This window comes from Balaenoptera physalus (genome assembly GCF_965194825.1).
Source record: "Balaenoptera physalus genome assembly, chromosome: 3".
Classification (NCBI taxonomy): Eukaryota; Metazoa; Chordata; class Mammalia; order Artiodactyla; family Balaenopteridae; genus Balaenoptera; species Balaenoptera physalus.
In genome coordinates, this window is record NC_138890.1 from 141,436,329 (window position 1) to 141,724,686 (window position 288,358).

General features: G+C 42.3%; 5 protein-coding genes, 1 long non-coding RNA gene and 4 pseudogenes across 25 annotated transcripts; 6 read left to right on the top strand and 4 right to left on the bottom strand.

Annotated features, from left to right (window-relative positions):
* The first annotated feature begins 19,153 nt into the window (after window positions 1-19,153).
* On the top strand, window positions 19,154-38,729 carry HMGCS1 (3-hydroxy-3-methylglutaryl-CoA synthase 1). 4 transcript variants are annotated; one of them, XM_082455902.1, is made up of 12 exons: window positions 19,171-19,305; window positions 22,165-22,235; window positions 24,256-24,316; window positions 29,073-29,530; window positions 29,855-29,980; window positions 30,505-30,669; window positions 32,196-32,361; window positions 33,178-33,348; window positions 34,196-34,302; window positions 35,157-35,282; window positions 35,825-35,988; window positions 36,958-38,729. In XM_082455902.1, exons 4-12 carry the CDS (start codon window positions 29,083-29,085, stop codon window positions 37,045-37,047), a joined length of 1,563 nt encoding a protein of 520 aa, XP_082312028.1. In that variant the 5' UTR covers window positions 19,171-19,305; window positions 22,165-22,235; window positions 24,256-24,316; window positions 29,073-29,082; the 3' UTR covers window positions 37,048-38,729. The 4 variants fall into 4 exon arrangements, with proteins under 4 accessions (XP_082312029.1, XP_082312028.1, XP_082312027.1 ...); XM_082455900.1 differs by lacking the exon at window positions 22,165-22,235 and adding an exon at window positions 20,061-20,261 and having other exon boundaries at window positions 19,182-19,305; XM_082455901.1 differs by lacking the exon at window positions 22,165-22,235.
* A 5,680-nt stretch (window positions 38,730-44,409) lies between these two features.
* NIM1K (NIM1 serine/threonine protein kinase) lies at window positions 44,410-113,821 on the bottom strand. 6 transcript variants are annotated; one of them, XM_082455918.1, is made up of 7 exons: window positions 113,157-113,338; window positions 87,444-87,565; window positions 69,684-69,730; window positions 67,307-69,327; window positions 64,677-65,674; window positions 47,323-47,591; window positions 44,410-45,273 (listed from the first exon to the last, which is right to left on the bottom strand). In XM_082455918.1, exons 5-7 carry the CDS (start codon window positions 64,966-64,968, stop codon window positions 44,524-44,526), a joined length of 1,311 nt encoding a protein of 436 aa, XP_082312044.1. In that variant the 5' UTR covers window positions 64,969-65,674; window positions 67,307-69,327; window positions 69,684-69,730; window positions 87,444-87,565; window positions 113,157-113,338; the 3' UTR covers window positions 44,410-44,523. The 6 variants fall into 6 exon arrangements, with proteins under 6 accessions (XP_082312044.1, XP_082312043.1, XP_082312042.1 ...); XM_082455917.1 differs by lacking the exon at window positions 67,307-69,327; XM_082455916.1 differs by lacking the exons at window positions 67,307-69,327; window positions 69,684-69,730.
* On the bottom strand, window positions 103,918-107,834 carry LOC309657597. Its single transcript, XR_014261862.1, has 2 exons — window positions 104,376-107,834; window positions 103,918-104,302 (listed from the first exon to the last, which is right to left on the bottom strand). It is a non-coding gene; the product is annotated as an uncharacterized lncRNA (long non-coding RNA).
* An 8,786-nt stretch (window positions 113,822-122,607) lies between the features above and the next one.
* ZNF131 (zinc finger protein 131) lies at window positions 122,608-155,275 on the bottom strand. Of its 8 annotated transcripts, XM_082455893.1 has the most exons (8): window positions 154,236-154,471; window positions 153,880-154,018; window positions 152,795-152,896; window positions 145,437-145,581; window positions 134,104-134,464; window positions 133,779-134,001; window positions 125,120-125,250; window positions 122,608-124,474 (listed from the first exon to the last, which is right to left on the bottom strand). In XM_082455893.1, exons 2-8 carry the CDS (start codon window positions 154,001-154,003, stop codon window positions 123,788-123,790), a joined length of 1,773 nt encoding a protein of 590 aa, XP_082312019.1. In that variant the 5' UTR covers window positions 154,004-154,018; window positions 154,236-154,471; the 3' UTR covers window positions 122,608-123,787. The 8 variants fall into 8 exon arrangements, with proteins under 8 accessions (XP_082312019.1, XP_082312015.1, XP_082312016.1 ...); XM_082455889.1 differs by lacking the exon at window positions 154,236-154,471 and adding an exon at window positions 154,914-155,275 and having other exon boundaries at window positions 133,779-134,464; XM_082455890.1 differs by lacking the exon at window positions 154,236-154,471 and adding an exon at window positions 154,960-155,210 and having other exon boundaries at window positions 133,779-134,464.
* LOC309657905 (actin-related protein 2/3 complex subunit 1A pseudogene) lies at window positions 127,098-133,503 on the top strand (annotated as a pseudogene). The gene has a single exon. The product of its transcript is annotated as an actin-related protein 2/3 complex subunit 1A pseudogene (transcript).
* Window positions 155,276-156,270: 995 nt separating the features above from the next.
* On the top strand, window positions 156,271-184,887 carry LOC309657947 (uncharacterized protein). Its single transcript, XM_082455971.1, has 2 exons — window positions 156,271-156,736; window positions 183,164-184,887. Exons 1-2 carry the CDS (start codon window positions 156,723-156,725, stop codon window positions 183,792-183,794), a joined length of 645 nt encoding a protein of 214 aa, XP_082312097.1. The 5' UTR covers window positions 156,271-156,722; the 3' UTR covers window positions 183,795-184,887.
* Window positions 184,888-185,193: 306 nt separating this feature from the next.
* On the top strand, window positions 185,194-187,617 carry LOC309657501 (arrestin domain-containing protein 4 pseudogene; annotated as a pseudogene). Its single transcript, XR_014268332.1, has 2 exons — window positions 185,194-187,475; window positions 187,519-187,617. The product of XR_014268332.1 is annotated as an arrestin domain-containing protein 4 pseudogene (transcript).
* An 8,610-nt stretch (window positions 187,618-196,227) lies between these two features.
* Window positions 196,228-196,785, top strand: ANXA2R (annexin A2 receptor; the record flags this gene model as incomplete). The annotated part of the gene is made up of 1 exon (XM_082455537.1): window positions 196,228-196,785. The coding sequence occupies one exon, from the start codon at window positions 196,228-196,230 to the stop codon at window positions 196,783-196,785; it is 558 nt and encodes a 185-aa protein (XP_082311663.1).
* Window positions 196,786-203,959: 7,174 nt separating this feature from the next.
* Window positions 203,960-210,065, top strand: LOC309657586 (histone H3.3C pseudogene; annotated as a pseudogene). Its single transcript has one exon. The product of its transcript is annotated as a histone H3.3C pseudogene (transcript).
* Window positions 210,066-218,377: 8,312 nt separating this feature from the next.
* LOC309657303 (alpha/beta hydrolase domain-containing protein 17C pseudogene) lies at window positions 218,378-229,929 on the bottom strand (annotated as a pseudogene). Its single transcript has one exon. The product of its transcript is annotated as an alpha/beta hydrolase domain-containing protein 17C pseudogene (transcript).
* Between the last annotated feature and the right edge of the window lie 58,429 nt (window positions 229,930-288,358).

The following is a 288,358-nucleotide window of genomic DNA, read 5'->3' on the forward strand; positions in this document are numbered from 1 at the left end:
TGTCCAGTGCAGCGACTGGTACATAGCAGATGCTCAGAGAATATCTGAGCATAAAATATCCTAATAAAGGATCCAGGATCCAGAATTCAGTAACAACACCCTATGGTAGCAACCACGCCAACTGTAGACTCCAATCTCTCTACCTGGTGTTTGGAAAGCAGGCGTGCCTTGCTTTGGACTGAATTCTTAGACTATTCAGGTAGAGGAGATAGAGTGTCCTTGAGAAGGCAATACTCTAGTTCTTGTGAATAAAGGTAAATTGATTTGCCATCAATTGATTGGAAGAATAAAAGAAATGTGACTCTATTTATACATCCCAAGCCAGTGGAGCAAGTCTTATGGGTTGCATAAGATATTATTTCAAATATCTAAATCTTGTAGAACACGGGTGCCAATTGCAAGGTTCTGATTCCCCGAAAGGACAGGCCTGAACAAGGTTTATTTCAACTGGGTGTAACCCTTAATATAAATGAGACAGGAAGGGGGCAGGGCACAACATTTAAAAGAATGACAGCCGTTGAGGACACGACATAAACTGGTTAGAACCAACTAGGTCCAAGATGGTGCACAAGTCAACTTCCACTAGACCTTGAGCCTCAGTATAGCTCATTATAATTCCTCAGCATGCTAAATGACACACTCACAAGTGCCATGACAGTTCCAAGGCTGACCATAAAAGGCCAAAAAGTGGGGGGGGGGGCCCCAATTCCTGGAAATCCCCACCCCTTCCCCAAAATAGTTGGAATAATCCTCCCACTCACTAGCCTATGAAATTACCCAGCCCTATAAAGACTGACAACCCCATATCATGGGGCCTCTTGTCTCTCTCACCTTCCAAGATGGCCCACACTCTGTCTATGGAGTGTGTATCTCCCTGAATAAACCTTCTTTCTCTTTACTATGGCTCGCTCTTGAATTCTTTCCTGCGCGAAGCCAAGAACCCACACTTGGCGGCCGTCCCAGATACGCCTGAGACCTGGGACGTGACCATCCTCTACGGCCCCACTCTCTTTCCTGCAACATGAACACATCAATTTTTTGTTAGAAATAGCTCCTTGATCCAAAATGGGCTCAAGTTACTTTCCAGCGGTAAAAGGAGAAACTTGACATTTCTAGCTCCCCCAACCAAACCTCATAATCAGGCCAATTTCCTCATATTTCAGACAGAGAAATCAGAGGCAGTGAAGATGGAGCAGATATTTTATATTATTTGGAGCTAATATACTCATAATGATAGCTATGTAAATAATTCAAATAAAATATTAGTTTTAATAATCCTACTTGAGTTTTGTGGTGTTAGCAATTGCTATTTTAAAAACACACACACAGGGCTTCCCTGGTGGCGCAGTGGTTGAGAATCTGCCTGCCAATGCAGGGGACAAGGGCTCGAGCCCTGGTCTGGGAAGATCCCACATGCCACAGAGCAACTGGGCCCGTGAGCCACAATTACTGAGCCTGCGCATCTGGAGCCTGTGCTCCGCAACAAGAGAGGCCGCGATAGTGAGAGGCCCGCGCACCGCGATGAAGAGTGGCCCCCGCTTGCCACAACTAGAGAAAGCCCTCGCACAGAAACGAAGACCCAACACAGCCATAAAATAAAAAATATATAAATTAATTTAAAAAAAAAAATTAAAAAAAAAAATTTCAAAAAAAAAAAAAAAACACACACACAAAACTTAGAAACTATATGTGAATTTTTTTTTATAAATCAAAAATTCTCCAAAACTATGTCATTATTCAATTCATTTTTGTAAATTGAACTGTATTTTAAGTGAAGTAGAACAGTTTTTTACCTAAAGAAATTTCTCCAAAAATACTTGGATAAAATGAATATAATTTTTTAAAAGCTAATGTCGACATTTGATTTTTTTTGTTTGTTTGTGTAGCATTATGTGGTAGAAAAAGCATTGGGTTGTTTTGGTCAGACAGGCCTTGATTGGAATCCTTACATAGAATGTTGGTTTGTTTATTTACAAATGGAGATAATAAAACCAGCCTCTAAAGATTGTTGTGTAGTCAGAGAAGGCGATGTGATAACAGAAGAATAATCTGTCTCTAAGAAGAATTGTATGTTGTGAGAAATTCTAAGCCACCATGGCTGCCTTAGAAGATGGAGGGAGAGGACCACAGTCCATGAATGTGAGCAGCCTCTAGAAGCTGGAAAGGCAAGGAAGGAAATGAATGTTCTCCTAGAGCCTCCAGAAAGAATGCGGCCCTGCAGACACCTTGAATTTTGCCCAGTGAGACTGACTTCAGACTTCGGACCTCCAGAACTTTAAGACAATAAATTTCTGTTGATTTAAGGCATTTAAAAAAATAGGTGTGGGGATTTAATGTAAAGCATAGTGCTGGCTACATAAGAGGTACTTAGGAGCTATTTGTTCTTTTTTTTTTTTTTATTTGTTCTTTTTTGAGGAAGACTGCATTCTGGTTTGTTTAAGTGAGAAAAACCTTTGAAAGTGAAGGTATTCTCTCCAACCTGACTTTCATTTTCTGATTCCTAGTACTTGAGCACCTGTTAGACATTATAACCTGACCTCAGTCATGCCATGGAGAATTGGGGAAAGATCTGCTTTGTGCTTCAGAAAGAATAACTAAGGTGAAAGCAGTGTCCTCACAAGCCCAGAGTGGTGACATGGGAGCTGTTACTAACAGAACAGATGACGTCTGTGCCCCTAAGAGCAGCAACCTCACATGGGTCATTGGAAGCTGAGGCAGCAACAGGGCAGCAGAAGCAAGGCCGGAGCAAAAGCACACAAATCATCTGTCGCTGAGCACAGGAGGGACAATAGCCTTTGGGCCCTGGGGGTCACACGGAAGAAAGGCAAAATCTGACCATTTCGTTGGAGGGATTACAAAATATCCTAATTGGGCATCAAAATAACATGTCCTGATCTTTTAGTCATATGTGTTATTTGTTTCACAACATGGAAATAGCTTCTGTTTCATTGATTTGGATTGGATTGGGGAGAAATCTGAGAAAATATCATAGCCTACCCTCCCTTGGCCCTTTCTTTATCTGGAACCTCTGAGACCTGGATGGGAGGGAGTTGGAGAACACAAGAGAAAAGGATAAAGTACAGCTGTCTCCTGGTATCCTCGGCGAGGGGTGGGATTGGGTCCAGGACTCCCATGATACCAAAATTCATGGATGCTCAAGTCCTTTATATAAAATGGCGCAGTATTTGCAATATGACCTACACACATCCTCCCATATACTTAAAATAATCCCTAGATCACTTATAATACAATGTAAATGCTATGTAAATAGTTGCCAGTGTGTGGCGAATTCAAGTTTTGCTCCTTAAACTTTCTGGAATTTTCTTTTTCCGAATGTTTTTGAACATCAAAATACTGGTTGAATCTTCAGATGCGGAAACTGTGGATACAGAGGGCCAACTATAGCTATAGCTCTTTGAGATAAGGGCAAGATGTGGGGAGATTCATAGTGTTCTTGTTTTTGTTTTTCCTCTGTTTCTACCTGCCACCAAGACTACTTCCCCAATGCCATGGCTGAAGATCAATGACAGTAACTCTTTTTTTTTTTTTTTTAATAAATTTATTTATTTATTTATTTTTGGCTGTGTTGGGTCTTCATTTCTGTGTGAGGGCTTTCTGCAGTTGCGGCAAGCGGGGGCCACTCTTCATCGCGGTGCGCGGGCCTCTCACTGTCGCGGCCTCTCCCTTTGCGGAGCACAGGCTCCAGACGCGCAGGCTCAGTAGTTGTGGCTCACGGGCCTAGCCGCTCTGCGGCATGTAGGATCTTCCTGGACCGGGGCACGAACCCGTGTGCCCTGCATTGGCAGGTGGATTCTTAACCACTGCGCCACCAGGGAAGCCCAATGACAGTAACTCTTAACCCCTTTCCTGTGTCCATATCAGGAGTGGTGTCAAAGAAGTGGTTCTTTCCTGTGCTGAAACTGGTGTCTACTATGATCATCCATGGTATATTGAATTACTGGCCCCAATTCTTATCCTTCCCTGTGGCCACACCCTTTGCCATGTGACTTTGCAGCTCTTCCAACAAAAGCAGAGTATATTCCCCTCCCCTTGACCTTGGACTTGACCCCATGATCTACCTTGGCAGGTTAGTAAGTGTGATACAACAGGAGCTTAAAAAGTGCTTTTGGGGTAGGGCTGGCCCTCTTGCATTCTATCATTGAAGAAGAATCCTCCACTTTGGGTAGTTGTTCCCTCCATTCTGGGTCCCAGGATAAAAACACACAGAGGAGAGATATGAGCTGGCCAGACCCAGAGCTTGAACAGAGCTCTTTCTGCTGAACCCAGCCTGAATCAGCTGATCCTTGGCTAACACTCAGACATGTGAGCAAATAAATGATTGCTGTTTTAAATCACTGAGTTTTGGGGTGATTTGTTATCAGTACTAGTTGACTAATGCACCATATTTCTGTGGAAAGGAGGTAGAGAGAAAGGAATATTCTTTTCGTGGGGATTCATAGGGATCTGTCACGGGGAAATTCTGCTACATCAAGGAGTGGAGGAGAAGAAAAGAGGTGATGGGGCCAGAGTGACAATGAGGCTATGAGAAAAACAAGATAAATCTGATGGATAAGAGAAAATAAAATCAGAAGAGCTTTATTATAGAACCAAACTTGGATCTGCTAACCTGCAGAACAGCAAAGCCAATTTACTGACACCAAGTTGTGGTGAAGGACAGCGTTTATTGCAGGTGCCCTGCAATGAGAAAGGGCAGCTCATTCTCAAAAGACCCAAACTCCCTGATGGTTTTCAGGGAAGAGTTTTTTTTTTTTAAGTTTTTTTTTTTTTTTTTTTTTTTAATATTTGTCTCACAAATTACTTTTATTTATTTATTTATTGGCTGTGTTGGGTCTTTGTTTCCGTGCGAGGGCCTCTCTAGTTGCGGCGAGCGGGGGCCACTCCTCATCGCGGTGTGCGGGCCTCTCACTGTCGCAGCCTCTCTCGCTGCGGAGCACAGGCTCAGAGAAGAGTTTTTAAAGGTAACATTTGGGTGGTGTTTCAGGAATCTTCATAACCAACTTTCTGGATCCAACCAGTCTGGGGTCTTTGTTCTTGTGGTTAACATGTAGTCACCATCCTCCAACTGGGTAGGGGTCTTAGTTCCTGCAGAACAACTCAAGGATATGTGTCAGATTGTTATGTATATCCCTTGAGGAGGAACTAGGACTCTGTTTTATCGCTGCACTATTCTTTCTTGACTGCTTTTCCTTTGTTTCTGCATTCCCTCACTTCCCTAGTTAGTAACTACCTCTGTCTGCTCTTTGGAACTCAGGGAAGGCCTAGGAGACTAAAGCCTTTTCCCACAAACAAGAAACGTGGGACACAGAGGGGCTTTTGTACCTGGGAGGGCCCCGCAGGGTCTGGCTTGGTTTCAGTATCACCCCTTAAGAAGGGGCTGCACAAAGAAACTTCTTCCAAAAGGTATAGTATGGAGGGGAGGAAAAGAGTAGCTTCACTGTGGAGAACGCTGACAAACACTACCTGAGCTAGGTGATCAAGGTCAACATCAACAGTGATAAGTCACCTTGATAGGAAGTAACCTTGATATGATCTGATGAGAATAGCACTTTGACCTCTGATCATCTTCCAAGAAACACATAACCCCAGAATAACCATGAGAAAAAACATCAGACAAACCCCAAATGAGGAACATTCTACCAAATGGTTGACCAACATTTCTCAAAACTGTCAAAAACAGGGAAAGTCTGAGGAGTAGAGGAACTGAATGAAGGTGCTCAAAAGGTACAAACTCCCAGTTTTACGATAAATAGGTACTGAGGATGTAATGTACAACATGATGACTCTAGTTAACACTGCCGTATTATATATTAGAAAGTTGCTAGGAGGGTAAATTCTAAAAGTTCTCATCACAACGAAAAGAACATTTATCTTTTTTTGGCATCTGTATGAGATGGTGGATGTTAACTAACTTGTTGTGGTGATCATTTCACAATATATGTAAATCAAGTCATTATGCTGTACACCTTAAACTTATACAGTGCTGTATCTCAATAAAACTGAAAGAAAAATAACTAAAAGCCGAACAACAGGGCTTCCCTGGTGGTGCAGTGGTTAAGAATCTGACTGCCAATGCAGGGGACATGGGCTCGAGCCCTGGTCTGGGAAGATCCCACATGCCGCAGAGCAGCTAAGCCCGTGTGCCACAACTACTGAGCCTGTGCTCTAGAGCCCGTGAGCCACAACTACTGAGCCAGGGCTCTAGAGCCCGTGCTCTGCAACAAGAGAAGCCACCGTAATGAGAAGCCAGCACACTGCAACGAAGAGTAGCCCCCGCTCGCCGCAACTAGAGAAAGTCCGCGCGCAGCAACAAAGACCCAACGCAGCCAAAAATAAATAAAATAAATAAATTTTTTTAAAAAAGCAAAACAACAGCAACAACAACAAAACTACAGCAGGGAAGTCTGAGAAACTGTCACAGCCCAAGGTGACATAACAACTTAATATAATGTGGTATCCTGGATGGGATCACAAACAAGAAAAGAACATTAGGTAAAGGCTGAGAATCTAAATTAGTTAATGATAATGTGTCAATATTGGTCCATTAGTTGTGACAAAGGTATCATATGTAGGAATTAACAATAGAGGAATCTGGTTGTGGTGTATAGGGGAGCTCTTTTGTACGAAATTTGCAGCTTTTCTATAAATGTAAAATTAATCTAAAATAAAAGTGTATTTTAAAAATTAGAAGAGTCGATTTTCTTAACTAAATCCTCAGTTTTCCCAAAAGGCTCTTTAGCTTGGTTTCACTCATTCATATCTCTTCCCTCTCATTCCTCAAGCCCTAGTTCACCCACCTGTCTTTGAGATAGTGCCCTCAGTTTCTCTGATTACCCTTCATTTGTTCCCATGTTGCCTGCTGTCATGCTAGTACATCGGACCAGGTTTCCAGCTCCCGGATTGGTGGGTGAGGATAGGATGATGTCCCAGGCTGGATAAGACAGGGCAGGTCAGGACTGCTGACTTACTGTCATGTCAACAACTCAAACTTTGTCACCTTAAATAGCATATTTTTCTCCTCAGAGCAAAGGCTATTTCTTTGAGGAACTGTGAAAACAAGCCAGCATTCTCCTTTTAGGCATTTAAAAAATCTTAGAATTGAAGAACACGGCAGGGACTCTGAAAATCATCTGGCCGAAACCTCTCATTTTAAAGATGACGAGAATGAGGGCCAGAAAAGATAAGGTTGACAAGGGTAAGCACAAAGCTGGGTTCCCAGATTCAGAGATCGTATGTGCAGTTCACCACACGAAACTTTTAGGGACATAATGACCCAGATCAACTGTATTCATATCAGAAAATAGTTATTAAGGATCTACTTTTGGCAAAGCATTGTGCTTGATGTTAGAGGCAATAGAAACGTGAGCTAGAACAGTATTTGTCCTCAAGGAGCTTCCAATCTAGGGATGGATGGGAAACAACAGCAGCATGCGGAATAACTGTAATGTAAGCAAGGGTATATGTGTGCCGTAAGAGGGATAAGGTAGTAAGGAGGCCTGACATCCAGTTAAGGATATCAAGAAAGGATTCATGGAGGGGGTATCATTCCTGGTGGACTTTGGAGGATGGGTGAGATTTTGATGGGTAGACATGGTGGTGGGGGAGAAATTCTGGGCAGAAGAAGAGCACCAGCCGAGTCAGAAATGTGGGAAAGTACAGACTGCACTGGAGGAAGAGCCAATTACCTGGTTTGGGGAGAAAGTTCCGCAATAGGCCAGTATAATATTACAGAGGGCTTTGAATGATTGTGGCTTGGTATCTAATTCTGTACGTAATGAGGAGTGCCTGACTGGTGCCGCTGGTAGGGAAGATGGGGCATCTTACCTGGCTTGGCTTGGTGTTTTCACTGCAGAGTGGTAAGAAGGCCAGAGGCACGCTTATCCCCAGTGTGGAAGCAGAGCATAAGATGGACTGGGGGAAGGCATCCCCCTTGAATGAGGCGGGAACAGCCCGGGGAACCAGAGTGTCCTATGAGGATATGGGGCTTAAGTAGGGCAACTCAAGCATAACCAGGAAAATGTGTGAGCCAGGGGGAATGGGACATGCATCAGAGTGAGGACAGATAAAACTTGCGGCCAGTTTAAGAACCAGGGAGACCAAGAGATGTCCTGAGTAGTGAGCTTTGGAATAAGATGAAGGTGAGGCTAGGAGGTTCAGGAAACTACAAATAAGAGGCTCATCAGTCTGGACTATTCTCTTATGCTGGGCATCAAGGGGGTACATAAGGAAATTAAATTGATGTAATAGAAAATTCCAAAGTGAGTGCTAGAATAAGATGCAGCTTTTCAAAGGAAATACTAAAGCACTAGTTTAACAATTATAAAGACATTCGACCATAATAAGGGTGTGATGGCCAGTTTTATGTGTCAACTTAGATAGGCCACAGCCCCCAGTTATTCAATCAAACACTAATTAGGTGTTCCTGAGCAGGTACTTTGTAGATGCAATTAAAATCCAAAGTCAGTTGACTTTAAGGGAGATTATCTTAATAATCTGGGTGGGCCTAATTCAATTAGCTGAAAGGCTTTAAGAGCACAGCTGAGGCTTCACTGAAGAAAAACCATCCACCTGTAGATGCAGCTTCAACTCTTGCCGGGGAGTTCCAGCCTGCCCTCTGGGAAGGCCTGCCCTGTGGATTTGCTTCCACAATCACATAAGTTAATTCCTTGCAATAAATCTCTTAATGTGAATCTCCTATTAGTTCTGTATCTCTGGTTGAACGCTGACTGATACAAAGGGTATTGATGAGTTGACAGAGGACAGCTTAAGAGACAATACAGTGAGGAGAGTTTCTTTGGAGGGAGGTGTGCTTTGATTTCCTCCTCAAGTTAGGTGGGGCTTCCATGGGACCACTGAGAGTTTGACATGTGTTCCCTGAAGCGTGGGACAGCACAGGCTGGTAACAACTGCTGAGGATGAGAGTTGGTGGGCTCAGTCCTTCAGCCAAGGAGCTACTAAAACCAGGACGGAGACTTCCAAGTGAAGACTTGAATTAAACACACATTGACATTAGCTTCCAGTGAAAACTGACTAAAGTGATCATGCACGGATTTACTATAAAGCCATAAATCTATAAAGGTAGGAAGCTTAGAAAAAGAAGCAACAGGAACAAACTTTAGTTGGGAAGGAAGTAAAGCAGTGGTTACAACAAACAAACAAAAAACAGCAAAAGCTATCAGTATCATCTGAACACATAACCAGCTATTTGAAGAGAAGAAAAATTCTCAGTATTCCTTTACAGGGAACAACAGAGAATGCAAATGCTTAACTCCAAATTCTCAGATGCATTTGGATAAACACAGATATTTACTACTTTGGTATTGGGTTACCCCGAGTTTTAAAAAGCAGTTAAGAATGTCAGAAAATACAATTGACTTGATGTCACTACGAAATACAATCAAATCCATTTCTAGGTGTACTGGTTATGGATTTGCTGCTTCTTAGCTCCAAATTCACCATTTTTGCCTGCTCTGTGAAAACAGTTCTGGTACCTTTAAATATCTTTCCTTTGCCGGCTGGCATGGTGTTGAGCTTTGTTGGTAGAGGGGCTGCTACAAAGACACTGTAGGAGGAAAAGGGCTCCTGCAGGACACGCTGCCTGCGGGGGTAGGGGTGGGTGGCACCCAGAGGCCAGCAGCTGTCCCCCTCCCCTATAGTTGCTCCCTGGTCCTCCGCAGGTTTGTAGCCCGGTGCCTCTGGTGAGCCCCAGCTACTTCCCCAGCGCCCCAGAGGGCAAATTTCCAGCAAATTATAAAGTGACTTCTCTGCCATTCCACGAGCCACAGCTAAGCTCTCACCAACAACAAAGTATGGATCTCAGCCTGGTGGAGCGGGGCTTCCCTTCCAGGCTCTCTCTCAGCCCTGCGGATGGTGGCGGTTCCTCCTCTCTGCTATTGCTGTACGCTTTAGAGTTCCCTTTACTTCTGGACTAGCCGATCCCTCTTAGACCAATCATATCATTCAGTAATAATTCTTCCTATTAAAATTTTCCTGTTTAAACTATTGTGCATTTTCTCTTTCCTGACTGGATCCAGACTGATGTCAGAGGGAAAAATAGCGAAATATTAAACTTTTAGAAGTTTACTCAGGGACTTCCCTGGCTGTCCAGTGGTTAAGACTCTGTGCTTCCAATGCAGGGGGCACGCGTTCGATCCCCGGTCAGGAAACTAGGATCCCCCATGCTGAGTGGTAAGGCCAAAAAAAAAAAAAAAAATGTTTACTCTGAAAGTACACATGGAACAATATGTATAGACCTCTTAAAATCTCAGGGGGCTTAAATAAAAGCAGTCCTCTTCTGGACTCTCAGAACTGTCAAGTTCTGAAACAACTGTGGTTGAGATTTAAGTATTGCCTTTATTCCTGATGAAAGCCAAGGTAAGGGACGTGGTCTAGGTGTGTGGTGTCTATGGGTTTCCCAATACTGTGCCCCAGAATCATAGACTCACCCCCCAGGCATAGGCAGTGGTGGATGAGGGCAGGCCTCCTTCAGAAGGGCCAGGCTGATACAGCAAGGTAGACAGCAACTGAGAGCATCCCCTCTCTGCAGGCCAACCAACCACTCTCAACACCTGGTGTGTTCTTCCAAAGCCTCTAATTAGGTAAATTGCTCCTTCTTCCCAGGGGAGGGGGGAGTCAGTGGTATGCAGAGGCCAGTAGGATTATACAGTCATACCCTCCACATGCCTCCCCCTCACCACCCCAACAAGGTCTATGCCATTTTTATGTTACTTTTCTGGGTTTCACAAGGACCAATTTAAGAAAGACACAGGCACGGTTGGATTATAACACATATCAGTTAAAATCCCATGTTCATAATCTCCCAATACCAATATGGAGAATGAAGTAAATTCAGGGTTTTTTTTTTAAATCATAAAATTCAGTATAATAACTTCAGCACGGTGCAAACATAGAAAGTTAGCCATTGTATCAGACAACAATTCTGGCTGATTTAAACAGAAAAGGGATTTACTGAAATGGTATTGGGCATCTTGGGGAATTTCAGAGAAATTCCTTAAAATTAGGATTGGAAGATGGGCAAAAACGAAGGGAGGCCAGCCAGTCAGCACAGCAGCCGGAGTCATGCCAGTTAGGAAGTGATTGTGAACGCACTTTTGGACTTTGCCCTTGGAAAATGGATGGTGCAGCCACTATCAAAGTGAATTCTCCACTTCCTTGCTTCTTTGCCACACTAGCTTCAAAGTCCCAGGTGGATGCATCTGACAGATTGCTTTCTCCTTAGCTCTTAGGTGTTCTGGGAAAGTGATTATCTGCTGTTCTCATCTTTAGGAAGACATAAAGAGACATTCATGGGGAATTTCCCAAATATAGGAAAAAGGTCCACATGCTAAGAAGTCAAGAGAAAAGAATGACAAATGGGCATTGCCATTTTTGGCATTAGTGCAAATAACCAAACGTTTGCGTGAATTAAAATAGGACATGCTTAAACCCACAATTTTGTATTCTGTAGTACCTTTATGATCACCAGAGAGATGAAATACAAAGTGTGACTTTAAAAAAAAAATACGCAGTGAATTTTATTTTATTTTATGTATTTATTTATTTATTTATTTATTTTATTTATGTTTGGCCTGAGGCTTGCAGGATCTCAGTTCCCCAACCAAGGACTGAACCCAGGGCCACAGCAGTGAACGCGCCGAGTCCTAACCACTGGACTGCCAGGGAACTCCCACAAAGTGTGACTTTTAAAGAATTAAAGTCCATAAGACAAAAAATTAATACAGCAATAAATGTTTATCTTCATTCCAACTAGGAATCAAGAAAATATGTAAACCAAGAAATAGTAATAGTTCTATGTTTATTATATTATACGTTTTTATTAGTTTTTAAACTGGAAGTATTCAGTATGTGGGGACAGTGCTTTAACATCCTTTTCTCATTTCAGAAAGTGAGCCTCAAGCCAGTATTCAACAATGGCAACCAAACTCTCATTTTTTTTCCTTCCTGTCTTTTTCTTAAGTATTCAGATTTGGTAATTATGTTGATAACTGTTCTGGGCATATTGTTCCTTAATTATCCCAATTATCCTAATAGTTGCTACAATTTGGGACTCTCATTTTCAGAGTAAGGTTATAAGGGAGTATAAACAGTATTTGAAAATAACTTTTGCAGAGTAACATTTCGTTTGCTAGGTTGGAAGCCATGAGAGTTTAGAGCTCCCTGCACTTTTCCCACAGAAAGGAAACACATCCATCCTGGACAGGACATACCTGCATGCATCAAAGATACTCTCAAAAAAGCGTTTTTTTAAACATTTGTTAACTGACATTTCATATTCTTTATTACATATTTTGTCTGTGCTTTTCCAAGCAACCATCTCTGAAACTGGCATTCTAATTATAATACACACCATAAATTTGGTTGATATGAGTTTACTTCTGTGCCCTTTACTAAAAGCTGGCTTCTGAGCCCACAGGGCCAAGTGCCAAATCCTTGAGCATGTTCAGTCCCTCAAAGAAATGAGAACTGGTCTGTGTGGCCTATCTGGAGAAGTGACCCACCTTCCTTCTTTCCAGTGTCTACCACCTCTCTCTGTCCTTGGACACAACTGTGATTTTGAGGGGTACACAGAATAGTGGAAAGAACATGAGTTTTGGCACAGAAGACATGGATTTGAATCCCAACTTTGTCATTTACTGTGGGCCAACTACTTAAACGGTCTGCAGCTCAATTCTTCATTTGTAAATTGGGAATAATATCTACTTATAGCTTGGTGGGTAGGATAATGTACCTAAGCTGACTATTACAATGCCTAGAAAATAGTAGATGCTCAATAAATGGTAGCTAGTGTTAAAACATTTTCAAGTGATTAGCAGGTAACTCCTAGAATCACAGTGAGGAAGGAGTATGCCACTGAACTCACTCTTTTTGCCCAGACTGGAACAGAGGAAAAACCCAGCTCACGCGAGGATTTTTATGCTACTGACTATAACTTCCACATTTCCCCCTATTCTCATGGTCCATTGTTACTTTTTTTTAAAAAAATTAATTTATTTATTTTTAAAATTTATTTTTATGGCTGTGTTGGGTCTTCGTTTCTGTGCGAGGGCTTTCTCTAGTTGTGGCAAGCGGGGGCCACTCTTCATCGCGGTGCGCGGGCCTCTCACTATCGCGGCCTCTCTTGTTGCCGGAGCACAGGCTCCAGACGCGCAGGCTCAGTAGTTGTGGCTCACGGGCCTAGTTGCTCCGCGGCATGTGGGATCTTCCCAGACCAGGGCTCGAACCTGTGTCCCTTGCATTAGCAGGCAGATTCTCAACCACTGCACCACCAGGGAAGCCCATAATGCTTGATTCTTATCAACAACCCCAAACCTGGATTTACCCTGGGGGAGGGGAATAGAGGAAGAACTACCCTCCCTTCCTCCACAGGGCAGGAAGAAATTACCTTCTCCCCAAAATACTGGACTCCTCCCAGGGCTGATGACTCTTGACCTCCCTCTCTTCCTACCCTCACCATCCCACCTTCTTTTAGGTTGTGAAGGTAGAGCAAGTGGTGGTTGATTTTAGAAAGATTTTTCTTTCACCAATTCAAAAGCTCTTAGTAGGACTACTGAAGCCCACATGCCTGGAGCCTGTGCTCCACAACAAGAGAAGCCACCGCAGTGAGAAGCCCACGCACGGCAATGAAGACTAGCCCCCGCTTGCCGCAACTAGAGAAAGCCCGTGAGCAGCAATGAAGACCCAATCCAGCCAAAAATAAATAAATAAATAAATTTATTAAAAAACAAAAGCCCTTTGTAGGAATGTATCTGGCCCCAGCACTGCTCTTTTCAGAGTGTAAGGTATTTAATACCTCATATCTTGTATCTCGGCTTTGGGCCTCTATGTTCATGCTTGCCTGTGTGCTCCAGTCTAGGGTGACTCACTTGTAACCACATTGCATAATTCAGGCTGTTTGTGGGCTGGATGCTGTCTTAATACATTTCTTCCGTACACTACTGTGAGGGAGAGAGAGGGCAGTATGGGCTCTCAGCAGGTGGAGTCCACTGTGCGGTGCCCCCTAAGGAAATGGAAACAAAATCATCTGCTGAGGAATAAGCCTTAAGAACTTGACACATACTGGAGCAGAGATAGAAAAAGTTACCTGAAAGAAACCAAATGTCACGCAGGCAATCAAGACTAGACATTAACCTGACTGATAATACTGACTTGTTTAGAGAATTGAGCCCTGGAAGTGGAGATGGTGAGCCACGGACTCATGAAAAGGGGATTCATAGATACAAATGCAAACAGTGTCCAATTAAGCACGGTCCACAGAAGAAGAGAGCTTAGGAGAAAATTTCAAGTATCCTAGTCTCATTAGCAAAGCCGGTCTTAAAGGGGCCTGGATGAAGGCAATCGATGGCTTATGGCCTTTGGCATATCTCCACTCCTATTGGGAAGACCATCCTATTGAGAAATGGATACATCATGGTATCTTAATGCAATAGCATGAAAGAGCTGTCTTTCCAATGTCTTCCCAATTCCATGTTTACCAATCAATGTTCTGAGGATGACTTGATTTCCTGTGTAGTTAATCTAGAGGTTGAGTCATGTAGACTTTGAGGGTTGTGGTCCCTTTTGTATTATAAATAGTAGGCTGGCATTCTGATTTTATGCATCATGAACTTGATTAATGTATTGCACCCCTCAGAGATGGACTTGCTACTAGCAAGCTGATAAAAGAGGTCTGCTGAGCCCATGAGCCAAGCACCAAACCTGTTCTACAGTAAGATTCCCCAAGGGTAATAAGTGCTATCCTCTGAGGCTTCTTGGGAGAAGCTACCTACCTTCCCTTATTTGACATCTACCACCTCACCCCAGTCCACCCTATCTTTGAGCACAATTATGTTTCTCTATATAGAATAGTGGAAGGAATATGAGTTTTGACATCGGTAGACCTGAGTTTTAATCCCAGCTTTGCTACTTTGTAATTAACTTGGAACAAGTTACCTAACCTCTCAGTGCCTCAGTTTCCAAATTTGTAAATTGGGGTTTATCCAGTGGGGTTAACTGGAGGGATAATGTGTATAAGACACTTATTAGAATTCCTGAAAATATTGATAGTAGATGCTCAGTAAACTCTCTTTACAAATGTTGACAAGTGAGACATAGATTGCTCTCTGGATCACATTTTGGGAAGGACATTCCATTGAACCCATTCCTTTCCCCCTCAATAATACAGAGAAAATCCTGCACCCTGCTCCATTAACATTCCTTTTACCTGAAAAACCTAGCACAAAGGAGATTTCACTGTTACCGTAATCTCAACTTATTTTATCATTCTTGATTAAAGCTGCAGTTCTCACATATACAGTTGATGGATCCCTTTTCCTGAAATGACTCCCCGTCCCCCTCCTCTTCTTCCTGCCCTCTGGTCCACAACCCAGAAAGCCTGCCTTAACCACCGGGATGGACTAGATACTCCTCCTTTGAACTTCCATTGTCTTTTGGGCATGCTTCGTTATGTAGTCCTTGAACTGTATTGTAATCGTTAATTGTGCTATTTTTAAAAATACCTTTCGTGTATCCTCGAATGGTAGTAACCCTTTCAGGGGTGAGAAGGGTAAGAGGTAAAACCCTAGAGGGAAGTAGTGTTGGAAACAATGGTGGCTTGTTGGGGTGGGAGTACTAAATCAGTAGGGTTTTCAATCAAGTACTCATTAGGGGTGGTAAAGTGGTTCTGGAGAGAGGAGAATCTCTCCCTGGGAACCACAGACCTACTTTAGAGTGTAGCAGTAGAGTTGTACTAGCATCAGTCTGCAGTCAGGTAGGGACTGGGCCCTGAGCCTCCCTCAAGTTCCTTTTTTTTTTTTTTTAGATTCTATGTAGAGAATTTATGTATTTATTTATTTATTTATATTTTTATTTTTTTGGCTGTGTTCGGTCTTCGTTGCTGTGCGTGGGCTTTCTCTAGTTGTGGCGAGCGGGGGCTACAGTGCACGGGCTTCTCAGTGCAGTGACTTCTCTTGTTGCAAAGCACAGGCTCTAAGCGCACGGGCTTCAGTAGTTGCAGCACATGGGCTCAGTAGTTGTGGCGCACGGGCTTAGTTGCTCCGCGGACGTGGGATCTTCCCGGACCAGGGATCGAACACGTGTCGCCTGCACTGGCAGGCGGATTCTTAACCACTGCACCACCAGGGAAGTCCTACAGGAGTTCCTTATGTCATGCAGAGGAAGGAAGACAGCTGAAACTCTGGCTGGCAGCATGGAAGGGTTTTGCTGCAAAAGGGGCTGAGTGAGCCTAATAGTGGGCTGCTGTTGGGCTGCTGAGTGCGGACTACTGGGTAGGACATCAAATGAAAGTGAGCTTTGGGATTCTGCAGCACAAGAGAGCACCAAGGCCAAGGCCAAATCCTAGTCAGCAAAGGGAGGCCAGTACAAGACCCCACAACTAGGGCTGAGGCCCCTCTTTGGATGTAACAACAACCCAGTATGCTCTGCCCATTGCCATCTTGCCAAGAAAAAGGGCTTCGGGAGAAATAGCTCTGATACGGAACTAAACTTTGAACGGACAGAATATTTAAGCAAAATAAAGCTGTTTAAACCTGAAGAGATAGAAATACCTTTAACTGACAAATTTGAAGGTTCCTCCTACCTCACCCTCTCCTACCCTTTGTCTAGTGAGATAGTGGCTGGAAAGCCAGCCCTTTGCTATATTCATTTTTCTCTCCTCCATTCTTTAGACTATGAACTCTTTAAGGACAGAGTCTGTCTTTCAACTGTGTCTTCCTACTGTCTAGCTCAAATGAGAGCCACAAATGGGAGCTGCAGATGTAGTTGTACATTTTCTAGCAGCCACACTAAGAACTAAAAAGAAACAGGTGAAGTTAATTTAATAATATATTTTATTTAACCCAATATAACTAAAATATTATTGTTACAACAAGTAATCAATATAAAAATTATTAAGGAGATAGTTCCTTTTTTGTACTGTCTTTAAAATTTGGTGTGTATTTTACACTTACAGTATAGCTCACTTTGGACTAGCCACCCTTCAAGTGCTCAAGAGCCATTTACAGCTAGCACTTGCCTTATTGGACAGCATAGGTCTAGCACAATCCCTGTCACAGAGTAAAAAGAAGACAGTTGTTCAATGGATGAATTTATAATACTAAATGTTATCATTACATCTTCCTGCTTCTTAGGAAACTTTTGCTCCTTTCCAAGTAGGGCACAACAATAAATTATACTTTCCCTTTGATGTATAGCATCTACAGTGCTTTACTAATACTGCTTGGAATTGAATTTAGAAACAATGTAATAAAACATATATATTAACATGTCTTAAAAATGCACATTCAAGTACGACATGCTTATGTCAGATTGTAGCTCAAAAATGCTTGCAGCCTCTACTAAAATAAATATATGTATTTTGTCCTCAATTGCATAGAGAGCTAATATATGTGTAGCTTGGTATAATCTACCATTATATTTCACAGAATCACAGAGGCTTGTTTTTTAAAATTCTGTTGAGATGTTCTATATTTAATTACTAACCCACTTCATTGTCTGTTGCTTGACTTTCCAATAACCATGCTCACTTTGCTTAACTGGAGATTAATTTGATCAAAAAGACAGTCTGCATCTTGTGGGAATTTCCTGTTGTGCAAAATGATCTTCCTCAAGACTATCTAGCTAATTATTTCCTATTGTGTACTCCTGGAGTTGGAACTATTTGCTATCTTTTTCTAAGGACAAAGCTACATCTTCTTTCTTGTGTTTATCTTTACTGCCTTTCAATGCAATCTAATATGCCAAGAATGTTTAAATCTCCCCTCAAAATTGCTGTTGGTCACAATCAAGCAGTGTCTTTCTCTTTGTCACCTACTTTATGAAGGTATAAATGACATTGATTCTGGAACAGAATGAATGTCATCAGCTACATTGTGGAGTATAACCATTATTGAGTAGTCCTCTCTCCCAAGTAACTTATGCCACCGCTTCACAGTGGTTCCATTGCCAATATGTTTGGCCACTTCCCAGCTGAGAATGTCTCTAACTAGGTTAGTATCTATAGTGGATAATGAATTTCACATAAAAGTAGTTCTGTGATGCATAGAATCATCAGTGACCCCTTATCAACAGCATTCCTGGGTCATAATGAAACTGAGGGGGAGAGAGATACAAACAACTCTGAATCTCTCATTATCTCCCACCAAAGCTAAGTGCTACAGTTTCTCTGTTTGAGAAGATGAGGCAGAGTCTAATTTAAGGCCATAATTATCCTCCTTTGGATTCTCCCAAACAGTGTTTCAGTGATTTCCTCCAGCTAGAATTGCTCCTATCTTCTGGGGGAACTAGCCAGTGCTTATTCTGTGGATTTGCTATACTGAGAATTATGGGACCCCTTCCTTCTTTCAACAACCTTTTATTAGGCAACTACCGCGTATTAAGCTCAGAAAATACAGTGGGGAATGCGCCACATGGAGCCCCTTCCTTCAGAATATATGGGCTAGCAAAAATCCTAGAATCAGGACCAACTCCCTGCTTAGGCAAGGCCCCTTACCCTCCTCACTGGTGTCTAATCCCAAACCATCCTGTTTTAGGTTTAGTTAGTTTGTATAGAGGTGACAACAATGAGTATCTGCAAATCTGGTATTTAGAATATTTACAAAATTACAAATTCTTGGTGACGTATTCTGCTCCAATTTGTCATGCAGGCACACTTGGATGCTCTGGGAAACTAGAAAAGGTTAAGATTGAATTCAAATCAAGTATTTCAGAAATCTTACAGGTGAAGCCTAGCTCTGGTTGCTAGGCAACCTGACAGACTCTCCAGCAGGGACCAACTTGCCTTCCACACTTGACCATCTCTCCCCAGTGGTGGGACGTGGAGGCCTCATTGGCTCACATCTCCTCTCACTGGGTTCCAATTGACCGGAGAACCTCTCACTCCGCTCCCGTTGGCTCTCGCCGTCTCTCGCTGCTCTGTCATTGGTAGGCCGGCTCTCGGGCCACCACACGTCACTCTCTCACCCCACTTCCTCGGCCCTCCGGCTTTGACCCCGCCCCTTCCCCCGCCCTTCCAGCCACGAGGGAAAACCCCAGCGAGTGCCCGCCTCCACTTTCCTTCGGATTGGTTGAAACCGGACTGGGGGGCGGGCGCTACCGGCCTACTCTGCCGGCCACGATTGGCTACTGGGGCCACGGTCCCGCCTCCCACCGACTCCGGGCCGTGCCGGAGTCTGGTGGGTCCGCGGCTATAAAGCTGGTGGCGGAGGGGAGGCGCCGCGGACTGCATCTTCGTTGGTCGTTGCTTTTCTACGGCCACCGCCCGCTCACATTTCGGTGAGTGTCCCGAGTAGAGGAAGAAACCTGGGCTGCTGAGGCCCTGCCAGCAGGGTGAGGGCCCAGCGGATCCGTGTCCTTGACTAGGCCCGAAGGAGCTCCGGGTCCGTCAGGGTCTGGGCTGAGGCGTGGACCTAGCCCGGGAGGATGGGGCACCGTGATCGGGGGCCGTGCAGGGCCTCCCCTGTCAGGGACCTGGGGCCGACCGCGGTGGGTCCTAGGAGGGGCCGGGGCCACTGATGTGGGCAGGCGAGTCGCAGAGGGGAGAAGGAGAGAGGGCATTGAGGGCTAGGCTTTTGATGACATAGGAGCTGGAGGTGCTAGGGAAGTGGCTGTGACCGCCTTGAGGGGATGGGGGTGCCCACATGAGGGAGACGAGAAAGGAGTTGGACTGTCAGGGTGTTCCCGGAGCCTTGGCTTAGGGGTGGACGCCGAAGGATGGGAAAGATCACGCTTAGATGGAGGCTTGTAGGTTGGCAGGGGGGTGTGTCCTCCTGCCAGAGATAGAGAGTTGCTGGGAGGAAGGGAGGTGGGCAGCATTACTCTTCGTCCCTAGCTCAGGTGCGAGAAAGCATCACAACTGTGGTTTAACCTGGCTGAGTACTTTGAACTCTTGACTGCCTCGGTCTGTGCTTGCTTCAGATATCACAGATTCCTGCTTCCCACCTTCCCGCCTCCATAATTTTAATGCCCATTAAGATATATATATATAGGTTTCCTCGGTGTTTTGAAATTCCGTATCTCCCTCCTGCTAGTAGCCTCAGGACCAGCCGGACTTGCTATGATGATGTAATGGGCAGGCAAGCACAGGGTCTTCACCCACAGTAGGTTTGGGTTGAACCAAGGACATTTCAAAGCTTGGTATATGGAGTCTTTGAAAAACGTGTGTCCTGCCGTGACCAGTGGTAGAGAAAGAATTACTCTGACCCACCCTGGAGGAGAGATTTGGACAACAGGTAAAGTGAGGCTGGCCCTGCCGGTCATGCTTGCCCTGCGGCCTTGGTTTAGCGCATCACAGGCTTCTTTGCTCACCTCTGCTGCAACTCTTCCCTCCTGCGGATGCTCTTGCCAAACTGCTGCAGTGGATGATGTGTTCTGGCTGCTGCTCAGTAACATTTGCTCTATTTCAGGGATGAGTCATGAAAAACAATGGCAAGGTAAATGACAAGATTGAGACAAATGGAAGTGCCCGTATAGTTAGCAGATTTTTCCTTCTGAGGTGGAGTTCGGACTTTTATTGCACAGATTTGTTAGAAGGCTAATTGAAAGTCCTTAACCTGTATCTGTGCCAAATGGTTCTTTGCAGCTTGAGACATCTAAGCAGTTTGTGTCCTTTATTTTTAAAATTTCAGTTATTTTTCTGTGGATACGGAGGGCAAGGATAGCATATCTTATGGGAAAGGAGACTTTCTTTTCTGTGTGTCTAAACTTTGTAGGTCTCTCTCCTAAGTTTGTAAGTTTGTCCGTAAATCAGTTACAGTTTAGTTCAGTTCAATTCTAGTTTAGTCAGTAACCCTAGTTCTCAGAAGGTGTTTCCGATGGGGAGAGTTAAATGGTATTATGTTTGGGGCCATAGACCACGTCATCTGTTAGACTAATCCTGGGCCTTGTTTTTCATTTTGTTTTTTTCCTTAAATATTCCTCCAGGGTGCTTTTACATCTTGTTTCTCTTAACTGTGGGATTGATTTTGAGATTTTTTTTGATTGAGATTTTAGATAGCTTTTCTCACAGGAAATGCAAAACCCTGATATTGGTGTAATGTGTGTTTCCTGGGTACCCTAGCATCATTTAAAACAGTAGTAAGTCAGTGGAACTGAATGCGGGGAGATGCATTGGGGTTGTGGATGGAGGAGCTTGATGGGCTATATATCAGAATCTCTATTTAGTTTCATTTGGAAAGGAATATAGAGTCATAATTTTATGCTGGGTTATTAAAAAAACCAAATATCAGAGAAGGGTGCGATATTTTTGTTTCTCAAGACATACAGATAAAAAAATGTTAGATTAAAAACATGTTACCCAATCTAATGGGAGGGTGGTAGGACTCAATTCTGAATAATTTAGTCACCCTAATGCTTAGCTTGTGGTGATGTCCACTTGCTGTTAACTGAGTGTAGTAAGAGCAGTAGAGGAGAAGCTAATCTTCCAAAGCTCACAGGCTTCATCTTTGCAGGGTTCGTGGTTGGGGGTGTGTGCATTTGGGAATGATTGTAAGACCGACAAATGTTCTCTTCTGATTCCATTTGAACTCCTTACATTTTTCAAGGAATAATTGAAACCTACCATTTGCTTTGAACAGCAGCAGTAGAAAGCCAATTTTCTTAAACTTCTGGACAGTTTGGTGCTGCAGCTCATCTTAAAAGTGACAGTGAAAAGAACTCACTAATGAGGGCTGCTGCTATTGAGTACTTGAATCTAAAAGATTTTTCATCTAATTATAACTCCAAATTCAGCCGCTCAAAAAATAGCAATTCTGTGTGCCCTTTACTCGTCTCAAAGGGATTTCAAAAGAATCAAAATACAGCCCTTCTCCCAATAGGAGTCTAAGTATCCAGTATTCTTAAGAAGACTGCCAGTAACTAGTTTTCCATTGAGAGTAGAATATGAAGGCTTCAGTGTGGGTGTGAATGACATACCTGCTGTAGGAGTGCAGGGTCCTGATTAGAAAGCTCTAGGAAACCTTCCTGGAAGAGGGGCTTAGAACAGGACCTTGAAATATGAGTAGAATCTCTGATAAGCGGACCAGTCCCTCTGGGGGGAGGCAGGGTGTCTGTGATTTTTACTTAGGGAACTAGGCCAGAGATGTACAGGCGTGGGCAAGGCTTTCCTAACAGTAGTTTTGCTTGTTTGCTCCTAAGGAGGAAAGGCTCATTCTCAGCTAAAAAGGATTCCTGGATTTCTCTCCTGTAATAGTGAAAAAGATCAGCAGGTAACTGCTTGTGGTTTCTCATGTACCAAAATGTGTACTGGGTGAACTTCTCCGACCATTTGTTTGAATCAAGGCTAACGAGGGAGCCAGAAGGAGGAATTCAGAGCACTGAATAAACCCCAGGAGAAAGTTGGTTGGCCCTAGGCAGTCTTATCATTCTTCAGTTTTAATTTTTGCCAAACTCGAAACGCCTATATTTCAGCTCAGGAGTCTCCTCCAAACATGCTTTGTGATAACCTGCCCAGCCGCTTGTGATTCATAAACTGCTTTCTGAGCCACGCTGCTTCCCTCTATCACTTGCTCTGAAAAGACCTTCTGTTAAAAATAAGCTGATGACCTGCTTGAGACTTCGGCACTGCTGTTTTAGTCAGGATAGAGAACACTCCTAGCAATTGCAGAAGAGAATGGAAAGCCTAATCCCTTTCTGATTGACTCTTCCCCAAAGTGGCATTTATTGCTCCATTTCCTTTCCTGGACTCCAGGCCTCTCTTTCTCCTGAGAGCTTAAGTAGCATGGCAGTCCTCTGAATCTTCTTTTTTCTTCTTTCTTTGCTTTCTTTTGTGCGCTGGCGTTCTCCTTCTCCCTTCTCCCTCCTGCTCTCTCTGCCTTCCCACCTAACCTCCCTCCCCAATTTAAATAATAAAAATTGAAAAGGGAATATTGGCAGTTCAGGAGAAATGTCCTTGATGAAAATAGTGTCAAATGCATATGCAAATGTGGTTTCAAGAAGAAATATTATTAAGTTATTTAAATAGTCTCAACACTTAAGAAGGAATCATGTCCCCGCCCCCCTCCACCAGTGAGAACTAGTCCCCATGGAATGCTTAATTTGCAGATTACAAAAGAATAATTTGAGAGAATAAGGAACAAAAAAGTTATTTTCTCAAAATGTATATATCATCCTGGAATCAGAGGTTTTTCGGAATATAGAAGTCTTATCTTTTCCCACAAACCTCAGGATCGATTTATGGGATGGGGGGGTAAACTTAATGAAGGGAAAGGAGCTAAGTCTCTAAGCTCTTAAATGATCTAATCGTGTAAAAGAAGTAAAGCTTTACTAAACAGCAGCTGAGGGTAGTCTCCAGTTAATCAGGCAAGGGCGGATGCTATATTCACCAACAATTAAATGGAGAGCAAAGGTAATTAATTGTTTGTGTTAAACAGGAACTGTTGTCTCAAGTAACAACCCTTCAAAACAGGTGGACTGAGGAAAATGCTCCAAAGCATTTTGTTTCCATGTAATTTTGTTTCCACATTTAAATGATGATAAAGCTTAATGCTCCTTGGTCTTGATATCAAATACCTACCTTTTTAACCCAAGCACTGAGGGGAAAATCACTTTCTAAAAGGTTGGGGCAGGTGAAAGTGACCATGTTGAAAACTAGGAGCGTAAGATTAAATAATGAAGATAATTAGGTCTTGCTAGAAAGATACATATTTTGTTTGAAAAATACTAAGAACTAGGATAATAGTAAATGCTTTATATTATTCACATATTTTATCTTCTCAACCATCCTTCACAATGAACTGGGAGGGCAGGTATTAGCTCCATTTTATGGATGAGGAAATTGAAGCTCAAAGAGGCACAAATTGTTCAAGTCACAAACTCCCAAGTGCACAGCAAGCTCTTCAATGTGTAAGCCTCTTTACTCCAGAAATTTATTAGCCTAGTGCAACTCATTTATATTCCTTTCCCCCAATTCTTGAAAACCCTAATTTAGTAAAGAAGACTACAACTCTCCCAGCATCATATTTGGTTTAAAGCCTGAATCAGTGATATGAACTACTTATGTCAGTTCATTACCAGGACTGAACCTACCACTGTAAGAGCTAATAAGATAAGGAGGAAAAAGTTTTATAAGCTTTAAGTACCATTTTTTCTAAGCAAAGTCAAACTCTGTTCTACATAATGTAATTGGACAAGGAAATGTTTATTTTAACTCACTTTGAATTGGAGTCATTATTTGAATTTGTGTGGTGATTTATGACTTTAAAAGAGGTTCTTATTTGAAATTCCTAGTGCCTGAAGGAGGAAACAGAGTGACAGACCTGGAGACTGCCGTTCTTTATCCCTCACACAGGTATGGCATCCTGTCATGCTGCTAAAGGAAAGTGTTCCTTTCTAATGGAAGGGGGAAATTTAATTTTTATCCTAAGACAAATAACCATTTGTGTGCACCACACATTCTTAAACCCCATTATAGGATTATACCTTGTCTTTAAATATTAGTTAATGCCATAATGCTTCAGGAGACTGTCTGATTTTGTGTTTATTAGACTAATGTTTAAAATCTAGAAACTAGGGGCTTCCCTGGTGGCGCAGTGGTTGAGAATCTGCCTGCCAATGCAGGGGACACGGGTTCGAGCCCTGGTCTGGGAAGATCCCACATGCCGCGGAGCAACTGGGCCCGTGAGCCACAACTACTGAGCCTGAGCGTCTGGAGCCTCTGCTCCGCAACAAGAGAGGCCGCGATAGTGACAGGCCCGCACACCGCGATGAAGAGTGGCCCCCACTCGCCGCAACTAGAGAAAGCCCTCACACAGAAACGAAGACCCAGCACAGCCAAAAATAAACATAATAAATAAATAATAAATAAAAATTAAAAAAAAAATCTAGAAACTAATTTTAAAAATTAGCATTCACTCATAAGAGAAAAAAATCTAGATAATAAAATGTAACCGTATAAACTGCTTAGTCAGAAACAATCACAGGTAAGCATGTGTGCCAGTAGTGCTTTCTGAATTACAGCCTCGAAAGATATCCATCAGGGCAGTAGATTGAATGTTTATGTAAGATTGGACAGTGGTTACAAATGTGTTTGAACCAATAATCTAATTATTTGCAGCTATTGCTTTCTTGTATTACCATGGAGCGCCTCTCTTATGAGTCTGCTTTTTTCCTGCTTCAGTTTTATGATTTCCTATGGTTGTTAGTAATTTTAGATTAGAAGGCTAGTAGGGTCTCATTTATTCAACATCCATCTTCCATCATATGCCAAGCATTGGGCTGGGTACTAGGGGCACAAAGACGAACGGGTACATTTCTTGCTTTCTAGAAGCTCCTTTCTAGTGCGAGGAGGCTGACTTTAAATAATAGAGGATAAACTTGGAATAGTTTTAAATAGCATCTTATCAAAGCTCGGATGTGCATTTTAGAAAGGTTAGCGTAGGACAGGGGAGAGATGGAGGCAGAGAGCTCAGTTAGGAGGCTCTGGGGACTGATGCCGAAGTCCCTCCCTGACGAGCCCTGAGGAGCTAGGTAAGGGCTGCCCTTGCATCAGCATCCTCAGCTGATTTCTCTGCTTTTTTGCCTTTTTTTTTCTCTTTATCCTTTTCCTTCTCCAGCTGTCTTTCATTCACAGATTTAAAAGATTCTCAGGGGATCATATCGGCCCCTTTTGTGTCCTCCTATGCAGGAAGCATTCAGAAATTGTTAACAAGGCAAGGCTTCTATATTATCTTGCTTTGCCAACTCTGGAAGTAGGACCTGGAGCTCCTTTTGTCCACCAGTGGGGGTGAGCCTTAACTTTAGGAGAACAGAGTTGGGAGTCTTCTGTTGGTACTTGTTGGAAGATAGCTTTGGAAGGTTTACAGAGTTCTGTGGTAAAAGTGTACCTTTCTCCTCCTTTTTTTTTTTTTTAAATTAATTAATTAATTAATTTATTTTTGGCTGTGTTGGGTCTTCGTTTCTGTGCAAGGGCTTTCTCTAGTTGCGGCAAGTGGGGGCCACTCTTCATCGCGGTGCGCGGGCCTCTCACCATCGCGGCCTCTCTTGTTGCGGAGCACAGGCTCCAGACGCGCAGGCTCAGTAGTTGTGGCTCACGGGCCCAGTCACTCCGCGGCATGTGGGATCTTCCCAGACCAGGGCTCGAACCCGTATCCCCTGCATTAGCAGGCAGACTCTCAACCACTGCGCCACCAGGGAAGCCCTCTCCTCCTTTTTAAAGATGAAATTTAAAAAGAATTATTTACATCTTTTTATTGGAAATACAGAATCCCCATTATCCTGCTTAGATTTTTTTTTTAATTGTGAACACAATGCTCTGAAAAATCATGAAGTACCTTTCTTATCAGCAAAAGATTAAGAATACATGCAGGTAATTTTTAAAACTGTCAGATGTTTAAACTGTAATCTATTTAGAAAATTTTTGTGATATTTAGAATAGTGAATTAACCAGAATATCCCATTCTTCGACTAAAGTTAATGCTATAATGTGAACATACCAGATCTTTAGCTGGCCTTTTTTTCTTTTTTTTCTCTCTTTTTCTAATTTTTCTGGCCTACTTCAGAGAGCATTTGAGAGCACAACATAAGAGCACACAACAGGATAGTTAAAAGTAAAGATTATAGACCCTAAACTATATCAATCATTTTGTTGTTCAAAATGCCATGAACCAATTACTCCCTGTATTAATTTCCCTCTTTTTTTTCTACTTTTCTCACTCTCCCTCAATTTCAACCAAAAGGTAAATATTTCAAATTAGATGGTGTTTTACCAAGAATGTAATGAAAACACCTTGGCTGTCAAAAATCCTCAGAGAACGAGCAATATTGACTGAGTTAGACAACGTAAAAATTTTTTCCACATCAAGATCAGAGTCATGATTCACTTTCATGAGTCGCTTTGATGGGTATGGGTTATTTTAGTTTAGCTACCTTTTTTTCCCCCCAAATGAAACAAGTCACTTATTTAACTCTAGGAGGCTTAAAAATAGAGTTACACCTAATTTAGTAAGTACCGTATAGCAGTGACTGATCAGAGCTATTTAGATTATGGTAAATATAGAGTAATTCTGGAATTAAAGCCTTCTTTCTGGCTTTTCATAAACTGGTTTATATCTTCAGAAGATTATATATATATTTGTCCATTTTATTTCCAACAGCACTGCAAGCTGTTGGGCCAGGCAGGGAAAATTATACTGTCCTCAGCATGTTGAGAGCGGTTTGAAGAGTTGAAAAGAATCTAAAGGTTAACCCAGTGGGAAAGGCTGGGAAGGTAGTTAATCCTACTGCCTCTGCTTTGGTGACTTAAAGGGTAACATATAGGAGGGGTTCTTCTTATAAGTATATGGACTGTGTTTTTGTTTTTAACACTAGTTGAGTTTTTTTCTGTGGACTGTGCAGAGGACTTTATTTTACTGTAAACTTAGAATCTGCCTCATGACATATTAGATAGTCCCTTTATGTCTTCATTTCAACTTCAGTGTAGCAAAGTTTAGATTATCATAAAATTGATATCATACCTTGATAACCTATGGGCTAAGGGTAGATCTCATGATTTCAGGACAGCTTCTCTGCTTTAGATATTATCTCAAGATTTCAGTGATTAGCAACGCACTATGGCAATAGTCTGTAATTTCATTATCCCTAATGATACACCTGAGTTGGCAGAGTGGCGGAGGACAAATGACATAGATACCGGATTTGCCTTTTGTCAGTGGCAGCAGCAGCAAGAGTGTGGGGCTTTGGCTCTAACTCAGCAGCAGAGGTGCTGGGACCAGGAGCTCTGGCAGCCTCAGTAGGAATGTGAGCTCATGGGGTCTGAATAGTAACCACCTTCCTCCCCTTTGCTCCTCTAGCCCAGCCAACAAGTTGGTAGCCATTTCCCTGTATTAAATCCTCCTCTGTTAGAAATACCTAGAATAATTTCTCTTTTTCTGATTGATACAACCTCTAAAGAAATTGAAACTCTGATAGGTTATATGACTTACCCATAGGCCATAGCAACACTCTTGAGAGGCTAGCACATTTTTTTTTACTGTTGGTAAATAAATCTAGACACTAGTTTACAGTGTGGCAACAGTCCAACTTTTTAAGGCCCTTTTTAAAACAGAAGGGATTGTTTTAAGAGATGTTATCTAAGATGCCACACAAATAATATGTGGATTATCAGTTTTCAAATTTGAATCTGTTTTGGGTTTTTTTTGCCTGATTTAGAAGCTAAGTGATACCTTGTGATTTTATGATCATTTATTGCCTATACACCAGCTGTAGAAAGTATAGAATATTGACTTTTGACCTGTTAGGGGTCCAGGAACTTGTCTTTGCTTTAAATTTTAATCATTTGGGTTCTGGGTAGAGGCTTCTTTGGAAAGCTGGGATTATAATAGTAGCGGCCTTGAGTAGATTGCTATGGTAGACTTTACAGTGTGGCTTTTCTACTTACTGGTATTGTTTAGATCAATAAAAACTGCAATATTGTTTGATCTAACAGTTTTAAAGTCCCATAAAGTCAATAGCTATGAATAATCAATATAACTGTGATAAATGAATGAATGACTTTTTTTAAACTTTTTGAGCGGCCAGGAATAGATCAGATACTTGACTTCTGATTTGTGGGCCATATTACTAAATTGTCATTGTATTTTATCTTATAGTTCTTTACAACATAGAAGAATCTTATTTGAGTTTTCTTTACCTCTAATAATCATATTTTAAATCTAAATATATCCAGCTCTGAATAAAGTACAAGCCTTTCTAAAAGATGATAATTTTTTTGTTTTGTTTGGCCTTGCCCTGCGGCATGCAGGATCTTAGTTCCCCAACCAGGGATTGAACCTATACCCCCTGCGGTGGAAGCATGGAGTCTTAACCACTGGACCACCAGGGAAGTCCCTAAAAGATGATAATTTTAAATAATAATGGAGTTAATAATAACTCCATTCATACTATAATTACTACTTCCACATATTAAAATTGACTCCCTAAGTAAACTAAACTTAGAAATTAATATTTTAGATGATAATGAAAGTCTCAATGTTGATTTCTCAAGTTTGAACTTGACAATCTGCAACCTATAATCTACAACAATGTTTTTTCTGTTTTTCTTTCTAAAGTTCTTTCACCATGCCTGGGTCACTTCCTTTGAACGCAGAAGCCTGCTGGCCAAAAGATGTGGGGATTGTTGCCCTTGAGATCTATTTTCCTTCTCAATATGTTGATCAAGCAGAGTTGGAAAAATATGATGGTGTAGATGCTGGAAAGTATACTATTGGCCTGGGCCAGGCCAAGATGGGCTTCTGCACAGATAGAGAAGATATCAACTCTCTTTGTATGACTGTGGTCCAGAATCTTATGGAGAGAAATAGCCTTTCTTATGATTGCATTGGGCGGCTAGAAGTTGGAACAGAGACAATCATCGACAAATCAAAGTCAGTGAAGACGAATTTGATGCAGCTCTTTGAAGAGTCTGGGAATACAGATATAGAAGGAATAGACACAACTAATGCGTGCTATGGAGGCACAGCTGCTGTCTTCAATGCTGTTAACTGGATTGAGTCCAGCTCTTGGGATGGTATGTTACATATTATTCCAAAGAAACTCCTTGAGGATGAAAACATCCAAATGACCTTTAATTAATGCCATATGTAAACTTACCAGTTATGCTTGTTTGAACATGTTCAGAAAGATAGCTATGACTTTCAGCTTATCTGAATTATGAATTGGTTATCTTTATCATGTAGGACAAAATTATCTATCAAAATTTAGTCAGAATATTTTTTGTCTTTACCAAAGATGGGGAAAGGATATTCTGGGAAAATATAACAGATTCAGTTTATATGTATGATATTTAGAGTGTTGATCACATTCTTGTATACTAATACAAAATATTTTTCAGGACGGTATGCCATGGTAGTTGCAGGGGATATTGCTGTATATGCCACAGGAAATGCTAGACCTACAGGTGGAGTTGGAGCCGTTGCTATGCTAATTGGGCCTAATGCTCCTTTAATTTTTGAACGAGGTGAGTGTCTGGGAAAGCATTTTTTTTATTTGTACAATATGCTGAGAAATTTGAAAATAAAAATAGAAGCTAGTACTTGGTGTTCATTAAATGCAGTCACTACCTGCTAAGTGCTTTATGTGTGTTATCATATTTAGTCTTCATAGCAATTGTACGAGGTAAGTGATGTCATCCCCACTTTACAGAGGAGTAAAATGGGTTTAAGTAGGGTTCAAGTAATAACTGGGAGATGTAACTTACCCGTAGTCATACAATAATTTGTTTTCAGTTCAGTAGAGCAGTTATGATCTCCTGGTTATGTATATGAAACTTGCATAAAATGTTGTGTATGAAAAGAGTCTTAGGCCTGTCCGTGGATATTGTTACGTTTCATTTGAATTACATATTGGTTTCACCTTGTGACTTCTATTCTGTGAGTAGTGAGTTGACTAGATTAAAGGGAAGTTCCCAGATGATGCAATATGGTTACTAACATATATCAAAAAGCAGAGATACATGGACCTCTTTCTTTTTTGTTCTAATAGGACTTCGTGGGACACATATGCAACATGCCTATGACTTTTACAAGCCTGATATGCTTTCTGAATATCCTATAGTAGATGGAAAACTATCCATTCAGTGCTACCTCAGTGCGTTAGACCGCTGCTATTCTGTCTACCGCAAGAAGATCTATGCCCAGTGGCAGAAAGGTGGGCTTTATCTGTTTTCCTTGGTTTTGGTATCTGTTGAGGGCAGTATAATGTGCTGCCTGTCTTTAGTGAGAAACTACTTCTTGGGCATCCTTCATTAGTGTCTCCTTAAACCATTTCTTTCTCACCCACCAAATAGCATAGTTTTCCCATAGTTTCTGGGAATGTGTAATTTAAGAGAACAGGTAAACTTTCCAAATGGAGTGTATTTCTGTAAAAATACTTAGGATGACTTACCCCCTGTAAGAAAATCAAAAGTAGGGTAAAAGAAAGTAACTTGAATTTTGTACATATTCTGAGAGAGGTATTCTCATGAGGTTTTAGTTTGCAACTGTGATCCCAAGAAAACTCTGATGAAAATAAATTATACCGAAGTGATCCCCCTGCCCACATAAGTCTTTTTGCACTTGACCTGTGAATTCATACTTGCTTTTTTACTGTCATCATCAGTCTCCATCTTTAACCCTGAGAAAGTTCTTGAGATACTGAGAAGGACAGTATTCAAATTAATGCTATTAAAACACACAATATCATATAAAGTATGCTTTTTCCATAGTCCAACTTTGCTTCATAGGGTTTGTGAGCGAGGGGTAAAAATAATAATCAATAACAGATATGAGGTAACACATAGTGGCTCTGGATAAGAAGTTTTTTTTTGTTTTTTTTTAAAGATTTAACTTTTTTTTTTTAAAAGATTTTATTGATTGATTGATTGATTGATTGACTGATTGCTATGTTGGGTCTTCGTGTCTGTGCGAGGGCTTTCTCTAGTTGTGGCAAGCGGGGGCCACTCTTCATCGCGGTGCACGGGCCTCTCACTATCGCGGCCTCTCTTGTTGCGGAGCACAGGCTCCAGACGCACAGGCTCAGTAGTTGTGGCTCACGGGCTTAGTTGCTCCGCGGCATGTGGGATCCTCCCAGACCAGGGCACGAACCCGTGTCCCCTGCATTGGCAGGCAGGCTCCCAACCACTGCGCCACCAGGGAAGCCCAAGAAGTGTTCTTGAAGTATGTAAAATATCATACTGTTTGCCAGTATTTAACAGTACAGTGATTTTCTAACTTTTTATTAGGACCCACAGTAAAAAGTATACTTTACATTGTATGTGCAGTTAAATGGAAACTAGAGTGTCATGAAATTTCCTGCCCATGCTGCGGGTTATACAGTTTGCTATTTTCTACTCTAGTCTGTTTCATTAAAAACAAAACAAAAACAAACAAACAAACAAAAACCTCTTAATTATTAAGGTTAAAAAAATAATACTGGCCCTGACCCACTAAATTGATTACACAGCCCACTAATGCGTTGTGTAGTTCAGTTTGAAAACCAGTAATATAGTAGTGTATGTTGTTCTATTTCTAGATGTCTTTTTGATAAACATTTTAAACTATAGAGATATTTCATTATACAGTGTATTTTTGGTTGCTGCTTAAAGATTTAAAAACATCCCAGCCCTGTTCTAAAATCAAACTTCAAAAGTTAGTGGCTTAAATGAATTTCATAATTTCTTTGGATTTCTCTTTCAGAGGGAAATGATAGAGATTTCACCTTGAATGATTTTGGTTTCATGATCTTCCACTCACCCTATTGTAAACTGGTTCAGAAATCTGTAGCTCGGATGTTGCTGAATGACTTCCTTAATGACCAGAACAGAGATAAAAATAGTATCTATAGTGGCCTGGAAGCCTTTGGGTAAGAGGAATTATGATTTTTTCCCTTCTATGTGAGAGTATTTTTTATATCTGTTAAAGCAATATTCGTACAGACATGAAAATTTTAGTCAAAAGAAGTCATCTTGTCTAACCTATTTATGTAATCAATGAAGAAGCTGAGTCCCAGAGAGGTGGTCGCTTACCTACATGAATTCTTTAGTCATTTCTACTCAGATTTTCTGATTTCCTCCTTTTAGATCTGTTGCCATTGTCACCATGATAATATAGCCCCACAAGTGCCTGTATTTATACAGCAGCCTCTTAACTCTTCTCCCTGCCTCTCCCGAGCCCCTGTGCCCATATCCATCCTGCACATAGCCACTACTGACGTCTGCTTTCATACTCCTTCCACGTTTTCCCAACTTCTAGGGCCTCCTAGTATGCTATACCTGTTAAACTCATTCTGTTTCTCCTTTCCTGTGTCTCTTCTCCCTCTGATAAAATTCTATTCAACTTTTTAAGACTTGGCTCCTATAATGTGACTTTTCTAACTAAATGGACATTATTATGGACTTGAAATAGTAGTATATTCTGTTTGGTGATGACAGCTTTAGTGGGTTATTAACCCATTAGAATTATGTTGTTTTAATTTGATCAAAAAAAAAAAAAAACCTTTCAGAAAAAAGACCATATATGTACAACTGTTATATCTTACCTAGCAATTAGCATACTGCTACTTGGTTTTTAATAAATGGGAAATCAGAATCATACACACTTATAGTTAGGTCCACTAAGTAATATAATAAAAACACAGTCTCTGAATACTGTAAGATTTTCTTTTTTCTAAATCTTTCAGGGATGTTAAGTTAGAAGATACCTACTTCGATAGAGATGTGGAAAAGGCATTTATGAAGGCTAGTTCAGAACTCTTCAATCAGAAAACAAAGGCATCTTTGCTTGTGTCAAATCAAAATGGAAATATGTACACATCTTCAGTGTATGGCTCCCTCGCTTCTGTTCTTGCACAGTAAGTATAAATTTCCGCTGATTCACTCCCCTCGTTTGGAGATGTTAGATTTCTAAGACCAGATCTGGTGTCAGGCATGTTGGTGGCAGGTCGCAGAATGGTATTTTATTTCCAGGGTCTCTAGCCTATTGTCTATTGACTTGAAGGAGATATGGGATGAGGCTACAATTATTCCAGAGTATTTAATTTCATACTTGCTTTCCTGGCTATTGTTCTCATGGCCTTATTATTCTTTTTTTTTTTTTTTTAATAAATTTATTTATTTATTCTTTTTTTTTGGCTGCGTTGGGTCTTTGTTGCTGCATGCGGGCTTTCTCTAGTTGCGGCGAGCGGGGGCTACTCTTTGTTGCAGTGCGCAGGCTCTTCATTGCAGTGGCTTCTCTTGTTGCGGAGCACGGGCTCTAGGCGCACGGGCTTTAGTAGTTGTGGCACGTGGGCTCAGTAGTTGTGGCTCGCGGGCTCTAGAGCACAGTCTCAGTAGTTGTGGCGCATGAGCTTAGTTGCTCTGCAGCATGTGGGATCTTCCCAGACCAGGGCTTGAACCCATGTCCCCTGCATTGGCAGGTGAATTCTTAACCACTGCGCCACCAGGGAAGTCCCGGTTTTATTATTCTTGACCTACAGTTGAACCCCAGTTGGCAAATAACTTATATTAGGACATGATAACTTTCAAAAACCCCATCATTCCCAGAGAGATGAGAATTCTTGTTTTCAGTCTGCTTACTGTAATAGTAAAGCTTTAGGTTAGATCCCTAGGCTTAGGATGAATTTTATTCCAACTCGTGGTTTTCCACCCGTTGTAGTTGGATCAGTTAAACTTTTTAATGGTTTTTTCCCTCCTACACAGGTACTCACCTCAGCAGCTGGCAGGAAAGAGGATTGGTGTATTCTCTTATGGTTCTGGTTTAGCTGCCACTCTGTACTCCCTCAAAGTTACACAAGATGCCACACCAGGTAAATGCTGAGTCTTTCAACAAGAATGTCTTGAGAACCTACTGTGGTAAGGTTGACTTAGCAGGCTTCTTAAGTGAGTGCTTGAATCTGTCCCGTAGATCATTATGACATTTTAATCTTCATTACTTCTTTCAACATACTCTCCAAAAATCTGCCTTAACTGGGTAAAGGGCAGGATTATGTCTGAGTCAGAATATCTTTCCTTCCTTCCGAGTCAGAAAAAAATGTATAATCAGCTGAAACTTTTTTTTTTTAATGGCATAGTGTGACTTTTTCTTCTTTGGCAAGTAACTTTATTTTCTCTTTTATCTCATTTTTAAAGCATATGTAGCCAGGGGACGTAGGCAGAGAAAGGGAAGCGTACCTATTTAAGGCAGGTGGCTTTTGAGTCTTCACACCAATGATTGAGTCTGATCATATGAGTGAATAATACCAGGTCATTTCTTGTTGGTTGGTTTACTGAGTTGTCTAATGTTTATAAGGGTATGGTCTTAGCTGTATTTAAGGACACTTTTGTGCCTTCCCTGAGCAGGGAAGAGCAAAAATATGGAGAAAAACTGATGGAAGACTTGGCATTACTCTAAAACTGTACTGTAGGTTGACTGTAGACAAGTTATTTATAGTTTCAAATCCCACCTATTTCCTAGCTTGTCTACTGGCTGATACAGAACAAACGTTTAGTCAGAGGTCAACGGAAGCTGTGCCAAATAAATAACAGCTTATCTTTTAACTAAACAATAGCCAGTAGTTCTGAAAGAAATGCAAAGTTGTTTTTTTCGTTTGGCAACATTTTGTTCAGGCTTTGGGGCATGCTATTTTTAGTCTTCTAATGTTGGAATTATTTGCTATTTTAGGGTCTGCTCTTGATAAAATAATAGCAAGCTTATGTGATCTTAAATCAAGGCTTGACTCAAGAACTTGTGTGGCACCAGATGTCTTTGCTGAAAACATGAAGCTCCGAGAGGACACTCATCACTTGGGTAAAAATATTAAATTGTTAATACATACCCAGAAGGCTATTGGAGGGCTCTAATAACATTAAACATGTTACGTATCAGATTAGGATGTCCAGATATCTAGGCGGTATTCAGTACATGCCTGATGTTGGTGAAAATTATGGGGAAATAGCATCTTTTTTTTTTTTTTATTTTATTTATTTTATTTACTTATTTATAGCTGCATTGGGTCTTCATTGCCGCGCACGGGTTTTCTCTAGTTGCGGCGAGTGGGGGCTACTCTTCATTGCGGTGCGCAGGCTTCTCATTGCGGTGGCTTCTCTTGTTGCGGAGCATGGGCTCTAGGCACGTGGACTCAGTAGTTGTGGCTCACGGGCTTAGTTGCTCCGCGGCACGTGGGATCTTCCTGGACCAGGGCTCGAACTCGCGTCCCCTGCATTGGCAGGCCGATTCTTAACCACTGCACCACCAGGGAAGTTCCGAAATAGCAACTTTTATCTTTAGTTTTATTACCAGATGAGCTGTATGTCATAACTAATTTTTCACATTCTCCGCCTTTCCTTTAGTCAGCTATATTCCCCAGAGTTCAATAGACTCACTCTTTGAAGGAACATGGTACCTAGTTCGAGTAGATGAGAAGCACAGAAGAACTTATGCTCGGCGCCCCTCTCCAAATGATGACACTTTGGATGAAGGCGTAGGGCTTGTGCATTCAAGCACAGCAACTGAGGTAAAGAAAGCTCATTGTGTTTGGTCTTGGGCTTTGACAGGGTAAGAAATTTCCATCCCCAGATCTCAGGGCTTAGAGGATCTAACTGAGATTTAGCAACTTAAAGGAATGTCAATAAAGCAGAGTGATTCAGAGCCAGGGCTCTGGTATTGGATTCTAGCTATGCCATTTTCCAGTTGTATAAAGTGCTTTGCAGTTAAATTATTAGCATTTTTAAGTGCACAGTAAATACGAGGTTTTGTTAACAAGACCAGAATTTAAAGGAAAACTGATCTGGAGAGAAGGCCCACTTGTGGTACGTGTCTTGGTGAGAGAGGAAGTAGGGGCAGGGTGTTGAGCTCCTCACATCCCTTCTCTCAGCCCATTGTCTAATCTGTCTCCAGTTGTCACGAAGGAACAGGAATAGCTATGATTTGAATTCCTATCACATGCTAGCCACTTTTTTCATTTTCTAATTAATTTAATTTAATTTTTAAATTTAATCCTTATAAGAACCCCCTTGACTTAAATGATACTGTGCCCATTTTAGAGATGAGGCTGAAAAAAGTTAAATGACTTAACCAGGATCAGAGCCAGGCTTCAAACTGAGGACTTTAAAAACTTTGAAGTTATTAATCTTATCCACTCATCACAAATTTGCTAAAGGCATAGTGTTGCTCCTTGAGGTTGCAAGTCAAGCCACAAGTGTTTGAGTTGCAAAGGCAAGATGTGACAAGTGAAATACTGGGTATGGTGGATCTCCGTGGCCTTCCTGTCTCTTGCTACACGGATAATTGTATAATAAATTCACTATAAGGTAAAGAATGGATATTTAGCTCCCTCCATGAAAAGTTATATAGAATATATATTGAGCATAAGCCTCTCCAAAGTTGCCCTCCATCAGTTTTCCTATTAGAACTTTAATTAGCAACTTGACTCTTCCTTAAAAAAAATGCTAAGAGGCAACAACTTCTTTCTTTTGATTTTTAGCATATTCCAAGCCCTGCTAAGAAAGTGCCAAGACTCCCTGCAACAGCAGCAGAACCTGAAGCAGCTGTCATCAGTAATGGGGAGCATTAAGATACTTCTGTGAGGTGGAGGACTTCAGGGTGGGGTGGGGGGTATGTATGGGAACGGTTGGGGGAATGGGTTGTCTGGGGACAATTTTAAAGGATTACATGTTGCTTAAATTTTTATGTGACTGACATGGAGCCTGGAAAATTATCGTGTTCTTGGGAAAGTCTCTTTGCTCAGTTTCCTAACATGCTTCCTGTTGTGGTCGAGCCAATGCTTAATGTACTCGAATGATGTTAAGGGCTCTGTAAAACTTCATACCCCTCTGGCCATTTGTATGCATGAAGCTTAGTTTTTAAATGTAGTGTTATGAATCGTGCACTTCTGGTGAAGAAAGCAGCGGTACTAGTCTCCAATTTTAATTTTTTTAAACATGTAAGAATTTTATACTTTGAACAAACAAGATGACTGAAAGTTCCTGTGGTTTTTGAAAAAAGTTTCTGGTTTAGGGAATGTGGTCTTAATGAGATATGCACAAACCCTGTTTGAAAATGGCAAGACAGACATACTCTTTTTTCTAGAATTTATGAATCCTAAAGAAGGAGAAGAGTTGGGACAGTTACACTAGTTCTAAAAACCGTTGCTTTAAATCCAGGCCAAGGCCAGCAGTGACGTGTTACTGTAATGACCTCTGTGAACAGAGAGATGCTGGCATTGAGGAGACGTCTGGTATAGAAAACACGGATGTAGCTCTAGGTCTGCTCCTGACTCAGTTCAAGGTGTATTTTGCGGAACAACATTGAGATGTTATTGGAGTGTATGAGGAAGTTGGTGGTTGCAATCCTTCTTTGCACCTTATTTTGAAGAATAAATAAAACATTTTTATGGCTGCCTTTTAAAAATTTAAAACAAAAAGGAAGGATAGGGGCAGGGCATTATTATTAGGTTATTTCTGATGCTTCAGTGTTATAAATTCAACTTAAAGACTGACAACCTAAACTCATGTTGTAAGTATCCTTTTTGGTTTTTGTATCTGTTCAATGAAAATTAAAAGGTACAACCGAATTTTTACATAGTATGACCAGCCAAAAAGTATCCCACTTCTCAAGGTCTGGAAGTAGGATATATAAACCATTTTCTCAGACTTTCACCTTAAAAAAAAAAACAAAAACAACAAAAACCATCATATGGAATAAATAAGAAGACTGGTTAGACAGTTTTGTAGATCTTTTTGGTGCTGAACTATGACATGAGCCTTATAGATTGTAAAATAGGATAGTTGGAACTAATGTACAGAACTAAATTTTTTAAACTTTGCCATTGAATTCTGTGATGTTTCAGTTATCTAAAATAAACTTACACAAATATGAAATGTAAGTTTCAGATTGCAAGGTAATATGTAATGTAGTGTTTGTAAAATACTCTTTGTCTAATATTAACTAGCAGTGTTTTGATTTGTACAGTCATAATTTGTTAAAATGACTTCATTTTAACATCCACGGATATAGATTAATAACGTAAGTTCAGATTTAAAGATTGATGGGAAAATGGTGCATGTAATACTTCTGCAAGTATTCGGAGTTCGGTATGTTTTGAAAAGAGTAATTTAATTTTGGGGTGTCAGGAAATGGGTTTTCTCAAAGTCCATTGCCGGCAATGGGCAGGTCTACTAATACTGGCACAGAGCATAAACTGTACACCTTATTAACAGTGAGGTGAGTAACTTTGAATAAAGTTTTAGAGAAATATTTCAGATATTTGAGTATTCTTTTTTCCCTCCTGAACTAACAGTTTAGACAAGAAATCAGCTAATATGCTATTTTAAAATACAGTCATTCATTTCATTTCCGTCCATTAATTCACTAACTCATTCATTCATTATTCAAAAAATGTGCAGACCTGATATAAGCAAGGTACTCTGCTTCCATCAGAAATAAAGATTTACAAGATATATGGTCTTGCCTTCAAGGAGCTATTTGTCTAGTATGGGGGAATTTATACTGATGGTTTATCATTCTTATACTTCAAACAAAGAAATTAACTCCCAAATTGGGTGCTAAGCATGTGTAAATTTCACTATAAATATTTATGAAGAGACTTACTGTGTTTTCCTAAAAACAACGTAAGATTAAGGGTTGGCAATTAAACACTAAAAGCACATTTTACAGCCAATATAGAACTGCCATCTGGAGCCTCCAGCCTGAGGGTCTCAGGTTGCTGGTGCTCCCAGAGGTTTTACAGAGAGAATTTCTGCATTGGCAGTAATATTGGACCAGATAACCTCAATCCCTGTGAACTCTTAGGACTGTATGAATTGGGAATTAAACCTGATTATTTTCTAGTACTGATCAGCTGTTTTATAATGCTGTCATGTCTAGATTCAGTACTTAGTAATAATTTTTTTATTTTCTGGGCCGGTCTCCAATATCTCTGGGTCATTTAGAAGGTGAGGCCAATGCTCTCTAATTCTACAAATTCTAGGATCCTGATTCATATGGCTTTAAGGCTTCTCCCCTTCCCCTCCTCCTTTTGGGAATTTGTGCACTTTTTTTTTTCCACCTTCTGGGTTTTGTTTATTTCATAAACAGTGATGAGTTTGTTTAAGATTAATGCTAGACAACTCAAACAGATGCAACAGCTCCTTTTGATCTCACTCCTGTGACTTAGTTGAAACACTTTATCTCTTGTCTGCTGTTTAAAATGTCCTGGCACACTAAAGTGGAAGTGAAGAGAGCAAGGAATGTAACAGGATCTTTAAACAATTTACAGCTGTGTAATCTTGACATAAAAGTGAACACTTTCTTTAAAATTTCTAGCAACTTCTCTTCCTATTTTTTTCCTAATTGGTGGTGGAAGGAAATAGTTGACCTGTGATTTTTTTTTTTTTTTTTTTTTTTTTCTCTCCTCAAACTGTTACAAGCGTGGTACTGTGGAGATGAAGATTATGAATACCAATCCTCAGGAAGTTTATATATCGGGGTTCTAGCTTATAATTATAAAAAATGCATTTTCATTTTAAATGTTTAGAAGTGAAAAACAAGGAATTCACCTTTTACTTTTTTTGTCTTATTTCATCATTGTGCAGGCATCTACAGTAAAAATAATGAAAGTTTTGATCTAATTTTGCAAAAGCTTCCCTTTGCCTCCAGGTTTTTTTACATGCTATTAAACTAGCACCTCCAACCCATCTTAGCAAAACCTTGTTGATCTTTGGGGTCTCAGCTCAAGATCTGCTTCCTCTCTGAAGGCTGCCTGGACTACCTTAGTAGTAAGCACTTCTCACCCTATGTATCAAATTCCTTATTCGAGCTTGCAAAGTCCTGAGGGATCTGGCCCCTGCCTACTTCAACTCAGTACCACACCCACCAAGGCCTACTATGTTTTCATCCACCCTGCCTTCTCCGTTCCTCAAACATGCCAAGTTTATTCCAGCCTTAGAGCCTTTGATCTATGCATCAGAAACCTTGGGCCCACTTGAGGCCTTCTTTGCCCTGCCTTCTACTCCAGCCACATTTGTGGCAATTGCTTCCATGCAGTCTTTGACCAGGATCTCAGAGAATATGATAGTACCTCCCTCTGGATTCCTGCTACACACCCCTCATTTCGGTCTGTGTGTTGCGGGGTGCCCATAGAAGTCATTCGGAACTCATAATATCATGGCCCAGAAGGGCAGAGAAGTTAAGTTCCCATGGGGCCACCCTTAACAATAGTGGACACTTACTTGCTGGTAGATAAATGCTTCCTCCTTTCATTCCCCTGGGCAGACAGTTCTGAGAAGCATTCCAGAAGGTGCCTCAGAAGATCCTGCTGAATCAACTACCAGTTGCCTACAGCCAATTTGGCAACACATCCTTATATTGGCTTGCCTCTTATTTTTCACTCCTGCATCGTGGGATCATTTCCTAAATAAATGACTTACGTGCAAACTTGTCTCAGGCTCTGTTCTTTTGGAGAATCCAGGCTAATACAATTGGTACCCAGAACAGCCCTATAAAGCAGACCCTCAGGCTAGGTGGTTGGAGCAGGTTTACTGACCAGTCATGGCAAAAACCCCATTGCTGTTTGTAGTAGGCAGAATGATTCCCACCTCTGATCTCCACCTCTGGGACCTGTGAATATGTTGTGTTACATGGCAAAAACAGATGTGATTAAGCTTGAGGACCTTGAGATGGGGAGATTGGATAGGCCCAACCTAATCACAGGAGCCCTTAAAAGAAGAGAGCCTTCCTGGGCTGTGATCTGTGGGAGATGTCACTATACAAGGGTGAGCGAAGAGATGGCCCATTGCTGGCTTTGAAGATGGAGGAAGGGGACCACAAGCCAAGGAATACGGGCCACCTCTAGAAGCAGGTACAGGCAAGGAAATGGGTTCTCCCCTAGTCTCAGAAAGGAACCCAGCCCTGAGGCCACCTTGCTTTTGGCCCAATGAGACCCACGATGGACTTCTGTCTCACAGAACTGTCAGATAATAAATTTGTGTTGTTTTAAGGCACTGCATTTGAGGTAATTTGTTAAGACATCAATAGAACACTAATGTGCTGTTGGTAAGAGGGTGCGGACAAGCCCTGGCTTGCAGGAGCAGCACAATTACTACCGAGGCTGTCATCTAGAGGTAGAGGGGGGAGATGGAATACTGGACCATGCGGCACCTGAACGGGTTGGGGCGATGATAAAGCCTCTGGATTTGGCTAGCTTTTGTTAACTGTTTTGGAAGCCTGAGGGGAAAAAATGACAGGTTTAAGTCAGCCAACTATCAGCTCAAGGCACACTGAAAGCCCAAGGGCCTTCAGGCAAGCTGGTGAGCAGAAGTCTGGTGTAGCCTGTCACAGTGAGAAAATTATGGTTCCAGATCTGAGTTACTTTACAGATCCAGTGCACAGTGAGGGGGAAGCCAGGACTTCTTGAAGGAAGGCCCTACTGCCACAAGTATATATGATATGCATACCCAGAAAGTTTAAGGACTTTTGGATAAAAAGTGTAAAGTGAAATGGACACCAGAGAACCCTGAGTACCATTACGGCCCTATGTGTAGATGGGAGGGGTGGCCTATGGAAACCAGCTGATGGATGGAGTTCTGGCCAAAGTCTGTCTCACAATGGGGATGTCACCTTGGGGTCCTTTCCCTCGTCTCCAAGTACCTATTTGGGATAAATACATTTAGACCCCTAATGTGTGGAGTAAGAGCCGCTTTGGGAGGAGGAGGCACATGGAAACCTCTGAAAGTGTACCCTCTCCCCAGCCATGTTAATAAATCATAAGCAGTCACATGAGGAAATGCAGCTATCAGTGGGACACAGAGGTAATGGGCTCCATCATAACCTCATTTAATTTACTTAGTTTACCCATGAGCCTCCTTAAAAGAGCAGATGGTGAACGGAAGATGTTGGTGGACCAGTGTTTGTCTCAGTCAGTTTTAGCTGCCATGCTGGATGTGGATCTTTACGCAGAGACTCTGGCATTGATATGCAGCTATTTTGGGGGGAAAATTCATTCTCATTTTCCACCAGAAAGGAGGATTAAAAGCAGTTCGCGGTTTTTTGGGGATAGACAGAGATTCTCATTTACTCTATTGCCCCTAGGCGATGATGTTAAGCCTCCTGCTCTATGTCACAAGATAGTCTAAAAGGACCTTCCTCATCTTGACATTCTGCAGAACATATGCTGGTCCATGTGACAGCATGCTAGGTGGATGTGGCATCAGGAAGTGGCGAGTCCTCCAGATGCCCTACTAAGACTTATGTGTGCCAGAGTGTGGGTGATAAGCTCCATGAAGATTCAGGGGTCTGGCCACACTGATGAAGTGTTTAGAGGACCAATGACCTGAGGCACGCCTACATATGTTGCACCTTGTACCCCTTAGAGCTGAGATAGAGGCACAGGGTTTAGTAGGCCTATCTGGGTTTTGGAAGCACATGGCATATTCCTCTAACCCATTTGTCGGGACTGCTGGTTTCAAGTGGATGCTACAGAAAAAAAATCTACAGCAGTTTCAGGCTTCAGTGCAAACTGCATTGCTACTCTGACTGTCTACATGGTGCTTAAGAATACGGTGTGGAGTCTTTCTTTGGCAACCGCTGTAGAAGGTTACAGCACAGCCCTGCAGGGTCCTGGAGTGAGGCCATGCTTTCTGCAGCAGAGAACTACTCAGGCTCTTGGTGTGTTTCTAGGCTCTAGGAGAGACTGAGCACCTGATTATGGGTCACTGAGGGACCAAGCAAATGGAGCTGTCTCCTCATGAGCTGGGCATTATCAGATCCACAGAGTCATAAATTCAGACGAACACAGCAGTGATTCATCCTTATGGAATTGACATCTACTCACGATATAGGTTCACCTTTCCTGCCTTCAGTGAATCCTCCAATACAATCATGCTAGGTCCTAGAGAATACCTGGTCCATTATCATGTATATTACATAACATTGCCTCAAGGACCACAGTTTTGGTAAAAGCCGTGTGGGCAACGGGCACATGACCATGGGATGTACCCCTCTTACTATATACCTCAACACCAGAAGCAGCCAGCATAGATGGATGGAGTGGCTCAGCTAAGGCACCGGTTATAGGGCAGCACCCTGCAGGGCTGGGGTGCTATCCCCCAGGATTCAGTATACATGATTTAACAATGACTCATAGATACGTGTCCCCTGCTGTTAAAATACACAGGTCTGGGAACCACTGGGTAGAAGCATGATTGACTTTTCTTACCATCACAATCAGGGACCCACTTGAAGAATTTGTACTTCTCTTTGCTACAGTCTCGGCTTGGCTAGATTAGAGGTTTTCAATCCTGGGGGCAGGGGGATGCTTCTACCGGGAGACCCAGTAGGGGTCCAGTGAATTGAGATCTATGGCTACCACATGGTCATTTTGGGATCCCCATGCCAGGTGACAAGCAGGCAAAGAAAGGAGCTATTATAGTGGTGGGAATTACTGACCCTGATTTTCGTAAGGAGCTAAAGAGGAGTTATGTCTGAACCCAAGAGCGTTACTTTAGAGCCTCATAATGATGGTGAAGAGGCAATTGCAGCAACCCTGAGCCAACAAGAGCAAGGCACCTAAGGGTTCAGATCCTTTGATGCTAAAGGTCTGGGTCATACCACCCAATCTAGACCAGCCGAAATGCTGGCCAAAGGCGAGGGAAATTTACAATGGTTGATGGAGGAAGGAAGGTATGAGTCCAGTTACAGCCTCAGGACAAATTGCAGTAATGACTAGACTATCCTGCACAGGAGAGGAAGAACCTGGCCTATTTTTTATTTTGCAGCACCTTAAACAGTGCCTGGCACATGGTAGGCACTGCATAAGCATTTCTCGATTAACTGAGTGAATGTTAGAGTTTGAAAACAAGATGAGGTTACAAACCAAGCCAGAATCTGAGCTAATAGACTTTTTTTTGGGGGGGGGGGCGGGGCGGCGGAGGGGAAATGCATATCTTAAATTTAAATTTATTTAAAAATTACAAAAATGTCTCCACTCAAGTTGGTGAAAAAATTTAAAAGCAGCAACAATGATCTTGGTTAATCACCAGCAGTCTAATGCAATTTATAAAATTGAACAAAATTTGGATGTGTGTCTTATGCCTCTGTAGACACGGGACCCTTTCTTTAGGTCCCTCTCTTTAGGGTCTGGTAGTATCATTATTGGGACACTTTCCGAAGCCTTTTTCTTTTGGACTCTATGCAAAATGATTCTATAGACGCCTGTGATGGAGCTTCGGGCATCTCTCCCTTGGTTATTCCGAATATGCTCTTCCGTAATGCCCAAGTGTTCTAAAGTGCTTTTAACCTCATTTTCTTCTTCTTTGAGGGTGCTGGTTTCTGACAAATGTTTCGGATCCAGCTGGAAAGGCTCCAAAGGGGTGGGGTACGGCACTCCTTGCATCCACTCGTTGTTCATGATGGAGTCGATTCCGTACCTCTCGGCGGGTACCTGCTGGAGGACGCCGCGGATGAGCCGGAGGCAGGGCTCTGACACGTGCGGAGGCTCACTGTACGTGCCCTCCAGGATGCTCTTCTTCAGTTTGGCCACGGTGTCTGCCCGAAATGGCATGGTGCCCGTCACCATGAAGTACAGAAGCACCCCCAAGGCCCAGATATCCACATAAACGCCGACGTAGTGCTCGTCTCGAAAAAGTTCGGGCGCCGCGTAGGGAGGAGACCCACAGAAAGTGTTCAGCATTTCACCTTTTTTACTTACTGTGCTGAATCCAAAGTCACCCACCTTCACACAAGTATTACTGGTATAGAACACATTTTCTGCTTTCAGATCTCTGTGAATAATTTGGTTTTCATGCTGTGGAAAGAAGACAAAGGGGGGAAAAAGTCATCGTTTTCAAAGTAAAATACCAACATTAAAGATGCATCAGTTGCTCTGAAACAATGAGGTGATAACGGTGTAACAACAGAAATTCAATGGAGATCAACTTAAGTCATGTCAAACCTCAGATCTTGAGAGCTGCCCTGTCATAACTTTTAGTCCAGTGTAAAGCCCACACCCTCCAAGCAGACCAAAGGTTCTGTTCTGTGGGGTGAGGGTTGGAGTCTGTCCCACACACGTGGACTCAGGAATTAGGGCCAGAAGTAAGACCCAGATCTTGTGAAACACAGTGAAACAGTAATCCTTCGTTTCTGAGACCATGTATGGGTTTTTCTGGCTGAGCAATCTCTTGAGTAGGGCCAACCCCAAGAAGGTGAGGAGCCCGCCCCCAACTCCACACCCCTGCTCCTTTGGGTGGGCTCCTTTATCGCTATAGAATTCAATAGAAGGGAGGATACTATGTTGGGCAAGGTTCTGGCAGCAGATCCATTCCCTACCCTTGAATTCTGGATCCAGACAACCTTGAAGACCCTTGACCAGTTTAATGCCAAGGGCTCTTGGGAAATGGTTTAATGTCACTTTTCCGGCTGGATCTCCTGTGGCAAGAATCCAGGCTTTGGAGCTTGACATCTTGGTTAATTCTAGATTCAACTATACCAGCTGTGTATGTGAGTGTCACCTTCCTTCTTTGTAAAATGGAACACTGAGAACCGCCTCATAAGGCTGTTGTGAGAACTGTATGTGATGCTGTATCTATAGCATTCAGCATGGTCCTGGCACATAGCAAACAAACCCGATAAAATTTGGATCTATGTCTATCGTTCACCCTTCCTCTTTTTGGAGACCAGAGAGCTAGGAGAAAGGTCAGGGTGTAGAGCCTCAGAAGACTCAGTCTGCATCCTCTCCTGCTGGATCCTCTTCTGCTCTCCCACCAGATCTCTTTTCCAAGTAGAATGTGCAAGACTCTGCCCATCTGCTCCATTGCTTGGTATGGGTCTGGCTTATTCCCTGGCCCAGGGAAAGTTCACCCCAGCACAGGGCCACTTAGATGACAACCACAGGTCGGAAACAGCCACTACCATCACACTCAGGTTCTCCCTGCTCACTTCTTTTTCCTCCCCCCTCCCTCCCAGCTGCTATCTTGGGCCCCTTAGGTCACTAGTAACCTGCTAATACTTTGGCCAGGAGCTCATTGATCCCAGTTCTTGTCTCACGACATCTGAACAGAGGAGCAAACTAGAAACAGCCTCTCAACTAATATAGACACCAGACAAGTGTCTCTTCCTGCCAATTGGACTGAGAGCTGGGCAAAGAGGGCAGCCAGGTCTGCAAGTCAGATTCCTCCTGTGTGCCCAGCAGTACAACCAACAATAGGGAGGGCACAGGAGAACCAGTTCATGGAGGAACTGGGGAGTATGCTTACGGAGTCCAGATTTATCGAAAGACATAATCAGAGAACTAAAATAAGAATGACACAAGCAAGTGTTAATGTGTTGAGCACAGAGGCGGCAAGAGCTAGTGGGGTTCACCAAAGGCATGAAGATCAGCGCGGGCTGACCGAAGATTGAAGAAAGTTTCACAGAGAGAGACAGAACTGAGCTGGGTCACGACGTGTGGATGGGATTGGGGATGTGAGATGTGAAAAGAGGTGAGAGCGCATCCTAGACACAGAATTAGGGAGGCAAGGCCAAGAAGCAGTGAGAAGCCAGCTCTCCGAGTAGTGGAAGACGGGGTTGGAGGAATGCGTGTGGCCAAGGAGGGGGTGATGGTCATCGGGCTGCTCAGAGTGACTCCTGCCAACTTCCGCAGAGGCCAGGAGGCTGCCGTGTAACTGGAGATCCCTGGGCATTGCTTCGGAGGCAGGGAGCACAATCCCAGCCAGACATCTGACTCTCATAGAAGGGACTGCTGTCTGCCCTTGTAGGACTAAAGCCTTCAGGGGTGCTTAGATGATGGTAAACTAAAGCCCCACGCTCCCATTGTGGGTAGAATGGGAGCAAGACGCTCCCTCCTCGCCCCGCTCACCATGTGCTTCACGGCAGACACAATCTGGGAGAAGATGAGCTTGCTTTCTGGTTCTGAGAACTTCCCTTCGGTGCTGATTTTCCCAAAGAGCTCCCCACCCCCTGCATACTCCATCACCAAGTGCAGCTTGGATAGAGTCTCCACGACTTCATAAAGGCGAATGATGTTGGGATGGTGCAGTTTTTCCATGCTGGAGATTTCGCGGGATAGGAGCCTTTGGGTTTTCTGGTCTAACTTGGTCTTGTCCAGGATCTTAATGGCCACCTTTTCTGGAAAAAAAAAAAAAAGTCAAAGAATGTGCCTGAGTTCATAGCTATTTAGAACTGGAAGGAACCTAGTCCCTCTATTTCACTAGACACAGAGGTTAAGTGGCTATTTCCAGCTCAGAAAGCTCCTCAGGAGTAGTGACAAACAGCAATTTTTGAGTTCAACATCCATGCCGGTCCCTTAGATCAGTGTGACTCTACCATGTACAGGTTTTAATGCCAACTCCTGCCTCCCAAGGAGGTTTCAGTTTGGTGAGCTTTATCCAGTTTTCTGGATAAAGTTAAAGCACCTTTATTTAGCCAACAGAGCCCCTCTTGATCAGGCCCAAGCTACCTCTTCAGCCTCATGGCCCACCGCTCCTAACCACCTCCCCATGCACCCTGTGGTCTAACCGTTACAGAACGTTTTGCTGTTCACTGAAAAGGTACAGGACATTCATGCCTGGGATCTTTCCTCTACCTGGATCTACCTGGATTATTTCCTCTCTCTGGCTCATCACTCCTTCCTGTTCTTTACTCAGTTAATGCCAGATGAGTCTTCAAGGCCAGCCTCAGAACCAACCTCTTCCAGGAAGCCTTCGATGACACCTGTCCCAGGAAGATGATGACATCCAGTTTCTGTGTATTCTCTGTACTATAATCTCAGCACATTTACCTATAAATATTGACTCCTCATCTGTTTCTTCCTTCTACCCCCTTCCTTGCTTGGGCTGTTTGATCTGATTTGACTTTGTCTGTGCCTGGCACACCATGTACCAGTACAGGAAACACCAGTGCTCGGTGTGTCTGGATTGTAGGAAAGCCATGGAGAGTCGGGCACTGCAAGGTGCTGCTGGTGGGAGGCCTAGCTGGTAAAATGGTTCTGGACTGTAGTTTGGTATTACGTCTTGAGAGTCTTTAAAATGATCACACCCTTTGACCCACCCTTTTCACTTTTGGCAATTAATCTTAAAGAAATAATCTGACACATGTACAAGATTGCTTGTGTAAGAAGACTTCTGTAACACTGGGAACAGCTTAAGCGTCCAGCAAGAGAGATGGTTAAAGTGTGGTTCATCTATCTCTCTAATGGTACACCATGCAGCTATCAAAATAACCACGTTGATCTTTATTTACGAACATGGAAAGTTGCTCAATATAGAACAAGCGAGGAAAAACACAAATATGCATTTGCATGGGAAAAAATCTGGCAAGATATACACCAAAATGTTTAGAATAGTTATTTTATTAATAGGGGGATCATGGATGGTTTTCTTTTTTTAAAACTTTTATTGGAGTAGTATAGTTGATTTACAATGTTGTGTTAGTTTCAGGTGTACAGCAAAGTGAATCAGTTATACATATATATATATCCACTTTTTTTTTTTAAGATTCTTTCCCCATGTAGACCATTACAGAGTACTGAGTAGAGTTCCCTGTGCTATACAGCAGGTTATTATTAATCTATTTTATAGCAATGTATATATGTCAGTCCCAATCTCCCAATTTATCCCCCGCTAATGGATGGTTTTCTTTTAATTTTTCTTTTTTTTTACTTATCTGTGCTTTCTAATTTTCCTACAATTAATTATACAATTAACATAGATTGTGTAATAAAAATGGTTAATGTTTGAAAATGAATGAATCTCTACTCCAAAGTAACACTTCATTCATTTTTTGGCTCAAACTGGACCAGACTTTCTATTAGATAAGAAAGAATTTTCCAGGCAAATAAACGGGGAGAACGGGATGGCAGGGCGCCTGTTTGACCTACTTGCAAAACAACTGGTTTGAGGAACTTTGGCACAGTGGTTATGGGCAGGAAAATAGAAGCTGCTAGTTTAAAATAGGAGTGTTATCGGTTTATTAAAGTAGGTCCATTAGGACTCCTGGAAGACGAAGAGGCAGGGTTCGCTGGTGCCTGAGGTGGCCGCGCTTGCTCGGGTGGGGAAGGAGGAGGGAAGCTAGACGGAGTAGGACCCTCAGGGCTCCCGCGACCTCCGCAGGCAATCCTCCCAGCAGACGGATGGACCGCCACGGCCGGTCCCCGGGGCATTCTCCCCTCGCTGGTCGCGTCCTTTCTACTGTTGAGGCCTTTAGGATTAAGATTCCCCGCCGCTGTTTACCCGAAACAGAAACTCTGGTTTTGTGCAGCCTGGTAGGCGAGCTGTTATTCCAAGGGCTAGAATAATGAATTCCGTCCTTCAGCCGGCAGCCTGCCTGCAGAAGAGGCCGCTGCTCCGGCCGGTCGTCCCCAGCGCGGGCCAGGCTTCTGTTAGCTGCGGGTCCCTCTCTGCCGCCGCCTCGGCCGCCGCAGCTGCACGCGCGCTGCTCACCCTGCGACCGCCCAAGAATCCGGCTGGGGTGCGTCCAGGCCGCTGTCTCAAACCTCCCTTTAGGACAATCCTAGTTTTCGATTTTCAGTTTTATATTTGAGCGGTTCTTAGGAAAGGCTGCCCTCCCACGGCCGGGACCAGAGTGAGGCAGGAGAAGGTTTGTGAGAGGAAATGCGTCCTGAAATTCTACACCCTAGGCGTCCGAAGGCTCACTCTAGCCCCAGCCTGTTCCCTCCACTTTGTGTTAAATCAGATTATAGTCATGCCGCATAACGTAAATGTATAATCATATGAAACGTTTAAAAAAGCCCTGGTGTTCTGAATTGTCACTAAGTGGTAGAAATTGCCGGTTCGTGAAGAACTAGGTCTCTTAAGTCCACCCTTTCAACAAATGTTCAGGCAGTACCTACTCTGCACCAGACTGTGAAAAAGACAGACATGTTCCTACGGTCCAGTGAGACAGAGAGACTTTGAAAAAACCCTTATTACAAGCGTGGCACGTATTAGGAAGGGGCGCAGATAGGAGAACAAAGAGACCCCCTGAGAAATGACACTTGCCTTGTGAACAGGAGGTGAGGAGGGAGGCCCACTACTTGGCCGTGGGAAGGGGACAGTGTGCCAGGTCTGGGCAAGATGTCACGTTTGTGTTTGAGGATCTAAGGGGAGCCCACTACGCTGGGCATGGAGAATTGGGAGGCTGGGGGGAAGGGGGTCCCAAACCAGCCTGCAGTAGCAGGCAGCCATCACATTACCCAAAGACCTGAAAATTATTTCAAGAAATGTAGTCTTAGGGGTGGGAAGATGAAGAAATACACTCTCAGAGAAAAAAAAACTTTGCCGGACTTATCAGTAAACAAAGGATGTTGCAGCCATTAAGCCTTCACATAACAGCCGCTGAAGGTGAGCCCTGAGGGAACTCAGGATGGAAATGGGATGCCAGCCATCAAGCGGTCAGCCCTGCACACCCGACCCCCCCTTCATCCTGAGGAGACTCAGAATGAGAAAGCGCAGGATACTGGCCCCAGGGAGCTGAGGTGCATATCAAAGGAGTGATTTCAATGAGCCCAGACTTCTGCATCTTCCCATACACAGAAAAGTACTGAATTCCTTAACTTGCAATATCTGGTTTTCTTTAATTAACAGTAATCTTTGGAGGTTCTGACTACCTGGTCTTTGTTGCAAAAGCTCCTATATACCCTGGCTCCCTCCTCACCGCTTCAGAGCCATCTGAGAGACTGTGTCCCCAGCTTAAGTCCTCAGTTTTGTCTGCTGAATGAAAGATAATTCTCAACTTTTAGGTTGTGCATTTTTTTTTCGGTTGACATGGTGATGAAGATTGAGGTACAAACTTCCAGTTATAAAATAAGTCACAGGGATGTAATGTATAGTGCAGGGAATATAGTCAGTAATATTGTAATAACTCTGTATGGTGACAGATGGCTTACCATGGCGATCATTTTGTAATGTATAAAAAGATTGGATCACTATGTTGTACACCTGAAAGTAATACAGTATTGTAAGTTAATCATACTTCAATTGTTTTTTTTTAAAGTAGCCTTTATTTTTAGGGCAGTAGGAAGACACTACAAGGTTTTAAGGGATTGTCATAACCAGATATCCACTTCAGAATGGGTACTCTGGCGGCAGTGTGGGAAAGGGATAGGAGCAGAGCACACCTGAGGGCAGGGTGGTGGTTTTGGAGGTGATGATAGCAACGGCAGGGAGAGGACTCTCTCGGTAGTGATGGAGAGGAGAGGAGAGAGAAGTAGAGAAATTCGAGAGGTAAACCTCCCCTTTCTCCAAATTTGGTGAAGAGACTGACACATTTCCTTAAACCAGGACTTGCAAACTCAAATGTCTCTAGAGGCCAGGGCGGAAATAGGGTGGCAAGCTTATTGTAAGGCAATAGGGAGTAGTGGGGACTGTGGAGTCCTGAGGAGTACATGCCCCAGAGTAAAGGGGCAGCTGCTACTCAACCCCAGACAATTGTTACTGTTTGAGATGTAGACTCAGTGTTATCAAATCTAATTTTTTTCAAGAGACATCTGAATTGTAATGCAATCATTCTAATCATTAAGTGTCAGCAACGAATTCAAAATTTCAAACCTAGAGTGGACCAAGCAAAATCTGTCTTTGGGACCAAAGGGACAGGGGGAGGGAGCAGATATTAGAACCTAGAGAGTGTTGTGTAGAGAAAGCTACCTTGAGGGGAGCTGAGACATCCTTCCAGACGTACAGCTGGCCTGAATCAACCTCACAGTCAGGCTGGGGGAACAGATCTCAGGCTCTCGCTCTCCTTCCTTTGATCCAATGCAAGGGCTCCCTACAAGCCAAAGCCAACTGGAACCCATTGGACTAAAGAGACGTGATGTAGTCTGGGACAGAGAGCAAAATAAAGGGTGGAAAATGGATCTGGGGAAGCAGATGGAAGATGTCCGGCACAGTGGGCTAGGAGGGTAAGAGAGCGGGATGCAGCAGAGCAAAAAACAAGGGGATGTTCCCCGAGTCAGAGGGTCAGGGAAGATTTTTAACACTTTCCCTGGAGTCTAAGTGTTAACTAGAGGAAAGTAGGGGAGAAGCAATAAGGAGAGATTCTAATAGTAGGGTTGTATAGGAGAGAAGATCTTGAGGCAGGAAAGACCCTAATACCTTAGGGTAATGGTCTATACACTTTTTTGATTAGCTTCCTTTACTAATAAAACATTTTTGAGCATTGCTGTCTATGTATATTTATTTATAAATTATATGCATGCACTACTAATATACACATTTTAAATGTATGTAATCATGGAAATTAAAAACATGTAATTACAAATAAATATAGAAAAGAAGTTCTAATATTTTCTTCCCTCATCCCAGTGGGCACCTCCATGGGTGGTATGTGCACCCTACTTTGGAGACCACTGCCTTTGAGGAATTGAAAGAAGAGAGTGGAGCTGGCACATGGGGAATGAAGGGAAAGATAAGCCAAGACGAGGCTGGGGAGTCAGCCAGGGCCAAAGTCCGTGAGTCATATTCTGGACCTCAGATTAAGGGCATTGAGAAACCACTGGAGAGTTTCTTTTTTTTTCTTTATTTTATTTTATATTGGGGTATAGTTGATTAACAATGTTGTGTTAGTTTCAGGTGAACAGCAAAGTGATTCAGTTATACATATACATGTATCCATTCTTTTTCAAATTCTTTTCCCATTTAGGTTGTTACATAATACTGAGCGGAGTTCCCTGTGCTATACAGTAGGTCCTTGTTGCTTATCCGTTTTAAATATAGCAGTGTGTATGTATCAATCCCAAACTCCCTAACTATCTCTTGCCTGCACCCTTCCCCTCTGGTAACCGAGAGAAACCACTAGAAAGTTTCAAGCAGAGAGCGAGCTACATGACCAGGCTTGCATTTTCTAAAAGACCGCTTCTGGCTGCAGTGCAGAGGATGAGATAAATATGGATGAGGGAGACAGATTACAGCAATTTAATCCAACTAGGAAAGGGTGAGATATTTAGAAGGGAGCATCAATAGCACTTGGGGTTCAGCCAAGGGTTAGGGTTGAAGAAGAGGTAAAGGTTTCTGGGTTGAGGAATGGGGAGGATTGGTGGCGTGCACTGGAGGGGCATCTTTTTTCTTTTTTTTTAAAAATTAATTAATTTATTTATTTATTTATTTTTGGCTGTGTTTGGTCTTCATTGCTGTGCACAGGCTTTCTCTAGTTGCAGTGAGCAGGGGGCTACTCTTCGTTGCAGTGTGTGGGCTTTTCATTGCAGTGGCTTCTCTTGTTGCAGAGCACGGGCTCTAGGTGCGATAGCTTCAGTAGTTGTGGCACGCGGGCTCAATAGTTGTGGCTCGCGGGCTTTAGAGCGCAGGCTCAGTAGTTGTGGCGCATGGGCTTAGTTGCTCTGAGGCATGTGGGAACTTCCCGGACCAGGGCTCGAACCCTTGCCCCCTGCATTGGCAGGCGGATTCTTAACCACTGCACCACCAGGGAAGTCCTGGAGGAGCATCTTTATTGTTGTTGTCATGGCTCTGTGTACTCCCGCAACGTCTCTGGTCTCTCTCATTGTGTTTACTCAGCTGAACCACACCCTGCTTAAATCCAGCCTCCCACCTACTCTCTACCTACACCCATGCAGTGACCATGATGGCTTGTCTCACTTTGAATTCATGATCTATAACCTCAGGTGCGTCTTTATTGCTCCTGGCAGACACACTACATTTCCCTGGTCCAATAGCGTCCCTACACTTTTAGATGACACTTTCATGGCTTCTCTTCTCCCATCAAATCTCTAATACCTTCTCTCTCTCCTCACTCATAGCTGATGACTTTGATTTCTATTTTATCGAGTAAAGAAAGCCATAGAAGAGAATTTCTTCAAGTTCCTTCTGCCACTTCTTCCCGCCTACCTGAATCTGTGCCCATAAACTCTGTCTTCCTTCCTGTTTCTCTGGATAAATGGTCCCTGCTCCTATCTAAGGCCTAGCTACCCCTCTACATGTTGAATAGATTCCATCTACTCTCCTCTACTCAAGAACAGGCATCCAAAATTTCTTCCTTCTCTCCTGCATCATAAGTTTTAACCTTTCTACTGAATCTTTTCCATCTGCATACATTCATGCTATTTACCCATCTAAAAAAAAAAAAAGTCTTCCCCACAAAAATGCATACATGTTACCAAAAGACTTGTACTGGAATGTTCATAGTAACATTATTCATAATAGCCCCAAATTGGAAACTATCCTCGTGTTCATCAACAGTAGAATGGATAAGTAAATTGTGGTATATTTGTACAATGGGCTGCTATATAGCAATAAGAATGAAGCATCTAAACTACATAAAATAATACGGATGGTTTTCCCCCATTTTTTTTTTTTTTTTTTTGGCCGTGCTTTGCAGCTTGCACCAGGGATTGAACTCGGGGCTTCGGCAGTGAGAGAGCCAAGTCCTAACCACTGGACCACCAGGGAAGTCCCCAGCTTTCACAAGTTTAATATTGAGCAAATGAAATAAGGCAAAAGAACACATATTGTATGATGTCATTTATATAAAGCTTTACAGGCAAACACAATCTGTGATGTTAGAAGTCAGGGTAGTGGTTATACTTGGGGATGTAGTAAATAGAAGGGGGGATAGGGGAGCCTCTGAAGTACTGGGAATGTTCTCTTTTTTGAACTTGGTGGTGGATATATGGGTCTTTTTAGTTTGGAAAATTCATTTAACTGTATATTTGTGATTTTCATACTTCTTTTTGTATTTATGTATGTTAAACATTAAAAAAAGTTTTTGAGAAACCACGAAAAACCTCTCTCGACCCCACTTCCCACTCTAGCATCAGACTTTTTCTCATTCTCTTTCTAGGAAAACTCTCTTAAAGAGCTGGTTCTACATCACTGTCTCCAGTCCTCCCCTCATTATGTCTTGAACCTAAGAGCTATTGCTACTAAAAAAGCTCCTCTCAGGGTCACCGATGACCTCCAGGTTGCTAAAACCAATGGCCAGCGTTCAGGCTTCATCCTTCCTCCTAGAAACACCTTCGTCACTTGGTTTCTAGGAAAACACACGCTCCTGGTTTTTCTCCTACCTCTTGCCACTTCTTCTAAGGCTCCTTTGTTGTGTTCTTTTCATCTGCCCAGCCTCTAAATGTTGGACACCTGAAGACTTAGTCCTTGGACATCTCTACAATTTCCTCAGCAATTCCAGATGCATAAATACACCTGCCTACAAGACCTCTCCACTTGGTTGTCTCAGTTTGGCTTCTTACAGAAGCAGATCATGAGGCAGTGATTCCGGTGCAAATGGTTGATGAAGGAGGTGGTACCCAGGAAACACTGGGAGAAGAATGAGGAAAGGCAGCCAGTTAAGGATGTGTTACTAAGCAAGTTACCAGTTAATCCTGCATGGCTGTTAGCATAACTGGCATCATCTCAGGCTCATACAATTCCTCCTGTCCTTCCACTGACCCTACCCGGGACTGCACTATGTGGCAAATCACTTCTCTGTCAAGGGCTTTGTAGTTAACAGATATTGTTTAATGATCGGTAGGTCCAGGTGGCCTCTATGATCCGTTAGTCCCCAAATAATGATGAAGACCTTCGCTGACATTTTCCTGGTACCCACGAGACTAGTTACCCACTCAATCATCTTGACTTAGGAATGTACTTCCTGTTTTCAAGGGTACTCCCATACCCTAGGTTAGCTACAAAATTGCCCCAGTGGCCCTTCGGGCGGTGCAGAATACAGCTGCGAATGCTTCCAGATCTATGTCGGCCCGATCCTCATCCCACCTTGTCAGGCACCCACAATAAACTGATCCGTTGAGTATATGGAGCTGCCTGCCTCATTTTTCAGTCTCAAGATGACTTCTCAGTTCGATGGGCATCATTTGTTCCCTCCGCCTTCCAAAGATCCTGCTGCGAGTTATCGTTTGAGTTTTATCATGAGAAGAATGAGAGAGCTGGGGTATTTGTACATCAACTACTGCCAGTAACTAGTTGTTGGCTGTTCCTGGCAGACATTAATTCCCCTCTATTTCCCACGCATGCAGGAAGAGCAGCTCCGGCAGCTAGAGAAAGCCCAGAGGCAAAGAGATGGAGAGACTGGCATTTGAAGGTCTGGCCTGCATGCACTGAAATGGAAAGGCCCAAGGAGACACGGGTGAGGCATCAACAGCCTCTGCTATGCATGTGTAACAGGCACACCCAGCATAACACGTCCAATACTGATCTCCCCCACCCCAAACCTGTTCCTTCTACAGTCTGCCCAGTTTCAGTAAATGGAAACTCTATTCTTGCAGTCATCCAGAACAAAAACCTTGACTATTTGACTCTTCTCTTTTACACTCCACTTTCAATCTGTCAGCAAATCCTGTTATCTCTACTTCTAAATACAGCCAGAATCCAGCCACTTCTCAGCCTTTCACTGCTTCCTTCCTGGTCCAAGCCACCATTCTCTCTTGCCTGGATTATTCCGATAGGCTCCTAGCTGATCTCTCCTTTTCTGCCTTTGACCCCTCGCAGCCTATTTTCAACAGAGCAGCCAAGGTGATCCTATTAAGCTAAGCCAGGTCGCGCCTCACTTCTCTGCTCCCTCAAAGGGCTCGGGTTTCCCTCACAGGAAAAGCCAAAGTCCTGACTATGCCATATTGCATATTAACCCTACGTGATCTGGTCCCTGCCACTCTCTGCTGTCACCCGCCTCAGCCGTCCCTAGAGTTTTACAGGCACTCTCCCGCCTTGGCGCTCTTCTTGCTGTCCCCTCTGCCTGACCACGTTCCCCCATGGACTCCATGGCCAGTTTCCTTATTCCCTTCACCTCATTGCTCACCTCCTCAGGGAGGCTGTCCCTGGCCATTTTGTCTAAAACTGCAGCCCCCAATGCTCCCTCCCCTCCCCTCCGCTCTATCTTCCCTCCTGTCACTTATCACTACGTAGCACAATGAATATTTTACTGGCTTACTTTTGTCTGTCTCTCCCGGCTAGAACATAAGCTCCACAGGACAGATTGTTGTCTATTTTGTTCACTTCTGTATCTCCAGTCCCTAGAACAGTGCCTGTTACACGGGAGGTGATCAACAAATATTTGTTGAATAAATGATCTCACTGAACGCTCACAAGAGCCCAGGATAAGTATCCCCATTGCAGTGTAACTCAATTTTGCGCCTTGCTTTTTCATTTATTATCGTGTCCCACGCATCCTCCATGTTACCACAGACTCTCCACAATTGTGATTTTTAATGGCTGTGTGACTTCCATCCAAGTGCATATGCTTTAATATCCGTGAGCATTCCTGTATCATTGGAGCATATAAATTATTTTGAGTCCTTTGCGTTATAAACAGGGAACTTTTTTTGTTATAGTAATACTGAATTTATTTTTAGGATGGATTCACCAAAGCCACTAACTAACCATTCTTAAAGTAAGAAAACATAATTTTATTTATTTTTAATTTACTTTTTTATTGAAGTATAGTTGATTTATAATATTGCATTAATTTCTGCTGTATAGCAAAGTCTTTTTTATTTTCTTTTCCATTATGGTTTATCCCAGGATATTGAATATAGTCTCCTGTGCTATACAGTAGGACCGTGTTTATCCACTCTATACACAATAGTTTGCATTTACTAACACCAAACTCCCAGTCCATTCCTCCCCCATACCCCCTCCCCCTTGGCAACTGCAAGTCTGTTCTCTACGTCTGTGAGTCTGCTTCTATTTCATAGATATGTTCATTTGTGACATATTTTAGATTCCACATCTAAGTGACATCATATGGTATTTGTCTTTCTTCTTCTGCCTTACTTCACTTAGTATGATAATCTCTAGTTGCATCCAGAAAACATAATTTTAAATTGCTGTTTTAATGAATGTACTCAAGAGGAGGGACCCCTTTTTCAAAACCACTGGGCCTTCTCAGTTAAGCTTTACTAGAGCCTGTGTGAGTCCCCCAGCCCTGTCCTTCTAGGAGACTATAGCATGAAGAACCCACCAGAGAGTACTGCCATGCATTGCTCCCTCCCATATCTCTTCCCACCACTACTGGATTTTCCAGGGAAGTTATTATACTAACTTAATTCACCAAGTATTTGTTGACTATTTATTAGTTATAATGAATGTGGGGGACGTCTGAGGATCAATGTGACACAATGTCTGACACCAAGGAGCCTACGACCAGGACATACAAGACTTTCACTATACCCCAGATTTGTTAGGCCCCAAATCTTTATTTCTAATGCATACTTTCTCTTGGGTTCCAAGATGGTCATTGGGCTCCTTTACTTGACCTCCATGTACCTCTAAGTCAGTGCTTCCAGATTTGCACTCTCAAATCCACTTCTTCTCCTGTATTCACTATTCACTGCTAAGTCATTAAGGCTGGAAACCTGGGAGTCATCTTTAATTCTTCCCCTCCCTGTCCTCTCCTGCTTTCCCCCATGCAGTTGACCACAGGTTTTCCAATACTCTAAAATAGTTTTCAAATGCATCCCCTTCTCTCCATCCTCACTGTCACTTCCTTAGTTGAGGTGGACATCATCATTCATCTGGACCATTAGACTAATATTTTATTCTGACATGCCTGACTCTTGTCATGCCCCAACTTCAATTCACTTTCCTCACTGAAATTATTAATAGTTAATCATTTTATTAATTGCTTGTTTAAAGCTCTTCAATGGCTTCCTGATACATGAATGACAAAATCCAAATATGCAAGAAGATTCTCCATGATCTAGTCCCTGCCTACATCACCCACCATATCTCCCACTACTCTGTGGGTGCATCTCGTGCACTAGCCTCATTGAATTACTCTTAAATCTCCAAACACTCCGCACCCTGGCTCATATCTCCAGTCACTTTACATCCTCTCTCTCTGACTGGAATTCCCTTTCCTCTGTGTCCTGCATTATTTCTCTGCAAACCTCAAGACCTAATGCAAGCCTTTCCTGATCAATTGACCCTTTCCTGATTTCAGCCACAGTCGAACACACCCTTTGTAACCTCACCCTGTGACAGCATTTATCAATTGTTTCCTGTCTGTCTCCATTACCTACTGCGAGTTCCTATCAGGCAAGAGCTGTATCTTATTCATCTCTGTAAGGCACAAGAGAGTTTATTATATTTTTTAAAAGAGAATGAATGAACCGATGCATAAATAAATTGAGAGAGAAGAAGAATGGCTTCTAGAAACATGAGACTAGAGTAACAGAGAAGAAGACCAGGGATGAAGGGGTCAGAAAGGATAGCAACAGAGAAGGGGACAGGCACCCATGGCCTCTTTTACTTTTGTTTGAGGCAACAGATGGGACATAAAATATTCAGAAGCCGAGTGCGTCATTTCTTTTGAGAAATTTCTAATCAGCCTAAAAGGGGACTCATGATGGCTTCAGCCTGCCCTATCAGCTTGCAAGGCCCAAGAGAATCTGAGCCATTAGCTATAAAAATAAACTCCAGCCAGCAGGGGCTGATACTGGAGACTTCTCTTTAGGGATCCAGAGCAGCTGGTGTCTTTTTTTAAACTACTGTCTTGGGAGTTGCCCCTGGCACAGAAACCCTCCGCTTCCCTGGGAATCTCCTCCATTATCTTATCCAGGTTGTCCATATTTCCTAGAAAACCTAATGACAATTCTGGGCAAGCTGGCTTTGTATGGGAACCCTATTTATACAAATCGCTATTCAGACTATGTCACCTGACATGGCCTGGTAATGGGACAGGGTATTTGTAATTCCCAGCAAGGCTAAACCACTCCCTGATAAATCTCCTTCCATTGTAGAGGTAAAGATTTTAGAGGAACGTCCCCCTGTCTTTCCATCCCAGTCTGCTCCCGGTAGCCTAACATCCGCCCTCTTTTCATAAGTCACAATCTTCCAGTCTTGCCTCTGTCATCCTCCCAGAGTTCTCACTTCCTAGTACCTACACCGCCCGCCTCTTTCTTCATCCCCACATCGATCCGCATCTGGGTCTCCCCTCCTTTACACTCTCAGCTCCTTTTGTTCTCAACTTTCTACTCTTTCCTGGACTCACTTCTGATAGAACCCAGAAGAGAGATGAGCACGGTACCAGGACGAGGCCATCACGGGATGAGTCTGCAAGTTGGGAGGCGAAGTCTGGGATTCATTTTCCTGTTGCATCAGTACAATGTGCACAATGACCTGCTGTTAACATTTTCTGGCTTGTTTAAACGTGCTTGCTGAACTGATTTTTCCTCTGCCTGTGCTTTTGGCCTTCCTCTCCTTTTGTGCACCCATCCCATCCCATAAGCAGAGGCTGACATCGAGCCTTTGACAATAGGGCTACTCTGTGGCGGGTTAGGAGTGAGGAGAGCATGGTAGTGAGGCCACTGAGGCCCCCATCCACACAGCAGGAAAACGCCGCATTCTCTGAAACTCAAGGGACTAGAATTAAGTTAATTCTGTAATACGACAGGCAAGAAGCCTTTGGCATTCAAGAAGAAAGTCACTATGTAAACACCAGTTGTGGTCCTTCCTCTTTCTTCTGTCCTCCTCACGTAACAGCCTGTCTACGGAATTAGACGCTCTCCTGCTCCTGGCTTGTGGCGGTTTCCTTGCTTAGCTGGTTACTGTCGCGGTGATGATGTGTCCGTCAGTTTACTGTGTTCTCCACTCTCCCGTCTCAGAGACGCTTCTCTGGACCTCGGGCCCTGCTGACAGTGCAGTGGGTCGTGTGACCCGAAAGGCTGCAGCTGACTTGACATAGGCAGGCCCTTGACTCAGCGGTGGCCCATCGCTGGCTGGTCAGTGAGCGATTATATTCTCTTTTCAAAATCTGAGCTGAAATAGAATGAAACTAGTGGGATGGAGATGGGATAAAGCTGAGAGGTTATGTAGATATGGGACTGGAAACAATTATTCTTGGCTATATGCCTTTGGATAATTAAGCAGAGAAGGCCACTCCGCAGAGAGAAGTACGAAGTAGAAATGAGAAGCCGCGCAACCCCAGAGAAAGGGGAGATGGAGAGGGTAACCTCCATCCTTGAAACGTGGCTCTACCTCCCTGCTGAGGGGCCACAAAATTCCCCTGCACACAAGTCACCCTGTCAGCGTGAGCTCCTCTGAGTCGGCTTCTGTCCCATGAAACGAATGACGTGTGACTCACACAGGCCTAAAGGACCTGGACTTTTTTGAAAGCAGACTAATACTGGCACTTAATGAATACTTGCTACATGCTCTGTCTAGGTACATGGTAAATATTCAGTATATTATATCTTTTTAAAATTCGCTTCTCCTAGCAATCCTAGGCAGCTGATATATTTTCTTCATGTATACATAAGGAAATTGTGGCATAGAATGGTAAAATAATTTGTTCGGGGGTCACACAGCTAGAGGAAAAAAGAATTGGAATTCCACGCAGGTCTGGCTGACTCCAAAGCTGATATCTTTCCACAGTATTGCACTACCTTCTGCCACCTTCAGGACAAGGTGCCGCTCTCTCTTACACACTGTTTGAACAGGGAGGGCGGGCAGAAGGTAGGTGCTGCTTCTGAGTCTTGGTTATACACTCTATGACTTGTGCATTGTCCCCTGCTTCCCTGCTGCAGGCATTGGAGGGCAGGATCACTCCTCGGTAGTCCGGCCGCCAGGAAGCAGAATGGCTGGTGAGCAGGCTGGGGTCTGGCGGGGGTCTGGGGCTGAAGAAGGCAGTGGTAGCCCACTCGGTCGGCTTGTCCAGGGCAGTGTGTGAAAGAGCTGCCCCCTCCACCCTGTTCGAGGTAGCCGGCAGCGAAAAGGAAGCTGAGCTCTAACCCTGTCTCTGCCGTGACCTCGGGACAGCCACTTCTGAGCCTCCGTCTCCCCATTTGTAAAATTCAGGAGGGCTAGACGAGGTCAGTGTTTCCCGAAGTGGAACCTTGAACACTCATGGGGCATGAAGTGATTTCAGTGCCTGAAAACAGCCTTAAATAGCACCGAATCACGGCATAAAAATGTTATTTCCGTATCGGTTCTCCCTTCACTCTCCTAAGTAAGGTGAAGGGAAACTCACAGATGGGTTTTTGGCATGTTTTAAATTACTTTCAGTCACTTCGTAAGTTTCCTTTAAAATTTTTTTTTTTTTTTTTTTTGGCCATGCTGTGCGGCGTGCGGGATCTTAATTCCCCCACCAGGGATCAAACCCATGCCCCCTGCCGTGGAAGTGTGGAGTCCTAACCACTGGACTGCCAAGGAAGTCCCCCTTTAAAATTTTTTGCAAGTTGCTAAGAGAATAGATGTTAAAAGTTCTTACCACACACATACGAAATTGTAGCTATATGACGTGGTGAGTGCGTTAGGTAACCTTACTGCAGTAACCATTTCATAATATATACATACATAAAATCAGAACATTATACTCCCTAAACGTACTCGATATTATATGTCAATTACGTCTCAATAAAGCTGGAAAGATAAATAAACAGAACTTTGAAATTTGTTTGCATTGTATTTATTTTTACCACTACCTTCTATTCATGGGTTTTCATGACTTTAATATCAAATTTCCTTCTGAAATAAGTGTAAGTAAAAAACAGACTTGCACAATGATAGCTACCATTTATTGAGCGGCTACTCTGTGCCATGTACTTCATATATATTATTCCTAATTTCCCCAACAATTCTAAGATAAGAATCATTACCTCTATTTTACAGCTGAGGCAACTGAGGACCAAAAAGGCTAAGTAATATGAATGCAGTCAGATACCTAGTAAGTGACTGAACGAGGATTTGAACGGATTTGTCTGATTCTGAAGCACATGTTCTTTCCACTATCCTATCCTCTCCACTAGAACCTAATATCTGAACCTACACTCGGGAAGCAGTTGCAACAGGCTCTGCTCAGGCTTTAGCCCCTCTGCCACCATGGACACTCTCCCCTTTCTGAATTCCTCTCCTGGTTTGCCTTTATGCAACTTCTCCTCTCCTCTTCCTGATCATGTCTTCCTCTCAATTTCTGGCCCCTCATCTCCTTATGTGTTTTATGTTGTCTTTCACTCTTGCTCTAGACCATTGAAAAGCAACATCTTTCCCAATTAGGTGTGAATCCCAGCCCTAGAGCTGCTTTTATGAGTAATGTAATCAATGCTAGTGGCTGCATTTTGTCAGCGAGGAACTTGAGGGCTCACAGGAGCGCTGTAATGTCCCCAGGTAGGTAAGGTGAGTAGGCATGAACCCAGACACTCGGGCTCAGAGCAAGATAGAAGGGGACTTGGAGCTCCAGTGACTTGGGCGTGTGTGCACGCATGTGTGTGCGTGTGTGTGTGGGGGGGGGTAGAGGAGGTTGTGGTACTTTCTCCACAGGGCCAAACAGGGATGAGCGGGAAATGGGATTGGGGGTTGGAGAAGAAAAGAAAACAAAACTCTGACACAAGAAACAGCAGCCCTGGAGACGTGGTGGCAGCCTGAGCGCAAGGAGAATAAATGTCAGTATGGGACTCTCAGGGAGAGGGCAGAGCCCATGGGCTTTAGGAAGTCTGTAGATTATGCCAAGTTGCAGGCATTCTTTCTCTGTCCTGTGACTCCGTTATGACTATCTCCAGGCTTAGTCAGCTAAATTAGAGGTAACTTGGAGAAGTGCCCACTTGGGTTGGGCAGCAAAGGGCTACTGGTCTCTCCACACAGCTCCTCTCTGAGGCCAGAGCGGTGGGCACTGCTGGTCTAGAATCCAGAGTGGCCAGCAACCAAGCCAGCGTGGGTATTTGGTAGCAAGCAAGGAGCTAACAACGATGAGGACTAGTACAGAGCAGACTGAAGCAGAGAAGTTCTTGAGATCAAGTCCCTTGTCCCCAAACCTAACAGAGGCAGCAGCCTCTGGTAAGCAGGAGAGGCTGGACCCCGCTATCCATTGACCATCCAGGAGGTCCCCTGTGCCACTGGTATTGACAACCAAACACAAACAGAAGTTGCAAATAAGGATCCGGAATACAAGTGGGTCCACACTCCACTCCGCTTCTCCAAGGTGTAATTGGAGAGGACAGATTGCCCTCGATGTTTGAGTGAGTTCACCTGCATGCTATAGTGGGAGAGTTTTTGGAGTCAAAATCATCTAAGATTAAACTGCTAAAGCCACATTTGACGTCTTTGGATCTTAGTTTCCTTATGTATAAAGTGAAATAAAAATACTGAGCTCACACCATGGCTGTGAAAATGAACTGCGGCAACAATGGACGGCGGCTGGCATAGGACTTGCACTTAGCAGGGGCTCAGTGATGGCGCCTCACCTGCCTCCTTGGCCCTGGACGCCTAACCCGACCCCCAACCAGGTCCCGACACCCTGGCATCACCCGTGGAGGCTGGATCCTACCTTTGGTTAGGGAGTGAATCCCGAGCTTGACCTGGGAAAAGTTCCCACTTCCGATTTCCCCTCGGATGCGGTAAAAGCCGATCCGTTTCCCCAGAGTGATCTCCCTCACCACCTTCTGGTCTTGGGACATGTCCTGGGTCAGCTTCTCGAAGGGTGTCAGCTGGCGAGGCTGTCCCTCTCCGTCCTCCTTGGTGCACTCCGTCTGACCGCCACTCTCCACGCTCTCTCGCCGGTCCCACCTGGCATAGTGGGTGTTCTCCAGGCCGCCTCCATTCACATACACGGCCGTCATCGTCCACCGCAGGCCCACGTTTCCATCTCAGCAGAGGCACCAATCGGGGGCAGGCTGGGGAGGAGCCGAAGGGGCCCGGCGGGTGGGAGACGGGAGTTGACTGCCAGAGCCCTGTGTCCTCGAGAGCTGGGCAAAGACTCTTGAATGTGCAAACCCCCTTCTCAGCTTCATTCGGGGGAGGGCAGAGGCCAAGGCCAGAACCGCCTACCGGCCAAGCGCGAAGCCGCCCTCACTCGAGACCTTCCTTCACGTTGAACTTCCCAGCTCTAACTGGACCATCAGGCACACGTCCAGGTACCAGAGCCGCTTCCCTGATCAGGCTCCAAGAACTTTCTGGCTGGCCGTGCTGGTGCTCTGTGGTAGGTGGCTGTGTCCCAAAACAAAGGCTCCAGTTTGCTATTTCCTTTGATGGCCAGAGAATCTTTTGCTCTGGTGTGTAAAAGCCCCGCAGAGGCCCTCAGGTCCCTGCTGCTGGCGCGTATCTCTGATCTTCTTCATTTTGCGCTTTTGCTGTCAAGTTGCAGGGCCCCGGAGACCTGATAATCTGGACCCCAGGAAAGAAGAAACTTGCAAATCAGCCTTCTGGTCACACGGGCAGCCAGAGGAGGATTAAATCCCTGCAATGCCACTTTAGCCGGCCTTTATTTAGATGAGCCTTCCTCTAAGCCGTGCGCTGTCTCAAAAATTTGGTGGGTGCTACTTCATCCTAAGAACGGAGAATAAGGAAATGTATTAGCCCATGCTAATGTACAGTACGGGATTTATAATGAATGTGAAACTGCTCGGTGATCACCAGTCTAAAAGTACTCTACAAATTTCAGTTATGACTCATATCTGTAGTAAATGCTTGATCACATACGATTTAGTAAGAAGAAAATGTACTCACACACACTCCTCGATCTACGCCTCAGAAAAGCCCTCACAGCCTGTAAATATTTCTAGCAAAGTAATTTTTCTACTTCTGTTTCTGGCTTGCTTTGAAGCCAGACTTTTAAAATAATAATACAATAGGGAATTCCCTGGCGGTCCAGTGGTTAGGACTCCACACTTGCACTGCCGGGGGCCAGGGTTTGATCCCACGAGCCACGTGGCACGGCCCCCTCCCAAAAAAGGAATTGGTAGGTACAGTGGAAGTGTCTTTAGTAAAATCTGTCAGCTTTTCTGGTCACATCATTTATAAAATAAAGTGACCACGATGTCAAATTTTGAAATAAAATAATATGATCATCATCATGACAAAGATCTCCTATCAGTTTTCAAAAGTTCTTACACTGATTCAAATAACAATGTGTTATATTTCCTTTTACACTGTATGTTCTCATACACCGGCTAATTTTTCTCCTAGGCTTATTTTCTAGGTATTTCTAATCAGGTGTCAGCCTCCAGGCCCAGCAGCTCATTTTGAAGGTTCAGAAACAGGGTAATGTTACTGGAGGGCAAAAGTCTATGGCCTCCTCAGTGATGAGAAATACTGCCCAGCTGGAATATCTTCATGACTTTCTTCCATGCAGCCTCCAGTAAGAAATAATCACTTCCTCCCTGGGTCCCCACAGCACTCTGTACAATTTCCAATGGGTCTCCTCTCCCTGAAGGTGGGAACTGGGTTTAATTCATCTCTATATCCTGCTCTCCTCCTCTCTCCCTCAGCATGGAGCATCATGTCCTAAATAAAGTGTTTGCTAAATGTGCGTCGAACTCGATTTTTGGACTTGAGCGTTCCAAACCAAAAAACCTGAGCGAAAACATGAGAGACTGCCTTGGAAATGGGAATTCCCAATTCTGTTTGATGGTATCACGTTATTACAGTTAGGTACAGAATTGCTTACACTGTAATTGTGTTTAAGTATGGGGTTGCTGAATAAAGAGAAACAAGGACAGGGAAGAGGAGTGGTGGGAGGCTGCCCATCGCTGTGCCTATTTCTGCATGGGGGAGGGGAAGCTGGATGAGGGATAAAGGACAGAGGTTTAAAAGGGGCCAAGTATTAGTAACCACACACATCTCTAGGCTAGAGTCTGAGTAGGGTGTTTTAAAAGACATTTTAAGGTAAAAGAGCCTGAATTAGCTTGAGGAAAATCTAAGCCACTGGTTCTTAAACCTCCTGGAGTTGCACACTCCTTTGAGATTCTGATGAAGCCTGTGACCCTATCCCCAGGAAAAAGCATGCACACCTAATCTGCATCCAGTTTTAAGGGGTTCACAGACCCTCTGAGACCCATCCCTGTACTTCAGATTAAGAAGCTCTACAAAGATCTCTTCAAATCCCTGGCAGAAAGAGACCACACAGACAAGAAGTGGTGTAACAATTTTAATTCTGAAAGAAACTTTAGCTTCACCTACGCAACAAGAGTGAGGCCTTTCGACAGGATGCAGTGCTCGATCGCCTCGTGTTCCTGCAGGTTCCAGAACTTCTTGGCTCTGTGTCCTTCCTGGGCCTTGCTCAGGACTCCAGGCTTGCCTCTCTCCCAGTGCCTTGCCACGGTGCTGTCATTACCAACCCCAACTAGATAAGCACCTGGAGGGCAGGAACCTGCACCTTATTCTTCGAACTCCCAGGGCTCAGCCCAGTGCCTGGCAGTTGTATGATAAGCATTTGTTGAAGAAGGAATGAATTAACTTATCAACTGATTGATCGTTACATTCAGGTATGATCTATTGAGTAGAGGTAAATATTTTATTTATAGACACATAACACTATCCCAGCATTTACTTGAATTATCTCAGAAAGCTTATTTCAGTCCACATTTCCAAGGCCTGGGCTACCTGATACTGGCCAATAGTATTCCTGGCCCCGCCTTCTTGTGTAGGTGAAAGCTTAGTCTGAATTCCACCATCCAACTGAGAATTGCTACAGTACTGCTTAGAAATCCAAAGTCTTCAAATTATAATGCACTGGTTAGAGAGGGAAACAGGAGCTCTCATTCATTGTTAGAGGGTATAAATTGGTACAATTGCTTGGAGAACAATTGGCTATAGGTATTAAAGTACAAGTGTACGTATCCTTTGCCTCAGCTATTCCACTTGAATTTATCCTGCACGTACATTCACAAAGGTATACGTATTTCTCATATAAAGATGGCTAGATAGATATTCACTGCTGCATTGTTTTGTAGGAAAAAACTAGACATTAATTAATTAAATGCCCGTCAGTAGGGACAAGTTAAATAAGTTACAATACATACATATACAAAAATAGTGGATTATTTGTGAAATAATTCATTGTACTTGTGAAAAAGAATGAGTTATGATATCCAAGATACATTGTTAAGAGGTCAGTAGAGTATTTTTCACTATTTACTCTTTTTATATGATTTACCTTTTTTTCATGTGCTTGTATTTACCTTTAAAGAGAAAATTAAAAATATGTAATATGTTGCCATCTTACACAATTGGTGTACAGAAAGTTTGCTTTACTTCTGGTTATACAGGGAGATTGCCACACCTGATTGTCTAATACTAATGGACTGTTTTTAAAATCAAAAGATAATTAGGGACTTCTAGTTAAATACAGAATTTTATGCTTTCATTTATCTCTATTTCCTGCCAAAACCCCACAGTAGGAATAAGAGGGGAAAAAGGCATAAACCCATAAGGACAAACAGAGTACGAGAGGTAATAGCAGATGTAAGATACCAACACATCTGGGGGAGATGGAAAGCAAATTGAGGAGTAGTTAATGACTCTGCAAAGACGGTGAAGAAAACTGCAAAACTGGATACGCCAATGAGATATACCTTTCTGAACGCTCAAGAGACTTCAAACTATAAGAGACCAACTACCTCAAAGTTTGGAGGATTGAAGCAGACCAAAAATAGGGATTGTTTGAATGTAGAGCAGTGAGAGCCCCAGCCCCTTTCCTCCTCAGAGCCAGTGTGCTACTCTCCCTGCCCACTCCCAGGCCAGCTCAGGAGCACAAGGCACAGGACAGTCCATTAGCTCAGATCCAGTTATGGGATCACTGTTTCCCTCTTCTCTCTGCACCCCTAAACCCTTGAGTTTCCAGGATAAAGGGAAACATGTATATAATCTGCCAGGCAGGGGATTCCTCTTTTGGTTAAAGAGAAAAGACCTCCTGAAACCCATATTCAGAGGTTCTCCAACCCAAAACCCGCCTGACCACCTACTGTGCAGTCCTCCAGGTGCCAGTTTCACTTGCAGGCAAGGAGCTTCTGATCAGATTTAAGTGCCTTCTGCTTAGAATGAATGTCCAGCCAAGAGGCGCCAGACACCTGAGGAAAGGCTCCACAATGAAAGGAAGAAAGCATACCTACCCCCCTCGGCTGCTCGCCCGCTAGGTGAGGCAGGGATTCTGTGTGGCTGACAGGGTCCTGGTGCTCTGGTTGCATGTCAGGCCTGAGCCTCTAAGGTGGGAGAGTCGAATTCAGGACATTGGTCCACCAAACACCTCCCGGCCCCATGTAATATCAAATGGCAAAAGCTCTCCCAGAGATCTCCTTCTCAACGCTAAGACCCAGCCCCACTCAATGACCAGCAAGCTACAGTGCTGGACACCTTATGCCAAAAAACTAGGAAGAGAGGAACACAACCCCACCCATTAGCAGAGAGGCTGCCTAAAATCATAAGTTCACAGACCCCAAAACACACCACTGGACGTGGTCCTGCCCACCAGAAAGACAAGATCAGGCCTCATCCACCAGAACACAGGCACCAATCCCCTCCACCAGGAAGCCTACACAAGCCACTGAACCAAACTTACCCACTGGGAGCAGACACCAAAAACAACAGGAACTACGAACCTGTGGCCTGCAAAAAAGGAGAACCCAAACACAGTAAGTTAAGCAAAATGAGAACACAGAGAAATACACAGCAGATGAAGGAGCAAGGTAAAAACCCACCAGACCAAACAAATGAAGAGGAAATAGGCAGTCTACCTGAAAAAGAATTCAGAGTAATGATAGTAAAGATGATCCAAAATCTTGGAAATAGAATGGAGAAAATACAAGAAACGTTTAACAAGGACCTAGAAGAACTAAAGAGCAAACAAACAATGATGAACAACACAATAAATGAAATTAAAAATTCTCTAGAAGGAATCAATAGAAGAATAACTGAGGCAGAAGAACGGATAAGTGACCTGGAAGATAAAGTAGTGGAAATAACTACCACCGACCAGAATAAAGACAAAAGAATGAACAGAATTGAGGACAATCTCAGAGACCTCTGGGACAACATTAAATGCACCAACATTCGAATTATAGGGGTCCCAGAAGAAGAAGAGAAAAAGAAAGGGACTGAGAAAATATTTGAAGAGATTATAGTTGAAAACTTCCTTAATATGGGTAAGGAAATAGTCAGTCAAGTCCAGGAAGCACAGACAGTCCCATACAGCATAAATCCAAGGAGAAACATGCCAAGACACATATTAATCAAACTATCAAAAATTAAGTACAAAGAAAAAATATTAAAAACAGCAAGGGAGAAGCAACAATTAACATACAAGGGAATCCCCATAAGGTTAACAGCTGATCTTTCAGCAGAAACTCTGCAAGCCAGAAGGGAGTGGCAAGACATGTTTAAAGTGATGAAGGAGAAAAACCTACAACCAAGATTACTCTACCCGGCAAGGAACTCATTCAGATTCGACAGAGAAATTAAAACCTTTACAGACAAGCAACAGCTAAGAGAATTCAGCACCACCAAACCAGCTCTACAACAAATGCTAAAGGAACTTCTCTAAGTGGGAAACACAAGAGAAGGAAAAGACTTACAATAACAAACCCAAAACAATTAAGAAAATGGTAATAGGAACATACATATCGATAACTACCTTAAATGTAAATGGATTAAATGCTCCAACTAAAAGACATAGACTGGCTGAATGGATACAAAAACAAGACCTATATATATGCTGTCTACAAGAGACCCACTTCAGACCTAGGGACACATATAGACTGAAAGTGAGGGGATGGAAAAAGATATTCCATGCAAATGGGAATCAAAAGAAAGCTGGAGTAGCAATTCTCATATCAGACAAAATAGACTTTAAAATAAAGACTATTACAAGAGACAAAGGACACTACATAATGATCAAGGGATCAATCCAAGAAGAAGATATAACAATTGTAAATATTTATGCATCCAAGCTAGGGGCACCTCAGTACATAAGGCAAATGCTAACAGCCATAAAAGGGGAAATCGACAGTAACACAATCATAGTAGGGCAGTTTAACACCCCACTTTCACCAACGGACAGATCATCCAAAATGAAAATAAATAAGGAAACACAATCTTTAAATGATACATTAAAGAAGATGGACTTAATTGATATTTATAGGACATACCATCCAACAACAGCAGATTACACTTTCTTCTCAAGTGCTCAGAGAACATTCTCCAGGATAGATCATATCTTGGGTCACAAATCAAGCCTTGGTAAATTTAAGAAAATTGAAATTGTATCAAGTATCTTTTCTGACCACTACGCCATGAGACTAGATATCAATTACAGGAAAAAATCTGTAAAAAATACAAACACATGGAGGCTAAACAATACACTACTAAATACAAAGAGATCACTGAAGAAATCAAAGAGGAAATCAAAAAATACCTAGAAACAAATGACAATGAAAACACGATAACCCAAAACCTATGGGATGCAGCAAAAGGAGTTCTAAGAGGGAAGTTTATAGTAATACAACCTTACCTCAAGAAACAAGAAACAGCTCAAATAAACAACCTAAGCTTATACCTAAAGCAATCAGAGAAAGAACATAAAACCCCCAAAGTTAGCAGAAGGAAAGAAATCATAAAGATCAGATCAGAAATAAATGAAAATGAAATGAAGGAAACAGTAGCAAAGATCAATAAAAGTAAAAGCTGGTTCTTTGAGAAGATAAACAAAATTGATAAACCATTAGCCAGAGTCATCAAGATAAAAGGGAGGAGACTCAAATCAATAGAATTAGAAATGAAAAAGGAGAAGTAACAACTGACACTGCAGAAATACAAAGGATCATGAGAGATTACTACAAGCAACTCTATGCCAATAAAATGGACAACCTGGAAGAAATGGACAAATTCTTAGAAAAGTACAACCTTCCGAGACTGAGCCAGGAAGAAATAGAAAATATAAACAGACCAATAACAAACACTGAAATTGAAACTCTGATTAAAAATCTTCCAACAAACAAAAGTCCAGGACCAGATGGCTTCACAGGTGAATTCTATCAAACATTTAGAGAAGAGCTAACACCTACCCTTCTCAAACTCTTCCAAAATATAGCAGAGGGAGGAACACTCCCAAACTCATTCTACAAGGCCACCATCACCCTGATACCAAAATCAGACAAAGATGCCACAAAAAAAGAAGACTACAGGCCAATATCACTGATGAACATAGATGCAAAAATCCTCAACAAAATACTAGCAAACAGAATCCAACAGCACATTAAAAGGATCACACACCATGATCAAGCAGGGTTTACCCCAGGAATGCAAGGATTCTTCAATATATGCAAATCAATCAATGTGATAAACGATATTAACGAATTGAAGGAGAAAAACCATATGATCATCTCAATAGATGCAGAAAAAGCTTTTGACAATATTCAACACCCATTTATGATAAAAACTCTCCAGAAAGTAGGCGCAGAGGGAACGTACCTCAACATAATAAAGGCCATATATGACAAACCCGCAGCCAACATCATTCTCAATGGTGAAAAACTGAAACCATTTCCACTAAGATCAGGAATAAGACAAGGTTGCCCACTCTCACCACTATTATTCAACATAGTTTTGGAAGTTTTAGCCACAGCAATCAGAGAAGAAAAAGAAATAAAAGGAATCCAAATTGGAAAAGAAGAAGTAAAGCTGTCACTGTTTGCAGATGACATGATACTATACATAGAGAATCATAAAGGTGCTACCAGAAAACTACTAGAGCTAATCAATGAATCTGGTAAAGAAGCAGGATACAAAATTAATGCATATAACTCTCTAGCATTCCTATACACTAATGGTGAAAAATCTGAAAGTGAAATTAAGAAAACACTCCCATTTACCACTGCAACAAAAAGAATAAAATACCTAGGAATAAACCTACCTAAGGAGACAAAAGACCTGTATGCAGAAAAGTATAAGACACTGATTAAAGAAATTAAATATGATACAAACAGATGGAGAGATATATCATGTTCTTGGATTGGAAGAATCAACATTGTGAAAATGACTCTACTACCCAAAGCAATCTACAGATTCAATGCAATCCCTATCAAACTACCAATGGCATTTTTCACAGAACTAGAACAAAAAATTTCATAATTTGTATGGAAACACAAAAGACCCCGAATAGCCAAAGCAATCTTGAGAAACAAAAACAGAGCTGGAGGTATCAGGCTCCCCGACTTCAGACTATACTACAAAGCTACAGTAATCAAGACAATATGGTACTGGCACAAAAACAGAAATATAGATCAATGGAACAGAATAGAAAGCCCAAAGATAAACCCACACACATGGTCACCTTATCTTTGATAAAGGAGGCAAGAATATACAATGGAGAAAAGACAGCCCTTTCAATAAGTGGTGCTGGGAAAACTGGACAGCGACATGTAAAAGAATGAAATTAGAACCCTCCCTAACACCATACACAAAAATAAACTCAAAATGAATTGAAGACCTAAATGTAAGGCCAGATACTATAAAACTCTTAGAGGAAAACATAGGCAGAACACTCCATGACATAAATCACAGCAAGATCTTTTTTGACCCACCTCCTAGAGAAATGGAAATAAAAACAAAAATAAACAAATGGGACCTAATGAAACTTAAAAGCTTTTGCACAGCAAAGGAAACCATAAACAAAACGAAAAGACAACCCTCAGAATGGGAGAAAATATTTGCAAACAAAGTAACTGACAAAGGATTAATGTCCAATATATACAAGCAGCTCATGCAGCTCAATATCAAAAAATGAAACAACCCAATCCAGAAATGGGTAGAAGACCTAAATAGACATTTCTCCAAAGAAGATATACAGATTGCCAACACACACATGAAAGGATGCTCAGGGCTTCCCTGGTGGCGCAGTGGTTGGGAATCTGCCTGCCAATGCAGGGGACACGGGTTCGAGCCCTGGTCTGGGAGGATCCCACATGCCACGGAGCAACTGGGCCCATGAGCCACAATTACTGAGCCTACGCATCTGGAGCCTGTGCTCCGCAACAAGAGAGGCCGCGATGGTGAGAGGCCTGTGCACCGCGATGAAGAGTGGTCCCCACTTGCCGCAACTAGAGAAAGGCCTCACACAGAAACGAAGACTCAACACAGTCATAAATAAATAAATAAATAAATAAAAGAACGTGAATTTCTTTAAAAAAAGAAAAAAAAAAGGATGCTCAACATCACTAATCATTAGAGAAATGTAAATGAAAACTACAATGAGGTATCACCTCGCACCAGTCAGAATGGCCATCATCAAAAAATCTACAAACAATAAATGCTGGAGAGGGTGTGGAGAGAAGGGAACCCTCTTGCACTGTTGGTGGGAATGTAAATTGATACAGCCACTATGGAGAACAGTATGGAGGGTCCTCGAAAAACTACAAATAGAACTACCATACGACCCAGCAATCCCACTAATGGGCATATACCCTGAGAAAACCATAATTCAAAAAGAGTCACGTACCACAGTGTTCATTGCAGCTCTATTTACAATAGCCAGGACATGGAAGCAACCTAAGTGTCCATCGACAGATGAATGGATAAAGAAGATGTGGCACATATATACAATGGAATATTACTCAGCCATAAAAAGAAACGAAATTGAGTTATTTGAAGTGAGGTGGATGGACCTAGAGTGTGTCATACAGAGTGAAGTACGTCAGAAAGAGAAAAACAAATACTGTATGCTAACACATATATATGGAATCTAAAAAAAAAAAAAAGGTTCTGAAGAACATAGGAGCAGGACAGGAATAAAGACGCAGATGTAGAGAATGGACTTGAGGACACGGGTAAGCTGGGACGAAGTGAGAGAGTGGCATGGACATATATACACTACCAAATGTAAAGTAGATAGCTAGTGGGAAGCAGCCACATAGCACAGGGAGATCAGCTCAGTGCTTTGTGACCACCTAGAGGGAGGGTGGGAGGGAGATGCAGGAGGGAGGAGATATGGGGATATATGTATATGTATAGCTGATTCACTTTGTTATACACCAGAAACTAACACACCATTGTAAAGCAATTATATACTCCAATAAAGATGTTAAAAAAAAAAAGAAAGAAAGAAAGCATACCCAACCAAAACAGTAGTGAATGAAAGGAACTTGAAGGAAATAGAAAGCATTGCAGGAAGCAGAAGACAAAAGACAAAATACTGCATCCATAAAATAAGAACAAAATTCTAAAACCAAACCAAAACAAAACAAAAACCCTCAGAGAACAAGAAAGAGCTCTATTAGAAATTTAAATTAAGGAATTCAATTGAAGAGTTGTTTAAAAAAATCTAGAAGAGATGAACAATAGAGAAAAAAAGACAAGAAAAGCGGGTAATCAATTCATGAAGTCCAACATCTAATTATTAGAATTCCCAGACTCACACTATTGTGCTCCCAATAAACAAAGACATACGGTTTCTACTGTACTTGAATTGCCAACAAATCTCAGAAATTTCAAAATTAGTAATGAGTGAGGAAAAACTCCAGATTCTCACATATTCCAATAGAATAAAAAAGTAAAAAAAAATCAAACTAGAAAGATAAATCTTGTTTGGCTGTGAATATTCATTTTTATTTTGCAGGATTTTTTTTTCCTAAAGACTTTTCTTAGATGTCTGGAAACAGAAATCCTGATTACAGGTTGTGGAATTGCTATAAATAGTTTATATTTGGACTGCTTTCTAGCAGTGTCCTAAAATATCAAGCTATATCATGTTGAAAATAAGCAAATAATGGAAATTATGACATACCTAATTGCAGACGAAATCTTCCCTTTTCTTAGATGCAAGCATGGTTTGCTGTCATTTTATTCTCTGCCCTTTTGATTTTGACCAATTTTTATGGACATTAATGAGAGCTTAGAAACCCAACCAGCCAAAAATATAGAGTCGTGTCATTATAGATCAAAGCCTCTGAGGAGGCAGAATGGTCCTTAATTATTAGCTTACTGTGGCTGCATAGCAATGCATTAAATAAGATTAAAGAAAACGGAGCTTACTTGGTAATTTATTTTCTTGACTTGCAACCCACTGTGAAAATAATATCAAAGAAAACGATTTCGTCTTTGTTCTCTTTGTCTGAGTTTAAATTACAAAACTTCTGGGCAAGGCTCTCAGACAACCTCTTCCTTGGTTGGCAAGGCCAGGCACTGGTTTGCTTAGAAAATAGCTGGGTTTTCTCTATGTGTGACAACAGAATGCGAGGACAGCCAAAGCCCACGTAATCCTCCTCAGACATGGTGGGCCCTCGGGGGAGATCATTAGCAAACATGCTTCATTTGAAAATCTATTTTAACATTTAAAAGTTATTTGCACCATATTAGCTTTTGGCCCTAGCTTTTTATTCCTCAGCATATTTGTCAAGATCCCCATGGGAGGGGAGTTGGGGGCGGTGGCAGTTGGGAAACTTTGAAGCAAATGGCAAATGAATGTGAACTGGTTCTGCCCTAGTGATGAACAGCAGCGTGGCTCCTGACACGCTCTCTTGCCCCACTTGATCTCACAAGCTACTTTCCCAGCCAAGAGGCTGGGGTCTCCCCATTCTGCTTACACTCACATCCATGGCCAGTCCACCCAGGCTGATGGGCTTACATCAGCTCTTCCCACACTGAGCTCTACCTCACTTGAGGTTTTCTTGACCGTCAAGGTCACAGACGCAAATGCCCAGGAGGGCCATGCAGGTGTTCAATGGGGCTTAGGGGAGCCCCCATGCCCAGCATGACGAGGCAGCCCAGGCTCACGAACAGCCTGGGTAGCCATGCTGGAAGGCAGGCTTACTTTTTCCAAGCCTTTTAATTCTTTAAAGGCAACTGGAAATCAATAAATTTTTGGTTAACACTCTCAATTTTTAAATGGTGGCTTAAATATTTTAAAAACACTGTGTGGCCTAGTGAAACTGAACCTTCAGGCCAGATTTGGCCGTCAGGTTGCTAATGTGCCAATTCTGCTCTAGGTTTTATAGGAACATCATCAGAAAAAAAGGGGATGGCAGTCCATAGGTCCATGGTCAACTACATCTGGGAATGGTGCATATTACACCCTTCTTAGATATTTGTATTAGTACCTCATGATCTTCTGGTGTTTAAAACACACACACAAATAAAATCTGTTTTTTGTTTGTTTGTTTAATTCAGTGTTCTCCAAGTTTATTTGACCATCGAATTCATTCTTCTTTTTTTTCTAATAAATTTCTTTCTTTCTTCATTTATTGGCTGCATTGGTTTTTTCGTTGCTGCGCGTGGGCTTTCTCTAGTTGCGGTGAGCAGGGGGCTACTCTTCTTTGTGGTGCACGGGCTTCTCATTGAGGTGGCTTCTCTTGTTGCGGAGCACAGGCTCCAGATGCGCAGGCTCAGCAATTGTGGCTCACGGGCCTAGTTGCTCTGTGGCATGTGGGATCTTCCCAGACCAGGGCTCAAACCCGTGTCCCCTGCATTGGCAGGCGGATTCTCACCACTGTGCCACCAGGGAAGCCCTAATTAGGTTTTTAATAGGATAAACATTAACCTTTAAAAATGATTGTTAGATAAAATAATATGTCTGGAATTTGTTCCAAAATAATGAGTGGAGAAAATGATGGGAATTTAAATGAAACAAGACTGACCCATGAATTGATCATTTTTGAAGCTGGGTGACGAGCACATGGAGGTTTATAACGTTCTTCGCACCATTTTTGTATCTGTATTAAATTTTTCTATAATGCAATTTTAAAATTTGTTAAAATCTACTAGTTCAAAAAATATAATATTTGTAATTTTATAATGCTAGGTATTTTACAACAACAGTGGAATGGATGAATAAGTGAATGAATGGATGAATGACATGACAACCCTGTGAGGTAAGGTACCGTCACTTCCTTTTCACAGATTAAAACGAAAAACAAAACTAAGGCCAACTGAAATTAAGAAAGTTGCCCTTAATGTCTTGACTGTTAGCTCCAAGAGTGTGGAGATTGTATATTTAAGTTAACCTTACAACATGTGAAACCAGGAATTTCAAACACGTGAGGAAGAGAATGGGGTCAAGTTCCAGAAGCAACATGGCAGAAACTCAGGCCCTTCCCCATAAAGATATGAATCTCAGTTATAATTCATTTCCAAAACACAGATCTTCCCAGCTCTTCTGAGGGAGCGTGGTTGCCTCCATACAAATAAGGAATGGCATTAAGGTACAGAATGAACCCATGGGTTGAATCACAAGCAGGAGGCCCTGAGCAGAAAAACAAAATGTATTCTACATCTCCTCAGGAATAACTAATTTAGGAAACACAGTACAGGAACACTCATGCCTATTTGCAGCTCGTGGTTTATTTTTAAGGGATTAAAAATATTTGCAAGTCAAAGCAGACACTGCTCTTTTGCTGCCTTATAACTTTCTTCAACTCTAATGTAGTGTGTTCACTAAGAAGCAGGAACAACGTTTGAGTGATGGCCATAGGGGGTGTTAGAAAAAACATTTTTTTCTGTTTGAGCAGAACTCAAGAAAGTCTATCATGGCAGGAGGGCTGGAGTGCTACGGTCATGGAGGAGAACAGCATTTCAGAATAAAAGCTCTTACTTTCACCGTCATAAAAAATTCATCATAAAAAATTCAAATTTCAAGTAAAATTTGAAACCTTTACTAAGATCCTCCCATCCATCATAAGTGATCCCTTTACACGCTACAAGAAACACATCTGAGGATTCTTAAATAGTTATCCAGCAGTGGAGGTAAGTGAGGGGTGCTGGTGGCAGGGGACAAGGGGATGAATTCCAAAGCATTTGTAGGAAAAAAGAAGCCCGCCTGAAGTCCAAGAGTCACATTGCCCCCTTCTGGACCTTTGTAGTCTTCACACAAGTGAGATGATTAAAAACCCATAAGCCTGCATGGACCTGCTGAAATAGGATAGTCTAATTCCCTTTTCCCCTCACAAACAATTTAGAAAGCCAGATTTGAAGGTTTCTAATAGAGGTATTAGAAGACAACCTAGGAAAGGAGAAAGGGCAAAGGGCATCAAAGGAGTAGGTGTTGACATGGGGGTGGGGTTGAACTCAGGACAGTTTGACTCACAATTTTATCTCCATTATTCCCCCCATATAACACCTACTACTAGCTATTCTTTCTCAAGTGCCTACTATGTGCCAGGAACCAAATTTTTAAAATCCTTCTGACAACCCTTCCAGCCAGGCCTAGAATATCTGTGTCTCTAGTGGTTCCTGCTTAGTACCACAGTTTTGCCTTTTCCTCTCTAAGTTTTCCCCAACCTGTGAAGATGGCTCCTTTCCCATTTCCTTGTAGAAGCATACTTTAAGTACTCCTGACCACACCGCTACTGTCCTGTGGCACCTGAGGTCTGTATCCACAATCTGGTCCTTGACTTCACATTTCTTCCATTTCATTGGTGTGAATCAAGCCTCCTCGCAGCTCTCCTCAGGAGCACGTCCACGTGCAGGGGTCACGTCCATTCCCCTAGATTCCCCATCACCTAGGCCAGTGCTGCACACACTGGGCTTGACGACTCACATGATGACTTTATCTCCACCTGGTTTCTCTGTAGGGGAAATTGCTTGTACTTTGGGTAGTAATCTCTCATATTTACTCTAAAGTAGGAAAACCAAGCTTCTGATTTTCTTCTCCAGACTTGCTCTCACATATTGGTGACTGGCAACACATCCTTCTAGCTGAAGCCGAAAACCTGGACTCCTCTTTTTATCTTATATCTCATGTTCAATCTGTCAGCAGATCTCATTGGCTCTATTTTCAGAATATATCCAGAACACAATCCCTTTATCCCATTATTACCCAAACCACAGTCATCCCAGTATTACCATTGAGTCCAAGCCACCATCAGTTTTTGATTGGATTTTAGTTACAGTCTCTGCAGCTGGTCTCAGAGCTTCTGTTTTATCTGGCACCCACCAGCCAGGTAAGATAGAAGCTCTGAGACCAGCTCAGACATCATCTGTTTCAGACAGAGCATCCAGGAAGATCCTTCTAAAAGACGTCAGATCGTGTCACTTCTCTACTCAAAACCCTTGGATGGCTTCTCTTCTCACTCAGAGTAAAAGCTAAGACCCTTAAAATGGCCTTCAAGGCTCTGCCCAGTGTGGTCCCCTTCTTCTTTGATGTCACCTCTTCCAATCTCCACTTCACTCACTCCACCCAGCCACACTGGTCTCCTCACTCTTCCTGGAGGGCACCAGGCCTACTCCTCTGCATATTCCTACTGATCCCTTAAGGATCATTTTAGGTGTTACCTCTTTCAGGTAGCTTGTGTACCTACACACCTAAACCAGGTGGAGTTCTCCTTTGTACTTCCAACATCTGTGGCTAGCACTGTGATTTTCTCCACCTCTTTGTACTATTATGACTTCTATGTTGACTGTCTCTCTCATAAATCAGATTGTAAGCTCCTTCAGGGTAGTGACCATGTTTGACTTATATGGACTATATTCATAAGAGCTACAGTAATTGAGACAGTGTGTAAGGATAGACCAAAAAATCAAAAGAGAGTCCAGGAATTGACCCATATATACGGTCAACTGATTTTCCACCAAGGCGCCAAGCCAATTCAGTGGGGAAAGGCAAGTCTTTTTTAACACATGGTGCTGGATCTACTGGATGTCTGTGTAAATAAAAGTTGAACCTTGACCTTTATCCCACACCATGCACAGAAATTAATCTGAGATATGTCATTGACTTAAACATAAAACCTAACACCATAAAGCTTCTAGAAGTATATCTCCAGGACTTTGAAGTAGGGCAAGTGTTTTGGACTGGATACAAAAAGCACAAACAGTAAGAGGGAAAAAAAATTTGGTAAGTTTGACTTCATCAGCATTTAAAATTTACAGGTATCAAAAGATACCATTAAGAAAATCAACAGATAGATCACAGACTTGATTATATATCCAGGACTCTAAACAGTATTTGGCACAAATAAGAGCTCAATTAAATATTTGTTGAGCAAATGTATAAAAGACCTGGCTCTTTCCCACCAGAATACATGGATATTCTAGCGGGTACAGCCAGCTGAGGTGTCAATATCCTACGACTATTGAGTGGGCAGTGCTAGTTAGAGGGGAAATCTATCTTATACGAGGAAGAAAGGTTATCAAGATTCACTAGTAGAACTGAAACGTGTCGTCAGCAAATTTAGGAGAATGTGTACAGGGCACCAGGACCTGTAGAAAATCAGACAAAATAAGATAAGGTGTGAGTAACAGTAGAACACTCACATAAGGAAATTAGCTAAAAACACAGGAAGAATTTCACCAAATGGAGCAGAAGGCATATGCCTCATTCTTAGTTGCTAATGATCTTAATGCTAATGATTTTATAATGAATGAGAAACACAGATGCTGTAACTAGCAAATAAAGGTGAAGCTACAAGTGATCTACCGTAGATCTTAAGAGGATTGAGAGTTCTATCACAGGCAAACGGTGAGGTCAGGGAGGGAAAATTTATAGTTAGGTAAAAAAGGGCAAAATTGATCCTGCACACTTGAGACTGCTTCTGGACATGGCACAGACCCAGGTTGACTGTACATTCTGGTTTGCCTAATACTGTCCATGCGTTTCCCAATGTGATTAATATTACCTCCTTTTTTTATTCTCAAAAGTGTCATTGTTTGGGTGATATATAATGTGATCATTTTACTTAAATGTGTTATTTCTTCCTCTTACTTTGGATAGTTAATGAGGATAAATAATTGTGTAGCTGCATATCCACTGTGTTATTTGTTTTACCTGATAGCATCCCTCCCTGGAAGGCACCTCAGGCCAAATAAGAGCGAGTGCTCACTTTCCTGACGACCAGTGTAAGACTGTGTTGACAAATGTATAACCTGATGTTTAGATTGCTTCCCTGCTCCTTGCTGTAACCAGGTGAGTTCGGCAGTAGAAGTCTTCAGTGTAATTATTTTGAATTAACAAAGCTCTAGTCTACTCCTAAAACCACTAATTATATCAATACTTTCTTTTAAAGACATGGAAACCAAGGCATGAAATGATCCGGTTAAATGGCTTGTCTGGGATCATTCAGGGTGAAAAATCTAGATAAGACTCCTATTTATGATAAAGGTATTTTCAGCTCACCATCACCACCATCATTCATTCATTTAACAAACATTTATTAAACACCTATTATGTGCCAAAAACCCCCTCTCCACATGATGAGTTTACTAAGGCTCCAACGACCTGGACAATCACTGTGCGTGCATGACTTAAAATAGGCGATCTGCTGCTGAGATAAGCACATTGGGTACCAATGTTCAGTGTTTGAAGCGTGTTCTACACTTCAACTGAGAAAATTGACTGGAAGGGACCCTGCAGTTCTACAGTAAGACAAATCTTAATTGTACAAGTGAACTTTAAGGGTCCAAGTAATGCAAGTGGGTTATGGAACACTTATGGGGAATAGGGGAGTAGGGGGAAGGGGCGGTTCTTGCATTCAGTGATGGAAATAAACATCCAACCATTCTACTGTATCTTTCTAATCTAAAGATTTTTTTTTAAACCTTAAAAAAGAATCTTTCATGACGCTGCTCTTTTACATGATACAACCAGCTAGGAACAGTCATTAATTAGTGTTTTGAATGGCTCATACATTTACATTAGAAACATCACCTTTGATGTCTTTGATTCCTGAGTCCATTGATCTGCCATAGCTTTGAAATCTCAGGCAGGAATTCATTCAGATCAACCTAATTTGAAAGAAAAGCAACCGCTTTCCTGCCCTCTGAATTATCCATCCATGGGGCTCCTCTCTGTTCTGGTAACCTCTGGAGTAAAGCTGGTTTTTCAAAGGTAGAAAACAGCTCTTTACCACAGTAACCACATAACAAAATGAAATAAATATATGTAAGAAGAGAGTTGTTGCTTCTCATTTGCTCAAGCTGTAAAATAAATAAATACATATATACATAATTGGCTGCTACTAAGGAGAAGCCTAGATAGATATGTAGTATGGAAAATGGGAAGTCTAAAATTTTATTGAAATTTACTGATAATCTCAACTATTCTAGTCTTTGTTTAATAGCAATTATTACACCAATAATAACAGCTAGCTCTTACATATTATAATACATATGATGGGGTGGGCACTATTCTAGGTGCTTTATGTGTATTAACCATTTAATCCTTACATGAATTCTCGGTTTTACAAAAAGGGAGGTCAGGCGACTCCACCCATCCAGGATTCAAGCCCAGGCAGGGAGGCTCCAGTCTCAGGGCTCATCTTCACCACCACAGCGGGCTATATAGTTATTTCCAGAATGTTTTTACAATACAGTAATTTTTTATGTCTAGGATTTAATATTTGGCATAAGGAAAGCTGAACACTTTGTTCTATGCAAGCTTTCAATAACTGTTGTGGGTGAATGAATGAGCATATAAATGTAGACGATCACAGGTTTTCTCTCAGTTGCCTCTGCCAATCACTAATAATTTTCTTCTTCCCCTTCAAACCACCCTACCAGCTTGGTTAATGATAAATTTATTCTGTCTTCCCTCTGCTCAGTCTTAACCAATAGGCTTGCACTTCTCATCCTTCAGTAATTGGACATCCTGCTTAGGACCCACAAAGGGAGCAGGTGGTCCAGGCAATCCAGTGGGGACGTGGGACACAAGGTGAGACCCCAGGAAAAGCACCACTTTACAGCCAGAGGCACTGAGAAGAGACAGAGATTGTATTCACTTGGGGAACACAGGGACTTCTTCTTTTTTTAAAAAAAATATTTTATTTATTTATTTATTTGGCTGTGCCAGGTCTTAGGTGCGGCAGGTGAGATCTTAGTTGCGGCAAACAGGATCTAGTTCCCTGACCAGGGATCGAACCCGGGCCCCCTGCATTGGGAACACAGAGTCTTAACCACTGGACCACCAGGGAAGTCCCAACACAGGGACTTCTAAGACTGAAACTCTCTTGCCTCATCCTCCAAGATCTGCACCAGCCATAGGATGCATCATTCATTCATTCAACATTTATTGAGCAACTGCTATATGCCAACACCCTGTTAAGCCTCAGATACATATGGCACTGAATGAGAAAGACACTCTCACTTCTTCTCACTATGATTATTACCTCTCCCCCAATACACACAACTCACGCAACCTTATTCTCTTAATCTTAATCTCTTCGTTACTCATCTCTACATCTTATTGGGACTCTCTCTCTCTGGGATTTCATTAATTGTCTGTATGGAGATCATTATTCATTCATTTATATATTAAATGAGCATCTACTACGTGACAAACACTGTTCTAGGTGCAGGGGATATGATAATGAAGCAAAGTAGAGAGGATTTCTTCACTCAAGGGGTTTGTAATAATCCTCAAGTCTATCTATACTTGCTATCCTTTCTTCTCTCAGCTTCTTTAAAAGACATTAAATCGGGCTTCCCTGGTGGCGCAGTGGTTGAGAATCTGCCTGCCAATGCAGGGGACACGGGTTCGAGCCCTGGTCTGGGAAGATCCCACATGCCGCGGAGCAACTGGGCCCGTGAGCCACAATTACTGAGCCTGCGCGTCTGGAGCCTGTGCTCCGCAACAAGAGAGGCCGCGATGGTGAGAGGCCCGTGCGCCGCGATGAAGAGTGGTCCCCACTTGCCGCAACTATAGAGGGCCCTTGCACAGAGACGAAGACCCAACACAGCCATAAATAAATAAATAAATAATTTAAAAAAAAAGATACAATAGTTATAACAATAATAGTACAACAAAGAGGAGGGGGGAATGGAGCTATAAAGGAGTAACGTTTCTTGATTTCACTAAAATTGAGTTAGTATAAATTTAAACTAGGTTCTGGGAGTTCCCTGGTGGTCTAGTGTTAGGATTTGTATCGAGAATCTATAAATAAAATAACTCAATTAAAAATAAAAAGATAACACAAAAAATAACTCAAATAAAAAGACAACCCAATTAAAAATGGGCAAAGGATCTAAATAGACATTTCTCCAAAGAAGATATACAGACGGCCAGTAAAAACGTATAAAGATGCTCAACGTCATGAGCCATCAGGGAACGCAAAACCACAATGAGATACCACTTCACACCCACTAGGATGGCTAGAATAAAAAAGACAGGTAATAACAAGTGTTAGAGAGGATGTGGAGGAACTGGAGACTTCATACACTGCTGGTGGGAATGTGAAATGGTGCAGCGCCTTGAAAAACAATCTGTCAGTTTTTAAAACAATTGAATATAGTTATCTCATAAACTAGCAATTCCTCTCCTAGGTATATACCTTAGAGAAATGAAAACATGTCCACACAAAAACTTATATACAAATGTTAATGGCAGCATAATTCATAATAGCTAAAAAGTAGAAACAACCCAAATATCCATCAACTGATGAATGGATAAATAAAATGCGGTATATCTATACAGTAGATATTATTCATCAATAAAAAGAAATGAAGTACTGACATATGTACAGCAAGGACAAACCTTGAAAACATTCTGCCAGGTGAAAGAAGCAGTCATAAAGGACCGTATATTGTATGATCCCATTTACATGAAGTGTTCAGAATAGGCAAATCTATAGCAACAGAAAGTAGATTAGTGGTTGGTTAGGGTTTAGAGGGAGGAGTTGGGAATACTGGCTAAGCAGAGCAACATTTCTTTTTAGGGTAATGAAAATATTCTAAAATTGATTGTGGTGATGTAAATATGCACAGCTCTGTGAATATACTAAAAGTCATTGAACTGTGTACTTTAAATGAGTCAATTGTATAGTATTTGAGTTACATCTTAATAAAGCTGTTAAAATACATTTGAAACAATTAAGGGAATTAAAATGTTACACTAGAAAATATTCACTTAATGCAAACTACACAGCCAGCTGCCTTCAAATCTTTTTCCTACTACCTTGACCATATTTTGGATTAAATACAACCTTCTGATTCCAGACCATTCATGCTCCCTTTCTGCCATTCACATTTCTGCACACATCTTCCATCCCAGCTCACTTTTTGTTTTTTGGCTGTGCCACACGGCATGTGGGACCTTAGTTCCCGGACCTGGGATTGAACCTGCACCCCCTGCAGTGGAAGAGTGCAGAGTCTTAACTACTGGACCACCAGGGAAGTCCCTCCGGCTTGCATTCTTAACAGCTATCTCCCCTTTCAGAGTTTTATTTAGATCTTGCCTGCTGTTCTTTGCCTACACTGTCCAAAATGGCTAGAAGTCCCTCCAGCTTGCATTCTTAACAGCTAGCTCCCCTTTCAGACTTTTATTTAGATCTTGCCTGCTGTTCTTTGCCTACACTGTCCAAAATGGCTAGAACAAAGAATTACAGAATGTTAGAAACTGAGGACACTTCAGTGCTCCTCCACTCCCACCCCTTCACTTTAGGGCTTAGGAGACAAGGGCCAGAGAGATTACATGACTTGTCCCTAGTTCCCAAAATACTTTGTCTTTGGCCCACCTCTTCCAAAAAGCCTTCATTCATTAAGTGAACACTTCCTTATCTTTCTACCCAATCTCTGACACCATTCTTTATTGTACTACTGAACTGTACCAAATGCATTGATCTCAAGATGTCATTCACATTTAAACACAAATTTTGCATCCCAGAGGGAAAAAAGCAGCGCTTTTATCTCCATGGCTACTATATCTGACGTCTCAGCTGCTGTAGCTTTTTCTTCTTCTGTTGTCATGAACAATTTAAAATTCATAAGAGTATGGACACCAAGGGGGGAAAGCGGGGGGGTGGTGGTGGGATGAACTGGGAGATTGGGATTGACATGTATACACTAATATGTATAAAATAGATAACTAATAAGAACCTGCTGTATAAAAAAAATAAAATAAACTTCAATAAAATAAAATAAAATTCATAGGAGGCTGGCCTCAAACCAGCCAGGAGCAAACACAGGGAAAACCCCCCCACCCGGTTTCCATAAAGGACATTCCCTCAACTCACTTCACAGAAAACCATTCCTGAGGTCTTCAGTAAACAGCAATTTAGCCCATAGAAAATACAGCATCTCCACATTTTTAAATGCTCTCGGGAAAGAAAATGGTAATAAAGGGTATTTACATGTCTTTATAGGTCGATACCCATAGGTATACCAGGATCAAAGATTAGTTGTTTTTTTTAATCAAATAAATATTCATCTTGATGAGAAATAGAATATCCTCTAGGGAGGCAGGAAATTCATAAATCATGTAGGTGTAAGCAGTCATTCTGGATTTTACATGAAGAGAAAATACATTAATACCAAACTGGCCTTCCATGTGAAGGGAGTAACATAGTAAATAATAATGTAAATCCGTTAAAGAACATGAGTCATGAAGTCAAAGATCACGCAGGCCTACCTGGCTTGGAAAAGCAAAATTCACTGCTCTCTAAAAGGAGAGGAAGGGCCCTCCTGTCTGGCTGCGCCTTTGCTGCTCCAGGAACTGCTGAGCACAGGCATCTGCACAGAGGACCTTGGCGACTGAGGAAGAGAAAGGCAAATGTAATTAGAGACGCTTTCTTCCCCAGAGCGGGAACACTTTGAGGCTGGTTGAAGAAGAAGTGATTACACAGTGTTGGCGAGGCAGTTTAAGGGGCACCCACCAGGGAGCCAGGAGGCTTCTGGAGCCAGTTCTGAGAATTACATACTGTTCCATGGTGCTTGCTAATTGACCCGGTATTTCAGGCTGAAAATATTTCCCCAAGGAGGTGAGTGAAAGTAGATAACAAGGATCTCATCTCATGGGGCAGCCCACGAACAGAGCATGAGCTCTAGAAACCAGGTATTATTCGAATGTATGAAACTGCAAAAAGATCACAGATTGAACACGGAAAGATTCTGAATTATGCATCAAGAAAATTTCTGCTGTGATTCTCAGCCCACACTCCCCCTCCTCCCTGCCGTGTACTACTTTAGTCTGAATTTTATGAATTATTTATCATTGTAAAGATAAGGGGTATGTACGGATCTGTGAAATGGGCACATCTCTGAGAGCTTCATGATAACAGTCACTTCATTTAAGTGGCAATCTATGCACACATAAGGAAAGATATCTACACAGTGCAGGAAAAGTTCTGGATGCGCAGTACCCAACTGTTGCCAAGGAGGAGGGAAATGAAGTAGGGGCGGAGGTGGAGAATTCAAGAAGCTCTTTCACATTTCACCCTGTATACTTCAGTGTGCCCTTTTGTTGTTGTTGCTATTTGGACTATTTATGATTATGACAGCAATTTTCTTGGCTTAAGGACTAAAAATATACGTTTACCTCCACCGATTTCTGGGGAACGTGGCCCCTCTCTGGTGACTGTGTATGTAAAAGTAACTCATCTCTGATACAATAAACTGGCCTACCCACCTGGCATGGTCTAGTCCAGCATTCCAAAGCTGAGATTTTCCAGAGTTGTGAGTTCGGAAGTAGGATGACTTGGAAAGAAATGAAATCTGGCACTTTGTGTCAAGTGGTTGAAATGGTGACATAATTACCAACTGACTGTAGAATACACCCCCAGGCAGAAGGGGGTGCTCCAGTATTGGTGATGAAAACAATACATGGCACTATGGTGCCAGTATCTGACACCAGGCCTGGAGGAACACGAAGAGGGACTTAAAGCCCTCATGGAGAATATTAGCTGGTGTGCCCTCTGCATTTGTTTTTGTTTCTCTCAAAGTTAGGGCTTTGGGAATCCCGAAGAAAACAGTATAATGAACTCTAGTCTCAGGATCATGGGGGGAATTCTCTTCCCAACTGAGTTATGGATATTTCAGAATATTCAGAAACAATCCCAGAGATATATCTAGCTGCTGCCTGGGGCCTTTTGTTCCCAGACAGATTTGGGGGCTGACAGTGGGTGATGACATGATGCATGTCATCGGGATAAAGCTGTGTCTCCACAGGCTGCATCTTCTCCTTTTGTCACTGAGCCACAGTTCTCAAGTAAGTAAGGGTACCAGGTTACCTTTGCACAGAGGAGCCACCTACAAGGGGAGGATGAGAGATGGGTGAAAGGAATGGGGGCCCCTGCTGAGCCCTCCGATCTGAGCCAAGGTTGTGTCAGGAGTCTCATGACAGAGCTGTGCTGAAACCGTGGTTATGTCAGAGGCTGGATCTGGTCCTGAGGATTTTAAAGTCTGTGAGGGATTTATTGGGGGCCCTCGGATGTGGGCATTTTAAAATACCCGTTGGAGCCTGGACTAAGTGCAAAGGATGGAGGCACTCTGCAGAGGGAACAGATGCTGGAAGGGTGCCTGCCCAGGAGGGCCCATGGCCAAATGTCAGCAATGACAAGCAGTAGAAATCCAAAGGCAGGGCACGACCCTGTCACCCAAGTCAGAAGTCTCGGCGCCGTCCCTGGCTTCTCTCTTCCCCTCACCCATCACTCAGTCCTGTTGACTCTCCCACTTCAAACCACCCCAGTCTTTTTACCCATCATCCTGACCACCGCCTGTACTGGGCAGGCTGGATCCCACGAGACACAGTGATGCACATGCTTTAGGGCACCAGCAGACCAGGGCACCAAAGAGAAGAGGCAATAGAAGTCTTAAAATATTTTGATATTTGATATAATTTTTTCAATGCATCTAAACAATCATCATACGAAAAATCAGAACTTGGGTTCTATTATTCTTATTTTATGGTTAGCTTTGCTTAAATTTTGAATTGCATGTGGGGGATGATGATGGTGATGGCCTTTAAAGGTCTCAATCCCACTCGGTACCTAGTTGGCTGAAACAGCCTTTTAGCAGGCTTTTCTACTTCCTGTCTTGCCCAGTTCAACTTTATTCTCCAGGAAACCACCTGCAGGCTCTTTCTAAAATGTAGATATTACTTTCCCACTTAGAATCCTTCATTAAAATGACTGCAGGAGGCCGCTCTCACCTTCTGAGATGGCCCACACTCCATCTGTGGAGTGTGTTTCTCTCTAAATAAATCCACTTCTTACCTATCACTTTGTCTCTCACTGAATTCTTTCTGCGACGAGACATCAAGAACCTGAGCTTCATTAAGTCCTGAGACCAGAAATGGGAGCAGTTTGAGGGCAATTCCAAGCTGCAGCACGTGGGCAGTAGGGGAGCCGCCCGAGTCCTCCCGCACCGTCGGGCCCCACGACGAGCACGTTATTGATTCCGTTTCTTAAACTTCCCGAGAAACTATATACCTCAGTACTCCATCACGGTCTGAAGGTCGGAGGACCTCAGCTCCGGGCGGGCGCCCCGGAGCGGCGAGGACAGGGAGCTTCTCCCCCCCGCTTCCTCCCCCCTCTGCCCCTGCCAGCCCAGCGCCACCGCGGATGGACTGTGGGAGCCCCACGCCTGCGGGCGGCAGGACCGGGAGGGAAGGGGCAGCTGCCGCAGCACAGCGAGGGGAGCTCTCCAACCTCCACTTGGATCCACTGACATCACGGGTTCCACGCCGGTCACGGTCAACGTCCCGGTCTCGGCGTTTTCCCTGCCCCGCCCTCCCGACTGTCTTCCTAGCGCAGACCCCCTTCCACGTGGCGTACCTGCTCTCTCTGGATACGAACTTTCTATGGTGGGACACTGAACACAGATAGATATAAGGAAGGATGTACGGTCAGTTCCTATGGTTTCCGTAGGTCATCCTCATCTTGTAAATTCTCCACAAAGCAGATCACAGCCGTGAGGAGGAGGGGCTGAGCCCTTGGGGCCAGAGGGAGGAGGTGGCCTCCTTTGCCCCCGGAGCCTTATAGGGGGGTAGGTGCTGCTGTGGCCGCCACGCTGGGGGGCTAGCGCTGCCCTGAGGCCTAGACGCCGGCCTCTCGGTTTGGCTTCAGCTGGGAGTCACCTCATGCTCTGTGCTGGAATCCACTTTTCATGCCTTTGGTGTCTGTAAACCCTGGATGGGTTACTTATTTTGACAAATTGTTGCTTCGGGGTCTTTGTAAGTTAAATTTCTTTTCTCTAAGGATAAAATGAATAAAAAAGAATCTCCCAGCAAAAAAAAAAAAAGACTACAGGATAAAATTCAATTTCCATTGCATGGTCTAGAAAGCTCTTCAAGATCTGGCTCTTGATTTTATTTCTAGCTTCATTTCTCATCTCCCCCGCTCCCTTTCATTGGCCCCCTCCATATATCCTGATGGGGTTCAGGACATGCTACCCCAAAATATGGCCCCATAGTATTTTAAGCAGGAGAGTCACTCCAACTTTCTTCTCCCCTTGCCCTTCTTCCCTGAAACATGTTATACAACCCTCAGGTGAGATGGGCTCTCCCTATACCTGGAGGAAAGGAGCAGCCTTATCTCTGAAGACAAAGGGTCATAGAGAAGAATCCTAACAAAGAGGCTTTGCTAAGTTTCTACCAGTTGACTACACTCAACTCGTACTCCTTAGCCTATCATATTCCTCCATGACTGTCCACTCTTCATCAAACCCAGTGTAAAACACTCAGGCCTGTTTCTTTGGGTCTTCATTTCCTTATGAAGGCTCCCATGTCACATAAGATGTATATGAAATAAATTTGTATCCTTTTCTCTTGTTAATCTGTTCTTGTCAGTTTAATTTCCAGACCCAGCCAAACTTTCCATCCTTTATAACCCTATATTTGAGACATATCAAAACACCTGAGGTCTCATAAACATCCCAGGCTGCTTCATGCTTCTCTGCCTTTGTACATGACATGCCCTCTATATGGACTGTTTCCATGACCCATTCACCATCAAACCTCTAAAACTCTATCTGTCCGTGAAGTCTTCCTTGACTCTCTTACATCCACGGGGCTCTCAGAGTATTTCATGCATCCCTCTAGGTATATCTGCCTCTCTGTGGTGTCACTGTTTGTGTGCACATCTCTGTCTACCTGTTTAGACAATGAAGGAACTGAGAGCAGAGATGTTCTATTCCTTTTCTATCTCTAAACAGTGCCTGGCACATCATAGGTACTCAATGCATGTTTATGGAGTAGAAGAATTAATCAATGAATTAAAACAGGTTTATTTTGTTGGTAAGCAGAAAAATTATTTTAAATTCTTGTTTTACAAGAGATTAATTTCATTCCTTTTCTTAATTTCAGTCACCTAATGGTTGAAATTCTACGTATTCAAATTAAGACTACATTCCATTCTCTTTCCTTTCCTTTCCTTCTTTTCCCTTCCCTTCCTTTCCCTTCCCTTCTGTTCTCCTTCTGATACTCCTCGCAAGAATTTAGCTCCTCCTCTGGTTTTCCCCCATGAACTCTGACATTTTCCTTCAACATCTTCAAATCCTGTCTGGTGTTTGAGTTACTTGGGTACATATTTGTCCTCCTGACCGGAACGTGGGTTTCTATGGGGCAGGTCCTCAATCTTATTAATTTCAGGATTCTGGGCACCCAGTACCCAGGAGGAGTACATAAATGCTGGCTGACTTGACTTGAATCGTACAGATACTTTAAAAGGTAGTGTGGGGCTTCCCTGGTGGCGCAGTGGTTGAGAATCTGCCTGCTAATGCAGGGGACACGGGTTCGAGCCCTGGTCTGGGAAGATCCCATAGGCTGCGGAGCAACTAGGCCTGTGAGCCACAACTACTGAGCCTGCACGTCTGGAGCCTGTGCTCCGGGACAAGAGAGGCTGCGATAGTGAGAGGCCTGCGCACCGCGATGAAGAGTGGCCCCCGCTTGCCACAACTAGAGAAAGCCCTCGCACAGAAACGAAGACCCAACACAGCCAAAAATAAATAAGTAAATAAGTAAGTAAATTTAAAAAAAAAAAAAAAGGTAGTGTAGATCTTGGAAGATACAGATATTTCTCTCACAGACATCCTTCTCTGGCTGAAAAAACAAAAAACCCACCACAAACAACTGTTGTATGATGAAGAAGAAAAGGCAAAAATCTAAAAAAGACAACCAAACAAAAACCAAAACTCTTTCAAGCGCTGTCTCCTAAAACAAGGGCAGGTTTGTTACAAGTGCCCCTCACCCGAGCACCTCTGGCTGGAAAATTTCTGAAACCTTGTGAGTTTGAGGAGATGCCCTACTGCTTTTGTACAGCATTCTAAGGTTCCCAGTGAAGCACACCTCAAATGTGGGTAGACATTCCTAAGAAGGCTATTTGAGTTGGAAGCATCCAATGTTTACAGACCAACGCTTGCTCCAGCCCACAGACAATAAAAACAACCCGATTATGGTTTCCCTTTGGAAGGCTACTGAGGTTAAAATGATCACAGTACAAGTAAAGAAGGCTCCGTTTCCCTCTGTTTTTATTTTAAGGGTGTGACACGTTAGTAGCCTCCAGCAGATTTTGCTGTGTTTTAAAGCATGAGAAATAATCCCTGCTCTATTTTCAAGACCTTCTCTGCACTCCTCAGTTCCTCCAAAACGGTTCTGCAAATATACACACCCATGCACTTGCCTTTGCCCTTCTCCCTACTCCTTGCCTTCTTTGTGTTTACACTTCCCCATGGGAGCCAAAACCAACACTAATTAGTGGTGAATTAAATCCTACCACTAGGACACTAGAGGATCAGTGTTTACCCAGGATTCCAAGGCATCCCTCGTCCCTTGTCCCAAGCTCAAAGACTCACAGTTAAATATGCAGCCCTGAAAGGAATTCTGAGATCTGAATCTATTATGCAATTTATTCCTAAAGTTTTACCATCCCTATCGTAAAATATCCTTTCATGCCCAGGTAGCCTGACATACCCAACTTGCCCTGACTGGAGCACACTTGCTCCTTGTCTCACTGAGCCTTCAAGACCCTGCTGAAGTATCACCTTCTTGGTGTTAGACCAGACAGAGTTAGCTGTTTCACCCTAATCACTCCCACTGAAATTCATTTCTTGATATTCTCAGATCTTATCCTGATATTCTGTCTTGCTATCTCATATCTGATAACCTATCAGCTCATATTCTAATTATGTTTGGCCTTTCTAGACTGACCTCAGCTGCTTGTTTATCTTGTATCCTTAATATTCCCCAGCATCTAGTCCTAGGATATGGTAGGTGCCAAAAAAATATTTGTTTTAAAATAATTAAAACAATATACGAAAGATGAAGTAACATAAACCTATAAACCACAAACTAATAGCACCTTTGGAAGGACGACTGCAAGCAGTCGTGCTTTTAGTTGGTGTTAACATAGTCCTACTAGCATTTTATTCAATATGACAGAGAAGGTATACTAAAAGCTACTTTTATAAGCAATTACTATATACCAGACACTGTGCTTTTGTATTATTGATCACTCATTATGACAAACCCTGCAAGACAGATATTAAAATTCCCATTGCACTGATGAAATAACTAAAGTTTATAGAGGCTGAGGAACTGGTCCAAACTCAGAGAGCAAGTGAGTGTCAGGGCAGCATGGGCTCCAGGCCCTCCTGACCCCACTGGCTGCCTCCATGTGGTCTACACTATAGTAGAACATAACGCTCAAAGGAACAGGCCGTTGCCCTGAGGTCCAAGCTTGGGCATGAGTTACAGATAGCAGCAAGGGCAGGCAGGAGAATCAGAAAGGAAGAGTCTTTAAAGTGTTTTGTTTTCTAATAAACCACTGGGCCTGATGAATATCAGTGACAGTAAATATACAAATGGAAGTATCTTTTATTCGCAACTACATAATAGACTTGCCTTCCCCATTGCAAGTACCCGACCTGACTTGATGAAACTCTAGATAACCCTATGCTATTGGATGACAACCTGCACAGAGAAAGATCAAAATGGTTCACTATGATTGTTATTATTGCTAAACAAGTTCAAATGACTCAATGGAAGTTATAAATAAATAAGAATACATAGCAGGGGCTTCCCTGGTGGCGCAGTGGTTGAGAATCTGCCTGCTAATGCAGGGGACACAGGTTCACGCCCTGGTCTGGGAAGATCCCACATGCCACAGAGCAACTAGGCCCGTGAGCCACAACTGCTGAGCCTGCGCATCTGGAGCTTGTGCTCCGCAACAAGAGAGGCCATGACAATGAGAGGCCCGTGCACCGTGATGAAGAGTGGCCCCCACTTGCCGCAACTAGAGAAAGCCCTCACACAGAAACGAAGACCCAACACAGCCAAAAATAGATAAAGAAAGAAAGAAAGAAAGAAAGAAGCTTTCATTAAAAAAAAAAAAATTGTGGTAAAATACATTAAAAAAAAAGTTTAAAAAAATAATTAAAAAAAAAAAAAAAGAATACACAGCAATACTTGCTGTATATGTATACACCAGAGAAGAAACAAGCTAGATCACAGCTCAGGCCATCTTGGAATAGAATACCTGTTGAAATTTAGCAGACTGCACAAAAAAGTGAAATTATAAGCCAATTTTGCTCCCTAACATATATATAAAAAATGTAAAATACATAGTAGTAAATGAAATCTGGCAGTATATTTATAAAAGTATGACCAGCTAAAACTTCTCCCAAGAATGTAAGCATGGCTTAACAATAGAAGATGTGTATATTTAATTTAACACATGAATCAATTAAAGGAGAAAAATAAAAGAACAGCTCAGCAGGTGCAGAAAAAGCACTCGATAAAACTGTACACTCGAGGGCTTCCCTGGTGGCGCAGTGGTTGAGAATCTGCCTGCCAATGCAGGGGACACGGGTTCGAGCCCTGGTGTGGGAAGATCCCACATGCCACGGAGCAACAAGGCCCGTGAGCCATAATTGCTGAGCCTGCGCGTCTGGAGCCCATGCTCCACAACACGAGAGGCCGCGATAGTGAGAGGCCCGCGCACCGCGATGAAGAGTGGCCCCCGCTTGCCGCAACTAGAGAAAGCCCTCACACAGAAACGAAGACCCAACGCAACCATAAAATAAATAAGTAAATTTTTAAAAAACAAACAAAAAAACCTGTACACTCGAGCTATTTGTGAGGATTTGGTTCAAGATGGCAGAGTAGAAGGACGTGCACTCACTCCCTCTTGCAAGAGCACCAAAATCACAACTAACTGCCGAACAATCATCGACAGGAAGACACTGGAACTCACAAAAAAAGATAACCCACATCCAAAGACAAAGGAGAAGCCGCAATGAAACGTTAAGAGGGGTGCAATCACAATAAAATCAAATCCTATACCTGCTGGGTAGGTGACTCACAAACTGGAGAACAATTATACCACAAAAGTCCACTCACTGGAATGAAGGTTCTGAGCCCCACGTCAGGCTTCCCAACCTGGGGGTCCGGCAACGGGAGGAGGAATTCCCAGAGAATCAGACTTTGAAGGCTAGCGAGATTTGATTGCAGGACTTCAACAAGATTGGGAGAAACAGAGACTCCACTCTTGCAGGGCACACACAAAGTAGTGTGCACATCAGGACCCAGGGGGAAGGAGAAGTGACCTCATAGGAGACTAACCCAGACCTACCTGCTAGTGTTGGAGGGTCTCCTGCAGAGGCTGGGGGTGGCTGTGGCTCAATGCGGGGACAAGGACACTGGCAGCAGAAGTTCTGGGAAGTATTCCTTGGCGTGAGCCCTCCCATTGCCCACCATCAGCCCCACCAAAGAGCCACTAGGCTCCAGTGCTGGGTCGCCTCAGGCCAAAAAACCAACAGGCAGGGAACTCGGCCCCATCCATCAACAGACAAGCAGATTAAAGATTTACTGAGCTCTGCCCGCCAGAGCAACACCCAGCTCTACCCATGACCAGTCCCTCCCATCAGGAAGCTTGCACAAAACTCTTAGATAGCCTCATCCACCAGAGGGCAGACAGCAGAAGCAAGAAGAACTACAATCCTGCAGCCTGTGGAAAGAAAACCACATTCACAGAAAGATAGACAAGATGAAAAGGCAGAGGACTATGTACCAGATGAAGGAACAAGATAAAACACCAGAAAAACAGCTAAATGGAGTGGAGATAGGCAACCTTCAAGAAAAAGAATTTAGAATAATGATGGTGAAGATGATCCAGGACCTCAGAAAAAGAATGGAGGCAAAGATTGAGAAGATGCAAGAAATGTTTAACAAAGACCTGGAAAAATTAAAGAACAAACAGAGATGAACAAGACAATAAGTGAAATGAAAAATACACTAGAAGGAATCAATAGCAGAAAAACTGAGGCAGAAGAACGGATAAGTGACCTGGAAGACAGAATGGTGGAATTCACTGCTGCAGAACAGAATAAAGAAAAAAGAACAAAAAGAAATGAAGACAGCCTATGAGAACTCTGGGACAACATTAAATGCACCAACATTCGCATTATAGGCGTCCCAGAAGGAGAAGAGAGAGAGAAAGGACCCAAAAAAATATTTGAAGACATTATAGTTGAAAACTTCCCTAACATGGAAAAGGAAATAGCCACCCAAGTCCAGGAAGCGCAGAGAGTCCCAGGCAGGATGAACCCAAGGAGAAACACACTGAGACACATAGTAATCAAATTGACAAAAATTAAAGACAAAGAAAAATTATTAAAAGTAACAAGGGAAAAATGACAAATAACATACATGGGAACTCCCATAAGGTTAACAGCTGATTTCTCAGCAGAAACTCTACAAGCCAGAAGGGAGTGGCACAATATATTTAAAGTGATGAAAGGGAAGAACTTACAACCAAGATTACTCTCCCTGGCAAGGATCTCATTCAGATTTGACAGAGAAATCAAAAGCTTTACAGACAAGCAAAAGCTAAGAGAATCCAGGACCAACAAACCAGCTCTACAACAAATGCTAAAGGAACTTCTCAGGCAGGAAACACAAGAGGAGAAAAGGACCTAAAATAACAAACCCAAAACAATTAAGAAAATGGTAATAGGAGCATAATATTGATAATTACCTTAAATGTGAACGGATTTAATGCTACAACCAAAAGATACAAACTTGCTGAATGGAAACAAAAACAAGACCCATATATATGCTGTCTATAAGAGACCCATTTCAGACCTAGGGACACATACAAACTGAAAGTGAGGGGATGGAAAAAGATATTCCATGCAAATGGAAATCAAAAGAAAGCTGGAGTAGCAATTCTCATATCAGACAAAATAGACTTTAAAATAAAGACTATTACAAGAGACAAAGAAGGACACTACATAATGATCAAGGGATCAATCCAAGAAGATATAACAATTATAAATATATATGCACCCAACATAGGAGCACCTCAAAACATAAGGCAAATGCTAACAGCTATAGAAGAGGAAACTGTCAGTAACACAATAATAGTGGGGGAGATTAACACCTCACTTACACCAATGGACAGATCATCCAGACAGAAAATTAATAAGGAAACACAAGCTTTAAATGACACAATAGACCAGATACATTTAATTGATATTTATAGGACATTCCATCCGAAAACAGCAGATTACACTTTCTTCTCAAGTGCACGCAGAACATTCTCCAGGATAGATCACATCTCAGGTCACAAATCAAGCCTCGGTAAATTTAAGAAAATTGAAATCATATCAAGCATCTTTTCTGACCACAACACTATGAGATTAGATATAAATTACAGGGAAAACAACGTAAAAAACACAAACACATGGAGGCTAAACAATATGTTACTAAATAACCAAGAGATCACTGAAGAAATCAAAAAATACCTAGAGACAAATGACACAACGTGAAAACACGATCCAAAACCTATGGGATGCAGCAAAAGCAGTTCGAAGAGGGAAGTTTACAGCAATACAATCTTACCTCAAGAAACAAGAAACATCTCAAATAAACAATCTAACCTTGCACCTAAAGGAACTAGAGAAAGAAGAACAAACAAAACCCAAAGTTAACAGAAGGAAAGAAATCATAAAGATCAGAGCAGAAATAAATGAAATAGAAACAAAGAAAACAATAGCAAAGATCAATAAATCTAAAAGCTGGTTCTTTGAGAAGATAAACAAAATTGATAAACCTTTAGTCAGACTCATCAAGAAAAAGAGGGAGAGGACTCAAATCAATAAAATTAGAAATGAAAAAGGAGAAGTTACAACAGACACTGCAGAAATACAAAGCACCATAAGCGACTACTACAAGCAACTCTATGCCAATAAAATGGACAACCTGGAAGAAATGGACAAACTCTTAGAAGGGTATAACCTTCCAAGACTGAACCAGGAAGAAATAGAAAATATGAACAGACCAATCACAAGTAATAAAATTGAAACTGTGATTAAAAATCTTCCAACAAACAAAAGTCCAGGACCAGATGGCTTCACAGGTGAATTCTATCAAACATTTAGAGAAGAGTTAACACCCATCCTTCTCAAATTCTTCCAAAAAAATTGCAGAGGAAGGAACACTCCCAAACTCATTCTATGAGGCCACCATCACCCTGATACCAAAACCAGACAGAGATACTACAAAAAAAGAAAATTACAGACCAATATCACTGATGAATATAGATGCAAAAATCCTCAACAAAATACTAGCAAACAGAATTCAACAACACATTAAAAGGATCATACACCACGATCAAGTGGGATTTACCCCAGGGATGCAAGGATTCTTTAATATACGCAAATCAATCAATGTGATACACCATATTAACAAACTGAAGAATAAAAACCATATGATCATCTCAATAGATGCAGAAAAAGCTTTTGACAAAATTCAACACCCATTTATGACAAAAACTCTCCAGGGAGTGGGCATACAGGGAAACTACCACAATAAAATAAAGGCCATATATGACAAACCCACAGCAAACATCATTCTCAATGGTGAAAAACTGAAACCATTTCCTCTAAGATCAGGAAAAGACAGGGATGTCCACTCTCGCCACTCTTATTCAACATAGTTTTGGAAGACCTAGCCACAGCAATCAGAGAAGAAAAAGAAATACAAATTGGAAAAGAAGAAGTAAAGCTGTCACTGTTTGCAGATGACATGATACTATACATAGAAAATCCTAAAGATGCCACCAGAAAACTACTAGAGCTAATCAATGAATTTGGTAAAGTTGCAGGATACAAAATTAATGCACAGAAATCTCTTGCATTCCTATACACTAACAATGAAAGATCAGAAAGAGAAATTAAGGAAACAATCCCATTCACCATTGCAACAAAGAGAATAAAATACCTAGGAATAAACCTACCTAAGGAGGTAAAAGACCTGTACTCAGAAAACTGTAAGACATTGATGAAAGAAATCAAAGATGACACAAACAGATGGAGAGATCACCATGTTCGTTGATTGGAAGAATCAATATTGTGAAAATGACTATACTACCCAAAGCAATCTATAGATTCAGTGCAATCCCTATCAAATTACCAATGGCATTTTTTACAGAACTAGAACAAAAAATCTTAAAATCTGTATGGAGACACAAAAGACCCTGAATAGCCAAAGCAATCTTGAGGGAAATAAACAGAGCTGGAGGAATCAGACTCCCTGATTTCAGACTATACTACAAAGCTACAGTAATCAAGACAATATGGTACTGGCACAAAAACAGAAATACAGATCAGTGGAACAGGATAGAAAGCCCAGAGATAAACCCATGCACCTATGGTCAACTAATCTATGACAAAGGAGGCAAGGATATACAATGGAGAAAAGACAGTCTCTTCAATAAGTGGTGCTAGGAAAACTGGACAGCTACATGTAAAAGAATGAAATTAGAACATTCTCTAACACCATATACAAAAATAAACTCAAAATGGATTAAAGACCTAAATGTAAGACCAGACACTCTAAAACTCTTAGAGGAAAATATAGGGAGAACACTCTTTGACATAAATCACAGCAAGATCTTTTTTGACCCACCTCCTAAATTAATGGAAATAAAAGCAAAAATAAACAAATGGGACCTAATGAAACTTAAAAGCTTTTGCAAAGCAAAGGAAACTATAAACAAGATGAAAAGACAACCCTCAGAATGGGAGAAAATATTTGCAAACAAATCAACAGACAAAGGATTAATCTCCAAAATATATAAACAGCTCATGCAGCTCAATATTAAAAAAACAAACAACCCAATCAAAAATGGGCAGAAGACCTAAATAGACATTTCTCCTAAAAAGACATACAGATGGCCAAGAGGCACATGAAAAGCTGCTCAACATCACTAATTATTAGAGAAATGCAAATCAAAACTACAGTGAGGTATCACCTCACACAAGTTAGAATGGGCATCATCAGAAAATCTACAAACAACAAGTGCTGGAGAGGGTGTGGAGAAAAGGGAACCCTCTTGCACTGTTGGTGGGAATGTAAATTGATACAGCCATTATGAGAACAGTATGGCGGTTCCTTAAAAAACTAAAAATAGAATTACCATATGACCCAGCAATCCCACTACTGGGCATATACCCAGCGAAAACTGTAACTGAAAAAGACACATGCGGGGGCTTCCCTGGTGGCGCAGTGGTTGAGAATCTGCCTGCCAATGCAGGGGACACGGGTTCGAGCCCTGGTCTGGGAAGATCCCACATGCCACGGAGCAACTAGGCCCGTGAGCCACAACTACTGAGCCTGCGCTCCACAACAAGAGAGGCCGTGATAGTGAGAGGCCCGCGCACCACAATGAAGAGTGGCCCCCGCTTGCCGCAACTAGAGAAAGCCCTCGCACAGAAACGAAGACCCAACACAGCCAAAAATAAATATAAAAATTAATTAATTAATTAAAAAAAAAAAGACACATGCGGACTTCCCTGGTGGTGCAGTGGTTAAAAATCCTCCTGCCAATGCAGGGGACACGGTTCGAGCCATGGTCTTGGAAGATCCCACATGCCACGGAGCAACCAAGCCCGTGTGCCACAACTACTGAGCCTACGCTCTAGAGCCCGTAAGCCACAACTATTGAGCCCACGTGCCACAACTACTGAAGCCCTCACGCCTAGAGCCCATGCTCTGCAACAAGAGAAGCCACTGCAATGAGAAGCCCACACACTGCAATGAAGAGTAGCCCCCCCGCTCACCGCAACTAGAGAAAGCCCGTGCACAGCAACGAAGACCTAACACAGCCAAAAAAAAAAAAGAAAGACACATGCACCCCAATGTTCATTGCAGCACTATTTACAATAGCCAGGTCATGGAAGCAACCTAAATGCCCATCGACAGAGAAATGGATAAAGAAGATGTATTACATATATAAAATGGAATATTACTCAGCCATAAAAAGGAACGAAATCGGGTCATTTGTAGAGACATGGATGGACCTAGAGACTGTCATACAGAGTGAAGTAAGTCAGAAAGAGAAAAACAAATATCGTATATTAACACATATATGTGGAATCTAGATAAATGGTACCGATGAACCGATTTGCAGGGCAGAAATAGAGACACAGATGTAGAGAACAAATATATGGATACCAAGGGGGAATGTGAGGGGAGGGGTGGTGGTAGTGGGATAAACTGGGAGATTGAGATAGACATATATACACATATGTATAAAATAGATAACTAATAAGAACTGCTGTATAAAAAATAAATAAATAAAATGAAATTAAAAAAACAAACAAAAACACTATACACTCATTATTAATAAAAATGTTAGCAAACTAGGTATAGAGGGGAACTTGCTCAACCAAGTTACGTCTACCTGCCAAAAACCTACAGCAGACATCTTTTTAAATGGTGAAATATTAGAAGCATTCTCTACAAAATCAGGAAGAAGACAAGGTTGCCAGCTAACACTGCTTCTATTCAATATTTATTGGAGCCCCTGGCCAGTGAAAGAAGACAAGAACTAAATACTGAAAAGAAACAAAACTGTTCTGATTTGCTGACAAAGAATTTTAAACATTGAAAATCCTAGAGACTTTACTCACAAATGATTAAAACTAATAAGTAAGTTTAACAATGTTGCTGAAGACAAAATTAGTGCAAATTCAATAACATTTGTATTCACCAATAATAATCTGGCAATAATAAGAAAATATAACAATAATAAAACATATTCCATTCATATGAGTAGCAATAAAAATTCATGAGATACCTAAGAATAAATCCAACAAAGGAGATGAGAGAGACATAAATCATGAAAATTATGAAAGCTTATTGAAGAACATAAAAGAACTAATACATGGAAAAAACATACTATGTTTAATAAGAGAATACTCAATATCATAAAGATGTAAACTCTTCTCCAAATGAATCTACAAACTTAGTGAATTTCAATTGAAATCTCAATTGTTTTTTGTTTTTGTGTATGAGTATGCTTAAAACGGCATATTTAGTCTTGTATTCCATAACACATGGAGCAGGCTTGTTCCAATTTCATGTTTTAGATTGGTACACCTGCTCTCAACTCCAAATTTCAGGAAGGCAAACATCTTCATGCCTTCTGAAAGAGGTATGAGCAAAACTGTTAACATGAGTCATTTAGAACAGCCACAGAAGTGTAGGGTTTTAAGCAACTTTCCAAAAAGGCAATGAGTGGTCCTGGGCATAAAACGGGGGAGGTACATTTTTCAACATTTCCATCAGTTAGCTCAATCAGGAAGTGCTCAGCAGATGATTCTATCTTCTGACAAGTGAAAAGTTGAGGAAATGAAAATCTTACCTGAGGAAGATTTCATAAAAATAAATGCGTTTTTAAGAATGGGGGGGGCTTCCCTGGTGGCGCAGTGGTTGAGAGTCTGCCTGCCAATGCAGGGGACACGGGTTCGAGCCCTGGTCTGGGAAGATCCCACATGCCGCGGAGCAACTAAGCCCGTGAGCCACAATTACTGAGCCTGCGCGTCTGAAGCCTGTGCTCCACAACAAGAGAGGCCTCGATAGTGAGAGGCCGGCGCACCGTGATGAAGAGTGGCCCCCGCTTGCCACAACTAGAGAAAGCCCTCGCACGGAAACAAAGACCCAACACAGCCATTAAAAAAAAAAAAAAAAAAAAAAAAAAAAAAGCCGGAGAGCAGCAACGAAGACCCAATGTAGCCATAAATAAATAAATGAATCCAGTAATTATATATATCCTGAAAAATACGACTATTAGGCATTACAATTTGGGGGTTAAAAAAAAAAAAAAAAGAATGGGGAAGAGAGGTTAGCAGAGAAGGTAGAGGTGAGAACTTCCAAGGAAGAAAAATTCCAAAATAATTATAAACCACATTAAGGGTGGTCAGAGGTGGGAGCCTGGAATGGGTCAGGAATAGGAACTCTCGGTATCTTTAAGACATTAGTCCAGCATCACCATTTCAATAGGCAACTTAAATGTCAAAATCTATAACATGGTTACTCCTTGAAGTGGCAGTGTGACATTGGAATACTAATATATTCAGCTATTTGATAACATGATTTCCCAAGGGAAAATCTAAACAAAAACTAGTTGGGATGATTGAACATGCAAATTTTCTAGATTCTAAGTCTTTCGTTTCAAAAATACAAGTGATAGGAAAATAATGTTGTAAAACCTAAGAGAGGTTCTTTAGAAAGGAGGTCATAGTGAAACCGTGCAACTCAGATTGGAAAATAATGTTGCAAAACCTAAGAGAGGTCCTTTAGAAAGGAGGTCATAGTGAAACCGTGCAACTCAGATTGGGACTTGAACCCATGGTCTTTTTTTTTTCTTTTTTGGGTGCATTGGGTCTTCGTTGCTGTGCGCGGGCTTTCTCTAGTTGTGGCGAGCAGGGTCTACTCTTCATTGCGGTGCACAGGCTTCTCACTGCCGTGGCTTCTCTTGTTGCAGAGCACAGGCTCTAGGAGTGCGAGCTTCAGTAGTTGTGGCACACGGCTTAGTTGCTCCATGGCATGCGGGATCTTCCCAAACCAGGGATCAAACCCGTGTCCCCTGCATTGGCAGGCGGATTCTTAACCACTGTGCCACCAGGGAAGTCCCTGAACCTATGGTCTTTTAATTGAGATTACACACCTGGTCTCAGGATTTAATAAAGCTCAGGTTCTTCTTGATGTCGCAGAAAGAATTCAGTGAGAGACAAAGTGATAGGTAAGAAGTGGATTTATTTAGAGAGAAACATACTCCACAGATGGAGTGTAGGCCATCTCAGAAGGTGAGAGGTGCCGAAACATGGGGTGGTTAGTTTTTATGGGCTAGGTAATTTCATAGGCTAATAAGTGGAAGGATTATTCCAACTATTTCAGGGAAGGGGTGGGGATTTCCAGGAATTGGGCCACCGCCCAGTTTTTGGCCTTTTATGGTTAGCCTCAGAACTGTCATGGCACTGGTGGGTGTGTCATTTAGATGCTAATGTATTACAATGAGTGTATAATGAGGCTCAAGGTCCACTGGAAGTCGAATCTTCCACCATCTTGGACCTAGTTGGTTCTAACCAGTTTCTGTCATGTCTTATGGCTATGTCATTCTTTTAAGGGTTGTGCCCTGTCCCCTTCCCTCCTGTTTCAGTAGGAAACATGGGAGTGGGAGGGGTGGAGCTGACGATCAACCAGCCACAGACTGTGTCAAAACGGTTAGACCTATGAAGTGCTGTTAGACCACCACATGTAATCTTGGCTTGTTATTTATCTTATGGTTGTGGTCTATCTCCCTTATTAATAGCTACTGTTTAATGAGAGCCTACAATAAATAGCAAGTGCTCAGTATGTAGGGTGAACACAGAATTTGTCACTCAAACCAAGACACTTTTGAGAGTAGAAGGAGGTGCTATTAATAATCACACTGGGACAACAGATGTAATCCAGAGCCTTCCCTGATGAACTGGGACACATGGTCACCCTATCAATCAGTGACGGTGTGGCAGTCACCGTAGGCTGGCTCACTCAACATCTTTATTAACTCTCCCTTCCTTGCCTTCTTCTGCTGTAGGGGCTGGAAAGCCCAGTTTCTCTTCCTCCCTCACAGCTAGGGCTGTGGAATACTCCTCCAATAACAAGATGAAATATCCAGTTCAGCAGACTATTTTTAAGTGCCTGCCTACTTTAAGCCAGTGGGTACAAGGTCCTCCCCAAGAGCCGCATAGGTATGATTCAATCATCAGGTAGTGGGGTAAGGTAGACACCTAAACAGATAATTTAAATATAACGTTCAAAGCACTGGGCCAGACATATGTGAAGGTAGGGTGGGCACCCAGAGAACACGTGGGGTATGGTCAATGTTCAGGGCAAACTTCCTGAATGAGATGAAACCTGAAAGAATTTGCCCCTGTGATTAAGCAAGTGCTAAGATAAGGAAATGTAGGTCAGGGAAACAGAAAGTGAAATGTGGGTTTTTTTTTTTTAATGGCCATTGAATGTGAAGCAATGTAAAGGGTGGGAAAATCTGTACCTCATTGTCTGCTACAAGAACTAGTGCTGTTGATTATGTCCAAAGGGTATTTGTCTAAACTAGAAGTTCAGAAAAGTTTAAAAGGCTTTTTAAAAAACCTTCATAATTAAATATGATCAGAGTGTATTTTATTAGCCAAGAATGGGAGTAATAGTCTGTATTTGCATCTTAGTCTCTGTTCTGATGGGCAACTTTCACCAATTAATCTAGCATTGAACAAAAAAGGTTTAAGTCACCAAATTTCTGCTATCACTGAACATTCCATCAATGAGACAAACAGCTTTAAACCCAGAGTCTACTTACTTAGCCCTGCTATATGCTAACCTTTAAAAAAATGTTGCATCCTGTTTCCTATAGCTATTAACCATGTCACCTGTTTTATTGTTTTAAATCTTTTTTACTTTTCTTGGTAGATAGTAGTCACCAAACCACACAGACTAGTTCTCACATGGATGTGATGTGCTATACGGAGAGGGTGACTCCTAAGGAAGCCTGAGTTCAGGCAAGACAGAAGCGTTCCTCCTCACCTTCTACATCACTTTCTATACATCTCCATCCAAAACCCACCAGCCAGACCACGAGCCTCTGAAGAACTTCTCTGCCTCCCGAGAAGACAGTAATTCTCTAGCACGTGCGACATGACAGAACACAAACCCACTAACGTAAATTTGTCTCAGTGTTACATGGAGTGCTCTCAAGAGGCGTGAATCTTCACTGGGGCTGCTCAAGGCTTAATTCCAGAACTCTGGAAACACTGCTGAGCCGACTGCTTCTGGCTACACAGGTCCTGTGTGAGTGAAGCAGACTGGTGACTGTCATGCACTGGGGAAGGGCCAAATCATGTCGGATCTCCCAGGAGATCAAAGCAGCCTCAGCTTTCAGGATGTGTCTGCACGCAGAAGCCTTTTCACTGGCTTCCCAGCCTCACTTAACTGCTGAGGTTCCAAGGAAATAATCAAAATATCAGATCCACATTCCATGTGGTCTCTGCCGTGTGGGTGGAGAGACCCACACCTCCATGCTTAATGGTCCCACTGAGTCCCACCCCACCACTTCCATTCTGGTTCTCACCCAGCCCTCCCTCTCCTCCTCCATCATCTTTTCATGTGAGTATCCCCTCATTTTGTTCTAATCCACACTTTTCAGATGCCATCTCCAGATTCTTCAGATGCCAGAATGCTTTCATTGTCTACAGAAATATAAGACCTGTCTTAACTGTAACTGAGTCTTCTCGAATTCATGACAGGAAGACCTCTTTACACCTGTTCCAAACCCAAAAGGTCCAGAAGGAAGAGTTGGCTTCCCAGTCGGTTAGTACTTAGGAAGAACCTAATTTGCAAGGCTCTGTGTTAGGGCCAATACAGGAAGCAAATATACCACACAGAAGAATATTGAACAGTCAAGCTTAAACTATAAAGACAAGTGGAAAAAGCAACATTAAAACTGTATGTAGGGCTTCCCTGGTGGCGCAGTGGTTGAGAGTCTGCCTGCCAATGCAGGGGACACGGGTTCGAGCCCTGGTCTGGGAAGATCCCACACGCCGCGGAGCAGCTGGGCCCGTGGGCCACAGCTACTGAGCCTGCGCGTCTGGAGCCTGTGCTCTGCAACAAGAGAGGCCGCGACAGTGAGAGGCCTGTGCACTGTGATGAAGAGTGGCCCCCGCTCGCCGCAACTAGAGAAAGCCCTCGCACAGAAACGAAGACCCAACATAGCCAAATAAATTAATTAATTAATTAATTAATTTAAAAAACATTATGTACAATATGCTTTATTTTTAACTACCAAGAAACAACCCTCGGAAATGTTAACCATGGTCATCTCTCTAGTTGGGATTATAGATGGTAGTAGAGACAGAATTAAAGATAATTATTTCAAAAAAAAAGATAATTATTTCTTTCATTTTAACATTTGTTTCTGTACTTCTGACAAGAATACTAGCGACATTGATATTTATTGTATACCAGGCACCGTTCTAAGAGCTTTACATGAATCAACTCATTTAATTCTTGCAACTATCCTAGAAGGTAGGTACCATTACTATAGGCCCCCAAAACTGAGGTACAAAGAGGTCAAATAATGTGCCCAAGGTCACACTGTAGGTGAGTCACAGAGCCAGGATTCAAACTCAGCAAGCTGTTCCGAAATTAGACTTAACCCCTACTTCTTGTTGCCTCTGGAATATGTACTATTTTAGAATACATACTTTATGTATAAATATAATATGTCTTACAGTAAAGAACTATAATATTTCTTTATACTAAAGAAAAGAAGATTAAGAAATGAAAAGAAAAAGAAATATAAGACAAGGTAGCCAAGCAGAGAGAGGAGACAAGGTAAAAGAATAATGGTTTAGAAAGGAGTCAGGAGAAATGACTCCACACTTAACATCTCAGGATTGGTTTCCTCCACTGTAAAATGTGAAGGGGAACAAGTCTATACTCTAGAGAGATATTTTACTCTGCAGGTTACCAATAGTTGACATGAAAGGTCATGAAACCTGCACCATCATTTTAGGCTTGGCCTGCACATCGTTGATTAGTCTGTAGCAAATTTGCTGTCTTTGTGCTTAGATTAACATCTTCAAACCGATATGTACCGTAACGCAAATGCCCAAAGAGTACCAAAACTATTAGTAGAGCTAAGGATATGGTCCTATATGAATGAGAGTAGAGATCAGTTTTTAAAAGACCAAAAGTGGTGAGAAAAGAGAAACTGGTCTGGCAGCATGCATGATTCCAAAGGGCAGCAACCAATTTATTCAAAGCTAAAAATCCTGAGTTGATACAATTAACAATAATCAATACATGACAAGGAAAAGAAACCAACAAAATGGAATAATTTCCCAAGTGTGCCTACATGATTAATTCCCTGTAACTGCAGGACATGAGTTTCCTGGCTCTACCAGGTATATGAACATAATCCATAGAAAGTGAATCCATACTTACTGAAATTTCATAAAACAACGAGAGAATCCTACAAGGTTCCAAAGAGAAAAAACAGATTTCACGCCAAGAATCAAGCAACAGAATGGCAATGAACTTTCAGAAACATTGGAAGCTGGAAAACAATAAACCAATCTTTGGAAATTTGCAGGAATGAATTGCCAGTCTAGAATCCTATCCCTAGGCAAACCATCAATTAAGTGTGAGAGTGAAACAGACTTTTCCAGACATGCAAGGTCCCCCAAAGTTACTTCCTGTACCCTTTCTTAAGAAGCTAGCAAAATGGATGCTCCATAAAATGAAAGCACAAACCAAGAAAGAAGAAAACAAGAGAACAGGGGGAACAGGGAATCAGCACAGACGGAAGGTAAAGAGAAATCCCGGAATGCCAGTGTGTGTCAGGGCCATCAGAAAACTGGTTCAGACTGGAGAACTGAGGGGTCCATTTCGGAGGGCTGGTGTGGGTCCCAGAAGGAAGACGATTGGCCGATGCATTTCATTGTGTGGAAAATACCCAGGAGAGGCATTTTCAAGAGCCACTAGAAGATAATGGCGATAGGTTCTAAAAAGTAAACAAATGAAAAACTATTTTCCTCAAAAAAGTTGTAGAGAAAAAGAAATACAGCCATAGTTCACGACTTGGCCCTGCAGTGAATAATAATCACACAGTCATAGCAATGCAAACACAATGTTGATTTAATTAACATTGCGATGTCACTTGTGAGAAGCACTATAGGGCAGGATTTTCCACGGAGAGGTGTGCAAGTCCTTGTCTCCTGCACTCTTCCTCCTCACCGTCCTAGCACAAGACATTAGCCCCTGAATCTTCCTCCGCATTCCCCTGTATAAAATCCAAATTACTCAAACAATGGTTACTAATCCAAAAGAGCAATTTCTCCCTTTTCTATCCTTGACCAACTATTTCTGAAATTAGCAGAACTTTGGCTGCTCTGGCTAAAGTCCTAGGAAACATTTAGTCCTCCTTCCCTAAGCCTGATGCTCTATGGAGCTCTCCCCTGCCTGGTATTTGCAAATAAACGGTTACACTAATGGTGCTCTGGCTGATTTTCTTCCACCAACTATGTTGCAAAAATGGACGAAGGGGAAGTTGGACGGGTGGAGTAAGAGAGCTATATCCTCCCCTATAATAAGAGAAAGTACATAGATTCTGTCTAAAACTGGTAACTCAAGGACCAGCCACATAAGTGAATTATTTGGAAATGGGGAGGTATGTGATCAAACAGCTAAGAGCAGAGTCTCCCAAGGAGGGGGACTGTTGTTTTGTTAGAATCTTTTCACATGCTCTAATTCACAAAATTAGATGAATGCCTTACTTTGATAACAATTTAAGCAATTTTTAAAAGTGAAACTTGCAATTTAAAGTTTAAATATTGCAATTATGTAATCAAGTGTGTCTACAAATTATCCCAACAAGTGTAGATGTAGAAAGCTTTCTTAGTGGCTTAAGGATTGGGAAGAAGGAGGTCTAGCGAGCAGATGGGAAGGCTGCCCCAGCCCACACTACTGAGAGGAAACAGTGACCCAGAGAGATTTTTGGTCCACCACTCAGGCCTCCCAGAGATCCTCTAAGTTGGAGGATTTTGCTAAACAGGATAGTGGGGGCTTTCTGGAAAAGCATCAGATTCTCTGTTCTCCATGGAAGATGAAGAGTAGAGTTCTTTTTAGCTTCCTGTTCTCCAACTTGTTTTTCTTTTGCCTTTGTTTTCGTTTTTCTGTGCAACTCTCTTTACACTCAATTTTTTCTTTTTACTCCCTTTCCTTTAATCTGTGAGTTTTCTTCTCACTTAAGACTTTTTCCCTACTGTTTTTTCTCATAATCTTAAATTCTTCCTGCCACTCTACCTTGTCTCTCTTCTCACCTAGATTTTCTCTAAGTCCTACCTGATACTCATGTTCATAGACATGCCAGGTGATTTTAGTTTTCATCTCTTAATTTTCCAAGTAGTTAGCTGAGATGACTTGAGTCTTTAGAACACGACTTGCCCGTCCATAAAACTGGTTAATATTCTTCAGTATACTGTATGATAATGGTTGAGCTATCTTTGAAGTTCTTGAGAAAAAAGTAATTTAAGAACTGTGATCTGATTAATTCAAATTGTAGACTATTGTCTTCATAAGAAATTTGAATATTTTCTTCTTTTCTTGAAATTTATAACTTCAATTCTAGAGAACTTTTTCTAGAATGACCATAGGAGGTGACAACCATAGACTGAGACTAATTTTATAAACAGTTTGTCTTTTCAACAACTGAAAGAAAATCAGCCAATGAATTAAGGCTCTTTAGTCCCTAGAGAAATACTGCAATGAGATTCAAAGAATGCAGTTGGATTTTACATTATATTTTAATTTTTAAGTTTCTTAAAATGGAACTAGATACTTGGCTGAAAACATTAAGCTACTAAGACAAATTCTTTTTTTTTTTTAACTGTAAGTCTAGGGGCTTTCAAATTTCCCAGTCATATGCTATCAATATGTAAATTTAATTTATAGGATTCAATGCTCAGGAATTGTGAATGTGTAAAAAATTAAGGTCCTTTAAAGACATCAACACTTACTAATAGAAGTATTTGAATGGGACCATTGCTCCGCCCAAATTAAGCCTTTTTAACTGAAAACTTAAGGCCAAACCTAGAGCATAAAGGGCTCTATGGCCTATCTGTAGTTATTACTGGGAAATTGAGATTTCACACAAAACTGTCTTTATTTTAAATGTAGTTGTTATTAGAAAAAAGCACACACCTCAAACTAAATATCAATCCACATTTTTTTCCTAGCACAGAATGAGGCCTCTCTGAAGGTTTTTACAGGCTTACCACTTAACAGTGGTCAAGCCAAAAATAAACCTATGAGGACTTTACTAGGCAATTCAACAGCACACAAAACACCAGTCCATGGAGAGCTGGACTTAGCTTTTTCCCTATTAGCCTCTTTCTGGGCCTCCCACTCACATTTCCCCATCTCCTAATTAGAAAGCTAATTAGGATTCCAAATTTAATGCTTAATGGGGAGAGAGATCTGGTCACAGGCCAGGATTCCTTTAACATCAAACACTCCTCCGCCTCCGTCCTTAGTGCAGAGAGCTGTGGGAAGAGAGCTGGGCCAGCGGGCCTGATTGGCTGGAGGGCAGTGTTTACTCTCAGTTGTCTGAGAGGGAAGATCTGTTTCACAAATTGCACACTCTGAAAAGGTAAAATTAAGGAACAACGATATGCCTTGGGCTTTTAGTACTTTAAAGAAACAAGTATCTTACAGGCTCGATTATTATTACCATGGTAACATGAGGCGACGTGGGGAGATCTCCTCAAGAACAGTTCCTGGATCCAGCCAGGCAGCCTCTCAACAGTGCCGGGCGACTTCTTCAGTTACCATGGCAACCAAAATTAGAAGTGCTTTTGCAACACTAACAGAAACCATCTTTTGAAGCTCTTCTGTGAATCAAATTGAATACTGATGATGCAAACTTGAGTGATACATATTTTTCAAACATTAAAAAAAAATCATATTGCCATAAACAAATACTCGTTTTAGATTCCCCTTTGCAATCTTGACTTAACTTGGAATCGATTTTTCGGTCTGGTTTTGTTTGTTTCCCTTTTGGATTCCCGCGGCCTCGAGTGCAAAGGCGATTTGTTTAACTTCCAAAATTGCACGGGTGAGAGCTTAGAATGTGGTTCCTTCGCTCTCGGTTTGAAACGGGGTGAGGAATGGGGTGGGGGAGGGTGGGTCTAACAGAGAGCCCTCTTGTCTAATAAAGTCGGGAGGACGAAAACGGGGAGGGGGTGGGGAGACAGGCCGGGAGGGACGGCGGAGGAGGGAGAGAGAGAAGGGAAGAAAAAAAGTGCAGAGGGCTGAACCTCCGCTACCCTTATTAGGGCTAGGAGCTCCTTTATCTGTTGCCTGGACCTCTCCATCCGCTCCGATCTTGTGTCAGGCACACAAAGCTGATCGGAGACGGCATTTTAAAGACCCTGTTGCGATCCTCTCCGGGTCGCATCGCCCAATCCTCGAGCTCCTAATATTGCTGAAGGGACCTCAGGGAGGAGGAGACAGGTTCTTCCTTACTTGTACAGTCTTTCAAAAGAAGCGTTTTTCTTTCGGGCGCGTCGTGGCGTGGGGTGTGGTGGAGGGTTCCTTCCTCTGGGCCACAGCCGTTCACTGTCAGTTCCCTCCACTGCCCACTGCCAGCCGGGGTCACGCAGGTCCCCGGCCCTCGATACAAACTCTCGAGCTCTGGGCTTGCGCCCGGGAGCGCTGGTGGCGCGCAGCTGGTGTGCGCGGGGCGAGGCTCAGGGCGCGCCCCCAGACACGGGTGCCCGCACCAAGCCGGGACTCCGGGACACAGGCGCACACGCCCCCGGGAGCACGACCCCGGGCACGGGCCCCACGCGCCGGCACACCCCGGTCTCCGCCTCCAACGCGCTCTCCTCCCAGGCGCGCTGGGCCTGGGAGGGGGCGCCCCTAAAAAGCACCTAACCTTCTCCTAACCCCAAGTCGCCCACCCCCGCCAGGAGTTGTGTCTCTCTTTCCCCTCGGGTCACGGGGAGGAGAGGCGTCCCTCCTCAGCACCCAGGTCGGCAGCCTGGCGGAGGAAGGGGCTGCCGGGTGGGGTGCTGGCTGCGAGCCCCGCGGGCCTCGCTTACCTTGGTGGCGAGCTCCTCTCGGGGTCGGCTGCGCGGCGCCCGGCCAGGCGCTCCCGGTGGTTGGCGCGCGCGCGGACGGTGCGTGGGTGCCGGGGCGCCGCGGCCGCGCTGTAGGCTCCCGGAGCTGTCAGGGGTGGCCGACCTGACGGACGGCGGCCGCGGCAAACCCCGCCCACCGGCCCAGCCCGGGCTCCTCCAAGGGGACCCATTCGCCCCGCAGCGTTTCCCGAAGGACCAATCCGGAGCGGGGGGCTGGCCCGGCGCAGGGGGGAAGGGGAGGCCCGCGGGGTACCGGGACACGGGCCTGGACCTCTTAGGTCGGTTTCTATGGTAGCCAGGAGGGAGGGGCTAGAGGGAGTGGGGCGCGCGGCGCGGGGACACCCGTCGCAGACACTCGAGGAGGGCGTTTGGCCCTGCCGCAGAGAGGACGCCGCCTAGAGCACGGATGCGAAGTGGCCGCACAACCGAAAGAGGGTTGACACAGCTCCCATCAACTCACGCTTCGACCTGAGCCGCTCCAGCCTCTGGATAAAAAAGGTTTCCGTGTCCTAGGGAGACAGCGGCCCAGTAATCTTCCTAACAGAACGGGGTTTTCTAGCACACCACAGTGACGGCTCCTTCAGGTGAGTATGGCAGGGTTTAGGCTCTGCAGAAATAAGCGCTAATGCCACCCTCAGAGCGGAGTCCTTGCATATATTAGGCCCTGTTCCTTTGGTGCCACTTAGGCAGTGGACCCCTAATTTCCTGTGTACTCCGCAGCTATGACTCTCTGGCTAATGGTAGGTGCCAAATATTTTTCCAGTTTACAAACAAGGAGGGAATGCGATTCACCGAATACTAAAGCATAGAGATGATTTATTGAAGTTCAAGTCCTTCATTCTACAGAGGAGGAAATCGAAGTCGGAGAGGTCAATTAACTTAACAAGGGCCACACAGCTAGTTAATGGCAGAGCCATGATTAGGGGCCCTAAGTCACAGCTCAGTGAACACTCTTTCCTCCTCCTCCTGTTGTGGCATCCTCAATTCATGATTACCAGGGTGTATTTACAAAATCGAAAGAGCTGAGGAGAAAAATAACCTAAGTTTAAAACCCTTTTATGGTAGAAATTAGGGTATCCAAAGATTCCTTTTTTCACTACTTGCCAGGAACTGTGACACTTTCACAAAGAGTAACCGATTAAATCCTCACAATAACCTTTTTAGTTAGGTGCTCTTATTACCATCCCTGTTTTGATAGATGAGGAAACTGAGGCCCAGAAACGTTATTTGACTTGCTCAAGGTCACACAGCTGTCCGGTGCTGGTGCTGGGATTCAAACCTGGTAGTCTGACTCGAGTCTGCAGCTCTTCCTTACTACCCTCTGCTGCCTCTTTGTATGATGATTAAAGGGGCCAGAACAGGAAAGGCAAGAAATAAAACCTTGGACAGCTCCACAGACTGACCATTGAGATTGGCAGGAAAACCAAGAGAACCTAGAATTGCTTCCTTGTTTTGTAAGAGTGGTCATCTACCTGTGTAGGATAAAGGTTCTCTGTGAGAAAAGTGTGACTTTAAAGGGAGGACTTCTCAAAAGACAAAAGGACGTTTTTTAAAAGGAGTAATTTTGGGACTTCCCTGGTGGCGCAGTGGTAGAGAATCCGCCTGCCAATGCATGGGACATGGGTTCGAGCCCTGGTCAGGGAAGAGCCCACATGCCACAGAGCAACTAAGCCCGTGTGCCACAACTACTGAGCCTGTGCTCTAGAGCCTGCGAGGCACAACTACTGAAGCCCACGTGCCTAGAGCCTGTGCTCCACAGCAGGAGAAGCCACTGCAATGAGAAGCCCACGCACCACAACAAAGAGTAGTCCCCACTCGCCGCAACTAGAGAAAGCCTGTGCGCAGCAACGAAGACCCAACGCAGCCAAAAATAAATAAATAAAAATTTTAAAAAAATAGAGTAATCTTAATACATGCCGTCAGTCTCTCTAAAACAATAAAATACAGGATAAATCATCATTGCATATTTTAAAAATATAAAATACTCCTTGAATCCTACACGACAATACACAGAACAGGATTTCATAAAGAAACTGCCTAGATACCAAGAGCCTCAAACTCCCAACCTGACATGTACTCTGTCATAGGCCCTCCCACCGTGTACCCGTAGAGCACCAGAGGGCAAAGCCGATGCTCGATTCTAGAGAATTAAGAGGTTACTGAAAACTTTAGGCTATCATAGAAAAGGAAAACTTAAAACTCAGCATCAGAAACCACTTCACTTAAAGTCCATTGGCCAGACTCCATTCCAGGAGCCCCCTATACCCCAATTTCTCTTGCAGACATGCTGCTAGCGGCTGCTCCCTTTCAAATCATAAACCCTTCCTTCATGCCTTCCCTTCCCTTGGGAGTCCCGGGATACCCAGCCATACAGGGCTGACCTCATGGTTCAATTCCCTTCACTTGAAAAAAGTGTTGTTTTTCTCCTAGAAAGGGCCATTCAACAATAGGTTGATTACAATGTAACAGTAATATATAGAGGTTAACATTTCTTGTTTTGAATAGTATGGGGAAATATTTTCAACATGTTAAGTGAAAGCAAAAGTTACAAAACAGAATGACACAAATTTGTGATATATATAACTAGAAGGAACTACACCAGACATTGGAAATGTTTTTGGTTATGTGGCAGAATCTCAGGTGATTTAAATGATCTTAATACTTTCCAGTGCTGTTTGCATTTTCTACAATGGGTGTATATGTCAGAAAAAAATTTTAATGTCAGAAAAATATTATTTTCCAAAAGAATTGATGAAACTGTAAGACCTATAAAGACAGTATAGACAGTTTCATGTTATTGCAGAGCTCATTAAAATGTAGTTTGCTAAACCCTGCTCCCTTGTGTTAGCGGAAAAGAAGTCAAATACATTCTTAGGAACAACAGACTCTAATGCAGGAGGTCCTTGTTCTATACTTTGAGTAACATTGACAGTGGCTAAAAGTTTAGATTTTTGAGTCATAAAGCTACACCTTGACTCCTAGCTCTGTTACTTACTACTTATATGACACTCTGGTTTCAAGCACCTTCTAGCCTGTTTCCTCACCTGTAATCTGGGAGTTGTGAGAATTGAGACAAAGTTTCTGGAAAACAGTAAACTAGGTTCTGTTAATCTGGAGTCCATGCGCTCAGGTGGTAGGCAGGAGGATCCCCCATTGACAATGTATGTCTACTCCTTTCATCACAGTCTCTAAGTAGTTGGGGCCCAAACGTCAGAACCTCCTCTAATAAATGCCTAATAAATGGTAGCTATTATTTTTATTTCAGGTTTTGAGGGATCTTTCCACCTTTAGTGCTGTTCTAGGGCATATAGGGACATTCTACTCTAATTTTCTGGTCATTAAGTTACCTGATACATAGCATCCCTATTGAATGTGAACCTGGGCTATTCATGGGGTTTTCCTACCTCCACTCTCCTTTCTCTCTCCTGGTAGGGATATTTGACATATCTTGGGAGCAGACACAGAGCAAAAGTTTTCTAAGACTGCATATTGCTGTAGAGTTGAACCTGTAACTCAAAAGGTATATCCTGTTCCAGGAAAATTTGTTTTATTTATGCTGTTAAGGTTCTGTGTGCTACCTGAGTCTGAGACTTCATGTCTTACAGACAATTCAGAAACATTCTCAGACAATAGCTCTTTGAATATGATCCCTGTCCCACGTTTATCTTTCTTTCAGGTTTTCCAATTGAACATTATGTGTCAGACCCCCTCATTCTATCTCATGCCTTTTTTCATATTTTCCAGATTTTTACCTTCTGTTTACCTTCTTTCACATTCTGGGTAATGTCTTCAGCTCTATCTTCTATTTCACAAATTCTCTCTGTGCTGTAATTAATCAGCTGTTTAATCTGCACACTGACTTTATAAGCCTTGACAATGCAAATATAATGAGCAAATCAAATTGAGTCACTGACAATTAGTATTTATTAAAATCCCTTTTCCCTTAATTTTATAGGAACCTTTAAAGGACTAGTAGTAAAGAAACATTTATCTGAGGTTTATCCATGTATTCTGCTTCCCTTCTTATTTCTGTTAAATTCAAGCAAAATTAAACCAAAAGAATTGAGACTACCATGGCAATTCTGTTTTTAAAAATTCTCTCTCTCTCTCTCTCTCTCTCTCGTGCATATGTATATGGACAGATATTCATGTAATGTTAACAATAGTTATTTCTGATGAATGGGTCTTGGAGTAGTTTTTAACTTTCTTATTTTTCTAAAATAGGTGAATCTTCTACTTGAGCAAGTATAATTGAACAACAACAACAAAGTAGAAAAAAAGGTTGTAAATTTCAGCAGCTGAGTGAGGTGCCACTACTCCTTCTGCCAGTCAGCTTAAATTCTATTGATATACTGGGTACTTTAATTCACTTTAGACTTTCCTGCCTTATCATTTAGTCATTAATGTTCAATATTGAGCTTTCTTCCTAAAGGTAAAGTACAACAGAGAAAAGACAGAGAGGGAGGAGGGGGGGAGGGGAGAGAGAAAAAAACCCAAATTGTGATCTTGAGACATTTTCATATAAAAAGTTTTCATTATAAAAGTAATTTTCATTAAAAAATTTGAGTTGCTGAGATTCCCACTATAGTAGCAACTATACCCCAAACTTTTCTTGCCTATGTAGCCAAGTATAGCAATAAGTGTGATAGTTTCTTATAATCAGCACTTGGGTGTTCTTTACAGTTGGACAGTGGACAGATGAGGCCCATTGATCCTGTAGGGAAATTATCTCATGAAAAGTTGTCAGAATCAAATAGTTACTTTTGTTTGATTTTTGACTTTAGTTTTTCATAAGCACCATTTCAACTGGACTAGGGTTCTGAACCCCTATTATTCCCTCCATAGTGTTTCCTAGCTGTATCTAATTGATAACTATTATTTCAGAGGACACAGTTACTGCTCTAACATGGGTGGTCTACCAAACCCCCAACCAGTTAATGATCTAGCTCTTCTCTTAGGTGAATTCATACATTGACATTTGCTCCTCAGCAGATAATTAGCTATCGTTTTGTCTCTAAAGTATATTTGAGTTACCCAGTGGAAGCAAAATTATTCAATTATTGTGATTTTCCAGTTTCTAATTTCTTATTATTCTCTAACATTTCATGTCTTTGTGGCATTTTCATTTCAGAAACATTATGAAGGCAATTCATTACTGAGAATACGTAGAATGCTCTTGAAACAAAAAAATCCAAGACTGTTGTCTTAGTCCAGTCCATTACATGAATAGTAAACACGAACAACAGGTAACAAGATATTTTGAGTAGCACCTGACTACGCTACAAAAAAATGAGACCCTCAAAACAAGTTAATGCCATTGGCTAGTCATTTGCGCTTCCTTTAAGTACTCTGTGTCAGCCATTCTCCAGGTGTGGTTCCAAGACTAAACCCAGTGTATTACCTGGGAAGGTTAGGAATGCATTCTTGGGTCCTAACCCAGACCAATTGAATTGTGCATTTTAACAAAATGCTGATGCACGCTGTTGTTGCAGAACCATTGCCTAGATGGTGTGGTCTCAAGGCAAGGAGACTGGCAAGGAGCTACCAAAAGGCAATTTGCTCCTTGTGTTTTGCCACCTTTTCTGATCTCCTGTTCCCCCACCCTAACCCCATCAAGGGCTGATGTAAATTACAAAAGGAAAATGGGTGTTTTACTTATGCTCTGTGCAATCCAATATTGTCAGCCACAAAGAGATCTCATACAGAGGTAACTGTATTTTAGTGATCAAGGCTGTAGTCTGTGGAGTCTGACTCCCTGGTTTCAGATATTGGCCCCACTATCTACCAGCTATTTCTTATCTCCTCTTAGTTTCCTCTATTTGTAAAATGATAGCTAATAATGTTAATTACCTCATGAGGTCATTGAGATGATTAAATGTAAAGTGCTTGGCATATAATAAGTGATTCATAAATGACGCTATTCTGTTACAAGATTTTTCTCTCCTAGGCTGTATTTTGGTACAAATATCAAGGTGGGCATCACTTCAGTTGTATAATTATGTGTCATATTTAGTGCCGTATTAGGTTGTGAGAAAGTTGAGGAGAAAAAAATTACGAATTCACATGCTGCCTTCCTATGTACCATGTCAACAGAATTAATGAAGTAACATTTATAGAACATGGAGTAGTTTAAAGATATTCTGTAAATTCAGCATACATTTATGATAATGACAGCCTCTACATTTATGGTTTTAAAGCAATACACTTCTAGGCCTCCAAATATAATGGATCTCATTAATTGGTGGTGATAGTTTTAATTCCTTCTGCTTCTCACTTGAATGCTTTATGACAAATTCTTTAAGAGCCATGGCACAGCTCAGCACATTACACATGAAAAACATTCAGCTTAGGTTTCTCTCTCCTGATATAACACAGTGGTCAGTGTTAATAAATTCAAAGCTATTATGTTACCTCCAACAAAATCAGGCTAAACTTTTAAGAGGTCATTTACTTGTAATTTTACATGACAGTTATAAAAAAAACTGTTTCCATGTGAATACTTTAAAGACCATCTGTTTGGTCTTTAATTGTTCATTTGTTCGTTTAGAACAATCAAGCCATGTTGAAGATGTGCATTAAAATCCACTTGATTTACTGGCTGACACTCTATCTACATCTAGGCCTCAGTCAATACTGTTTGCTTATTCTAAGTATAAAGTGGGTAATTAGTCTAGAAGACTCTCATGGACTTTTTTAATCTTGAAACATTACTTCAAAACTGAATGTAGTTGGAGCAGAAGCACTTACCTTTCCATGAAAATATTTCTACTTTCAATAGTAGGATGAGGATGGCAGCCTTTTAAAATGGTAAGACTGTAAGATCCTTCTGTTTTTGTACATACCCAAAAGATTTCTAGATTTTAAATGTATTGATATTAGGGTTCAGTTAGTTTTCCTTTGAATCTCAGATGATACATACGGTATAATAAAAAAATATGTATCCAGTCTTTGTCCCTGGTTCCTGGCACTAAGCTCCTAGAACCCTTGCAATTTCCTGAATTAGGTCTTCTGTTTAACAAGCCCATACCTGAGTTTATGTAATGAGGTGACTCTAGGCTCTGGTCACCAGAGGAATCAACCATATGAATTAGAGGGCTAGAACTATCAGCCCCACCCCCAAGATCTCCAGGGAAGTAGGAGGGGCTGGAGAGAGTTCAATAATCAATGGCCAATGACTTAATCATGTCCGTAATGAAACTTAAGTAAACAGTGTTAAAAGGAGCATCTGGGTAAACACATCCATGTGCTGGGAGGGTGGAGCACCAGGACAGGACAGGGAAGTGCTGCACACTTCTCCCCCCACTTGGCCCTATGCAGGGCCTTCCTCCCATCTGTTCCTGGTTTGTAGCCTTTGTAATAAAACTACACTCCTAAGTACAGTGCCTTCCTGAATTCTGGGTCATTCTAGCACATTATTGAACCTGGGAGGGGGTGAGAACACCTAATTTGTAGTCGGCCAGGCAGAAGTGTGGGTACCCTGGGGATTCTATTGTCGGCTGGTGTCTGAAGTGGGGGCAATCTTGTGGTACTTCTAACTTCTGGAATCTACGTTCACTCTTGGTACTGTCAGAATCGAAGGAAACCCAGTTGGTGTCATATCATCAAAGAACTGCTGTTGAACAGTGGAGTAGGGGAGACAGAAGAGGCTCTCCTATCATTCTCCAGTGCTCTTGGGATTCCTATGATGACCAATGTCTGGCACTACTGCCCAGGTGTCACACTGTAGACCTAGCTAAAAACTCCAGTAGGAGTAAAGTGAGAGGAACAAAATATCCAGTTCAGTACTTCAATATACATCATGGGTTTTAATAGCTGTTACATGTAAAATGCTTTATGAACTGCAAAGTCCTAGTCCACCTAAGGTTTACCACCAGCGGGTAGCTTTCTCTCTTCTGCAATCAAATTTACTGGCATTTGGAGCACACTGATACAGCCTTCACACCTTTTGGGAAAAGTAAAATGAACTATACCTGTCCCTCAAACCTGTTCTGAAAGGCCTTGCCAAATCTAAAAACTCAAATGATAATTTTAATGCTTTGCTGTGCCTTTGTGCCTGATCTCTACCTTGTGGTCAGGGCTCTTGAAAGATGATGTTTAAAAATAAACCTTGTTTCATACCTTGGCTTAAGGGCACAGCATGAGCTATTTTCAGCATTCAAAATTCACTAGATACTAACTAGTAATTTATATACTTGAGACCACTGTATCTGTCAGGAATTTAAACATTTCTTTAAACTACAACTAACTCAGGAACGTGGACATCTTAAGGCAAACTGAAAAATTCAATATGATATAATTCTATCATTAGTATTTTCTGACTTCAAAAAAAGAAAAAAATATATATATATACATATAAATAAAAATATAAGCTTTGTAGCAGATACCCAACTGCCAAAGAGAAGAGACTTGGAAATGTTCATACACTTTGATCCTAAAATAAAAACAACCTTCTAATTCCTATTATCTTTAAATCCATGACTTCTCCAGTTGTGGGAAGCCATCCTCTTCAGTATATTTCATAAATGTGATACCATTTAACATCAGCATTACTAAAAGTCATGTTGATCTTTTAAATTTAACACACTAGTAAGTGGAGAAAGTATTTTTAAAATAGGCTGTACTAAAATTCCATTGGCTATTGTGTTCCACCATATAGAAAAGCAAATATCAACCTCTTCCTCCTTCCTTTCTTTAGAACTGATTTTTGGGGACTGGAGATGTGTACTGAGAATTTTATATCTCAATTCGTGTATCAGTCATGTTAATACAGATGAGAAGACATCTCTGACCACAAACCAACTTCCACACTGGTAAGGTGAAAAAAGAGTCATGAACACATAATTTTAAAGTTTACTTTAAAAATGTAAATATCTCCCAATATTTAACAGGTAAAGAAAATAGCATATTGGTGTATGTGGTTGTTATATTTTATTTTCCAAGTAATACTGATTAAAAATATTTACACACCTACTTTTAAGTCCACAGTTTAGCACTCTTATTTGTATGGCTTTAAAAGTTATAGCACAAGATCTTTACATTAAGGATTGGGGAAAAAGATTCATTCAAAACAAAGCCTGATATATTATATACATGTTTTTCTCTGTACTTTATTTTAAATACATTAACTTTTAAGTGATGCTCATCTTTTTTTCATCTGGTGGTAAAATACTAGTGCAACTTTTCTTCAAAATAAAGTTTACCACAGATATAAGTGAATTTTCCCAATTGAAAATGGCCCTTCAGCTGCCATTAAATGTAATTTCTCAATCTAACTGAAGTGAAAAAGAACTGGTAGCTGTCATTGTAAGGAAAATATAGAGTGCTACAGCATGACCTACATTGCTCCTTGCAACATAAACTCTCAAAGAACCAGAGGCGCTTTACAGTTTAGTTGAGTTTGAAAAGGCACATGGGTGTGGTTGGTTTTTAAACATTCTAGAAATTTGCCGCCACCACCACCGTTTCTGTTGCAGAGATGACATCTGTGACTGTCAGGGTAGACAAGAGTGTTGTTCAAGCTAAAGAAAGCCAGAAGCCAAAATTTAACTGCACAGTAACAATGCACTTTTCTTCATGCAGCCTTGTGTTTCCTATATATTCAAATGTTCTAACATGCATTAGAATACATAAACTTGTATTCTAATGATTTTACGTTTGATTTTACAATATGGGGAAAAAAAAACTTGAGGAAGGACATGACTGGGCAAAGAGAGAAGGGAGAACCCTTACCACAATGAAAATAGATACATTCGTACCCAACTATATAATAAGAATATAATCCGTTTCAGTTTTCCAGAAATATACTTCTCAAAGTTTCCCATTCACTTATGGGAAAGATCCCTCCTCTGTGGCATCAAGTGGGGGAAAATCAGTTTGTTTCAATAGAAACAGTCCAACACAACAGGAAAGAGCTTAACTTTGGTCCACGTGTCTGTTAGCTTAAGGACAGTCACACTGCCCATCATCAGTTCAAAAACTCAACACATAAATTTAAAAATATATTCATTTGTTATTTCATTCTAAAACTGGCATAGGTGTTCTGTTCTCATTTCCTGACTTTTCAGCTTGGGAATCCACTGTTGATTTGGTCTCTAAACCCTCAGCATCTTCGTGATCTTCTCTGGTCGCCTCAGCAGCATCTGCTTGCGTAGGCTCTCTCTCCTCTTGGTTCATGATTTCAGGGGTCACTTGATCCAAGTCTGCTTCTAGAAGCTCAGTTTGTACTTCCATTGGCATCTGATTTACCCGTTCAACATGCAGCTCCTCTACATGTACTTCTGTACCTTCTTCAGTCTGAATTCGACCCACTTCTAGATAACTTACCTGGACCTGTTCTGGAAGCTCATTCATATGTGAATCGTGCACTTGGCTGTCCTGGAGCAGATCTGGGTGGACCTGTTCCACAGTCACTTGTGCTGAATCCACTTGAACCTGAAGCAATGGTAACACGTGCACCTTCCCAACTTGTTCTATAATAGTCATTGATGTCACAGGTTCAGTTTGCACACGTGTTTCTACTGAAAGAACTTCTTCAGTTACTAGACGCTCTGAAATATTATGAGCATCACTGAGATGCCTCCTTAATTCATTTCCTTGCATAAACCACAAGTCACACAAAGTACAATGGTTGGGTTTATCTCCAGTGTGTATTACCAAATGATCTTTGAACTGGTCCCAGCTGTTAAACACACTATTACAGACCTGAAATAACCAAACATTTGGTGTTAACACTTATATTCAAACTGAAGGAAATATGGATGCATTTATTCTCTATAAGAAAAAAGTTGAAGATTTTTCTGAAAATGTTATAAATATGACATCTGTAACATAGTCTAAGGGAATTTCATAATTCTTTTGTTTATTTGATCTTTTACCTGATTAGCTAACAACTTAAATCCTTTTGGGGAAACATTTTAATATTGTCTATATTAAAGGACTATAAAGTAACACTATTATAATTTCTTCCATGATATCAACATTAAGAACAATTTCACCATGTGGGATAAATATACACTAATCACGGAAGAAGAGCCAATTATAGCTGGTCTGCCTTCTCCACCCCACTCCTGAATTCTAATGACTGTTCTATGGTTAAGAATAACCATAGTTTCAGACTATGTTACTTAGAACATAATTTTATTGACATTGGTATCATCTAAGGTTGGGTTAAAAACAACAACTACTACTACTACTATTCCCCCTTATGAAAGCAAGACAATGATGTTCTTTACTCATTTCTTTCTAAACTTGTCAGCTCTATACCTTTGCTCTAGGTCTGTCACCCTTCACTTCTAATGATTTCAAACGCAGACTCCTTTGCTAAGGACGGAGTACACCCACACATACCTGACATTCATAAAGCTTCTTTCTTCCCTTTTTTGCCCCCACTCCAGTTTGGCACGCAGTCAGGTGACATTTGAGGGTGCTATTTCTAGCAAATCGTTCATGACAATTTGGACATTCAAAAGGTTTTTCACCTGTTAGAATAGAAAAAAAATCATATTGACAATTAAGAAAAACAGAAAATGCAAAAAGTTTTTTCTTTTTGGTTAATTCTAATAGCACCTTCTTGAAAGAAGGATCAGAATTTATAACTCAAATGTTTCCACCACATCCAAAAGACTATTCTAAGAGGTAGAAATAGTAAGTTTTTAATGATTCTTATAATTGTATCTGTGCTCTGGCAAAGAAATAAAATTTGGATCTGAATGTTGTTGCATGTTTTTGCATTTCTTAAAAAATTGTATATTTTCCCTTAGATAAAAATCAAGGTCAATTTCCTTTCTGGGGACATGCACCCCTCTCCATTCCACAAGCATTTTTTGAGCAATTATTGTGGTGCCAGGCCATGTGCTAGGTAATGAAGATAAACTGTCCTTGTTTTTAAAAACTTCATATCATAGGCCAGGGTATTTCAGGAAGGTGAAATACATGAACATAAACAAATGCAATGCACCACAGAAGGCCTGTTACAGAGAAGAGGGCAATGGGAAATGGGACTGCAGCAGTACACAGGAGGAGAGTGATGACTTCTGCCTGGAATGGAATGAGAGAAGGACAGGAAGAAGTAGGTTATTCTAGGCAGAGGCACAGAGGTGTAAAACAGCATGGCAGGTGAGGAGTAAGGAGGGAGGTGTCATACTGACTCCCAGATCTGTGGCTTAGAATACCAACCAGAATAAAGAACAGAGAAGTCCAAGTAGGTTTGGAGTGGGATGTGCTAGGGAAGATTATGAATTCATTTTTGAGTCGGTGAGTCTGAGGTACTCAAAGCAAAGTGGAAAATCTGGTCAACAGTTACATAGAGACAAATCTGGAGCTAAACAGAGGGTGGACTGACATACAGATACAGAATCCAATAAAACATCCAGTTAAAACAGCAGGTAGATGAAGCAAGCAAAGAAAACAAAAAGAACAGCCAGAAGTAGAAGGAAAGAACACTGAGGAAAATTAAGAAAGAAATTTCAGGAAGATGAGGTAATAAACAGCGCCACACTGAACAGAAAGATCGGGTAGGGTAACAACAGGGGACTGGAATAACTCTAGCAAGAACACTGTGAGTGGTATGGTGGAATCAGAAGCCACACTACAGTGGGATAAGGGAGCATGAGTGAGGCAAGTTAATGGAAACTGTCAGTACAGAAATTCTTTCAAGAAGGCTTGGAAGTAAAGAGGAGACGTGGCTAGAGGGGGACATGTCAATAAGAGGTTCTCTAAGCCAGAAGAGAGTCATTACTTATTTGCTGAAGGAGAAGGAACCAGTGGAGGAGAGAGTAGTAGGACTGACAGATGAAACATGGTCTTGGAGGAGACATCAAGGTGTGGGATTCAGGATTGGCCTTGAAGAAAAGGGAAGTATCTTTCTCTGTAATAAAAGAGGAGACAACGAAGGAACCACATAGTTTACCCCACAGCTAAGTTGGGGGTAGGAAGTCAGATAGACATGTCACCTGCTGGGGTGGGGTGTGGGCAGAGGTCTTGAGTGCTGCACTGAAGGTCTAGAATGCCAATTAGGAAAGGAAAGATATAAATCAGACACCAAAAGGCCTAACTTAAGGTCTGATAAGAATTTTTTCCAGCAGTGCTCAGCAGGGAGCAGAAGTAAATGACTGCAATAATTAATTCCAGGATGTAGGGTTCAAAAGCCAAAGGGAGCAGGGCCTCCCTCGGTCCTCCGCCCGCACCCGCCGGAGCCTGTTCGCGTCGACTGACCAGAGTCCGCAAATTCAACGCTCCGAGCCCGTTCGGACAGCCCCAACCCCCAGCTTTCTTTAGTGTCCTTTGAAGACACTAAGAATAATGTCCCTGCATCAGTTTTTACTAGAGCCAGTCACCTATCATGCCTGGAACAGGGATCGTACCCAGATTGCCCTTAGCCCCAATAACCACGAAGTCCACATCTATGAGAAGAACGGGAGCCAGTGGGTGAAAGCTCATGAGCTCAAGGAGCACAACGGACACATCACAGGTATCGACTGGGCTCCCAAGAGTGACCGCATCGTCACTTGTGGGGCTGACCGCAATGCCTACGTGTGGAGTCAGAAAGATGGTGTCTGGAAGCCGACCCTGGTGATCCTGAGAATTAACCATGCAGCCACTTCTGTCAAGTGGTCCCCGCTAGATAACAAATTTGCTGTGGGCAGCGGAGCGCGACTCATTTCTGTTTGTTACTTCGAGTCCGAAAATGACTGGTGGGTAAGCAAGCACATTAAAAAACCCATTCGCTCCACGGTCCTCAGCTTGGATTGGCATCCCAACAACGTCTTGCTGGCAGCAGGATCCTGTGATTTCAAATGCACAGTGTTCTCTGCCTACATTAAAGAAGTGGATGAGAAGCCAGCCAGTACACCCTGGGGCAGCAAGATGCCTTTTGGTCAGCTGATGTCAGGGTTTGGTGGCAGAGGCAGTGGCGGCTGGGTGCACGGGGTCAGCTTCTCCGCCAGCGGGAGCCGCCTGGCCTGGGTCAGCCACGACAGCACTATGTCCATTGCCGATGCCTCAAAAAGTGTGCAGGTCTCAACTCTGAAGACAGAGTTCCTGCCCCTCCTGAGTGCGCGCTTCGTCTTGGAGAACAGCGTCGTGGCCGCTGGCCGTGACTGCTGCCCCATGCTCTTTAGCTGCGACGACCGCGGCTGCTTGACCTTCGTCTCCAAGCTAGACATCCCAAAACAGAGCATCCAGCGCAACATGTTGGCCATGGAGCGCTTCCACAACATGGACAAGCGGGCCACGACCGGGGACCGCAACACGGCCCTGGAGACGCTGCACCAGAACAGCATCACTCAAGTGTCTATTTATGAGGTGGACAAGCAAGATTGTCACAAATTTTGCACTACTGGCATCGATGGAGCCATGACCATTTGGGATTTCAAGACCTTAGAGTCTTCTATCCAGGGCCTTCGGATAATGTGAAGCTGAGCGAGCCTCCCAGATCCAGCATGAGGACGGACAGGCTGCGCCGGGCAGCTGCGCCATTTGCATGATGGGCAGGAGAGCCGGCCACCAGCAAACACTGAAGACACGTATGGCGCAAACCTTGTGTGTTTTGTTTGAGGATAACTGGTGAAAGTGTTGGTTTTTTAAAAGCAGCAGTGATTTGGGGTTTGTTTTTTTTTTTGTTTTGCTATTTCATTCCATTCTTGACCAAAGCTTCTCTTTAAGTAGTTTACTATGGAAAATTGTCACACTAACTTAAAGGAAGGGGTTGGGGGGGGGTATGTAAATTGTCCGCTAAAAAATTAAATAAAAATACTGAATGTGGGAAAAAAAAAAAAAGCCGAAGGGAATATGCTTAGAGTACAAGAAAAAGTGACTCAAGATATATACAATGAGGACAAGGTAACGTCAGAAACGGGGCAATAAACTAGTTGGAAAGGGGTATGGAAAGACAGGAAGGCTAAATGAGGTAGACTCCCACAGTCAAAGTAAGGAAAGCAGTGAGAATTCAAGAGACAGGATGATGCTTGTAGAGAACAGGACTAAGATTTCAGAGGTGGAGCCTCAGTGACGATCAGGTCCTAGACATGACCCTCATACTCACGTGGAACAGACGCAGTCAAGTAACTCTGAGCTGTGTTTTATCCCTGACAAAACAATTATAGCTTATTTTTTATATAATTTTCATGAGATGAAAAAATTAATTTGAGAGAGAAGACCTAATCACCTAGAATTATTGTTGGTATAGAAACTCCTTTACAACTCCCCAAATGTTGGACGATACTGCTAACTAGAATAGTTTTGTTTTAATAGTGTATAATTTTTCAGTATAAATGAAGCCTACAGATAAAAATTGTCATAACCTCTTTAAAGGGCAATTTGATAATATTTGCCAAGATTTAAAATGCACATATTCTGTGACTTGGCAATTCTACTGTCAAAAATTAAGTTACTTGAACATGTACACAAAGATTATGTACAGGTGTGTTTATTGCAGCACAGTGTGTAAAAGACTAGCAACAACCTAAAAGTGTATCAACAGGAGTGGTTAAGTAAATTATGGCATACCCATACCCTGAAATACCATGCAGCCACAGTGAAAAAAATTAAGTAGATTCATGAATGTTTCACACATTAAAAAGAGTTCAAGATAAATTAAATGGTGTAACGTTGTATTGCATGCTCCTGTTTGTTTGTTTCAAAAGTTCTGTGTGTGTCTGTTTATGGTTACTTGAAAATGCAAAGAATGTATCTGGAAGGATAAATAAGAAAACGATGTCAGTAACTGCTTCTGGGGAGATCTATTTAAGTAGGAAAGAGATTGACTTTTCAGTGCACATCTTCTGCTATTTAAAACATTAGTTTAATAAGCCCAATAAAATCTAGGAATTGTAAGAGATTAATTATACTTTAGATGTGTAGAAAGCACAGTCTTCCAAGTGCTTTTATCATTTTCTCTTATTTGCCACAACCCTGTAAAGTAGGAGTCATTATTCTTATTTACACAGACAAGGAAAGAGGCCCAAAGATAAAGTTCATCAAGCTGACAAAATGTCAGAACTGGAGCCTGGGAATTCCCTGGCGGTCCAGTGGTTAGGACTCGGCAATTTCACTGCCAGGGCCAGGGTTCAATGCCTGGTCAGGGAACTAAGATCCCGTGAGCTGCGCAGTGTGGCCAAAAAAAAAAAACCAAAAAAAAAACTGGAGCCTGAATCTAATTATGGTTTCTGGACCCAGATTTTTTCCTACAATTCCACACTACCTCTCTGGGCAACTAGGGAACAATTATTTGAAAACATGGTTACAGGTCATCTTTGGATTCTTTCACATGTGGTGTCCCACAGGCATATCTGTCAATATATCTGCTCTCTCCCCACACCCACAAATCTTACCCTTCTATATTTTTCTTTCTAAATTAATAAACTTCCAATCATGTAGCCACCCAAATCAGAAAGCTGGGAGTCGCCTTCTCTTTTACCCCTACATCTCACCAATCACCAAACCCTGTTGATTCTGCCTACTTAATGTTATATCGCCAACCCTTTTTCACTATTATTGCCTTTATTCAATCCCCCATCCTTGTTTAAGATTACTCCAACAGCCTTCGAATTAGACCCAGTAGGCTTCACCCACTCCAATCTATCCTGCCAGTTCTCTCTCTCTAAAGCATAAATTTAATCAGAAAACTCCCTGGCTTAAATTTCTTTAAAGTGACCCAGAGTCTTTCAAGATAAAAATCCAAACTCATTTAGAGCACTTAAATGAAAATAACTACATGATCTTAGCCTCATCTCCCATCACTTTCTCTCTCCTGTCCTTGAACCACTGGGAGATCATCCATGATGCCTAAGTGCACGCCACATGGTCAGCCCTCCAAACTCTTTAGCTGCATCTCCTGGCATTCGGACCCAATCCTCCAGTCGTAACAACCTGCTAGCAAGTACTCCAAATGAGTGACTTAACTCTCCTCTATGTCTGTGTACACTTAAATTTCTTTTGTCTGGAATGCTCATCTCCTGGCTAACTCCTTTTCCTTTGGGAGTCATAGGGTAAACCCTCTAGGAAGCCATCCTTGTCTCTTTCATCATAAACAGCACAAGCAGGCATTCCCATAAGACTCTGTGCTTACCTCTATCAGCACTTCGCTGATTGTGCCTGTTTGTCTCCCCTAACGTAACTGTGAACTCCTTGAAGGCAGGGACTCTAAAATTTATCTCCATGACCTAGCAGGCTGGCATTATCATCACTATTTTCCAAATGGAAACAAAGTAATTCAGGACAAGTAACAGCCAAAATTTTGCGAATCAAGTGTGGATTACTGTGCATGCTTTAAGAACATACAAGAAACCAAAGCACTAAACTAATGAAAGTATTCAAAATATGAAATTGAGGGGGCTGTATTATGTATATGTTGAGAGTAGGAAACAGGACCATTTATCTTTACACTTAGTTTGTTATAAGTGAAAAATGATCCACCCTTTATTAACACAAACACAATTAAAAACTGTTTACTTATGTTCCTCTTGAATTTACTAAATCACTGATCACATATGATACTGTCTTGTCACTAATTACTAGTACAATAATTGATCGAGGTTAAAAAAGACAATAAAAGTTCAGTTTGCTTTACATACTAAACTGTTCCTTCAAAGGGCATCTGGTTCTGTAATTTGTAACAACTATTTAACTAAGGTACTTAAAAGTTATCTCACATCATTTTGAAGGGAAACACAGACATAAAACATAATGTGGGGCTTCCCTGGTGGCGCAGTGGTTAAGAATCCGCCTGCCAATGCAGGGGACACGGGTTCAAGCCCTGGTCCAGAAAGATGCCACATGCCGCGGAGCAACTAAGCCCGTGCGCCACAACTACTGAGCCTGCACTCTAGAGCCTGTAAGCCACAACTACTGAGCCCACGTGCCACAACCACTGAAGCCCGTGCACCTAGAGCCCCTGCTCTGCAACAAGAGAAGCCACCGCAATGAGAAGCCCGCGCACCGCAACGAAGAGTAGCCCCTGCTCGCTGCAACTAGAGAAAGCCCGTGTGCAGCAACGAAGACCCAACGCAGCCAAAAATAGATAAAATAAATAAATTTTTAAAAAAACATAATGTGATTTAGCTCTACACTTTTCTGTTCAATCCAAAATACAATGTGCAGGACTTGGAAAGCATATTTAAAAACTTCCAAAATGGTCTGTGTTGTCCTATTTTCAAACAGGTAAGTCACTAGGTAATGTTTTGGGTAAAATAGACAACTGTTTCTACTTTCACACTGATAGGAAATAATATAAAAGTGATTATCTGTTGGGGTACTGGAAACTCCTATCAAAGTGTGCTAGTTACCAAGTAACATTTATTTACTAAGTTGCGCTGCACATACACCAATGCTTTTGCAAAACTAATCCACAGTTACCACAAACATGTTCATCAGAAGACCATTAACATAGGTGCTTATTTGTTTTTTAAGGACCAAAAACTATACCTTTAGGCAGTTTCCAAATATACAACAGGTCTTTACATATAATGTTTGTAAAACCAGAAAGCATTTCCCCCAAAGATTTCATGAATGCCTATTAGTTACCCTAAATTAGTTACCTTAAAGCCTTCTAAATTCATAGTGAGCCTTTAAGTAAATCAGGAGATTCCCTTGCTGCTCACTTATTTATCCAGTTCCTGAGTATTACTACCAAGGGTCTGAATAGTGAGGGATACCACACTATTTGAATCTATCTGTTTTCTCAGTTTCAAGTAGTATGTAGCACGCAACTCTGGACAGCAAGGGATCTACGAAAAAATTTCATCCAAAGTTCTCCAAACTCTAGCATCAAAGAGAAAGATTCTGAATAGTGTGGGATAACTATATTGTATTCACTGTATTAATAGTCTCAACAGCCTTAACCATCTCACATAGTAAGAACTTGGGAACAAGTGTCCAGAAGTCTGACACGTAGCACTCTGCAGCAACTGCTTTCCCCACCCCTTTGTCACAGTGGGTTCAGGGACTCCCCAAGATTCCAAGTCATTCGTGGTGGTAACTCCTGTGTATGGCACAGAAGACCTAGCAGAGAAAGCTTGGGGTGTGGGACCAAGGACAGGGAATCTGACAGGAAGAAAACTAGGCTCAGGGATGGATGCAGAACTATAAGGGCCAGAGGTTCTAAGGTAGACTCCCTGGACATCTCCCTCATGTCTGGGATGGCTCTTAGGAGAGTACAGAGACCTTACCCTTTTCATCTCCCTGGCTGTGCACCAGTCCTGACATGTTTGCCCTTGGAGAGATGAAGGAGATGGACAAATACTGCCTTCCTATCTGCCAGGTCAAAACAGATAACCAAATGTATGCAAAGGTATAAACATATTTGGGATTGTTTGCAAATGTACCCATCTATGTAATGTGTTAACATAAGGCAGGGAAAGCAAAAACAGTAACAGTGAAGTTTCACTGTAATTGAAATCTCATAATCTATAACCCTTAATAAAGAATCACAAACCGGGCTTCCCTGGTGGCGCAGTGGTTGAGAATCTGCCTGCCAATGCATGGGACACGGGTTCAAGCCCTGGTCTGGGAAGATCCCACATGCCGCGGAGCGATTAGGCCCGTGACCCACAATTGCTGAGCCTGCGCGTCTGGAGCCTGTGCTTCGCAACAAAAGAGGCCGCGATAGTGAGAGGCCCGCACACCGTGATGAAGAGTGGCCCCCACTTGCCGCAACTAGAGAAAGCCCTCGCACAGAAACGAAGACCAAACACAGCCATAAATAAATAAATAAATAAATAATTAAAAAAAAAAAAGAGTCACAAACCATTTTATGTATTTTTTTAAAAAATATAAAAATTGGCAAGATGTAAGAATGAAAATTACTTTCAAAGTTAGTACTGATTTTGCTTTGAAAGCATAACTATTTCAGCTAATATTACAAGAACACTGTGTGTTCAGCCGGCACATTAGGGAACACAGGAAGTGGTTCCTGTGGTGCTAATTAAAAAAAAAAAAAAAGGATTTAGACACTTAGCTTCAAGTGAATGTGGAAAATCTATACTTTTAACATAAAGTATTTGCTAATTACCTGTATGCTTTCGAAGATGCTCTTTAAAATGTCCAAAGTGGTCAAACTGTTTCTCACAGTACTGACATATGTGAATTTTTTTCCCAGTTCTTTGCTTCTTACTGACTCCACCTTCTTCAAGGTGGTAACAATTGAGGTGCTGTTTCCATGCGCTCTCCCGAAGATACCTTTTATTGCATATTTCACACTTGAAACTCTCAGTGGAGTGTGATTTCATGTGTTCCTTAAAATGGTAAAACAATTTAAATGAACGGTTACATTTCTCACAATGGAACAAGTCCTTCACATGTGACAGCTGAAGTTCCACAATTTCAATACCTTCTACCTGTTTGCTTGTGGGGTCAGAGGCACAGCCATCTTCATCTTTAATCTGCCCTTTTCTATCACCTTGACGGTACTTGCTGGTGATATCTGCCAATAATGCCAGAGCGGAATCATCAGAGGAACCTGTGCTCTGAATATATTTTATGGACTGCCTGGCAGTAGCCACATCCTCTAATGTTTCAATGCCTTCATCTTCCACTTCGATTGTGCCTTCAGCAATCTCCACCTCGATTTCAACAGGTTCAGATTCTGCAGATGGCAATGACTCAGTGATAACATTTGAAGTTTCTGCAATCTTTCTTTTTTTTGCTTCACTTTTTCCTGTGGTAGTTTCCTCTAGTGGAGCTGAGTTTTCTTTGTTCCTGAAATACACAATGTATGGATTAAAAAAATCTATAAGATCAATCAAAATCCTACCAGGCTTTTTGGAAGAATTGATAAGCTGATAATAAAATTTGTATGGAAAGGCAGAAAACAAGACTGTAAGACTTATACTACCTGATTTCAAGACTTACTATAAAGCTACAAAATTAAGACAATGTGATATTGGTGAAAGGATACACATGGAGATTAATGGAAGAGAATAAAGTCCAGAAATAGATCTACATATATATAGTCAACTGACTTGTGAAAAAAGGTTCCAAAGTAATTTAATGGAGAAAATATAAAACAGTGGTGTTGGAACAACTGGTATCTATATGGGAAAAATAAACCTTGACCCTTTCTCTCATACGATACACAAAAAAATTAAAAATGGATCATAGACTTAAATGTAAGAACTAAAACTATTACACTTCTAGAAGAAAACAGGATAAAAATCTTCACAACATTGAAAGATTTCTTAAATAGCACACAGAAAGCAGAGACTTTCAGCAAACATTGATAAAATGGATTTCATCAAAATTAAAAACTTGGTCCTTTGAAATACACAGTTAACAGAAAGGCAAGCCATAGACCAGGAGAAAATATTTGCAAACATATATCTGTCAAAGGTGTTTATATATAGAGAATACAAAAAGAATTCGTACAATTCAATAAACTCAACGGCTTAAGACCACTGTTGGGAGACAATTCCCCATGAGTCCCTTGTGTTTCTGCATATCTTGTGAATTGACAGCTTTGGTTCTGGACTAGTTTTCAAGGATGTTTGCTGAAGAGCCAACAGCTTGGGAAGAGAGTGGCTCCCTCTGGAGAAGAAGACACCTTTACTTACTGTCCAATATAATAATGTCCCCCACTGTGGGAGAAAGGTCAGGCAGGTTTGTTTGCAGCCCATTCTAAAAGATTTTGGTTTCCTAAGCTGGAGATCCTTCAGCTGTGATGAAAAACGACCACATGCAGAGCATTCACCTGGGCCACTCTATGTTACCCCTGTGGGACTTGAGGAAGGGAAAAGTGGCACAAATAGAAAACTCATGCTGCCTGCTGTGCAGAGAATAATAAAGTCCTTCTTTCTGACCTACGAGTCCCGTTATCTTCTATCAGCATCCATGAAACCATGGCAGGATAATTTCTTGGCTTGCAAGTAGGATAAAAACTCAGATCCCTCACAGATCTTGCCAAAGTTTGGCAACCAAGAACAGGATGCTGAAAAAGACAAGGCTTTCTGGAACAGGAAGGATGAGACCTCACAGAGCAAATGGAATCTGAGGAAGTCTACTAGAGCTGGCAGTAAACCTGTTTACCAAATTGTATGGTCAACTGGGCAATAAATGGTCCTCTACTTATTTGCCTATTGCTCTGAGTTCAACTGTGTGCCCCCTAAAAGATATGATGAAGTCCTGACCCCTGATACCTGTGAATGTGACCTTATTTAGAATTGTCTTCGCAGATGCAATTAAGTTAAGATGAGGTCATTAGAGCAGGCCCTACTCAAACTAAGTCTTTATAAGAAGAGGGACATGTGGACCCAAAGAAGAGAAGGCCATATGAAAACACTGAAGGAAGACGGCAATGTGAAGATACAGGTAGAGATGGGAGGTATGCTGCCACAAGCCAAGGAACACCTGGGGCTACCAGAAACTAGAAAGGGCAAGGAAGGATTCTCCCCTAGAGGCTTTTGAGGGAACATGGCCCTACCAACACTTTGATTTAGGACTTCTAGCCTCGAAAACTGTGAGAGAATACATTCGTGCTGTTTTAAGACATGCAATTCATGGTACTTTGTTATGGTAGCCCCAGGAAACGAAAACACCCATTAATGAGGAAAAACTGAGAAGGTGGTTACAGGATGAGTACTGGTCAGTAAGTTTATGGACAGCTGCTGGAATGGTGTCCCAGTTGCTGCAAACTTGCTAGGGGTGGGGGAGGCAGGGGAGGACTTCCCTGCCAATTGCGTGGTCAGCCTGAAGTCCGCCCACAGTAACAATTAACACTAAGGTTCAAAGGGAGTAGGAGGGTGGAGACAGAAGGTTCTGCCCCTTTTATAGACAACTTACTGTCACATGTACCTAAACCAAGTGTGCCAGGAGGGAAATTCACAACTGCTACAAGCAGAAACCAGTTGAGTCATTAGAACTTTGGCTGGTCCACATGGGAGATGAGGGGGCAACATAATGCTTGTAGAGCAAGGAAGAATTGCAACACCTGGGCCATCTCAGGGCTCAGCTCCTCCTGCAGTTTGTCATGTCCACCTCAGATCTATTTGGAGATGACTGTAAAAGGTTTGAGTTTTTTTGCAGTGGGTCCTGGCTGCCATAAGGGTGCTTTGGATGCTCTTGAAAAGACTTCTCTAAAGCAAATTCCTACGATGAGGCATTGACTAGTAAGAGTCTTCCTGCCCAACTGGGTTTATAATGCTGATGAAGATGAGTCACTGGGGAATGAAAAAAGGATCCAAAGCAATATAAAATTCTTTGGTCAGGCCTGCTGAAAAGCCCCCTTTTATGTTAGACCAGGAAAAAGTGTAAGAGACGTTATCATGACAGTGGGGCAGCAAATGTCCAAGATTAAGCTACACTCTTTAAAAAAAAGCCACCATTGCAGAAGTCAAGTCTGAGTCAGCTAAAAGGCATAAAGCACATGGCCCCAACTAGAAATCAATGTGGATGGGGCTACTGAATCAAGGAGTCCCCCAAACTGACACTGAGCGTGTCAGCAGTGATGACTCTGCTGCCTGATAGAGGGCTTTGAGTGGTCTGAAAACACTGGAGGTTTGTTTGGCTGAGCCACATGCAGCTCCAGTGCTGCTTGAAACCAAAATGTGCCTTGCTCACTGGCAGAAAATCACTTTCTCCCTCCACACCACTTCCCCCCCTTCTACCTTCCCTTTGCCTCTAACTTGACCTCACCAGCTTGGAGAAAGATAATTAGGATTGGAGCCAAGGTCTCCTTGTTCCCAAGGGTAAACAGTGAAGACACCATATATGCATCCAAGTATGCTGAGGAAAACTCAAGAATGGGAGAGACTCAAACTTCCATGGCTCTGTTTTATCCAGCAGGTGTCCAACTCACCATCCCACCTGGTTCCACAGAGACGAGGCGCTTACATTCAACTGATGGGGCTTGGGCAAGGTTCACAGCAGGAAAAGGGAGGCTGTCCTGACCCTGTGGGTGGGCCTGATTCTACATACCGTTGTTGCTTTGACATCTGAATGCACAGCAGGGATTGATATGGCATGTGCATTTACCACTTCTCATCCCATAAGTACCAGAGATGGAACATTCCAATTGAGAAGAGCCACACGTAGAGAAGAGCTACTGGAACAAACTCCCCTAACGTTAGCCACCAGTAGCTGGGTCAGGATTTAGCACAAGTGTCTTATCTTTTGATATCTAAAATTTGTACTATACTGTTGATATCCTACTGACTGGCAAGCCAGAAGTCTCAGTCTCAAAGGCCCTGACCGTAGTGTTATGACACCTCTACCAGTAGAGGTTGCTGACAAATCCCAACAAAATTCAGAGGACTGCTCACCAGGTAAAGTTTCTTGGGACTAGACAGGCAGATTCACAACACTCAATCCCCTGCAGCAGTAAAAGAAAAACTGTTTTTTCACCTCCTCCCTCTTCCCACCAAAAATGAAGCCCAGGGGCTTCCCTGGTGGCGCAGTGGTTGAGAGTCTGCCTGCTAAGGCAGGGGACACGGGGTCGAGCCCTGGTCTGGGAGGATCTCACATGCCACGGAGCAACTGGGCCCGTGAGCCACAACTACTGAGCCTGCGCATCTGGAGCCTGTGCTCTGCAACAAGAGAGGCCACAATGGTGAGAGGCCCGCGCACCGCGATGAAAAGTGGCCCCCGCTTGCCGCAACTAGAGAAAGCCCTCGCAGAGAAACGAAGACCCAACACAGCCAAAAAAAAAAAAAGAAAAAAAAAGAAAAAAAAGCCCAGCATCTTATTGGACTTTTTAGGTACCAGAGACAGTATGTGCCTCACCTGCACATTCTACTTTCTTCGTTATATCAGTCAATCTGCAAAACAGCGTCTTTTAAGTGGGGCTCCAACCAACAGGCTGCATTGGAAGTTTCCATCAAGCTGTGGCACAATCTCTGCCTTAGGGCCCCAAAACCCTAACGACCTCTTTGAGCTGTAAGTCTCTGAGACTGACGCTTTTTGCAGATCAGAGCTTCTGGCAAAGGGAGATCGTCTGCACCCCAAGGTATTACCTGGGGTGCAGACTTGCCAATTCCCTGACATGGCTACAAGGTACACTCCCTTTGACAAGAAAGGATTAGCTTGCTACTGGACTCTTGTTAAGTGATGCCTGATCCATGGAAACTTTGAGGCTCTCTAGCCTGATACCGCCGTTTGGGAGTGTGTTAACTAAGACTTCATGACTAGCAAGGTAAGATGTGCCCAACAAGTCTCACTGGTCATAAAGAAATAGTGACAGTCAAGAAAGCAGTTGGTCTCTCGGCTTTACATGAGAAAGTGGTAGCTCCCCGACGCTGCTGCCCAGAGAAAGCCACTAGATCGATGGGGTCTTTGATTCACTAATCGTTTGGCTAAGCAGAAGGCTGGTATTCACTGGGCTGCTGCAGATGCTCAGCCTCAGCACCAACTCTGCGAAACCAAAAGTGGACATGGCTGCTCTGCTCAGAAGGCAGAACTCAAGGCTGTCTTCGTCGCTCTGGACGACACTCTCCACTATGAGCCTTGGTGTATTCTTACTGACTCTTGCGCTGTTGCAAATGGCCAAGCTGTCTGGGAGACCTGGAAGTCTTGGCAGATTAGACACCCATCCTTCCACAACTGTGGAAACGAAGAGCAGCTATTGATTCAACTCTCTGGATAACTGATTAGACGCTCATGGTAAAAGCCTGTTCTCTGATACCAACTGGAATCAAGTTGCTTATCAACCTACACTGCCCAGACTTCCATCACTGCCACCTAGGCCCAACATTATTCTGAACATGATGACACATCCACCATCAGAGACTGAGCAGAAAGTCAAAGACCCTATGCTTCTGATGGAGAAGTTGCTACCGCATGTCAGACTTGTGACACCTGCCAAAGGTGGCCTGTTTGTCTCACGGTGAATGAGGCCAAATCATACAGGGCACTGTGTCCAACTGTTCCTGGCAGACTGACTACACTAGACCTTTCACCCCATCTCAGGGCTATCCCTGATGCCTCACAACTACTGACACTTTTTCAGGTTACACTGTTGCTGTTCCAGTCTGAGCAGTTGGTTCTGGCCACACCATATGGCTCTTGAAACTAAGCTGTGTGATATGTTTAGCTTTCTGGACCATCTGCAGTCTGATAATGATGCACCAAAAGCTATTCAATTGGCTGTTAGTCAAGGTATTGTTAAAACTTCCAAGCTCCCTGCCATCCACAGATGTTGATATTGTAGAGAATTGCAATAGTTTCCTCAATTACTGACTCAAAAAGATTTCAGACTCTACTTCCCTCACTTCCTCCTTGTCCAAAAGTCCTATTAAGGCAGTTTGGTCATCAAACTCAGCTCTCCCCAGAAAAGGATCATCTGTTTTTAGCTGCCTCCTGGGTAATGAGCAAGCCTAATGGGGTGGGAAGTTACATAAACCTAAATGGAAGTTCAGGATCTGTCCCGACCATTCGCAGACACGATCTTTTTCCTTCTGCCTAATGGCAACCCTGGGACAGCCTGGTTGGTACCACTTCCAGGTGACAGCCTGGTCAAAAGTGGGCCTAGCAGATTCAAACCTAGTTCAAGTTCAGCCATCTGGACTCTCTTATTGAATGGACATCATCTTAGATCCTAAGAATAATGACCACTTGGTTGAATATACTGCTTGCCAAGTACAATCAGATTGGCCCTTGTGAGCCAAAGTGGGAGACATAACGGGTCTCAAGTTTTATAAAATATTCTTGTCCCTGACCATTCCAGATGAAAGGTCTGGGTAAGGGGAGGAGATGACTGGAAAAGGGATTAAGTTACAGCTACTAGAATGGGATACACTGATTTTGTGGAGGTGGAGGGAGAACCACCACCCTGGAACCTGGAGAGAGAACCTCTTAGACTCCAGGAGGTATGGGGGAAGAAGGGACATGAAAAATCTTTGTTCTTCAGAACTGCTCTTAGAGACTTCCTCAGGTAGGAAGAGGCTCGCATGCAGCTCTCCCCAACTGTTGCAACTTGCTGGATCTGTCATCCCACGCCAGAGGGCTCTGACAACTGGATCACCATCTCCCTTAACTTTACCGAGAAGTATTTTGCAAACAGCAGGGGATGGCCAAGCGTCCTGCATGCCCCATGCAAAACACGAGACGTTTGCCCACTACCATTCCCAAAGCTGAGGCTCAGTTCGTGAGGTGGCTGACTGCCATTCAGCTGGCATCCAGGTGCTCAGGATAAACAGAACAGACTGAACTGGCTGCCCTCAGACATTCAGTCCAAAAACAAGGCCGAGACCCAATCATTCTGAGCTGGGAAAGAGGGAGACCACGTTGGTGACAATGTCAACCTGTGCCCCTGACTGATGAAGGTCCCCCTCTGGGGGCACAGACAACTATACTTCCTGTGTGGAAGCCAGGTACTAACTTCCTTCCCTCCCAAAAATATGCCTTGCAACTCTGAGGTGGGAAGAAGGGACCATCCAGTGTTTAGGGAAACACCACTGGTAGATCACTTTCTCAGATGACCATGGAGGTCTCTCCAAAATGAGGCTACCCTTGGGACTTCCCCGGCAGTCCAGTGGTTAAGACTCCGCACTTCCAATGCAGGGGGCACGGGTTCAATCCCTGGTTGGGGAGCTAAGATCCCACATGCCGCCTGGGCAGCCAAAAGAAGAAAAGTGAGGCTCCCCTTGGTTACTTGGGGGAGCGTCCTGGAGGAATAACTGACTTATTTATGCAAGCCCTACGGGCAGTTTTCCCTACAATGGGAGTCATCCAAATAAAAAGGTGGTACCTTTGTGCCTGACTCAAGACAATGTGATCAATGACACCACTTGGGCTCTGGAAGGTATTCAAGTCAGCCTCAAATCACTGGCCAGGGTTATTACGGAGGCTAGACTTGCCCTAGACTTCCTCCCTGTGGGCCAATGCTCAGGCTGTGCAATTGCTAAAACATCTTGCGATACTTAGATTAATGCTTAGGGCTAAGTGGAAAAGTCAATACACAAACTAAAGGAGAAAGCCACCTGGCTTTCTAGGGATTTGTTCAGTTGGTTGAGTGTAGGACCTTAGCGGGGGTAGGTGCACGGTTAAGCTTAGCACTGCAGGGTGGCCACATCCTGCTACTTGGAGTGCTGTTGATAGTTGTCTTAATTAAATCCAGTGTAAGAAAAACTGAATGGACTAGGTCTCAGTCCCCTATTTGTCAGATTAATCAGAGTGGTCACGGAGTAGTGTGCTCATGGGAAAATTCACCAGAAGCTGAAACAGTGTAGAAGAAAACTCTCCATGGATCCCTCATGTTTCTGCATATCTTATACACAAACACACTGGCAGTCTTTTGTTCTATCTTTTCAAGGTTGTCTGTACAGCGAATTGCCTTAGAAGATAGAGCCTGTCTTCCACCAGAGTGGAGGGCAGGTTCGTTTATTACCCAGAATAATAAAGATAACAGCCCCTCTGGGGCAAAAGCTGGGCAGGTTTGCTTACAGCTCATTATAAAAGATTTGGGTTTCCTAAAGCCCAGAGTTCCTCAACTGTGATGTAAATCACTGTGAGCACGGGTACACACCGAGGCCACTGCATCATTCCCCATTGGACTCAGGATGGGGCGGGGGGGGGGGGGGGGGGGGCGGGGCAGCATGAGCTTCATGTTGATACGAACATGAAACTCATGCTGCTCCATATGCTGTGAGAGAAATAAAGTCCTTTCTGACTCATGAGTTTCATGCTTTCTGCCAGCATCCGTAAAAATGTGGCAGGCCAACTTATTAGCTTGCAAATAGGATAAAGTCTTCCACCCGTCACAGTTCTTGATAATACCCCAATTTTAAAAATGGGCAAAAGATACTTCACTAAAAAAGATAAACAGATGGCAACAAAGCACATGAAAAAATGTTCAACATCATTAGTCATTAGGGAAATGCAAATTAAAACCACTATATACCTACCAACTTGGCTAAAATGAAAAAGTATGATCATACCAAGTATTAGCAAGGCTGTGGAGCAGTTGCAACTCTCATACACTGCAAGTTGGAATGTATCACTTTGGAAAACAGTTTGGCAGTTTCTTAAAAAAAATTTAAATACATCTACCATACAACCCAGCTATTCCAATACTAGGTATTTACTGAGAGAAATAAAACCATATGTCCAAAGACCTACACACAAACATTCGTAGCCACTTTATCTGTAATAGTCAAAAACTGGAAACAACCTAAATGTCCATAACAGATGGTATATCCATACAATGGAATAACAATCGGCAATAAAAAGGAACCCACAACAACATGGACAAACCTCTAAAACATGACGCTAAGTGAAGAAAGTCAAAGACGAAAGACTACACACCTTAGGAATCCATTTATATGACATTCTAAATAAGATAAAGCCACAGTGATAAAAATCAGATCACTGGTTGCCTGGGGCTGGGGATCAGGGTCGACTGCAGGGTCATAAGAAAACTTAGCGTGATAGGAATGTTTTTATGTCTTGAATGTGGTGGTAGTTACATCACTGTGTACAATTAACAAAATTCAAACTCTACATTAAAATGGGTGAATTGTATTCTATGTAAATTACATCTTAAAAGGCTGGGGAGGAAAAAAATCTGTAAGGCAAATGCTTCTTCCTAACAAATAACAGGAACCTTCTCCTACAGTTTTAAATAAACAATGATGCAATTTCAGCAAAATAAGGTCCTAGTATTTTTTTTCAGTGCCATTCAAAAAGTGTACACTATATTCCAAAAATACTTGCATATTGCAAATGTGAGAAGAGCCTTATTCACCTTCCGTACCTGCAGAAGTTATACAATAGTCTACTCAATAGAGAGCTGCCTTCACCGGTTGATTTAAACACAACTACATTATGTAATTTTTATTCTTAAATTGTATAACATTATACAGAGCCAATTATAAACAGCCAATATGTAATACTGCTATCTTTCTGAAGAATTCTTCAGAGTATACTGCATGCCTAACTGGTTCATGAAACAATTAAACATGCTACTATATTTATATTGTAAAGCGCTGACGGTTAATAATTATTATAAGGATCCCAGTCTTATAATAATAAACCTTCTAAAAGGTTCTAAATAGGCCTAGTAAAACAGCTGTACCCAGCTGTTCTTACCCAATGACTAGACACATGAACTCAATTAAATGCCTACCAAATCCAACCTGGGCCGTCGTCACAGAATATATTCCAATGTTCTGTTACTCAGGACTTTCCCTGTAGTAAGATGCTACTTGCTACCGTGAGCAGCAAAGGGACCACACAGAACATGTTTTCAAAAAGTTCTCATACAGGATTTAACCACAAATATGATGTTGCCTCATGCATATATATTCCCCTAGTCTACCTCCATATTGAGAAGGTATGACCTAATCAGGTATAGATCCTCAACACACCTCTATTTTGTTATCCATGTCTTAGCTCTCTCTGCAGGAGAATACTGGCTTGGTTTTAATGGGCATGCACCCATCCATCCATTCATAAATGTTTACTGCACACCTACTATGTGCCAGGCACTAGTCATCAGAGAAAATATACACACCATGCTCTTGTCAGAAAAGTCTAATCTTGAACTGTCACCAAACTAATTAAAAGCTCATTAGGAGAAACAGTATTTTTGGATGACTACAGTTCAATTATTTCTTAGTTATTCTAAGTTATATCTTTTGACTGAACCACATCAGTGAGTCAGACTAGATCATTCTGTCCCATGTGAAACTGATTTTACCAAATTGCACATTAGTGTTATACCAATGACCTATATTGAGGGTCACAAGAAACAAAGCCAGGAGATAATAACAACCCCCGTGCCAGACTCCATGCTAACCACTTTACATTCATTCATTCATTTAACCCTCACAAATAATCCTACGTAGAAAGCACCATTTTTATCCCCATTTGACAGATAAGGAAACTGAGCAGCTGATAGCAGACCGAGGCAGTCTGACTCCAGAGCTCTTGTTCTTAGACACTACCATACCACTATTCATTATGTAAGATGTTGAGGTCTTTATTCATTATATCACTTAATGTTTTCCTAATAACTTCCTATGAGAAATTGTGCATTTTAATACCAAGAATGGCTCCTAAGCAATTGATTTGTTCTCATCTTATTATAAATAATGTAACTGAGGTGTTTTTTTCCCCTTTTTCTTTGCGCTAGGTACTTCAGAACTCAGAGCTAGACTCAGCCCATCTAGCAACTGTACAGACTTAAACAGCATGCATTTTGGCCATCACATTTCTAACTTCACTGATTATCACTTCCACCTGGCCTATTTCTTATATCTTCACCGATTTCCTCACTTATTGTTAAACAGTACCATATTAATCTTCGTAAGCCAAACTGTTTTTAGAGTAAGTCTTGGTACAATTAACAACTTGAATCCACAGAATAGTTTATAGGAACCCAGAGAACTCTTAAAAAGATGCCTAGTCCTCCTTATTTTATTAGAAACAAAAGATGATACTTGAGTTAATATTAGCACAGTTTTTACATAAGGACAAGAAATCAAGCGTGAGGGAAAGATCATAACCAGTAGAACTTTATAGATCCTTAAATACATATTCTTAATTTCAAAACATCAGTTCTTTACGGCATGATACATACAATACATTCTTGACTAACAGGGTGAACATGACTGAATATAACTACCTCTGCCTCACGAAGGAAATCAGTTCCTTATGGCATGACATAATAAATTCTTGACTAACAGTCAGGGTGAACATGACTGAATATAACTATTTGTTCCTCATTAAGGAAATAAGTAATTACCTGACTTCCAGGGCTTTGATAGCTTCTAGCATTTGTAGAAACTCTGCTGCTTTCCATACATCGTTGGCTTCTTCTTCTCCTTGTATCATTAATTTTGCTGTATATGTGAACTCAATCAAATGACGAAAGGCCATTTTACTAACACCTGTAAAAAAAAAAAAAGACATGCATTAACATGTATTCACATTGATTCAAATCTTATAACATTTAGTAAAGAAAAAATAGAAGCCCAGTGTTTGGAAAATGATTAGTATTTGTCATTTTGGAAGACAATCTCCTGGCAGAATTCTCATTTACAGTATAATAATTTTGTAGCCAAGTTCAGCACTAACTAGCAAACTACTTTAAGATCTTTCCCAAAGACTTCCTAAGGCTCTTACAGAACAGTAAAATCTATCACTCAAATACACGAATGGGCTATTACATCAGACATGCTATGTTTCCTGCCAGGGAGCTCTGTGTCAACTCAGATCCAAAATCATCAATAGCTTTCAAAAGCTTAGCAAATAAAGTTCAGTACCATTCTGCCTTTATTTCAAGGTCCTTCACATTATTTTTCTACTTACCACTATTTTTCCTTCCAAATTTTAAACTATATCAAACCCACACTATATACTGATCCTCAAACAAACCCTTCACTTTCTAAGAATTTCCTTGCCTTCCTTAACACCCTCCATCCTGAATGCTTAATCACCTTACCTCGACAACTCCTACCACCCTTGAAGGACCAATTTTAATGCCACACCTTTAATGAACCTCTTTAATAGTTCCCTCAGGCTGAACTCTGTACCTGGTCTTATAGTTGAAATTCATGGACAACTCTTGACTGTAAGCTGCTTTATGGAAATTTGCCTCTACACCCACCTCACAGTATCTAACACAAGGCTTCCTAAAATGCAGGCACACAACATAGGTATAAATGGATAAAGGCTAAAGTCACTTTCAGAATTAAGCTTCCACAATTCCAAGCTTGCTTTGCAAGTTTCTGTTTAAATTTTGGCCCAAAATGATACTCTATACTTCTTTGTGCTCTTCAATGCTATATAATATTGTTTCAGCCTGCTAATGCAAGGCTATGAAAAGCTACTGACAGGAACAAAGAGAAAACTTGTTTTTATAGATTTTTTTAATGCTAAGAAATGCCCAAGACCAAGCTGCACACAATATGCACAATTACAAATACAAAACAGGAATTTCCTGGCAGTCCAGTGGTTAGGACTCCACGCTTTCACTGCCAAGGGCGCTGGTTCAATCCCTGGTTGGGGAACTAAGATCCCACAAGCCGCTCCGGGTGGCCAAAAAAGAAAAAAAAAAAAATAGGAAAAGAAAAAATATTTTTATGTTTTTCCCATGCACTTTATACACCTGAATGTGGCCTTCAGGACAACAGTAAGAATACTGGTGGAATATCCACCATCTTCTATTTGTGTTAGGAAAAAGCATCGTTCAGGAAGCCAACTTTCAAGTTTCAGTTCAGTCTCTCCATGACCTGTGCAATCTGGGGCAAGTCAGAACCTCTGAGCCTCAGAAAACTCATCTTCAAAATGCCTGAAAACAATCTGAATATTGAGAAGCACCATAAAATATAATGTAATATGACCAAGTTACATGCTACCAAATAAGCAAACGAAAAATAACTGGATTCATTAATGGCTAATTTATTGGGTCCCCTAATCTTTTTTCTCCTGGTTGTCTTTTAACCATGTTCTTTATGATATGAGAGTAGCCTGAGGAACAGACAACTTAGATTTTGCTGGGTTTTTTTTTAAGGTGTTTTGACCAAACATTTAAAAGTGCAACAGAAATCTTTCCTAAAAACAATGTGTAAATTTTTCCTGAAGCAGAATGAGATTTTGATTTTTAATCAAACACACATATGTATGCCTACTATACATATCAGGCAGGGCTCTAAACACTTTACAAATAATCAACTGACTTAATCCTCCTGACAACCCTATGAAGTACTATTATAATCCCCATTTTACGGATGAGGAAATTGAGGCACAGAGAAGTTAAGTAACTTGCGAAAGTCACATAGTTATTAAGTGATAATACTAGAATCAAACCCAGATGGCCTGACTCCAAAGTCCATGATAGAGATTTATAAATAGGATGATGGTAGGAAACATTCCTGCTTGGAAGAGTTTGAATACCCATGTCTCATTCACTACAGGACTGCAATCTTTTACTCATATTTCCAAAGTCCCCCAAATCTCTTAAAACCAGAAGTTTTCCCATAAATTTGGCAGCAAAATTTGATCTGAACTGACATGAGGCTATTTATGATCTTTATCCCACTTAAACATTAATAAGCTATGCTGCTTATTAATAATACATTACATTATTATTTGGTTATAGGATATTGCCCCAGACCCCAATGGGAGTATTATGTAATACACACAGTGGATTACCTTAGAAAATTCTAAAAATTAGTAATTTCAAGAAGCAACTGGCCTCCAAGAATTTGTGGATTTAGCTCCCAATCTTGGTTAATCAGAATCACCTGTAGACTTAAGCATAGGTCCCTGATCTCCAGAATCAAAACTGGGATAGGGAACTGTTTTTTATAAGCACCCTAAGTGCTTTTTTAAAATAAATTTATTTATTTATTTGTTTTATTTTTGGCTGCGCTGGGTCGTCATAGCTGCGCACAGGCTTTCTCTAATTGCGGCGGGCGGGGGCTACTCTCCGTGGCAGTGCACGGGCTTCTCACTGCGGTGGCTTCTCTTGTTGCAGAGCACAGGCTCTAGGCGCGCGGGCTCAGTAGTTGTGGCTCGTGGGCTCTAGAGCGCAGGCTCCGTAGTTGTAGCGCACAGGCTTAGTTGCTCCGCGGCATCGGGGATCTTCCCAGATCAGGGATCGATCCCTTGTCCCCTGCATTGGCAGGCGGATTCTTAACCGTTGAGCCACCAGGGAAGCCCACCCTAAGTGCTTCTTATGTAGCCAGTCCAACACTGGTCCTAGGAATAAGCCACTGACCTAATTAGCTAACAGGAACCAAACTTATAACACCTGCCGAGGTAAGTGAAGCGTTGATAGATGATGTACAGCTGCAAAAATATTTTATATTCTATCAGGACTAGTTTGGTAACTTTCAAATTTCAGCCCATTTTCTCAATTCCTTACTCCTTTCATAATATACAATTTTTCTAAGTATCTAAGAAAAATGTTAATATAAACACCTTAACCTGAGTCATTTTTCCCCTTAGGAAGAGGCAAAAGGGGGGGTGGGCATTCTGGAATTTCTCTAGTCTTACAGAATTCCTCAACTGGTGGAAAACTCCTACTCAAATAGGATGTATGAATATGTGCTTGGATGTTTTGTCCTTGATATTAGGGGCTAATATTTTGGACACGATGGTAGAGTTGCTGTTTGGGAGAAACTAGGTGCTTATGGAACTGTGGTTTCAGGATAAGTAAAGAATGGATTTGGAAAATTGGAGGCTCGGGTTAGGAGACGGCTGTTGTGTTCTGAACAAGGGAGTGAATGTCTGCTGAAGATTTTATATGGTGTGAATCCAAGTCACAAAGCTGAGCTGGGATGCAGCTGGCTTCGAGGACAACAATTTTGACTTAAGTCAAAGGTGAACCTGCAGTCCTAATCAAAGGTAACTTACTTCACCAGGGACCCAGAAAACAGGGAGAGAGCTGGCTCAGCTTGCATCTAATGACAGTTTATACTCATAGAGCATATTACAATTTAAACTCTCTTTACATACATTTGTTTTTACAAAACCCTGTAAGGCAGTGGTTCTCAACACTGGCTGTATGCTGGACTTGTCCCAGGGCAGTGCTGCCCTAACTTTGCTGTACAAAGGAATCATCTGAGGATTCTGTTCTGATTCAGTAGGTCTAGGGTGGAGCCTGAGAATCTACCGTTCTAACAAGCTCACAGGTGATGCCCATGCATTACTGATCCTCAGACCACACCCTGAATAACAAGGACCTAGAGAACTTTTAAATACAGATGCTTGGATCTCACCCCTCAAAGACCGATTTAACTGATCTGGAGAAAAAGCCTGGGTATTAGTACTTGCAAAAGCTCCCCTGGTGTTTCTAATGGGCGGCTAAAGACGAGAACCGTCCCTATCTTACAGATGGGAGTTCTAGTTCTAGCTAGGATGAAGAACGCATACTCTACCCTATCTTGTCCATTGATTACAACTAAAAATCCTGAAAAGAACACATAAAGCAAATATACAAGGACTCTGAAGAAAAAACAGAAGCAAAAAGACTGGGGAGAGAAATCAAAACTCAAAGAACAGCAGTAAGTTTCCTGGTTTTATATTTTTCCTCCCACATAACCCAGCTTGAGGACAGCCCAACTCCCATAACTGGGTAGCAGGTGCAGACAGAAAAAGCTCCGAGAGAAACTCTTTCCGGCTAGAGAACCAGCAAAGGGGATGGAGAGTGTGTGGGGGTGGGAAAAATAGCTGGTTTTTATTCCTCTCTCAGCCCTCCCTCAAGACAAGCCCCAGTTCTGGCGCTGCACATCTATGGCTAGTTGCCACCAAGCAGGCACCTCAACTCTAAGAGAAAGTTCTCTCTGGCTGAGAACTAGGAAAGAGATTATCATCTGAAGAGCATGGAGAGAATTCTTGTTATTTTCTTCTCTCACCATGTTATTATCCAGGAAATGGATTCCACTGCAGAAAATGTATGACAGCACAGGGAGGCTAAACTCCTAGTTTTCCAGCCACAGGACCAGGAAAGGGAGCTCAGGGGAGCTGAAGTACAGAGAAAATCAGGAGGGGGAGCTGGAGAAAGGTCCTTTAAATCTGTGTATGCAGTCTTGAGCTCACCACCCAGCTGCACGTGTGCAAAAATGACGTGAGGCAGCACAGCAAAGGCTTTGAGAATTACACCGTGGGCTACCACCCAGGTCGGCACACCTGGGACCTGAATAGAACCACAAAGGTTCTGAAAACGAAATTGGAATTGGATCCAAAGTCCACACAAGGCAGTCTGAACCTAATCAGGTTGACTGTCTGCTAAAACAAAACAAAATCAAAACAACAACAAAAACCAAAAGCATTCTCCAGAGGATTCTAACAGCACGCAGAGTGTCAAAACATAATATTCAAAATGCACATGACAGGGACTTCCCTGGTGGTCCAGTGGTAAAGAATCCGCCTTCCAATGCAGGGGATGCGGGTTCGATCCCTGGTTGGGGAACTAAGATCCCACATGCTGTGGGGCAACTAAGCCCACGTGCCGCAAGCTACAGAGCACACGCACCACAACTAGAGAGAAGCCCAAACACGCAACAAAGAGACCTTGCACCGTAACGAAAGATCCCACATGCCTCAACGACCTGACACAGACCAAAAAAAAAAAAAAAAAGAGGAAAAAAATAATGCCCATGACATAATCCAAAATTACTTGACATATTCTGCAGATTAAAAGAGAAAAAAGGAAGCTAAGACGCCCAATGTTACACAGCTGACAAACAGTAAAGCTGGGACTACAAGTCAGGTTTTCTAAGTGCATGCCCAGGGCTTTCTCTACAGCCAGGTGACCTAGCCAGATAGTACAGCAATTCCAAAGTTAAAAGCTTAAGAAGACATTGAGCCAAATTGATTTTTTAAACCTGAATCTGGCAAATAACAAAAACAAAAAGAATGTTTTTACATTTTTTTTTTCTTACTTTCTATAGTTTAAATACTGAAAGTTGTGTGCCCTGTACTATAATGGACACATCAGAAGTATAAGAGATAATCCCAAGGTGATTAGTCTTCAGAAGAAAAGACCCTACTTCCCCAGGTAGGTCAGTACTCCACACTCCACCAGCAATGCATATTCTAGCCTGGGCCACTTATTTTTCGACTTAAGATTCTGCCCAGAAGTTGACTCATCTTTGAAATCCTTCTTCTCTCTAAAGTAAACTAAACCACTCATCCTCCCTCCTTAGTGACACCATTCTGCAACAAAATTCTCTGCAACATTTTTTGCACTCCTTCACTGTTGCTTATCAATGATTAAATTTGCAAATTCTCTGTCTTATTAATTTGCTGTCTTATTAATCAATTTCTCATTTCCTGGGTCTGGCATGGTATATTATAATAGGTATTAAATCTGATAAATAGCCCCAATCTATTAAGCTTTGACAATGCACCAAACACTACGCCAGGCACTCTGCAGATGCTATTTCAATTAATCATTAGTACAGGCCTATTAACCCACTTTTCAGATGAAGAGGCAAATATGCAATTGAGCGAAAGTAACCTGCCTGGGGTCTCAGTACCTCAGGTGAATAAATGGACAAAACTTTGCCTTGTAACAGAAACAAATACCATCTAGGCTGATGGATTCTCACTTTAGTAAGCTTTGAGGATTTCCATCATGCCTGTGCTCTGTCCATCACAGATAATCAAAGATAATCTATCTATGGATACCAGCCAGAATGCTAGATAAGCTGGAACTATCAAAATAAGAGAATACTCTTAACTCTACGTTTTCTTTACTCCCCTAGACACCAAATTTTTCCAAGGGAATACTGTTTCTAGGCAACCCATTCATAACAGAGAATATATACACACTGAGAGAGATACAAAACCCAAACTCAAGAACCCTGTATTTATGTAGGTAAGCTGATTTATTTCCTACAGTTTTGGATTGAGGGATAGAGGGCTAGGTATTGTAGTAGCAGAATTAATAGCACAAACTGAATCTCTTGCTAGCTGGGCAACCTCAGTCAAGTAACCTTTTAGAGCCTGCTCCCCGATATGTAAATTGGACATAAAACCACTTACTTCAAAGCACTGCTGTGAACCTCAGAAAATGCACACAAACTACATAGCATAATACCTGGCACTTGGTGGGCTATTATTACAAAAAGTCAAACAAGTATAAAAATTTCTATTTTAAGACAGTATCTAGTAGATGACCCCCTTCCATCCTAGACTTTCTATAGCCACTAGAACTTCTTCTGAATGCTACTTCAGTTAATCTTTCCTAGCCTTTTCCATATTATGACAGCCCACTTCACACTGTGCATGTCATGCTGCTAATACAGAGGCCTGCAGCATCTGGACCAGTCTGAAACATAAGCCCACTAAAGAAGATGGAAATTCACTTTTAATACATGTTTTCAAAAGACAGTGATCATTGGTATTAGCAATGAAAAAGACTCCTTTAAGAGACCAACCGTTTAACGTAAGAGTTTTTCCTGGAAGATCATTTTAGGAAGCATGTTACTGAAAGTAAGAATTCTCAGGTGTCAAAAGAACAATTTATCCAGTCACCGAATAGAAACCATTGATGCCTGTTTCCCATGGTATCTTGCTAAATTAACTGCCTAAAACTTCTTCATCAAATTATAATGCTTGCTAGATATTGTATTTAAAACAAGCATTTACCTTCTATCTCCACCAAAGGTTCCTGAGTAAACTCCTGAAAGAATTTGTAAAAGAACTTGCTGCAAGCAGCCAAAACAGCCTTGTGGGCCTTAAAATGGTGTCCTAGAGAAAAAACAAAATAAAATCATCATATTCACAAAAATCAAATATAAAACTATAAAACAAGTTAAGAAATTAAAGTAAAATAGGTCTTTCTTAATATAATTATAAAACTATATTCTGGGCAGCTATCTTGACAAATTTAAATCTCAATTAGACATGAAGTAGGATCTTTATCTCAAGGGCCTTATTAAGTCAGCTTTATAAAGGCCACCTTACAACATTTCAGGAGGTACCACTTAAGTCAAAGGCATATCCTATTCAGTTGAAACTGCTAAATATAAACACAACCCAAAAGGTTATACGTCATTTGAAAAGAGAAGAAAAAGCCACAGAATAAGCACCGAGCTGGATGTGTTTGCTATGCAAAACATTTTAGTATGCCTAATATTTGGACACTCAACCTACAGCAGACCTGCTGTAGGCTATAATAAAGAATAGCTTGCCTCAAGAAGTCTATTTTCACTAAACAGAAAAGATACCCAACCTGGGTTTGCATCCATTATAATAACAACTCCTAAGACTGGTAAAGACCATATTTTATTTTGGGGGTTACCAAAGGGGGTACCAGTGCTGCAAAGGCATCTCTCACATTTTCCCTCCAAGACCATTTGGGAAACTAGAAAGAACACTTCCCAAATGACTCCTGTGAAAGACTGCTCAAAGCAGCTTAGCAGCAGAAATCTACTAACCAAACATTTACAGACATCCTCCCTATCCCCGCCACCTTGCACTCAAGTGTACAATGCGAACACTTCAAAAGGCTGCAAGAAGTTAAAATGCCGTGATTATGTTGAAAGCGTGACTATCCTTCTGCAGCATGGTCTACGTGAAGAGACACAGATAAGTGTCCTCGGGGTCCAGAGCACACCGTCCGCAGACTTTCGATAGGGAGTCCTTAGAAGGTGGATAAAAAAGGCGGATGGGGGAAGGGGAGAGAAGATCTGAAGCCACAAATTCGCTCCTCGGCCCACCACGCTACCCACCGTCGACAATCAGGGTGATGTCAGTAAACCGGTCCTGCTCTCGCTGTTCATTCAATCGGTCCAGGATCATTTTATGATGTTCAGGGAACTCCTGAAGGCATTCCATCGTCTCTTCGGCCTCCATGGCCGTCGGGTTGTTCTACAAAAGAGGAGCATGATAATGTACACCCATGAGCTCGGGCTGAGGAACAAAACCCCTAAAGCATAAAACAACAAAAAACAAAACCCCAGCAACGTGAAAAGAAGGGGGGAGGGTGAGGCAAGAGGAGAGGAAGGCGAGGGAAGAAAGAAAGGCGAGCCGGGCGGCCGCCGCGCGTTGGGGGCCGGAGCCGCGGCCGCGGGACTCCGAGCCTGACCTAATTGGAGTCGGGAGACGCGAGCTGGAGCGGGGTGGGCACAGCGCCGGAGGCTCCGGGCTCCGGGGCGCGCAATTCCGGCAGGGGAGGAGACCCGACAGCCGCCGCGGCCCTCTAACGGCCCGCCAAGCCCTTCGGCCCGGCCCTGGCTCCCGCCGCCCCGGGACCCGGTCCGGCCCGCGGCCCACTACGACTCCCCGGTCGCCTCTCCCTCCCCCGCCCTCCCTCTTCTCCCCCGCCCAGACCGGGCCGGCACTCACTCAAGGAAGGAGGAGCGGCCCGGGCCTGCGCGTCACTTACGTCGACGTGCCGCGTCACCGCGTCGGGCTCCGGCTGACGCGGACGCCGACTGAGCGCAGACGAGGGAGTGGGCGGCCCACGCCCCCACCCGCCCTCCTCTAGTGGCGGGGCGGAGCTAACCGAGGGGATTTGGCGCTCGAGAAGGCCAGGCCGCCCGCGCTGGGAGGAGGAAGTCGGGCTGTGGTGGGGTTGGGCCGGTTGAGGGCCTGGCTTTGTCGGGGTGGAGCTCCACCTTCCACCCACCCGCACCAGACTCCAGGTGTGAGCACTTCCGACCCGGACCTTAGAATAAACTCGCAGCCAGTTTCAGGTGTACCTTTATACCACTGCCCCCACCCCGCCCTCTCTCCTCCCAAGGCCTAGGTCGGGCCGCCTTACCTAGCTCACGATCCTCCCTCTCTCCTTTCCGTCCCGAAAGCCTTACCTTCTCTACTCTCCCCTCTCGGGGCGTAACTCGCCCCACACTTTTCCCTAACCCTGAACAGCGCCTCGCCCGCCATTTCCTCGCGAGTGCCCGGGCGCTCCCTCTGCTTGGGTCCGGCCGGCGCACGTGCGCTCGCTCCGAGACCCGGACGGCCGCGGCGCGGGCGGCGGCGGCGGCCACGGGCGCGAGCACGTTCCGGCCGCCTAGGATCTTCCTCCTGGGTGCCCGCCCTCTCCGTGCTCGGCGGGCAGCACGTGTTTGCTAGGCTCAGGACCTGTAGCTGCTCGATTATTTACGCATGGTGCTGTTACTGCAGCTCTCCATTCCCCAACCCCCGCGCTTAAAGTGGCCAGTGACCCATAATCAGCCTCACGTGACTGGGTCATTCATTCATGCCTCTGAAATTGGCTTTTTGAGAATGAGATAGTCGACTTACTTATTCATTTCTCTCAAAAGAAAGATTAGGATTAGGGATTAGGGAAGGATTTAAATAGCTGTCTGCAAGAGTAAATGTAATCATTATTTCAACCGACATTTATTGAGAGCCAGCGTTGTGCTAGGCGCTGTTTAAGGGACTGGGAATTCCGATGGTGAACAAGGCATATGTGGTTTCTGCCTTCCCAATCTTAGTATGATGGAGTAAATAGACATTCTGAACAGTGAATTGGCTGAGTGCTGACTGCTGAGTGTTATGAGATGTGAAGAACAAGATAATCTGGAGGTCAAGGAAAACTAGTGACCTATAAGAAGCAATATGAAGTCTGAGTGTTCTTAGCCAAGAACATGCAGAGGCACCACGATTATAGCATTCCGGGAACTGAAGGAATGTTGCTGGGCAGACCCACAGGGGCCTTGGAAACAGTGTTAAAGATGTTAGATTTTCTTATAATCCCAGAGGGAAGTCTTGGAGGTTGAACAGGATAGTGACATCGTAAATTTTACTTTTTAAAGAGAATTCTACGGAGAATAGATTAAATGGGACAAAATAGAAGTAGAGACCAGTTGGGAGGCTGTTAGTAATCTAGATGAAACCATGGTGGCGAATGGGATTAGAAAATTGATAGAGGGAATTGCCTGGTTGTCCAGTGGTTAGGACTCTGCGCTTCCGTTGCAGGGGTTCAGTCCCTGGTCGTGGGAACTAAGATCCTGCAAGCCGTGTGGTGCAGCCAAAAAAAAATAAAGGCAACTATATATGGATCCGTATAGAACATGGAGCAGAGAGCTAACCTTAGAGATTTGGAAAAATTTAGCATAAAGTGGATATTGAAGCCATGGAAATAGATGAGATCTGCAGGGATAGGGAGAATCTGCAGGGATGAGAGACGAGCAGCTTGTAGGTTAAATTGGACTGCTGTGGTTTAATATTATCATTATCATTATTATTCACAGCATGTTTTTAAGACGAAGAAATTGCACCTAGAAATAAGCATTTTGGAAATTCCAGTCTATACGGCTGCTTTCCTATAAAATAACAATTGGATTAAGCCAAATAGAGATTGCCGTCTCTAAATGGGATTTGAACTATCTAGTTCACCATAGCCCCCATCACTTTTTAGTGTCTTAGTCCCAGTGCATATCATTCATTTTTACTTGCCTTTTTCTTAAAGCATTTGAATTTGGACTCTCTTGGCCTTACAGGGTCAGAATGGAAGAAGGTGTAGGACTTTATCCCTGAGAAGTATCAACGTTTATGGGTTTAGTAGGACAAAAAGAACCTGAAAGGACAGTATGGCAGCTGGAGAAAGGAGGAAAACCAGAGGAGTATGACTTCATGGAGGTCAGTGTTTCAAAAGACAGGGTATGATCAGCAGTGCCAAATGCTGCAAAGTGCTCAAGTTAAATAAAGATTAGGAATGTTCCATGGGGGGTGGGGGAGTCTAGTAATAAATAAGTAGGTTAAGGAATAATTAGGAAAATAAGTTGAGTTGACAATGACAGAACTCTCATTAAAAAATAAGGGAGGAAAGAAAGGAGTACCTGTAGAGGGTGATAGGTCAAGCCAGTTTTAGTTTTTGTGTTTTGGTATGGGAGAGACTTAAACAACTTAAATGCTGATAGAGAAGAATCCAGCAGTGGAAGACGATAAAAATACAGGAGGAAAAGGGGCTAATTGTGCAAGAGAGGAAGAGACTGAAGAAGATGAAGTTGAGAGGATAGGTGAATGAATCAGCTTTAGATAAGAAGAACATCTGGTAGCACTGGAAGGATTAATAGATTTGGTACTCTCAGGAGTGTAGATTTGCTTCCAGGAGGTTGAGAAAATTCCCGTCTAACTGAAAACCTCTATTTTCTCTATGAAATAGGTGGCCAGGTCATCTGTTAAAAGCCAAGATTAGGAGAAGAAAGGTGTGTGTGTGTGTGTGTGTGTGTGTGTGTGTGTGTGTGTGTGTGTGTGTGTTGGGGAGGAAAAGTTTGAGATTGGGAGATGTATTAGTTATTTAAGGCTGTGTAACAAATTGCCCCAAAATGTAGTGGCTTAAAACAATATTGTTATTTCACAATTTCTGTGGGTCTGAGGATATCACTTAGCTGGATTTTCAGGGTCTCTCACAAGTTTCTAATCAAGATGTTTGCTGGGGCTGCTCTCATCTCAACGCTTGGCTAGGGCAGGATCTGCTTCCAAGTTCTCTTAAGTGGTTGTTGATAGAGGTCAGTTTCCCCTGGGCTATTAGACTGAGGACTTCAATTTTCTTTATACCACCTCCCTCCATCTGGGGCTCACAATAGGGACTGACAGCTAGATTCCATCAGAGCAAGAGAGAACAAGCAAGACAGAAGCCAAAGTCTTTTTTTTTTTTAATAGATTAAAAAAATTTTATTTATTTATTTATTTATTTATTTTTGGCTGCATTAGGTCTTCATTGCTGCAGGTGGGCTTTCTCTAGTAGTGCGAGCAGGGGGCTACTCTTCGTGGTGGTGCGTGGGCTTCTCATTGCAGTGGCTTTTCTTGTTGCAGAGCATGGGCTGTAGGCACATGGGCTTCAGTGGTTGTGGCACGTGGGCTCAGTAGTTGCATCTTGCAGGCTCTAGAGTGCAGACTCAGTAGTTGTGGTGCACAGGCTTAGTTGCTCTGCGGCATGTGGGATCTTCCCGGACCAAGGCTCGAACCCACGTCCCCTGCATTGGCAGGTGGATTCTTAACCACTGCACCACCAGGGAAGCCCGAAGCCAAAGTCTTTTTGTAACCTAATCTCAGAAGTGACATTCCATCACTTTTCTGTATCCTATTTGTTAGAAGCAAGTCACCAGGTGCAGCCCACAGTCAAAGGAAAGTAATCATACAGTGGTGGAACTACAGGCACACCTCGGAGATATTGCAGATTCAGTTCTAGACTACTGCAATTAAGTGAATGTCACAAAGTGAGTCACGTGAATTTTTTGCTTTCCCAGTGCAAACAAAAGTTATGTTTACACTATACTGTAGTCTACTAAGTGTGCAATAGCATTATGTCTAAGAAAACAATGTACATACCTTCATTAAAAAATAACTTTAGGGCTTCCCTGGTGGCGCAGTGGTTGAGAATCTGCCTGCTAATGCAGGGGACATGGGTTCGAGCCCTGGTCTGGGAAGATCCCACATGCCACGGAGCAACTAGGCCTGTGAGCCACAACTACTGAGCCTGTGCGTCTGGAGCCTGTGCTCCGCAACAAGAGAGGCCACGATAGTGAGAGGGCCGCGCGCCACGATGAAGAGTGGCCCCCACTTGCCGCAACTAGAGAAAGCCCTAGCACAGAAACAAAGACCCAACATAGTAATCAATCAATCAATCAATCAATAAATCTTAAAAAAAAAAAACTTTATTGTTTTAAAAATACTAACCATCATCTGACAACACAGGGTTGCCACAAACCTTCAATTTATTTAAAAAACACAATATCCGTGAAGTGCAATAAAACAAAGTGCAGGGCTTCCCTGGTGGCACAGTGGTTAAGAATCTGCCTGCCAGTGCAGGGGACATGGGTTCAAGCCCTGGTCTGGGAAGATCCCACATGCCACGGAGCAACTAAGCCCGTGCGTCACAACTACTGAGCCTGCTGCGCTCTAGAGCCCGTGAGCCACAACTACTGAGCCCACATGCCACAGCTACTGAAGCCCGCACGCCTAGAGCCTGTGCTCTGCAACGAGAAGCCACCACAGTGTGAAGCCCGCGCACTGCAACAAAGACCCAACGCAGCCAAAAATAAATAAATAAAAATAAATAAATTTTTAAAAAGTGCAGTATGCTTGTCCTAGGAGGCAAAATCTTTGGGAGCAATCTTAGAAGCTGCCTACTGCAGAATGGAAAGAGTTCAAATGGATCTTGGACATAATAATATCACAGTGGCATCAACAGGATCTGGTAGAAGTTGGTGACCTCGAATTTCTGTGATAGCAGTCTGTCAGACATCGTGATTTCCTCCAGAAGCATTTAGTAATCAGGTACCTAGAAGGATAATAAGGATGAGGACATAAGAATGAAGTTAGTGTTAAAACACAGTTCTCTGTGGTGCAGATTTTGTGTCAGTTAATAATAACCAGGTTTATAGATGTTCTCTGGAGTTAAAATGGATTCTTCAAACTTAAGGAGAGTTGACAAACTAAGGGTAGTTCTGGCTACCATATTCCTGTATATGTTTTAAGGCAACATTGGGAAGGAGCCTTGTGGTTAAGAGTTTGGTTTGAAAGATAGCCTGGGCTGAAGGCTTAGTTCAACTTAATAGTGGGGTGACTTTGGGCAAATTGTTTAACTTCATTTACCTTCCATTTCCTCATCTTTAAAATAGTGTTGTTAGGGGAAGCAAATGAGATAATACATGGGAAGCACCTACATTAGTACCTCGTACATAGTAAGCTTTCATTACATGGTCTTCATTGTTATGCCCCAGTATAAGGTTTATATTCTGTTTGCTACCTGCTAAAATTTTTAAAAAGCTATTTATGGGTCAAAAAATGAAATCTTTGGGAATTCCCTGGTGGTCCAGTGGTTAGGACTTGGTGCTTTCACTGCTGGGGCCTGGGTTCAATCCCTGATCAGGGAACTAAGATTCCCACAAGCTGCGTGGCATGGCAAGAAAAGAAAAAAGGAAAGAAAAAGAAAAAGAAAAAAAGAAATCTTCTTGTGGTTGCCCAAAGGAACTAAAAATCCGGGATGTCCCCAGTGAGCCCACAGATACAGCAAGCTGATAAAGGGATCATAACAAGTCCAGATTTTTCAGAGCAGCACATAATATTTTACATATGCCACAAATAAGAAACTGACCAAATTATTAGGGTTATTTCCTCCTTTTCTTCCTTCAGGCAACATGCTGGAACCAGGATGTCAGTATGTGCTTGAGGACAGTTACTTAGTTGCTTCCCAACTTGTAGATGGTGACCTTTATTCTTATACTAGTCAAACTTTAACGTTGGGTTGGAAACTCCAAATTAGGAGAGTACTCAATCATTCCTGTGGAGCTGAGGAGGAAGGCAGGACAGCAGCTGGATAGCAAAAATCACAGAAGACAGCAAGTTAAGCAGGGGATGACACACCAGACCTAGAAGTTTCTTTTCAGCATTGTTGCCCCCAAGTGGCTGCTAAATCTTGAGTGTTCAAGTTCAGCTCTGGTCCCATCTTGGCATAACAACAATATGAAATGTAATAACACCCAGGTGTGGAAGTGGTTACTATTCTCCCAGAAGTTGGAGAAACTCACGAATGCTGATATTGTCAAAGGGTCCTTTAGGATCCATGCACTCTGCTTTTATTGTTAAATTTTTATTGCAAACATGAAACTCACTGAACTCTTCCTGGTCTCTCTGGATATTCCTGTTTTCCTTAACTTCTCAATGTTCATGTGCCCCCCCATTACTTTTATTGTAATTCTAATATATTTGGGATTAAATCTATTTTGTTAACATTTGTTTTCTATTTGTCTTACTGTTCTGTGTTATTTCTCTCTCATTTCTTGCCTTATTTTGGATCTTTTTTTTTTTTTTTTTTGGGCTTCTAAGATGACTTCTAAATAGGACTGGAACTAGGGTAAGGTGAGGGAAGCACTTGTCTGAGTTGCCAAATTTAAGAGGGGGTCAAAACTCATAAATCAAGATAAATAATATTCTTATACGATGTTTTTGGAAACAAAATGAATGCAAGACTTCTACTGCCCGGAAGATAGAGTAGATGTGCTTTTCACTATTTCACTCACTAAGCGCAACTAAAAACCTGACACTTTATGTAAAAAACAAACATAAGAAGACTCTGAAAGAAAGAAGAAAGGAGACTGACTAGGGACCTCAGAACCCGAGGAACAACACAGTGGTAACTTCCTTGAGTTTTCTTTTGGCTTATGTATCCCAGATTTGTAGGCAAAAAAGCCAGCAAGTCAGAGGTGCCAATGAACACACGAAAAAAAACACAAAAAACCCTACAATAGCATGCTCTCTCTAGTCAAAGGACCAAGAAAGGGGCAGCCTCACAAGACATAAAGCTTTTAGACAGAAACTGCTCTACTGAGGCCAAACACCACAGAGAAGAATGTGGTCTCACCTCTATCCATGGCAGCAAAGCTGAGTGAGGAGCCTAAACGTTTGCCCTCTCCAGGTTGTAATGAGGCATCCCAATTGCTCTCCTCTCCTGGGGTGGTGTCAGAGAAGGCCAAGTAGGAACCCAGGTTTTAATCCAGACCCAGCAGTAACAAGGTTCCCCTCTCTCTCCCCCTGGGGTGATGTTACAGGAGGCCTAGTGGAGCATCAGGACTCTCACCATTATTCAGCAGTAAGAGGCCAATTCCACTGCAGTGTCAGTGAAGACCATGTGGGAAGCCAGAACGTCCGCTCCTGCCCAATGATGACAAGGATCAACCTCTTCCTTGTGTGTCAATGGAGGCCAAGTGGGGAACCTGGAGTTCTACCTCCATTGGGCAGTAATAAGATGCTTCTTTCCTCTGCAGGAGCAGTGTCATTAAAAAAAACCAGTCAAAACAGAGGGTTTAAATAAAATCCAGAGTCTCATAATATGTGAAATATCCAAGTTTCAATTTAAAAAGTCATTCATCCTAAGGGAAAAAAAAATCACTTATCCTACCAAGCAAGAACCAAAAGATCGCAAACTATTTTCAATCAATAGATGCCAACAAAAAGATGACAGAGACGTGAGAATGAGTAGACAATTATTATCCATCATAAAAATGCTTCAAGGAGCAATTATGAACATGCTTGAAACAAATGAAAAAGAATACAAAGCCTCAGCAAAGTGATAGACGATATAAAGAAGAACTGAATGGAAATTTGAGAGCTAAATATTCAATAACTGAAATAAAAAGCTCCGTGGATGGGTCCAGCAGAAGAATGAAGGGTACGGAGGGAAGAATCAGAGAATTGGAAGATGGAAGAATCAAAAAATAACTCAATTTGAAGAACAGAGAGAAAAATAGACTTAAAAAAAAAAAAGAGAGAGAAAAAGAACAGAGCCTCAGGAATCCATGAGACTATAACAAAAGATTTAACATTCATGTCATCAGAGACCCAAAAGGAAAGAAGAGTGAGGCTGAAAAAGTACTTGAAGTAATAATGGCTGAAAACTTCCTAAATTTGATAAGAGATTAAACCTATGGATTCAAGATGATGAGCAAACTCCAAACAGGATAAGTCACAAGAAATCAAAATCAAGATACATCATAATTAAACTTATGAAGCCTATAGACAAATTCTTGAAAGCAGCCAGAAAAAAAAAAATTAAAACTTACCTACAGGGGAAATACAATTCAAATGACTGTAGGTTTCTCAACAGAAGCCAGAATGTCAGAGGGATGTGGCATAATATTTTTCATATTCCTTCTGTTCCATTTGCTATCTGCTTTTGAGATTCCAAATACCTGTGTATTAGACTTTCTACTTGCATTCTCTATGTCTTTTCCATCTCTTGCCTTTTCTCCCTGCTTTCACATGGACATTTTCTTCTGATCTTACAGCTCACCCATTCTCTCCTCAGGTGTGTCTAATCTGTTAATTTATTGAGTTCTTAATTTGACTGCTATATATTTTAGTTATTTTTACCTTTTTGTTATCATGTCAAATTCTCTAAGTTTCTCAATCTTGTCTTTAATTTTCTTGTGCACATTAACAGTGGTTATTTTACAGTCTATGTCTCATTATCTGGAGACTCTGTTTCTTTGTTGCTTCTCGATTTTTTTATCATGTTGTTTTGTCTCCTTATTTCTTAATTTTTTTTATTGAATGCTGAACATTATGTGTGAAAATTTTTATAAATAATTTGAGGCCTAGGATGACTTTATCTTCCTCCATAAAGGATTTTTTAAAAAATCTATTTATTTGGCTGTCAGGTCTTAGTTACAACACAAGGGATCTTTTGTTGCGACGCATGGGCTCTTGGGCGGCACGCGGGCTCTCTAGTTGTGGCATGTGAGCTCCAGGGTGCGCGGACTCAATAGTTGTGCTGCACAGGCTGTCTAGTTGTGATTCATGGGCTCCAGAGCGTGCCTCCACAGAGGTTTTATTTTTGCTTTTGGCAGGCAGCTAGGGACATTGGTAATTGGGATAACCTTATCCAATGTCAGAAATAGAGGTGATTCAAAGATTAACTTCTTGCCCCTTGAGGAACAATCTACTTCTTGTTCTCCTTTAATCCTAGGGTATAGGTTCTTAACCCACATCAAAGCTTCTTCTTTGTTAATATTGTTTGGATTTGTTCTCATTGTCTGTTTCTGGAATGTTATAATATTCCATAATTGTCTATGCTGGTAATCAATATTTTGTACTTACTTGGGCCAGACAGAGTTAAAGGGGAAGTAGTGCCCATGCCCTGGCTAGCCTGATGGTGATAGTGATAAATAAGAGTTTTTCAGGTCTAAGGAAAACCACTGAGATAGGGTGAGGGCACATGGGTTTAGTGTGAGGATCCCTGTCTCACCGCCAGGAGGTACTCCCTTTTGTGTAAGCTTTAGAGCCCAGAACGTTATTTTTATTGACGAAGGTAGCAATTTCTTGTATGTTCACTGGTTTCTTCTGAATCTTTTAAACTCCTGTTTTGTTTTGTTTTTTCCTCTGAGGATCAGGCAAACAGAGTCCTGCAGTTGATGTCAGTCAAAAAAGAAAAATAACATTATAGTGGGTATAAAGAAAGACATTGAGGATTGTGCTGTATGAACTGTCTGTTTATAACCTGTAGTGGGGAGGAGACCTGGGATGGTCTTAGTGCAGACTCTTAATTTGGATAGACTTCCAACCAAATAATTTGTTTTCCCCTGAAATAGAGATAGCTCATAATCTCACTTCATAAGATGACATTAACTAGATGAAAGAGGCAAAGTAACTTGTTCAATACATTTTGAACCTTTACTGAAATGAAATGCTAGGAATAGCAGAATGGGACATGGAATTAATTGAAAATTGAAGAATAAATGGAGTGAAAAAATTTAGCGTTTTCCCCCTCACCACTAAGTACTGCAATTTAGTATCTGTTTCTGGCCAAACCGTTGTTGTTGTTGTTGATACTGATTTGTCTTGAAAGATTCTCGCATAGGGCTTAAGAAAGCTTCAGTTTCACACAAAACTGAAATGGCCTGTTAATGTGTGTCTCTCTCCCCTTAGATTGCAAATTTCTTGAGGATTGAGACTATGTCTTGTTTGTGGTCTCTCAGGGGTCTCCCTCATTTTTGGAAGTTCCTCACATATTAAAACACCGAGAAATCCTGAAACAATTTTCCAAAAATTGTAGCCTGTTTAAAAATTCTGATTTAACAAATTTCTGCTTTTTCACAAATTAAAGTGTAATATAATATAGTTATGCTTTTCCAAAAAAAATGACAGGATTTTTAAAAAGAAGATACTTAATAGTGCCAAACAGGGACAAAAAGTTAAAGTTGTAGAATTACCACATTTCATTCCTGTCACTGTAGCTCTGTTTCTGAGGCCTTTCAAGTATATGACGTCTTAATTCAAATGGGCCTCCTGCCTCCTCTGGCTCCAACTCTTGCACTGGCCCTGGTCTTATTCATCTTTGTACCAGGAGCCTAGCACAGTGGCTGGTTCATAGCAGACATTCAACAAATGTTTGTTGAAATTTGTTTTTATTTATTCTTAATTTATTTTTTCTGGTTCTTATAATGGTTTTTATTTAAATTTTTACTGGTGTATACTTGATTTACAATGTTGTGTTAGTTTCAGGTGTATAACAAAGTGAATCAGTTATACATATACATATATCCACTCTTCTTTAGATTCTTTTCCCATATAGGCCATTACAGAGTATTGAGCAGAGTTCTCTGTGCTATACAGTAGGTCCTTATTAGTTATCTATTTTATATATAATAGTGTGTATATGTCAATCCCAATCTCCCAATTTGTCCCTCCACCCACCCCCTGGTAGCCATAAGTTTGTTTTCTACGTCTGTAACTCTATTTCTGTTTTGTAGATAAGTTCATTTGTTCCCCTTTTTTAGATTCCACGTATAAGCAATATCATATGATATTTGTCTTTCTCTGTCTGACTTACTTCCCTCAGTATGACAATCTTTAGGCCCATCCATGTTGCTGCAAATGGTATTATTTCATTCTTTTTTATGGCTGAGTAATTTGTATGGAAACACAAAAGACCACAAATAGCCAAAGCAATCTTGAGAAAGAAAAACGGAGCTGGAGGCATCAGGCTCCCTGACTTCAGACTATACTACAAAGCTATAGTAATCAAAATAATATGGTACTGGCACAAAAACAGAAATATAGATCAATGGAACATGATAAAAAGTCCAGATATAAACCCACACACCTATGGTCATATAATCTATGACAAAGAAGGCAAGAATATACAATGGAGAAAATACAGTATCTTTAATAAGTGGTGCTGGGAAAACTGGACAGCTACATGTAAACAAATGAAATTAGAATACTCCCTAACACTATACACAAAAATAAACTCAAAATGGATTAAAGACCTAAATGTAAGGCTGGATACTATAAAACTCTTAGAGGAAAACATAGGCAGAACAGTCTTTGACATAAATCACATCAAGATCTTTTTTGATCCACCTCCTAAAGAAAATAAAAACAAAAATAAACAAATGGGACCTAATTAAACTTAAAAGCTTTTGCACAGCAAAGGAAACCATAAAACGAAAAGACAACCCTCAGAATGGGAGAAAATATTTGCAAATGAAGCAACCAACAAGGGATTAATCCCCAAAATATACAAACAGTTCATGCAGCTCAATATCAAAAAAACAAACAGCCCCATCAAAAAATGGGCAGAAGACCTTGGGACCTCCCTAGTGGCGCAGTTGTTAAGAATCTGCCTGGGGCTTCCCTGGTGGCGCAGTGGTTGAGAGTCTGCCTGCCAGTGCAGGGGACACGGGTTCGAGCCCTGGTCTGGGAGGATCCCACATGCCGCGGAGCGGCTAGGCCCGTGAGCCACAACTACTGAGCCTGCGCATCTGGAGCCTGTGCTCCGCAACGGGAGAGGCTGCGACAGTGAGAGGCCCACGCACCGCAATGAGGAGTGGCCCCTGCTCGCCGCAAGTAGAGAAAGCCCTCGCACAGAAACGAAGACCCAACGCAGCCATAAATAAATAAATAAATTAATTAATTAAAAAAAAAAAAAAGAATTTGGTCAACAACCTTTAAAAAAAAAAAAAAAGAATCTGCCTGCCACTGCAGGGGACATGGGTTCGATCCCTGGTCTGGGAAGATCCCACATGGCGAGGAACAACTAAGCCTGTATGCCACAACTACTGAGCTTGCACTCTAGAGCCTGTGAGCCACAACTACTGAGCCCTTGTGCCACAACTACTGAAGCCCGCGTGCCTAGAGCCTGTGCTCTGCAACAAGAGAAGCCACCACAATGAGAAGCACGCACACCGTGACAAAGAGTAGCCCCCACTCACCACAACTAGAGAAAGCCTGTGCGCAGCAACGAAGACCCAATGCAGCCAAAAGTAAATAAATAAATTTATTTAAAAAAATATGGGCAGAAGATCTAAATAAACATTTCTCCAAAGAAGACATACAGATTGCCAACAAACACATGAAGAGATGCTCAACATCACTCACCTCACACTGGTCAGAATGGCCATCATCAAAAAATCTACAAACAATAAATGCTGGAGAGGGTGTGGAGAAAAAGGAACCCTCCTACACTGTTGGTGGGAATGTAAATTGGCATAGCCCCTATGGAGAACAGTATGGAGGTTCCTTAAAAAACAAAAATAGAGCTACCATATGATCCAGCAATTCCACTACTGGGCATACACCCTGAGAAAACCATAATTCGAAAAGATACATTCACCCCAGTGTTCATTGCAGCACTATTTACAATAGCCGGGACATGGAAGCAACCTAAATGTCCATCAACATAGGAATGGATAAAGAAGATGTTGTACATATATACAATGGACTATCAATACTAAAATATGAGTTTTATATTCCATTGCTAGGACCCCCAAAGTTCTGTTTTACACATAATTTCGAGACTTTGCAGTGATGTTACTAGAACTTCCAGTGTATAATTTTCCCGCGTGATTTCCTAGAATGATTACAAATTCTTATATGGAGAAATCTAACCTAAATTCAAGGAATGTGTGAGTGCGTAGAGGGAGAAGGAAGTAAACAGGGAATCTATACCTCAACTTCTGACCCCATAAGCCAATTTGATTAGGGATAAACCTGAGGGATAACTCAATCAGGGAACTCTAGAGCCATGTTAAGTGAATGCCAGAGTAGATGAAAACTCTAGGCTTTCCTAGAAACATCCCAACCATCCCAGGCTCCCCCAGACTGGGAAGGCCAAGGCTAAGTCTCTGGGACAGTGTAAGTTCCCTGAAACTCAACTTCTATCTTCTTGTTATTCTGTACACTCTAACTAGGTGATCTCACCCTTGGCCTTGCTTAATATACAATACAGACCCATATCTCCAGCTCAGACATTAAAGTTCAGCTCCAGGCTGGTGGCTCTGTTCGGATGCTGCCCCTGGGGTACCTCAAAACAACATCTTCTGCATATCAACTTTACTCCTTTTAATGAATTTTACTCTTGTTTATTGATACTTACATCTGTCCATTAGTAGAACAGGTCATAAATCTGAGAAGTATCCCTTTTCTTTTTCTCTCCTACTTTTCTATCTCTCTGACACACATACATCTAATCAATGTATTACCAAGTTCTGTTGATTTTAAGCCCCTAATAACTCTCAGACTGTTGACTAACAAAATTTCTGGAAGCCATTTGGCAACTTTTATGAAGGAGGCTTGACAGTTTCATATCCTTTTACAAATTGTATAGTGTTAATGTAAATCAAGGGTACAATAAAATCCCAAATTTTAAAACTATATAGATGTGTGAGTATAGGCATAGCAAAAAGTGAACTAAAAAATGCATCAAAATGTTAAAACTCACTATCTTTTTTTTAAATAAAAATAAATGAATTTTTTAAAATGTCCTTTCAGTTTTCATTTTTCCACACTCTTATCCCATTCCCAGACTGAAACATTTAAATTTAAAATTTTTTAAATTTTAATTATTTTGCTGATTATGTCCATATCACTAAATAACCAGAAACTTATCAACTCATCTTCTGTGGAGGATAATTGTGCTAGATAATTCCATTTTCTAGTCTCCTAACTATCTGGAATTTTTTTTTAACATATTTATTGGAGTATATTTGCTTTACAATGGTGTGTTAGTTTCTGCTTTACAACAAAGTGAATCAGCTATACATATACATATATCCCCATATCTCTTCCCTCTTGCATCTCCCTCCCTCCCACCCTCCCTATCCCACCCCTCTAGGTGGTCACAAAGCACCGAGCTGATCTCCCTGTGCTATGCGGCTGCTTCCCACTAGCTATCTATTTTACGTTTGGTAGTGTGTATATGTCCATGCCACTCTCTCACTTTGTCCCAGCTTACCCTTCCCCCTCCCTGTGTCCTCAAGTCCATTCTCTAAAAACTCACTATCTTTTGTTGGTGGAGTAATAGTCTGTTTTTCTTTTCTTCCTTACAAGGTTCAGTATTTTCTAAATGTTTTACACCAAGCATGTGCTATTATTAAATGTAAGCTCCATGGAGACAGATACATTTTTTTTGTTCCCTTATGTATCTGAAGTGCCCAGAACAGTGTCTTACATATAGCAGATGCTTAATAAATAATTTTAAATGAATCTTTATAATGTAAAAAATAAAATGAAAAGGGATAAATGTATTAGAATTCCATTTCTTGCTCTTCCTGGATTGTGTCTTATTTTAATATAATCTTCATCCCTTCCTTTAGACCACCTTTGGCTAAAACGGTCAGCAGTGGCCATACCTGCACAAGTCATCCCTGGCTCTTGATTTTTCTTCCGCTGAACTTTACAAAGATTTGCCTTCTATTCTTTCCTTTCACCTCTCCCAGCACATATTTTTAGGAAGACTGGTACAAAAGGAGTTTTCAGAAAAGTGGCGTCAACATCATGGTGGAATACGATGTCCCTTGTTTCTGTCTTCCCCGTCAACAACATTAATTTCCCATCTGTTTACGGACAGAGGTGCCTTTGTGGGAGCTGTGGGATTTAGTACCATATGCCAAGGGACCCAGGAGAAGTCTTGCCCACCTGTGCACCAGGTAATATGCATTTAGACCTTGATCCTGCCTATGGACACTACGGTGGTCTGTGATCCATCTCCAGCTTCCCTTGGTTGTGGCCCAGGAGCCCCTGGAAAGCACTGTTTTAGAAAATCACCAATGGATGACAAGACCCTTTTGTGGAAGTCCAGGTTTCCAGAGAAGTTCTAGCACATCACTGGAGGGAAAAATACACACACACACACACACACACACACACACACACACATGAGTTTAGATGCATCAAAGGGTGTAAGAAAACAGCTTGACTTTACTTGCATCACCCCTCCCCCAAAGCAGCACAGTAAGGCCAAGAGAGGTTTTCTTGGTCTATGATCTTCCTTATATTAAAATGAGATACACTGCTTCCCCAGCTCTGCAAGATGCTGACAAAGAGGCCCTCTCCCACTGTGGTAGCAGGAGTGAGCTTTGGTAGATGGCTAGTGAGCATGTGCATAAAGCCTGCCCAGCTCTGCAAGCCAGAGTGTGCCCAAACTTGAGATTGAGCGCCACCTTTGGGAAAACGAAAGAGAGGCAGTCAGCCCTAGGCCAGGTTCATTGCAGAATCCAGAGAAGACATACAAGCTTAAGAATTCGGCCACAAGACAGAGCAAGAAGAGTGGAGGAGGTGTACCTATAGCCGGTCTGAGATAGCCTCAGATTCTCTAGGAGGACTGACAGAAGACATTTCTCTCCCAGAGGCAGTTAGTAAAGCCTGAAGGAGGTGACTGCTATTTCAAATGAGAAGACAATGATGCAAAACTTCAAGGAACATGAAAAATCAAGGAGTAACATGAAAACATGAAAGCCTACAACACACTGGGAAAGGTAAGTATATAGTAAAATACTCTAACACTGTAATATGGTGGTGTGTTAACCACTTTAGTAAAAATGTTAAAGGATACGAGTATTAAAAATAACTATAGCTACAATAATTTTTATGAATACACAGTATAAAAAGAGGTAAATTGGGTCTTCCCTGGTGGCGCAGTGGTTGAGAATGTGCCTGCTGGTGCAGGGGACGTGGGTTCGAGCCCTGGTCTGGGAGGATCCCCCATGCCGCGGAGCAACTAGGCCTGTGAGCCACAATTACTGAGCCTGCGCGTCTGGAGCCTGTGCTCCGCAGCAAGAGAGGCCGCAATAATGAGAGGCCCGCGCACTGCAATGAAGAGTGGCCCCCGCTTGCCGCAACTAGAGAAAGCCCTCGCACAGAAACGAAGACCCAACACAGCCATAAATAAATTAAAAAAAAAAAAGAGGTAAATTGTGACATCAAAAAGATGTAGTAAAAGGGTAGGTTTTTTTCCCCCCCCCAAGGGTAGTTTTTGTATGCAATCAGTTACGTGATTATCAGCATAAAATACTGTTCTATCTATAGATGTTTTATGCAAGCCATCTGGTAATCACAAAGCAAAAACCTACAGTAGATTCTCAAAAGATAAAGAGAAGTGAATCAATGCATACCACTACAGAAAATCACCAATTCACAAAGGAAGGCAGCAAGAGAGGAAGAAAGGGACAAGGGAACTATAAAACAGCCATAAAACAATTAATAAGATTGCATTAGCAAGTTCTTACCTATTAATAATTCTCTATTTGGAAACAGATTAAATTCTCCAATCAAAAGGCATAGAGTGGCTGGATGGATTAAAAAAACAAGAACAAACTATATGCTGCCTACAAGAGACTCACTTCAGATTAAATAACACCCATATGCTCAAAGTGAAGGATGGAAAAAGATATTTGATACAAGTGGAAACCAAAACAGAGCAAGGCTAGCTGTACTTGTATCAGGCAAAATAGACATTAAGCCATAAATGATAATGAGAGACAAAGAGGGTCATTATGTAATCATAAAGAAGTCAATTAACGAAGAAGATATAACAATCAACATATACCCACCTAAACATGTTATTCAAACACTAACAGATCTGAAAGGAGAAATGGACAACAATTCAGTAATAGTAGAAGTCTTCAATACTTCACTTTCAACAATGGAGAGATCCTCCAGAGAGAAAATCAGCAAAGAAACATTAGACTTGAACTATACTTTATACTGAATAAAGCTAACGGACGTATACAGAACACTCCATCCAACACATCCTTCTATCTGGGACATTCTCCAGGACAGACCACATCATAGGTCACAGCACAAGTGTTAACAAATTTAAGAAGACTGACATCATACCAAGTATCTCCTGACCACAATGGTATAAAACTAGATATCAATAACAGGATGACAAATGGACAATTAAAACTATGTGGAAACTAAGCAACACACTCCTGAACAAACAATGTGTCAAAGAAGAAATAAAAAGAGAAATAAAAAATATCTTGAAACAAACCAAAATGGAAACACAATATACCAAAATATATGGGATACAGCAAAAGCAGTTCTAAGAGGAAAGTTTATAGTGATAAATGCCTATATTAAGAAAAAAAAAATCTCAAATGAGCAATCTAACTTTAAAGCTTAAGGAACTAGAAAAAAAAGAATAAACTAAGCCCAAAGTTAGCAAAGAAAGGAAATAAAGAACAGAGCAGAAAGAATGAAAGAGAGACCACAAAAACAATAGAAAAGATCAAGGGAACTAGGAGCTGTATTTTTGAAGAGATAAACAAAATTGACAGACTTTTAATCAGACTAAGAAAAAAACGACAGAAGAATCAAATTAAAAAAAATCAGAAATGGAAGAGGAGACATTACAACTGACACCACAGAAATACAAATGATCATAAGAAATTACTACGAACACCAAAAAACTGGATATCCTAGAAGAAATAGAAAATTCCCAGAAACATACAACCTACCAAGAATGAATCGTGAAAAAATAGAAAATCTGAACAGATCAATAATGAGTAAGAAGATTAAATCAGTAATCAGAAACCTGCCCAAAAAGAAGAGCATAGGACCAGATGGTTCTACTGGTGATTTCTACCAAATACTTAAAGAATAATTAACACAAATCCTTCATAACTCTTCCAAAAAAATTGAAGAGAAGGGAACACTCTCGAACTCATTTTATGAGGTCAGTTTTACCCTGATACCCAAGCCAGATAAGGACACTGTAAGAAAAGAAAACTATAGGCCAATATTTCTGATGAATGCAAATGCAAAAATTCTCAACAAAATTCTAGCAAACTGAATTCAACAGCACATTAAAAGGATCCTACACTATGATCACATAGGTTTTAACCCTGGGATACAAGGATGGTTCAACATACACAAATAAAAAAATGTGACACACCACATTAAAAGAAGAAAAGATAAAAATTATTAGATAATTTAATAGATTCATAAAAGTAATTTGACAAAATACAAAATCTTTTTATGATAAAAACTCTCAACAAGTTTGGTATAGAAGGAGCATACATCAACATAATAAAGGTCATATATGACAAGCCATGCTAATATCATACTTAATGGTGAAAGGTAGAAAGCTTTTCCTGTAAGATTAGGAACAAGACAAGGTGCCAACTTTCACCACTCCTATAAACATAGTGCTGGAAGTCCTAGCCACAACAATCAGGCAAAACAAACAAAAACAACAACAGCAAAAAGCATCCACCAGGAACACTAGAAGCAATATTGTCTTTGCAGATGGTATGATTTTATATAATCCCAAAGACTCCACCAAAAAATTGTTAGAACTAACCTACAAATTCAGCAAAGTCACAGGATTAAAAATCAACATACAGGGCTTCCCTGGTGGCACAGTGGTTAAGAATCCACCTGCCAATGCCGGGGACACGGGTTTGAGCCCCGGTCCGGGAAGATCCCACATGCCGTGGAGCAACTAAGCCCGTGAGCCACAACTACTGAGCCTGCGCTCTGGAGCCCGCGAGCCACAACTACTGGAGCCTGCGAGCCACATCTACTGAAGCCCGTGCGCCTAGAGCCCGTGCTCTGCAACAAGAGAAGCCACCACAATGAGAAGCCCGCGCACTGCAACGAAGAGTAGCCCCCGCTCACTGCAACTAGAGAAAGCCCACGTGCAGCAACGAAGACACAAAGCAGCCAAAAATAAATAAAATAAATAAATTAAAAAAATAAAAAATAAAATAAAATCAACATACAGAAATCAATTGTGTTTCTATATATTAACAACAGATTATCTGAGAAATAAAAAGAAAGAAATAAGGAAAAAAAGAAATAAAGGAAACAAACCCATTAACTGTAGCATCAAAAACAATAAAATATTTAGGAATAAATTTAACTAAGGCTGTGAAAGATCTGTACACTGAAAATTATAAGATACTAATGAAAGAAATTGAAAAAGACACAAATAAATGTAAAATAGCCCATGTTCATGCATCAGAAGAATTAATATAATTAAAATGTCCACACTATCTAAAGCCTTCTATAGATTCAGTGCAACCCCTATCAAAATTCATTGACATTTTTCACAGAAATAGAAAAATAATCCTAAAATTTGTATGGAATCATAAAAGACCCAAATATCAAAGCAATCCTGAGAAAGAAGAACAAAGCTGGAGGCATCACACCTCCTGACTTCAAACTATACTACAAAAGATATAGCAATCAGAACAGCATGGTACTGGCACAAAAGTAGACCAATCGAACAGAATTGAGAGTGCAGAAATAAACTCAAGCATGTATAATCAACGGATATTTGACAAGGGAGCCAAAAATATTCAATGGGGAAAGGATAGTCTCTTCAATAAATGGTGCTGGGAAAAGTAGATAACCACTTTAAGAAAAGTGAAATTGGATCCTTATCTTACACCACTCTCAAAAATTAACTTGACATGGATTAAAGACTTAAACATAAAACCTGAAACCTTAAAATTTCTGGAGGAAACATAGGGGAAACCTCCTTAACTTTGGTCTTGCCAATGATTTTTTGGATACGACACAAAAGCCCAAGCAACGAAAGCAAAAATTAATAAGTGGGGTTATATTAAATAAAACGCTTCTGTATAGCAAAGGAAACAATCAACAAAATGGAAAGGTAACCTATAGAATGTGAGAAAATATTTGTAAATCATACAGCTTATAAATAGCTAATATCCAAATACATAAAGAATTCATAACACAATAGCAAAAAAAAAACAACTAAGAAATTGTCAGAGGAACTGAATAGACATTCTTTTCTAAAGAAGACATACAAATGGCCAACATGTACAAAAAAATATACCAACATCACTAATCATGAGGGAAATGTAAACCAAAACCAAAATGGGATAAAACTTCACGCTTGTTAGAATGGCTATCACCAAAAAGACAAGAAGTAACAAGTGTTGGTGAGGATGTGGATGTACACTGTTGATGGGAATGTAGATTGGTGCAGCCATTATGGAAAATAGTATGGAGGTTCCTCAAAACATTAAAAATGGAATGATCATATGATCCACCCATCCCATTTCTGGGTATATATCCAAAGAAAATGAAATCAAGATCTTGATGAGATATCTGCATTCCCATGTTCACTGCAGTATTATTCACAATAGCCAAGACATGGAAACAACCTAAGTGTCAGTCAAGAGATGAATGGCTAAAGAAGATGTGGTATATATACTAAATGGAATACTACTCAGCCATGAGAAAGAAAGAAATCCTGCCATTTGCAACAACATGGATGGACCTTGAGGGCATTATGCTAACTGAAATAAGTCAGACAGAGAAAGACAAATACCGTACAGTCTCACTTACAGGTGAGGTCTAAAAAAGCTGAACTCGTAGAAACAGAGTAGAATGATAGTTGCCAGGGCTGGGGTGTGGGGGAAATGGAGAGATCTCAAAGGGCACAAACTTCAGTTAGAAGATGAATAAGTTTTGGGGAATCTAATGTACTACATGGAGACTATGGTTAACAGTACTGCATTGTATACTTTAAAGTTGCGAAGAGAGTAAATAAATACTCTCATCAGAAAAAGAAATGGTAATTATGTGAGGTGATGAAGGTGTTAACTAATGCTACAGTAGTCATTCTTTCACAGTATATAAGTGTATTAAATCAACACATTGTACACCTTTAAACTTACACAATATGATATGTCAATTATATCTCAAAAAAACTGGGGGAAGAAAAAAAAAAAACCAAAATGTTTTTTGAAGAAAACAGCACCGCCCCCTGGTGGCTGAATTTAAAACGGTAACGTTGATCCATCCTCTCAGACCAAGTGTACCGATTTAGGCCACTGCAGGTTCCAGGTTTGCCCCTGAACCACAGTGTCACGGTAGAGCCTGGCGTGCTGCTGCCCCCTATGGTGAGTGGGCGGCAAAGGCCCCACTGCTTTTCTTCCAGCCTGAGGGGGCCCCAAACTTCCAGCCTGGAGGTTAACAAAGGCTGAACCTGGCTGGACTATTGAAACCACCCACAGTTCATCTCCTCCCCTCAAACCTCCCCAAATAATTGAGTCAGTCAGCAGGAATCGTCAGGCCCAGCACTGGGAGGGCGGGCTGAGATAGAGTCCCTCAACGGAGGTGCAGGACAGGAGCCCTTACCTAGTCAGCGCTATTCCCATGCTTGCAGGGATGCAAAACGAACACGACATAGAAAGTGGACAGAGTGGATCTTCTGGCAGGGACCCAGATCTAAACTGTCTGGGCTTTTTTGTTTGTTAGTTTTTGTTGTTTTGTTTTGCTTAGCTTTTGCAAATGAATTTTGGTGACCGTTGGTTTTGGAGGGGGCGACTCTAGCAGACAAAACTTTACGTCGCCATCGCAGTTTGGTTTCCCTCTCAATTCTACAGGATTTGTGACCCAAAGTTTCCTTCCCTCTCACTTTTTTTCTTTCTTCCAACTTATTTTTCTCCCTAGATTCCCCTGCTCTGATAGCTCTAAGCCTCTGCATCATTGTCATCTTTTCCAAGCCTAAAACCAAGACCGTTGTGGCCTTTGAGGGGTGTGGCATAAATGCAGATGTGTTTAAAATGAGCCCCAGTTCTCCCTTATTCTCCTCATCATTTGTCTCTGCCTCTCACAGATACACTCGAGTCCATTGTCACAGAAGAGAGAGTCAGTGAAACAAATGCCTTATAAGGGATAGACCAACGGACCAATGGAACACAACATTGAGACTTAAAACAACTCTGCACAATATGGAACCTCAGTATCTCTAGCATATCTAGAATATAAACACCACCACTGTGAGACATGCCCTGACTCTCCATATGTTAAAATTAAAATTTAAAAAGTCTTACAGTCCCTCTGCATGTAACCAATGTCCAGTCTTCTCTGGCACTCCCACTCCCTCCCAAACCCCTGGACCTAAAGCCTATTGTTCCCCCGGAATGGGTGCTCTTCTCTCCCAGTGGGCAGGGAGCCTTCGCAATGACCCCCCATTACCCCACCTCCTAGTCTTCATGTCCCTCTTATAATCTCCTTCTCTCCAGTGTGGCCTGGACCTGGTGATTTCCTTCCAGATGTAGAAAGGTGATTCCCTGGACTTTCTAGATTCTTTGTGTTCCTGTTGAGCAGGATGTCAGAGTTCCTCTTTCCAAGAGCTGAGGCTGAGGGGTTGGTGCTCCATAGTGGTCATCTTTATGTGAAGTGCCTGCAAAAGCCCCTGTGCAGGAGGGAGGGTGTTGGTGTATGTGTGAGCTGTGGAGGGAGTGGGAAGGGGGAAGGGTTGACTTAAGACTTTGGGGGAAAATTCCATGATCTGAGGCCTCTAAAATTTTCTGGGAGCCAAACGCTACTCTTTGATTTTCTTCCCCTTGCACTATCTCCTATTCCCCTTTCTGCCTCCTTCCATTTTTAGGAGCCCCACTGCCCTCCCTGCCCCTTGCCCCCTGCTTTTTTTTTTTTTTAACATCTTTATTGGAGTATAATTGCTTTACAATGGTGTGTAAGTTTCTGCTTAATAACAAAGTGAATCAGTTATACATATACACATATCCCCATGTCTCTTCCCTCCTGCGTCTCCCTCCCTCCCACCCTCCCTATCCCACCCCTCTAGGTGGTCACAAGGCACTGAGCTGATCTCCCTGTGCTATGCGGCTGCCTCCCACTAGCTATCTATTTTACATTTGGTAATGTGTATATATGTCCATGCCACTCTCTCACTTTGTCCCAGCTTACCCTTCCCCCTCCTCATATGCTCAAGTCCATTCTCTGGTAGGTCTGTATCTTTATTCCCATCTTGCCCTTAGGTTCTTCATGACCTTTTTTTTTTTTTTTTTTTTTTAGATTCCATATATATGCCTTAGCATACGGTATTTGTTTTTCTCTTTCTGACTTACTTCACGCTGTATGACAGACTCTAGGTCCATCCACCTCACTACAAATAACTCAATTCCATTTCTTTTTATGGCTGACTAATATTCCATTGTATATGTGTGCCACATCTTCTTTATCCATTCATCTGTTGATGGACAGTTAGGTTGCTTCCATGTCCTGGCTATTGTAAATAGAGCTGCAATGAACATTGTGGTACATGACTCTTTTTGAATTATGGTTTTCTCAGGGTACATGCCCAGTAGTGGTGCCCCCTGCATTTGAAGTCCTGACAAGGTAGAAAACTGGATGAGTTTTTTTAAAGCTTTATTGAGGTGTAATTGACACCATAATGCATACATATAAAGTGTATAATTTACAGTATATAATTTAAGGTGTACAATTTGTGAAATTATCACCACAATCAAGTTGTCTTGTGCCATTTTGTACTCCCTCCACACTGTCCCCTGATCCCTCCCCCAGGCTACCACTGACCTGCTTCTGTCCATATAGATTAGTTTGAATTTTCTAGATTTAAAAAAAAAACGGTGTTTTAAAAAATTTATGGATTTGGGCTTCTCTGGTGGTCCAGTGGTTAAGAATCCGCCTGCCAATGCAGGGGACACGGGCTCGAGCCCTGGTCCAGGAAGATCCCACATGCCGCGGAGCAACTAAGCCTGTGCGCCACAACTACTGAGCCTGCGCTCTAGAGCCCGTGCTCTGCAACAAGCCACCGCAATGAGAAGCCTGCTCACCGCAAAGAAGAGTAGCCCCCGCTCGCCGCAACTAGAGAAAGCCCGCGCACAGCAATGAAGACCCAACGCAGCCAAAAATAAATTAATTTAAAAAAATATTTAAAAAATTTATGGATAGGAAAATGAAGCCGTCTCTTTACTTTTTGCACAATTCCTCATCTACCTTTTCCTGCCAAGATCAATTTGTAGGATAATATGGAGTAGCCTTCAGGGAATTAATGAAATTGACATATGGAAATATGTGAGTTATTAAAGTATTTTTCTCTGGACCCCAAACCCACTTTTCTGTGCTCTTGTATTGTAATGCTGAGCTGGGACTCTGCAAATCACATTTCCGCTTTGTCACCTAGCTCCAGAGTAGGTTCCCTGTTCGTAAGAAGCTGGAGGGAGACGGCTGGGCTGGAGGAAAGAGAAAGCACTTGCTTCTTCCTGGCTGCTTTCTGAGGATTTCCTGTTGGTTCCCACAAAGCAGCATTTTTCTCTCTAGAGGTGTAGTTAGCCTTTTCAAAGCAACAGCTGAACCCAATCTGCTGTTTTTCCTAACACATATAGCTTCATGTTGTCCCCCTGGAAACACCACATCAGCTCACCCTCTCATCAAAGATCTGGGTCCCAGCCGCACAGCCCTGTGAGCTCAGAGAAATAGCGCCAGCCCAGTGCTGCCCCTGCCTCCCCAGTCTGGGTTCAGCTCAGCAACACCTGTTCTTCACACTTCAAAGTTTAACAATCCAGTCTCTTGCTTCTGTTTCCCCAGCTGCCCTTGCAGTTGCTATCTCTGTGATATCTTAGATTTCTCTTTTTACTCTTTCAGTTACATAATTGATAGCTTTCTACCTACTTTCCAATTCTATATTTTAATTTCTGCTCAAATAACTGGTGTGGTTTCTGTCACCTGCCTGGATTCTGAATATTATAGGAATAGACAGATGTGTTTATTTGATGTTCCTTTTAAAGAATACACAGAAGAAATTGTATACATAAAGATATGACATACTGTTTGTAGTGGGTTGAATGGTCGCCTCCCACAAGATACGTCCTTGTCCTAATCCCCAGAACCTATGAAATTAACCTTATTTGGGAAAAGTCTTTGCAAATATAATTAAATTAAGGATCTTGAGATGAGGAGATTGTCCTGGACTATCCAGGTGGGTCTCAAACCCAATGACTAGTGCCCTTTTAGGAGTGAGGCAGTGAGAGGTTTTGACACAGAGGTGGAAGCAATGGACCATGGTGGCAGAAATTGGAGTAGTGCAGCCACAAGTCAAGGGATGCCGACAGCCACCAGAAGCTGCAAGAGACAAAGAAAGATTTCTCCCCTAGAGCTTTCAGAGGGGGTAATTACTGCTGACACCTTGATTTCAGACTTTTAGCCTCCAGAACTAAGACAGAATAAATTTCTGTTGTTTTAAGTGACCCAGTTAGTGGTAATTTGTTACAGCAAGTGCAGGGAACTAATATATGCTATAAACTGCCAGGGAGAATTTAAAGTGGTGGAAGCTCAATTCTGAATGCAGCATATAATGGATGCTGCTCAACTTTATGGCTTAGTGGATCTAATAAACGTATGCATAGTCACTTGGTGCCCAGTATTGGATATATTGAGTCATAAGGCCTAAGTGGCAAGTTGGCTTTTTCTGCTGCCTTGTCCTCCTTTGGACATGATCCCTCTCTTCCTCTGGGCCCCATTCAGCATTCAGAGCCTTCTGAGTCACTGACTAAATGGGTTGGAGTACTATTGTCAAGAGTGTCCTATGCTATCTTCAAAATTGAAAGAGGCCACAAGTGCTGTGCAGCAGAAAAAGCTAACATTTATTTATCTATAATGATTTTGAGCTTCTCTTCACACACTCTTTAGCCAATTTGTATTATATTATTATTATTTTAAAATATTTGTTTATTTATTTTGGCTGCGCCGGGTCTCAGTTGCGGCACCCAGGATCTTCATTGCAGTGTGTGGACTTCTTAGTTGCAGCATGCGGACTCTTAGTTGCGGGCGTGCATGCGGAATCTAGTTCCCTGACCAGGGATCGAAACTGGGCCCCCAGCACTGGGAGCGGAGTCTTACCTACTGGACCACCAGGGAAGTCCCTGTATTATACTGTTCTTTTGTGAATTGCCTATTCATATCTTCTGAACATTTTCCTTTGGGTTTCCTGCCTTATCATTTAATTTGCAGAGGTTATATGTATATAGATGTAATAACTTGTGAATTTTAGACTTTGAAAATTTCTTTTCCTAGTTGTCATCAATCAGTTTTACCCATGTGTCCTTCATGGTATAGAAATACCTCTTTCTATATACTATGTTTGTCATCCCATTTTGGAGAGTGTGCTGTGTCATTATTTCCAGAGCATACAACAATGACATACTTTTAGCAACTGTTGTCCCATTGTTTAATTTTTCTACATAATTCATAAAAGGAAGCTTATACTGAAGCATGATTCTTACCCGGAAGCTTCTCTAATAATTTCTATATTTTCTTACCCTGGAGTTCTTCTATGCTCAAAGCAATCTGTAACTTTAAACTTGAAGGTAAGAATAAGTTCATGATTTTTTTCCTAAAAAATTGTGCTTTTTAGATTTATCTACTTGAAAGTACTAGGTGCAATTGTCAACAAAATAGTATTGAGCACATCAATTTAAAAATTGTGGTTTTCACATACCAGTTACCAATGAAAGGAACCTAGTTTCCTTGAAGAAAAGACTGATTGCAGGTCTGGGGCAAGGGAAGTAAAAGCTGCACCTGGGACAATTCATTGCACCAGAAAACAAAGAAACTGTAAAAGACTATGAGATCATATGCTACCAAAGAAAAAAGAATGAGATTACAGGGCTGTCATTGACCAAAGATAACAAAACTTGAATATCAAATAAAATAATCAGTAGAATTTATTTAAACACTCTCTCTGGTCAGGTTCTAGAGGATGCAGGGATGGAGTTAGGCATGCAAATGTTTATTGAAGAGTAATACCTATGAAAGGAAAAAAGAATGAAGGAAAGCTGTCAGACCACTATGCAGATCAGACAGTTTCTGCCAGGCAAAGGGGTAGACTAATTCTAATATGAATGTGCTGGTGTTATTATGCATCAGGATTCTGTCCGAACTTCAGAGCTTTAGATAATCCAAAGTGAGATGTTGCACACTCAACTATGGGGGCCAAAATACCTTTTTGTTCCTGCCCTGCTACTATAGTCATATATTGTGCAGCTTGTTGGTGACTGATGCTGAGCATCTGCAGACGGACCCCACTGCTGGATCTCACCGAAGTGACTTCTTCCTTGTGCACCCACATCACTTGCTTGCGGTGCCTCCCCTCCTCCTTGAATTTCAGCTGTGACTGGGTTCAAACAATTCTGAGCTGGCCTCGACCTCCATCCACTCAGGCAGAGCTCTTCTATTCTGGGTATCTTTGTGGGAATCTTCACCTCAGCTGTGAGTGTCCTAAATTGCCCCCGTAAACCTTGCAACTAGTTGAGCTTTCAATCATCTGCCATCTTTACTGTCCGTTCTGTTGTTTGATTTTTCTGTTTTGTTATTTATCATTTATTATTTTACCATGCTCTTCCCTCCTCCCTGCAGTTAAGCAAACAATAAAAATCTGGCTTTGAAGGGAGGCATCACATTTAGAACGTTTCTTTCTGGTCAGCAAATCAGCTACGGCAATGCTCATGGACTTGGCTGTATTCTGAATGGTCTCTTGACTGCCGCTTCGCTCTCTCACTAAGATGTAAGGACTGAAAGCTGTAGCCAGATTTTCATCTTTTTGTGTGTGGCTCCAATCACAGCACCTGGAACATGGAAGGACATCAAAATGTGCTTCCTAAGTGTTGGGAATGACTGTACTTTATCACAGTAAAATAAATGTCTAGTCAAGGACATCAATAATGTAGCCACTGATGCTTTTGTCAACAGGTTGACACAGATGAAGAAGGATATATTACAATGCAATACACCATGGTATGTTATGTTAAGGAAAAAAATCCATTTAGAGGGGAAAAAAACCTCCCCTCAAAAGGCAGTGTTTAACATTTGTTCTCATTAAATTATCATTCTATCCATGATGATATTGATAATAATGATAATAATACTTGAGCACGTTAATTTCTGCCAGGTAATCCTAAATATTCATTTTTATTATTGAATGCATTCATGAAAGCTGCCTTGTTTATTTGCTTTCCATTTCAGAGGTGACAAAAGGAGGCCTAGAGAGAGGAGATAATCTGCTGAGGGTCACTCATCCAGAGAGGGGTGGAACTGCCCCTGCACCCAAGCAGTTCAGTTTCTGGAGCTTCTTGTGGTGACTCTGGTCCAAACACAATTTGAAGTTCTTTGAATTGAGCAATTCACTAGGAGAGGACAAAACTGGGAAAGTCAGAAAGTCCAATTTGAGAATTAGGTCACCACCCTTGGCCCTCCTTTACATCACAAATCTTCCTTTGGCATTCCCCCACCCTTACAAGCATTCCTTTGCTTGGTGATCTGGGTTTCCAAGTCTGTTCCAACACTAGCAGTATGATTTGGGGCCTTCTACACCCCATTGTCCGCCCAGTTTTTTCCCCCTCGGGTGTACTAGTACTTTTCCTTTTCAACCCTAATCCCATCTATCATGAAGAGATTTGACCATGAATAATTTTATCCAAGATGATTGGTTTTTGTATTAATATTATCAGGTCTTCTGATGCAATTATCTTGTAGGATTAATGTCACCACCCAAACTCCTCCTATCTCGCCAGGAGGCCGGAAGAGCATAAAAACTCGCGGGCTGGGGGCTTCCGAATCCCAGACACTGGGTATCGCCTGGTGTGAGACCCACGCGATGGCGCAGCCCTTTCCCGGCTGTGAGCGCCGGGGCCCCAGACGCCGCCAGTCCCGAGCTCAGCCGACTCTGCGCCCTGGACGCTCCCTTTCTACCCCGCCCCGTGCGAGCTCTCCTGGGACGGCCCAGACTCCGACTGGGAAATGCTTTCCAGTCCCTGCGGCGGGCTTCTGCGCTGGGACCGTTCGTGAAACGGACACTTTGCTGGAGGCCGAAGCCCTCGCGACGGGACGCAGAGCCACCTGCCCCGGACCAGACGCCCGCGACCCACCCGGACCCAGAGGCGCCCCAGGAGAGGCGGCCGCCGCCCCCGCAGCCTCCCTCGGCGGGTGGCACCGCTTCCCGGACGGACGAACGGAGCCCGAGAACCCTGACGGCGGGGACCCTATGGAGCGTCGCCCGGCTCCTGCCCCCGGGAGCCGCCGCACGTCCCAAGGCTGGTGGCAGCGGATCCGACGCGCAGTGGCCCGGAAGACCCAGGGCTGCCAGGAGCCCCGAGATTTGCGCTGAGTCCCTCACTAAGTACAGTCCCATTGGCAATTTATGAAATGCGTATTACCCTGCAATGTGAAGATCATTGGTAAAATCAATGTGCAATATCTTCTGAATTTGTATAACAAGATGAAAGATACATGCTATTGTTTTAATTTCTGTATTTTTTCATTGGTAGGAATGTGAACCTCGTTAAATAAACTTAAAAAAAAAAAGAAATTTATGCAAGATGATTGGTATTTTGCTTTCAACAAAACTGTGCGACTGAATTTTACCTGTTTGGGATTAAGTTCCTTGCGACACAGTTTAGGAGCTGCCCTGAGTTCCTTGCCAAGTGGGCCTCTACAGGGGGCAGGGAGCCACAGGTTATCCTGCTTCAGTAAAGCAAGCAGGAGAGAAGAGCCAGACAAGGAGTGCCAGCAGAACACAGTCATGGTGTTTAAAATCTCCTCTTGAAAGTGACACTCCATGACATTTGGTATCCTAAGTGACATCTTCTTTTCCTCTGTGAGCTCTATTGCATGTGCCCTGCTGTTTAATGGTTTGTTTCAAATAACTGGGCTGGAGAATGGTAAGGAGAAACTCTCATCCTTAGTGACCCTAAGGTAAGACTAGCATGGACTTTTAGAGAAAAACTTTCCCTCCCTATGGTGGGCAGTGGGCAGGGTGAAGGCTAATGGCAAAGGAACTCTATTTCTTGGTCTCAAGCAAAGTCAGCCTTTAAGTCTTGGGAGTGTGATTAGGGTGAGGAAGGAACCAGATTAAGCATGAAGTTTTTCTCGCAGATAATTTTCGCTCTTGGTCTAGCTAAGGAGCTGCACTTTGGTCTTTAGTTTCAGGGTTCTTTCAACCCTCCACACTCACTCTACCACTAGGCTCAGCCCCTCACCACGAGACTCCGGATGCCCCAGTCTCTGGGCTACTTCAATGCCCAGCAGGGATTAGAGAAGCTCCTTGCTCCTGTCCCAGGAGCCCTGTGTTAAAAAGGTTAACACATACAAAAGACATTCAAATGTCTTTATTAGAATGGTTTATTTAATTCGTGATGGAAGGACATGTAAGAAAGAAAAGATGTAAAATTTCAAGATAAAATACTGAGGGAGCATTTTCATCTTTTTTTTTAATTTTTTTAAAAAATTTATTTATGGCTGCATTGGGTCTTCGTTTCTGTGCGAGGGCTTTCTCTAGTTGCGGCAAGCAGGGGCCACTCTTCATCGCGGTGTGAGGGCCTCTCACTATCGTGGCCTCTCTTGTTGTGGAGCACAGGCTCCAGACGCGCAGGCTCAGTAATTGTGGCTCACGGGCCTAGTTGCTCCGCGGCATGTGGGATCTTCCCAGACCAGGGCTCGAACCCGTGTCCCCTGCATTGGCAGGCAGATTCTCAACCACTGCGCCACCAGGGAAGCCCACGTTTTCATCTTTTAACCTTACGGTCTCATCTAAAAACCAGGATGAATATAAAACAAACATTCTCAAAGCATCCTGAAGAGCAAAAGAAAAATGTGAACATTTACATATGCTATTAAGGACATCTAGATTCATTCTTCTAAGATTTCTAAAAGAAAAAGATTGTAATAAGTAAATATAATGTTGGCTGTGATGTCCCTGTTGTATTTCTTTTTGTGGTTTTTAGGAACAGAAATGGAATAACTCAAACAGTTTAAGCATAAAATAATTTATTAGGGGATAAAAAAATAACTTGTGGGGCCTCCACCGGGCCCCGCACAGCGGCCGCGGTGGCCCTCGGCGTGCGGGTGGCGCCTGTGACAGCGGCGCCGCTCTGCTCGCGACCCCGGCTCCGCGCCGGTGTCGACCTCCTTGGCGCGGCAGCGTCGCCCGGTAGGATGGACGGCGAGGCGGGGTCCGCGGCGGGGGTGGGCTCCGAGGGCCGCTGTTCGAGGACAGGCGCAAGGGCTGCGACTCGAGCGGCGAGGCTGTGGTTGGGCAGGTGCTGCTGGAGGCTGCCGAGCCGGTGATCCTGCGCGCGCAGCGCCTGGAGGCCCAGGGCCGCGCCGCCGGCGCCGCGAACCCCGCGCCGTCTCGGGGGTGGAGAGCCTGACCGTGCGCCTGAGCCTGCGCGAGCCGCCGGCCGGTGAAGGTATCCTCTTACTACAGCCTGGAAAACAGGAATTCCCATTCAGCTTTCAGCTTCCGTCGGAACCTTTGGTAACCTCATTCACCTGGAGATACGGAAGTGTTGAGCACTGTGTGGGAACGGTTTTGGAACGACCTGATCAGAGTGTTAAGCGGGAACTCCAGGTCGTCAGTCACATCGATGTCAACCCACCAGCATTACTAACCCCTGTACTGAAAACTCAACAGAAGATGGTTGGCTGTTGGTTTTTCACTTCTGGTCCAGCCTCGCTGAGTGCCAAAACTGAAAGAAAGGGATACTGTAATGGAGAAGCAGAAATAGGGAATTGTTCCTCTCGTCTGATTGTTCCCAAAGCTGCCATTTTCCAGACGCAGACGTACCTCGCCAGCGGGAAAACAAAGACCGTGCGGCCACGGTGGCCAACGTGCGTGGGAACCACACCGCCTCCGGGAGCACCGGCACCTGGAACGGGAAGACCCTCAAAATCCCGCCCGGGACGCCGTGCTGCATCATCCGAGTGGACTACTCCTTAGCTGCGTATATTCACATTCCTGCTGCTAAAAAATTGATGCTTGAGCTGCCCTTAGTGCCTGGCATGGTCCCATACAATGGTTTTGGCAGCAGGAACTCCAGCACTGCCAGCCAGTTCATTATGGATATGAGCTGGTTGACACTGACTCTGCGAGAACAGCCTGAAGCACCACCAAACTGCGCAGACATGGTATCTGAGGAAGAATTCTCCAGACACATTCCTCCTTACCCTCAACCCCCTAACTGGGAGGGCGAGTCATGCTGTCCTCTGTTTGCCTGCACTCAGGAATTCAGATTTCAGCCTCTGCCTCTTTATTCAGAGGTTGATCCACATCCTAGTGACATAGAAGAGACCCAGCCTGTTTCCTTCATTCTCTGAACGTATTTCAGAAATCACTGTGTTCATCATCAAATTAGAATGTCAGTTCCTCCCCCCTGCCTTTTTGGGGAAGAGGGAGGGAAGATTAGCTTAAGAACATAAATGAACATCAAGACTGAGGTGATAGAAATTAAAGCAAGAGTGAACTTTCCAGTGGGCCAACAGGATTGTTGCACAAGTTTGTGACGTGGTCTTGTGTCCCCTTTGAACAATGGGACGAAGATGTGAAAAGTCACAGAATGTAATGGAAGTCGTGATGGTGACAGAGTAAGTGGAGGGATGCCTGTGCTGGCCCAAGAGAAAGTGCCTGTAAATAGTGGAAACACTATGCGAGCGTATCTTTACAAAGGTTTCTGCAAGTGGCACAGATGTATCCTAAGCTTTAAGGCGGTATGGATGCACTGCGGGGAGAGTCGATTTTGGAGAAATCGCAGCACATGGTTGTATGTACATGGACAGGAAAGGGGCCCAGTCTACAAAGCGAGACCCTCCAGTGTCAGGGTCTTCATGTTCCATAGGACTGAAGTCCTTAAAAGAATCCTTTTCTGAGATCATGGTCTTATGAGGTTCTAATGAAGTAATACAGTTTTCACTCTTTTAATCGTAGTTTAAGAGGTAGTTTATAAATTGGCTATATGGTATTATGAAACCAAGAAAGAGTTCCTAGAAAGGCTTGACAGTTGAAAGGGGAAAGGTTGTACTTTTTATTCCTTAAGTCCTTTAGTTGAAGGTTGAAGGTTGCGTTTTTTATTCCCTTTAAGTACTTTAGCAGGGTATGCGTTTGATTTTCCTCATGTCTTATTTACCTAGAAGCATATTAGAAAAAGAAGAGGTTTAAAAAAAAAAAAAAAAAGCTTGCATCCTTAGGATGCCTTGATAACTGCACAGGGATGGGGAAAGGCCTTTTCTTACCTACTTCTAGTGGGGTTATCAGAATCAGATACGGTTGAAAACTCCAGGCCTGAGAAGTCTTCTTTGGAGTTTCTGCTCATTTGCAGTAGCAATCTCATCTCTCCTATCCCTAAACCTGAAACTGGACCAAGGGCAAAATCTATAAGGTTAGCACCAGATGAAAGTTACTATGTGTATACCAAAGGGTATTTCAACATAAATACAAAACCAAGAAGGCAAAATTACCATTTAAAAAAAAAGTCATAAGCTTAATTTCTGTCAAGAGACAAGTCTACTGATGACAGTCACTGTGTTGTACATTGTTATTCCAGTTCTTTAGTAATTCTGTTCAAACTGTGATTTTTTTTATTGTTTTGGTGCAATATTTTATTACCATTCAACCTCAGGATATTCAGACCAACAATATTGTGCTGCTGCTTAAAGTCTGAGCAGTGTTTTTACTGTCCCCCTCTCTCCTCCTAGTCATGGTCATATGTTCACTTGTTTTTACTTTAATCTATTGGTTTTGTGAGCTGAGAGCATTTCTGGACACTAAGTAGAAGGACGGTAGGGATTCCCATGATAGAGATTTTGGACCAGCCCAGTACTTTGGTTTTCTCCATGTCCTAAGTGTTTGATCTAGAAACTCTGGTACTTCCCATGTAGAATACTGTACTTCATTCAACCGAATGATTAGCTTTTCTTTCAATCAGTACATTCAATCAGTTTGAAATAGAAAAGTTCTAAGGTTAAATTAAATTTTGTATGTAAAAATTAGTTAGACATTTGATCAGGGATTTTTATACAAACATTAGGTAAATGTATGCTTTTCACCCTTCTGGATATACCTCTCTTCTTTGTAATCATGTAAGCATCTTAAGCTGTTCTTTCATTGTAAGCCACTGTTGAAAATCACAGTGTAAACTGTTTTACCAATAATTGTGGTACTGAAATTGTCACAAATTTTTATTCCCTGCTTTGGTTTTTTGGTGATCTTTTATTTTGCTTCGCTTTTGTGTGTTTGTAGCTATGTGCTGTCTAAACTGTTTTATTTTTACTTAAAAAAAAGATCATCTTCAGCTATTTCTTGACCTCTGAGTTGTAGTTTATACATTTTGTCAAGACGTTGTCTATCTACATGATGCCAAAACAAAGTGAAATAAACAGAACAATATGGTATGGAGGAAGAGAAAGTTTAATTGTCTGGTTGCATGTAGAAAAGCAACTGCTTACTGGAATTTTTTACTAGGATTGTTTTGTCACCTTTTTAAAAGAAATCATGAAGTGCACCCACCAAATTAAAACAAAGCTGATTTTGTAGCACTTAAGAGAATAGCTAAAAGATATGATTTGCCTTATTGAATTGATATTGGTATATCTGACCTTAAGAAGTAGGTTGAAACTGTATATCTTTTTGTAATCAAGAAATTATTTGATGAATGTTGAAGACTCTACATTAGAACAGAGAATACTTGGGAATGAAGATAAAATATTAGCTGTTATTTGCTTGTTTAGTTTACAAAGAAACCGTGGCCTTAGAATTTTCTTTTTGATGCAAAAATTTTGAAATTGAGAATGTGCATCTTTTGGCACACAGAATCCTTCCATGAGCAGAACTTTACTTTCATGTTTTTGTTTTGCGCAATAAGAAACTCAGTAGGCAGGGGTTATGTTTTCAATAAGTTAACTATGAAAGCTTTTTATTTTTATTATAAAAATGTAACAATTTAACCCACAGGGAAAAAAAATAAAGATTGTATTTTGTACTCTGATCTGAACACCATGGGTTCCTTTTGTTAATAAAATGATTACACTGAAAAAAAAAACTTGAAATTTAATGGAATAACGAAGACAGATTTTTGCCTGAACTTCAGGAATGGCTCACAGAACCAAACAGCAACAAAGTGGCCCCCAAATATAGACACTGTCAGAAACCAAAAAACACTGAATTTACCACCAGCCCCAGAGCTGCTCTTTTCAGATTCACAAATCCCCTGGGAAATGTTAAAAGACTGCGGTCATTCCAAATGTTTGCGGGAATGTGTGCATCCCCGTTATCTTCACGCATTATTGTTGGAGGGTCAATGTCACATGCATCCTGAAGAATAATATGGCAATACTCAATAAACTTAGGTGTATGCATTTTAATGACATAATTCTGCTTATGGATATATATCCTAGAGAAGTTCTCTCACGAGGGTTCTATCATATGTGATGAAGGTGGGTAACTGGCAATGTGCTTGTCCACTGTGGGACAGCAGATAGGCAAAATGTGTCAGGGGTTCACCAGAGGTTAACATGGCAGCATAGGAAGCAATAGATGAAATGCACAGATAACAATCTTAGAAACATGCAAATGAATGAAAAATAATAAACTAAGTTATTAGTTTATAATAAACTGATAACCTTACATGAACTGAAGACATATGTACACAAAAGTATGTCACATATGACAAGTCTGATACAAAAACACACATAGAAAATAGCTTCAAATGGCAAGAATTGCAATAGAAGTAGGGAGAGAAGAGAGAAAGAGGAGTTTCTAATAATAGAATGAACACAATTACATAAAAAAGGATAGGAATTCTGCAAATAAACAAAAAAAGGAAAAAATCTTGAAAATGTGGCATTAACTCAATGCATTTGTGAATTAGGTATGAAAAGCACAGTATATATGGCATCTCCCTTTGATTCAGATCTTCTAGTGAACAAAAAAAATAAGAATATTGCAATTCTAAGTAGGCATGGGACTCTCCTTTTCCCGCCCCAACCTGATCACTCCTTTACTTGTTTCCCTTCCTGATATGCCTGCATGAAGACCTGGAACCTCGATCCAGCTAATGCCCAAACTAGCTTTGTGTCCTGGCAAGAATCTATCATCGCGGAGTCTCAACTCTGAAACCAGGCAATCCTCTCTAATATGCTAAATTATTAGACATGCGAAGCGTAATTTGTCAGCCTTTCCTGAAGAGTAGAGAGCTTTTTCCCCCAGTGAATGGAAAAGACCAGGACTGGACCTCTCTCCCCAGGGACCCTCCTCCCCTCCCATCCCCCTCCTTTAACTCCATCACCGAAACCACTCGGAATTTCCAAACCCCTCCCAGCAAGATGCAGGTTTCTCCTTAATCTCGCGAGGCTCCGAGGCAATTTGCAAGGCAAATGAGTGTCTATCCCCACCTATCTGCGCAAGGGTTTCTGAAATCCAATACGGGACAGACTCTATAAAAGGCACACTCAGTACGGGGCTGAATCACTCGCCCCTTTGCTTAGACCCGCTACGCGTCTGGCCTGGGAGGAGGCTGAAGCCGTGGAGCCGCACGCATACGACACCTGGGAAGAGCTGTCCCGGAGGAGGGCGCATCCAGAGCCCCACGTGCCACCGGGCCTCAACCGAGAACAGGCCTGGGCCTGGGCTCTGGATAACTTCCCTGCGCTGAGCCGCCCCTCCTGCCGAAGCCCCCGGTTCTGCGAGGACGCGCACTACTGTGCATGTGGGCTGCCGCGGCGCGCTTGCCCCGGACACGCAGACGGTCCCCAGGTGGAGAGCGGCCACAAACGCTGGCGAGACCCACAAGTCCAGGAGCCAACGGCTAATCCGGGGTGGAGCGGCAGCCCCGTCAAGAAGAGGCCGAAGCCACACACCGCAGGGCACAATCGGGCCTGAACAGCCAGGAGATGCCCGCAGCAGCGGAGGCCGACAGACACGCGGCCAGATGGCCTCCAGGAGCCCAGGACGGTCCCCGTCCCCAATCCCGAAGCTGCGGAAACCCTGTGGAGGCTTGAAACCCTGTGGAACTCGGCAAGGAAAGGAGTCGCAGCCTTCCGTCCGGCCCACGGCGCCCCTTCAACCCATGCCCTGGCCTGGAGCCTGAGTCACCCCAGTGGAGGCCTCCTTCTGCCTGGCTGGGCTTCTCCCCTGGGCCCCGCCTCGCTCTGGGATGAGCCTGGAGGACTCTGTGGGGCGGACCAGTCCTTATTTGTCCCTCCTTTCCTGGATTACCGACAGCTTTCTCAATTAGAGATCTCTCTTCAGGGAATCCATACCATCTTAAGGAGCTTTCTTGTAGTTGTACTCAGAATTGTCATGTTTCTTACGTTGATTCCAATTATGAGCAATGATTAAAACGTGCTTCCTTATTCTCTGCCTGTGGATTGATTTGGGTGGGTAGAGTCGGGCCTGGAAGCGGTATAGGGGGTTCTGTGGCTGAAAGGGGAGCTGGGACCCAGGTCAGGGCTCCTTAAGATGAAAGAAATGTAAAGTGAAACCATGACATATAACTTTGACTACCACAGTGGTCTGTATTAATCTTTTCCATTTGTTCTAATATTGGTAAAGTAGTAACTCCCCAACGCAGCTTTTGAGAAATGAATTTGAAAGGATCTTTGGAAAGCCAACATGACAATATGCATTAAGCATTTCAATATGAATACCCTTGGGGACTTCCCTGGTGGTCCAGTGGTTAAGACTCCGAGCTCCCAATGCAGGGGGCCCCCAGGTTCGATCCCTGGTCAGGGAACTAAGATCCCACATACCACAACTAAGCCCTCTCGCTGCGACTAGAGAAACCTGCACACACCAATCAAGAGCCTGCACACCAAAACGAAGACCCAGCGCAGCCTAAATCAATCAATCAATCTCAAAAAATATATATGAATACTCTTGACCCAGAATTCCACTTCTACAAGCCAGAAATTGTGGTTAACAGGCGATTTTCCAATATAAGATTAAAAATAAATGATAGTCATATTTGCACAGTTCCAAACTATGCTGCTCTTAGAGGTAAAATGGAAGGCATGACTTTGAAAAGATACCCAGAGGCTGAATGTACCAGGCTGAGCCCTGGACAGGTTGACTGTAGCAACTAAGGGTGGTTCTAAGCAAGTTGGAAGGGAAAGCACTAAGGCACAGCCACCCATTAGGCTGAGAGAGGGCAGGGTTTCCAGAGCCTTGCCTATGTAAACACTCTGCTGCAGTTCCTTCCACGAGTGCTTACCTTGGGAATTTGCAACTGAGACTTAGAATTTGATCATGATATGTAAGTCAAGCATCAAGTTGCCTCCCAATTCCTTTTTACCTGTCTCAAGTCTACGTGTAAAGGGATTTTCTCATGTCTCTTCCTGGATTGACGGACAGCCACACAGTCCCCACTGCAGTCCACCCGGATATTCCCAGCTCCTCTATAAGAAAACTTTGCGTCACTGCTGGTCTCCCCATGGATGCCAGGACATGGTCACCAATAGCACGCTGTTGTCTGTGAGCTGGTTCCAAAAAAAGGTTGCTCTGTTTCAGGATGCATTTCATCTAGTGCCCATTCTTTAATCCCACCAAGTACCATTACACAAGGTTGAACGGCTGTACCAGTTTTTATTGAAGGATTGGGATAACTGAAGGAAATTACACAGCAGAAGGGAAAAATTTAAACTAAATATTGAATTTGTTTGAAGTTATCATTACTGAGAGTACCTTACGACCTACTATAGAAAATGAACCTCTTTAGAATTAGTTTCCTTACAGGGCACAATAATGGTTCCAAGGAGAATCAGAATGTTTACTGACCCTGTGCACTAAACAGTGCCAACCAGGTTTCCCAGACTCTCCAGACCATAGTTCTCCCTTAAAAAATGTGGACCCGTGGCTGTCACCTAATTGTGCTGCTAGGGCTGAGAGACAGCACTGTGGTTTTCCTCTTAGGAGCCTGCGTTTTGTTTCCCTTCTTTCTCAAAAGCAAAAAGATTAGCAATAAGAAGACAATCCATAGGCAAGACCTCCTCACCCCAAAACTGGAATCCCAACCTGCAGGAAAAGGGACCCACTTTTTGAACCATATACTTAGGATCCCTGAGAATATTTTCCCCACGCTAAGACTGTCCCTGACTCTCTCACCAGAAGGCAATCCCTACCTATACATGTCCTTGTTAACTCTTCTCACAGATCTATCTATATTCTTTCATGACACCCTTTTCCCTAACAATAGACCAAAACTTATTTTTGGTATAGGTGGAAAAAGAAATGGACTTATTTTATTCTAAAATCCATCTACTTTATTTCACATCCATTTCAGTGATTATATGTGGAATCTATAAAATACTCTTTCTGCCTTCCCTTCTTGAAATCACCTCATTCCTGTCTTGAGAAAATAGCTACCTGGTAGATACCTTGCTATTTCACATGCCCAGTATTGAAGGATGAGTTTGCTCCATGCTGGTCTATATGGTCAGGGGAACTTTCCTATTTCTGATGCTCAGAAAGGTTGTTTATGAATGAAACTTTAAAAAAATAGGTGAGACATTGTACTTGACATACCCTTTTCTTCAAAAAATAAAAAGGAAAAAAAATAGAAGAGTTGGGGAAATCCTACAGATTAAAAGAAATATTAAGACATCCCAACTACATGTAATGGGTAGACTTTATCTGAAATCAGTTGTTCCCCACTTTGTTGGTGACTGATATTGATCATCTGCAGTCTGACCACATTGCTGGTTCTCACTGTAGTGGCTTCTTTCTGCTGCATGTATAACACAGGCTAGCTGCTCCTAACCTCTGTGGGGAAAACCAAATGTCACTGGTGTTCAAACAACTTTCTGAGAAGGTTCTACACCACCAGGGCCTATTAGCGCCATGTTGAGCCTTCAAAGGAAACAGTGTTGTTGTCCTTCCCTTAAACCCGGCCAAGCAGAGCTTTGTGTCTTGAATATCTTTATTAGATTCCCCCAAGTCAGTTACAGCCATTGCATGCTGGTCTAATGAACCCCTTCAACTTACCACTATTGGCTGCCTTGACCAGAACTTCCAACTCTCTGCCTCTTGCATTGTCTATACTTTCATCTTCTTTATTTCCTTATTTCTCATTTTTGGTTTTGATTCTCTTCCCTCTTTTCTCTGTTTCCCTACTTCTCTCTTTTTTTTAAAAGTTACTTCTTTTTAAAAAAATTTATTTATTTATTTATTTATTTATTTTGGCTGCATTTGGTCTTCGTTGCTGTGCACGGGCTTCTCATTGTAGTGGCTTCTCTTGTTGCAGAGCACGGTCTCTAGGTGCACGGGCTTCAGTAGTTGTGGCACATGAGCTCAGTAGCGTAGCTCGCGGGCTCTAGAGCGCGGGCTCTGTAGTTGTGGTGCACCGGCTTAGTTGCTCCACGGCATGTGGGATCTTCCCGGACCAGGGCTCGAACACATGTCCCCTGAATTGGCAGGCGGATTCCTAACCACTGCATCACCATGGAATTCCCCTTATTTCTCATTTTTATTGATACCATTTCTTTTTATCTCAGCTCATGCAAAACACTGGCTTTGGTGGGAGTCATCTTAAACGTTAGAGTTTTCTTTCCTGGCAGAGAATCAACTACCAAAAGGAATAAGTTTTAGCTGTGTCCTCATGGTCTCTTAACTGTGACTTTGCTCTCCCCTTAAAATTCAGCTCTGCCAAAGCAGGACCCAGTTCTACAGCTCTGTATGTGTAGCACCATCACAGCAGCTTGCCCGTGGCAGGCTGTCAAAACATGCTTGTTAAAAACTCTGAATTTAACTGACTTTGTTACATTGAAGATGAATAACTGATCAAGGAAGTCTAGGCTTAGAGGCACTGACATGTTTGCCAACAGAATGTCTGAAACATCTCAGGAAGGATGTAAGGGAATACGATTTCACTACAGATCTGACACAGAAGGAAAAAGCAATCCATTCAGATTAAACACACACAAAAAGACAACATTTTGAGTTTGTTATTCATTGATGTTATGTTTAATATCCATGTTTAATATCACTAAGAATGACAATGAAAATAATAATAATTGTAATTGAACAACTTATTTTCTGCCTGGGAATATCTAATTACATGACCTTTGTTATTGAATTTAATCATAAAAGTTACCTTGTAAAACGTTAACTTTTAGCTACCATCCAGGTAAAAACATGAGGATAAGAGAGGTTAGGTAACTAACTGAGTCATATAGAAATAATAGACAGAACTTGTACCCAAACAATCTGCATCTAGATCTCTAGACTTTGAGCCCTCCCCTCCTACATGTTGGCTGAAAGTCTGAAGCAATTTTAACTTAGAATTGAAGATCAGAGTGTCAGTCTGACCAGCAGTGTGATTTCATGCAAAGGTGGCCAACTTCTCATTCTGATCATCTGGGTAAAATCTGATGGTACTTTCCAAGCAGAAGGGCCCTGAGAATCAATGGACATACAGTTAACTAAAAGTGTCAGGCACATAAGATACTTTTCCTAAAAGAGTAACCTTCCGAAGAGCTCGTCTTGGCAGAGTCCCTGTACCTGTAATTCTTTTCAAAAAAACCAAACAAACAACAACAAAAATTTAATTCTATCAAATCAACAAAATCGATTCAACTTCGAATAACTCCATCCAAGATGACTGGATTTTCCCCTAATCTCCTCAGGGCCCGCCTTCTGAACCAATTTGAAACCTGAGAAAAACGACACCACCCATCCTAATATCCTCTGGTTGGACAGCTAAAAAGTTGGACGGGAAAGTATAAATCCTCAAGGAAGGGATCCCTGAAAACTTCTCCTCCTCTCAGGGGCTGAAGCGATGGAGCCGAACTTTCCCCGCTGCGTGCGCGAGGCCTGGGATTCCGCAGAGGAGTCCCAGGAACCAGAGATGCTGCAAATCTTGAGCTTAGCGGACCCTGAGGAATGGCAGCTCCCTTTCTATCCTACGCTGGGCCAACTCTCTGGGGACGACGAGGACTTCGATGGGGAACAACTTTCTACCCCCTGCGGGCGTCTGCACCCACACTGCCCGAAACACGGACCCCGAGCGCAGAGCACCTGCAGGCGGGGCGCTGGGCCGCCCGCCCCGGACATGACGTCCGTGACCCGCCAGGAGCCACAATCGCCCTCAGGAGGTGGGGCCGCCGCCCACCCGCAAAGCTTCCCTGGGCGGGTCTTGCGGCATCGGGGACCCAACATCTGGAACCCGAGACCTCTGACCGCGGGGACCCTTCCGGAGCATCGCCCTCCTCCTGGCCTGGAGAGACACCACCGGACGTCCCAAGGCTGGTGGCCGCGGACCTACACGCAGTGGCCGGCAAGACCCTGGGCTGCCTCTCCCGCCGCCTTTGGACCCAGGAGCCCTCATCTCCGCTGAGACGCGTCATTGGATGATCCCTTGCGACAGATGGTATTACAATAACACCTCTCCGTTTAGCAATCATGGAAGAATTCGTCTTCAGAGACATTTGTGAATTTTTCTTTCGATTACTTAATAAATTATACCAAATTCCAACGCCTTTCTCTCTCTTACTTTGGCTTTTGGGGAAGGACCCGACGCAGGGGCGGGGTGGCCGGTGCCAGTTCTCACCGGGGACCCTCAGTCCCCTGATTTGCTGGGCGGGGGGAGGCCGGTGGGGTCTCTTGGGCACACCGGGCGGCCAGGGGTCCAGCATAGGCGTTGCCAAACTGGGTCCCACGTGCTGGGCTCCGAGACATCCAGCAAAGGGCGGCCAGCAGCCCTGAGAACTGCACTTCGCCCGATGAACGCTCCTGCGCCCTGGCCCTGGCCCTGGCCCTTCCAGTGCATCTGTGGGGCCGTCCAGTCACCTTCACGTTGCTCCGCGGCCCCCAGCGCCTGTCGCCGCTCCAAACGCATCGAGAAGCATTGGCCTCCGGTAGCGCAGAGCTTCCGTCTCCCTCAGGCACTCTCCTGGGCGTGTCCCTTCTTCCTGACTCGCCCCAAAGCCGACTTCCAGCTCCCACCTCAGAGCTGACCTGCAGCCAGAGCGCTGGGGCCCCGGACAAGAGAAAACTAGGGATTGTCTTTCGCGGTGGGGCGTTTCTGCGGCCAGATTCTGGAGCGGTTAGGCTCGCGTCACTTCCTAACTCCAACCTGTCGACTTTCCAAGGCGCCTGACTTCTCATTACCATTCGGAGTTGAACTAGAGTGTCCACCCAATCCGGGGTTTGAAATGGGGCCTGAGAGAACAATGGCAGGCAAAGTGTAAGTGCTTAATAAATGTTAATACAATTATACTGAGAATTTCTCAACTGCTGTGATTTCTCTGGGGGCAAAATCCTTCACTGGGATTAATCTCACAGGAGTCTGAATGTGGCGACTCCCGGCCTTGGAAGCGGTTTCCTGGAGTCCCTTCACCTCATCGCTCTGGTTTCTGGCATCCCACCCAACCTCACCCTTTCTGTCCTTTCCCTGCCAGGATTCCATGGGCCACCTGTGCAGCCTGGATGCTGGGGCTCAACCAGTATGTAACCCTGGCCTGTCCCCAGGGAATTGCAAAAGTATTCTTTTCACCCATTCATTGGACCACAGAGTGATATTTCACTTTTTCAGATTCAAACAGAACTTTTCCACTGAGGCCTGAGCATGGGAAACATACAGCTCATAACAAGAGGATGTGATTACATGGGTGTGTGTTGTAGACACTGCTATGTCTTTATTGATGTACTTTAATTTCCTACTTTGTCTTTTATTTCTTAAAGAGTGTATATGAGAAATGAAATCAGTGAGAACTGGAAATAAAGAAATCACTTTTAAATTTCATCCTCACTTTTTCAGTAGTCATTTCAAATACTTAATCTCTTAGGCAAATAAATGAAATAGCCCTTGAATTCATGGAAAGACACAATTGTCCATAAACCCACTTGTCAGGAATCACTAGCAGGATTTGGAGTGCAGTTCTACAGTTCCTTTAGCAATTCTAAAATCCAAAATTGTATGCAACCTACACTTTGGTGTGTAAATTTTGGTACAAAACTCATTTGACAGCAAAATATGGCATAGACTGATGTGAGGCCATAGTGTACTCTATCCAAAGTAGAATGAGTATTCATAGGAATGACTGATTACTGGGACTGTCCTAGACCATGCAGACAGGTACACTCTATCAGGCAAGCTCTTATTGTCACTTTATAATTCCTTACATTTTAAATTATAACATACATCTAGACACCAGTATTTTATTAAATATATTAGAGTATCTTTAATATTAAATAGTATATTAGCAATACCTAAAAATACAATTTTAGGTTGTTTTTGGTTGTAAAACTGACTAGTAGTGCTGAATACTGTAGAAGTGCCCTTTGCTGGTAGAAAGCTGGAGTCATTGCAGTATTTGATCATCCATAACATTGTTAACGAAAATTCTGTTCTGGAATAGATTGCTTCTGCCATTACCTGTAACTATTTCTAGTAATGGGGTTTGTGTGCTCCATTTTTTCTTTTCTTTTTACTTAAAAATTTTTAAAAAATTGACTTGAACTAGCCACCTCTACCTCTGCCATTTGTACTTCCCAACAGCCAAAGCAATGACTCACAGTATAAAGAGAATTTTTTTAAGCTGTTAGGTTTTATTATCAAAAAAGATTGTTTTTTTCAAAAGAAATGTTTTGTGTAATTTTTAAGTAAGGGAAAGGAATTTTCACAAATGTACACAATGTCAAAATTTCTTACATGATTGCCAATTCAATATGGGGCATGTGAACAGCAAGGTAACTGTATGTAGCTATTTCCTCAAGTCTAGAAATGGATAATTGCAAGAAGAGAAGGCAGGCAGGGGACACAAAAGCAAAAATAAACTAATGGGACTACATCAAACTAAAAAGTTTCTGCACAGCAAAAGAAACTATCATCAAATTGAGAAGGCAACCTACTGAATGAGGGGAGATATATCTAATCACATATTTGACAAAGGGTTAATATCCAAAATATACAAAGAACTCTTATATCCTCTTAAGGTTTTAACTCAAGTTATACAACTCAATTTATACAATTTAAACTCCAAAAAAAGCAAACAACCTCATTGAAAAATGGGCAGAGGACCTCAACAGACATTTTTCCAAAGAAGACACACAGATGGTCAACAGACCCATGAAAGATGCTCAGCATCACTAATTATCAGGGACATGCACATCAAAACCACAATGAGATATCATCTCCCACCTGTCAGAATGGCTATTCTCCAAAAGACAGTAAATGACAAGTGTTGGAGAGAATGTGGAGAAAAGGGAACACTCATATACTGTTGGTGGGAATCTAAATTGGTGCAACTACTATGGAAAACAGTATGGAGGTTCTAAAAATAGAAATACCATAGGATCCAGCTTTCCACTCCTGGGTATACATCCAGGAAAAAACGAAAGCATGAATTCAAAAAGATACATGCACCTATTTACAATATCCAAGACATGGAAGCAACACAAGTGCCTAAAAAAGGATGACTGAATTAAGATGTGGTAAGTATATACAGTGGAATATTGCTCAGCCATAAAAAGAATGAAATTTTGCCATTTGCAGCAAAATGGATGGGCCTAGAGAATATTATGCTTAGTGAAATAAGCCAGACAGAGGAAGACAAATAGTGCATGATATCACTTATATGTGGCATCTAAAAATAATACAAATGAATGTGTATGCAAAATAGAAACAGACTCACAGATATAGAAAACACACTTGTGGTTACCAAAAGGGAGAGGGAAGAATGAGGGACAAATTAGGGGTATGGGATTAACAGATACAAACTACTATGTATAAAATAGATAAGCAACAAGGATATACTGTATAGCACAGGGAATTATAGCCATTATCTTATAATAACCTATAATGGAATATAATCTGCAAAAATACTGAATCACTATGTTGTACACCTGAAACTAATATAATATTGTAAATCAACAGTACTTCAATTTAAAAGAAGAAGAAGATGTGGTATATATACACAATGGAATACTACTCGGTCATAAAAAGAATGAAATCCTGCCATTTGCGACAACATGTGGACCTTGAGGGTATTACCTTAAGTGAAATAAATCAAAAGATAAAAGACAAAAACTATATGATTTCACTCATATGTGGAATCTAAAGAAACCCCAAACCAACCCCCCCCCAAAAAAACTAAAACAAAAAAACTGAACAAACAAAACAAGAGAACAGATTGGTATTTACCATAAGGGATGGGGGTTGGGGGCTGGTTGGAATGGGTGACGGGGGTCAAGTGCATGGTGATGGATGGTAACTAGATTTTGAGGATGATCACTTTGTAATGAACACATGTGTTGAATCATAATGCTGTACACCTGAAACTCCTATACCAATTTTACCTCAATAAAAAAGAATGAAAGGCAAAAAGAATATTTTATAGATTTCATAAGTGATCGTTAAAATTGATGTGAAATAAATGTAGATGGATTTTAGAATAAAATAAGCTTCCTTTCTTTATCCACTATTCCCACCTACAGGATATATCCGAAGTCATATACCTAATGAATGCCTACACAATCCATTCAATTTACTTTTTTTTCAGGAAGGAAAGATAAAAATAATATACATTTCCTGGAAGATTTGGGGGAAATAATGTGGCTTCAAAGGAGTCCCTGTCCAGCAACAAATCCAGAGAAATGAGCCTGCACCCTGCACTGCGATATCCAATCTAGAGAAAGAACAGAGAAATACTATTTACGCTAGTACATAGAGAGCCTTATTTAGAAACTAGAACGGAAACTCCTGAAACCAGAAATTTCAAGAGTCTCTGTAAGTGGACTCTAGGTGTCTAGATGGTGGATCCTGAGAGCCGGAGAAGCTTCGAATGGCAAGTGATTATTGGGGAACTTCAGAAGTGGCCCCAGGAAGCTGACTGCAGCTTTGCTGTGCTAAGTAGCAGAGATATGTCTGCCCAGGTGTGAACAGTGAATGGACGTTTGCATCGTAGAGGAAGGAAGGTGCCTGGATGGCAGTAACACACAGAGGAGTGAGGTTTCCCAATGGGGAGCCCGATTCCCTAGACAAACACCTACTGAGCAGCCCTCCAGCTGACATCTCTCTCCCTCCAAACTGTGCAAATCATGGCGCTAGTTCCTTTCAACTTCCCTAGACAGAAGCTGCTCACTAAGAGGGGAGGTGATGTATCAGGGGATCTTCAATTTACACACTCCAGATTACACTGTTATACTATTTAAATCAAATTGTACTGCTCTCTAGTGTCTTGGAAAAGCTTCTTGAATAATCACAATATTTTTCTCTTCCATTTTATTTATTTTGTATCTACCCTGGAAAATACAGTGTCATAACATAGAAACTAAATAGCTCAGCTCATATATGGGGTCATATAATCTGACAGAGTGAAGAAGAAATTGTGAACACACCTTCAAATACCATCAGTTAGGTCTCCCCTATCAATTCCTTGGCTACATCTATGGTCAATCTGATAACTGATTAGGTCAATAGCATATATTTGAGCAGTCAAAGTCAGCAATTAAACTATTCAATCAAATCTAACACAAAATTTAAATCTTTCATCATAATTACCTATTAAGTATGATTGGATGCTAGCAGAGACAGAGGACTCTGAGATTGCTGTGGTACAGATATATCTCACTAGGGCCACAGAAAGCCAGTATTTGCCTTCCCTCCATCAATGACCATATTAATCTTTTTCTAGGCTGAGCCTGTGAATTGGATGTTCTCTCTCGATGATGAGATTTTCCTTCCTCTAGATTTTCCATCACACTACTGAGATCTAAGTTGAAAGGACATGCTCATATCTCTAATAATGCTATTTTGACTCTTCAAAGTTAGTACCCTCCCAGTTACCTTCTTTCAATTAACTTAGAAAACATTCTTTATAGCACTTATACTAAAATAGTTCTATTTGCTTATTTGTTGGCATGTATACTGTCTGTCCCTCCCATGAAAGTCAGACACTTTAGGACTTCCCTGGTGGCGCAGTGGTTAAGAACCCGCCTGCCATTGCAGGGGACATGGATTCGAGCCCTGGTCCGGGAAGATCCCACATGCCGCAGAGCAACCAAGCCCGTGTGCCACAACTACTGAGCCTGCGCCCTAGAGCCCGTGCTCCACAACAAGAGAAGCCACCGCAGTGAGAAGCCCACGCACCGCAGTGAAGAGTAGCCCCTGCTTACCGCAACTAGAGAAAGCCCACGCGCAGCAACAAAGACCCAACGCAGCCATAAATAAAAAAAAAAAAAAAAAAAAAAAAAGTCAGACACTTTATGGCAGATCCCATGTCTGCTGGTTGATGGCTTTAGCTCCAGGATCATGTATACATGTAGTATAATATTGGTGCTTAGTAAGGCTTTGGGAATGAAGAAGGAATGAATATAGAAAAAAATATTCTCCAGCCACAGGCTGAACAGAGGAAGATCAGATATCACTGAAAAGGAGAAAAATAACTCTTGGGAGGATTTATTTGTTTGTTTTTCCTTGCTGCTTCTCAGAAATGCTGGTAAACATGCTGTGAGCATCAAATGCTGGGATGACCCAATCAATCAGATCTGACCAAAGCCACATTCAGCTCGGTTTTACTGGATGTCATTCAGAAGAGGATATTAATTTGCTTCTTCTCGGGGGTCTGGTATCCTGAAGCAATGTGCACTGAAGGTTAACACCAACGTCTGTGTTTCAGCATCTTAATTCTGATGTCTTAGAGGTCCTAGGCTAGAGGACTTCTGCTTCCTGCTCCTCTCTCTTGGCCCAGACACGCTGTTTCACGGTATAAGAGAGTGAAGGTTTGGAACTTCATCTGTCTTGCTGTGAGGGTTTGGTTGTCTGCAAGCAAGAGGCGGGAACCTGGCTATTGCCTTCCCTGCACTGGGTAGAAGCCTGGGTCTTGACAACCTCCAGGGACTGAGCAGAGGCTCAGGGGAATGCTCCACTTCTGGTAGGATAGGACCTACTGTGTGGGAGAGAAATAATGAGGACTCAGAGACTTTCTCTGTGCCATGAGTAGTTTGGAAGCTCCCAAAAAGGCCTGCCTGGGAGTTGACACTTGGGTTCCTGCCTGGTCCAACTTCAGCCCCAGAGAAGCCGAATACGGCAGATCAGGTGGCTGCCTGGACCCAGAAAAGCTACAAAACCCCGGTGCAGGTAGTCACGGGGTGCCCACAGGGCAAGGACATGGAATTCTGCCCTCTCCGAGCCTACCTGGTTGGCTACCTCAGCGCTTTCGCCTCTAACTTGGTTAGAACCATCCCCTTGAATTCAAGTCCCCTTGCTACAGTCACCTCCTGCCCAGTGTTCTAGTCCCCCTACTGTACATTTGTTCTCTGGGATATCTTTTCAAAATCATGCCTTCCATTTTATTTCTAGGGCTGCATAGTTTGGGATTGTGCAAATATGCTTATTGTTTATATTTTTTTATCCTGTATTGGAAAACACGTCCATTTTTTGTTTTGTTTTTTTTTAAATTTATTTTATTTATTTATGGCTGTGTTGGGTCTTCGTTTCTGTGCGAGGGCTTTCTCTTGTTGCGGCAAGTGAAGGCCACTCTTCATCGTGGTGCGTGGGCCTCTCACTATCGCGGCCTCTCTTCTGGCGGAGCACAGGCTCCAGACTCGCAGGCTCAGTAATTGTGGCTCACGGGCCCAGTTGCTCCGCGGCATGTGGGATCTTCCCAGACCAGGGCTCGAACCCGTGTCCCCTGCATTGGGCAGATTCTCAACCACTGCGCCACCAGGGAAGCCCAACACGTCCGTTTTTTAACCACAATTTCTGGCTTGTAGAAGTGGAATTCTGGGTCAAGAGTATTCATAAATTTTTTTGGAGAATTATTTATTTATTTATTTAGGCTGCGCTGGGTCTTCGTTTTGGTGTGCAGGCTCTTGATTGGTGTGTGCAGGTTTCTCTAGTCACAGCGAGCGCGGGCTTAGTTGTGGTATGTGGGATCTTAGTTCCCTGACCAGGGATCGAACCTGGGGGCCCCCTGCATCGGGAGCTCGGAGTCTTAACCACTGGACCACCAGGGAAGTCCCCAAGGGTATTCATATTGAAATGCTTAATGCATATTGTCATGTTGGCTTTCCAAAGATCCTTTCAAATTCATTTCTCAAAAGCTGCGTTGGGGAGTTACCACTTTACCAATATTAGAACAAATGGAAAAGATTAATACAGACCACTGTGGTAGTCAAAGTTATATGTCATGGTTTCACTTTACATTTCTTTCATCTTAAGGAGCCCTGACCTGGGTCCCAGCTCCCCTTTCAGCCACAGAACCCCCTATACCGCTTCCAGGCCCGACTCTACCCACCCAAATCAATCCACAGGCAGAGAATAAGGAAGCACGTTTTAATCATTGCTCATAATTGGAATCAACGTAAGAAACATGACAATTCTGAGTACAACTACAAGAAAGCTCCTTAAGATGGTATGGATTCCCTGGAGAGATTTCTAATTGAGAAAGCTGTCGGTAATCCAGGAAAGGAGGGACAAATAAGGACTGGTCTGCCCCACAGAGTCCTCCAGGCTCATCCCAGAGCGAGGCGGGGCCCAGGGGAGAAGCCCAGCCGGGCAGAAGGAGGCCTCCACTGGGGTGACTCAGGCTCCAGGCCAGGGCAAGGGTTGAAGGGGCGCCGTGGGCCGGACGGAAGGCTGCGACTCCTTTCCTTGCCGAGTTCCGCAGGGTTTCAAGCCTCCACAGGGTTTCCGCAGCTTCGGGATTGGGGACGGGGACCGTCCTGGGCTCCTGGAGGCCATCTGGCCGCGTGTCTGTCGGCCTCCGCTGCTGCGGGCATCTCCTGGCTGTTCAGGCCCGATTGTGCCCTACGGTGTGTGGCTTCGGCCTCTTCTTGACGGGGCTGCCGCTCCACCCCGGATTAGCCGTTGGCTCCTGGACTTGTGGGTCTCGCCAGCGTTTGTGGCCGCTCTCCACCTGGGGACCGTCTGCCTGTCTGGGGCAAGCGCGCCGCGGCAGCCCACATGCACAGTAGTGCGCGTCCTCGCAGAACCGGGGGCTTCGGCAGGAGGGGCGGCTCAGCGCAGGGAAGTTATCCAGAGCCCAGGCCCAGGCCTGTTCTCGGTTGAGGCCCGGTGGCACGTGGGGCTCTGGATGCGCCCTCCTCCGGGACAGCTCTTCCCAGGTGTCGTACGCGTGCGGCTCCATGGCTTCAGCCTCCTCCCAGGCCAGACGCGTAGCGGGTCTAAGCAAAGGGGTGAGTGATTCAGCCCCGTACTGAGTGTGCCTTTTATAGAGTCTGTCCCGTATTGGATTTCGGAAACCCTTGCGCAGATAGGTGGGGATAGACACTCATTTGCCTTGCAAATTGCCTCGGAGCCTCGCGAGATTAAGGAGAAACCTGCATCTTGCTGGGAGGGGTTTGGAAATTCCGAGTGGTTTCGGTGATGGAGTTAAAGGAGGGGGATGGGAGGGGAGGAGGGTCCCTGGCAGTTTCCATTCACTGGAGGAAGCCTCACTACTTGGGAGGAACAGCTATGCATATCACACCTCAGGTTCTCTTCTTTTAGCACAACAGAGAGGATGGCCCGGTGTTAAGAGATGAGACAGCCAGGTTCCATCTTTGCCAGAACACAAAGGTAGTTCATGCTGCAGCTGGACTGAGATTCTAGGTCCTCCTCCTCCCACATCAGGTGGGGAAATGAGGAACGGAGTGATTAGGTAGGGGCGGGAAAAGGAGAGTCCCATGCCTACTTAGAATTCTAATACTTCTATTTTGGTCTACACAAGCTCAGCCGAATCAAAGGGACACCTCAAGTTTGCCCTGATTTTCAAAGCTACAAGGCACACTGAATTGAGTGAACACCATGTTTTTAATCGTGTTTGTTGGTAGGGCCCCTATCCTGTTTTATGTAATTATGGACCTTCTATCATTACTGATTCTCATTTCTCTGCTCCCCTTAGGTGTAATTTTTCCTATTAATAACTATTGTATTTTTAATATGTATTTGGTATTTTTCAGTGTTGTACTATATAATACTGTTTTGCGTGCCCACATATTCAATTCATGTAAAAGGAAATGTGTTCTATTCTGATTTTTTTCATTACTTCCCATTCGTTTGCTAATTTACAAGATCTCTATATGCAAATTTCATCTACTGCTTCCAACTCATGCCTGTTCCCCTCTGATGAGCTTCTGCCACACTTTACCCCTCCACTGTACCCCAGGGGACCCTCAGATTGCTACTGAGTTACCATTACTGTATGGAATCATCTCTTACGGATCAGTGAGACACTTTCTCTAGGATAGGTACCCATGAGCAGAATTGTGGCACAGAAAATGTATAAGCCCAATTTAAGAGAGTACTACCAGATCATTCTTTGGGATGACTGTGTTACAGCAGGCAGGTAGCTAGATATGAGCAGAGGAATGGGGGCAGGGGCCAGGTGGCAGGAAATTACGCATCTTGTAAACAGCAGGGGTCCATGGGAAGACAAAGAAAAGCAGGAACCTCCAGACTGACAGGAAACCACAAGTTTGGGGTGATATGTGTCCTGGAAGCAGACAAAGAAAGGTGAGGAAAGGTGGGAATGTCCTGCACCTGAATGTAACCTGTTGCTCGTTATACTCTCATTACAATAAAATTATCCTTGCAGATAAGAAGTACCCATCATCTTTTCAATTATGTTCGCAGCCACCGCTGCGATGCCGTTCGCTCTCCAACGCTAGCGCCTTCTCTAGCTCCCCGAGCTCCAGCTGAAGGTGAAGGGGGGTAAGTAAGGAGGTCTCTATACCATGGCTCTTACAAAGCCGACTGCCCGCAAATTGGTGGAAAAGCACCAAGGAAGCAACTGGCTACCAAAGCCACTGGCAAGAGTGCGCCCTCTATTGGAGGGATGTAGAAACCTCATCGTTACAGGCCTGGTACCGGGGCACGCCCTGAAATTAGACGTTATTAGAAGTCCACTGAACTTCTGATTCGCAAACTTCCCTTCCAGCATCTGGTGAGGGAAATTGCTCAGGACTTCAAGACAGATCTGCGCTTCCGGAGTGCAGCTATTGGTGCTTTGCAGGAGGCAAGTGAGGCCTATCTGGTTGGCCTTTTTGAAGACACCAACCTGTGTGCTATCAATGCCAAACGTGTAACAATCATGCCAAAAAGACATCCAGCTAGCGCGCCGCGTATGTGGAGAACGTGCTTAAGAATCCACTAAGATGGGAAACATCTCATTCTTTAAAAAAAAATTCTCTTCTTCCTGTTATTGGTAGTTCTGAACGTTAGATATTTTTTCCCCCACGGGGTCAACAGGTACCTAAGTATATGATTGCAAGAGGAAAAATAGGGGACAGAAATAAAATATTGGCAGTTTTTCCATTTTCATTTGTGTGTGAATTTTTAACATAAATGCGGGGTCATAAAGCATTAACGCAAGTCAAAATGTTTCAGTGAACAAGTTCCAGCAGTTCAACTTTATAACAATTATAAATAAACCTGTTAAAATTTTCTAGACAATGCCAGCATTTGGATTTTTTTAAAACAAGTAAATTTCTTACTGACTGAAACTAAATGGTGTTTGTAGCATTTTTATCATACAATAGATTCCATCCATTCACTGTACTTTTTCTGAGTTGTCCTACATGCAAGTACATGTTTTTATTGTTGTCTGTCTTGTGTGCTGTTCCTGTAAGTTTGCTATTAAAATACATTAAACTATATTAAAAAAAAAGTACCCATCATGCACCGACGCCATGACACTTCTGATCTAAGCTAAATAAAGACAAAAAGCCCTCCTCCCCTCGGGAAGACGGAGCTGGGATGAAAATCAGGGAATATGACCCCCAAACTCCTCCTTCCCCAGTGAATACTCCGCCCCTTCATTTGTAAGCCCCTCATAACCAGCTTGCCAATGAAACCCAGGGCAGCCGCTCCTCATCTGCCCGCTCTCCTTCTGAGAGTGTATTCTTGCTTAAATAAAATCTCACGTTACTTTCTTAACCTCCCTGCTTCATCTCCGAAATCTTTTGACAAGACAAGAACCTTAAATTCACCGGGACCAAATGCAGCCTTGACAGACAACAGTGCAGGAGGATTACAGATTACTCTACGCATACATTCCCCACATATTTGGTACGACCCAGTATTCTACCTCATGCCATGAGCTGCACGGTTCCGAAGAGAGCAGCTATGGTGCGTGTTCTGATTCAACGTTTTTCTTTTTTGATTTCTGACAGTGTCTCTCTTGAGGCGCCAGTTTACAGTGTGGTTCTCAGTCTTTTCCCAAGGAATGTTCAGCCTGATGTCTGCGTCTTCCTTTTCCATCAAATTTCAGTTATCTTCTTCCTCTAATAAATCACATGTGTAAACAATTCCAGGGTTCTGTTTGTTTCCTAAAAAGCATAAAATAAATAAAACAGTGACAGCACACTCATCTTCATCCTTACTAACTTATTACAATCTTCTTTCTTTAATTAACCTCTTAAAAATGAATCTAGGTGCCCTGAATGAAATATATATTTTTGAAGTTTACTTTCTGCGTTCAGGGTATTTTGAGGATGTTTGTTTTGTTATGATCATGATTTTTCAATGAGAAAAAAGGAAAAAGGAGAAAAATTCCTCACAATATTTCATCTTGAACTTTTACCGTTTTCCCTTTGTACATGTATTTCCATCAAGAAATAAATAAAATATTTAAATAATGACGTTTTGTTTCTTTTGTATGTGTTACTTTAATTAATGTAGGATCCCAGGACAAAGCCAGGAGCTCCTCTGATCTTTGCTGGTCACTAAACTAGCCCAGTGATTGGGGCATCAGGAGTCTGAATACGGGGAGGGGCCAGGAGTGGTGGTAGAAGAGGGGCGCAGGGAATGGAGAGGAATTGAAACTGAAGATGGAAGAGCAGCTCCTTAGCTAGACCCAGAAGGAAAATTATCCAAGAGGAAGGTTTCTAGCTGAACCAGAATCCAGAGCCACATTCGTCTTGGTCCCAGATTTGAAGGCTGACTTTGAGACCAACAATTGGAACTCCTTTGCCACTGGCCACTCTGGACACCCACCTCATACACACACCAAGCCTAGGGCTAGGAAGGGCACCTGCCCACACACCAAGAGGAGGAAAGAGCTTCTGGAAGTCCATGTTAGCATGACCCTCGCAAAAGTCAGGATCAGAGATCTGTCCCCTACCCCTTTTCATTTGCAGACTACTAATTTGATGCAAATCATTAAGAAGCCAGAGGAATGAGGTAGAGATGCCAGAGCACCTGGAAGATTTCAGAAAGGCCCCTGAGGAGGGCTAGGACCCTAGGAGGTACAGGAAGACTTAGTTGGGGTAGATCCCAGACCCAGCGACGTTCTCAGAGATCCTGTCTGCCGGATCTCCTAGACGACCAGTGCACGTCTGCAAGTTTGACAAGCAGCCACCTGGCCACCTCCGTGTGCACAGGGGACTCCACCACCCTCCTCACGCCCAGGAAAGCGAGACCACCAGCCACCTCCACCCCTGCACCTCTTCCATCGCCAACAGTCAAAGTAGGAATAGACCTGAGAAAGAAGAATTTCGCATTTATGGACAATTTTATTAAAAGAGCGGAAAAAATGGGTACACATTTTTTGAAGACACAACGTCGCCCATCGTGTGAGCAAACGGAGGGATGTTGCTGCAATATCCGTAGCGGAGGATCACCCAGGGAAGGGTTTCAGCGGAAATCTCACGCTCCTAGGCGCCGAAGATGGAGGCAGCCCGTATTCTTACAGGTCTCAGCTCGTCGGATCCGCTGCCACCAGCACTGGGACGTGCGGTGGTGGCTCCCGGGGCAGGAGCAGGGCGATGCTCCGAGGGGTCCCCGCCGTCAGGGTGCTAGGGCTCCACTCGTTCATCCTAGGAAGCAGCGTCACCTGCTGAGGGAGGCTGCCTGGCCGTGGCTGCGGAACTCCTCGTCATCGGCGACCACCTCTCCCGGGGGCTCCTCTGGCTCCTGGTGGGTCGCAGGCATCCCGTCCTGGGCTGGCGGCTCTGCGCCCCGCCTGGAGATGGTCTGGTTTCAGAACCCTATCGCAGAGGCTCGCAGAGACTGGAAAGCAGTTTGCAGTTTAAATCCAGGTGATCCCAAGAGAGGTGGCTCGGGCGGGGTCCAGGATCTGTCGATCTTTAGGCTGGGGGCGTCTTCGGCGCTGGCGACTCTTTTGCGCAACCCCAGGCCCGCTGCTCACCACCGGGAAGTTCTATTCCAGCACGTAGCTCTCAGACCAGCTGACACAGAGCTCCATACTAGTAGTGCTGGAGTAGAGACTGAAGCGCAGGTCCCTGGCCAGGGGAATGGCCGTGGAGGGGAACGCCTAAAGGATGGTCTGGGATGTGGGAACCAGGAGGACTGGGGTTTCGGCTTCTGATCCTATCCCACGGTGAGCCAGCTCTCTTGGGACCTCCAGTGAGAATTGTTTTCCGGTCTCTGGGCTTGTGCATTGCAACTGTCGGCGACACAGACCCAGATCGCAGCGCATCCAGTGGCGGGGCGCAGAGACGGCCTGGGGCCGACCCCCGCGACCCGTAAGGGTCCATAAGAGGCGACTCCAGGAGAGGCGGACGCCGCGGAGACCCGTTGATGACGGATCTCAGAACCTCTCCTGGCGGGGTCTCCCGGCTCCGGGGGCTGAGCCCTGGAGCCTGAGATCTCTCGTTGTGTGGACCCTTCCAAGCCTCATAGCTCAGCTCCTGCCCCCAAGGAGCCACCATCACCCGTCCCAGTGCTGCTGGAAGCGGAGCCTCTGCCTCCGCCGTTTGAGCTCCTAGGACCCCTGGGATTTCCGCTGAGACCATTCATTGGACAATGCCTCTGGTTTTACTCACACGGGATGGGAGGGCTCAACAGAATAGGCTTGTGGAATAGAAACAGCAGACAAAGAGAAACCAGAAGGCTGCTAAACTTTGGAATCCTAGGAACAAGAACAAGCTAGCACAAAGAAAGGAAAATTCCAGGAAAAAAATTTTAAATTTAAGATCAGAGTATAGGAAGGTTTGAGAATATGAATGAGAAGGGTTGAGAGGAAATAGTATAGAACAGGGAGAAGGTAAGAAAAAAAACAGCATGTAAATGGAGCTTGTAGACTGAAAAAAATGCACAACATAAAAGTTGAGAATTCAACTTCAAGCTGGACTTCAAGCTGGAGAAGCAGCCTCTCAAATAGCTTTGAGGGACTGCTCCAGAGAAGTAAGGAGAGAGCCTATATGAGAGGATATATGAGTTTTGCAACGAAAACCAGGTAGTCGGAACATCACAAGATTACTGTTAATTTTTAAAAAACAGATTTTTCAAATTAGTGAATTTAGCACTTTTCTATGTATGGAAGATGCAAGAGTCTGGGCTCATTGAAAACATTTCTTTGATATGCACCTTAGCTATCTAAGACCAGTATCCTGTTCTTTCCCATCTTGAGTTCCCTCAGGACTCACCGTCTGGGGTGGCTGTAGTGCCTGAGGGCTTGACGGCCGCAGCATCCTTTGTTTGCTGATAGGGCAGGCAACATTTTTCATCCACAGGCTGTGATGAAAGAAATTGAACAATAGGAACCGAATATCATGTGTCTCTGATGTGGTAACTGTTGAAAATTAGACTGTGTCAATTCATAATTTTTTTTGAGTGGTAGATTTGTCAGTTTAATGCATTATTGTAAACAAGTAATAAATGTAAATGTATGCACCATTTGGGAAAAATGTGTCTTTAACAAAAGATTAGGATTACTCTGTTGCTCAATATCATGTTTCTAATGGCCACTTGGGGGGGGGGGAAGGAAAACCTCTAAGTATTCTGTAACATTTTAAAAAATTTATTTATTTATTTTTGGCTGCGTTGGGTCTTCGTTGCTGCACGCGTGCTTTCTCTAGTTGCAGCAAGTGGGGGCTACTCTTTGTTGCGGTGCTCGGGCTTCTCATTGTGGTGGCTTCTCTTGTTGCGGAGCACGGGCTCTAGGCCCATGGGCTTCAGTAGTTGTGGCACATGGGCTTAGCTGCTCCGCGGTATGTGGGACCTTCCCAGACCAGGGGTCGAACCCGTGTCCCCTGCATTGGCAGGCAGATTCTTAACCACTGCGCCACCAGGGAAGTCCCTTTTGTAACATTTTTACTCTGAAAACATTATGGGTCAAGGAAAAAAAATGTGAATGGAGGGGGAATTTGGCATCTGTGTGTTTGGCAGGCGACACTGTAGTCATTTAAGGATATTTTATTCTATTTCCTCACATCTTACTTTCTTGCAACTTTGTAAAGATAGATGAGGCAACTCTCTGAGCCATAGTTTCCCATTGAGGATGTGAAGTACTTTGCACATCTCCTACCTCAGGAGTTCAAAGTTAATGATATGGTTTTCTTATTCTTTTAGCATTTTACCACTTGTTGTCCTTGCCCTGGGCTTCTGTTCCCAGTTGTCCAAAGAAAACTGAATGTAAATTCAGAGCGTAAAAAGAAAAAGATGAACACAAATGTTAGTCTTTGCTCTCTCTCCCCTTAAAAAAAAAAAAAACCCTAATAAAAGTTAAAAGACCAAGAAGTGGGGGAATAATTTTAATTTTTTACAAAAGGTTAAATTCCATAAATAGAAAAAGCTCTTTCAAACAAGAGAGATAAGACTGGGCTCACTAAATTTTTTAAAAATGCAAGTTAAAACAATAAGATATAATTTAGACTAATATATGCTAATATGTGAAACTTTTCATTATAACCAGTGTTGGTGAACTAGTCACTCCCAAACACCGCTGGTAGGAATGAATTTGATAGGATCTTTAGAATCGTAATATGGCAACGTGCATTAAACATTTCAACATCAATACTCTTTTGACTGGAAATTTCGTTTCTTGTATAAGCAAGAAATTATATTTAAAAACACACGTGTTTTTCAGTAAAGGACTGAGAAACATGATGCATTCGCACAATCCAAAATTATGCAGTCCTTAGAAATAGAATGGATGCATTATTTTGAAAATACATCCCAGAGGTTATCATTATAGTATGGGGTCCTCATCTCTGGACAGGCTGGTGGCCGTAGCACCAGGGTTTGGAAGGCATGGTCTGAGTGGGAGGGGGAAGCACTGGGGTTCCCATGCCCAGCTACGAATAGAGAAGAAGAGAATTCCAGGACCCCTGCCTCCGTGAGCACTGTCTCTCAGTTCTGAGTCCAAATGGGAAATTCTGGCATTTCTCCATCACATGCAGCTACTTTGTATGCAGCACTCTTCTCTGCTGGAGCTGAATTAGGCTCAGACGGGAGCCAAGACAAGACTGGGTCCCAGAGCCCCGAGCACCTTGGGACCAAGCCCAGCCCAGCTGACCCCCGCAGGAGAGAGGGACCCGGCCGAGGAACTCGACGGCCCCGTGCTCCAGCAGCTTCCCTTGGCCAGGCCGGCCAGACCCGGCGGCGACAGACAGCAGGACATCGAGACTCCTGACAGCGGGCCCCCTTCTGAGAGCCGCCCTCCTCCGGTCCTCGCTTGGTGGAGCCACGAGCGGCTCCTGTCGGGCTGCTTGGAGTGGTTTGGTCGCACCCTGCGCACCTTGAGCTGCGGCTGCTGCAGGTCCATCTTCGGCGCCTAGGAACCCTGAGATTGCAGCCGGAGTTTTGGGCACTTGCCCCGTGAAAAGATTCTGGGTTACAAAACCTGCCCTCTTACATGGAATAAAAATGCAGTAAGACCTAACTTCCTAGTTCGTTGTCAATGTTTGCTTCTCTTTCCCCTTGAGTTTCTCGTTGCAGTTCTGGTCGCTTAGCACTTGCAACTTGCTTGTTGGACAGCGAGAGCAGGAAAAAAAAAATTGATATATCCGCTATTTCGCCCAGCTGGTCGTTTGCCCGTGGCAGTACCGCCCGTTTTGCGGAGCCGGAGATTGCTCGCCGGCTGGCAGCAGCGGTAGTCGCTTTATGCGGGCGCTCGCTCCTTCCCGGTACTTTTAAGCGTCCGGGGACGCTGTTTTCTGGGTCGAGTCTCTGATTGGTGCACCGGGAGGGCGGTTTCCCCGTCCATCCGGAAGTGTTTCCGAAGGAGCGCGCCGAACCCGGTAGTGTTTCTGGGCCGCAGGCGGGTTGACTCTTTCTCGGCGACAGCACAGCTACTTGAGCAGCCCCGGGTGTTTCCTTGGCAAAAGCGGTAAGCTGCACCGAAACCGCCGGTTTCTCACCCGCCAGTTCCATCGGAGTGCGGGGCGTGGCGAAGCTCTCCGCTGCAGAACCCCTAAATTCGGCCAGGAGCTAACTGGATCCTGGCACCGCCGCAGCCCCGCCCTCCCACGCCTATCTCATAGTCGTATCCCTGAGGTGGCACGGAGCCCCTGTTCCCGTTGGCATTTTCCGCGGTTGTTCTGAGCCCGAGGGTTTTCTCTCACAGAACGCGTTTGCCTAGATGTGATTACGGTGAAAATAAGGACCTTTTTTTAACCTTTGAAATTTTGGTAATTACTTTGGGGGTGTCCAGACTGCACGGTTTATTATTAGTGATTACCTTGTTCCATTTCCGAAGGATGACATTCTTTTATTCCTATCAGAGGCATTTTCAAGAAATAATATAAATTCAAGTGTTGCTTATGTTTATGAGATAACGTAGGTTTAATATTGCTTAGGCGGCCTAAATGGTTTGGTTGGCTCTGGTTATTTTGAAGCATGGTGGATTGTACATTCATTTACCATTCTTCATTGAAGGTACTGAAGTTTTAAAATTGTGTATTGTTTTACGTACACCTTTAAGTAATTAATTTAGTAATTAATTTTCAGTATATTAGCTTATTTGGAAATGATTTAGATATTCAAGAACATCCATCATTTAACTTTGTATAAACATTTATGTTACTTATAGCTCCTTACATTGCTGTGTATTATGTATATGTTTGGATTTGATATTAGACATTTAACTGTCATCTTAGGTTACTTTTCTTGCTGACAAATTTTGGTAGATAGAGATAGCATGAGCTTATTTGACCAGTAAGCTCATGTAGATAAAGTTTTATGTTTGCTTTATAGTAATCTTTACAATTCTGAAGACATGGGCATTTTATTGAAACCTAAAAACTTAAAGTAGCCTATATTTACCAAAGATTATTCCAGGACATATGAACTTGAAAAACCTTTTGGGTTAGTTTCTATAATTCTGAGAGTTTATGACGTAATTTATATAATTACTTATTTTTCTTTTGCCAATTAGAGATCTTTAAACATATCACACATACATAACATACATACTTACTTACATATACATAAACCTTTAGATACACAGTAACAGATTTACACAAATAGACATACACAGATTGTAGATTTGTAGATATTGTAGATTTTATTTTAAATTTTTATCTATGTGTCAGGTGCAATAATACAAAACTCAAAAGATTAGCTGATTCAAAACTGTGATGCTGGGAGATGGATTAAGTTAACGTTACCCGTTTAGATGGCCAAAGCTTTCTACTAATGTTTTTTTTTTTCCATTATAAAGATTCTTTTAGTGAAGCTATTTATGGAATCATTTTGTCTTTTAGTAGCTTCTGCACACAAATGAAAGAATGAATTCTATTGCCTCCAGAGTTTCTGGGATTCTCTGTTTTTCTGGGAACCCTGAAAGTGGTCTCATGTAAAAGTTCCCCGAAGTGGCTATAGTAATTACAATTGTTGATGAAAATTCCATTAACAATCAAGTTAAGAAGAAAAAAGGCAATTTTATTTGAGTCGAACTGAGGATCATAATGTGGGAGACAGGCTGTCTGAAGCTCTGATAACTGGTCCTACTGTTAGCAAAGACACAGTCCTTTATATTTTTGAAACCAAGGATCCTTCATCAAAATGACATACTGATGTTTTACATAAAGTTTACCAAATATACACAGTCTAGGTAAACACAAACACATCGAGCAGTAAGTCACAATGACCACCTACAGAGTTGGAAAGAATGCTAATCTTTAAGAAGTCACATTGCTAGCATCGGAAGAAAGGAACAAATTGATCTTTGCTGTGGAGCAGGCATTCCCATCTTTGAGGAGGTCTGGTTAATATGTGATGCAGATGTATTAGGGAGGGAGGAGGCTCAAATGAAGACAGAAGAGAGAATTTTATGCTTAACTTTTCTTTACCTGTCTTAAAATATAATTTCCTTTTTCATTTTCCCCTTTTGATCATTAATCTTTGGATAGCATTAGGTGATCAAATATTTGTTCCCCCAATAACAGGGTCTTTGCTTACTTGCTCTGGATCCATCACGTCCCTCAGTCTTAATAGCCCAGTTCTTTCTTTCCTTTTTAGGAGTTATGCTAGTAGAATGCTTGGCAAAGGCTGATAGACAATCGTGCTCCAACAGACGCTTACAGCTTTTTTAAAAAATTAGGTCCAAACCATATTTGTGTGGTGGGGTCAAAATTCCACCTTTTTGTTACCGTATCTGTTTGTCTTCTTTAGTAGCAATTTCTTGAGCTTATAGATGACATCTTTTACTGGATTAGCAGGGTTAACAGAGAGCAGTGGACAGAAAATTTCAAGGCTTTATGGCGTGAGTATTTAAAGCTGCCTGTTCCGCTGCAGCATCAGCAAGCTGATTTCCTTTAGCTTCCATAGTGTCGGATTTGGAATGTCCTGGTGTCTTAATAATTGCTGTTTTTTTGGCAGTTGTATAGCAGTTAATAATTGCAATCTGTTTTTCGTTTTTTAGGTTGTCCTTAAGAGGTTAAAAACCTCATTGTTCCCATAGCATTACAAAGTTGTGTGCCACTCCAGAAGGCATTGCAACTGTCAGTATAAATATTTGCTAGCTGGTCTTTAGCAAGTCGAAAAGCTAAGGTTAGGGCAATTAATTCAGCTTGTTGTGCTGACTTTTTCTGGTAAATAAGAGCTTTCACTTATATTCACTGTGAATGTTATTGCATATCCAACTCTATAATGCCCCTGCTTATCCTTTAAGTAGAACCCATCTGTAAATCAAATTAGATTAGCCTTATCAATAGAGGCTTCTTGTCAGTCATTCCTGGGAACAAGAAGATAATCTGTTAATAAAATGCAGTCATGATTGTCTTCTTCCTGTAGTTCTGGAAGCAAAGTTGCAGGCTTAGGGTTATTACAGAAAGCAACAATACTTCATAAGAAATTAGTCGGTTTACAGAAGTGCTGAGTGTGGTGAGAGTTTAGAAGGACTCAACTGAGTGTGGAACATAAATAAAGAACACCCCCATTGCTATTTCTTCAGTAGTCTTACATAAGAGTGAAATAGCCCCCATACAAGGTGGAAGTCCTTTTGCTACGGAATCAAATTTAGTTTTAGAGCATAAAAGCAAGTCATCTACAAACATTTTTGTAAAAGCATCAGAGTAAGACAACTCTGTAAGTGACAAAAGACTTAAAAAACATGGTTAAAGACCTGATTACAATGCCGTTGTCAAGGAAATTTGGCTATTTCTGTGACATACAACACTTTAAAATAATAACTAGAAATATGACTGAGAACATACCACAACATTTCAAATTTTAGGGAGTTCATATAATTTCTAGAACATTAGAACCTTCTAAGAAGTTTTATCATTACTTATTTGACAATATTTCCCATGTAATTTAACATAACCAAATAAGGCTAATTAGTTTAATATCTCTCTTTGAGGTGTTCAGGGACCCTCTGAAACATTCCAAAGTTAACTAGAGGTCAAAAGAACATTTAGAATTTGATTTGAGGAAGTTTGTCAAAGATATCAAAAGGTTTAAAACGTTTGGCTAAGTAGGATCATAGTCGCTGTGAAACAATAGTCATTTAACCAAAGTGACAATAAAAGATTTCAAAGGCAAGTACAGAAAGTTACAACAGATTGCTTAAGAGTTAGTAAAGAAACTTTACAAGCTATTTATCAAAAGAGATCAATATTTCAAGAAAACTTATTTCTCTTAACAGAGTGAAAAAACAAGTTCTAGTTTTGTACAACTTTACTATCAAAATTCATTCACTTGATTAAATTCAGTCTATTCTTAGTCCGTCCTGACCATGCATAAAACTCTTTTTTCAGGGTTCCTTGTTAAATTTTTTAAAATTTCTTTTATTAAAAAATTTTTTTTCTGATCCATGCATCCTTTATTCCATGACCAACCGCTGTGCTGCATCCAAGCAACAGTACACAAACTGGCAACCAACCGCAATTCTCCTGTACAACGATCTGAGGCTTACAGTACATTTAAGGCTTTTAAATTTGGAGTAATTTTTTTTAAATAAAACCAAAGAACCCTCAAACCCAAACCCCCAACCAATCAAGTAGTGTAGCAATTTTAAGCATCTTACACTTCTGATGCTTACTGGAGCAACTCCAGTGTGAAAACCCAAATAACTCCTAAACTAGAAAGATTAGTTTACTGAAATTTTAATTACATAAATTTTTCAAAGCATAACTTGTAATTTTTTGTCTTGGAAGTGTTATTAAATTTTTAATAGAAAACATAGGAATAAAAACATATTAACAAAATGTAGGCAATCATTTACATTACAAACAAGGAATTTGCAGTTTGTTGTTGTAGACTGACAAAAGAAAACTACCCATTAAGAATCTATGCACAGGGCTTCCCTGGTGGCACAGTGGTTGAGAATCTGCCTGCCAATGCAGGGGACACGGGTTCGAGCTCTGGTCTGGGAAGATCCCACATGCCACGGAGCAACTGGGCCCGTGAGCCACAATTACTGAGCCTGTGCATCTGGAACCTGTGCTCTGCAAGAAGAGAGGCCGCGATAGTGAGAGGCCCGCGCTCCGCGATGAAGAGTGGCCCCTGCTTGCCACAACTAGAAGAAAGCCCTCGCACAGAAACGAAGACCCAACACAGCCATAAATTAAAAAAAAAAAAAAAGAATCTATGCACAATGTAATTGCAAATATGTAGAGTACTTTAAAAAAGCCTACAAGGAGGACTTTACAGAAGGACAGTCGGCTAGGTTCTTTGTTAGACCAACCAGACGAACGAAATATTAAAACTCTGTGGACTAGTAATAAATTTACTCTTAAAAAAACCCCAGGGCTTCCCTGGCGGCACAGTGGTTAAGAATCTGCCTGCCAATGCAGGGGACACGGGTTCGAGCCCTGGTCTGGGAAGATCCCACATGCTGCGGAGCAACTAAGCCCGTGTGCCACAACTACTGAACTTGCGCTTTAACTAAGCCCATATGCCACAACTACTGAGCTTGTGCTTTAGAGCCCACGAGCCACAATTACTGAGCCCGTGTGCCACAACTACTGAAGCCTGCACGCCTAGAGCCTGTGCTCCGCAACAAGAGAAGCCACCACAATGAGAAGCCCACGCACTGCAACAAAGAGTATCCCTGCTCGCCACAACTAGAGAAAGCCCGTGTGCAGCAACGAAGACCCAACGCACCCAAAAAGAAAATAAATTTATTAAAAAAAAACAAACCAGTTTCCTTTTGTTTAAGAATATTCCAGAATATTCTTTAGAATATAATTTATAATAATTATAAATATTATATTTATATGGTTCCAGTTGATGAAGCTGTTCACAACAGTTCCAGTAAATTACCCTTTAACTGATTTGTTTGGGGGAAAGATCGGCATGTTAACAAAAATTAACGAAGGAATTTTCATCACAGTGGTTTCCAGTTACACTATCACAGTTTCACAAATGGATTGGACCCCTGAATCCAGTGGCTGAAAGAGAGCTGCAAGTCAAATACTGAGAACGTGGATGGAGAGAGTTTGAGTCGTGCATAAATGAATCCTACTGTGATGGGTTAGGTAGAGAAAAGGGTGTGAGCATCCTTTTTACAGCACGAGAGAACGGTCCCCCCACTCAGCTCTCATTCCCATTCTGCAAAGCAATGAAGCTGGAAATCACAACTGTTCAGTTTAACATGTGTGAAGTGGTAGAACCTCTAGATACAAAAGACCAAGATGTCCTCAGCTCTTTGATTGATTAGGACGCCCGAAAAGCTGAGCATTTCCCCGTGATTATCACGCCATGACAGCTATCCAGTTAAAGGATGTGCAAAACAGAGGACTCTTGTAGATGAGATAAAATCAAGTCATCTTCAGGAATTAGGAAGTTCGTGAGATATGAACTGTTTTAGTCTTTCTAGGTATTGTGCATAAAGCTCTATGTCATTATGCCCGGCCCCTTTGACCCAGAGGGGCTCCACGGCCCGGGAACAGCGTTCATACATGGCCAGGCCATGGGAGAAATCGATGACTTCGTCCTTTGTACCGTGAATGACCAACACGGGAGAGGTGACTTTAGATATCTTGTCAATGCTGGGGAAAGCATCAAAGCACTATGTTTTCCTGGTATCGGGAAAAGCCACACGCAATCCAGGCATCAGAGGCGAACGGAGAATTAACGGCTGCACACTCATACCTGGAGGCCAGGTGTACAGTGGGAACGGTCCCAATGCTCTGACCATACAGGATGATGTTCTCAGGACTTACGCCATACCGGGTGCGCAGCGCCTGCCACGCGGCGTTGATATCAGCGTAGAGGTTCTTCTCAGAGGGCTTGCCCGAGCTGACGCGCCGTAGCCGGAGTAGTCGTAGAAGATGTTGCAGTTGATGCGCGAGCGGAGGCCGATGCATCAATAGGAACTACACGTCTGGCCCAGGTCCACTGCCTTGCCGTGGGAGAAGAGCTGCGTGTAGCCACTGGAGGGCGCGCAGCGCACGAACATGCAGCCGAGCCGGTTGTCCCGGGCCGTGCGCGAGAAGACCTCGACGGCGTCCAGCTTGCGCCACGAGTACGGCCAGTCTGCGCGCTAGCTGCCTGCAAGCGCCGGGGCCCGTGCCCTCCTCGGGCTGCTGCTGCGTTGGCTAGGCTGCTGCGCCGGCTAGGGGCCGCGCTGCTCGGGCGCCAGCACCGTGTAGGTGGGCTCGGGCCGCAGGAAGGCCAGCTTGGCAGCGATGCGGCTCGGGCAGGGCGGGCAGCAGAAGAGCCAGCACAGCTCTCCCGGCGAGAAGCCGTTCCTCCTGACGCCTGGTGCGGGCATCGGGGCGGCCTCGAGCGGCCGAGCAAGGCGGCTGCAGCCCGTCGGCCCTGCGGCAGGAGGAGGAGGAGGAGCGGAAGGGGAGGCGCAGGAAGGGCGAGGCGGGGCTGGCCTGGCCGGCGTGGCGCTTCGAGCCGGGGCGGGTCAGCTGCGGCCCGGGTGGCCAGGCGAGGCGCAGGCGGCCGGGGCCCGCGCGCAGCACATAAAGCCGCGGGCCACGGCTGCGGCTGACACGCCGGCTCCAGCGCGCCGCCCCTAACCCCCCTCAGGCCCGCCGCCCGCCGCCACTTTTGGGTTACCCAGGGTTCCTTTTTTTAGATTTAAATTAATTTCTACAAACACTCCACTTCATAACACAATCTTCCAATAAAACAGAAAATATATTTATTAATAGTCTGGAACATATTCTGTGTCTCGGTAATAAGAGGTCAAAAGTAGGTAAACATAAATTCCTTTAGCAATTAATGTTCAGTATTTTATCTTATTAAAAAATGATCTAGAGGGAATTCCCTGGCGGTCCAGTGGTTAAGACTCCGGCTTTCACTGCCATGGACCCGGGTTGGATCCCTGGTGGGGGAACCAAGATCCCACAAGCCGGGCAGCGAGGCCAAAAAAAAAAAAGATCTAGACATTCAATGAATTTCCATCATTTAACTTAATTTCGCAGAACTCTAAAGCTTCAAGTTACCAAATACCTGGAGAAACTGTTTTTAGGCAAATATAAAACATTATTTCTAAAGAGCGCACCCAAAAACTTTTATCTTATTTATCTCTATTTCATTACTTATGAAAATATCATACCAAGTTAATTTTATTGTTGACCAATTTTATAACAGAGATAACATGAGCTTACTGATTTTCAGTAAACCTAGGTTTAGTATAGTATATTGTATAGTACAATAAAAGTACTATACTTAATGTTGATGACTCTAAGGACATGTCTATATCAATTAAACCATCAACTTAATCTTATTTTTATTCATTAAAAATTAATCCTAGATCATGTGATTCTTTAAAAATTTTGGGCTAGTTTATGTTATATTTAGAAATATTTGATTTGTAAGTGCTTATTTTTAAGTCAACAGAGCTCTTTTAACAAATTAATTTTGATAACACCATCCGAAGGTAGACACATATTATATTTATAACATACACACAGACATATGAATATCCAGAAAGACACAGAGCTCTCATAGTTTTCCTGCTTGAGTTTAAAAAGGTTTCTTTTCCCTTTTATTCTCTCAGTTTTAAGTTCTAATTTAGCCAAAGCTGTAGTCTCAGGCGATGAGCACTGTGTTTAAATTTCAAGGGCATGATAAGTATTATAAATCCAAGCTTTCCCCTAGGAATACTTTTATTCTCTGAGTCAGAATTTTGGAAACATGTTTTATCAAGCTCGCTTTCTCTGCTTATGAAAAAAACAGTTTTGGAATGTCAAAAGAGCTCTATCCTGGCCATTTAAGAGTTAAGATAATACTTGCAAGTGTTGGCTTCGTTCCAATTGTACATGAAGCCAGCTGGCGTTCCAGTGGCTGGCTGTCCATCAGGGAGCTGTAGAGCCTTTGAAGCATGTTTTCCCATTACTAATTTGGTAGTCTAATTTAGATATGATCTGAACAAATTTCTCAGGGCAGTGTGATGAATCCCATGTGTGCTGCTTCTGAGCCTAGCTCCCCAAGGAGTTACCCTGGGGTTGGTTCCACTCTTCTGTGTGTCTCGGTTTCTCCCTCTGACAGTCTAAAACTGCTGTGAGTGCTTGGAGCACTGGGTGATCAGCCATAATTATTGTGCATCCCCATGAGCAGAATTTATTTAATGGTTGTAGTGGGATCCCCTGTGGGACCACCGCTAGTCATGAGGCTTGACCCTCAGACACTTCCGCTAGGTTCTCAGTTGCCTGAGAATGCCTTGTGGCCGGAAGGAGCAAGGGTCTCTTTTCTTTTGAGCTGCAGGCTAAGTCTCTCATTTCACTAGCAAACATATATACAACATATACACCATATACACATATACATCACATATACACAATCTTTCCAACTTAGCCAAAAACTTAAAAAGCCAGCCAAGCCAGTTCACTCTAAAATTCCCCCTAGGTCCTTGCCTAGGAAATGTCAGTACCTCCCTGGGACTCCAAGTCCCAAGAAAAATAGCTTGAGAAAAATTTAGGATGTCATTTAAAGCAATTTTGTCCAGACATCAGGAGAACTCACCAAAGCACCTGAGGAATACCTAGAAGCCTGTGGGGCTCAAAGGGTCGGGGCTGGTACCAAGCACCGGTTCGGGGTAGACTCCAGGTTTCCACTGGTGGGTGTCTCTGATATCCTGCCAACTATGCCAAGCAAATGTTGACGGAAATTCAATTAAGAATCAAGATAAGAAGCAAAAGAGAATTTTGATTCAAGTCAAACTGGGGGTTATAACGCAGGAGACAGACGTTGAGAAGCTCTGAGAACTGTTTCTCCTGTTAGTAGAAGGCACAGTCATAAACATTTTCGAGACAAAGGATCCTACAACAAAATGACATGCTGACATTTTACATAAAGTTCACCAAAAATACATTGTCCAGGTAAACACATACTAAGCAAGTGGTATGTCACTATGACCCCCTATAGAGTTGTGTAAGAATGATAATCTTTAAGAAGTTGCATTGCTAGCGTCAGAAAAAGAAAAAAAAAATCTTTGCTGTGGAGCAGGCATTCCCGTCTTTGAGGAGGTCTGGTTGATGTGTGATACAGATGCACATTAGGGAGGGAAGGAGGAGGCCGAAAAGGGTGCAGGAAGGGAGAGAGAGAGTTTTATGTTTAAATTTAATCATCCAATAGTTCACCCATTTTCCCAAAAGGCACAAGATTGTATTTCCCGTTTTGGACCAAGTAGAACCCATCTTTGCCTTTAGATTCCCTAAGGCAACTTAACTCTGCCCGTTTTTCAACAGCGGTTCAAAAACCATGGAATCACGAGTTTTCCCCCTTTTGAACAGAGCAGGGTGACTTACCAAGAAGCTTCCACAAAGGTCCCTCAACAGAATTGGAGAGCTCAACACAAAGGGAGTAGAGCTGGGTTCCCAGATCAGTCACAAATCAGTGAGCACAATGGGTTCCAGCACCAGTTACTCACCAGCCCCCGGATTCTTAAGGGGTCGTCTTTCCATCCTACTTTTAACGACAGTAATTGTTAAAAGAAAACTCAGAGTTTTACTGGATATTGAGGAAGAAACAAACTGTTCGCAAAAATTTAGATTTCAAACTGAAAACTCGTATGAAGCTCAAAGGCTTGACATCTCCGGGAAGCTTATAAAATAAACAAGAGGAAGTCGTTTGACCTTTACAATGATTGGTTATTAAATACAATGGGGGTATCCAGAGGGCAGGGGATTGGTTAAAGTGATTATCTTATTCCGTTTCAGTAAGACAAGGGTTTTTTGTTTTTGGTTTTAAATGATTTTCAAAGGCATTTACAAGAAATAGCTTGAGTTAAATTTTCCTTATGTTTTGAAATAAACTCGATTTAATTTTGTTTACATGTCTTATTCGGTTTTGTTTGCTAGGGGGGTTTTCAAACCTGGTCTCTATTTTATTTCATTTCACCCCACTTCATTCACCTCATCTTATCACCTGCAACTCCCATCTTTCCCGGTGTGAGCACGGCTCAGTTCTCAGTGTCCGCAGTTTCTAGGTGGCAGCACCCTCGAAAGCGCCAAAACGGACATTTGACTTTGGCCACAACGCCGCTATCTGCGCTGTGCCTGCCTTGCTGGGTCCCGGCACCCTTAGGTGCTCTGTGTCAGTGTTTGGTCGGTTGCGGCCCCGGCAAGTGCACTGGGCCGGCGTTTTCTTAGAAGTAGTTTCCACTAGAGTGCAGCCGGAGCTTTCTCAGGGTCGCAGCCCCGCGGCCTTCCCCATCCCTCGCAGCGGGTGGCTGGCAGCAATGCACTTGCTTTGAGCCGGTTTCAAATAGCGAGTTCCGCATTAGCTATGCTGCCCATTTCACTCGCATGCTAGTCGGAGTGTGCCCGGGAATGCGCTTTGGAGCGTGGCAAACACCGATTTAGCGAGAGTGACAGCGATCATCTAATCCTAGGACTGCCCCTTTCAACGGTGTTTTGCTGTTTGTTTCTTGTAGGGCTAGTTTCTCTGAACGGTTGGCTTGTAAAAGTTCTTTTCCGGTGTGTTTTGCTGTTGATTTGTTTTCGCTTGTATCTGCATTTTAGGATTTCTTATGCATTTGTAGTATTTTAATTTACGTGTAGTTTTCTACCGAGTTCCTGAGTGTGTCTGCGCTCAGCGGCAGCTCCCTGGGCCGCCTGCGCCCGGGAGCGGAGGAGCGCCGCTGGGTCTCGGCCGCGCCAGCGCCCCGTTCCGCGCGCCGCGGGTGCTGGGCGGGGCCCGGCTCCTGCCGCCCAGTCCGCGTTTTCTCAGCCGCACTTTCGCCAGCAGCGCGGAGCGGCCGTTTTCACTTTGGCCGCCACCCTCACGGCGCCAAAGGGAACTGTTCTCCCTCGCGTGGGCCTGGGTCCTCTGTGCCGTCGCCTTCTCGGTCCTAGCACCGCTCCGTTCGTGGCCAGCCGGTTCAGCGTCGCGGCACCGTGATTCGCGCCCACCTGGCGCTCCGTTGGCGTTTTCGCTAGGAGCGAAACGGGCCGCCGTTTTCCCGACACAACGCGAATTTGCACCCAGTGGGTGTCCTGTAGGCGGCTGCACCGTTCCTTCCTCCAACCCCGAGGTTTCTCGGCCGCTGATCGCTAGTTTCTCAGAGTTTCTTGGGGTCTTTCCAAGGCGCCAGGCGCCTTACCTCGCTGAAGAAAAGGGGAATTCAACTAGAGTATATGCCGCGTCCAGGGCTGGTATGGGGCACTGAGTTAGAACCCTGTTCAGCACGGTATAAACGCTCGGTTAATGTTAACTACAGTTCTCCTTATAATCGTTCTTCTACAGCGATTTCTCAGGCGCAACGAAGTTCAAGAGGATTGAACTCGGCGGTGTCTGAAAATTCGTACTATCTTCCCTGGGAGCTATCTCCTATAATCTTCTCACCTCGCTTTTCTAGTTTCTGGCACTGCAACCCAACCGCATCCTCCTCCTCGTTTCCCTGCCAGGATTCCATGTGCCATCGCTGTAGACGTGGGTGCTGTGACTCAGCTGTTGCAGAAACCCTGGCCTGTACACTGGGAATTGCAAACATATTATTTTTATAATCTGTTGGACCACGGGGTGATAGTTCACTTTTTCAGACTCAAAAAGAAATTTTCCAGTAAGGGCTAGCTTGTGGAACATATAGCTTTAACAGGAGGGCTGCTGATGTGTGTTGTAGACACTGATAAGCCTTTATTTGAATACTTTGGGTTTCTACCTGTCCTTTGTACACATGAGGAAGGAAATCAAAAAGCATAGGAAATAAATGACCTTCTTGAATTTAATAAATTTTTCGTTTAATCCTCAACATTTCCAGTTAGTATTTCAAAATACTTAATTTGGGGAGAATAAATGAAATATCCCTTGAATCATGGCGAGAGTGATTTATCTGTATTAACTTGTTTGCCGTTATTACTGGTAGTATTTGGAATACAATTCTACAGTTATTTTGAGCAATTCTAAAATCCAAAATTTTCTGCAGACATACCCCTTTGAGTTTAACCTAAGAAGAGGTTAAAGTGTACTCTATATCCAGTTAACATGAATATTAATAGGAGTGGGTGATTACTGAATAATGTCCTGACCCCACAGGCAGGGTTACTGTCTTGCAGGGCAAGCACATATCATCACTTCATGATTTACACATTCTGAATTCCAACCAAAATAATTTCTGAGACGATTTTGTAGACCTGTAATTTTTCTAGTTATATAGAAATGAAAAACAGAAATGGAATTATGACATACATACCATTATGTAACTAGCTCTTTTTTACTTAATATCTTGTATCTACATAATAACATTGCATTTGTCAAGTGCATATATTCCATTTTGGATTCAATTTTTAAAATTTCTAATATTATTACAGATTTCCCAACATCCATGTTTTGGCTTTGATCATCCTCAACTTGTGGGAATTTTGTTTGTGTGTATACTACAGTGACCAAAAGTTAATATTATGTTTCAAGAATATGTTCGTTGTGAATTTAATTCATATCTTTATATTCTCCTTTAAATTACTGTACCAAATGTACTGTCACTGCATTACAGAAAGTGTATATTGCCCTACAATGTCATGATCATTGGTGTAATAAGGTATGTTTTGAATTTATATGTTTGTTTAATATTTTGTTTTCAAATTTTGGTGAGTTTGAACATCATTTTACTCTCTTTTTAAAGAAGCTCGTGCTATTTTATTGCATTATGCTTTCAACAGATATTTTATAGCTAGTTTTTTTGGATTATGTTTAAATAGACTTTATTTTACCCTATTCCCAAAAAACTGTAGGTGAAAGTGAGAAGAATGGCCAATTTAGTTATAAATAAAGCGAACAAAATTTTTAACTACATTCAACTTTTAATTGATATAAATGTTGGGACAAAATCCACTAGTTACATTATACAATTACTGTTTTATGAACCCTCCTCTCAAATATTCTTACATTCTCATCCACCACTAGTCTTTGCTTATGTATCTGGGTTTTATTCAAAGCCCTTCGTACTTGCTAGCTATGTGATCTTGAGTTTCAAATGAAAAATGCAATATTAATACGTGACATCTATGGAGTAAATATTTAAATCCTAATACTTTATGTCATAGAAGATGATTGGAATAAGTGAGGATACCTCTGCTCCTCTGGATAGAACCATGTAATTTAATTCTTTTGGAAGAATACTATATTTATGGACTTGATGACATACTTATGATTGTTTAGAAAATAAAAATGAAGTAACTATGGTTCAGGCCTCCAAAATGGAGCCAAGTGGCCATTGTGGATATGGTTTCAGGCACGTTTCTGCATCACTGAGAACCTGAACTTTCCGAACTGTATCAAATACAAGGACACCACCAGTCCTTTTCAAAACAATACCTGCTAGCAGCTGCTAGCCCAACCTTGTAGTTTCAAAGTTCCTCCCCTTCACAACTATGTAATGATTTCCAACACCAACCAAACCCTGCTTAGCAAGCAGTCTTACTTCTTGCCAAGGCCAATCCTAATTATCAAAAAATAATTCCTGTAACCTTGCTCTATTTTTAAGCTTCCCCCATTTTGTAGTTCATCAGAACACAATTCAAGTGCTTTCTTGAATCTATGCATCCCCTGCTGCAGTCCTAACAAACCTCAAATGCAAGTTTTTTTTAAAACATCTTTATTGGAGTATCATTGCTTTACAATGGTGTGTTAGTTTCTGCTTTATAACAAAGTGAATCAGCTATACATATACATATATCCCCTGTGTTCTTGGAATTCTTGGTTAACAGACTTGTGCACTTGCACAAGCTCAAGCATATAAAAGGCTATCACAGAGGGCTCACTGCTAGAGGTTGAATTGTAGGTGATGGCAACCTTGATGTATTCCAGAAAATAATCTCCTGTAACAGTCAAATGGATGATCAAATATTGCAATGACTCCAGGATTACACTGAGCAAAGTGCACTTCTACAGTATCCAGCATTACTATTCAGCTTCATAATTGAAAGAGCCTATGATTGTGATTATGTATGCTCTAACACACTATCTAAATATTAAAGACACTCTAAAATATTTACTAGAATCCCAATTATATATCAAACAACGAATAGATTCAGCAGAAAGAAATTTACCTAAGTCCTTATCCTTAAATGTTTGAGAAGATTCCAGCACCTTGATTCTCACAGAAGTTAAGTCAAATGCACCCAGCATGGTTCATCATTATGTCTTACATGATTTAAGGCTTTGGCTAGTTCTGTAGATGGTTTCTTCATCTGGTCCTTCAGTGGTTACCAGCTGCAGTAGTCATGGTTTCCAGCAAAATAGAATCAATATAAAGGAGATTCTCAAGGTATCCTTGAGCTTGTGCAAGTGCACAATCCTTAAATATGGTTTTCTTCCAAAAGAAACAAAGACCAAAGTAGAAAATGAAAGTATTTTAGAATAAAGGCATATCAGTGTCCACAACACACATCAGCAGCCCTCCTGTTAAAGCTTTCTTTTTGTTGGCAGTCTTAGAGTCTTCTGTTGTCTCATCATTGGGTCTTTCCCCCCTTTCAAAGAATCTCTCCAGCAACGTTTGTTTTTTACTCATCTTGGCTAGGGTTAGCTTGTGGGCTTACCGAAACTGTGACTGAGAAAAGTGTGCAGTGTGGGAAAGAGGCATGGATGGCAGTGGTAAATAAAATAATAGGTGGGCTATGCACGGACTAAAATAAATGTCAGATTCTGACTTGAAGCCTGCCACCAGATGCAGCTGTACAATTGAAGTACATCAACTCACTTGCCACTATAAAGCCTGCCACCAGATGCACCTTAATTGTCACTTGCCACTCACTGATAGGGTTTTGATGAGTCTGCAAGCAATTGATTTATTATGGTCTCTGTGCTGATGATAATTTGTATTTGCAGCTGCTCCCCAGCGCTAGCATCACTGCCTCAGCTCCACCTGAGATCATCAGGCATTAGATTCTCATAAGGAGCGCACAGCCTAGATCCCTTGCACGTGCAGTTCACAGTAGGGTTTCCGCTCCTATAAGAATCATTTCAGGAGAAGGTATTTGCAACACAACAATCGAGGAAGGTTCATATCTAGATTTAAAGAATTCCTACAATGAATACTAAGAAGAAACCATCGAATAGAATCAATTCAATAGAAAACAAGGGACTTGAACAGACATTATAAAAAAAAAAGGATATTCAAAATGCCAATAAATAAATGAAAATGTAAAAAAAAAAAAAAAAAGAATCTAATGCCTCCACTGATCTGACAAGAGGCGGAGCTCGGGCAGTAATGCGAGTGATGGGGAATGGGTGTAAATACAGATGAAGCTTTGCTCGCTTGCCTGCTGCTCACCTCCTGCTGTGCGGCCTGGTTCCTAATAGGCCACAGACCGGTACCTGTCTGCGGCCCAGGGGTTGGAGACCCTTGTCCTAGAGTAATGAAAATAAAGGCAATAATAAACTAATGGGACCTAATTAAACTTAAAAGCTTTTGCACAGCAAAGGAAACCATAGACAAAACGAAAAGACGACTCACAGAATGGCAGAAAATATTTGCAAATGAAGCAACCGACAACTCACAGAATGGGAGAAAATATTTGCAAATGTCGCAACCTGCTGGCGACAGGGGATTAATCTCCAAAATATACAAATAGCTCATGAAGTTCAATAACAAAAAAACAAACAACCCAATCAAAAAATGGGCAGAAATGGAAGCCGATTGATGTGCTGGAACACCGAGCACTGGGGGTTGGTGGCTGGAGAGCTGATGAGAGGTGGGGTGGAAGCCAGCGGCAGTCTGAGGAACCCAGGAGGGCTTTTGGACTTCACCCTGAGGGCCACATGGAGGCTCTGAAGGAATCTTTCAAAATAATAGGTAAATTATTCACATGTAAAAATAGTAAATTGCGCACATTACAAAAGGATGACGAAGTCTCCTGCCACTTTAAGCTCCCAGTTCTCCCCAGAGGCAACCACTGCTACTCACTGCTTCTGTGTCTAAATAAATTCTTCACGTCTACACGTAAAAAAAAAAAAAAAAAAAAAAAAAAGGGCAGAAGATCTAAATAGACATTTCTCCAAAGAAGACATACAGATGGTCTGTTTTGTTATGTTTGTTCCTTTGTTTTTTTAGATTCCACATATAAGTGAAATCATACAATATTTGTCTTTCTCTGTCTCACTTATTTCACTTAGCACAATATCCTCTAGGTCCATCCATGTTGTCCCAAAGGGCAAGATTTCATTTTTTGTTTCTGAGTAATATTCCATTGTATAGTTATACCAAATCTTCTTTATCCATTCAACTATTGATAGGCATTCAGATTGCTTCCATATCTTGGCTATTGTGAATAATGCTGCAGTGAACATAGGAGTGCATATATCTTTTCGATTCAGTGTTTTTGTTTTCTTCAAATAAACCAAGAGAAAATGTAAAGATTTTAAATATTTAAAAAGTAAAATAACAGTATAAAATAAAAAATAAATTTAAATGAAATAAAATAGTAAAAATTAAAATTCCTAAAGTTGCACATAAAATATTAAAATTAAAAAATTTTTAAATAAAATATGATAAATTAAAATAAAATAGACCATGCTTGAAAATCCCCCAAGCTAAAGTATTTAAGCCCCCTAAGCAAAACTAAATCTCTCCTATTTCAGGAACATAAGCGAGACTTAATTTAGGGCATTTCTTGTAAATGCCTCTGAAATCCATAAAACGAATGTCATCCTACAAAAATGGTACAAGGTACAAAAATGGTACAAGGTAATCCCTTTTAATCAAACCCTGCAGTCTGGACACCCCCACCGTAGCTACCAACCTTTGCTAGGTTTAAGAAAAGTCCTTATTTTCACTTTAAAGCCATCGTGTAACGTCATGCCTTTGAGCTTCCTACTAGACTTGGGGCAAATGTGTTGGCATTCTTAGTAGCATTAGAAAAAGTGCCATTTAAGCTCTATTTACAATAGCCAGGACATGGAAGCAACCTAAGTGTCCATCGACAGATGAATGGATAAAGAAGATGTGGCACATATATACAATGGAATATTACTCAGCCATAAAAAGAAACGAAATTGAGTTATTTGTAGTGAAGTGGATGGACCTAGAGGCTGTCATACATAGTGAAGTAAGTCAGAAAGAGATATGCAGACGTATCTCTACTACTTGGCAAAGCAATGCTGCAGTCAGCTTGTGGGGGTCACTGCTGATGTTCCCCAATAATCACTTGCCAGTTAGCTGTTCCTGCTCTCAGCATGCATCATCTAGACACCTGGAGTCCACTTATGGAGGTGCTTTACATTTCTGGTCTCAAGAGTGTTCCCATTCTGGTTTCTAATGTAAATTTATTTACCTCTTGGTTCTGTTGATGAAAATTCAATTAATAATCAAGCTAAGAAGAAAAAAGAGAATTTTATTTGAGTCAAACTGAGGATTATAACCCAGGAGACAGACTGTCAAAAGTTCTGAGGACTGTTCCACCTGTCAGACACTAGATGTGCAGTTTTATACATTTTTGAGACAAATAATTATGTCTCATATTGAGAGGTTAACATTATACATAAAGTTCATCAGGGATGTTTTGGTCAGGTGTGCACGTATAGAGTGAGTTGTTAGGTCAACGTGACCCCCTGTGCAGGAGGAGAAAGAAATAGTAATCTTAAAAATTACAATGCTGGGCTTCCCTGGTCGCGCAGTGGTTGAGAATCTGCCTGCCAATGCAGGGGACACGGGTTTAAGCCCTGGTCTGGGAAGATCCCACATGCCGCGGAGCAACTAGGCCCGTGAGCCACAACTACTGAGCCTGCGCGTCTGGAGCCTGTGCTCCGCAACAAGAGAGGCCGCGATAGTGAGAGGCCCGCGCACCGCGATGAAGAGTGGCCCCTGCTTGCCGCAACTAGAGAAAGCCCTCGCACAGAAACGAAGACCCAACACAGCTAAAAATAAAATAAATAAATTAATTAAAGGGCTTTCCTTTTAAAAAAAAAAATTACAATGCTGGTGTCAGAAAAAAGGGACCATTTTTCTCAAAGGTTGATTGCATCCTCCTGCCTTGAGGAGGTCTGGTTAATGTATTATGCAGAGGCACATTGCAAACTGGGAAAACCCCATCCCAAATGGGGACATGTTATGTGGGTTTCAATTCGGACTTAGTTTGTCCTGCCATAGAGAAATTTATATTTTTCCTCATCAGTTCTCTAGATTAGATACTGCAGTGCAGTGTGGAGGCTTATTTTTCTGGATTTGTCACTAGATGGGGACTCTTTTGAAGTCACATTATTTTCTCCATATCTTACAGGAAATGTACATCATTTTTATCTTTCTTTACTGAAAAAAATAAATTGAATAGATTGTGTGGGCACTGATTAGCTATATAAATTTGGATATGTCTCTCTAGGTGGGAAGAATGGATAAAGAAATGGAGCTTATTTTATTCAAAAATCCATCTACATTTATTTCACATCAATTTCAATGATCATTTGTGAAATCTATAAAATAGCCTTTCTGCCTTTCCTTCTTTTTTTATGGAGGTAAAATTGGTATATAAGTTTCAGGTGTACAACATTATCATTCAACATCTATGTTCATTACAAAGTGATCATCCCCAAAAGTTTAGTTACTATCCATCACCATACACTTGACCCTCTTCATCCATTTCAACCACCCCCAGCTCCCTTCCCCTCTGGTAACCACCAATCTGTTCTCTGTGTCTATGAGTTCATTTCCATATCTCGACTGTTGTATATAACACTGCTGAGAACACTGAGGTGCATCTATCTTTTCAAATTAGTGTTCTTGTATTCTTCAGATGAATACCCAGAAGTAGAATAGCTGAATTGTGTGGTAGTTCTATTCTTAACTTCTTGAGGAATCTCCATACTGTTTTCCAAAGTGGCTGCACCAATTTACATTCCCACCAACAGTGTATGAGGGTACAATTTTCTTCACGTCTTCACCAACACCTGTTATTTCTTGTCTTTTTGAGAATAGCCATTCTAATAGGTATGAAGTGATATCTCATTGTGGTTTTGCTTTGCACTTCCCTAATAATTAGTGATGTTGATCATCTTTCATGTGTCTATTGGGTCCTCTGCATATTTGAAAAATCAGGTTGTTTGGGAGTTTTGTTGTTGTCAAGTTGTATGCGTTCTTTATATATTTTGAATATTAACCCCTTGATGGATATGTGATTTGCAAATATCTTCTCTCATTCAGTAGGTTGCCTTCTCATGGTTTAAAAAAATTGTTTATTTATTTGGCTGCATCGGGTCTTAGTTGTGGCACATGGGCTCTTCATTGTGGTGTGCGGTCTTCTCTCTAGTTGTGGCAGGCAGGCTCCAGAACACGCAGGCTCAGTAGTTGCAGGGCAGGGGGCTTAGTTGTGCTGCAGCGTGTGGGATCTTAGTTCCCCAACCAGGGATCAAACTCGAGTTCCCTGCATTGGAAGGCAGATTCTTAACCACTGGACCACCAGGGAAGTCCCAGTTGCCTTCTCATTTTGATGATAGTTTCTATCGCAGTGCAGAAGTTTTTAGTTTGATGTAGTCCCACTAGTTTATTTTTGCTTTTGTTTTCCCTGCCTACCTTCCCCTCTTGAAATCATTCCATTTCTAGACTTGAAAAAATAGCTACCTGGTAGATACCTTGCTGTTTCACATTCCCAATATTGAATTACATGAATTAGCAATCATGCAAGAAATTTTGCCATCATAGACATTTGTGAAAATTCCCTTTGCTTGCTTAATAAATTCTACAAAAATTCCAACATCCTTCTTTATCCCATGGGTTCCTGCTTTGGCTGTTGTGGAAGGACAAGGAGCCCAGGCAGGGGTGGCTGGTGCCATTCAGGTTCAAGACAGTTAAAAATAAAAGAAAAGGAAAAGGAAAAAAAGGAAAGAAAAATAAAATGAAAAAAAAAAAGGAACACATAAACCCCATTACTAGAAATATTTACAGGTAAAGGCAGCAGCCATCTATGCCAGAAAAGAATTTTCTCTAACAATGGAATAGATGATCATATACTGTAATAACTCCAGCTTTCCACCAGCAAAGGGCACTTCTATAGCATTCAGCATTGCTTGTCATTTTCATAGCCAAAAACAACCTAAATTTGTAATTTTACATATTGCAAATACACTAATATTAAAGATATTCTAATATATTTAATAAAATACTAGGGTCTAGATGTATGCTGTCATTTAAAATGCAAGAAGTTATAAAGTGATAATAAGAGCTTGCCTGGTAGAGTGTACCTGTCTGCATAGTCTAGGACAGTTCCAGTAATCAGTCATTCCTATGAATACTTATGTCACTTTGGAGAGAGAACACTATGGCCTCACATCAATCTATGCCATGGTTTGCTGTCGAATGAGTTTTGCACAGAAATTTACACACAAAAGGGTAGATTCCATACAATTTTGGATTTTAGAATCGCTAAAGGAACTGTAGGACTGTACTCCAACTCCTGCTAGTGACTCCTGACAAGTGAATTTATAGAGAACTGTGTCTTTCCATGAATTCAAGGCCTATTTCATTTATTTGCCTAAGAGCTGAAGATTTGAAATGACTACTGAAAAAGTGAGGATGAAATTTTAAAATAATTTATTTCTTTATTTCCAGTTCTCACTGATTTCATTTCTCACATACACTCTTTAGGAATTAAAGGACAAAAAAAAAAAAAAAGAATTAAAGGACAAAGTAGGAAATTAAAGTACATTAATAAAGACATAGCAGTGTCTATAACACACACCCATGTCATCACATCCTCTTGTTATGAGCTGTATATTTCCCATATTCAGGCTTCACTGGAAAAATTCCGTTTGAGTCTAAAAAAGTAAAATATCACCCTGTGGTCTAATAGATGGGTGAAAGAATATTTTTTGCATTCCCTGGGGACAGGCCAGGGTTACATACTGGTTGAGCCCCAGCATCCAGGCTGCACAGGTGGCCCATGGAATCCTGGCAGGGAAAGGAGAGAAAGGGTGGAGTTGGGTGGGATGCCAGAAACCAGAGCGATGAGGGGAAGGGACTCCAGGAAACCGCTCCCGAGGCCGGGAGTCGCCACATTCAGACTCCTGTGAGATTAATCCCAGTGAAGGATTTTGCCCCCAGAGAAATCACAGCAGTTGAGAAATTCTCAGTATAATTGCATTAACATTTATCAAGCACTTACACTTTGCCTGCCATTGTTCTCTCAGGCCCCATTTCAAACCCCGGATTGGGTGGACACTCTAGTTCAACTCCGAATGGTAATGAGAAGTCAGGCGCCTTGGAAAGTCGCCAGGTTGGAGTTAGGAAGTGACGCGAGCCTAACCGCTCCAGAATCTGGCCGCAGAAACGCCCCACCGCGAAAGACAATCCCTAGTTTTCTCTTGTCGGGGCCCCAGCGCTCTGGCTGCAGGTCAGCTCTGAGGTGGGAGCTGGAAGTCGGCTTTGGGGCGAGTCAGGAAGAAGGGACACGCCCAGGAGAGTGCCTGAGGGAGACGGAAGCTCTGCGCTACCCGAGGCCAATGCTTCTCGATGCATTTGGAGCGGCGACAGGCGCTGGGGGCCGCGGAGCAACGTGAAGGTGACTGGACGGCCCCACAGATGCACTGGAAGGGCCAGGGCCAGGGCGAGGGCGCAGGAGCGTTCATCGGGCGAAGTGGAGTTCTCAGGGCTGCTGGCCGCCCTTTGCTGGATGTCTCGGAGCCCAGCACGTGGGACCCAGTTTGGCAACGCCTATGCTGGACCCCTGGCCGCCCGGTGTGCCCAAGAGACCCCACCGGCCTCCCCCCGCCCAGCAAATCAGGGGACTGAGGGTCCCCGGTGAGAACTGGCACCGGCCACCCCGCCCCTGCGTCGGGTCCTTCCCCATAAGACAAAGTAAGAGAGAGAAAGGCGTTGGAATTTGGTATAATTTATTAAGTAATCGAAAGAAAAATTCACAAATGTCTCTGAAGACGAATTCTTCCATGATTGCTAAACGGAGAGGTGTTATTGTAATAACATCTGTCGCAAGGGATCATCCAATGACGCGTCTCAGCGGAGATGAGGGCTCCTGGGTCCAAAGGCGGCGGGAGAGGCAGCCCAGGGTCTTGCCGGCCACTGCGTGTAGGTCCGCGGCCACCAGCCTTGGGACGTCCGGTGGTGTCTCTCCAGGCCAGGAGGAGGGCGATGCTCCGGAAGGGTCCCCGCGGTCAGAGGTCTCGGGTTCCAGATGTTGGGTCCCCGATGCCGCAAGACCCGCCCAGGGAAGCTTTGCGGGTGGGCGGCGGCCCCACCTCCTGAGGGCGATTGTGGCTCCTGGCGGGTCACGGACGTCATGTCCGGGGCGGGAGGCCCAGCGCCCCGCCTGCAGGTGCTCTGCGCTCGGGGTCCGTGTTTCGGGCAGTGTGGGTGCAGACGCCCGCAGGGGGTAGAAAGTTGTTCCCCATCGATGTCCTCGTCGTCCCCAGAGAGTTGGCCCAGCGTAGGATAGAAAGGGAGCTGCCATTCCTCAGGGTCCGCTAAGCTCAAGATTTGCAGCATCTCTGGTTCCTGGGACTCCTCTGCGGAATCCCAGGCCTCGCGCACGCAGCGGGGAAAGTTCGGCTCCATCGCTTCAGCCCCTGAGAGGAGGAGAAGTTTTCAGGGATCCCTTCCTTGAGGATTTATACTTTCCCGTCCAACTTTTTAGCTGTCCAACCAGAGGATATTAGGATGGGTGGTGTCGTTTTTCTCAGGTTTCAAATTGGTTCAGAAGGCAGGACCTGAGGAGATTAAGGGAAAATCCAGTCATCTTTGATAAAGTTATTCAAGTTGATTTTGTAGATTGAGAGAATTAAAGTTTTTGTGTTGTTTGTTTTTAAAGGAACAACAGGTACAGGGCTCTGTCACGGCAAGCTATTTTGGAAGGTTACTCCTTTATGAAAAGTATCTTGTGTGGTGACACTTTTAGGTAACTGTAAGTTCATTGATTCTCAGGGCCCTTCTGCTTGAAAAGTACCATCAGATTTTACCCAGATGATCAGAATGAAAAGTTGGTCATCTTTGCATGAAATCACGCTGCTGGTCAGTGACAGAAGTCAGACTCCCACCCTGGTCTTCTATTTTTCAATTTGTAAGTTAAAATAGTTTCAGAATTTCAGCCAACATGTAGGAGGGGAGGGGTCAGGTCTAGGGACCTAGATGGAGACTGTTTGGGTACAAGTTCTATTATTTCTATATGGCTCAGCTAGTTACCTAACCTCTCTTGTCCTCATATTTTTACCTGGATGATAGCTAAACTCTAACATTTTACAAAGTAGCTTTTATGATTAAATTGAATAACAAAGTCAAGTAATTAGATATCTCTGGCAGAAAACATGTTATTCATTTACAATTATTATTATTTTCATTGTCATTCTTAGTGATATGATCATGGATATTAAACATAACATCAATGAATAGCAAACTCAAAATGTTGTCCTTTTGTGTGTGTTCAGTCTGAGTGGATTGCTTTTTCCTTCTGTGTCCGATCTATAGTGAAATTTCATCCCTTTACATCCTTCCTCAGATGTTTCAGACTTTCTGTTGGCAAACGTGTCAATGCATCCAAGCACAGATTTCCTCTATCAGTCATTCGTCTTCAATGTAACAAAGTTAGTTTAATTCAAAGAGTTTTTAACAAGCATGTTTTGACAACCCGCCACGAGCCAGGTGCTGTGATGGTTTCTGCACATACAGAGCTGTAGAACTGGCTCCTGCTTTGGCAGAGCTGAATTTTAAGGGGAGAGCAAAGTCACAGTCAAGAGACCACAAAGACACAGCAAAATCTTGTTCCCTATGGTAGCTGATTCTCTGCCTGGAAAGAAAATGCTAATGTTTGAGATGACTCCCACCAAAGCCAGTCTTTTTGCATGAGGTGAGGAAAAAAGACAATGGTAGGATAAATATGAGGAAAAAGGAAACAGAGAAAAGAAGGAAGACAATCAAAGTGAAAAAAAATGAGAAGTAAGGAAATAAAGTGGATGAAAGTATGGACAAAAGAAGGAGTAGAGGGTTGGAAGCGCTAGTCAGGCAGTGGTAAATTGAAGGGGTTTATTGGAGCAACATGGAATTTTTGCAGCTGACTTGGGAGAATCTAATAAAGACAGAAAGCTCTGCTGGCCAGGTTTAAGGGAGGGACAACAACACTATTCCTTTGAAGACATGGAGCTATTTAGCTCTGGTAGTGTAGAACCTTCCCAGAGAGTTGTTTGAACCTGTGTGTAATTTCTCCCAGAGAGGTTAGGGACAGCTAGCCTGTGTCATAGATGCATAGCAAGAAGCCACTACAGTGAGAACCAGCAATGTGGTCAGACTGTGGATGGTCAATATCAGTCACCAATGAAGTGGGGATCACCTGATTTCAGACAATGTCTACCCATTATTACATGTAGTTGGGATGTCTTAATATCTCTTTTAATCTGTAAGAGTTCCCATTCTCTTGTATTTTTTCCCTTTCAATTTTTGCAGAAAATGGTATGTCAAGTACTATGTCCTACCTGTTTTTTAAAGTTTCATTCATAGATGACTTTTCTGAGCATCAAGAATGGGAAAGTTCCACTGACCCTGTAAGCCAGCATGAAGCAAACTAACCCTTCAATACTGGGCACGTGAAATAGCAAGATATCTACCAGGTAGCTATTTTCTCAAGACAGGAACGAGGTGATTTCAAGAAGGGAAGGCAGAAAGAGTATTTTATAGATTACACAAATAATCATTGAAGGGGATGTGAAATAATGTATAGATGGACATTAGAATAAAATAAGTCCATTTCTTTTCCCACCTATACCAAAAATAAGTTTTGGTCTATTGTTAGGGAAAAGGGTGTCATGAAAGAATATAGATAGATCTGTGAGACGAGTTAACAAGGACATTTGTAGCAGGGATTGCCTTCTGGTGAGAGAGTCAGGGACAGTCTTAGTGTGAGGCAAATATTCCCAGGGATCCTAAGTATATGGTTCAAAAAGTGGGTTCCTTTTCTTGGGGGTTAAGATTCCAGTTTGGGGGTGAGGATGCCTTGCCTACTGACTGCCTGTGTATTGATAATCTTTATGCTTTTGAGAAAGAAGTGAAACAAAATGTAGGCTCCTTAAGGAGGAACCGGTTATGTCTTTCAGCCCCAGTAACACAAGTAGGTGATAGCTGTGGGCCCACGTGATTTAAGGGAGCAGTATGATCTGGAGAGTCTGGGAAACCTGGTTGGCACTTTTTAGTGTGCGAGGTCAGTAGATATTCTGATTCTATTTTGAACTGTAATTGTGCCCTGTAAGTAGATGCATTCTAAAGAGGTTCATTTTCTATAGTGAGTCATAGGGTACTTTCAGTAATGATAACTTTAAAAAGAAATCAATATTTAGTTTAATTTTCTCTCTCTTGATGTGTAATTTCCTTCAGTTACCTCCATCCTTCTGTAAAAATCGATACAGCTGTTCAACCTTGTGTGATGATACTTGGTGGGATTAAAGAATGGGCAGTAGAGGAAACGCATCCTGAAACAGAGTAACCCTTTTTTCGTATCAGTGCACAGACAGCAAGCAGTGTGCTATTAGGGTGACCGTGTCCTGGCATCCAGGGGGAGAGAAGCAGTGATGCAAAGTTTTCTTATACAGGAGCTGGGAATAGTGGAATGGACCACAGTGAGGACTGTGATGTAATGGCTGTGTGAATGATACAGGAAGAGACATGAGAAAATCCCTTTACACGTAGACTTGAGAAAGAAATTGGGAGTGAAACTGGCACCTGGAGTACATATTCAGATCAAAGTCTAAGTCCCAGTTGCACATTCCATGGTAGGGACTTCTGACTTGGCTTGGGTAAGATGCCAAGACCTAGACCATCAACCAACACCCAGTTAGCAGAAAGGTTAAGCCTTAACTTGCCTACTCCTGCAGACATATGGATGGGGAAGTGGGGAGCAGTTGTTAAAATGGGAAAGGGTTTCCTGCAGATATATCATAATTTTTTTTTTCCAATCCTTTACTGAAAAGCACATTTGTTTTTTAAAGTATAATTCCTTGCTTGTAAGAAGTGTAATTCTGGGCCAAAGAGTATACATATTGAAATGCTTGATGTGTATCTGCATACAGTATTGCCTTTCCAAAGATCCTTTCAGATTCATTCCCAAAAGCTGTGTTGTGGAGTTACTACTTTACCAACATTGGATAAAATGAAAAAGTTTAATATAGGTCACTAAGGTAGTCGGAGTTATGTCATGGTTTCACTTTGCATTTCGTTGCTGTTAATGAGCCCTGACCTGGGTCCCAGCTCTCCTTTCAGGAGAGGCCCACCTGTACCACTTCCAGTCCTGACTCCACACACCCAAGTCAATTCCACAGGCAGAAAATAAGGCAACAGGCTTTAATCATTGTGCACAATTGGAATACATAAGAAGCATGACGACTCTGAGTACGAGGGAAAGCTCCTTAAGATAGTATGGATTCCCTGAAGAGAGATCTCTAATTGAGAAAGCTGTCAGTAATCCAGGAAAGGAGGGACAAATAAGGACTGGTCTGCCCCACAGAGTCCTCCAGGCTCATCCCAGAGCGAGGCGGGGCCCAGGGGAGAAGCCCAGCCAGGCAGAAGGAGGCCTCCACTGGGGTGACTCAGGCTCCAGGCCAGGGCATGGGTTGAAGGGGCGCCGTGGGCCGGACAGAAGGCTGCGACTCCTTTCCTTGCCGAGTTCCACAGGGTTTCAAGCCTCCACAGGGTTTCCGCAGCTTCGGGATTGGGGACGGGTATCGTCCTGGGCTCCTGGAGGCCATCTGGCGGCGTGTCTGTCGGCCTCCGCTGCTGCGGGCATCTCCTGGCTGTTCAGGCCCGATTGTGCTCTGCGGTGTGTGGCTTTGGCCTCTTCTTGACGGGGCTGCCGCTCCACCCCGGATTAGCCGTTGGCTCCTGGACTTGTGGGTCTCGCCAGCGTTTGTGGCCGCTCTCCACCTGGGGACCGTCTGCCTGTCTGGGGCAAGCGCGCCGCGGCAGCCCACATGCACAGTAGTGCGCGTCCTCGCAGAACTGGGGGCTTCGGCAGGAGGGGCGGCTCAGCGCAGGGAAGTTATCCAGAGCCCAGGCCCAGGCCTGTTCTCGGTTGAGGCCCGGTGGCACGTGGGGCTCTGGATGCGCCCTCCTCCGGGACAGCTCTTCCCAGGTGTAGTACGCGTGCGTCTCCATGGCTTCAGCCTCCTCCCAGGCCAGACGCGTAGCGGGTCTAAGCAAAGGGGCGAATGATTCAGCCCTGTACTGAGTGTGCCTTTTATAGAGTCTGTCCCGTATTGGATTTCGGAAACCCTTGCGCAGATAGGTGGGGATAGACACCCATTTGCCTTTCAAATTGCCTCGGAGCCTCGCGAGATTAAGGAGAAAACTGCATCTTTCTGCAAGGCGCTATGAAATTTCTGAGTGGTTTTGCTGATTGAGTTACAGAAAGGGGATGGGAGGGGAGGAAGGTCCCTGTGGAGAGAGGCCCATTCCTGGTCGTTTCCATTCACTAGAAAACGCCTCTCTGCTTGGGAGGCACACCTAAGCAAAGTCACTGGGTTGGAGTGGGGACTGCAGCGATCACGCCCCTCCCGAATCCGAGCGCGCTCAGCCCATCCTATCAAGGCAGGGTGGCTGGTCTCCCCAGCCGCTAGTCCAGGGTCGTTATCCCCTTGGCTTCCACGCCAGCAATCTCACAGCAGATCAGCTCGGCCAGTCGCTGGCAGGCACTGGGCAAGGGGGCTGCGGAGGGTCGGAGGGGTAAGGGACACTTGCTGGGATTTGGTTAGCGCCTGAGGAAGCCTGAACTTCTGGGCAAGTTCGGGGAGGGGTGGGGGGAATGCGGTGGAGGCGGCGCCAGAGCCGCCTGCAGATGCCTGGAGGGCCCTGAGAGGGACTCGGGGCCAAAAAGGGCCAGGGCCACGGAGGAGGGACGCTTCCCGGGCGAGTGGAGCCCTCAGGGCTGCGGGCGGCCCCTCTGCTGTTCTTGGAGGCCCAGCGTGTATCCGGGAGTCACACGAGAGGCCACGCTCCACCATCCCCGGCTCCGTGTGCACAGGCTACCCCAGCATCCGCCGGCGCCCAGCAAAGCCGGGTGACCTAGGTTCCCCCCCGGGAACCGGCAGCGGCCACCGCTGCCTGCGAGCCTCGTCTTCCCAAATAGACAAACCAGGGACTCACGGGAGGAATAACAGACTGTGACATCGTTTTTCGTCATCTTTACTGACTAGCGAAAGGGAAATTAGAGGAAAGGACTCTGAAGACAAAGGGCTTCCATCCTTGTGGAGCAAAGGCAGAGACGATGCTGTAACATAATTTGTGCGCGGAGATGAGGGACTCAGCGCAAATCTCGGGGCTCCTGGCAGCCCTGGGTCTTCCGGGCCACTGCGTGTCGGATCCGCTGCCACCAGCCTTGGGACGTGCGGCGGCTCCCGGGGGCAGGAGCTGGGCGACGCTCCATAGGGTCCCCGCCGTCAGCGTTCTCTGGCTCCGCTCGTCCGTCCGGGAAGCGGTGCCACCCGCCGAGGGAGGCTGCGGGGGCGGCGGACGCCTCTCCGGGGGCGGCGGCCGCCTCTCCTGGGGCGCCTCTGGGTCCGGGTGGGTCGCGGGCGTCTGGTCCGGGGCAGGTGGCTCTGCGTCCCGTCGCGAGGGCTTCGGCCTCCAGCAAAGTGTCCGTTTCGCGAACGGTCCCAGCGCAGAAGCCCGCCGCAGGGACTGGAAAGCATTTCCCAGTCGGAGTCTGGGCCGTCCCAGGAGAGCTCGCACGGGGCGGGGTAGAAAGGGAGCGTCCAGGGCGCAGAGTCAGCTGAGCTCGGGGCTGGCGGCGTCTGGGGCCCCGGCGCTCACAGCCAGGAAAGGGCTGCGCCATCGCGTGGGTCTCACACCAGGCGATACCGAGTGTCTGGGAATCGGAAGCCCCCAGCCCGCGAGTTTTTATGCTCTTCTGGCCTCCTGGCGAGATAGGAGGAGTTTGGGTGGTGACATTAATCTTACAAGATAATTGCATCAGAAGACCTGATAATATTAATACAAAAACCAGTCATCTTGGATAAAATTATTCATGGTCGTATCTCTTCAAGCTACAGATTACGGTTGAAAAGGAAAAGTATTAGCACACTGGAGGGGGAAAATGTTTGGGCGGACACTGGGGTGTAGAAAGCTCCAAATTGCTTTCTTGGAACAGAAACCGAAACCCAGGTCTCCAAGCAGAAGAATGCTTTCGGGAAGAGGGAAGCGTGTGGCGGAGAAGGGGGCAGAATGCCAAAGGCGGATTTTCCAAGTGAAAGAAGGGCAAGCGTGGTGACCCAATTCTAAACTTGAACTTTCAGTCTCCTAATGTTGTCTTCTCCTGGTAAATTGCTCAATTTAAAGGAATTAAGACTGTGTTCAGACCAGTGTTATGGCAAGAAGCCCCAGAAATCGACTGCTTGGTTGGAGGGGCAGTTCCACCCCTCTGAATGAGTGACTCTCAGCAGATTCTCCTCTCTCTAGGCCTCCTTTTGTCATCTCTGAAATGGAAGGCATTACAAGGCAGCTTTCATGAATGTATTCAATAATAAAAGTAAATAGGATTACCTGGCAGAAATTTATTTGCCCAATTATTATCATTATCATATTAACGATATCATCATGGATACAATTCCAGTCTTAATGAGAATAAATGTTAAACACTGCCTTTTGAGGGGAGTTTTTTCCTTTTAAATGGATTTTTTCCTAGACATATCATATCTATGGTGTATTGCACTCTAATGCATCCTTTTCAACCTGTTGAGAGAAGTATAAGTAGATACATTGTAGATTTCCTTGACTAGGAATTTATTTTACTGTGATAAGTTATAGTCATTCCTAAGACTTGGGAAGCACATTTTGATGTTCTTCCCTGTACCGGGTGCTGTGATTGGAGCCACACACAAAAAGATGAAAACCTGGCTACAGTTTTCAGTCCTTACATCTTAATGAGAGAGCAAAAAGGCAGTCAAGAGACCATTCAAGAATACAGCAAAGGGACTTCCCTGGTGGCGAAGTGGTTAAGAATCCGCCTGCCGATGCAGGGGACACGGGTTTGAGCCCTGGTCCTGGAAGATCCTACATGCTGCGGAGCAACTAAGCCCTATGACACGACTACTGAGCCTGCGCTCTAGAGCCCGCGAACCACAGCTACTGAGCCAGCGTGCCACAACTACTGAAGCCTGCACACCTAGAGCCCGTGCTCTGCAACAAGAGAAGCCACCACAATGAGAAGCCCAAGCACCGCATGGAAGAGTAGCTCCCGCTCGCCACAACTAGAGAATACCCAACGCAGCCAAAAATAAATAAATAAATAAATTAATTAATTAAAAAAAAAGAATACAGCCAAGTCCATGAGCATTGCCATAGCTGATTTGATGACCAGAAAGAAACATTCTAAATGTGATGCCTCCCTTCAAAGCCAGATTTTTTTTGTTCCCTGTCCTATACAGTAGGTCCTTGTTGAATATCAATTTTATGTATAGTAGTGTGCATACGGTAATCCCAAACTCCTAATTTATCCCTCCCCTCCAGGCTTTCCCCTTTGGTAACCATAAGTTTGTTTTTGAAGTCTGTGAGTCTGTTTCTGTTTTGTAAAGAAGTTCATTGGTATCATTTTTTTAGATTGCACATATAAGTGATATCATATGATATTTGTCTTTCTCTGACTTACTTCACTTAGTATGATAATCTCTAGGTCCATCCATGTTGTTGCAAATAGCATTATTTCATTCATTTTTATGGTTGAGTAGTATTCCATTGTATATATATATACATCTTCTTTATCCATTCGTCTGTTGATGGACATTTAGGTTGCTTCCATGTCTTGGCTAGTGTAAACAGTGTTGCAATGAACATAGGGGTGCATGTATATTTTCAAAGTATGGTTTTCTCTTTACATATGCCCAGGAGTGGGATTGCTGGGTCATATGGTAGTTCTATTTTTAGTTTTTTAAGGAATCTCCATACTGTTCTCCATAGTGGCTGTACCAATTTACATTCCCACCAACAGTGTAGGAAGGTTCCCTTTTCTCCACACCCTCTCCAGCATTTATTGTTTGTAGACTTTTTTTTTTTAATGTAATTTTTATTTATTTATTTATTTATTTTTGGGGCTGTGTTGGGTCTTCGTTTCTGTGCAAGGGTTTTCTCCAGTTGCGGCAAGCGTGGGCCACCCTTCATCGCGGTACACGGGCCTTTCACTGTCGTGGCCTCTCTTGTTGCGGGGCACAGGCTCCAGACGCGCAGGCTCAGTAGTTGTGGCTCACGGGCCTAGTTGCTCTGCGGCATGTGGGATCTTCCCAGACCAGGCCTCGAACCCGTGTTCCCTGCATTGGCAGGCGGATTCTCAATCACTGCGCCACCAGGGAAGCCCTGTTTGTAGACTTTTTGATGATGGCCATTCTGACCAATGTGAGGTGATACTCAATGCAGTTTTGATTTGCATTTCTCTAATAATTAGCGATATTGAGCATCTTTTCATGTGTTTTTTGGCCATCTGTGTCTTCTTTGGAGAAATGTCTATTTAGATCTGTCCATTTTTTGATTGGGTTGCTTCTTTGTTTTGTTTTTGATATTGAACTGCATGAGCTGTTTGTATGTTTTGGAGATTAATCCCTTGTCGGCCGCTTCGTTTGCAAATATATTCTCCCATTCTGTGAATTGTCTTTTTGTTTTGTTTATGGTTCCCTTTGCTGTGCAAAAGCTTTTAAGTTTAATTAGGTCCCATTTGTTGATTTTTGTTTTTATTTTCATTACTCTAGGAGGTGGATCCAAAAAGATATTGCTGTGATTTATGTCAAAGAGTGTTCTGCCTATGTTTTCCTTTAAGAGTTTTATAGTATCTGGTCTTAAATTTAGGTCTTTAGTCCATTTTGAGTTTATTTTTGTGTATGGTGTTAGAGAATGTTTTAATTTCATTCTTTTACATATAGCTATCCAGTTTTCCCAGCACCATTTATTGAAGAGACTGTCTTTTCTCCATTGTATATTTTTGCCTCCTTTGTCATAGATTGATTGACCATAGGTGCATGGGTTTATTTCTGGGATTTCTATCTTGTTCCATTGATCTATATTTGTTTTTGAAAGCCAGATTTTTATTGTTAACTTCAGGGGGAAAAAGACCATAGTAGAAACAATAAATGATAAGTAACAGAACAGAAAAATCAAACAACAGAACAGACAGTAAAGATGGCAGATGACTGAAAACTCTAGCTAGTTGAAAGTTTTATGAGGGCAATTTAGGACACTCGCAGCTGAGGTGAAGATTCAGACAAAGATACTCAGAACAGAAGAGCTCTGCCTTGGTGGATGGAGGATGAGGCCAACTCAGAATTGTTTGAACCTAGTCAAAGCTGAAATCCAAGGCAGAGGGGAGGCACAGCTAGTCTGTGGTGTGGGTACACCCAGAAGAAGTCACTACAGTTGAGATCCAGCAGTGGCGTTCGTCTGCAGATGCTCAGTATCAACAACCAACAAGGTGCAAAGTATATGACAATAATAGCAGGGCAGGAATGAAGAGGTATCCGGGCACTCTAATATGTAATTGTTATATGTCCTGAAAATATTGACATAGTACACTACCAAAAATGGTTGTAAGGAAGGATAGTACATGGAAACAAGAAAAATTTCTATTCATTAGATTACAGACTGGAAGACCATAATATCAAAGTCTAAAATTCAGAAGTACTGAATATCTATGTACAAGCAATGTCAGCTCTGCAAATCAAAATGATAAAGCAGGCAACCCAGAGGAAAAATGTGAAAGAAGGTAGCAATAGGCAATCCATATTTGATCAACACAGAATGTCTAAAACTTAAATGGAGTCTGAAAATCATTATATGTAAGGTAAATATTAATTAAAACTATGAAAGCATCAAAAGGGCAAAAATTAGAAATGTAGATTACTCAAAGAGCTGGTGAGGATTTGCTGTGAACTGACCTCTCAAGAGGCCTGGTGTTAATATTAATTCTGAAAAGCAATATGGCAGTATTTGTGGAAGTTATGTAGGCTTTTGTTCTTTGTCCCTCTAAACCCCCTCCAGCATCTATATCCCAGAAAACATCTCATACAGGTCCCTAAAGTACACACATAATGGTGTTTATCTCAGTATTTTTTGTGATAAAGGGGAGTTGGAGGCATCCATGATGTGTATGTAAAATGCTGTGTATTCATTCTATAAAACATTCTGCAGCAGTTAGATGAAATAAACAAGTTTTATATATATAGCTACATTGATTAATCTTAAAATTATAATCATTAGCGAAAACTTAAACAGAAAGAGACATGTGTCAGCGTACCATTAAATACATTAAAATGCATTCATACACTCAATATAAATTATATATGGAGACACATAATTACATTTAAAATCCACTAATTCAATTAGTTATCTCTTGCTTTGTAACAAACGACTCCAAAATTTAGCAGCTTACCAAAAATATTTATTATCTCACGGTTTCTGAGAATCAGGAATCTGGAATAGCTTAGCTGGGTGGTCTTGCTCAGAGTTCCTCATGAAGGTGCAGTCTGAAGCTTTGCCTTGGGCTGGAGGATCACCTTCCAAGCTCCTTCTTGACAAGAGGTCTCAATTGCTTAATACAAGGGCCTCCCCACAGAGCTATTCATGATGTGGCAGCTGGCTGCCTCCAGGGGGGATGATCTAAGAGGGAGGAGATAGCATGGTAGAGTGATCAAAATGGAACCAGCAGCATCTTTTGTAACCCAACCTCAGGAGAGACATTATCATTTCTACCATATTCTATGGATCACACAGACCAACCCTGGAACAATGTGAGAGGGGACTGCACAAGGCTGTGAATAATACCAGGAGGCAGGGATCATTGTTGGTCATCTTAGAGGCTGGCTACGAAGTTACTTTAAAGTTTAGTCCAAAGGAAGAAAATGTAGTTGCAACAGAATTCTCAAGGGTGATAGATAATACCATTAATGCTGCAAAAGCACCTATGAAGAAATTAAAAAGCTACGCTCAAATTCCCCAAAATCAAAGAAGTGGAAAAAACTGGGATATACATAGTTTGCCTACCATAGATATTTTAAGTTGGTTATAACCACTACTATTGAGAGTAGGGCAGTAGACATATAATTCAAGTAGGAAATTATGGCTGCTGTATTTTGAAGAACATTAAATTATGTAAGTTAAGTTTATTATGCACAGAACGTTATACAACATAAAAATTTCACTTCTAGCACTGTATTCCACCAAAAAAAAAAAACTCCATAGGATAGAGATTATTTGAGCCGAGAAGTAAAAACAAGGAAATGTCTAATATAGGAAATTTGAAATAGAATATTTTTACACCCACCAAAAAGGGTATATGTAATTGTTGAAAGAGAGAATTTCATTACGTAGTCATTTAAAAAATTGGCCAGGATATTAAGAGGAGTTAGTTACATAATAATGTGTATATCATGATTTCATATTAATATGTAACTAGGAAAAATACAAGTCCTCAATATCTTTTACGAAATACTAGGGTAGATGTACTTTAGGATTCAGAATATAGAGGATTTTAGACAGATTAGAAAATGCATATCTTGAGATAATATAGCTGTGACCATCCTGGTGTGGGGTAGCATTCTGTAGCATGTCATTGATACTCATGGTGTGGAAAGAATGAGTATTCATGCTAATTGGAGTAAAGAAAGAGCATAATATACATTCACCTAAGATCAGATCTGTTTTGATATCACATAGTTTGGGGGCCAAACTGTGATCTACAAAGAGTAGATTGTAAGATTATATTGTAGATTGTATTGGACTTTAGAACTACTGCTAAGAAATTGTACTGTAATCTCTGTGTTATTGGCCAGGAGGATTGTAGAATACTGTCCTCTCTAAGTACATTCAGGGACTATGTATTCACTTTTCATCTCCTCTCTCCCAGTGATTAGTTATTAGCTTGGAAAAAAGAAACAAATGGTAGAGTTAAAAGTAAAGATAGAATTTCTGGCAATCTTTTATCTTCAACAATTTCTCTTCTTTATGTGCACTTCTTAGAAATAAAGATCAAACAAAAAAATTGAAGTATTTAAGTAAAGGCACAGCAGTGTCTGCAACATACCCCAATTTCTCAGGTGGTATAATTTATGTTTCACAGGCTAACCCCAACTGAAGGACTCAGAATTGACTGAAATAATAAGAATATCAGCCTGTGGTCCAACAAATGGACACAGACAATGCTTTTTCAATGTTCCATGGAAAGGCCTGAGTAAGTTACAGCCTCAGTTCCAGTGAAGGCAGCCCAGAAAATCTCGCAACAGGAAATGATGGAAAGGGTGGTGTGGTATCTTAGAAAGTGAAGAGGTGTGGAGCAAAGGGTTGAGGAAATAACTCACAGGGGAGAAAGTATAAACTTTCAAGAGCCACAGAACTAGTGCTGGTGAAAATCTTACTCCCCAAAATTTCTAGAAGGGAGCAATTAGAATAAAATTCTAGTTAACATTTTTGAGTTTGCATTGTGTTAGGTGTATGCCTAAGGGAGTGTGGCCATTAAACATTGATATGGTGGGTTCCATAATTATACTCCATTTTCTTAGTGAGGAAAATAAAGCAGAAGGGATCAGCTCACTTCTGGAAGTCACTACTGAAATTCCGTGGGTTTTGGCAGGCAGAGGTAGAGCAGTGGGGTGAGAAGTGTCCAGTTATTGATAATTTCCATAGGCTATAGAAAGCCGCTCCATGTTGCAGACAAGCCTAGACAAATTACTCTCGCTAATTTTCTTCCCATGTCAGAAAGGCATTGCCTGATTGTAGAGAATAGATTCCATGAGGTTAGATGGTAATTCAAGATCACAAAGCTGCTAGTTCATGCTGTCACTGGACTGAGAACCTAGGTCCTCAAGCATATGTATCAGGCAGGGGAATTAGCAAAGGAATCATTATGTTAGGTTGGGAAAAGGAAACTCTCATGACTACTTAGAATTGTAATTTTTCTATTCTTCTCTACACTAGATTACCTCAATCAAAGGAACATTCAAAATTGTTATGAATTTCAAATCTAAAGGGCCACTGGGTTGAGATGTCACAGTTTCAAGAGTGTTTTTTGCTGGTCCCTATCCTCTTTTATGTAATTGTGTGTATTCTTATTTATTCCCCTTATATGCTTTCCCTTCTTCCACTGCAATTCTTCCCATGAATATTTTATTTAAAAAGTCTCTTCTTGTGTCAGTCTTGTAATATGTTATTTATTCTTTTGTGTGCTTATATTTTCAATTCATGTAAAAAGTATTAGGTTATACATGTGATTTTACTTATTATTTCCCACTCAGCTGCAAATTCCCAAGATCTTTACATGGACATTTGATCTGCTGCTTCCCAGTCCGGCACGTTAGCCTCTGATGTGTCTCTGCCACTTTACCTATCTGCCGTCCCCAGTGGGTGCTCAGATGGCCACTTAGTCACCATCACCATGTATAACAGTCCCTTATAGGACCTGTGAGAAAATTTCTCTAGGATATGTACCCATGAGCAGAATTGTGCCACGGAAAATGCATAAACCTAATTTTACTGACTTTTGCCAGGTTGTTCTTTAGAATGAATGCAGCATTTACCCTCTCACAATAGTGCATGAGGATTACTTGATGCGCACATTCCACACAAACACTTGGAATGACTGCAAATTCTAACATTTGCCAGGGGCTGCATAGTTCCTCAGAGAGCAGCTGTGGGTTGGTGGCCACAGATGCAGAATTTTCTGATTTCTGGCAGAGTCTCTCTTTGTGCATCAGCTTGCAGTGTGCTTCTGAGAGTTATTCTCCGATGTTCAGTCTAAAACCTCTGTTCACCTTTCTATTGGATTTTAAGTTATCTTTATCTCCTAATAAATCCTTTTCTGCTTAAACTACTAAGTGCATTCTATTTCTGTTGCTAGACACCAGAAAAAGAAACAACAGTGACAAAACATTCAACTTTATACTTTTTAAAGCTCGTTGCAGTCTCTTTACCTTTTAACGACCTTGATAGAATGAATCTAGATTTTCCTCAGGAAATATTCAAGTATTCAAAGTTTTTTTTCCCGTTTTCAGGATATTTTGAGAATATTGGTTTGACATTGTTCATTTTATTTATTTATTTATTTATGAAGGCGAGTGGCCCCAAAATATGGGGTGGTTAGTTTTTTTTTTTAAATTAATTAATTTTATTTTTGGCTGTGTTGGGTCTTCGTTGCTGTGCGTGTGCTTTTCTCTAGTTGCCGCGAGCGGGGGCTACCCCTGGTAGCAGTGCGCAAGCTTCTCATTGCGGTGGCTTCTCTTGTTGTGGAGCACTGGCTCTAGGCACGCGCTCTGCAGTAGTTGTGGTGCGCAGGCTCAGTAGTTGTGGCTCACGGGCTCTAGAGCACAGGCTCAGTAGTTGTGGCGCACAGCCTTAATTGCTCGGCTGCATGTGGGATCTTCCTGGACCAGGGCTTGAACCCGTGTCCCCTGCATTGGCAGGTGGATTTTTAACCACTCTGCCACCAGGGAAGGCCCTGTTCATGATTTTTAGATGAGAAAAGGGAAATGTAAAACAAACCCCCTAAATTCTCAATATTTCATCTTAAAAATTTAGTTTTCCTTTCTTATAAGCCCTTCCATTGAGAATTAAATAAGTTATTTAGGGCTTCTCTGGTAGTGCAGTGGTTAAGACTCCACGCTTCCAACGCAGAGGGTGTGGGTTTGGGGAACTAAGATCCCACAGGCTGCGCGGTTTGGCCAAAGAACTTTTAAAAATACATACAAAATAGCTTTGATGATTTCATAAAATTATATACGTAAGGTGATAGCTTCTGACGCAATATAATTAATAACCTTAGTAAAGGTATAATCATTATTATTTGATCAATACTATTATGATAGAAGGATAATCCCAATGAAGAACAAATGGCTTTAAAAAATATCCCTAGATAGATTTTTACATTCTTATACGGACCCACAGTAAAACTGTAACAAGTATAGCCACCTTCCACTTAGCACCTTCCATGACCAAAGTTTACTCTCCAGTGTTATAAACTTTGCATAATCCTTAATTTAACAAGCCTTAATTGAGAGCCTGCCTTTTGCCAGGTTTTATGAAAAGAGGTACACATACAAAGACAACTGAGGCCCGTTTCCCCTCTCCTGCCTGAGGGAGGTGCAGAATTCTGCAGCCTCAGGGCTCCAGCCTGAACCGCATCAGGCGCTGCGGGATTTCCCCTCGTGGGGAACGCTCAGAGCAGGCTGGAAGTCGGGTGCAGAGCTGAGCGAGGTCGTGAGCCTGGGGTACACAGCGATCCGAGGGCTTAAGGGCCGGGGCCATTTCCTTTCGGGGCCCTTCATTTTCTACGTATTTTAAAAGTTTTCGGAATTTAAATCACCCGCATTTGGTCAATAATAACGAACAAGATTTGTCCGCACAGGTTTTACTGACTGTGAGGGAATGTTTTTCAACGAAAATTTACCCCCCAGCCCTAAAGTAAGTAATTTCGTTGATTTATTCGTTTAGATGTTAAGGAGGAGAACAAAAGACTCAGTTAGATGGGAAAATGCAAGTCCTTAGCGCTCATCATTTGCCTTTCATGTTAAGCCCTGACATGTATTTGCAAGTATTAGCTTGCATTTCAAATTTAAGTTTGCTTAAAATAAGACTAGTGACCCAACTGCGCAGCATTATTAGGTAATGATAAGAAACAAAAGACATTCACATTAAAAATGGGCAAGCGGCTAGTAGCTATTAAAGGAAAAAGCTTAAACCTAGCGGAAGAATGGGGAACATAAAGAGAGTAGATCTAAACTGTTTTCAACACACACACACGACTTTGTGAGGTGAAGGATGTGTTAACTTGATTATGGTAATCATTTCACAACATATACAGTATATTAAATCATTATGTTGTACATCTTAAAGAAAAAAAAAAAAAAAAGAATGGGAGCACAGAAAGAAGTTTGAACCAGAGACACTTCCTCCAGATGAAACAAGTTTCCTCCCTGTTCTCTCCCCTCCTATCACCCAATCACTTCCGACAACACAAACACAATGCACACACAGCCTTGTCAATTGTTCTAACAATTCCAACACCAATAATGTGATAACCCAAATCATTATAATTTGGGGGCAGTTTTTCAAATCTTAGGTCTATCCCACTAGAGAGAAATTGTAACATCACTGTCTTTTAAAGTCACTTGAAACAGTTCTGCTTTGTGTGGTTATGATGCCAACTTGTTACACATTTAGGATCTTTTTTATTCATTTTGGTTTCAATTTTAAGAATTATTTTACATAATTATAAACAATTTTTAAAGTATTAAAAATTTTCCCAAACCAAAATCTACAAATTATAGTCAGAGATGTTTAGCTTCTATCTACATGATATATATATATATATATATATAGAGAGAGAGAGAGAGAGAGATAGATAGATAGATAGATAGATAGATAGATAGATAGATAGATAGATATATGGAGAGAGAGAGCCTGGCTTCTTCTCCTTTGGCTACAATCCTTCCCCCATCTTTCGGGATTCCATAAGGGAGTTCTCACTACATCTTATTGGTAAAGGACATAATTTGTGATGGAAAACTGAGATTTCCTCCTCTTCCTTCCCACCTTTCTTATTGATTTAGAGTGAGAAAACTAGAGGGGGAAAAATAAAGGTAGAGGGTGGAACAGGAGAAAAGGCATTCCCTCTCAGGAATAAAGCTACTTAATTTTGATTCATAATTGACAGCGTTTGGATAAATGGATTCTAGTCTTCTGGTTTCCTACCAATAGATGTGAAAAGATAAAGACTCTTGATCTCCCATTGTTTATAGTTATTTTGAGGTTTGTGAAAAAATGTTTTAGAAAATAGAGAAAATACTTAAAACATGGCTGGGGTAGGAGATAGTGATAATTCATAAAATCTATTATTAATCACTTTAGAGATCATTGAACCTAAAATGTAAAGGCATGAGATTTAAAAATGGTTTTCACTGCCTAAAATAAAACTCTTTATTTTCCAACATCATCAAAACCCCAGAGTCATTCAGAAATTTGAAACTGCAGTCTGACTGCTGTCTCTGGACCACAGTCTGGAAGATGAGTATTTGTGACCGATTCATAGCAGACACAGTGCAGAACTTTGTTTATACCTAGATATTATCCACCTCCCCATGCCCAACTGCCACACTCAAAACACGTCCATTCATACCTCCTGAGGCGGACCTTTCCTTCTCTCCTTTGCACAGGTAAGTCAGTGCTGCTGCAACAGCCAGCAGGACGGCCTGATTGGTTAATGGAAAACAGAAAAGGCTTCCCCCCCCCCCCCCACCCGCTTCCCGCCTTGTCCTCCTACTGGGCCGGATGTAAGCTGGGATTTGTAGTCTGCCTTGCTGCTCAAAGTGCGGTCAGCAGAAGGAGCGCGGGCATCACCTGGGAGATGTACTGAATCCGCAGCTCGTTTCAAAGTCACTGGCAGGTGATTCGTGTTCACATTAGAGGTGAGAAGCACTCTACAAGACTGGGTTCTGAGAGTTTGGGAACCAGCTCCTTGTAAGAGGCCCCGGGGACGCAGAGGAGGATGCGGTCGTCCGATCCTCGGTCGCCGGCTGGGACGTGGATGGCGCCTTGCTGCTCAGCCGAGAACCATGGCTCCTGAGAGCTGTCGTTTGCCTCCTGCTGAGCAGCGGCCGGACTGCCCGCGTGATTCCGAGCCAGCTGAAGCCAGAGTCCGCTCCTAGAGAAGGGGACACCTCAGGCGACAAGTACCACAGTATCTCTCTCGTCTTTCCTCTCTTCCCCTGACTCTAAACGTGAGGACAGTTACCTTTTTGTTTTTGAGAATTACTGTGGGACTGCTAGTCTGTGATATTTTACATACAAATTAAAATCGTTTGATTCTTGTTGGACAGATTGACTTAGAGGTTGAATCCAGAGGCAGATGGAAAGATCCTTATGAGTGGATAAAAAAAAAAAAAAAGAGCATAATGGATATCGAATTTTTGTCAAATGAGTTTTCCATATCTGTTGAGATTTTTTATTTTATTCTTTTAATGCACGTTATATGGTCAATTTGAGTTATATTGGTCCATTTGTCCCTAAGATACACCCAATTTGGTCTTGATATTACATATATATATGTATGTATATATATGTGTGTGACTATATATATACACACGTATATATGGCTGGTTTCAATTTCCTGATATTTTGTTAAAAATATTTGCATTATTTTTCATAAATGAAATTGGCTAGTGGTTTTCCTTTTTTGCAATATCCTTTTCAGTTTTTGTATCAAAGTTATTCTGGCCTTACAAAACGAGTTGGGAAATGTTCCCTTTCTCCAGTCTTTGGAAACTTGTGCAAGTGTAGACTTATTTGTTCTTTTAAAAAGTTAGCTTCCTGGAGGGATGATGTTGAGGGCAATCAATCCTGGTAAATAACAAGGCTTGGTTGGACCCCAGCCCCCAGATCTTGCCAGGGTAGGGATGGATACATTCTGAACCATGAATGTCACCATGGCTAATTCTGTAATGTTATGAAACATCAAGAACCATGGTCTTGTAATACACTTTGTGGCTTAAATAGAACTCTTGCACAGTGAATTCAGTTTTTTTTCAATGAAAAGTTTTTTTTCCTCTACCAACAAGAATGAGTTATAACTTTACTGATACTAGATAACTGTCAAATCTGTCAAAACTTAGAAAGTGTCGTACTTGGAAATTTTATGCAAATTCAGTATTTACTCTTTTCCTGAATACATTGTGTTTTTATCATAATAATCATAACACTAAAAAGCAACGATGTTTAAAACCAAGCCCTATAAACCAAGGCTCGAACCCGTGTCCCCTGCGTTGGCAGGTGGATTCTGAACCACTGCACCACAAGGGAAGTCCGGTTCTGGCCTTTGGTAGCTTACTCTTTTGTCAACCACCATCCCTGGTAATTCATCTGGACTTACTGGAAAGGGACCAGGATGCTTTCTCAATGTTTTTTTCTGGTGGCTCCATTGGGAGCAGAAGATGAAGTTCCCTAGATCCTTGGTATATACTACACCACTTTGTTGCTCATTCATTATCTCACTCTTTGAACACCAAATCAAATCCTGGAAGGAACTTAGGAATTAGGTGAAGAACTGGAATAAGATCAGGTTATTAGGACTGGGACTCAAGTGATTGGGAACTTACCTGTGGCACTTATTATCCTCCATCAAGGAGCACATGGGAGAGTGACCTGAGATGCAAGAGCAAATTGGGAGCTGAGGTCGATGCTGGGCACCCATCCCTGGTCATCCTGACAGGTGGTGGGGGCTTAATTAAAACCATTGAAGTTGGGGAGGCCTGGGGTGGAGGAGGCAGTAAGGCACTGCAGCTGTCTTGGCTCCCAGCCCGTTTCCAACCTTGATGGCTTGAGGACAGAGGGAGAGACGTTAATCTTGGGGGGAGATGGAGGGGCTTCTGGGAGAACTAGCATAGATACAAATGATAAAGAAAGAGAAAGGAGGTTGGTGAACATTTCTACAGGAAGTACTGAGACTCAGGAATCACTCTATTTCCTTAGAGTTGTGTTTCTCAGCTCTAGCTGGGGCTAGAATCATCTGGGGAGCTTTTAAAAACATTGATGCCCGGGCACCATGCTCCAAGGTTCAATCATTGTTAGTGTGAGGACTGAGCACTGGTGTTGTCTTTAAAACTGCACAGGTGGTTCTAATGTGCAGCCAAAGTTGAGGACAAACAGCATTACCATCACCTGGAGCTCATTAGAAATGCAGAATCTTTGGTCCCAGATCTACTGGATCACAGTCTGCATTTAAACAAGATCCTAAAGTGATTTGTGTGGCCACTAAGTTTGAAAATCATTGCCCCAAAGGAAAATGGTCTTTAGGCAAATGGAAACTGGCTACAGTTGGGGCTAGGCATGGTTTCCCTTCCAGGCCTAGCCTGTCTTCCCTTGTTTATAAATGATCCCTTTTAGCTTCTTTCTTCATCATCTTCTCCTCCTCTTAATGCTCCTCTTCTGTATTCCTTGAACCATTTGATAGATATGCCACCTTGTTCTGTTTATAGCCATCCCTTTCTGACCCCTGCTCCCCCCAGTTCTTCCTGGACTTGAATTCAGATGAGTGATATACCAGCATTGGGATACACCCAGTCCTTTGGTATCCACACCTACTCGGGAGAGAGGGTCTCTATGGCTGGGTCATCAAGACTACATTTTGCTGTACATGGGTCTCTGTGATCCCCTCCTGCCCCAGCATAACTGTTTTATCACAAATATCTCATCCCCAGCCTCAGCTCAGCTGTGTGAATAGCCTGTTGTTCCCATTTCCTTTGTATCTACCATCTGCTGCTATTGCCTAAGCTTCTTTTTTTAATCCCCAATTCATTCTGTCTCCTTCTAAATATATATCTGTATATATATATATTTTCTCTCTCTCTATATATATTATATATATATATATTTAATCCAGGATCCAATCCAGGGTTACACATTGTATTTTGTTGTTTCAAATATTTTAATGGCTGCATAATACATTATTTTATGGATTATAAAATTATTTAATCATTTTCCCTAATGCTGGACTTATAGGTTGTTTCTTTTTTTAATTTAAGAATTTTTATTTTATATTGAAGTATAGTTGATTAACAGTGTTGTGTTAGTTTCAGGTGTACAGCAAAGTGATTCAGTTATACATATACGTGTATCTATTCTTTTTCAAATTCTTTTCCCATTTAGGTTATTAGAGAATATTGAGCAGAGTTCCTCGTGCTATACAGTAGGTCCTTGTTGGTTATCTAATCTTTTTTTTTTTTTTTTTGGCCACATCGTGCGGCCTGTGGAACTTCCCCTCCCGGGGAATGAACCCGCATCCTCTGCAGTCGAAGCGAGCAGTCTTAGCCACTGGACCACCAGGGAAGTCCTGGTTATCTATTTTAAGTATAGCAGTGTGTACATGTCAATCCCAAACTCCCAATCTATCCCTCCCCGCCAGTCTTTTCCCCTGGTAACCATAAATTTGTTCTCTAAGTCTGTGAGTCTGTTTCTGTTTTGTAAAATAAGTTCATTTGTATCTTTTTTTTTTTTTTTAGATTCCCCATATAAGCAATATCATATGATATTTGTCTTTCTCTGTCTGACTTACTTCACTTAGTATGATAATCTCCAGATCATTGTTTCTTAATCACAGCAAACTTTGAGAAATGTTTGTACAATGATTTTTCCACATTTCAAATTATTTCTTACAATTTATTGAAATTACTGGGTGTGAACATTCTTTAGAGCTCTTGATACGTATTTCCAAATTGTTCTCCAGAAAGGTTCTATTAATTTATAACCTCAGTAGTATGTAATAACGCTTACCTCAGCTCAGGTTTGGGCAGCACTGCATAGTAGTATTTACAATTTTTTTCTAATTTAATTGGCAACAAATGGTTTCTCTGATTTCTTACATGTTTAAAGATACTTGTATTTTATTTTTATTGATATATAGTTGATGTATAATATTATGTTAGTTTCAGGTGTACTACATAGTGATTTGACATTTGCATATATTTTGAAATGATCATCACAATAAGTCTAGTAACCATCTGACCCCATACAAAGTTATTGCAACATTACTTACCATATTCTTTATGCTTATATCACATACCCATGGTTTATTTTATAACTGGAGGTTTGTACCTCAATCCCCTTCACCTATTTCGCTCCCTCATCTCCCCTCTGGAAAACACCTGTTTGTTCTCTGTATCTATGAGGCTGAGTCTGGTTTTGTTTTGTTTATGTTTTGTTTTTTTAAATTCCACATATAAGTGAGATCATGCAGTATTTGTCCTTCTCTTTCTGACTTAGCATAACACCCTCTGGATCCATCCGTGTTGTTGAAAATGGCAAGATTTCATTTTTTAATCACCGAGTAATAGTCCATATGTATATATGTATATCACATCATCTTTATCTGTTTATCAGTGAACACTTAGGTTGCTTCCATATCTTGGCTATTTTAAATAATACTGCAATGAACATTGGTTTGCTTATATCTTTTGGGTTTTTTTGCTTATATCTTTTGTTATATCTTTTGTTTACTTCAGGTAAATGCCCAGAAGTGAAATTGCTGGATCAGATGGTAACTATTTTTAATTTTTTTGAGGAACCTCCATACTGTTCTCTACGGTGGTTGCACTAATATACAATCTCACCAACAGTGCACAAGGGTTCCCTTTTTTTCCACATCCTTGTCAACACTTATTTCTTGTCTTTTTGATGATTGCCATTCTGACAGGTGTGAGTGGTATCTCACTGTGGTTTTGATTTGCATTTCCTTGGTGATTAGTGATGTAGAGCATTTTTTCATGTGTCTGTTGGCCATTTATATATCTTTGGAAAAAAGTCTGTTCAGGCCCTCTGCCCATTTTTAAATTGGATTGTTTTTTGGATGTTGAGTGGTATGAGTTCTTTGTATATTTTTGGATATTAACCCCTTGTCAGATATATCATTTGCAAATAACTTCTCCCATTCATAGGTGGCCTTTTCATTTTGTTGATAGTTTCCTTCACTTTGCAGAAGCTTTTTGGTTTAATATAGTTCCATTTGTTTAATCTTGCTTTTATTTCCCTTGCCTGAGTAGATCCAAAAACATATTGCTAAGACTGATGTCAAAGACTATATTGCTAATAGGCTAGAGGGAGGATTCCAAATGGTGCTTGCCAGCGCTGGTGGAGCTCTCCAGAATGGTTGCCACCAGCATCTCCATCCACGGGGGTAGTCCCTGTTGCCTCCTGGCTCTCCGGGAGGCTCTTCAAGATCACCAACTGGGTCTGACCCAGGCACCTTTCAAATTACTGCCTCTGCATGGGGACTTGGAGCCTGTGAGATTTTGTGTGCGCCCTTTAAGAGCAGAATCTGTTTCTTTAGCCATCCAGTTCTCCTGAATGTAAGCCCCACTGGTTTTCAAACCTAGACCTTCTGGGGGACTTGTTAGTGCAGACCCTCTGGGTTGGGGAGCCTGATGTGGGGCTTGGTCCCCTCACTCCTTGGGGAAGAACTTTATGATTGTAATTAACCTCCCATTTGTGGGTTGCTGACCCAGGGGTGTGGGTCCTGACTATACCTTGTCTCTGCGCCTCCTATCCATCTCATTGTGGTTCCTTCTTGATATCTTTAGTTGGAAAAGTTTTTTCTATTAGCCTTCAGGTTGTTCTCATAGATAGCAGCTCTGTAAGTAGATATGTTGGTGTGTCCATGGGAGGAGGTGAGTTCAGGGTCTTCCTACTGCACCATCTTGGGCCACCTCCCTCTCCTGTTGCCTAAGCTTCTAATTGCTGCCACTTTGTGGGGGTCTAAAGTGCCTTCTTGGATTCCTTCTTCTAAATTCTTAGGTTCAAAAACACCTTTTATTATTTCATCCTCAGTACACATCATAAAATATGAGCCATTATAGAAGATTTCATGAGCATTCAGTATGGTCTTTTTGGTCTTTAAGTCAACCCTGTGGGGTCCTGGTGTTTCTTGTCTGGCTCTCCAACTAGCCTGGGAGTGTAAGGAGGATGGGAATCAGGCTGCACTCAATTTTTGGGCGCCCAGGATAAAGTAGATACTGTATGTCTGTTAATCCCTATGTCTGTTAATTGAATTTGACTATGTTTAATGGACAGAATTAGTCCATTAGAAAAAAGGCGTGATCAATCTATACGCAAAATGGAGGAAAACTATATTTGTTTCCATCAATGTTTCTGAAAGCAGAGGATTAGAAATTAACTATCAACATAATTATAAAGTAATGTCATGGTATATTTGATTTAAAAAGTCAAAATTATCCTTTCACAGCGGGAACACACTAAAACTCTTTAACAGCTACTCTTTTTGGGGGGGCATTTATTCTTCATTGATGCTAAGTTTCTATCTTAAGAAATAATAAGAGATACTTATTGAGCACTTTCTTTGTAGCTGGCATTTTGGAAAGCAATTTACCTGTTAACTCTGAGGCAGGTTCAGACTTACGATGGTATGACACAATTTTTTGACTTTATAAAGGTGCAAAAGCGATACACATGCTTTAGAAACCACATTTCAGATCTCAAATTTTGATCTTTTCCTGGGACAACAATATGCCACACGATACCCTCATGATGCTGGGCAGTGGCAGCACAGCTCCGAGGCATGCGATCACGCGGGTGAACAACCAATGCACTTACAACCATCCTGTACCCTTACAACCATTCTGTTTTTCACTTTCAGTACAGCATTCAATAGATTGCAACAGCTGTTCAACACTTTGTTATAAAATAGGCTTTGTGTTATATGATTTTGCTCAACTGTAGGTCAATGTAAGTGTTTTGAGCACATTTAAAGTAGGCTGGGCTAGGCTATGATGTTTGGTAGGTGAGATGTATTAAGTGTATTTTTGACTTCAGTATTTTTCAACTTGCAATGGGTTTCTCAGAATGGAATCCCATCATAAGTTGAGGAAGATCTGGGATCCATACTTGCACTCAGATAGTTTGAATCCCAGGCTCAGGATCTTGTAATTTTGCTCACTTGCACTTAAAAAAAAAAATCTGTGCCCTTTTATTGGGATGTTCAAAAGTAGAAAATGAAAATAGGTAGATGTAAGTCCATCTTAGAGAGAGAGGGGTTAGTGTTTTTCCACCTGCCTTTGTCTTACCCTCTCCCCACTGCCCAACCTAAGTACCAGGTTGCTCCCTCTTCCTAGAATAAGGCTGCTTGGAGACTTGAATTCCACTCTTGCCCCAGCATTAAGTAGTACTGTGAACTGAACTTCGTGCAAAAAATCAGACAAGTGCTACCTGGAAGAGATGCCATGAGAAGTAGACACCATGAATAGTCTGGAGCAGACTTTGTAGCATGATTAGAAGCTGTGAATAACTGCCCCCAAATGACCTTTCTTTACCAGGCCCTCTACTGAAGTTATTTCCAACTCTGCTTCTCCTCCAACCCATACTACAGTCAATTCAACTTTGAAAAATATCATCTAGGATGGTCCAATTTCCCACCATTCTGCCCTTTTTTGATTTCTGACACTTTAAGAGGCCTGGAACAAACTTCATTTTATCTCTTAGCCCAGACACACTGCTTCTTTAGGCCTGGAGACAAAGCTATAGCACAGCTGTGCTTTTCTTGTAGAAACCAGGCTTGGAATTCTGCAGTTGAGGCAGAGCCTCAGGCGTCATTAGCCCTATCCCAGGAATCTTCTGGGCCAGTGGGCACTGCCTTATTACCCCAAGCTGGGTGATCCCCTTCAGCCACAGCCCTGAATTCTCCTTGGACTTACTCCACTGTTTTTGTGGGCTGTCATGGTGGGTGTTGACATTGCTCTTTGGTGACATTGATTTAAAAACGCCAGAATTGATGGAATTGAGGGGATAATTGGGCCATTCCATTATGGAATCATTCTTACTAGTTGCAATTCCTGGAGTTGCTTTCATAGGGAAAACCAAAAGTAGAAAATTAAAAATCAAAATGTGGGTTACACTGTCCGAGATTTGTCTCCAGTACCCCTTTATATAGCTGAAAAACACTCATTTAAAACTATCCATCTTCTACTTATTCTTTTCCTCTAGCTCAATTTGCATAATGAAAGGCAAATCATTAAACAATGAATCTGCTAAATAGCTTGCTGGAAGCCAATTTACCATATTTACTTGCTTCTTTTAATCCTTTAGCTTACTAAGCAGTTTTCATTGACTATTCTTACCAACATTTTAAAGAATACTGAATTTGTGTCTGTCTCAACTGTTTTTAAATTTGAAATAAATTTACTGTCAGTAGATTTGAAATAAAAAATTCCTAGAAAAATATCAAAACTGACCCTTTAATGTTAAGTGCTAATGTTACAAAATATAGAGAATGAGCTTAATTTTTAAATATGTATGTATTACATGCATTTCCTCATTCATATATATGAGACAAATATGAAAATGTCAACCAACAGTGGTGTTAGTACCTGTTGAAATTATAGGTCATTTACTTTTTTCTTTAGTCTGTTTTCATTTTCCATGTTTTTCACAATGAGTACATATTATTTTTGTAATACTAAAAAGGGTTACCACAGGGATTAATATGCATTAAATATAACAAATAACTTCTGGAAATAGACCTGCAAATTCCAACTTTGCCTCTCACCAGCTGTAGGACTTTGGGTACATTAAAATAATCTAACCTCTCCTAGCAGGTTTTCTTACTTGATATACGTGGATAATAAATTTCTTCCTAGTGGGGATTAAATGATACCACCTGTAGGGACTCAGGCACATTCAATAATGATTCTTTCTTTCGTTAGCGAACCGACCAAGGAGTCCAACCCTTAATCTAAGGCTGTGTTGCTGTAACCGCGCCTTCCGCGCTGGAGAGGGGGCGGGCGTGGGGCCCCGGCGGTTGCTCCTGCGCCGGCCTGTGCCGCTGCCTCCTTTCGCCTCTGCACCTTGGTTGTTGGGGTGATGCCTTCTCCCCGCCGGCCTCGGAAGGATGAGGTGCAGTCTCTTCCCCAGGCTCCACGAGTTCTCGGTGGGTACAGGGGGGAGACCGGGATCCGCAACGGGTAACTGGGAGGCGGATGGCGCCCTCCACGCTCCCAGGGTGGCGGGGAAGGCATGCAGGGCGGGGGTCGGGGGCGCGGGGTGGGCTGCCCGGAACCGGAGCAGGAAGCCTCGGGGTCGGTGGGAGGCTCGACGCTAAGAGGCCTGTAAGGGCTGGCAAAGTTCCTCCTCTCAGAGGGCTGGAGCCACGAGCAGCTGGAACCGGGAGGTGGCCGCGCCACGCTCAGGATTGGGGACGCCCAGGGCGCGCGGGTCGCGGAGCGGGCTGGGTCTCCGCCGCTCCGGCCCCTGCGCACTCGGCGCCCCAGCGCAGCGCGTCTCGTCGTTTCTCCCGCTCTTCGTCCGTGCCCGCTCCCTCGGTTTCCGTTTACCACCCACCCAGATGGCCGGAGCCGCTGGCCTCTCTCCTCCAGGGGCCCACGGAAGCATCAGCAGCGCCGCAGGAAGAGAGTGAGGGTTCCTGTCGCTCTGGGGCCGCCCGGGGGCTGCGCTGGCTCAGGGTGCGGGGGGCGAGGGTGGGGACGCGGTGGGCTCCGCGCTATTCCCGAAAGTCGCCGGGGATTGGCGGCTACGAGGGGCCACCTAGTGGACAGCGAGCGTCGGAGCACCAGCGGGCCTGAGCTAGGGTGAGCGGGTGAAGCGGAGGGCAGAAGCTTCTCTAGAAAGGGGCAGCTCCTCGTGGGGGCGGCTTTCGGCAGAAATTAAGCTCTGCGAGAGGTTGGAATATTCACCTTCTTCCTCCCCCACCGTCTCCTTTATTCTCTTCCAGTGCAGGTTCCTTTCTCGGATCGCCCTCCTTGGCGTTTTCCATCCTCCCCCGAAAAGGATGCCGCGCGAAAGGAATATTCAGATCCTTTAACATTCATAGGTTGGAGTGTGAGGAAGGTTCACCTTGAAGCTAATGAGACTTTAGCTTTCAGGGAGTGGAAAATTTGCAAAATTGAGATCCCCCCCCCCTCTTTCTTAAAGGACAACCCCCCCCCCCCGCCCCGTTATATAAGCTTTCTGCTCCACAAAACCTTGATGCGTCTTTGGCAGGCGTCTTTGGAGCTAAGTGTGTATATGAAGGAGGATTTCAAAAGATGCGGCTGTAAAAGAGGTGCTGGGGAGAGAGAAAGAGAGAAGGAATTAGAATGCCCTGATGGGGAAGGGAGTGGTTTTAGACTAAAACGCAAAGCTCAGGGTGACCCCGAGAAGTCCCCGTGTCTTCCGCTTTCCTTTCTCTCTCATCCCTGCTTCCGGTCCTCCCTCGTGCTTGTAGTTAACAATACTGGTTTATACTTAAAATTTTGCTAAGCGAGATCTTACTTTGTGTCCTTGTCGCATGCAAAATATAAGGGAGTGAGAGGAAACTTTTGGAGGTGATATATTTGTGGCATAGATTGTGGTTTTACCAATGTACACTTATCTCCAAACTGGTCAAGTTGCATACATTAAATATGTATTGGTTTTTGTATGTCAATTCTACCTCAATTAAATGGTTTTAAAAAAAGTTACATTCACTAGTCTAAAAACTTTCCATATCAATAGTTTAAAATGTATATAATTGTACTGACAAAAATGAAATTTCAGAGACCATAGTAATAAAACTTATTTCATTTAGAATTCTAGACCCAGACAGCATCTTTTGGGAGGAGGGCAGGAGAGAGAATTATCTCCACAAGTACTAGTGCAGCAATCTTATCTGTATTAATGTGTCATGAGCTGTGACACCCCGTGTGGTAGACAGAATAATGGCCTCCAAAGATGTCCATGTCCTGATCCTCAGGGCCTGTGAATGTTACCTTACATGGCAAAAAGGGACTTTGTACATATGATTATATTAAGGATCTTGAGAATAGATCATCCTGGATTATCTGGTAGGCTCAATGTAATCACAAGAGTCCTTATAAGAGGAAGTTGAAAGGATCAGAGAGATCTGAAGATGCTTGCTGTTGGCCTTGACAATGGGGGAAGTGGTCATGAGCTAAGGAATGCAGGTGACCTCTAGAAACTGGAAAAAAACAAATAAACGGATTCTCCCCTAGAGCCTCCAGGAGAAATGCAGCCCTATTGACACCTTGATTTAAGACTTCTGATCTCTAGAACTGTAAGGTGATAAATTCGTGTTGTTTTAAGCCACGAAGTTTGTGGTGTTTTTTGTCACAGCAGCAACTGGAAACTAATCTACCTGGTCTGTTCCTTGACGTCCTCTTCTCTCATAATTGTGTATCAGTCATACCTTTGGCTGTTTCTAAGACTCTGGATAACTTCAACACTTCCATACTCTCACTTTTAAACATCTCACCCTCTGGCCATCTCCTTCTGTTTTTCCAGCTCGTTTTTCTCAAGTACCTGAACTCCTACAGTTTTGACCCCACAAGGGCCTTTAATTTCTTAATTCTACACCTTTTTACTTTCTCCCCTCATGTCTTCTCTTTACCCAACTTAAATTCCATGTTTAATTATTATATCTGCACTCTTGCGTAAACCCTCAACATCTTTGCCCCTTTACCATCTTGTACTTGGTGAAACCACGACCCTGGTTAAGTTCATCTCTCTAATCATGCCTGTACCTTCACAGCCAAAAATGCCTGAAGAAAAACACACCACCATGCTCACTGACCTAACTTTAAATTCATGATTACCAACCTTTAAATTCATGATTACCAACTTCAAATTCTCATCTTACTTGGCCTCTCTGTAGCATTTGACCCAGCTGTTTACTTTTTCCTCCTTGAAATATTTTCAACTGGCTGAACATTTGTATACCAGCTTTCCCTGACCTTTCTGATGGCTCTTCAATTCAATATCCCCTGCTGATTCCTCTTTATCTACCTGCCAATGGGTTGAAACATATCAAATATGTGAAAATTCATAATGATATTACAAAATAACTCATTGCACAAAATTGGAAGTTTTTAAACACACCAAATAATTATTAGGAAACTGGAAAATAAATGTTTATCCTGATTTTTCTTCACAAGCCAAATTTCAGGGTAAACATATAGTTGATAAGGAAGTGTTCCTTCTTTTATAAGAAGTCCAACTAGTAAAGGTGGAATGTTAAAATTACAATATTGCCATTTTGTAATTTTCAATAATGGATCTAGACAATATCAATCAACAGCTCCTAAAGCCATTAGGTGAAAGTCTGATGGGGAACTTTGGAATAAATGGGTTGGCCTGAAACCGCTAATCAATGTTAACTTTACCCAAAGGGGACAACCGGACAACATGTACCTCCTGAAGTAATACAATGGGTGTATGCAGCACCATTTATTAGGCAGTCTTGCCAAAAAACTCAAACTCAAACCTGAGTCGAATCCAACTTCAGATCTAACTACTGATTTAGAAAGTGGCACCCTGGGAATGCAATTAGTCAAATGAAGAATGTGGAGTATTTCACAGGAAATTATAATGGAATTTCTTTAGTAAATATCAATGAAAAAGAGAAAAAAGCTGTTACAGATTTAAAGAGAGGGATACAGAGAGTTAAGAAACACACTGACTGTCTTAACCTGGGTTCCCTAGAAAGTAGAGGCTGAAGCAAGAATTAAGATGCCAGCAGTTTGTTTGGGTTGTGCAAGCTCTGGTGATTATGAGGGAAGAAAGAAAGAGAGGAAAGGGAAGACATGAGCAAGGTGATGGGATGTTATCTTGCTGCCTCTGCCTTCACCAGGAGTGGGAAAGACACACAGCAGATGACCCAGCAGGTTGGGGGACTTGGCTTAGGACTTCTCCGGCTGGACTGTGGGGAGAAACAACATCTTGGATGGTCTGCTGAAGAAAGAATGATGTCTCCATTTCTCATTGGTCAAATTTTCCCTTTCAGGAAGCTAACTCTCTTCCACTGGGGTTGTTTCATCCCAGTCTTCCAGGCTTTTCAGGATGTTAGATTCCATACTTGGTGGGCTGGTGTTTCACCCAAGACCCAAAGTGGCATGCCAACCAAGAAGGAGAAAAGAGGGTAGTTGAGGGCATCTAAGAAAATGCTTAAGTTTGTGTCTTAAAATTTTTCCCACTTAAGATCCACTCACACCTTCCCAGCATATCCAGCTCCCAAACCACAATATGGGGATTCCCTTTTCTTCCTTGGGAACAAAAATGTCCTCACTCTTTGCCTGTAAGGAGAGGTTCAGGTCCAACTTGCCACAGATTCTTCTTCAAGGCAGCTGATCATGATTTCCTAGAAGAGGAAGGCAAGAGTTAAATCAAGTAACATTCCTCAGTTCTGTGGCTTGCTTTCAAGGCAGTCGAACAGTTCCTCGATGTTGCCACCAGGTGGAGGCATTGGACCAGGCCGGATTCCTAATGCCCTGAGTAAGGATGGTGGATACATAGCAAGTGTACGTTACGAGATAACTGGTATAAGAAAACTTTGGAAAATGTTTCCAATTAAAAGTATACTAATTAGTAAAGTGTTATTAAGACAGTATCTACTTTCAAAATCTTTAGGTTTTGTGGTGGGGTGAGACAGGGACAAAACATTTTGAGTACAAATGATTCCTTTTCATGTTATTTCAACAATACTTATTAGAAGATTAAGTGTCCTTCCCTGTGCTGGGCCTTGGAGCTACAAAGACAAGACAGATATCAAGGCACTCATAAACCAGTAGGGAAGAAAACACAAAGGCGATTACAGTATATTCTGCTAAATATAAAGACAAAGATGTTAAATAGATGTTGGGGAAGATGGAGAAGGACCCAGCTTCAGGGAGAACACTCAAGGAAGATTCTCGGAGCAGATGACATCTGAATTGATTATCATTTAATTAAGGAGAACAGCGTGGGAAAGGCACAAAGTAACAGAGCACCATGGATGGGTAGGTGACCTCCTATGATAAGTTCATCATTGTAGGGAGCATAAGGACCCAGGCTGGGAGTGGCAGAGGACAAAGATGGGGACTGAGGCGGAAGTCCAATTGCTAAGAGCCTTGTGTGCTGTATTAAGGAGCCGTGCCCATAGGGGCAGGCAGACAATGTTTCCAAGGAGAAAAGCAGGCTGACAGTTTACACATTACACCTGCAGGAAGGGGTCTTTTTTTTTTTTTTTTTTTTTAAATTGAAGTATAGTTTATTTACAATTGTTTTAATTTCAGGTGTATGGTATAGTGATTCAGTGATACACGTGTGTATGTATGTGTGTGTGTGTATATATATATGTATATATATGCTTTTTCAGATTCTTTTTTTAAAAAAATTATTTATTTATTTATTTTTTTTTTATTGTTCGCTGTGTTGGGTCTTCGTTTCTGTGCGAGGGCTTTCTCTAGTTGTGGCGAGCGGGAGCCACTCTTCATAGCGGTGCGCGGGCCTCTCACTATCGCGGCCTCTCTTGTTGCGGAGCACAGGCTCCAGATGCGCAGGCTCGGTAGTTGTGGCTCACGGGTCTAGTTGCTCCGCGGCATGTGGGATCTTCCCAGACCAGGGCTCGAACCCGTGTCCCCTGCATTAGCAGGCAGATTCTCAACCACTGCGCCACCAGGGAAGCCCCAGGAAGGGGTCTTTGAAGGAATAGGTTCTCTTCTCTTTGTTCTCAAAACACATTGCCCTGTCTCTCTTTTTATCACTTTTATTGGGAACAGAAATCCAGAGTAATATTTCTCCCCTCATTCATAGGCCCTAAAAAACTGTATGAGGGTGATGCTAAAGAGCAACTGATATTTGGCTCCGGAGCCAGGCAGGAAATGGGGACTAATGGGGAAGAGCAAACTGGAAACCCCCTGCTCTAAAAGCACAATTCTTTGGGAAATTGTTGTCACAGAATACTTCAACACAAGTATTCTTGGACCCTTTTATTTTTTCCAGAAAGGCAGAATATTCAGGGAATCTTCAATTTGTGATGTCTTCCTTTAGTCGATGGGAACCACGGAAACATTTTAAGCAGAAGGGGGACATGGTCACGTTCACATCAGAAAAGTTATGGTGGTGTTTCTAAGGAGGGTGTATTGGAAGAGGCCATAGGAGAAGCATGGACAATTGTTAGGGGCTTATCGAAATAGTCTAGGTGACTGGTTATGCAGATTTGAATTTGGGCAATGGTGGTGGGAGTAGAGAAGAAGCCACAGGTGTATATAGCACATAAAATATTCAGGCCTTGGTGATGAACTGACATAATTTGATATAATTGGGTTTATATCTACCAGCTTACTGTTTGTTTTCTATCTGGCCCATAGGTTTTATGTTCCATTTCTCTTCATTTCTTATCTTCCTTTGGAATATCCAAATATTTTAATTTTTCCATTATTTTCTTTATTGACTTATTGGCTATATATTATATTATATTTTGGTTATTACAGATTATTGATTATATATTATATCGTATATTGATTATTACATACGTTATTTATATATTTTTAGTGATTACACTAGGGATGAAAACAAACTGGACTTATTTAATATGATATATATTGATTTTACTGTTTTCCTTTTTTCTATTAACATCAATATCTAGGTCATCTGTGGGTTTAGTTCTATTATGTTTTTTTCCACTTAATTATAGATATTTTCTTGCCTTATTACATATCAGTTGATTGTGTACCAAATAGCACGGAAAAAAAAAAGGTAAGTAGAACCTCCACCACAGAGGGTTCCCCTTCTCCCCTCTTAGGCAGAGGGAATGAGGGCTTATCAGGGTTTGAGGAAAATTGAAGCTGGGTTGCAGTCTGTCTGTGCCCCATTTTCTCAGGAGAGGCCATTCTGTCCTTTACCTTAAGAGCCATGCTCGTCTCCATTTGCAGCCCTGAAGACTGAGGGAGACCCAGCTCTGCTCTTCAGAGGCTCTCGCCCCTGCTCCGTGCAGCTCCTGTCAGATGTTGAGGGAGGGAGTAGCCATGGGCTTGAGAATGGTCTTCCCTGCTCATGGGTCTTGTTGCCTAAATGGCATAAGTCATTCTGCCTTTTAGAAGCTTTCTGGCCAACTCCCCATCCTCTCATTCACATTTTCTTTCTTTCTTAGCCTCTGACCCCTGACCTTCCCACCAGGGGGAAGTTGAGCCTAGCCCTTGGGCATTGAGCCTCACTGCTCAGCTGTAGCCATTTCCCAGGGGCCACGTGAGCTCCGAGTGGCCAGTCCATCCACTGCCACCCACCTGGGCTCTGGGGCCCCGTGTGGTCCGATGGGCCCAGAGAGACCTGAGAAGCAGCTTGTTGCGGGGGGCCAGGCTGGGCGTTGAGGCAGAAACAGAGGTGTCCACGTGTCCACCCCTCCCTCTTCGTGCTGGTCAGGAGACCCCTGCCCACCTGTAGCTCCTGACATGTGAGGACCGACGTCCACAGAAGTCTCCTCACCAACTCAATTGTCCCGGGACTGTAATCCATGCATCTAGGGGCCCAGCTCAACGTCTGAAGGCAGAATGTCACCCAGGAAGTCAGAGACCTGATTTTAGACTTTCTGTATTGGGGCCTCAGTTTTCTCACCTGTAAATGGGGGCCGCAAAAAAAATTTTCAAATTTTTCACCTCAAAAGAAAAGCCTGGGGACTTCCCTGGTGGTCCAGTGGTTGAGACTCCATGCTCCCAGTGCAGGGGGCCCGGGTTTGATCCCTGGTCAGGGAACAAGATCCCACATGCCGCAACTGAAGGATCCCGCAACTAGGACCTGGCGCAGCCAAATGAATAAATAAATATTTAAAAAAAAAAAAAAAAGATAAGCCTATGTATTTGAGGCACATCAAATTTTCCATTTGTCATTTTAGTGCTCCTATTTTCCCTGCAGAGGCCCTTGGCCTGAGCCAAGATTCAGTCTGTTTGCTCCACCTGGAATTGATAAATTTCCCTGTGGGGTGTGAGTGTGTGTGTGTGTGTGTGTGTGTGTGTGTGTGTGTGTTTTGAGGGTTGTGGCTGACACTTGTACGCTCATCTCAGAACACTTCTTTTTTCCCTGGAATTTTAGCTCATGTAGTTTTCTTCGATTCTACAGCTCTGTGAATCCCCTGCAAATATTTTTATATTTCCAGCTTTTTCCGATTCTTACGGTGGAAACATTGGCCTGCAAGATTTACCATGCTCTGCTTAGAAGCAGACTTCTCCCATTAGCTTGTAACATACTCACATTCTTTCCTTAAAAAATTACCCTGGACTGAATATCACCCTCTAACTTTCCCATTTCTCCTGTAATTCATAACCAGTTTTTTAAAATAGTTGTCTGTATTTGCCCTCATCTTTTTTCTCCCTTTCCTAGTCACATTTCTACCCATTGCAGTCTGGCTTACGCCCCCCCAAACTTCTCAGAAAGTTCTATTTCCAGTGCCACCAAAATCCTTTCCTAGTCACTGTATCCAACGTCTACTTTTCAATCATTATCTTGCTTGACTTCTCAACAGCATTGGAACTATTGAGCACTCTCTCTCTTTCTGGAAATGTCTTCTTTCCCTAGTGTCTGTGATATCACATTGTCATGCTTTTCTTTCTGCCCCACTAGCTATCCTTTGTCATTCACTAATGTTGGGTTTCTGGTCTACTCCTTAAATTCTGGCATTCTTCAGGATAATGCCTTCAGTTCTTTTTAATCCCTCTCTGTAGCAGAATAACATTTCAATTTATTATTTTTTGTCCTTCTTACTCCATACATTTCCTGCCACTTAATCCGGACCAGGGCTGTCTAATGGAATTTTCTGAGATGGTGGAGACATTCTGTGTCTGTGCAGGACAATAGCCACCAGCCACATATGGAGAGTGAGCACTTGAAATGTGGAAGTGTGACAGAGGAACTATATATTTTTAAAAAATTTTTATATTATTTTTTGGCCGTGCCGCACAGCTAGCGAGATCTTAGTTCCCCGACCAGGGACTGAACCTGGGCCACCTCAGTGAAAGCGCTGAGTCCTAACCACTGGACTGCCAGGGAACTCCCCGAGAGGAACCACGCTTTAAATTCTATTTAACTTTAAGTCAGATTTAAATAGCCACATGTGGCTAGTGGTTACTCTGTTGGGCAGCCCAGATCTAGACCAGGAGGTATTCATTACTTTATGGAAGAGATATCTTATTAGAAAAATCAGCAAAGAGACTTTTGTGCCTTTGTGCGGGGAATCAGGGCATTGAAGAAGTCAGGGTAATTGGAAGGAAGATACGGGCTAGATATTACATCAGAAGGCAGAGGTTCCTGGCAGGGAGAGGCAGGGGACGTGGTGAGGAGGGGTCACTGGAGTTGGAGGTGAGGCGTCCGATTCAGCATCGGGAGTCACGTCAGTGCCTCATAACGGTCTGGTCTCCATTCGGGTTAGTTCACACCTTGGCTGTGCAGAGACACTCTGATGGCAGGCCTGTCTCTTGCATCCTCATTGACAGCAGCCAGCATGTCACCTGTGACTGTTCAGCAGCAGAGACACCATTCTGTGCCCTCATATTTTGCTCAGTAACAATCTGACTTACCCCCACGTGGATAACTACAACAGCATATAACGTGGATGCCCAAAGTCGTCAGCCTTACTACTTAAAATATTAATGTAAGCTTAAAAATTTAAACCAAAATTTAAAAAAATTAGACTTGGGTTTGTTTTTATTTATTACTCTCTGGGACAATCCCTCCGTGTTGAGTGGGCTTTTGTTTTCTCTTTGTGATCTGTTGCTAGTTTCCGGTGCAGATTTCTTTGCTTTGTTAAATCCTTGGATGAACTCAAATTGAAACATACCAGGTCCCCTTTCCTGCATGCCCTTTGCTACTGGAGCTGGTCGCCTGACTGCTTCTTCTACTTCCTGTTTTTCTCTGAAAAGGGTATGTGAAATCTTGGCTTTCAGCGGTTATTCAGAGACTGGTTTAATGCACGTGTCACTGGAAATCCCCAAGTGAAATTTCAGTAAAAGGACTTAATATGTCTGAAAACCAGAGGGGGAGGTCAGTTCCTGAGATGGAGACTTGTCGCCTGGGAGTTCATTTCTCGTGGGACCTACCTTCCAAGTCCCCACCTTCACCTGCTGACAGTCTTCCAGTCAGTCACCTGCCCTCCATACATTCATTCACCTCACAAACACTTACTGAGCACATACTAGGTGCCAGGCCCAGTTCTAGGTGCTGGGCATATAGAATTTCATAATTCAATATCTCTGTGCCCTCATGGAGCTTGCATTCTAGCAAGGGAGAAAGAGCAATAAATAAATACTTTTCCTGACGTATTATATATGTAAGAAGGAATATAAAAACATGTAAGTGGGATGGAGAGTAAGGAGACGGGGGGGGTGGTGATTTAAGAGAGGAGTTAGGGACAGTCTCTTTGGGAAGGTGACATTTGAGCAGATTGGGACCGTGGGAGACTATGAAACCTGTGAATGTCTAGGGAGAAGGATGTTCCAGACAGAAAGGCCAACCAACACAAGAGTCAGCTTGGCTCATTCTAGGAAAAGCAAGCAGGATAGTTTGGCCAAACTGAAGGGAATGAGGCGGAGAATGAAGGGAGTTGCAGCTGGAGAAATAAGCAAGAGCCAGATGTGTTAGACCTTATGGGATGTGATAAGGTGTTTGGGGTTTATTTAAAGTATTATGAGAGGCCATCGAAGCAGGGGTGAGACATCTGATTTATGTTTTAGGAAGAGCATTCTGGCTGCTCTCTGGAGACCTGACCACTGAGGAGTGAAAAAGGATTCAGGGAGTCCAGGTGTAGGACTATTGCGGTGATGTAGGTGGATAGTGGTGGTTGCTTTGGTCTAGATGGTGGCAGTGGAAGTGGTGAAAGGTGGTGGGTTTGAAAGTTTGAATCCAATTTGATGAATTGGATGTGGGCGGAAAGAGAAAAAGAGTCTCCTATATTTTGAGTCTGACAAACCAGGGGAATGTTTATTGAAATGAGGAAGACTGGAGGGAGGGCTGACGAGGGTGAGGAGCTCACCAAACATAGACAGCTAGAGACATGGCCTGGGAATTTAGGAGAAAGACCGGGGATAAAGATGTGGATTTGAGATTCTTGAGTCTCTAGATGTATTTAAAGTCCTGGATGTGAGTGAGACCATCCAAGGGGAGAAAAGTATATACATAAGAGAGTTGAAGACTGAGCCCTGAGATGTTGGAAGAAGGAGGAGGGGTCATGTCTGAAGAGTTTTCAAGAGAAGGGGGGTGATTATCTGCTTCAGCAATGCTTCAGTAGGTCAATTAAGACCGAGACCACTGGTTTCTGGACAAGATCAAGTTCAGCGAAGTGGTAGGGGTGAACACTCAATCAGTGTGGGTTGAAACCACAATGAGAAGTAAAGAAATGAAGATACAAGTACAGACAACTCTATTGAGCTGAGAAATGAAGCAGCACTTGGAGGGGGATGAAGGGCCTAAGGAGGCACCTTCGCTTGCTAACGTTGAGAGATATTGCAGAATGGTTCTGCTTTCAGAATTCATTTTTAAGAGCAAAGATACAGGGCTTGGAGGACAGAGTTTGCTCCCTGCTCCCAGCAGGGGCACTCAGAGGGACTGACTTTTGCCTGAGAACTTAGCTTAGATAGAAGCAATGGAGCCCATTGACTGGGTCCAGCATAACAACTCTGCTGGGCAGATTACGCTGGTCTTCAGATCCCCATTTTGTCCTGAAGTTTCACTGTGAACTTCTAATTGGGTGGCCTGATCATGCAGCCTTCAGGAGCTGCACATGTGTTATTCCGCCTCCCCCCCACCCCCAGTTATTGGTGAAACTGAGTCTAAGCAGCTGATATGTCGTTTTTGAGATCTATGGACTATTACAGGCAGTGGGGTTGTGTTCTGGGGGGGAGTTCAAGGGCAAAGGACACATCCACGTGCTTCCTTCTCAAGATGGGGTTAACAAGGGAGGATCTACTGGAGTTATTCTCTCTCTCTCTTTACCTTCTCTGCCCTGTTTGTGAAGGAGGAGAGTCTCAAGCACACCCTCTACATCTCCATTCCACAAGAAAAGTAAATTAACATGGACTGACCTCAGCTGAGGTACTAGCCATAAGAATCCCATTAGAGAGTGTGATTAAAGCATACGGATGAGAATAGAATATCCCAGTTATCTTATGTTTTAGTGGAAATTGTACTAAACTAAAACCATGGTATGACCTTGATCAAGTGTGTTATCATCTTTGGGCTAAGTTTCTTCACCTACCAAATGAAATTTGGGGGAGGACAAGACAGTATCTAAAGTCTCGCTTGCTTATCAGGCTGGAGCTCTGTGATGTATACATTTTGCGGTTGCAGCGTGAGTAGAGCTGTGGTTCTCAACCTTGGCTGCACATTAGAATCATCCAGGGGAGCTTTAAAAACTCCTAAGCCTCCCCAGTGATCCCAGTATGCACAGCCAAGGTAGCAGGACCACTTTAGAGCCAGGACCGCCACCACAGGCATCACTTGGCAGGTGGTTAGACACTTGGACCTACTGAATTAGAATTTGCATTTTATCAGGATTCCCACGTGATTTGCATGCACTGGAGGGTTGGAGAGGCTGCTTTAGGGCTTTGCTGACATCCGCTGGAGACAGCAAATTTTAAGATTTCCCTGGAATGAATTGTTAAATCAAATCAAAGCGCCAGGTGTCACTCTAGTAAGTCAAATTTGTGAAGAACCAGCTTTGTGAACCCAGAGAACAATACCCAAGAAATTCATGATCATTCCCTATGAGTAAATCGTGACTCTAAGAAACATACTAAACTCATTCCTTTCACTAGAAAAGAATGAAAATTGCTGGTGAAAGCACCTGACTTCTGTAAATATATTCTAAGATTTAGCTTTCTGCATGCAGATTTTCTTTCCAGTTTAATTTCTGGTATTGAAAAATACCAGAATTAAAAATAACTCGAGAGTTCCCAATGGGGGAATGGTTAAATTATTACTACATTCACTCAGTTGATTTTCAAGCAGGTACAATGAAGTTTTGGAAACATGAAAGAAGACCCATGTCAATGTTTAGTTAAGAAAAATGAAGAGCAGGGTGTATACTTGGATACACAGTCTGATGACAACTATAGAAGAAAAACAAAACAAAAACAAGCTCAAAACTATGCAAGGAGAAAAGACTGAAAAGATATGCATCTAAATGTTAACAACAGTTTTCCATGAGTAGTAGACACTTTTCTATTTTCAAAATGTTTCTAAAATAACTATGTTCTTTTATAATTTAACCCATCCCCTTGCACAACCCAGAATTTGTAACTTTAAAAAAAAAACCTCCTGCCCTCTGGTCTTCATGAATTGTCCACAGCACACTTACCTGAAACATTTTAATCTCCTGCCCCTTATCCTTAAGTTTCACAGAAATCTGATAGAGGAAGACACAATCATGTAACATGATGGCTACATGATAACTTTTACAGCTTGTTTATGTGGCTCTGTGAGACTCATGCCACCATTTGAATTCTCTCCAGATCAAATTCTGCCTCAGCAGTTCATAGTAATGACTATCTTGTGTTATGTGATTCTCTGAGGCAGGCTAAGTAATTACTGCTCACGTGTACAGACGTAATTGCTGTTGAGGAAATGTAATTAAAAACAAAATCTTCTCTCAAGCTAGAAAACCTCTCCACAAAGGTAGAAGAGAAAGAAAACAGTTTTATTATTGAATAAGCATTAAACCAGAATTCAGTGAGCATCCCAGGCAATCCACTAAGAGATTGCAAAGACAGAAGGAAATCTTACCCTCTTATACAGTCAAGTGGATACAACCTGTTACATAAATGTTTTCTAGATAAACAATAACTAGTCCTGATTCACTTTGTTATACAGCAGAAACTAACCCAACATTGTAAAGCAATTATACTCCAATAAAGATGTTAAATTAAAAAAAAAATAACACTAGTCCTCAGAAAGAGGAATTAACACCATTTGCCACACACAGTTCATCCTAAATTTACCTGGTAATTGGGATGACCATCTGTGTTAGCTAACTGGCTTTACCTAAAGGAGCAACAAACTTTATGACATGAAGTTTTATAATTTAAAGCAAGGCACCCACTCAAGTTGGGCTCCTAGCCTCTCACAGGGACTGGGGCCCTATCTTCCTTGATGTTTCCATTTCCAAGAGGTCCTTGAGAAAGACATTCCTGGGTCAGAAAACTGACAAGAGGCTTATTTAAATTTTAAAAATTTGTACACATTACAAAGAGACAGAGAAAGAACTTACAATGATAAGTTTTCTAAAGTAAATGTTGTAAGAGAAGGGAAGGAGAAGATGTCGCTTCCCTTTTCAACTGGGAGAATTAAGCTTCTTGTTATTTTTTTTTTTATTGAAGTATAGTTAATTTACAATGTCGTGTTGGTTTCAAGTGTACAGCAAAGTGATTCAGTTTATATATATATATATATATATATATATATATATATATACATACACACACACACACACACACACACATATATATTCTTTTTTAGATTCTTTTCCATTATAGGTTATTACAAGATACTGAGTGTAGTTCCCTGTGCTATACAGTAGGTCCTTGTCATTTACCTATTTTTATATATAGTAGGGTGTATATGTTAATCCCAGTCTCCTAATTTATCTCCTCTCCACCCCCTTTGGTAACCATAGGTTTGTTTTCTATATCTGTGAGTCTATTTCTGTTTTGTAAATAAGTTAATTTGTATCACTTTTTAAGATTTCACCTGTAAGTGATATCATATATTTGTCTTTGTCTGACTTACTTCACTTAGGTCCATCCATATTGCTGCAAACGGCATTTTCATACTTTTTTATGGCTGAGTAATATTCCATTGTATATATATGTGCCACACCTTCTTTATCCATTCCTCTGTTGATGGACACTTAGGTTGCTTCCATGACCTGGCTATTGTAAATAGTGCTGCAATGAACACTGTGGTACATGACTCTTTTTGAATTATGGTTTTCTCAGGGTATATGCCCAGTAGTGGGATTGCTGGGTCATATGGTAATTCTAGTTTTAGTTTTTTAAGGAACCTCCATACTGTTCTCCATAGTGGCTGTATCAATTTACATTCCCACCAGCAGTGCAGGAGGGTTCCCTTTTCTCCACACCCTCTCCAGCATTTACTATTTGTAGATTTTTTGATGATGGCCATTCTGACCAGTGTGAGGTGATACCTCATTGTAAGCCTCTTATTTTTAATTTGCTTTTGTCCTTACATTGCCCACAGCCTTAACTGGCCTTTGTGAGAACAGTCTGTTGAAGGCTCTTACTGTATATTGATAGGTAACCTGTGCTTCACCCCTCCACCTGACTGACCCCTCCAAGAAATGGATTAAACCAGTGGAAGCCCTTCTGATACCTGATTGTGATTTCCCATCCCATTGGCTTTGAGTTTGATGAGTTTTACTTGCAAAGGTGAGTAGACCAGGGAAAAGTGAGGGGTAAATTGGTTTCATCTCCAAAACTAGGGGTGCTGCCTCTCTGCTCAGCCTCTCCCTAGCTTTCTTACCTCCATCTGAACCCAGCGATGCTTGGTACACCGCAGTCAGTTACAAAAATTTTCCTTCCATAGAAGCCCAATCACTGTGCAGTTAACAATAATGTTCTCCATTTGTGTCACACTTTACGATTGAAGAAGCATGTTTACGTCTATAATTATTCTAAAGGTTACAACCCTACAATGTAAATGTTATAATCTGCATTTTCTATAAAATCTGCAGCATCCATTTATAGTTCAGATGTCGTATTTTAGAATTTTTTGTTTTATTTTCCATATATAACTTTAAACTTTACTTTCAAATTAAAATATTAAAGAAAATTTTAGAAAAAGGGAATGTTCTTCTAATACTTCACTAATTTGCCTAACAATGGAGCCATGAAGTAGCTTCCTCTGATTTGTGAATATAAAATACATATGCATAAAATCAGCAATTATCACTCGGTATATGTGATCTAAAAATACTGAATGAGTAAACAGTGTTTAATGTTTACCACTCAGTATTACAGCCAAAGAAGATAAAACTTAGGCATCAAAATGAGAGGGAAATTCAACTCTAAGATGTGATAATCTCATCAGGACAAATTACACTTAAATGCTTCCTATCTAGAGTTCTAGAATTATTCCCAGAGCAGTTTGTGGGGTTATAGTTTTCTTTCTAAAACAAAGTCAGTAGGACTTCATTTGGTTTTATCCAGAGTCATTTAACTGAATAGAATGCCGAGTTAAGAATTATTAAAATCTGGACATGCTCACAGAAGTAGGGAACAGTGGGTGGACTTTTGAAGACAGAGGTCTCTTTAAAACTTCATTTAGGAATGTAACCCCCTGCACCCTCCTTCCTCAGGGCTAGACTTATCCCCTTTGTCTCAGACAATCCAGTAACCATAACAGATGAATCCCCAAAAAACTCTTGTTTATTACCTATTTGTGTATTAACATTTTTTATTAAGGTATGATTAACATGTAAAAATCCAAACATTTAATATATACAACTTGATGTGTTTGGGGATAAGTGTACATCTGTGGAACCATCACCATCAAGTCTATAAACATATGTATCACTTCCCAAAGTTTTCTCTTGCCCTCTTTATTATTATTATTATTATTATCATCATCATCACTACTTTGGGGGGTGAGAATAATTTAAGATTTACCTTCTTAGCAAGTTTTAAGCATACCATATAGTATTGTTAGCTGTAGGTACTATGCTGTTTAGTAGGTCTCAAGAACTTATTTATCTCATATAACTGGAACTCTGTACCCTTTGACCATCACCTCCTCATTTCCCCGCCCCAACCCCCCGGCAACCACCATTTTACTCTCTGCTTCTATGAATTTGACTATTTTGGATTCCACAAGTAAGTGAGATCATAGAGCATTTGTCTTTCTGTGTCTGGCTTGTTTCACTTAACATAATGTCCTCAATGTCCATCCATGTTGTCACAGATGGCAGGATTTCTTTTTTTTTTTTTTAAGGCTGAATAATGTTCCACATATGTATAACATATACCACATTTTCTTTATTCATCTGTTGATGGACATTTAGGTTATATCCATATCTTGGTTATTTGGAATAATGCTGCAGTGAACATGGGAGTGTATGTGTCTCTTCAATATCCTAATCTGAATTTGTTTACATAAATACCTAGAAGTAGGATTGTTGGATCATATAATAGTTCTATTTTTAATTTTTTGAGGAACCTTCATTCTGTTTTCCATTGCTATAAACTTGTCTTTTAGAACTGCTTTTGCTGCATTCCATGAGTTTTCATATGTTGTGCTTCCATTTTTGTTTGTCTCAAGATATTTTTTTACTTTTCTTTTGATGTCTTCTTTGATCCATATGTTGTTCAGGAGTATGTTGTTTAATTTTCACAAATTTGTGAATTTTCCAGTTTTCCTCCTGTGATTGATTTCTAGTTTCTCAGGATGGTGGTGAGAGAAGATACTTGATATGATTTCAATCTTAAATTTGTTAAAACTTGTTTTGTGGCCTAACACATATGATCTAGCTTGGAGAATGTACTATGTTGCACTTGAGAAGAATGTGTATTCTGCTGCTGTTGGGTAAAATGTTCTTTATGTGTCTGTCAGGTCCGTTTGGTCTGTAGTGTTGTTCAAGTCCACTGTTGCCTTATTGATTCTCTGTCCGGATGATCTGTCCATTGTTGAAAGTGGGGTATTGAAGTTCCTTACTATTATTGTATTGCTGTGTATTTCTCTCTTCATTTCTGTTAATATTTGCTTCATACATTTAGGTGCACCTATGTTGGGTACATACACAGTTACGATTGTTATTCCCTCTTGATGAATTGACCCCTTTATCATCATATAATGATCTTCTTTGTCTCCTGTGACAGTTTTTGACTTAAAGTCTATTTTGTCTGCTATAAGTATAGCCACCCCTCCTCTCTTCTGGTTACCATTTGTGTAGAATATCTTTATCCATTTCTTTGCTTTCAGCCTATGTGTGTCCTTAAAGCTAAAGTCAGTCCCTTACAGGCACATATAGTTGGATCTTGTTTTTAAAATCCATTCAGCCATTCTATTCTTTTGGTTGGAGAATTTAATCCATTTGCATTTAAAGTAATTGTTGATAGGTAAGACTTACTATTGCCATTTTATTAATTATTTTCTGACTATTTGATAGTTCTTTTGTTCCTTTCCTCCTCTCTTGCTGTCTTCCTTTGTGATTTGATGTTTTTTTTTCTGGTGGTATGCTTTTATTCCTTTCTCTATCTTTTGTTTAAATACTACAGGTTTTCCCTTTGTGATTTCCATGAAGCTTATCTAAAACATCTTATAGTTATAACAGTCTTTTTTAAGCTGATAACGTTTATTTTTTAATAGAAATAATTTATAAACTGTAGAGAAAATCTTCAAATATCTTAAACTCCCCCTCTTCCTTCTTAAAGGAGTCAAAGAGGTCTGTGTGATGGCTGGTTGGTCATCCAAGCTGGAATTGGGAGGCCCTAGGCTCTCAGATAGACCAGGATAGCTGGAACTGTCTAATACCTCTTGAGTAGATATGTATAAGCCTAGATATTAGCTAATCCCTGGTCTTCATCTCCATCTTCATCTTAAAAAGGATGTCTCATCTTTGCTCTAAATCATGTGAGTTTTGCCCTTGATTAAAAGATGTGTCACTAGAGTCTATACAGTAGTTGCTCCATTTCTTGCCAACCTTAAAAGCTCTTCCTAAAGAAGGCAGATTCTTATCCAAGATGGCAAACTGAGGATATATGTTTGTCTCTTTTCATTGCTTCATTAAACTAATAGCCAACAAATAATTTTAAAAGTCAAATAAATAAAAGTAAAGGGACTTCCCTGGTGGTGTAGTGGTTAAGAATCCACCTGCCAATGCAGGGGACACGGGTTCAAGCCCTGGTCCGGGAAGATGCCACATGCTGTGGAGCAACTAAGCCCATGCACCACAACTACTGAGTCTGCACTCTAGAGCCCGTGAGCCACAACTACTGAGCCCACGTGCCACAACTAGTGAAGCCCACATGTCTAGAGCCCGTGCTCCGCAACAAGAGAAGCCGCCGCAATGAGAAACCCGTGCACCACAACGAAGAGTAGCCCCCGCTCGCCGCAACTAGAGAAAGCCCGTGCCCAGCAATGAAGACGCAATGCAGCCATAAATAAATAAATAAATAAATTTTAAAAAATAGATAAGCAACAAACATATGTAAAAAAAAAAAAAAAAAAAGTAAAGATAATGGGATGGACGTATCAATAGATGAGATATTTCAATTACTACTGCAAGTTGGGAAAGATGAGGAGGAATTTGCAACCCAAGGTGGGAAAATGCAGTGACAGAGGGAGTTTTCTGCCATGGCAAACCCCCAAAAGTTGTGACCTTGTTAGCAAGTAGAGAAGGGGGTGCTGAAGCACAGTGTTTACTTAAAAGTCTGCCTATAAAAGCCTGTGCCCACTGACTTCCCACTCCCTCTCATGTTTCCATTTGAGAGTAGGTAGCTGTAATACGTCCTGAATAAAAACTGGGAGGTTTTTTCCCTAAAGAATTTGAGCATGCAAGGAAAACTGGGGGCTACTAACATATGTGTCAATGCTTTTCAGTTATGTTTTTCTTCTTCTTGTTCTTTTTAAAAAATTTTTATTGGAGTATAGTTGCTTTACAATATTGTGTTAGTTTCTACTGTACAGCAAAGTGAATCAGCTATATGTATACATATATCCCCTCTTTTTTGGATTTCATTCTCATTTAGGTCACCACAGAGCATTGAGTAGAGTTCCTTGTGCTATACAGTAGGTACTCATGAGTTATCTATTTTATACATAGTATCAGTAGTGTATATATGTCAATCCCATCTCCCAATTCATCCCCCTGCCCCGCTTTCCCCCTTTGGTGTCCATACATTTGTTCTCTACCTCTGTGTCTTTATTTCTGCCTTGCAAACCGGTTCATCTGTGCCATTTTTCTAGATACCACGTATATGCGTTAATATACGATATTTGTCTTTCTCTGACTTACTTCACTTTGCATGACAGGCTCTAGGTCCATCCACATCTCTACAAATGACCCGATTTCGTTCCTTTTTATGGCTGAGTAATCAGTTATGTTTTTCATCCTTCCTTCTAAAATCTTGTTAATGGATAAACTCTGCTATATATACACAGAGCTTTTACTCAGTCCTCCTATTCAAGAGAAAACTAGTGGTAAAATGATTTCGAAGTTATACTTTTATAGCCAGACAAAATATGAATCGTTGTCAACAAAAACGAAGACTTTTCAGACATTCAGTGGCTCAGACATTTTCCTTATGCACTATTTCTGGAGAAGTTACTTGAGGATGTCCTAGAAGGAAATGGATATGAGAAGCATGTAGGCAGAATATGTGGGATATAAAGAGACTGGAACTCTGGATCAACCAAGAGAGTATTTAGAAACTCTGGAGGGGGGGGGGGAATCTACATCCTAAAGCCAAGGTCCAAATTTGAAGCAAACAAACAAACAAAAATGCTGATGATTTTGAGGAATGAATAGCCTGTAAGAAGGGAGAAGCCATTAGATCTAAACTTCGGGATCATTTGGACGTGAGAGAAGGAATTGCAATCCCAGGACATTGCTTGGCCCTGTAGTGATCAATATTACGTAGACATAACAATATAAGTGTTCCTTATTTGTTCTCAATTTTTAAAATCAACATGTAGACAAAACACAGATTTAAACATGGTGGAGATGGGCGTTGGATAGGTCTGCTGCCTTTGTCATCCCTTAGCAAGAAGTCCGTTGGGTAGCAGCAGAACTCTTGTGGGTTCTTAAAAAGAAGAAATCTGACCAGGACGGATAGTAAGTCTGTGTGACAGCCATGGGGAAGTTTCTTTGTCTTGTAGGGAAGGGGCTGGAGTTAGGATATTAATGATGTGCTTCTGGCATTAGCAGGAAATAGAAGCCTGAGTGTGAGGAGATTCAAGACTCCTCTGATTTGGTGTGACCCTCATCCACTTTTTGAGAGATAAGAAAGGCCCTGGGGAGCTGGGTTCTCTCTCCCTTCTGCTGTATACTTTGCCCCAATAGCTGGACCGTACTCTTTATCAGAGACAAGAAAATGTTTACTATCACAATGAATACATGTCTGAGTATTTTATTTCTGCTGATCTACTAACCAGTGGGGTATTTGATTCCTCACAATAAAAGTTTCAGGTCAAAAATTAAACATTATTAAGTTACAGTTGTCCTTTTAAGAAATGTACTCATTACACAAATAATACTTGTTCGTTATAAAATTGGACAATACGTGTAGAGGAAAAGAAATATTCACTTATAATCTACTCCTGTAGGCTCAGTTGTTTCCACTGCTGTTTGTTGATCATTATTATATGGAGAGCTTGTTAAGAATCCACACTTCTGGTCTCTAATCCAGAACTACTGAGTCGAAGTTCCCAAGTGTGAAGCCTGAGAGTCTGTGTTTTAGAAATTCTGGTGCAGCAAGTTCATTGATTTTGTAGATTCTACCACTTTCTCTGTTTGCAAGTAATTTTATTTATTTTTATAAAAATTTGGGCTAATATTGTATATTAAAACCCCAATCCCAGTTAAGCAAAAAGAGTTTACTGGCCCCTAACTGAAAATTCTAAGGTTGGTTCTGACTTGGAGAACTACTCAATCCAGGGCGTCTGCTACCTTTGCCATCTTTAATTTTTTTGGAAGTTAAGGCCTTTCTCTCCCTTAACGACTCTAGGAAGAAAAAGTCCAGGTGTCAAGGGAATGAGGAACTTAAATTTGGTCTGATTCACTTGTTTGGCCTATGTGGGTTGGAGTCAGCACCACTTGAAACACATGGAGTTGTTTTCCTATGAGAAAGGGAAATTCTGTTAGTGGAAGGAGGGGATGGACATGGGCTAATCAGACAAAAACAACATTTATGCAGCACGCTGCACACTACACTACACAAGTTCTGCTTCCTGCTGCTTCCACCTAATATATACTCATCACTTTTTCATGTCATCAAGTATTCTTTGAAAATCTGATATTTGATTACCACTTAATATTCTACTTAATACTAACACTGTATTAGTTATCTATTGCTGCAATACAAATTACCCCAGAATTTAGCAGCTTAAAACAACAAATTTATTATCTCACACAGTGTCTGAATCTCAGGAAACTTTGTGTGGCTTAGCTGGGTAGTTCTGGCCCAGGGTCTGTCATGAGGTTGCAGTCAAGCTGCAGCTGGAGCTGCAGCTCTCGAAGACTTGACTGGGACTGGAGACTCCTCTTCCAAGCTCACTCACATGGCCATCGGTTGCAGAGCGATCTAAAAGAGGAGAGAGAAAAGGGGAGGGGAGAGAGACAGACAGAGACAGGGAGACAGATAATGCACCCTTACCTTACCTGAACTCTCCCTCCTTCTCTGTCTCACTCTCCCAGATCACTGGTTCCTGCTTTCTGGCATCACCTCTCAGATAAACCCCTTGCACCAAGTGCTTAACTCAAGGTCTGATTTCAAGAGAATGCTAAATAAATCAGCAGGGTTTTATAATTATATAGCAATCATCCTGTTGAATTAACTGTGAAGTCCCAGAAAAGACCAAGGATTCTTTGCTATTCTATGAAATATGTGGGACATTGTATACATTCTTTGTCTTACTATGCTTTTGGATTAAGGACCATCATTTCCTTATTTCCTTTACTTAACATATTACAACAGGCTGCGTAATAGATGCTAATAGAAAACATTGCTTCCCAGATAGGAGTTTTCTAAGCTATAAGTTTCAAAATTCACAAGGGTTTTCCTCCAAAAAAAAGAAAGTAGCTTAGATCCTCCATATGTAGCATCTTCTCTCTTGAGAAATCAAGACCTCTAGCTCCTTTGGCAGGCAAGGTCATTAGGGAATGAGATGCCGCCATTTAAACAAGAAGGGTTTACCCTGGCTGCGGTCCTCATTGGCCCAGACATAGAACATGCCAAAGCTACTACTCAGGACAATTTCCAGCTTGCTGATGTGTCAACAAAGTACAAAGAACAATCTGACGTCTCCTGGGCTGACCATGTACCAACCCTTACAACTTTATGTAGAATCCAATGCTTGGGGAGTGACTTTAAAACAAATCTCAATTACTCTGGGCATATGGGAGAAGGGGAGGGAAGACATCTGTTCCATCAATGCCCTTCGTCCTGTGTGTACATGTCTTTACAAATTATGGCTATACCTTACTTTATGCAATAGAAATCTACATGAAAAAATTCGGAGTTCATCAACATGTTATCCCTGTTTAAAGTCACTATGCTTATCTGTAAACGCAAATTGTACACATTAATTATGCACAGATTTTTGTATGTAAAAAATTTTTAAAAATCACTATAAAAAGGGAGGAAGAGGAGGATGTCCATTTACTCATGCAGAGACGGGATAGTTTCAGATTTAGATTTTATCCTCATTAAAATTCTCAACATTCAGAAAGGATGCTAGCCAGTCTCCCAGAACAGCTGTCAGTTAAAATATTTGTGTCAGAACTAAACTGAAAATACAATTCCCAAGGGACTTGGTAGAACTATAATTATAAATTTACTGTGACTCAATGTATATTGAAAGGTTAAGGTGAAATGCATATAAAAACGCTAATTTTTAAGCACTGAATATTTTGGTGAAGTGAGAACTACTTCTATCATGTAAGGAACCCCTCTAATTTCTGCTTGGATTTTTTAAATATTGGGTTACATGGTGAGTCACTGTTAGTACCTGTATTACTGAAATGAATTCACATAATTTTAGCTAAAAGCAAAACAACCTTGGGAGTCTAGTAAGTGTAGCATTAGAGTAGGCAAGGGAAGAGACAGTTTTTTTATTTTTAAAATTTATTTATTTATTTGACTGTGCCGGGTCTTAGTTGCTGCACGAGGGATCTTCGTTGCCACATGCGGGATCTTTGTTGTGGTGTGCGGGATCTTTTAGTTGCAGCATGCGGGATCTAGATCCTTGACTAGGGGTCGAACCTGGGCCCCCTGCATTGGGAGTGCGGAGTCGTACCGCTGGACCACCAGGGAAGTCCCAAAGATACTTTTTTTTTTTTTTTTTGCATGGCTGATCAAAATTTATTTGTTTGTGTGTGTGTGTGTTTTTTACATCTTTATTGGAGTATAATTGCTTTATAATGTTGTGTCAGTTCCTGCTGTATAACAGAGTGAATCAGCTATATGTACACATATATCCCCA

What these genes read in the sequence shown, in the direction of transcription:
- NIM1K (XM_082455919.1), bottom strand. Translation starts at nt 64,968, where the DNA reads ATGACGGCCGTGTATGTGAATGGAGGCGGCCTGGAGAACACCCACTAT. An exon ending in GATTCACTCCCTAACCAAAG is followed by an intron (nt 47,592 to 64,676) that starts GTAGGATCCAGC and finishes TTTTTTTTCCAG; the next exon opens with AAAAGGTGGCCATTAAGATC. An exon ending in TGTCTGCCGTGAAGCACATG is followed by an intron (nt 45,274 to 47,322) that starts GTGAGCGGGGCG and finishes TTCTTTCCACAG; the next exon opens with CATGAAAACCAAATTATTCA.
- ZNF131 (XM_082455889.1), bottom strand. Translation starts at nt 154,003, where the DNA reads ATGGAGGCCGAAGAGACGATGGAATGCCTTCAGGAGTTCCCTGAACAT. An exon ending in CATCACCCTGATTGTCGACG is followed by an intron (nt 152,897 to 153,879) that starts GTGGGTAGCGTG and finishes TTTTTTCTCTAG; the next exon opens with GACACCATTTTAAGGCCCAC. An exon ending in ATCAAAGCCCTGGAAGTCAG is followed by an intron (nt 134,465 to 145,436) that starts GTAATTACTTAT and finishes TGTGTATTTCAG; the next exon opens with GAACAAAGAAAACTCAGCTC.
- HMGCS1 (XM_082455900.1), top strand. Translation starts at nt 20,171, where the DNA reads ATGGAGTCTTTGAAAAACGTGTGTCCTGCCGTGACCAGTGGTAGAGAA. An exon ending in GTTCTTTATCCCTCACACAG is followed by an intron (nt 24,317 to 29,072) that starts GTATGGCATCCT and finishes TTCTTTCTAAAG; the next exon opens with TTCTTTCACCATGCCTGGGT. An exon ending in AGAGGACACTCATCACTTGG is followed by an intron (nt 35,283 to 35,824) that starts GTAAAAATATTA and finishes CCTTTCCTTTAG; the next exon opens with TCAGCTATATTCCCCAGAGT.